At 43.7% G+C, this 268812-nt stretch overlaps 26 protein-coding genes, 3 long non-coding RNA genes, 1 other non-coding gene and 4 pseudogenes across 60 annotated transcripts; 15 read left to right on the top strand and 19 right to left on the bottom strand.

The window, feature by feature from the left end:
- Nucleotides 1-3464: 3464 nt before the first annotated feature.
- Nucleotides 3465-3602, bottom strand: LOC112936707 (small nucleolar RNA snoR77). Its single transcript, XR_003239131.1, has one exon. It is a non-coding gene; the product is annotated as a small nucleolar RNA snoR77 (small nucleolar RNA).
- A 10638-nt stretch (nucleotides 3603-14240) lies between these two features.
- LOC4349083 (protein RESPONSE TO LOW SULFUR 3) lies at nucleotides 14241-14872 on the top strand. The gene has a single exon (XM_015758436.3). The coding sequence runs from the start codon at nucleotides 14291-14293 to the stop codon at nucleotides 14579-14581; it is 291 nt and encodes a 96-aa protein (XP_015613922.1). The 5' UTR covers nucleotides 14241-14290; the 3' UTR covers nucleotides 14582-14872.
- A 13601-nt stretch (nucleotides 14873-28473) lies between these two features.
- On the top strand, nucleotides 28474-29169 carry LOC9269286 (protein RESPONSE TO LOW SULFUR 3). Its single transcript, XM_015758617.3, has one exon. It carries the CDS (start codon nucleotides 28557-28559, stop codon nucleotides 28893-28895), a length of 339 nt encoding a protein of 112 aa, XP_015614103.1. The 5' UTR covers nucleotides 28474-28556; the 3' UTR covers nucleotides 28896-29169.
- LOC4349082 (probable plastid-lipid-associated protein 10, chloroplastic) lies at nucleotides 28906-36085 on the bottom strand. 3 transcript variants are annotated; one of them, XR_001540574.3, is made up of 9 exons: nucleotides 35879-36085; nucleotides 35693-35800; nucleotides 35445-35585; nucleotides 35009-35104; nucleotides 34058-34138; nucleotides 33460-33546; nucleotides 33089-33144; nucleotides 32841-33014; nucleotides 28906-29491 (listed from the first exon to the last, which is right to left on the bottom strand). XR_001540574.3 is itself a non-coding variant. In XM_015758615.3 (8 exons), the coding sequence occupies exons 1-8, from the start codon at nucleotides 36050-36052 to the stop codon at nucleotides 32900-32902; spliced, it is 858 nt and encodes a 285-aa protein (XP_015614101.1). In that variant the 5' UTR covers nucleotides 36053-36085; the 3' UTR covers nucleotides 32540-32899. The 3 variants fall into 3 exon arrangements, 1 of the variants encoding a protein (XP_015614101.1); XR_001540573.3 differs by lacking the exon at nucleotides 28906-29491 and adding an exon at nucleotides 32540-32736; XM_015758615.3 differs by lacking the exon at nucleotides 28906-29491 and having other exon boundaries at nucleotides 32540-33014.
- Nucleotides 36086-39523: 3438 nt separating this feature from the next.
- On the bottom strand, nucleotides 39524-42799 carry LOC4349081 (uncharacterized). Of its 2 annotated transcripts, XR_010737029.1 has the most exons (4): nucleotides 42601-42799; nucleotides 41636-41707; nucleotides 40321-40451; nucleotides 39524-39875 (listed from the first exon to the last, which is right to left on the bottom strand). XR_010737029.1 is itself a non-coding variant. In XM_066304772.1 (2 exons), exon 2 carries the CDS (start codon nucleotides 41639-41641, stop codon nucleotides 41210-41212), a length of 432 nt encoding a protein of 143 aa, XP_066160869.1. In that variant the 5' UTR covers nucleotides 41642-41707; nucleotides 42601-42799; the 3' UTR covers nucleotides 40964-41209. The 2 variants fall into 2 exon arrangements, 1 of the variants encoding a protein (XP_066160869.1); XM_066304772.1 differs by lacking the exons at nucleotides 39524-39875; nucleotides 40321-40451 and having other exon boundaries at nucleotides 40964-41707.
- A 3087-nt stretch (nucleotides 42800-45886) lies between these two features.
- On the top strand, nucleotides 45887-46612 carry LOC136353567 (uncharacterized; annotated as a pseudogene).
- Nucleotides 46613-48787: 2175 nt separating this feature from the next.
- Nucleotides 48788-56626, bottom strand: LOC4349080 (uncharacterized). Of its 7 annotated transcripts, none has more exons than XR_001540572.2 (20): nucleotides 56299-56626; nucleotides 56047-56178; nucleotides 55460-55627; nucleotides 55289-55372; nucleotides 54780-54830; nucleotides 54495-54551; nucleotides 54337-54419; nucleotides 53990-54113; nucleotides 53854-53913; nucleotides 53531-53773; nucleotides 53247-53330; nucleotides 53028-53175; nucleotides 52642-52769; nucleotides 52505-52552; nucleotides 51704-51834; nucleotides 50939-51048; nucleotides 50288-50391; nucleotides 49944-50142; nucleotides 49367-49665; nucleotides 48788-49249 (listed from the first exon to the last, which is right to left on the bottom strand). XR_001540572.2 is itself a non-coding variant. In XM_015758611.2 (20 exons), the coding sequence occupies exons 1-20, from the start codon at nucleotides 56521-56523 to the stop codon at nucleotides 49074-49076; spliced, it is 2520 nt and encodes an 839-aa protein (XP_015614097.1). In that variant the 5' UTR covers nucleotides 56524-56626; the 3' UTR covers nucleotides 48788-49073. The 7 variants fall into 7 exon arrangements, 5 of the variants coding, with proteins under 5 accessions (XP_015614097.1, XP_015614098.1, XP_066160866.1 ...); XR_010737028.1 differs by having other exon boundaries at nucleotides 50939-51021; XM_015758611.2 differs by having other exon boundaries at nucleotides 48788-49243; nucleotides 50072-50142.
- A 653-nt stretch (nucleotides 56627-57279) lies between these two features.
- Nucleotides 57280-57983, top strand: LOC4349079 (uncharacterized). The gene has a single exon (XM_015758435.3). The coding sequence runs from the start codon at nucleotides 57441-57443 to the stop codon at nucleotides 57927-57929; it is 489 nt and encodes a 162-aa protein (XP_015613921.1). The 5' UTR covers nucleotides 57280-57440; the 3' UTR covers nucleotides 57930-57983.
- Nucleotides 57984-65554: 7571 nt separating this feature from the next.
- On the top strand, nucleotides 65555-66458 carry LOC4349078 (pectinesterase inhibitor 7). The gene has a single exon (XM_026020582.2). It carries the CDS (start codon nucleotides 65661-65663, stop codon nucleotides 66303-66305), a length of 645 nt encoding a protein of 214 aa, XP_025876367.1. The 5' UTR covers nucleotides 65555-65660; the 3' UTR covers nucleotides 66306-66458.
- A 2991-nt stretch (nucleotides 66459-69449) lies between these two features.
- LOC4349077 (uncharacterized) lies at nucleotides 69450-72258 on the bottom strand. The gene is made up of 6 exons (XM_015757593.3): nucleotides 72114-72258; nucleotides 71960-72015; nucleotides 71734-71857; nucleotides 70897-71003; nucleotides 69811-69877; nucleotides 69450-69724 (listed from the first exon to the last, which is right to left on the bottom strand). The coding sequence occupies exons 1-6, from the start codon at nucleotides 72193-72195 to the stop codon at nucleotides 69645-69647; spliced, it is 516 nt and encodes a 171-aa protein (XP_015613079.1). The 5' UTR covers nucleotides 72196-72258; the 3' UTR covers nucleotides 69450-69644.
- Nucleotides 72259-72412: 154 nt separating this feature from the next.
- On the top strand, nucleotides 72413-80974 carry LOC4349076 (tubulin-folding cofactor D). 2 transcript variants are annotated; one of them, XR_010736950.1, is made up of 17 exons: nucleotides 72413-72723; nucleotides 73143-73690; nucleotides 73940-74042; nucleotides 74288-74464; nucleotides 75208-75390; nucleotides 75513-75629; nucleotides 75765-75869; nucleotides 76081-76251; nucleotides 76375-76590; nucleotides 76820-77018; nucleotides 77116-77321; nucleotides 77986-78210; nucleotides 78302-78853; nucleotides 79261-79530; nucleotides 79667-79708; nucleotides 80089-80308; nucleotides 80450-80974. XR_010736950.1 is itself a non-coding variant. In XM_015759028.3 (17 exons), the coding sequence occupies exons 1-17, from the start codon at nucleotides 72457-72459 to the stop codon at nucleotides 80741-80743; spliced, it is 3858 nt and encodes a 1285-aa protein (XP_015614514.1). In that variant the 5' UTR covers nucleotides 72413-72456; the 3' UTR covers nucleotides 80744-80974. The 2 variants fall into 2 exon arrangements, 1 of the variants encoding a protein (XP_015614514.1); XM_015759028.3 differs by having other exon boundaries at nucleotides 80126-80308.
- An 87-nt stretch (nucleotides 80975-81061) lies between these two features.
- Nucleotides 81062-85287, bottom strand: LOC4349075 (methionine aminopeptidase 1A). 2 transcript variants are annotated; one of them, XM_015759029.3, is made up of 17 exons: nucleotides 85191-85287; nucleotides 84965-85048; nucleotides 84821-84871; nucleotides 83927-84082; nucleotides 83633-83708; nucleotides 83392-83439; nucleotides 83267-83311; nucleotides 83077-83176; nucleotides 82867-82918; nucleotides 82746-82787; nucleotides 82580-82641; nucleotides 82401-82499; nucleotides 82147-82220; nucleotides 81966-82035; nucleotides 81782-81847; nucleotides 81594-81682; nucleotides 81062-81429 (listed from the first exon to the last, which is right to left on the bottom strand). In XM_015759029.3, exons 2-17 carry the CDS (start codon nucleotides 85027-85029, stop codon nucleotides 81352-81354), a joined length of 1173 nt encoding a protein of 390 aa, XP_015614515.1. In that variant the 5' UTR covers nucleotides 85030-85048; nucleotides 85191-85287; the 3' UTR covers nucleotides 81062-81351. The 2 variants fall into 2 exon arrangements, with proteins under 2 accessions (XP_015614515.1, XP_066160760.1); XM_066304663.1 differs by having other exon boundaries at nucleotides 84965-85043.
- A 36863-nt stretch (nucleotides 85288-122150) lies between these two features.
- Nucleotides 122151-126850, top strand: LOC4349074 (protein YABBY 3-like). The gene is made up of 7 exons (NM_001423081.1): nucleotides 122151-122908; nucleotides 123014-123238; nucleotides 123344-123542; nucleotides 124078-124126; nucleotides 124732-124807; nucleotides 125073-125150; nucleotides 126550-126850. The coding sequence occupies exons 1-7, from the start codon at nucleotides 122690-122692 to the stop codon at nucleotides 126643-126645; spliced, it is 942 nt and encodes a 313-aa protein (NP_001410010.1). The 5' UTR covers nucleotides 122151-122689; the 3' UTR covers nucleotides 126646-126850.
- A 7048-nt stretch (nucleotides 126851-133898) lies between these two features.
- LOC4349073 (protein GRAVITROPIC IN THE LIGHT 1) lies at nucleotides 133899-135859 on the bottom strand. The gene has a single exon (XM_015757431.3). It carries the CDS (start codon nucleotides 135613-135615, stop codon nucleotides 134203-134205), a length of 1413 nt encoding a protein of 470 aa, XP_015612917.1. The 5' UTR covers nucleotides 135616-135859; the 3' UTR covers nucleotides 133899-134202.
- A 7131-nt stretch (nucleotides 135860-142990) lies between these two features.
- LOC4349072 (monocopper oxidase-like protein SKU5) lies at nucleotides 142991-148529 on the bottom strand. Its single transcript, XM_015757813.3, has 9 exons — nucleotides 148073-148529; nucleotides 147855-147964; nucleotides 147513-147783; nucleotides 147279-147417; nucleotides 146044-146410; nucleotides 145058-145423; nucleotides 144686-144764; nucleotides 143914-144116; nucleotides 142991-143508 (listed from the first exon to the last, which is right to left on the bottom strand). The coding sequence occupies exons 1-9, from the start codon at nucleotides 148217-148219 to the stop codon at nucleotides 143391-143393; spliced, it is 1800 nt and encodes a 599-aa protein (XP_015613299.2). The 5' UTR covers nucleotides 148220-148529; the 3' UTR covers nucleotides 142991-143390.
- A 6547-nt stretch (nucleotides 148530-155076) lies between these two features.
- Nucleotides 155077-155929, top strand: LOC136353779 (uncharacterized). Of its 2 annotated transcripts, none has more exons than XR_010737211.1 (4): nucleotides 155077-155322; nucleotides 155413-155478; nucleotides 155569-155700; nucleotides 155761-155929. It is a non-coding gene; the product is annotated as an uncharacterized lncRNA (long non-coding RNA). The 2 variants fall into 2 exon arrangements; XR_010737210.1 differs by having other exon boundaries at nucleotides 155764-155928.
- Nucleotides 155930-158189: 2260 nt separating this feature from the next.
- Nucleotides 158190-166754, top strand: LOC4349071 (chaperone protein dnaJ 13). Its single transcript, XM_015759559.3, has 13 exons — nucleotides 158190-158423; nucleotides 159480-159766; nucleotides 160473-160670; nucleotides 160756-160870; nucleotides 161814-161900; nucleotides 162540-162628; nucleotides 162735-162819; nucleotides 164418-164471; nucleotides 164682-164762; nucleotides 164939-165016; nucleotides 165613-165852; nucleotides 166194-166301; nucleotides 166405-166754. The coding sequence occupies exons 1-13, from the start codon at nucleotides 158280-158282 to the stop codon at nucleotides 166459-166461; spliced, it is 1623 nt and encodes a 540-aa protein (XP_015615045.1). The 5' UTR covers nucleotides 158190-158279; the 3' UTR covers nucleotides 166462-166754.
- A 12463-nt stretch (nucleotides 166755-179217) lies between these two features.
- LOC4349070 (vesicle-associated protein 1-2) lies at nucleotides 179218-182336 on the top strand. The gene is made up of 9 exons (XM_015759355.3): nucleotides 179218-179293; nucleotides 179432-179502; nucleotides 179636-179717; nucleotides 179832-179947; nucleotides 180026-180232; nucleotides 180323-180391; nucleotides 180540-180581; nucleotides 181040-181117; nucleotides 181974-182336. The coding sequence occupies exons 1-9, from the start codon at nucleotides 179239-179241 to the stop codon at nucleotides 182079-182081; spliced, it is 828 nt and encodes a 275-aa protein (XP_015614841.1). The 5' UTR covers nucleotides 179218-179238; the 3' UTR covers nucleotides 182082-182336.
- Nucleotides 182337-182617: 281 nt separating this feature from the next.
- Nucleotides 182618-184746, bottom strand: LOC4349069 (uncharacterized). 2 transcript variants are annotated; one of them, XR_001540817.3, is made up of 3 exons: nucleotides 183930-184746; nucleotides 183749-183823; nucleotides 182618-182881 (listed from the first exon to the last, which is right to left on the bottom strand). XR_001540817.3 is itself a non-coding variant. In XM_015759352.3 (2 exons), the coding sequence occupies exons 1-2, from the start codon at nucleotides 184667-184669 to the stop codon at nucleotides 183811-183813; spliced, it is 753 nt and encodes a 250-aa protein (XP_015614838.1). In that variant the 5' UTR covers nucleotides 184670-184746; the 3' UTR covers nucleotides 183565-183810. The 2 variants fall into 2 exon arrangements, 1 of the variants encoding a protein (XP_015614838.1); XM_015759352.3 differs by lacking the exon at nucleotides 182618-182881 and having other exon boundaries at nucleotides 183565-183823.
- Nucleotides 184747-187503: 2757 nt separating this feature from the next.
- LOC136353566 (cytochrome P450 CYP94D108-like) lies at nucleotides 187504-188320 on the top strand (annotated as a pseudogene).
- A 315-nt stretch (nucleotides 188321-188635) lies between these two features.
- On the top strand, nucleotides 188636-190138 carry LOC136353797 (F-box/LRR-repeat/kelch-repeat protein At1g09650-like). Its single transcript, XM_066305026.1, has one exon. It carries the CDS (start codon nucleotides 188675-188677, stop codon nucleotides 190136-190138), a length of 1464 nt encoding a protein of 487 aa, XP_066161123.1. The 5' UTR covers nucleotides 188636-188674.
- Nucleotides 190139-194168: 4030 nt separating this feature from the next.
- Nucleotides 194169-195747, bottom strand: LOC107279025 (uncharacterized). Its single transcript, XR_001540432.3, has 3 exons — nucleotides 195552-195747; nucleotides 195405-195475; nucleotides 194169-194418 (listed from the first exon to the last, which is right to left on the bottom strand). It is a non-coding gene; the product is annotated as an uncharacterized lncRNA (long non-coding RNA).
- A 1307-nt stretch (nucleotides 195748-197054) lies between these two features.
- Nucleotides 197055-199582, bottom strand: LOC107277370 (putative disease resistance RPP13-like protein 1; annotated as a pseudogene).
- A 1646-nt stretch (nucleotides 199583-201228) lies between these two features.
- LOC9267600 (putative disease resistance protein RGA3) lies at nucleotides 201229-208916 on the bottom strand. 2 transcript variants are annotated; one of them, XM_015759412.3, is made up of 3 exons: nucleotides 208682-208916; nucleotides 204424-206286; nucleotides 201229-203668 (listed from the first exon to the last, which is right to left on the bottom strand). In XM_015759412.3, the coding sequence occupies exon 3, from the start codon at nucleotides 203659-203661 to the stop codon at nucleotides 201538-201540; it is 2124 nt and encodes a 707-aa protein (XP_015614898.1). In that variant the 5' UTR covers nucleotides 203662-203668; nucleotides 204424-206286; nucleotides 208682-208916; the 3' UTR covers nucleotides 201229-201537. The 2 variants fall into 2 exon arrangements, with proteins under 2 accessions (XP_015614898.1, XP_015614900.1); XM_015759414.3 differs by lacking the exon at nucleotides 208682-208916 and having other exon boundaries at nucleotides 204424-205073; nucleotides 205225-205416.
- A 6995-nt stretch (nucleotides 208917-215911) lies between these two features.
- LOC9271722 (uncharacterized) lies at nucleotides 215912-218171 on the bottom strand. The gene is made up of 2 exons (XM_015758876.1): nucleotides 216725-218171; nucleotides 215912-216616 (listed from the first exon to the last, which is right to left on the bottom strand). Exons 1-2 carry the CDS (start codon nucleotides 216926-216928, stop codon nucleotides 216314-216316), a joined length of 507 nt encoding a protein of 168 aa, XP_015614362.1. The 5' UTR covers nucleotides 216929-218171; the 3' UTR covers nucleotides 215912-216313.
- A 261-nt stretch (nucleotides 218172-218432) lies between these two features.
- LOC4349066 (uncharacterized) lies at nucleotides 218433-223933 on the top strand. Of its 4 annotated transcripts, none has more exons than XR_003238890.2 (15): nucleotides 218433-218600; nucleotides 218713-218847; nucleotides 219212-219298; nucleotides 219501-219572; nucleotides 219716-219926; nucleotides 220014-220132; nucleotides 220383-220769; nucleotides 220856-220990; nucleotides 221596-221727; nucleotides 222045-222214; nucleotides 222300-222533; nucleotides 222616-222779; nucleotides 222877-222991; nucleotides 223093-223173; nucleotides 223299-223762. XR_003238890.2 is itself a non-coding variant. In XM_015758875.3 (15 exons), exons 1-15 carry the CDS (start codon nucleotides 218472-218474, stop codon nucleotides 223521-223523), a joined length of 2382 nt encoding a protein of 793 aa, XP_015614361.1. In that variant the 5' UTR covers nucleotides 218433-218471; the 3' UTR covers nucleotides 223524-223933. The 4 variants fall into 4 exon arrangements, 3 of the variants coding, with proteins under 3 accessions (XP_015614361.1, XP_025876517.1, XP_025876516.1); XM_015758875.3 differs by having other exon boundaries at nucleotides 222059-222214; nucleotides 223299-223933; XM_026020732.2 differs by having other exon boundaries at nucleotides 220373-220769; nucleotides 222059-222214; nucleotides 223299-223933.
- Nucleotides 223934-223998: 65 nt separating this feature from the next.
- Nucleotides 223999-234064, bottom strand: LOC107277778 (COP9 signalosome complex subunit 6-like). The gene is made up of 8 exons (XM_066305025.1): nucleotides 233591-234064; nucleotides 233369-233487; nucleotides 228473-228566; nucleotides 225738-225825; nucleotides 225595-225636; nucleotides 224844-225023; nucleotides 224424-224591; nucleotides 223999-224339 (listed from the first exon to the last, which is right to left on the bottom strand). Exons 1-4 carry the CDS (start codon nucleotides 233928-233930, stop codon nucleotides 225776-225778), a joined length of 603 nt encoding a protein of 200 aa, XP_066161122.1. The 5' UTR covers nucleotides 233931-234064; the 3' UTR covers nucleotides 223999-224339; nucleotides 224424-224591; nucleotides 224844-225023; nucleotides 225595-225636; nucleotides 225738-225775.
- LOC112936586 (uncharacterized) lies at nucleotides 229199-229908 on the bottom strand (annotated as a pseudogene).
- Nucleotides 234065-234584: 520 nt separating the features above from the next.
- Nucleotides 234585-242034, bottom strand: LOC9267455 (valine--tRNA ligase, mitochondrial 1). Its single transcript, XM_015759491.3, has 22 exons — nucleotides 241843-242034; nucleotides 241637-241742; nucleotides 241099-241146; nucleotides 240928-240987; nucleotides 240685-240854; nucleotides 240471-240543; nucleotides 240246-240311; nucleotides 240072-240155; nucleotides 239813-239890; nucleotides 239635-239718; nucleotides 239199-239278; nucleotides 238992-239049; nucleotides 238605-238907; nucleotides 238309-238479; nucleotides 237636-237826; nucleotides 237135-237537; nucleotides 236628-236879; nucleotides 236050-236547; nucleotides 235670-235767; nucleotides 235427-235526; nucleotides 235042-235187; nucleotides 234585-234928 (listed from the first exon to the last, which is right to left on the bottom strand). Exons 2-22 carry the CDS (start codon nucleotides 241661-241663, stop codon nucleotides 234772-234774), a joined length of 3147 nt encoding a protein of 1048 aa, XP_015614977.1. The 5' UTR covers nucleotides 241664-241742; nucleotides 241843-242034; the 3' UTR covers nucleotides 234585-234771.
- A 632-nt stretch (nucleotides 242035-242666) lies between these two features.
- LOC136353719 (uncharacterized) lies at nucleotides 242667-243783 on the bottom strand. The gene is made up of 2 exons (XR_010737101.1): nucleotides 243619-243783; nucleotides 242667-243484 (listed from the first exon to the last, which is right to left on the bottom strand). It is a non-coding gene; the product is annotated as an uncharacterized lncRNA (long non-coding RNA).
- A 73-nt stretch (nucleotides 243784-243856) lies between these two features.
- On the top strand, nucleotides 243857-245052 carry LOC4349064 (heavy metal-associated isoprenylated plant protein 39). Of its 3 annotated transcripts, none has more exons than XM_015759495.3 (3): nucleotides 243857-243939; nucleotides 244030-244108; nucleotides 244552-245052. In XM_015759495.3, exons 1-3 carry the CDS (start codon nucleotides 243931-243933, stop codon nucleotides 244779-244781), a joined length of 318 nt encoding a protein of 105 aa, XP_015614981.1. In that variant the 5' UTR covers nucleotides 243857-243930; the 3' UTR covers nucleotides 244782-245052. The 3 variants fall into 3 exon arrangements, with proteins under 3 accessions (XP_015614981.1, XP_015614980.1, XP_015614979.1); XM_015759494.3 differs by having other exon boundaries at nucleotides 244027-244108; XM_015759493.3 differs by having other exon boundaries at nucleotides 243857-244108.
- Nucleotides 245053-246161: 1109 nt separating this feature from the next.
- LOC4349063 (pentatricopeptide repeat-containing protein At3g60050) lies at nucleotides 246162-247956 on the bottom strand. Its single transcript, XM_026020932.2, has one exon. It carries the CDS (start codon nucleotides 247775-247777, stop codon nucleotides 246254-246256), a length of 1524 nt encoding a protein of 507 aa, XP_025876717.1. The 5' UTR covers nucleotides 247778-247956; the 3' UTR covers nucleotides 246162-246253.
- A 1679-nt stretch (nucleotides 247957-249635) lies between these two features.
- On the bottom strand, nucleotides 249636-251604 carry LOC4349062 (low-temperature-induced 65 kDa protein). Its single transcript, XM_015757788.3, has 4 exons — nucleotides 251479-251604; nucleotides 251056-251367; nucleotides 250082-250954; nucleotides 249636-249970 (listed from the first exon to the last, which is right to left on the bottom strand). The coding sequence occupies exons 1-4, from the start codon at nucleotides 251540-251542 to the stop codon at nucleotides 249879-249881; spliced, it is 1341 nt and encodes a 446-aa protein (XP_015613274.1). The 5' UTR covers nucleotides 251543-251604; the 3' UTR covers nucleotides 249636-249878.
- Nucleotides 251605-262322: 10718 nt separating this feature from the next.
- On the top strand, nucleotides 262323-263032 carry LOC4349061 (non-specific lipid-transfer protein 2P). Of its 12 annotated transcripts, none has more exons than XM_066304627.1 (2): nucleotides 262323-262759; nucleotides 262896-263032. In XM_066304627.1, the coding sequence occupies exon 1, from the start codon at nucleotides 262405-262407 to the stop codon at nucleotides 262678-262680; it is 276 nt and encodes a 91-aa protein (XP_066160724.1). In that variant the 5' UTR covers nucleotides 262323-262404; the 3' UTR covers nucleotides 262681-262759; nucleotides 262896-263032. The 12 variants fall into 12 exon arrangements, with proteins under 12 accessions (XP_066160724.1, XP_066160723.1, XP_066160722.1 ...); XM_066304626.1 differs by having other exon boundaries at nucleotides 262323-262763; XM_066304625.1 differs by having other exon boundaries at nucleotides 262323-262773.
- Nucleotides 263033-268812: the final 5780 nt, after the last annotated feature.

The following is a 268812-nucleotide window of genomic DNA, read 5'->3' as shown; positions in this document are numbered from 1 at the left end:
CTTCTTAGAGGAGGCGTTGTGTAGGAAGTCTTTTTCCCCGTCTTTGACTTCTTCTCTTTGTCTGGTCGTAGACGGTTCTTGGTTGTCGTCATTAGGTTATCGTAAGAGGCGAGTGGATCTTCTTCTCTCTCGTCCTCTCCCTATCTCCAACCCCTCTACACGAGGATAACTAGAAACCCGTCAATGATCTTCTAAGCGGAGTCGGTGCGCGGGAGGCGTTTGTGACCCCCTTTAGACCTAGCTGCGTTGGGTCACGTGAGACTAGCTGCCAACGTGCGGCGATGGTGTGTTGTCTTTTGTTTTTCCTATTTACGATCTTCCAGTGTTGTAATCATGTAATTTTTATATGTTATATCAGTACGAAACTTCACACTATCTTGTGTGGGTCGTTTGAAAAAAAAATCACCTCACTTGTATCAACATCTCAGGTGATTAAAATTGTGCATCGATCCTTGTTTAGATGGGAGGGACTAATTTCACTAAAATACAAGCCTATATAGTAGTGACTAAAATTTATGTGAGAGGGATTAAAATTAGTATGGACTTATATTTCTGTGAGAGGGATTAGTCCTCCCATCCAAACAAGGCCTTAGGAATAGGGCACATAGGGATAGGTGACAATTAGCATATACTCCAATGTATAATCACATCTTAACTATTTTCTGCATCCTTCAACTGAGCCTTCCAAACCTATTGAAGTGGCCTACTTGGGGGCAAATCCTCATTTCAGTTTGATTTTTACCCAGCCTTTGCCTTGACAAACACACATGTCTCAAATAGTGTGCATCACATAATTGTACTTTAATCCTCTCTTCACTGTACTAATTTCATATAGTACATAAGCACCAACTAAACTAAACCATCGATTTAAGGACTCTCTAGGAATCTATTTAGGAAAACATAAGATTATGAGAACCAACGGGTTGGTAGCCAGATTTTAAGAATCTGAAACAAAAAATCTGACTTCTAGTTCATATAACTAACAACTTCTTTGAATCTGAATAAAAAGGGCCTCTTTGATGCGCAGGATAGAAAAAACACAGGAATTAAAGTAGTAGGTTTCTCAAATCCTACAGGAATCAGCAAACACAAGAAAGGCAATATAAGTCCTTTGATAGTGTTCTGTGAAAAACAAAGGAAAGTTCACAAAGAGGTCACACCGCTTGCTAAATGTGAAGAATAGAAATACAATCCTATGAAAAATTTTCTTTCTTTCCTATGAATCAAAGGGACATATAGGAAAAAATCCATAGGAATTTAAATCCTATGAAAATCCTTCGCCAATCCTATAAATCAAAGGGAGCCTTAGATTCTCAGAGAACCTGCAGTTGTCAGAAACTACACGAAACAGACCTTAAGAACAAAGTACAAGTCAGCTTGTATCTGCCCAAAGGATGGTCGAATCCCATATTGTGGAATACTCCCTCCTTCCCAAATTAATCATCATATCGTGAAACCTAAATTTTTTTAAATTGATCATCATATAACCGCATGAGAATGTGGCATGCTAAAGAGTGTAATTGTGCATTATTTTTTAATCGACTACAATTAATGTTTAATTGATGCGATTTAAATTATCCCTGATCTTGGTACATAAATATTATAGGACAATTAATTTGGGATGGAGGGAATACTTAGGATTTGAACTTTCAGTCCACCACAAACTCAAAATGTTGGCCTTACCTCCAACTCCAATTCCTCCGCTCTGCAGAATTTCAGAAGAAAAAAAAATGTCTTCATCCGGCACTTCACATGTCAACAGTGTCGGTAGGTGATTAAAAAAAAACTTAGATTTCACTTCAGAAAATCCAACTTATCAATTATGCATAAAGCCCCATATGCCATCCAGGCATTGGACTCGGAATCATCCCTCTGCAGCCAGAGATGGGATTCAGCTGCCGCTTGGTGATGGCTCGAGCTCTGCTCCTGCTCATCCTAGCAGCGCTAGCTTCGGCCTCGTCAATGGCTGCCAAGAAGCAGGGGCGACAGCCTCGCGGCTGCGGCGGCCACACCTCGACGTCGCCGACGCCGGAGCTGGAGCTGCCGCCGTGCTCCGGCCACCGCGGTCAAGCCCCAGCGCCAGTGTTGGGGCTTCTTGGCCGGAGGGGATCACCTGGAGCTCCGCCTCCGCCGCGGTCACACCCGCCGGTATCATACGTACGCCCACAGCCGCGCCCGTGGCCACCGCCACCGCCGCATCCGCAGCCTCCATTCCCGATCAGCCCGGTTGCGCCGCCGCCGCCACCACCGCCGCCACCGTGCTTGTAGTCGCCGTCGTTGCAGGTTCAGTCGGATTCAGGATTTTCAGTCAGGAAGGAAGCTCAAATGATTTGCTAATCTGTTTCGGGCACTTCGGAACTATTGTAAATTCTTTGCCTTTTGGGGGTTCAAGATTTTCTTTTGCTCATTTCAAACTTGTTCGTTCTAGATCAGCTGATGTGTCATGTACTCGTGTGCAATCTCTCAAAAATGTTCATGTACTCAGGTGCAATCTCTGTCCTCCTATAAATATGAAATTGGCACATCCTGTGCCGGTTCGTTCAGAAAAAAAATAGTGCAATCTCTAGAAAATGTTTTGCTCGTCTCACTTGGTCACCGCAGTATTTCGAATCTGAAAAGCTGGAATTCTTATTTTTAAATTGGAAGCTCGAATTCTTATACTCTAGGATATGCAAATTGCAAAGAACTCACTGGTAGAGTATCATTCATGTGCGCGCTCGAATCGCAAGACAAACAAATTCAGGTCAACCATCGAAAGTTTCAGTATAAATTCAGTTTGAGTTCAGCAGCCGCCGTGCGCCTGCAGTCACAAACTGTTCTTGGCTACGATGAGGCTGTTCGAGCTCATCGCCGGAGTTGCCATCCTGGCTGCTCTGTCCACCACCACCTCAAACGCGCCATCGCCGGTCGCCGTGGCGGCGGGGAGGGCGGTGAGGGCGCCGCCGTCGCCGAAGCCGGCGCCGCCCATAAGGCCGCTCTTCCGGGCGCCACCACCACCTCCGGCGAGGTCAGTTCAACCAACGTGTTCGTCAGCGCCGCCACCACCTCCGGCGAAGTCAGAACTAGCTATGAGTTCGCCGCCTCTCGCCGGCGAAGTCGGTTCAACCAACGCCTCAGAGCTACCATGAATCCGTGATCTTTCGTTTACTTTGCAACTCAACTTTTTTTTTTCATGAGAAACTTTGTAATTTTAATCTTTGGTAGTCTGGTTATCAAATCATGTTGTCCGAGATGTTTGTCATGTTGAGATCTTTATCAACGAAATTACAGATCCAGATCACATAAAAACCGTCCACCAATCCACAGCTCGAAGAAAAAGTTGGCGTTATGATTTTGTAAAAAGAATCTAGAACATACAAGACCGAAGAACAGAAGTTTGGCGTTCTGATTTTGCATGCATAAAAACGAAAAAAAACATATTAACAGATCAAAAAGAAACTAGGGAAGGGTGAAAGATTAAACGAAATGTTCTTAAGACTACTAGACAAGCTTCAGCGAGGGAAAGCAAGCCTACCCTCTCAGCTAATCTGAAGAGCAGAAGAATCACTCTCCGAGCAACGCAACACCTCCATTGCCATTGAAATCAGACAAAGGGGCTGCCTGAATCATTGCTCGTTACCTCTGAATTTCCTTCCATCGTTTCTCCTCCAAACATCACTCGCTAATACTACGAGATACGAATACGATGAACCGAAGCAAAGAAATCATCCCAGAGCAAATCGAAGGAAGCAAAGAAACAAGAAATCGAAGCAGAACCGATCGAAACTTCGATCGAATCGAAAGAATTGAAAAGCAAAGAAACAAGAAATCGAAGCAGAATGAATCGAAAGTAGATGAAGAGAGGCTGAAGAATCGCAGGTAGCAACCAGATCGAGGATTGGCGGCGGCGCATCGGCTGTGCTCCTGATCCATCCGCGTCTCCTTCGAATTTATAAAGGCAGGGAAGGGGGACGGAGGAACCCTAATCTGAGGGTTTTAGCTTGGTAGGAGATCAAGTTACGAGAATACCCTTGCGGTGTGATCTGGACCGTACAATCCAATTTGACGGCTGAAACTGAGCGAGGGGGTCTCGTGCGAGGGGATAAGTTGTCAGCCCGTTAAATAAGATGGGCCCACGGTTCAGGATGTAACAGAGTTAGGCCCATGTGATATTGTTTGATTTAAAACGGCCCAACAAAGGCTAGCCCAGCCCAATGCTCAGCTCCTCTGGCCTTCCTATTTTCTGGTGGAATAAGTTCATCTGAGGTCCCTTAACTTGTCAACGAATCCGATTTTCGTCCCTCAACCGAAAAACCAGATACAATTAGTCCCTTAACTATCAAAACCGGTGCAGATTAGGTTCCTCGGCGGTTTTGAGGGTGGTTTTGGCTGATGTGGCGTCTACGTGGCTAATTTTGACTCGGTCTTCATATGACGTGGCGCCTACGTGGCAATTCGATCCGAAAAAGATAATAAAACCCATGGGACCCACATGTAAGTTTCGCACACAAATTAATAAAAAATGGTGTGGCCCACGTGGGCCCTACATTTCATCCTCACCCCTCCTCTTTGCACTGGTCTATGGTGGTTTGGCCTCTTTGAATCGCAGGAATGGAAAAACGTAGGATTAGAAAAAACGTAGGATTTTGATAGGAATGTAAGTGTAAAACAGAGGATTGCAAAACACAGGAAAAACACAGGAATGGCCGTTTGATTGGACCGCAAGAAAAACATAGGAATTAGAGGAGAGATAAAGACTCAAAGGAAAGTTTCCATGAGGTTCTATCTCATGTTTAGAATTCCTCCAAAATTTGCATGGCATTAGGCATTCCATAGGAATTTGATAGGATTCCATAAGATTCATTCCTTTGATTTAAAGGGCTATATCGGAAAAATTCCTATAGGAATGAAATCCTCTAAAATTCCTATGAATTTCCTTTGAATCAAAGGGGGCCTTCGCAGGGTAGAAAAAACGGAGGAATAGGAAAAACACAGGATTCTGACAGGAATTGAAGTGTAAAACAGAGGATTGCAAAACACATAAAAAACACAGGAATTGTCGTTTGATTGGAGCACAGGAAAACCGCAGGAATCGGATGAGAGAGATAGACTCAAAGGAAATATTCCAAGAGATTGGAGCTCTTGCTAAATTTCCTCCAAAATCCACATGCAATGTGCCATTCCATAGGAATTTCATAGGATTTGGAAAGCTTCAATCCTTTGAATCAAAGGGCCAAATAGGAAAATTTCCTATAGGATTTGAGTCCTATGAAATTTCTACATAAATCCTTTGATTCAAAGGGGCCCATATGAATTGAAATCCTATGGAAAATTACTTGGGTGCTCCTTTGGGGAAAAAAAGAGTGAGGGCCCCTTTGAATCGTAGGGTAGAAAAAACGGAGGAATAGGAAAAACACAGGATTCTGACAGGAATTGAAGTGTAAAACAGAGGATTGCAAAACATAGGAAAAACACAGGAATGGTCGTTTGATTGAAGCGCAGGAAAAACGTAGGAATCGGATGAGAGAGATAGACTCAAAGGAAATTTTCCAAGAGGTTGGAGCTCTTGCTAAATTTCCTCCAAAATCCACATGCAATGTGCCATTCCATAGGAATTTCATAGGATTTGGAAAGCTTCAATCCTTTGAATCAAAGGGCCAAATAGGAAAATTTCCTATAGGATTTGAATCCTATGAAATTCCTACATAAATCCTTTAATTCAAAGGGGCCCTGAGCACTTGAGATTCCTATAAAATTTCTATGGAATGGTTTGATTTAAGGGAATTTCGTAGGAGTTTTAACATGAGGCTGGACCTTATGGGAAACTTTCTTTGGTTCCATCTCTCCTAAAATTCTTTACTTTTCTTGTGGAGCATCCAAAAACCAAGTTTCACATAATTCATGCGTTTTAAAATTCATAAGAGTCTATTAGATATGCCACCTTGATTCCTACATTTCCCTGTTTATATGTTTTTTGAATTTCCGCGTTCCAAAGGAGCCCTTATAAAAATGAATCTACTTAGGGCATCCACAATGTGGTGTAAAAGTAGTCCATAAGCAATAGAATATTCTTTTCAGCCACCAATTGCTATTATGCAACTAGTCCATATAGAAAAAATAACAAAAGGTATCCATATGCATATGGACTACCTATATGGAATAAATTATATTATCTATCTCTACTCCTTTTCTTCTCCTAATGATACCTTGTATCCATATATATTATATATTGTGGAGATTGCTATAGGTAAAAACTATTTATGTGGGTCCTATCTATATAGATCACTTTGCCATATTCATTGGTGATGCCCTTACCGACAAGTGTGGCCCCTTTCCTGTGTTGGGATAATGTTCCCCTGGACAAGGCCAAACACAAAAGAACGATATAGGAGGAGTAGCTCTCTTTTTTTTTTCGCTCTCCGGAACACAAAAATATCACTCTGTCCTTAAATAAATGTAATATCAGGATTAAAAGGAAGATTAGTATTGAAAAAAAATGATATCCTCATCAAACTTTTTATAATGGAATAAAAATCTTAGCCTCTTCATGACTGCTTCATGTGATTAAGATATAGATTTTACATCGGTTTCTGTCAGCATATTTTTCAAACTATCAAATGGTATATTTTATGTTTAGTTTGTAATAATTAAACTCAATTTAATGGTTTTATTCTTTTTCGTGCCCTAACTTTGTCTTTATCTTCGGTAGAAACAAAACCACCATGCAATGCACCATGCACACAGCCGATGAGGCGATGATCCATATTAAATAGGAGGTTGTTTGTGGTTAGGGCAGATAAGAACAAATTTAAATGAATGGTGGTTGGACGAAAAAAATTACTTTAGGATTGCACTTGCTTTAAATAAAATTTAAATATTATAATTGTGCTATTTTTTTTAATAAAATTTGAATATTAGAATTGTGCTAGTTATTTTATGACGGAGGAGTAGGATTATCATAAGGCCATGCTCTTTTTAACTTTTTTTGTAAATATTTTATCACGGATTATTTCCACGCTTCTGAGATTTTATCATGGATTATTTGCTCCACGCTTCTAAACTACTTGTGAAGTTTATTTCTTAAAATATTAAGTTATTGCGTTAATGAAGTACTCCCTCCGTCTCAGAAAAAACGAATCTAAGACTAGGTATGACATATTCTAGTACAATAAATCTGAAAAAAGGTACGTCCAAATTCGTAGTACTTATGTTACATCTAATACTAAGTTGATTTTTTATATCCAATACTAAGTTGATTTTTTATAGAACGGATGGAGTATAAACAATCTATCTCAATAGTCTATAAAAAAATCAGTTTCAAATAGGGCCTTCAAACCCCATCAGGGCCATCCCTAGGGGCGTGCGGCCGCATAGGGCCCCCAATTTTCAGGGCCCCCCTAGGCCTAAAACTTCAACACTAGATATACAACTTAATAAGTAAATTGGTAGCCTAACTAGTCCCGAAAATCTGTTGTTTTTCTTGTTGTTTCGGCTTCGATTATGCCTTTGCCAGTTCGCACAGTTGCCCCGGTTTGCAACCTTGAATCGCCTCCCACTGTGGACCTCGCCAATCGCCAATCTCAACGAACGAGAGGAGTAAACGACGCCTCACCTCTTTCTCTCGTGAGGTCCCACCTAACGCTTGCGCGCCCCTGACCTAATTCTTTTTGTAATTTCTAATCCGGTATTCCCTAATTTTGGATTATCATTTTAGGCCATTCTAGATTGCTATGAAATATATTACGGAGTATAAATTATATTCATATTATATTATATTATATCATCAATTAAGTTTTTATCCTTCACTTTGCACAGGGCCCCCAAATTTAACGGGACGCCCTGAACCCCATGTAATTTGGAACCATGCTATTATAATTTTTTAAAGTTTGAGATATGCCATCGGTATCTCAATGACATGTAGGACCTACATGAATCAATGACATGTGGGTCAGGATGGCATATCTCAAATTTTACAAAATTATAATGGCATGGTTACAATTTTCCCTAAATTCTTCTCCATAGTCCTCCATTCCAAGAGCCCTTGTGCTTTTTTACATGTTCTTGAACGTAGAGGGCTATCAGTGATGATTGGTGAGCATCTCACCGAGTCACCGTCAAGGAAGATGAGATGCGAGGGTTTTCTCGACATGTCATATTGTCACGGTAAAGTCGCCAATTAAAGAAGATCCTTTCGATCGCTCGCTTGCACTCAATGCTAACCCAAAACGTCAAACCTGCTGTGTACGATCGATTCAACCGGCCAGCTGGTTGGTTCTCCGATCTCAGCTGTTTACTTCAGTTTTAAGTACATTTCACGAAATAAACACTACTCCACTTAACTTATATATATATATATATATATATATATATATATATATATATATATATATATATATATATATATATATATATATATATATATATATATATATAGTAAATTTGTTTGGTGCTCCATGGTGCCCGGGCACCATTGTTGAAATTGAGTATATACCCAATTCAAATGAGTATGAAACTTTTTCAATTACTTAGGTATTAACATTAACTACTTTACTAACTAGTTTAAAGCAAGTTTGAACTGAATTTGAACTTGTTTTTGTTAGATTTTGATTCTAGGTATATAGCATCCATACATATAATTAGTTAGGTATGTAATCATGGATTGTGAAATAAAGTTAAATTTGAGTTGTTTTGTTGATAAGTATAGGTATGAATCAAATTATTATAACTAGGTATATACTCACAATTTGAAAATTTTAAAAAATTTGAGTGATTTTGTGCATTAGATACCATGGTGCCCGGGCACCATGGTGCCCCATACGAGTGTCCTATATAGTAAATTTGTTTGGTGCTCCATATAGGACACTCATATGACACTCATATGGGGCACCATGGTGCCCGGGCACCATGGTTTCAAATGCACAAAATTACTCAAATTTTTCAAAATTTTTAAATTGTGAGTATATACCTAGTTATAAGAATTCGATTCATACATATATCTATCAACAAAACAACTCAAATTTAACTTTATTTTACAATTCATGATTACATACCTAACTAATTATATGTATGGATGCTATATACCTAGAATCAAAATCTAACAAAAACATGTTCAAATTCAGTTCAAACTTGCTTTGAACTAGTTAGTAAAGTAGTTAATGTTAATACCTAAATAATTGAAAAAGTTTCATACTCATTTGAATTGGTTGTATACTCAATTTCAACAATGGTGCCCGGGCACCATGGAGCACCAAACAAATTTACTATATATATATATATATATATATATATATATATATATATATCACGCCCTGAAGTTTTTTTTGCTTTAAAATTTTGTTAAGTAAATCGTCCGGAGAAATTGTTCTAATTAACCTAGAGTTGAACCCCTAATTAATAAATACATTTAATAATCGAATTCGGCGTGGTGGAATTTTTCTTGAGTTCCCCATGCTGCAATACATTAACATGATTTTTAGTGGAATTTTCAGAGCCTTGGAAATAATTTTAACCAATTAAAATTGAGCAAGTGCAATATTTTTAATCCCAGGAAAATCCTTTTTCTCTTTTTCTTTTCTTTTCCCTCCTTTTTCTTTGTTGGGCCGTCGGCCCATCCCTCTCCCGCGGCCCCTCCTCCTTGTGGGCCGGCCCAAGCCGCCCCTCCCTCCTCTCTCGGGACGCCGACAGGTGGGCCCCACCTATCGGTCGTCTCCTACCTCCGGCCGTTGGAGCCGGAGCTCCAACCGCCGCAGCCGCCGAAACCGCCACGCCGCCGCCGTTTCCCGCCTTCTCCGCTCCACGTCGCGCCTCCCTTCCGCGCCCACACCTCGCGCCCACATCGCTGCCCCTCCCCCGCTCCTCCCGCCCCACGCGCGCCCGAGAGTGGGCGGGGTTCAATTTGAATCCCCCTCTCTCTCTTCCTCCCCACTCCCCCATGTCACCGGCCAAATCGGCCACCTTCCCGGCCACGTCCGCCCCCTTCTGCACCTTTAAATCACTCCCCCGAGTCCCCTCCCTCGTTTCCCCCATTTGCCATCCTCTCCCACGCCCCCTACCGCGCCCGCGCCGTCACACCCGAGCTCCGCCGCTGCCGCCCATCTCCGGCCGCGCGCCGCAGCCGTTAGAGCCGCCGCCGCGCCGCGCCATCGCCGCCGTCGCGCTCACCGAGCCCGTCCGCACCTCGGCCGCCGCTTGGTTGCCGCCGAACAACGCCGGAGCCCTTTTCTCCTCGCGCGCTGGTGAGACCTTCTCTCCCCTCCATCTCCGGCCGGCAATTCAAGCCGCCGTGGTCGCCTTCCCTTCCCCTAACCCCTCTCTGCTCTCTCTTAGGGTGCCGCCGTCGCCCGTCCGCACCTCGGCATCGCCGGTCGTCGCCGCCGTTTTCTTCCTTCGCGCCGGCCGCCGTGCCCGCCGGTGAGGAATCCCCTCACCTCCTTCCTTCCCTCTCTGCCATGAGCACCGCCGCCCTCCGCGCGTGCGCCGTCATCTTCGGCCGCCGCCGCCGCCTTCGCGCTGGCCGCCGCCGGTCACCGCCGGTGACCGCGCGTGCCGCCGCCGGCCGCCATGGCCGCCGGTCGGCTTTGAAGCCGAGCCGAGCCGTGCCTAGCCGCCTCCCCCGCGCCGTCCGATCGCCTTTGAGGCCGATCCGGACCGTCGGTCCCGTGGACCGACGGTGGACCACCCGCGTGGTCCCGGTCTACGGTAGACCGGCCACCTTGTGCCGCTGCCAGCGGGGCCCACTTGCCCGAGCCCCCTCTCCCTCCCCTTGTGCGCTGACAAGCGGGGCCCACCTGTCGGCGCAGCCGCCCCCCCTTGGATGACGTCAGCCCTGGGTATTATTGCGCAATAAATTGATTAAGGACTTTTCTTTGTTAGTAAAAACACAGTTTATCTTCTAAAATTCATAAGTAATTCATCCGAGCTCCGTTTAAGTCCATTCAAGTCTCAGTAAATTCATAAAAATGCAAAGAATCCATTAAAAATGGTTTTGTTTCCTGTTTCAGTAGTCTTATAGCATGTTTTGCTTGTGTGCTTTGTTTGTCGCGTAGATTTCGGCCGTTTCGTCGATCCGCGGTTTCTTGAAGACGTTGCTGAGGTCTCGTCAATGTGAGAGCAAAGCAAGTCATGCTTTACATTTGATCATATTGTACCCAATTTACAAACACCCTGCATTTCTATTAAATGTTGCATTCTTTTACAATGTCATGTGGGATGGGTCCTATTACTCAGCCATTTATTGTTTACCATATGCCATTGATAACTTGGGTATCAAAATGATTAGATGTTGGTTTAGGAAATGCTTAGCCATGCTTAGCTCAACTAGTACATAAAAAGGGATCACATTATTACATAGACTTTGTCTATTAGCATAGTTTTGGATTGGTGCCACCGCAATGGTGTTAGTTAATTAAAATACACTGAATGGTGGGCTGTGGGTGTATGGTTTTGCTGGTCGCACCCATGGCAGTTAAGGACCGGTTCACGGGAAACCCTGGGAGACTTACCGTGCTTACCACAAGCGGGAGTGGGTAACTGCTTGATCTGAAGTATAGCTCGACCCTTTCCTAGGCACCGGTGGCGAGGGTGGGCGTGATGGAGTTGGGTCGGCCGGGGTGTCAGGTTGTCTAGCTGCCGGATTTACCGCGGCGCAAGAGGGGACCGCCCACTGCCTTTTGAGGGGTGGGGGTGAAACCTTAGCGTGGTGTGGATGGTTAGGGGAGGGTTATGTGGAGGGTCTTGTCACGGTTTCCCCCTTTGCAGTATCATGGTGATACTTCGGGGCATGGCGATATGTGTGGAATCGTGTCTTGTGGATACAGTTGTACACCTCTGGCCAGAGTAAAACTATTCGAATAGTCGTGCCCGCGGTTATGGGCAATCAACCAGATTCACCGTGATTAGTCTCACCCTAGTTTAGCTTAATGAACTGGTGTAGTTCAGGTGGTTGGTTGGGCCTGTTGCAACGTGGTGTAGCGTTGGACAGTGATTGGTTAATATTGATTAATTACTACAGCTGTTTTACTGCTTTCAACTACTGCTTTTAAATGCTAGCTTTATGCAAAAGAACCCCTAGCCTCCTTTGGTTATATCCTGCATCATACCTCCTCTTCCGGTATGACTTGCTGAGTACAGTGGGTAGTACTCAGTCTTGCTCTCTTTTCCCCCCACACCAGAGCTGAAGATCTTTCTAGTTGGAGCTGTCTTGTTGAAGTTGGTTTTGTCGCTGCCGTCAAGGATTGCCTGTGGAGTGGAGTCGCCCCGCTGCTGAAGTCAAGCTTCCCGGTTTAGCTCGCTTTTATCTTTTCCGCTACATTTGTAATCTTTTCTATTTTTGTAAGACGTGGATCTGTATGTCAACAATTGTCGTTTGTGTACCCTGGCTGGTCCTGGACAGGGATTTAATGCATATTCAGCTTAGAAATTCTGGTTCGTGAATTTCTGGGCGTGATATATATATATATATATATATATATATATATATATATATATATATATATATATATATATATATATATATATATATATATATATATATATATATATATATATATATATATTGAACGGAAAATAGCACTAGAGTACCTTTTCATTAAATAGAGCAGGAGAAAATATAACCCCTAGGGGCAACAGGAAAAAATCGAGGAAATGTAGCTATACACTATAGATAGTGCGGGATTAACTCGCGTAGCCGCTTAGCCCCTGCTAAAGCCCAAAGACTAGCCTCTTCTTTGATTTTTGACAGGAGGAAACTCGTTGCCACCTATTTGTGGTCAAAGATTCGCCGATTTCTCTCCTTCCAGATTTTCCATACAACTAGAAGGATGAGTGATCGGAGTCCTTTCTTCAGACCATTTGGTGTGTTTGCGATGTTCTCCCACCACTGTTGTACTGACTGTTGTACTTAGATATATATTTAATCTCTAATGAAAACATATATTTTTTCTCTCATCTGGCTTGCTAGACTAATAATGTTAAAATATAAAAAGGTCAAGAAAGAAACCCGTTCGTTTTCGTCCATATAAATACCCTTGTTTTAAGTTTTCTTAGATTCTTATAATGTCTAGATGATGATAACCTTGTTTAACCGTAAAAACCACGTCCCGCGGAATTCTAATGAGAGACACGTGTCCATGTTCCATCAGCGCCCAGTGTTTGACTCTCTATATCCAATCACATTCACCATTTCACCGTCTTTCATGTCTCGAAAGTCGAGATGAATCATGAGGAAGACAGCAAGGAGACGTATGGGTATGGTCTCTTGAGGCGATGACGGATTGGACGGCATCATATTCGTGTAGTACTGGAGTAAGAGAGTAGGTAGTAGACTATTAGCCAGCTATAAGCGTATTTTAATGAGATAAAAATAAAAGATAAGAGCAGCGGCTACAGATTTATAGTTAGCTACAGCACGAATTATAAGACGCAGTGTGTATAACAGGTGTGAGCATATATTAATAATATAGTAAGTAACTACTCTAGCAACAAACTCAATGCATGCATCATCCCACTACTTCCTCCATCTATTTTTGATAGTCATATTTCTAAATATAAAAAAATTATTTTTGATAGTAATATTTCAATCCAACAACCTATCATCTTAATGACTTTCTCGGATTTAATGCGTGACTCTCCGTTCTTCTACACAAGATTGGCTGCATGGGCATCGAGAAATGTAAATATTAATAAATCGCTTGTTTACGAGGAATAACTAGTAGCATGTTTAAATGGATGATAAGTAAAATTATTTATCCTTAATCTATGTGCCAAGATGAAATATAACTATCAAAAATAGATGGAGGGAGTATTTCTTAGCCAATAGCAAATTAAGATATTGCATGTGAGTTATAAATATTTATGTGTATGGATGCATGCATCAATGTCCATTTACTCCAATGCACAAATAACGAATAAATTTAATGAATGAACACAAATATGTAGATCATTTAGGAATAACTAAAAATTTAGGAATAACTAAAAAAACTATATGTAGATCAATTTAGAATAAAATAAAGGGAGTATTATATGAATTGGTTATAAATAAATTGAAGCTAGTAACGAGCTATAATATTTAACTTGCTCTAATTAAAACAGTTTCTGTAGCCGTACACCGAGTCACCGACACCTCGATCGCGTGCCAGGGCAGCCCGGCTTCGGTTCATTGAACCTGGACGCCTTCTCGTTTGCTCCTCGCGGCTTCAACCGGCAACCCCATTTCCGGCCTACTAGCTGTATAAAAGGGAGACCCAAACTATGAAGACCTTCCCGCTCTTGCGACATTGTACATTAATGTGATATATTAATTGTAGTGTAAAAGATGACGAGGAAGGTGGCGGCCATGGATGCCAAGGAGGCGGAGGAGGTGATGAGGAGGAACGCCAAGCTGGAGGCGGCGGCGGCGGAGGCGGCGGCGAGGGAGGCGCGGCTGCGGCGGGAGCTGGAGGCGGCGCTGGCGAGGCTGGCGGTGGCGGAGGAGGGGGAGGAGCGGCTGTGCGTGCAGCTCGGCGAGCTGGAGGCGGAGGCGATGGCGCAGGCCGTCGAGTACCAGCAGCGGGTCAGGGAGCTCTCCGACCGCCTCGCCTTCGTCGACGGCATCCTCCGGCCGTAGTCCGGCCGCCGCCGCCGCCGCCGCCGCCGGCGGCGGCATGGATTGACTGACCACCTGCAGGTTTCAGTGAATCATTGCTCGGTATCGCTAGGGTGTGTGTATGATGAAGCATGTACGGTTTTAATTTTTTTCCTTCTTTGTTCCGATGGAGTGAAGAAGTTGTGTGTACTTTGTGTGTTTGTTGTGTTTTGGGCAGTAAAATTTGTAAAAGTTCTCAAATTTTAGAGAAATTTTACACTACATTATACTGCTGTATGTACTACCATTATAAAAAAGAACATGTTTAGAATTTGCCACTAAAAAGGTATATTTAGTAATTTTTGATTCATCTTCAATTCAACTGGGTAGATGGATAGATCTGTACCATTTGATCATTTATATTGACTAAAAAAATACCCGTGCATTGAAACTGATTGAATGCTATTTTAAGCTTATTATTGTTATATGGTTTAGCTAGGGTAAAATTCACTGTGGGAATTCGTTTGGTTTTTTAAAGAAAATCATGAGCTGCAATTAGGAGTTCGACTTTCATTTCAATTTAGTATGCAGAATTTTTTAAAAGAGATTTCTTATATGACTCCTTATTTCCAAAACCAAACGAGGTTAAATCCAACTCTTTGTTCTTTGTTCTTTTTTTTTTGTTGTTGTTGTCACTAATTTCGTTTGCTCATTTAAAACTTGTTCTAGATCACCTGATGTGCCATGTACTTTTCGTGTGCATATCTACGAAACATGTTTGTGTACTCATGTGCAGGGTTTCCTAAACCATCGGGGCCAGGGTTACCGTGCCCCGGCGGTAAGCACGGTTACGGCCGCGCGGTAACCGCGGTAACCGTGAAAAACCGTACGAAACCGTGTAAAATTTTTCAAAAATTTAAATTACTTTTAAAATTTATTTGAATTTAAGGAGATAATCGTGGTTTTTCTATTACCGTACCCCCGCGGTATGGCCAGTAACCACGCGGTTACCGATGGTAATGTAAACCCTGCTCATATGCAATCTCTGGAAAATGTTTTGCTCGTCTCGCTTGGTCACCGCAGTAGTTCAAATCTGAAAAGGTGGAATTCTTTTTTTTATATTGGAAGCTCGAATTCTTATACTCTAGGTCTAGGATATGCAAAGAACGCAGGAGATAGGTGCCGGTTTTTCATCCGGCACCAATACTAGTAACCGACATCTATATGAAAAATAGAACCGGCACCTTTAGCATTGCTCGAGCCAAAAAAAAAAAGAGAGAGCCAGCTCAAATCCGAGCTGAATTCACCCAGCGCCGTCACCGTGCATGCGCCCATCCCGAAATCCCCAAACCCAAAATCATCCACAAATCGTCACCAAAATAAATTGATATCACAGAATGAACATATTCAACAACAAATTCATCAACAAATTCACAAAATAAAACATCAACAAAAATTCTAGCTGGATGGATCCATGTCGATCTGAAGAGAAGAAGAAGAGATTGATGGCGGTGGCGGCGAGAGTAGTGGAGGAGGATCCATATCTAGAGAAGAGGAGGAGGGATCGTGGAAGGAGGTGGTGGTGGAGGGAGGTGGCTGTGGCCGCCGCAACCCGTCGCCCACCGCTCGCCACCCGCTGCTTGCTGCCACCACTCCCGCTATATTCGGGGGAGGGGAGGGCGCCGCCACTGCCCGTCGCCCGCCGCCGCCTGCTGTCTCCCCTCTCGCTGGATCTGGTGGAGGGGAGGGTGCCGCCGGCACCCGGTGCCTCTCCTCATGCGCCGCCGCCTGCTGCCTCCCCTCCTGCCGGATCCAGCGGAGGGTGCCGCCGCCGCCAGTTGCCTGGCGCCTCTCCTCATGCGCCGCCGCCTGCTGCCTCCCCTCCCGCCGGATTTGGCGGAGGGGAGGGTGCCGCCGCCACCCGGCGCCTCTCGTCATGCGCCGCCACCTGTTGCCTCCCCTCCCGCCAGATATGGCGGAGGGGAGGGTGCTGCCGCCGCCCGTTGCCCGCCGGCTCGCCTCCAGCCATCGCCACACGCGCGATAAGTGAGAGAGCCGAGAGAGAGCCGAGAGAGAGAGAGAGAGAGAGAGAGAGCAGATAAGGTTGACTCATATAGGGATAAGGCCGATGCGTCACCGCGTCGGGATAGATCGGCTCGGCGGCTCGGCTCGATTTGGATAGGTGCCGGTTTATACTATAGGTATCGGTTTTAAAGACACCTATAGTTTCTTGAAAGTTCTGGTTTTTTGTATTTTCAGTCCGTGTGGAGGAGGAAAAATCACTATAGGTACCGGTTTTAGCTGTTCTGGCACACCTATAGTGCCGATCTCTATGAGCTTTTTTTTTTTAAGTAGTGTCGGCTTCGTCAGCGTCCGCCGCCCGGCCGGCTCCTTCAACTTCGACGGCACATGGTATATATATACACGCCCATCCATGTCAATGCACACTATGTTTTGTTCTTGGCAATGGCCGGCATTACATGATTGATTGCTGCATGAATTGAATGTGCTGCTCTCTCTGATCAGCTGAAAGTCTGAAACTGCAATGTTTAATTTGATTCAGGCTGTGTTCAACTACGGCATCGGCATCCACCTGCTGCAGGCAGAGGACACGGAGAGCATGCCACCCAAGATCTCCTTCACGGTAACACCAGGGAGACGTGGTTCAGCGTCGACAGCGGCAGCGCCGCCACCACGCCACCGCCGGCGGCCGCCGGATTCACGCCCGTCGTGTTCACCGTCTTCTTTCTGTGTGTCAGGGCGATGCAGAGCCAGGTCGCGATAAGGGAACATTGTGTCGACGGAGACGTAAGGAGACGCTACGACGACAGGCCAGACGTCCTCCACCGCGGTGTACTCCATGATGGGAGGTAGGGAGAAGGAGAAGGGGAGAAGAGAGAGAGGAGGGGATGAGGGTTGGAAGTAGGCCCACTGACATGTGGATTCCACTATTTTTTAATTTTATTATTTGACTGACATGTCGATCTATATATTTTGTTTTATTTTTGAAATCATTAAATTTTGCTTCATGAGCCACGTCAGATAATATCCTAATCAAATTAACCACGTAGACAAAACCACCGTCCAAAATAGGATAATATATTTTATATTTTCCAGACAAAATAGTACAGATCAAGTTTTTATATGCATGACCGCTGATACTAATAGGTTATTACTTTGCCATGGATATTTTTCTTAAAGTTGTGGCTTGCTACACAAAGTATGTCTATATGTCTCCTCGAATGTCAGGAGTGTAACACATTTATACCCCTTTAGCAAAGTTAAACGACAAATTAAGTGTATGATGTTGATGTGACCATGGCTACTATGGATATAACCATTGCTCACATCATATATGAACAAGAAGACATCAAGATCAAGGCCTCCAAGTGTCGGAATACGATTTGGCCACAAGATGCACCATTGATTTCAAACGGCCATCAAATCTCCATACGAGCTTCGTTTTTAGCCCGTGAGTACTTGATGGAAAGCTCTCGGAATCCTCTTTCCAACGGATTCAGCTTCATTGCGAAATTCCATCTCAGTGAGCCGCAATTGAAGCAACAAGATGCTGCATCACCTGTAATGAGTTTATAGGCTTGTAACTTCGTCTTGGACCCCAACCCAAGTGGGGCCCATGTGGGGTGCGCCCCAACCAGGTGTAGAACGACCCTTGGCACCCCTTGGTCGTCCTCCCACCCCTATAAATAAATAGGTACCCCTTCAGGGTTTCTTGGGTTTTGTTTAAATGAAAGTTTAGCCATTGCTACTTCCTTGCAGCGCGTGTCGGCTAGACCATCCATCTTGTTGTATCCGAAACCCCAACTTATCGTGTGTATTCATTCCTATTTGCAATTCAGATTACTTTTATCTTGTTCTTGCTTGTTTCTTCGATTTGCTTGCAAGAATAAGGTTGATCTGCACCGGCAAGATCAACAACTCACGAAGAGGTGTATCGATCGCAATGGCGCAACACAACGTCTTGTACGGTTGTAGTCGGATCATCAACGTTTCTCCTAAATCATAGTTATCGTCAACTCATCGAAAGAACGGGCCAAACAACAGCCTTGAGTCTCAAGTGGAACTTAGGGTTCATCAGGTGGTATCAGAGCTTTCGTTGCTCGGTGAGTTTTTTTTTTCTACCCATAACCAGAAAATAGCCATAAAAAAAGAATTGAATCCTTTACCTAGCCATACTTGTGCCATTGCATTGTTCTTTTCAGTTTTGCTTTGTTGAATTTTGTGTTGCATCATCATGTCGTGTTGCTGGTCTTAGCGTCTAGTTCGTTTAGAGTTTCGAGTTCTGGTCACATTTTATACCAAAGTCGTCGCCGCCTCCGTGTCTCTGTTGTCGTCGGGACCTACGAAAACGGAATCAGCTCGCTGCCGCGGTTCTATTTTCGTAGTTTACAGAAGTTTTTGTTGGTTAGTTTTTGAGTTCTTGAGTTGCATAGCTTCTGTTTGGTGGCTGTGCCGTGATGGTGTGTGCCGTGATGGTGCGCCTGTGCATGCGCGCGTGAGAAAGATGGAAGGAGAAGATTAGATTAGATTGGATATTTGGAGATCGGTTGATTTCTTGTTTTAGCGCACAGTTTCCAAACCGTGTTTCCGGTTTCCATTGAGTCAAAGTCCCACACGTGCCCAGTCCCACCTATCTGGCCGAGACTATTAGTCGGACTCCCTCCTCCCTCTCCAAATCACGTTATCTCTCACTTCAGAGTCGTGTCAAACAATTTAGTGAAATTTTGTTTTATGTCGGTTTTGAGATCTGTTTGGAAAAACGGAACCGGCATAATTTGAGCATTCCATTTTTGTATAGTTCTAATTTTGGGTTTATACTTTTACACGTGAGTCCTCATAAGTTTTTTATTTACATTTAAGTCCCTGTAATCCTGCATTAAGATCCTTAAGTCATTTTTGCTGAAAAAGAAATAAAAAAAGTGAGAAAAGGCAGAAAGGTGTTAAAAGAAAGAAAAGCTGCAAAAAAAAAGAAAAGAAAGAAAAAAGAAGGAGAAGAAAAGAATGAAAAGAAAGAAGAAAAAGAAAAAAAGAAAAGAGAAAATTAGTTGTATCATTGGGATTTCTTTTATATATCGGAGCATGCTTGAGTTGTTTCTAGAGCTATCTTGTGGTATCGTTTGTGTCTATGCTCGCGTCTCTAGTACGTTCTAGCCTAGGACTAGTACGGTACTTGGCTTTGAACAATTATTCAACATTGCATTATCTAATTTGAGCATTTGCTATTCCTTTGCTACATATTTAAGCCTATCCAGAGCTCCACAGATTTAATTGCAGCCATACAACGAGTGTTTGCCAAGGCATTGATACATCCAACCTCCGTTGGGGTGCTTGGTTGAGTCAGTGTATGTCACCATTCCACTTGCATTGGTAAGATTTTGTAAGAGCTTAGTTAAAAGCTTGAGTGTGTGTGTGATATTTGAGCCTCCACTACCTAGTAGTTAATAGGAACGTGCATATTTTTGTGTATGTTTCTTGTTTTCTACTAACAATGGCAGGGTTACGCAAGACAATTGGGGGTAACTATGCTCAAGGCATGAGGAGTGATCAGCACGACCTTTACGAGATAAGTGATGCTGTTCTAGCTAAGATCAAATCTGCACTACCTTATTTCGAGGGAAATTATGATCCTCATGCTTATATTAATTGGGAGCTAGCGGTTGATAGTGAATTTCAAAAGCATGTCTTGTCTGAGAAACAAAAGGTCATGTGTGCCTCTAGTGTTTTAATTAAACATGCTTTTAATGATTGGAAACATCTTTGTAGGCATAACAAAATACCACAATCTTGGAAAGACCTGAAACGATATTTCAGAAATATTTATGTTCCCATGTATTATGCTGATATTCTGCTCAACAAACTACAGTGTTTAAAACAAGATACCAAAAGTGTTACTTCATACTATCATGATATGCATGCTTGTTTATTACGTTGTGGTTTAGATGAATGCGAAGAAGCTACAGAATTAAGGTTTTTACGTGGGCTTAATAAAGAAATTCAGGACATGCTTGATTGTCAAAGATATACATCTCTTTCTCATTTGTTACAACTTGCTTGCAATGTTGAAAGTCAAATAGACGAGGACATGAAAAAGCAACACGCTATGTTTTTGCCTCCTATTACTAACCATTTGCAGGAAGTGCATAATCATGGAAAAGAGGAGAGAGACATGAATGAACCGCCAATCCCATTGTTCACACTCAAAGTCGAGGCACTTCCATCATCTGAAGAGGGTATCAAAGGTAAACTTAATGGTGCTGAAATTAATCAAGGTGAGTGTATTGTTAATGAATTGAATTTGTCCACTTTTCATGCTATAGTAGAGCAACCATTAGTGGAACCAAATGCTGAAATTCCTTTGTCACAAGTTGATTTACTTGCTGTTCTTTGTGATAAAGAAGAGTTGTGTGATAATGCTTCACTTATATCCATGCTATTCCTACTGTTATTCCTACTGTTAATTCTTACTGCGCTGATTTTAAGCATGTTGTTCACATTGCTAATGAAGTAGAGGCGTGTGAATTGAGATCTTCTTTAAATACTTTGGGCTATGTTCAGTTTGATGATTTTTGTGAGCTCGATAATTTGAAGGAGAAATTATTTGCTAAGTCTGATTTGCCATGTCTAACTAATGTTATATTTCATATCTTTGGCGAATATAATGATCTTGGAATATATTTTGTGCATAGAGTTTACATCTACTCGGATTTAGAACCTCCTGTAGATGTGCATAAAACATACAAGCTAGAGAGACATGTTATTGCTAACAAAATTATCTCGAGTTTGCCTTGTTTTGATTAGAAGAAACAGGTTGTTGTAAATGGACTACGCAAAGAGCACCATATGAAAAAACCGAGGACAGTTTTCCGTGAAGAAGGGGAGGATGATGTGACCATGGCTACTACGGATACAACCATTGCTCACATCATCCATAAACAAGAAAACATCAAGATCAAGGCCTTCAAGTGTTGGAATCCGATTCGGCCACCTGCTGCACTGTTGATTTCAAACGGCCGCCAAATCTCCATATGAGCTCTGTTTTCAGCCCGTGAGTACTTGATGGAAAGCTCTCGGAGTCCTCTTTCCAACGGATCCAGCCTCATTGCAAAAATCCATCTCAGTGAGCCGCAATTGAAGCAACAAAGTGCTGTGTCACCTGTAATGGGCCTATGGGCTTGTAACTTCGTCTGGGACCCCGGCCCAAGTGGGGCCCATGTGGGGTGCGCCCCAACCAGGTGGAGAACGACCTTTGGCACCCCTTGGTCGTCCTCCTACCCCTATAAATAGGTAGGTACCCCTTCAGGGTTTCTTGAGTTTTGTTTAAATGAAAGTTTAGCCATTGCTACTTCCTTGCAGCGCGCGTGTCGGCTAGACCGTCCGTCTGCTTGTATCCGAAACCCCAACTTATCGTGTGTTTTCATTCCTATTTGCAATTCAGATTGCTTTTATCTTGTTCTTGCTTGTTTCTTCGATTTGCTTGTAGGAATAAGGTTGATCTGCACCGGCAAGATCAACAACCCACGGAGAGGTGTATCGATCGCAAAGGCGCAACACAACGTCTTGTACGGTTTTAATCGGATCATCCATGTTTCTCCCAAATCATAGTTATCATCAACTCACCGAAAGATCGGGCCAAACAACAGCCTCGAGTCTCGAGTGGAACTCAGGGTTGGTTAACCATCCACCAAACTGACCCTAATGTCATGTTGTAAAGTAATGTTGATGGATGGTGAATGATGGTTGAAACTGAATTCACAGTTTTTATTCGATGACACAAATGAATGGATTATATATAGATAATAAAATAGAAAAGTCAACCTTGAAAAATTTTATGAGAAATACTAATTAAAAGTTTTTTACCCAAAATAAATCATATATTAAAGGAGTTTGGACAACGTACCAACAATATTCCAATCGATTGCAATGCACGATCAGAAGAAAAAAAAAACATTCTTTTTGCAACGATAAGGTGACAAGGCATGCAGTGTCACCGTATTATTTCCGGCAAAAAGAGAATCACGGATATCCAATCGTTGGATTCAATTCGCTTCAGCTCACAAAGTCGCACGGGCTATCTCTAGCTATAGATGTTACCCTTACTTTCGCTCAGTTGGTTGCTTCGCGCCTTTCCCGAACTTAGTCGTTTCACCGAAGACGTGCCGATGATGATGACGACGACTCCGCCATAGCCAATCTAGCTCCTCCAACAAAAAAAAGCCTAGAACATGCCCACCTTTTTTTTTGAGAATTACACTCCCAACCACCAAACTGTAGAGATGGCAATGGATATATATTTTTCGGGTTTTCGTGGTTCTATACCCAAACCCGTGCAAATTAAAATTTTTCGTTTTAACATCCACATCCACTTACGAGTACATGATTTCTCCTATGCCCACATCTATGCAGGTACCGGGTACCTGTACCATTAGCTGAATGGGATAGGGAGTAGACGGTGACCCCCCAATTTCCTGGAAATAAAAAATATCTGTTCGCGACTCTTACATGTTGCAATTAATAATTTGTCATTCGAATCTACACGTCATTGACACATGGGTGACAAATAGTTAAACATCAAATCTAAAAGTGGCAAAAAGTTCAATGTCTCCAATTTATCAACTCCATTGGCCTACCCAAATCTAGCTTGCTCTCTGATCACGGCCGTCTCATGACTCGTGAGCGAGATGTAGGATACAACTAGAATGGGATAGGGAAGAGACGGTGACCACCAATTTTCCAACCCTGTAGGCTTACCCGAGTCTATCTTGCTCCCTGACCATGTACGATCGCTTCACGACTCATGAGCAAGATATATGATACGGTTAGAGTTGAGAGATGCCCGAGTGAGATGATCTTATATTACGGTTTAATCTTTTGCGCTTGTTTGGTTTTTGGGCTACCTATAATTTTAAGGCTAGACATATAGGTATTTTTACTCACGGATTGACACGTATCGGTGACCAGATAACATACATAATAGCATACCCAAAAATTTGAGAATTGAACTAAATTTAGCTTTTAAAAGAATAAATATCCAAGAGTCTCGGATCACAGACCCCATGCACCCATTGCCAATTTGCCATCTCTACCCAAGTGACACCACAGTACAAGCAAACAAGACACAAGCCTTGTTTGGATCCTCCGGGATATTAAATAGCCCTCCGGAATCTTGCTATTTAGGAGTATTAAACGTAGATTACCGATAAAACCGATTCCATAACCCCTAGGCTATTTTGCGAGACGAATCTAATGATGTATATTAATCCATAATTAGCGGCTGATTACTGTAGCATCACTGTAGCAAATCATGGATTAATATACCTCGTTAGATTCGTCTCGCAAAATAGCCTAGGGGTTATGGAATGGGTTTTGTCAGTAATCTACGTTTAATACTCCTAAATAACAAGATTCTAAAGGGCTATTTAATAGCCCTCCGGATCCAAACAGGGCCACAGTTTGTCAACAAATGTTTTGCTTGGACCATCAGCTTTGTCGCCGGGCAGGCATCATCATTTTCGGCCGGAAATAGAGTACATGCACTACTATCAGATATGTACTGATATCTAAAAGGGTTGCGACAAGGGGATCCCTTATCACCAATTTTATTTAATTTGTTGGCGGATATGTTGGCAATTCTAATCAATAGGTCGACTGAAAGAGGAATGACATGAGGTGTAATACCGAATTTGGTAGATAACGGGCTGTCAATTTTTCAATATGCAGATGATACCATTATCTTTATGGAAAATGGTACTAAGTGCCTATGAGAAGCTTTCAGGCTTAAAAATCAATTTTCATAAGAGTGAGATGTTCTGTTACGGAAAAGCTAAGGAAGTAGAAAATGCATTTTCTTTTCTATTTGGCTGCAAGATAGGGTCCTACCCTTTCAGATATCTAGGCCTTCCAATGCATTATAAAAGGCTGGCAAACAAAGACTGGAAGGAGTTAGAGGATAGATTCGAAAAAAAGCTTAGTAGCTGGAAAGGAAAGTTTCTGTCAACACGAGGGAGGTTACTCCTTATCAATTCAGTGCTAAGCAGTCTAGCAATGTATATGCTTTCATTCTTTGAGATACCTAAAGGTATCTTAAAAAAACTGGACTATTATAGATCCAGATTTTTTTGGCAATGTGATGAACATAAAAAGAAGTATAGGCTGGCCAAATGGAGTGTACTTTGCAAACCCAAGGAGTGTGGAGGTTTAGGGATTCAGGACTTAGAGATTCAAAATAAGTGCATGCTTAGTAAATGGATCTTTAAGTTAATCAATGAAGAGGAAATTTGGCAAAATTTTCTTAGAAAAAAATATTTGGCAAAAAAAAAACCATTCTACAGGTTCAAAAGCAATAAGGAGATTCTCATTTCTGGGCTAGTCTCATGACGGCAAAAGAATCATTCCAATTACTTGGACACTTTAAGGTGAGAAATGGGAAACAAGTTAGATTTTGGGAGGATTGTTGGATGGGAAACAAATCTCTTGAGAAAGAATTTCCTAATTTGTACAACCTGGTTCAAAATAAGAATACAGTAGTTGCTAAGGTTTTGGAAACGATACCGTTGAATGTGTCCTTTAGAAGAGCGATAGTTGGGAAAAACTTGAAAGATTGGTATGTCATTGTCTCGAAAGTGGCTAATGTTAACCTGACAAGTCATCTTGACCAATTCATATGGAAAACTAATAAACAAGGGTTGTTTACCGTAAACTCTATGTACAAGTTACTTATGTTTGATGATGTAATACCTAGGAAATCTTTAATTTGGAAGCTAAGAATTCCATTAAAGATTAAGATTTTCCTATAGTATTTGAATAAAGGGGTGATTCTAACAAAGGATAATCTAGCTAAGAGAAGATGGAAGGGCAGCTTATTGTGTAGCTTTTGTAACTCTAAAGAGTCGATACAACACCTTTTCTTTGATTGTATAATGGCTAGATACATATGGAGTGCGGTTTATTTTACTTTCGGGGTTAGACAACCCAGAAGTTGCGCTCATATGTTTGGTAATTGGTTGAATGGTTTTGAACCTAAACTCAAAAGACAAACTTGGGAGGGCATAGCGGCAATTTGTTGGGCTTTGTGGCTTAGTAAGAATGACATAGTCTTTAACGGCTACAATCATATTTCTTTCTTACAGGTAATATTCAAGGCAACTCATTGGGCAAGGCTTTGGTCTTTGCTTCTTAAAAAAGTTGAAGGAGAAAAAGCTCAAGTCAAGTGCAGAATTTTGGAGAAGCGAGTTATGGAGTTCTTCTCTACCTTTGGATGGAATTTTCGAAGAAGAATTGAAGTTTAGCCTCTATTTCTCTTTAATCGTTTGTTAAACTTTTATTTATGTGTCCCTATGTAATGGGAGGAGTCTTTTGTACTCGTGACTATGGTTTTAGCTGTGTACACCCTCGTAAGGTGTAAAGGCCGGGTTTAATATAATCCATTATCTAAAAAAATGTACTGCATTCTGAGATATATAATGCATGTCGCCGTGACACGGCAGCACAGACAATGGCACAACGGGCAACAGATTGGGACACGATCAACTGAGAAGGACCAGACGTCGCTGCCGCCTGCTGCCGTGACATTGGCATGTGGCCGCATATATAGCTATAGCTAGCAGGCGATGAACGGTCGCCAAGGGTTGTGATGACCGTTCATCGCCGAAAGACGCGGCAAGGCCAGAGAGATGCGGCATCTGCACACAGTACTGCACATTTCCTGTGTTGATTACGCTCACCTCACCAGACAAGTCCAAACACAAAACTACGACATACTCCCTCCGTCCCAAATAAAAAACAAACTCTGGATTTCTGTGTTCAACGTTTGACTTTCCATCTTATATATAATTTTTTATAATTAGTATTTTCATTGTTGTTAGATGATAAAACATGATTAATAATTTATGCGTGAATTTGTCTTTTTAATTTTTTTATATTTTTTTTCAAATAAGACGGACAGTCAAACGTTGGACACGGAAATCCAGGGTTTGTCTTTTTTTTTTGGACGGAGGGAGTATACAGGTGTAGTTTTCTTTTTTGGCTCTTTGGAACGCAAAAATATCGTCCCCCCTGACCCAAAGTAGATGTAACTTCATGATTAAAAAAGAAGATTAGGAATGGAAAGAAAATGATCCTCGTTATATTCTTCTTTAGATAGTGGAAAAAGAATCTCAGCCTTTGCATCATGTGTGATCCTTATTAAATAAGAGATGGTTCGTGATTAGAGTAAATAGGAAGAAATTCGAATGAACGTTGGTTAGTTAGATGAAAAATATTATTTTAGGATTGCACCAAGTTTTATAATATTAAATACTAGAATGGTACTTTCTCCGTTTCATATTATAAAACTTTCTAGCATTGCTCACATTTATATATATGTTAACATCTATAACAGAGGAAGTAATATGTTTCGGGACAAAGGAGTAGGATTATCTTAAGTTCTTTTTAACTTTTTTTTATCACGGATTATTTGCTACACGCTTGTAAGAATACGATTTCTTAAAAAAATAACTTCTATTATATTGTTTACACCACTTGTTCTAAATTATTTGTAAAGTTTATTTTTAAAATATTAATTTATTGTGTTAATCAAGTAAACAATATGTCTCAATATTCCATTAAAAAATATGTTTCAAACTGGGCCTTCAAACCCGATAAAATCTTATATTCCTCCGTTCCGTTTCCAAGAGACCTCATGCTTTTTTACATGTTTCAAACAGCAGTTGTGTTTTTGAACGTAGAGGGCCTATATCACCTACTTTCTCCGTCTAATAAAAAATCAACTTCTGCTTATGAATTTAAACATCTCTTTGTCTAGAATTATAATGAGAAGTGCTAGATTAGATTCGTAGTAAAAAAATGATCTTTTATGGGCAGAGCGAGAGAGTATCCGTGATGATTGGTGAGCATCTCACCGTCAAACGAAGACGAGATGTGAGGTTTTTCTCGACCTGTCAATTGTCACAGTACAGGCGCCAGCAAAGACGTGCCTTTCGATCGCTCGCTTGCACTCATGAGCTGATCAGCCTCACGGACCTGCCATACTTGAACTCAATAACGTCAAACCTGATGCGTACGATCCAACTGGTCAGGTTGGTTCTCCAATCCCAGCTGTTTACTTCAGTTTTACATTCACAAAATGCAGAATCGAATCGAATGTTACTCCCTCCGTCTCATAAAATACCAACCTAGTACTGGATGTGATATATTCTAAATAATACACTAAGATGGTGTTTGGATGGGAGGGATTTATTTTAGTCCCTCTCACAAAAAAAACCTAGATCCCATCCCAAACAGCCCCTAAGGCTAGTTAAATGGAGTATACTTTTGTGCATGTGGCTTGTTCTTTTTGGTTGGATATTTGCTTGCAAACTCTATATGTTTTTTTTATGAGAAATATATATTTTTCAAGTTAAGAACTTCAGATATATATAAATTTTAAATCTGTTGTAACGTACTCCAAGTATAGGCGTTTTGCTAGTGTTAGAAAGAAACCGTTGTTTAATTTTACGTCCATATCCATACCCTTGGTTTGAACTTTTTTTAGACGATGATAACCTTGTTTTAACCGTAAGAACCACCGCCGAATTCCAATCAGAGACACGTCCATGTTCCATCATCGCCCAGTGTTTCCCTTTCACCGTCTTCATGTCCCGAAATGAATCATGAACAAGACAGCAATAGGGGACAGAAGGAGACGTACGGGTATGGTCTCTGAGGCGAGATGACGGAACGGATGGCATCATTTGTGTGTAGTAGTGGTAAACCCAGCGCTTCTGTACCCGTACACCGACACCTCGCGGCGTGCCCGGCTCGGTTCGTTGAACGTGGACGCCTTCTCGTCTGCGATCTTCGCGGCTTCACCATCATACCTGCAACTGCAACCCCCATTTCCCACCTATAAAAAGGAGATCCAAACCGCGAAGACACCCGGAGCAACACGCCACGCGAACGAACTCCACCCCATTTCCAGCGCTTTGAACCTTCCCGCTCTTGCGGCATTGTGCATTTTGAGATGGCGAGGAAGGTGGCGGTGGCGGCCATGGACGCCAAGGAGGCGGAGGAGGTGATGAGGAGGAACGCGGCGCTGGAGGCGGCGGCGGCGGAGGCGGCGGCGAGGGAGGAGCGGCTGCGGCGCGAGCTGGAGGCGGCGCTGGCGGCGCTGGCGGTGGCGGAGGAGGCGGAGGAGCGGCTGTGCGTGCAGCTCGGCGAGCTGGAGGCGGAGGCGATGGCGCAGGCCGTCGAGTACCAGCAGCAGGTCAGGGAGCTCTCCGACCGCCTCGCCTTCGCCGACGGCGTCCTCCGGTCGTCGTCCGGCCGCCGCACCGCCGCCGTCGCCGCCGGCATGGACTGACCGACGAACGAACGACCAGGTTTAATTTTCAGTGGATCATTGCTAGGGTGTTGTATGATGAAGCATGTACGTTTTCTTTTTTCCCTCTTTGCTCCGATGGAGTGAAGAAGTGGTGTGTACTTTGTGTGTGTGATCTGTGAAGGGCAGTAAAATTTACCTGAGATGTATATACATGCTGAAAGAGATCAGTCGTTGTTGGGTACTGATCCTTCAGGTTTCCAAAGGCCAAAGCTATAATTGCCGAAAGTAAACAGAGGCAGGACCTCTTCGTCGACTTTGGATGTCTGGCAAAAGCTCGACTTGGATTAAGGTTGAAGCTTGAACGCTACAGCTTCAGTCTTTTGAATTGACCCTGTGTCCCTGTTGACATGAACTCAAGACTTGGTTTGTTTTGGGCAGAGTGAACTCAAGACCAGTATTTTCAGAGAAAACTGGAACAGGGCTTAACGAATTAAGCAACCGAAAGTCTTTCAGAGACAGAATTGAGTTAAACTATAACGAGCTCTCAGGGTAACCACAAAAACGCCATCAAGAGTTCATCTACTTTCAGAGGCTGTGTTTAGAACTAAACTTCAGTCCTTTTCCATCACATCAACCTGTCATACACACAACTTTTCAGTCACATCATTTCCAATTTCAATCAAAATCCAAACTTTACACTGAACTAAACACAGCCAGAGTAGTAAATAAAAAGAGCACTGAAAATAATCAGACAACGACATGAAACCAATAAAGTAGTACTACATCTCTCCCTTCATAATGGATTTTTTTAGAAGTAGGGGATTGCAACTGTACACGGCCAGCTCAATCAGTTCACCCCAATAAAGCACGCAGATGATGTAGAAATTTGGCCACATAATATGTAAAACTGAGCTAAAATATAACGAAAGTGAAATCAATCCAGTGGATATAGAAAACCTATAGAGCACACAGATGAAACGAAACTGTATGAGATACGACCTCGGTTAGGCCACACAATGAGAGAAAACGACTGCACCACCAGATGATAAATCAAGCTTTTTTTTTCTCTCTCTAGACTTTTCCATGAAACGTCACCGATATCGGTACAATAAAAAGTAAACTAAGAGCACTATTTTGATCACAATCTGTACAAAAATCATCATGTAGAAACAATTAAACTTCAAGCATGTTGGTTGCAGAGTAAAAGAAAGAAAGGACAATAAACTAGGAACACTAGAAAAATGGTAACTATACGAATCATAAGGATTAACCAACTGCATGGCGTAATAGTTCATCGCATGGTGAGGTGCCAGTTTGGTGCCCCAGTGCCAAAAAAAAAAAAAAAAAAAAAGAAGAAGAAGAAGAAGCAAATCCATTGGGCTCCCGATGTTTGGCTATAGGAATTACGTTGCAACAGGGTATTTGTGAAAGAGGAAAGTGTAGTGTAGTGCGTAAAAGGTTGCTTGCTAATCTATTTTCCCATTTCTGTGCTTGGATACAGATACAATGATAAACATGGACACTCCTCATTCATTTATTCTTCTGCAAACACTTCCATCAAGAAAATTATCCAATTTTTATATTTCGTAAAAGATAAACATCATCACTGGAATAGTGGATGGGTGTTTGCAATTACTGAAATTAGAGGTCGAACATTTTGATGACTAGGACATTTGCGCAATGAGCTTGTTTAAAGAATCCAAGAGGATGTCATTAATAAGATAGATGAAGTGATGATTGGAACCTCTTTCAAACATGATTTGACCTGTATACAGTACTACAGGTATGGTGTTATTTGAAAAGGTGCCTAAAAGATGGGAACCTCACAGTATGGGTACTCCAGTGAAGTCAGAAAATCAATGAGTAAATTTTCTTCAGGTAAGGCTGTGTTTAGTTCCACGCCAAAATTGGAAGTTTGAAGAAATTGGAACGATGTGATAGAAAAGTTGGAAGTTTGTGTGAGTTTGATGTGACGGAAAAGTTGGAAGTTTAAAGAAAAAAGTTGGAATCTAAACAGGGCCTAACTTCATAGTATATTTCATAAGAAAGAAAGATCAACTTGTCCATCGTACTAACAGGATTCAATTGAACAGAAAACAACTCAAGAGGCGCAAATTCCTTTAGGACTCACGCCGTGTTTAGTGCCAAAGTTATTCTTCAAACTTCCAACTTTTCCATCACATCAAAATTTTCCTACACACACAAACTTCCAACTTTACCGTCACATCGTTCCAATTTCAACAAAACTTCCAATTTTGGTGTGAAGTAAACACAGCCTCAGGGGACTATAAAATGTAGCAAAGACTAAAGAGCGATAATTGGCGTTGAACCAAAAATGTGATGCAGAGAGCTTGAGGACTGAGGCCCCATCATGACCCCTCCACCTCCCCACCACCCACCAAAACAAGTGGTATAGAGTTTGCCATGTTCACCTTGACAGAAAAGCTTTGCTTCTTATGAAATTCCCATAACAAAAAAAATGTCTACATCAAGGTTTAATATTTGGCAATCAAGATATCTTTGTTTTTTCTTAATCTTTTTTCTTTTGGTCTATGGTGCCAATTCAAAAACAGGCTTCCGTGGTTAATTGATAAAAAAAATGTAAACTGTTGCGCATAGCGGACTTTTTAGTTGGAGGTGATTTTTACTAGTAGTATCTTTTATTAATACTATTTAATACAGAGTAGGTTGCAAATAATGTGGTTTGCTACAACATAGCAGCAGAGAGTTTTGTAGCATACACAGAATTGGGCCAAGTAGTATTGTCAAATTCAGTGTACACAAACTTGGGCATGAGCATTGTTTGAAGTTTAGTAGCGACCAGTTTTACCAGGCCAAGACACAAGACCAACATGTCCTACTTTCTGAATAGACTACCACAAATTTGTCTATATCGGCACAGTGGTATGGTCCATGTGATAGCTTTGATCCAAAGGAGGCTCTTCTAGAGACATCAAGGAAAAATCTGTCCAATTATAGAAACGGCATGTGTTGTTTTTTTGGGTGAACCCCCTCTTTTGGGAAATATATGCGCATTAATGTGACACCCCATAAACTTAAAATTACATATCTGTTTTTGAAAGAAAGTCAAGATTTTTCTTGTCAAGCTATACAAAACATTTTTCACTCAACCGAAAATTCAGAAATGCCCCCACAAATGCATGCCCCTAAACAGGTATAGCAGCAGAAGGTTTTGTTTTATGATGATGCAGGTATTAAATTAACTTCATAGTTCACAGCAGCAGAGATAGTAGTTAGTTCCAGTAACCCTACAACCCAGGTATCATATGTAAGTACTTAAGAAAGTTGTTTATATCGTTTATCAAGCTTCATGTCGGCTCCAATGGCATGCAAAAGGACCCAAGTATGCAAGGAGGTCAACAATTTGTTCAGGAAAAAGCTTTAAACAATTTTCTGTGACAAATTGATAACAATCTACAATAAACGGCATTATGACAAAAGGAAGTTCAGCTAATATCATCTGTTGCGGGCTCACACCAAATAGAATTATAAACCTATCTGACTATTTTGTTTAGAAACAAACATATCTTATTTACTCATTGAATAGAGTGTTTATTTAATCCACCATTGGTTAATTAAACTAAAACAAAGCCCAACAACATCAATTATAATTTTGCAGATAGGTACAATTTTTTACATTGCATGAGCATTGACAACAGATGTTGAAGACTCCCTGCTAAGGGGCAGAAGAACTCTATGCAATAAAAGGGTAGTGCTGGAGTTATGTGGCATTGATACAAATAACTGATGAGATAAAATACATTCAGTGTTGTATACATGTTTGCTAATGCACAAGATATAAAGTGAGAAGGTGCTAACTAACTGAACTAAAACTGACGATTGTTTTGGCATGCAAGTTCTTTTTTTTCCCAAAAAAAAAGAAGAAGAGATAATAAGACAATAATCAGATTTCATATGAAAAAGGGACTTGTAAAGTGTTGCTAACTTTCTAACTATATATACCTCTTGCATGGGTTCAATTGCCGCCTTCAAATGGTATACTCCTGGTAATTCTGAAATCATCACAAAAGAGGCTGTGCTCTTGTGAAAATAAAAACTCCTCCACCACCAACCGATCGCCCCAGGAGCATATCGCGGTCAAGGTAAGAAAGATAATATAGTCCTCCGGGTGATCTCCTGAGATTTTAATTAAACTGGAACTTACAGAACACAGGAAGCAAGAAATGAAAGAACATACACTGGAAACATACCTTTCAGGGCCATTAACAGGAACTTGAGCTCGAAAAGTTTTAAGGAACTGCAATATCTACAATAATAAACATGCTGCAATGAAATTCTTGTCTGATGGTAAGGTAAATCCTAACTGCAATACACATCTCAAATGCACAAATGCTGGTCCTAAATGTTAATAACTCCCCATTTCATCATTCTCTTTTCAGAGCAGAAGTGCAGAACAGAAAAACATTAATATTTGTATATTGTGGATACTAGTAGCTCCTAAAATTGGGAATAACTCTTATAGATGGATGCCTAAGTTTGTCGATGACAAAAAAGGGGGGAAAACAGACGAAAGAAGTTAAGAAGGAATAAGGGTAACATGCAAGTAAAAAAAGGAAATTACCTGAAGACTAAAAAATGACCGAGGGAGTATAGCAGGAGCTATTAGTGCTTGTAGCTGCTCACTAATCTTGATATTTTCTACAACAACCTGTTAAACGATGGATCATAAGTAGCAACTAAACTAAATATCAAAACCACAGAAGAAGAAGATTGATAATGAAAAACTAAAAAAGAGAAACAAAATGAAAGCATAATAGTAACTCTCTAGAGGGCATAACTATAAAATTGTGGATGACAATAGCAGAAAATGAATAAAGCACAGAATGACTCATATCCATGAACAAGAAAACTGGAATTATGTAATAGATGATTTGGGTAGGCTGCTTCATCCTTCGGTTGGTTGCTAAAAGAATGTTAGAATTATGAAGATATAATGTGTTTCATCATGTATACATCATAGCACCATCTTGCACGAGAATACAATCATGGAGAATGCCAACTGCTATACTTCATATGCTACTTGGTGAGAGGATATCACATCCCTGCTAACCATAGCATGCTGAAGTAAGTATAATATAACTACATGGATGCCATTTTTTTTTCATTTGTAACACTTGAATCAAATAAGAGGTTTATATATTATCAAATCAGAAAATTACCTCCTCAAATTGAAGGAAGATGTTGCGCTTAGACATGACAGCAAATTTTGCAGAGACCATCAGTGTTGCACCCTCTTGCTCCTATAGAGAGCACAAAAAACAATCAAGCATAAAAGAGCTAAAAAACATTGAGATTAAACACTAGAAATTAAATGGTGGTTTATCAATAATACACAATGATCTGGAAGTCTACTGTTTACATAATGCAAAAGATGAAAAAAGAACAAGCATTTTTCCTATCTGAAAATTCGAGTTAGATTGCACTACATGAAAGAAAAAAAAGGAAGATGATTCCATAAAGATAAAATAATACTATTTGTGGAAATAATAAATTCATAAACATTTCATAGACGTTTTAAATCACTGCAAAGCTGTAACTATCATACTTTTATGTATATCAACACTCATGGAGATGAACAGTTGCCATGTTGAGAGTTAGACTATAGAACAACATAATCAGCCTAGAGGAAGGTCATTTTCCTGACGCTGTTGAGATACTAAAGGCAAAGCAAGATTGCATGTTGGTCAGCCTACCAGAAACTTCAAGGTAACAATTAAATCATCCTTTTGCATATTGTCTTATCACAATTAATAGCATCCGTACAACATAAAAATGTAAACAGTTGAAATTCCAGCTACATCTCATCTCAAATGAATGAAATCAGATGTAAGGATGAATGGATGATAAAAACTACTACCAACTGTAAGGTGAAGTTAGGATCATGAAACAAAAGAGAAATTTAGGAAAGTACCACCGCAAAGATGTGTGAACTAGAAGATACCACAGCATGTGAAAATTACATGTGCAGCCCAGGACTACATGGCGCATGTCAAGGACACATGGTGTATTCCAACTTTGCGATGGCACCAAACAAGATGGCCACAAAGAGAAACACTCTTGAGAAGAAACTGAAGAAAGGAATAAAGATAGACGCACATTAAAAATTTTACCTCCAGCAAGTTCTCAATGCTCCATCGCACAACATTCCGCACAACCCCACCATCTGACCTATCCTTGCATTCGAATTTCTGGTATATTTGCCCCACCTGTATCCATAAGCACAACCCCCATCACATGGCTGAATGGATCCCAACCCTTACCTCAATCTGTAGTTCACAATTACAATATCACAGAGCAATTGTACTACCAGCTGAAGCAACTTTTTAAATCTCTAATAGTTCAAGCTTTCATGAGAATGCTGAAGTCGCCAAAACAGATCGAAATTAGACGCTAATTTTCACCCAGCATTTCACACATTATCAGACATTTCCATTTTTTTTCCTTTCTGAGAACTGCTAAAATTATGGCATGATCGGCATCTGCAGTTGCTAAGGACTAAATTATTGTCGAATTAGTCAACGAAATCGATGAACAGACAGAAGTCACCTGCAGGAGGGGGAGCCTCTCGGCGGCCTCGAACAGCACGCGCACGTCCGACGCCGAGGTGTAGCACAGCCTCCACGTGCCGTCGAGCGCCGCGAGGTCCAGCGGCGACCCCTCCCCGGCGCCGAGCTCCTCCACGCTCACCTACACAACAACAAAGACGCAGCACGCAAATCGGGGTTTCCCCCCACCCAGCCTAACACGAAGGAGAGATGAGAGATTCAAATGTGTAGGGGTCTCCGGTCTCGTACGATGGCCTCCTCGATGGACGCGCGCTGGTCGGGGCTCGCCGCGAATCCCCTCCCCGTCTCCTGCACCGCCCGCAGCAGCTCGTGCTTCCGCCGCTCCGTGTCCGCCGCCTGCAAGCAAGCAGCTCTGGGGGTTAGCCCCGCGCAGCGTACTTCCCACCACGAGAGGAACAGTGCGAGGCGCAGTACCAGCGAAGCCGTTGCCGCCGCCGCGGCGGCGCGGCGCGGTTGCCTGCTGCGCTGAGGGCGAAGGCGGACGCCGTTGACGGAGTTACACGCCAGGAGAGGCGGCGGCGTCTGCGCCGGCGGTGGGGAGGGTGGGGAGATCGGGAGGCGGAGCAGGGGAGCAGCGGCGAGCGCCATTTCAGGGTGGAGTCGAGTGGATGGCCGTGGCTTGACCGCTGCCACTGCTCGGCCCCGTTTGATCAGGAAGCGTCCACACGCCCGCCGTCATCTCCACTGGTCCAAATTTAGGCCTGGTTTTTGAGGTCCAAAATGTATGGGCCATACTCGTGGAAAGGCCAAGATTGTGGGCTCCTGAAATTTTTTGGAATAAGTTCACCGGAGGTCCCTTAATTTGACAGCGATATTTTTTAAGGTCCCTCAACCACAATACCAGAAAGAAAGAAATGTTCACCCCTAAACTTACTAAAACCGTTCACCGGAGGTTCCTCGGCAGTATTTTTGCCCGGTTTTACTGACGTGGCATCCTAGTCAGCAAAAAATTATATATATATATATGTGGGGCCCGCATGTAAGTGACAAAAAAAAGTGAGGTCAACAATCCTAGTCAGCAATCGGCGCAGACGGGGGGAGCAGCAGCGGCGTGCGGCTGGAGGCAGGCGGAGCGGCGGCGTCGGCGGGCGAGCGGCGGAGGGCGGAGCAAGCAGACAGCGACGGGGCTCCTCGGGGCTCATCTTGGCACACCGCTGCGCGACGACGAGTAGGTCCTCGAGCACGACGCGCTCCTCGCCCCCGTCGGCCTTGTCGAGCGCGCCGACGAGGTCCCCGGCAAACACCCCGAGCTCGGCGTCGACCTCCTCCTTGAGCCTGATGAACTTGGTCCTGATGGCGCCGATGAACTCCTCCGGGCTGTTCACGCACCCGCGCGGCTTCCGCTGCTGCAGCCGGTGAAGGAGCGGCCCACGCATGTTGAGCTCGTGCGAGAAGCTCTTCACGTCAAGCGCCGCTTCCTCTGCCCGCTCGTCGCCCGCAGGATCGCCTTGAACCGCCGCCGCTGTCCTTCTGCTGCACCAAACAACCACCCCGGCATTACATCGAACACCTCATCTGCATCCACTACCAACCCTGCCCGAGGATGACGACGACGACGAGGAGCCCATCAACCTCTTCTTCACCGGTAAGAGGGCGGCGGCGGCGGCGGCGGCATGAGATCCTTCAACGCCTTCGATGCCCTCGCGGCCGAAGAAGAAAAAGAAGGGCAGCATCAAGGGCTGAGATGAGGCCGGCGGGAGAGGGGGTGGCGCGCCGCATAGGCGAAGAGGTTGCCGCTGACCGCTTGCCGCTGCTCCGCAGCCGTACTTGCCCCCCGCCGCTCGCCGACTAGGCCCCCCGCTCCGCCGCACTCGCCCGCCGCTGCTCCGCCTGCCGCGCTCGTGGAGGAGGTCAACCAACACGACGATGACGTCGGCGGTGAAGAGCTGGAGCATGACGAGCGCCGCTGTCCCAGCCGCCTCTCCCCCCCTCTCCAGCCGCGCCGCAGCCCCTCCTCCTGCTCCGGCCGCGCGCCGCCGCGCGCTGCCGCTCGCCCTCTGCGGCCGCGCTCGCCCGCCGCTCCGCTTTCCACCGCCTGCCGCCGCCGCCAACGCTATGCAGCCTAGCTCGCACGCCGACACCGCTCCTCCTCTAAAAATGAAAGAGAAGAAGAGAAAAAGGAAAAGAGAGAAGATTGCTGACTAGGATTGTTGACCTCACTTTTTTTTTGTCACTTACATATGTGCCACACATATTTATTTTTTTATTTTTTGCTGACTATGATAACACGTCAGTAAAACCGGGCAAAAATACTGCCGAGGGACCTCCGGTGAACGGTTTTAGTGAGTTTAGGGGTGAATATTTCTGGTATTGTGGTTGAGGGACCTTAAAATATCTCGCTGTCAAAGTAAGGGACCTCCGGTGAACTTATTCCAATTTTTTTTGATCCATTTACTTGTATGGGATTAGAATTTGGAAGGAAAAAAGTATACATGGACTCCCTCAGCTATCGCCCGAGTATGATTCATGTCCTCCAACCATAAAACCGGGTATATCGATTCCTCCAACTATCAAAACCGGTGCAAAAAATATCTCTCGATGGTTTTGGAGGTTGTTTTGGCTGACATGGCACCTACGTGGCGGCCTTGACTAAGTCTTTGTCCTACGTGGGACCCATATGTCATTCACACCAAAAAAAAAGTATTATGGGACCCACCGACATGTTAGACCCACATGTCATCCTCCCTCTCCTTCCCTTCTTCCTTGCATGTTGGAGTTTTCAATCCATTTACTTGTATGGGATTAGAATTTGGAAAAACTAAATTTTGACTCTCTAAAATATTTGAGCATGTTGGTAAAGCTCCAACTTCTAAATTTAGCTCCAACAGTTAGGTTTAGAGTGAATTTGTGGAGCAGCCTAAACCCAGCTCTCAATTTGTGAGAACACTCCACCCAGCTCCGCTCACATTTTAGGTGTAGTTTAAACTTTTTGGCTGAGCTTCAGCTTCAAGAGAAATGGAGCTGGAGCTGAAGCTGTGCCAAACAGACTGTAACTATAATCTGATTTGTATCCCTCAAGCATGATATTAGATATATTGACCTCCAAACTATTAAAATCAATGTAAAATGATTTTCTCGGTAGTTTTGAAAAGATGTGGCTTGTTGACCTGATCCAATAGATCGAGTTAGCATGTACTCCCTCCATCCAAAAAAAGATAAACCCTATATTTTCGTGTCCAACATTTGACTGTTCGTCTTATATGAAATTTTTTTATAATTAGTATTTTTATTGTTGTTAGATGATAAAACATGATTAATACTTTATGCATGACTTATCTTTTAAAATTTTTTATAACTTTTTTAAATAAGACAAGACGGTCAAACGTTGAACACGGAAACCTTTTTTGAACGGAGGGAGTTAGGCCAACTGCCGAAGCAGGGTTGCCACCGAGGTCTCCACTGGCCCGCTGCATCTCCACACACGTCAGATTTGTGTGTGAACCAAGATTTAGAAAGCCATGATTTACTGTATCCTGAGCGCACAAAGTTCACGTGGTCGGAAACCCGTCAAATCCCTGCAAGCAGTTGTCGTTGCCGATGAGCCTTCTGCTTCTTTCTCGTACAGTATTTGGGAAAGTCGTGATTACCAAATGCTTAACCTCTTCTGCTCGACATGCATCCAGAGGAACCGTGAGATCCGCCACCACAAATGCCCAGGATGTGGCACCCCGTTTGGACAAGAGCAACGTCGCAAAAAAAAAAACAGCTGCTGCTTCGTTAACCTGCAGTGCTTCGATCTTGTGTAAATAACAGCTGCAGCTGCTTCTTCGTCAACCTGCAATGTTTCGATCTTGTGTAAATATTATAGTTCCTATTATAGTGTCATCTGTAGAAAGGACGATAGATAGATAGACCGAAATCATGGTATGACTTGCAGAAACCTCCATGGACGAAAAGCCAAAAATGTTAGGAGGAATATTTTTGTGCAAAGTTGGTATCTTTGCTATTAGCTGAAGCCTGAATTTCACAATTACTGATTTGTCGCAGTTCGTCAATACTGTTTTACACAAATTCCTGGGGATATGAAACCGGCAACAAAACGCACTTCATGAGCAAGGATGAATTGCAAAGGGCACGCCGGAGCGCACCAGTATTTTCATAATTAAATAGAAGAGCCAGGGTTTCACTTGTTTTTTTTAAACAAAAAAATACAGAACAAAATATGCTTGTGCTGAAGCAGGCTAGTCGGATAGAGCGACAGAAGTTGCAGGAATGTCTGCTGTCTCCAGAGAGTTTCTACTCCAAATTACAGATGATAGCTACTTTTTGTTGATCCCTCCAAATGCAACAGCTTGCTTGGGCACCCAAAGTGCAAGGTTCAGCTAAAGGCTAGCGCTCTTCTTCGATACCAGCCTAGAGTTTCAGTGGCTCTAGTCGTAGTACCAAAGCTTCATGTCTTCTGGGTCATGATCTGCAAAAGACATACAGCGTAGCGTTAGAACAAGCCGAGGAACAGAACATTTGTGATTGGGATTTACAAAATAAACACTCAAGCAAGCCATGGAAAGGAACATGCTTATGGAAACATATTACAAGAGATGGAATACGAGAGATTTAGTAATTGTGTATTGGATCTTACAAATTCTAAGATTGTTTTTGCATAATTTCTACCATGAATTGTGTCATCAGATTTAGTAAAGCTGTTCTTTTGATATTTGTTTAATTATTCAGAGTTGTAAAACGGATAACAAAATGTGCATAGTAGTGTCAGAATTACATGCTGGTACCAACCAAGTTTAGTGTGAAGACAAGTGTGACGAGATGATGTAGCTAGTCACTCCTACAGATGCAAGGGGTTATAGGGAACACTATCTTATCCAATAAGGCGTTGATGTTATTGCATAACAAGCAATTACCTGGAATTGGAAATCATGCTGCTCAGCACGAGACGTAGTTATCAGATTAGGCTGCAAAAGGATCCAGGTGGTCCGGTGTAAGTAGTTCTTTTCCTCCCACAAGGTGACAGAACGACAGTTCAGCAGTTTACCTGCACAAGAAAGGAATGGGTTAACACTCAAAAAGAAAAAAAATCATACAAAAATAGTTTTATGAAAGATAAAAATATATCCACAAAAGTTAGCACCTGGAAGGCCCTGCAAAACAATAAATTTCAAGAGTAAAAACAAAGAACAGTGAAAAAAATGTTAGAAACATAACCTGCAAAAGAGAGAATCATGTAAAATACATAGGGTTTATATGAAAAGAAACCATAAATAAGTCGCACTTTACCAGCGGCCTGCCAGGCAACACACTAACAGCCTTGCAGAAATTTCAGTTAGTTCACACCCCCCATATAAGAACCAATTAATCTATAACAAATTTACAAAATCATTCATCCAATCAAGCTATTCACATAGTTGATATGTTGATCATACCAACATGCACAAGATATAAGTATCCTTAAGAAGACATGGAATAGAAGGGTTATGGCGAAGTGCCATTAGAGTAAACACGATTAATGCAGTATAGGAAAATAATCTAAGCGATAGCATCAAATGATTATCAGAAAGTACTATGCAATTCAGAATAGGCGGTTCAACCAAAATTACGAGTTACAACAAGGTCCCATAAATTAGAACTGATACTACATAGACATTTATTCGGTGCATCCAAGGAGAGTCTCATATCCCTTCGTAAGTCTATAAAGAAGGAAGCTCTTATAGTTCCATCCTGTCAAAGGGAGAAAGGGGTCGAAACAACGGCATTAGCCAGCTGTGGGCAAGAAAAGACGGATTCTCGTTATCTCTAGCTCAGGTCCATGCCGTCTCCAACTTGGCTTGGGATTGGAGACACAGCGGTGTAGGACCTCTCGAAAGGGGATGGATGCAGTTGTGCACCTCGCCTGCGCTTAAAGGAGCACCCTTCGTTGCTGTCGACCTCATGCTTCCTCCGGATCCCCCTCACCGCCTGCTGCTCCAGCGGCGAGAGCGGGAACAGCTGCCCGCTGACCCGGCAGAGTGAGCTGTGGTTGTCGTAGAGGATCCTCTGGTTACAGTTTTTGTCGCAGATGTGCGTGGTCCCGGTCAGTTTGCAACGGTACATGTTGCCAAAGACGTGCTCGTTCTGGCAATTCTTGTCACACTTGTGACTAGGGATTGGCCCTTCTGTGTTAAGAATACTGGACAAGTAAATCACATTGCTGGGCTCAGCAATCACGGATTTTCCAAATACCTCCATTGCACTGCTGCTAAAATCTCTTCACAGATTCCCCTCTTTTCTCGGTTTCGGAGGGATCAGAAGTTTCTGCAACCCAAAACAAGAATTTCGTTCAGAATTTTGTTTTGGAGCTTTTGCTTATGACCCACGCTGTGCCACTGTACTTGTTGATACAACTGAACCGTGCGAATAATTTTGCAATATGAATTCCAAGAGGACCTAGCATATTCCATCCAAATTTGAATTGATATGAGAGGGGAAAAAAGTATCAACAGTGACCAGTACACCGCAACTGCCAAATCCCACCAAATCTGTCCGCATTTTGACCCCCCCCCCCCCCAAAACCCATCGAATTCCACCCACCAAACCCAAATTCGAGTCACGGATAATACAACTGGCATAAAACCAGCTACGATTTACTATATATTAAACAAAAAGAAAGTCCAAGATCCCCAATATTAAAATTCGCAGATACAAACAAAACATGACCTCCCCAAGTCAACACCCATCCCCCCTTCACCCCTCCTTCCAACCCTTGCAGGTGAACCAGAAACCTAACTGCTCCACCTCTTCCTCTCCACGATTTTTTACCAGATCTAAACAGTAAAAAAAAAACAACCACCTCACTACCCGCAGTAAATCCCCTCACGCACCGAAATCACTCCAACCCCCAACACCCCAACACCCCAACGCCCCCAGATCGACCGAAAACAACCCGAAAAGTAAATCCCCTCCCAAAAAAACAGCAGAAATCTCCGGTAAAAGAACCTCGCCGAACCACACAGATTGATTATTACATGCAGAAAACACGCACCGTAATCCACTCCAACCCCCAAGCCCCCAGATCGACCGAAAACAACACGAATCGTGACCCCCCCCCCACACACACACACACACACGAAACACCACAGAAACCTCAGGTAAAAAAAAAACCACGCGGAACTAATTACATGCGGGGAGAAGCGAAGAGCCAAACTTACCAGTAAGGCTCGCGACGCGCGGAGGAGCTCACAAGCGAAGATGGAGGGAGGAAGAAGCGGATGAAACAGCGAGCGGGGGACGCGGAAGGAGGAGGACCTCGTCCTCTCTCTCACTCTCGCAACGCCGCGTGGACCCGCGGAGCACCAACCTCGCAGCGAGCCGAGCGGAGCAATGGCAGGGAGAGGAGGGAGGAAGAGCGGAGGAGGGGGAGAGGCGGGGGCCGATTTATAGGATCCGTGGACTTGGAAATGACGGGAATGCCCCTCCATGGGCTTAGATGTCGACACGCGGCTCGGCTCGGCTCGCATGCTGTCCTTGGCTCATTCGCAGGCTACTCGGGCTCGGCTCGGCTCGGCTTGATTCTATCTTGTCTCGTGAGAGTAAGGGTCAAGCCACTTCGCTGTCATTTCGTGCTAATCATGTGGGGCCGGGGACAGGGGCCCACTTGTCAGTGTTGTGGTTGCTGCGTTAAAGGAAGAGATTAGAGAGAGGTATTTGTCGGATTTTCTTTGCACAAAAGGCCAAAAGGGATAAGTTAAGTGTCAGTGACAGGCCCGTGACTGACGACATTGCCTGTCCCTTGTAATCAAGTTATTTATCCCATATATAGTCTTTTTTTTTAATGGGAACTCGAGTCAGTTGTATCATTTTTAAGCACATAAATTTAATCAAACTTTTTATAACTCAACCATTCGCCCTTTATTAAATACTACACTTAGGTTAGATATATGAGAATGAAATTTCTTTTTGAAAGTACTTTGCATAATAAAATAATATACTCCTTAAGATAATAATTAGTGCTAAAAGTTACGTTAATTCTGTAAAGACCTTATCAACGTCAAACGCCATACATTTAGGATAAAGGAATAACAAGATTGCATCATAGCGCATAGCTTTATAATCTCGAGGCATGTACGTCCGTGCGTGAAAATTGATTTTCACAAATAACGTATGATCCAAATCTCCTGATGCATTTTTGCATACGTAACTTGTTTTTAATCCATCTGTAAAAATGATAAAAAAAAGACGGGCGTTGCCAAAATTTGGCTTTTAAGTAGTCAACCCTTTGTTAAACTCATGATTCTATTGGCCCTGTGCCGCAGAAAACACTACTCTCTAGGTAAGTATTTTGTGTTTATCCGCACAAAATTCATCCACACGAACCACTGCTACCACCATACAGGGATTGCAATTTTAGAATGATTTTTTTGAAATTTCCTCTCCCACTGGTAAACACATACCGCACCCAAAATTTCTGGGTTTTATTAAAAAAAATATAAAATTTATTCAACCATTAAAAATTTATCAAAATTCCAAATAATTTCGACAAAAAAGGTACAAAAATTCCAAAATTTTGCTGGAAAACGAAACTGAAAACTCTGCCACCACAAGTACGTATACTCTCGTATAGCAATGAATCGATGATTGAGAGAAGATAAACGGCGTGCTAAAAAAGAAAAGAAAAAAAAGAGTACTTTGCTTCACCTTTTGCTAATGGCTACGGATATCATCGTTTCCGTTACCTTATCTGCACCAACGGACGCGGTCGTTTATTCCAATGGGCTAATGGAGTGTTAGCTCACCAAACCTCTCCACTTGTGCACCGTTGGTTCAGTTCTAGAAGACCAAAAAAAAGGTCTTGGTACAGTCCCCAGAAAAAGAGGCTTTGAGTTTACTAGAATAAAAAACAATTAGCAGATTGGGTGTCAATGTCACAGTCCATCTCCTTTCAAGCGATGCTGTTGACTTGTATGAAGTCCTTGGAGTACGATCAACCTAGTAATTTTGAAGAAACTTTCAAATAGTCGTTGGAGATGATCAATAATTCAATACTGCCGCTCTCTCCAATCAATGTTCTCTTAGGCTGCGTTCGTTCTAGGGTGATAGGGTGTTTGTTTATTTCGTTTTCCGCGCGCACGCTTCCCAAACTACTAAACGGTGTATTTTTTAAAAAAAAGTTTCTATAGGAAAGTTACTATAAAAAATCATATTAATCCATTTTTGAAGTTTAAAATAGTTAATACTCAATTAATCATGCGCTAATGGCTCACCTCGTTTTGCGTATCTTCCCAATCTTCTCTATCACCTTCTCCTCAAACACAGCCTTAGAGAACACCTCCTCAAAATTTTACTAACCATATTCATCAGGTCTTGTTTTTTTTTTCATGTGCCCAAATATTGTGGTTATTTTTAAACTATGGTTATGTATAGTATTTTACATGATACTCATATTACAATTTCTCATCTTGATGTTAAGTACTATATTGTTCATGTTCTTACTTCTTAGCATTATAGTAGAAATTAGCAAATATCAACTTCTTATATCAAGTCAAGATGGCTAGCTTTCAGCGGAGACGGAATGGTTGTTCATGAGTAAAGTGCATAGCCGGTCCCTAAACTTGTATGACTGTGTCATTTGAGTCCCCAAACTCTCAAAATGCATATCCAAATCCCAAAACTTGTTAAATTGTGTCAATCCGATCCTAAACTGCCATGACACCTCTAGGATCCTACATGGCAATGCCACACGGACAATGATGTGGCAACATCATAAATTCTACACCAACTGACAAGTGGGCCCCAATAAAAAACTTTTTTTTAATATCCTCTTATGTTCATTCCCATCATGTCCTTTCTTCATTTCTCCTCTTTTCTTCCTACTGCATTGACCGTAGCCATGCATGGCCTCTGGTTGAGCTGTCTCTTTGATGACATGAACAGCTAGCGGTGCGTCCATGGGCAAGAAGGCACCGGCACGGCAGCCGCGTCGACGGAGGCGCTACAGCGTGTGGGCATCAGCGCCAGCGCAGTGATGGACGCGGTTGTGTCCTGGGCATCGAGGAGACTCCGGCCGAGAGCGGCGCGACTGCGTGTGGCTCGGCATGTTTACCGGCGAGGCCGAGGCGGGGCACGCCTACGATGTTGCGGCACAGCAGTTCCGCGGCCGTGACGCAGTCACCAACTTCCGCCCCTCGTCAAGTCTGACCCGAAGGCTGCCGTCGAGCTCTGTTTCTTCGCCTCCCGGTCAAAGGCCGAGGTCATAGACACCTACCTCAAGGAGCTCATTGTTGAAACAAGTGCGCCTTCACCTCCATCTCCCATCACCTGTTCGACAAGACGGTGATCCCGAAGCAAGCAGACCCTGAAGAGGCCGCGTCGCCGCTGAGCTGATCAGTACATGTGGTCCTCGGAGCCGTGGCTCGGGGCGGCGGCGGCAGCGGCGAACACCTGCGATGACTAGTGCGTTAACAGTGTCGACAACTTTGTGGCACTATCGCCGCTGCCATGTCCAAGCTGCGTTCATCGGCTATCTACGTCTGCGTCGTTGCGCCCCAACAGGTTCACGTCCCTGCTGTCCCACTGCGTTGCCAAGCTGCTCGACGTGCTACTGGTGTTGCGCATGGTACACGGCCTGCTCAACAATGGCGGCAGTGGCGTTGTCGTCGCCGCGAGGGTGGCGAGGTTGGTTTGCCGTTGCGCTCGCCGTCGGCGGAGCCGTTCTAGCCGAAGCTTAGGGTTATTGCCGCTGGCTTCGACTTCGGAATTCGTCGCCATCGTCGACCCTTGTCCGAAATTGAGGTCTCCTTCATCTTCTCCATGCCAAACTCCCTCCTTCCCCTTTCCTCCCCTAGCCGTCCTGCTGTCGGAGCTCACCGGCACGGTACCCACGTGCCGCCTAGCTATTCGGCCGCCATTAATTGTGTTAGCACGGTGCACCGCCGCTGGACGACTGGACGTCCCCGCCCAAGCCGAGAACACCTCCAGCTCCAAGTCGATGCCCTAATGCTCCTAGGCAGCCGTGCCCAGTCGGAAGCTCGCCGGAGCGCCACTACTTCGCATGCCCCCGCCGCTTGTACGACAGAAAAAGAGAGGAAAATAGAGAAGAGAAAGGAAAAGAAAAGTGGAAGGAGAAAGAGAAGGAAAAGAGAGTTTTTAGGTGGGTCCTATTTGTCAGTCAATGTAGAGGTATTGATGAGGCCACATCAGCGTCCGTGTATTATGCCACGTTAGCGCCATGTAGGATGGTGGAATGGTGGTGGCTATGTTGGACCGGAATGACATTCTTTAGCAAGTTCTGGGACTTGAATTTGTATTTTTTAAGTTCGGGGACCCAGATGACACAACGACACAAGTTTAGAAACCGGGTGTGTAGTTTACTCTTCTAAGATTATACTGATGATATGCAAACTGAGCATAGCTCGGTTAGGTTCCCTGTGGTATATGTCCACCCGGACTCAAGTACTTGACTTTAGCACATGTATCTGCGGTTAATTATTTTTCAGTAATAGACAAACAACATATCCATCGATAATAAGGTATTTATAATAACTTCATCAATCCCAGTATATAAGATACTAATAAAAGTAGAACATGTATTTATATGGATAAATGTGTCTCGATATATGTTTGTCTAGTCTTTTGAAGATATTTATAGGTATAGGTCAGGTGGATGTGCATGTGTGTGAAAAGTACCTGAATATAGACACATTCGTTTTTAAGAAAAAAATTATACCAACGATATAGTTACATAGTAGTACATGTGAGGACTCACGAAATGATTACTCCAACCCCAAAAGGACACAACAAAAATTAATCACACTCATTTCTGTTGGTCCATTTCAATACAACTACTCCTGCAGTTCATTTCTTGGGCAGATTGATATTTTCCGGGAGATTCCTAGAAAGACAAAAGTACTAGTTGTCTCGTTTGCTTGATAGTTAATCCTCTCAAGATTTCGTTCACACTCAACAAAGCTCGCGAAAGAGGAAGTGGATACAGCTGAGCCCCAAGCTGAGCCGAGGCCGAGCCGAGCCAGGAAGCTCGTCAGCTCGGCCCCTACAAGTGTACGGGCGCCACCTGTAATCCCCCACGTGATGGGTTCGCTTCGATCGGCGCCAAGCAACGTTTGTTATTCCCCCCCGCAAAATATAAAATATTCTGGCCTTACATCATCGACGGGGCAACTCCTGCCTATGCGTCGCTGCGCGGTGGGACCAGGGCACTCGCCCGAGGGGGATGGCCCACCTGTCATCGAGCGGGTGGCGGGCCCGCACCGCGGACACGGGTTAGGTGGGTCGACCGGTCGACGCGAGCGACCGCTGGTTTTGTTAATGAAGAATAATTAAATGGAGCATTAGTAGTTGTACTACGTAGTAGTACTGCAGTATAATTAATCTCAAGAAGGATAATCCTAGGCTTGTGCTGTGGATGTGGGGCCCACCTGCAGAGCACGCGCGGCACATTGGATGCGAACCGCGAAGGAGACGCGGCCGCGTTTTTTTTTTTTTATCCCCTCCTGCCAAGTCCACGTTCCGCAGTTCATGCGTGTGTTGTCGTTATCCGCGAGTGCGCGGGAGGACCGTCGGATCGGGATCTGACGGCTCCTTCAAACAGTCTTATCCCCTGGGAATGGGATGGTGCGAGTGCGATTCGAGAGTGTGGAGTTGCAGATTGCAGAAAACGACTTCAAAGATAGGAGTGCAAAATTCCTATGATCAGAGCAGAGAAAGACGGGATCATTGGGTAGCAAAATCAAACAATCGAGTACTATGGTCACTGGTGATTTTTTAAAACAAAATTCCTATGATCCGAGTAGAGAAAGACGGGATCAATGGATAGCAAAATCAAACAATCCAGTACTATGGTCTTTGGGGATTTAAAGCAGCATAGTACATAGGTAGGTTGCCATGTCAAAATTTCACAAAAATCGCCGTAGATAATAATAATCCATCCGATATTCCCGCAAAAAAAAAATCCATCCGATATGTAGGTCCCTGAGGTAGACATCTTGTTCTAAGGGTATGCTTGAATTGAAAGGTATTTAGGGACATAGGACCCAAGAAAATTAGAGCAAGATTGAACCAAGGAAACCCTAAATTAATTCTAAAATCAAGTTCTAAAATCTAAAGTTGGGGCTTGTAAACGGGTGAAGTAAATTAGTCCAGTGATCTTGGAGCACGTACAGTGGCAGCCCTGCGGTGCTTAGCTGAAATCTGAAGGGATTTGAAGATGCTCGTGCATGTGAAATGCTTATAAAACCGGGGTGTGCCGACAATAGCGGGCACCCACCACTTACCATGTTACCCATTGAGGAAGAGAGCACATGCGTAACCACAGAATCACAGCAGCCTACCGTGGCTTATCCGGACCCCGGTTTGCTTCAGAAGTTGATGAAAAATAAAAGATAGTGCAAAATTCCCGGACATTCTTTATTTGTTAGCGAATTTGCTTCGAACGATCGTTCAAACAATTTCAAGTTCAATTCCAGATGAATTCTACGGGTTCTAACTTCTATAACATGATGGAAACATGCTGCATGAAAACTGAAGATCTACTACAATTGCATGGCTGTGTATAAATGACTAGATGTATACAGTGAGAATGGAGATGCGGCAGAGAAAAGCAATGTAACTGTATAAAAACAAGGTTTACATACTTATCTCTGCCAATGCAGGTGGTAGCGCAGCCGTTTTATCTGGAGATCCTCTTCTGAATCTTGACATCTTTGAATTTTAGTTTGAGCTTCATTATACCAGCTTGGACTTGCACTTCGTTCTTCGATGAGTCTATTTTGACAACAGTAGCTTCGTTTTTGAGCTTAGGAACATAAACTAAATCTCCAACTTCCGGAATCCCATTATCTTCACCTAAGCCAAAAAAAAAGAGAAGAACAGAACAGAAGAAAAATACTCACAAATTAACTTGTCTTGAAATTGCATGGGCGTTAAATTATATGCTATGCATATTCGCATAAGTTATCTTACCTTCGGTCGTTGTGGCCATGCTGATGTTTGTGTTCTGTGCCTTTTTGACAGCAGGAGTACTCGTTGGTTCAGGGTCCTTCAATCTCTCAGGTTTGTCGTTCTGCACAGCTTTCTCTTCTTCAAGCACTCTTTTGGCTATTGCAGATTCGCGGAACTGCTGAAACTTCTTACGTATAATGGAACGAGCCATAACAGCATACTCTGAAATTACTCTCGCCTTTCTTTTTCTTTGAGCAGAAGTGTGGTCTATAATGTTCTTCTGTGCCACTTCCAAGTTATTGTGAAGCTCCTTGGACTGCCTGATACACGTCAATGAACACATGCATAATTAATATGAAAAGTTCGACCTAATAAGCAGGACAGATGCTAATTCAGTTACACATGATAGTCACATGAACACATGTACAATCTAATACATCAGAGAGAATCTAATAGTCACATGAACACACATACAATCTAATACATCAGAAAGAATCTAAGATCCTATGTGGTGGAACTAAAAGTTCACTCGGAAAGGCAGATCGACATATAGATGCAAACCATGATTGAACAACATAACTTAAAATCAGTTATTTACCTTTTTCTATTGAAAACTCAAAAGGTTGTATATGTCACATTATATCCAAACAAGAATGTGTTGGCTGGGAAAGAGAATTGCAGCATTCTCAATGTAAAGTACACAAGTCTAGGTAGAGAATTTCTCACATAACATAATATTGTGCCTCTTGAAGATGATGTTGATATTGTTGTTTGAAATTTTCCATGTCCATTATCAACTGCAAAGAAAAAAAATTAGAACGAGAGAAAAACCTTGTTCCATTTCCCATTAATGGAAAACAGAACCAACTGCAAAGAAAACTTAGATGAACTTATGGTAGTAAGGACAATATCAACCCATACGGGTGGTCCTGCCAAACTTACCGCGTTTATCTCTGCACCAGCTGTTCCAAGTAACTGTCGTGAGCTTTCTATTATGTCCGAGGGCAAACCAAGTCTTTCAGCAATATTGATTGCATTTGAACGTCCTACATGTGTAATACACTACAAATTACATCTGTAACAAAATATGAGAGCATAAGAATTTCAAGAATGAAACATGAGCAAGCTTTATAGCACAGACAACAGTTCAGGCACTTGTTTACCATAACTATATAAAGTCATTCAACTAGTTTGACTCGTCTCAGAGCAGATGGTTTATAGCAAACATTACAACCATAATATATTGCCTGTTGTGCAGTTCACTAGAAATCAAAAGATGTAGGTACTGATTGGAAAAATAACATGACATCTTCAGCATAGCATTAATCCTTAGCGCAGAAAGATTTACAACATTCCATACCATAGGAGCATGGAAGACAAACAGGATGGACAGTGTTTAGTCATGCTGAACAATGTATAGAATAAAAAAATGCAATCAGACAGATAAACCAAGTGAAAGGGGTTGCGACCTTCTTTGAAAGACTGGATTTTATAAGACAAAATCCACATAAAGACAAGTATAAGAACCTTCTAGCATATATTAACTGCTCAAGCAAACATCAACATTCCTAAAGAGGGAGAACAGATAGCAACCTGGTATTCCCCAGAGAATCCGAAATGTGGGCTTTAGATTATCTTCATCAAATTCCATGCACGCGTTCTCAAACAAATCATTGCTGAAAGTATGCACAATATAATGAGCCCTGTTTTGAAAAAAATTAACAACTATGCAGATTGTTGGATAAAAGCTAGTTTGGAAGGTGCCTTATCACCATCAAGTCACAGAAAAAGTACCACTGCATAGAGTAGAGAAGAGAAAAAATGACTCTATATGTAATTGTTCACAGCACATAACTGCACTTCTGTGCAACAAATTCCTAATTCATATACAGTTTGCATTAGAATAAACCTGATTTCTTCTGAGTTCCAACATTGCTGACAGCATCATATCATCAATGGTAACACAAATATTACACGTTTCAGTGGGTCAAGTACTTTCATTTAGATGTTTATTTGTATGATAATAATTAGAGGATTTATTTTCCAAAAACCCATAAAATTAGTCTATAAAAGAAGCCACGTAAACTGAACTAGTATCTCTACAATCTTAAAAGCACAGTCGTCGTCCTCCCGTTCCTACCCCATCCTACGTCCTAAAAGAACGGCTCAATAACCACCCATCCGACATCCCAGAAAAAAAACACTCAAAACTGAAAAAATAAAGAGAAAAAAAAATTGAACTACGTTGCTCAGATCCTATTGCAATGCACGGGCATGTGACTAGTAAAGGAAAAGGCTCAGTTACGCTCATTACTCAAGAACATAATGTGAAAACTGTCAAGTTGAAATATTACAAACCTATATTTTAACGTTTTAAGTTCTCCATGATGAGTTGTTGCTAGAGTCAGAAAGGAACCAGCTTCAGCAAAAGATTCCAAAAGAGACATCCCCAAAGCAGCTCCTTCAAGTGGATTTGTACCAGCTCCAACCTAAACAAGAAAACAGACCAACTTATTTTGAGGAATGGGTAAAAGTTCAGTAGAAAGCCCTTATAGATCGCGACATCGCAAGAGCATTTTGGTCATGAATTGGTCACACAGTATAGCATTCTCTGATGTATTGTTTGGGAATTTGTCAAAACTTGGAATTGGGAAAATATCAAGTGTGATCTAAAAACATTGCACAAATGAGCATCGTTTTTTTGGCGAATATATAAGAAATTCCTTGAAATGAAATTGAGAAGAAAAGAAGCACAGAAAGTCTGAAAACCGAAGACTGATGAAGAAAGTCTGAAAGCACAGAAAGGATAGCATTAATACTAGCTCTTAGGCACTGATGAAGTTGCACATAGACTGTGATAGACCAGAAAACTAACTTGGAAAAAAGAAGAACACTGCTGAAGATAAAGAGATTACAAGACATGAAAACAACTAAAAAACAACAAAAAAGATGAATATGGATCAGCCTGTTCTCTGAAGATACAACCATAACTGAGACAATAATTGCAGTCTGCAGCCTTTGGCACCGATTATTATATGGGAGAAAAAAAATAAAAGAGGGAAGTTGACAATCGAAAGAGGAAACAAGAATTATGCCCAAAGCTTGCTAAAGACCATAATAGTAGTATCAAGAGTTCAAGACAGGGAATAATGTACTTACCTCATCCAAAAGAACCAAGGATTGTGAAGTTGACCATGCGCGAATGGCCTGATAAAAAGTCAGATGTCATACCACTAACTAACGATTTAGGCAGTAACAGAAACGAAGAATTGATTGAGATAAATGCTAAAACACACTCCGATCTGCTTTAGATGCCCAGAAAATGTGGAGAGTGATTGTGTCAAAGACTGCTCATCTCCAATGTCAGCATAAACAGCATTGAACCACGGAATTTTTACTGGTTCAGAAGCTAGAATGTATAAACCTGCAGCAGAACAGGCAAAGTTAACAGACAAAGTTATGCAAGATACTCTGATTGTGTACTCACCAAGAACATTCAAGACTGCATATAAAAAGTATAAAATATACCTTCAGTGTTATGCCAAAAGTTCATATGAAAATGTGCTATTCAATCATACCATAAATTGCAGATACAGAAAGCTTATAAGAGTAAGAAACACAGATAGTAGGAAATGATCACAACAGTAGCAGTGAAACAAGCTGCTGTTAATAACTTCATTACCTATTTTAGCCATTAAAGATGCCAGACCAACTGTCTTCAAGCTGATTGTTTTGCCCCCTGTGTTTGGACCAGTTATGACCAATACAGTAGTTCCTTCAGCAATGAAAAAATCTACTGGTACTGGACGGTCTTTCTCCATCTGGGAGACCTGAAAACTGGAACATATATTATCCAGTGATACTATCATTAATCAGTATATACCCCCAAGTGAGAACTAACCCTAATTTTCATTAAATCGAGGTCAGATGCCAGTTGATCTTCTTCTACATTGTCTTGTCCATATATCCTCCTCCTCCGGATTTCCTAAAACATGTTGGCAAAATGAGAATTAGTCTATAGCTAAATATTGAGAAGTAACAAATTACAGCAGAACATGTTACGTTCTAGAACTAAGGTTATATCCAGAAGCAAAGCAAAAATGTATCCCAGTTCAGAATGCATCATCTTCTCCTTTTTTTTTCTTTGGAAAAATGCAGTAGAATAAAATGGATCTAGAAACTCACTGCTGTGGCACTTGCTACATCCTTTTTTGCACGATGCAGATTTTCCTGGTGTTGTTGGAGCAATAATGGATGGTATGCATTTGGCATGCACAGTTTCCATGCCTTCTTAGAGAGGTGAGCTGAGGAAATTGTACTGATAGACCCGCCTGTAGCAGTACTGACTGTTCCATTTACGAAGTTGGGTAAATAGAGATCAGGATATGTACCATCATATGCTATACTATATTTTGCACGAGCTGCAACCTGCAAGTAAGATAACATATTCAATCAAAAAAATATTGAGCAATAACTATTTGCAATATGAATATTGAATAAAGAAGCACCTTATCAAGTTCAACTGTTGCTTGCAGTAAAATCCGAATATTATCAAGCTCAAGAAGAATCTGAAGATAACAATATGAAGTGTGTTTAAGAAATGGTACTTCAAGTAACAAAACCAAATTAAACAACTGCTGAAACCTTATCAGTCATTTTCGATAAAGCATCCAGTTCAGCTTTAGCCACTAGAGCTCTTGCTTGCTGTAGCTCATCATTCAGTGGAACTGCAACAATTGGTTCTACCATACTTCCAGCATCTGTGCCACTGAAATGCAAATGAAAAATAATGATATAATTAAACTCCCAGCATATTTAAAGATCCAAACCATTTTAAAGAATAAATTAGTGGCTAATTCCCATAAAGCATGAGTATATAAATTCATATTTTTTATAATATAGTAGCCCTAATAATGTATCCTAATAGAGGCAATAGATACATATAGGAGTTAAAGAGGAAATGTGTCTCTCTTAAGGGGCATACAAGACACCTGGAGAGTAGTAATCCATCAAAAGGTGAAGACTTATCCCCTGTTACTTTTATGCAGCATCTTCCATTTACAATGCATACTTCCTACAGAAAAGCAATAGTTTGTGCTTTATTGCAATGAATCTTCCTTGGCAATAAGTGGGTTACATGAAACAATACCGACACAGAAGCTTCGTTATCAGCATTTCGCACCAACTTGTCCATAAGCTGATACAACTGAAAAGGTAACAACATTTAAACGTTTAGACAGTCAACTATCAATAGCAATATTTCCATTAGCGATTTCCTTAAGAATGAAAAAAAAAGTATGTTTGTAAATTAGAGGATGGTAGTTCTAAATTACTCGACAGAGTAAAACAAGGAGCATTTCCCCTAAATTTATTTTATACAGTTGCTAGAGTCTAGAGATCATGTAACATCTTCTACAACCATGTAACCACATACCCTGCTCTCTAGGACCTGGACTTGCTCTCGATATCGTCTTAGCTCAGGGCTCTGAAAAGGAACAATTCCTTTAGTTACAAAAGCGCATTGCAAATGAAATATCATTCACTACAGCTTTAATAAAGTTTATAGGTAAAAGACAAAATAAGTGGGGTATTATTACATGGAAATGTAATATATTTAATACACAAGTGTCAAGTGTTGTTACAAATATTAGAATGAAATGCAGTGTCTTGACATCCATCAGTTTTAGTGCCATTCAATGCTATGAAGGAAGAAGAGAGAACATGTTCAGATTCTCTTTATCTTAATGTTAGGATAGCATATTGCTTGGTTGCAAACAATTTCAAATCTGCATGGCTGAATTTGCCTAGTGCTCGGTGATAAATATTTATTGGTCATAATAAAGAAGTAAATATTCATGATACTGCAAACTGAATTGCTCATTAAATTAGTATCACATAAACAAGAAGCAACAAAAAAGTAGAATCAAGGTGCAAGGACCAAACTGCAGTGTCTTTTATGGAGCCATCGTCATCTATTACATCTTGTATTGATTTCACCAATGACTTATTAATGTCAGCATCTAGTATCTGCAGGTGAGAAGAAGAATTCAGAACACTGCACTGGCATGAATAGTTTACGATAGATGACAATAAGAAAGGAAGATAGAGAAAAACCGTTTCTGTAAGACTGATTAATCGTTCATGTGAGTCCTCGTCTTGCTTCATAGCAGCTTTGATAGTTACTTGCAAGGATTCAACAAAGAGCATCAGGCTAACAATGGCCATTGCTTCCTGACCTTTTATCACAGCACCTCCGGAGACACCATGTATTGCTGACTCTACCTTCAGTTAAACAGAAAATTACAGCTCTACAGAGTTGGCATGTAAGTATGTCAAGCAAAATGAGATAAAAGGAACAAAGCTATAAACTGAGCATGAAGATCAATATGCAGATTAGGCTGTTCTGCACGCATTGTTCAGTGGAGAAATTTACTTCAAGTGGGCATATCAGAGCAACCATATCAATAGCTACTCAGACATACGAGTGTACAATGAACATATACTATACTGTAGACCTTACTTAGTACTAAGTTAGTATCAATCACACAGAAATGGTGCATTATTCCAATACCAATGCTACTGCTACTCAACCATGATTTAATTAGCAACATGGAATTGCAAAACCAGCAAATAAAAAATCCGTAAGAACAACTATAGAGAAACGGCAAACATTTCCGTGAATTGATTGATTGAGTCCTCACCATTACAGTATCCAACCCCGAGAAATCAATCCCTCCACCGGCGCTGTCAATCAGCCGCACCGCCGCCCCGGTCTCCTCCAGCAACCTCCGGCTCTGCTCATAGCTCACGTCCTCCACCTCCCACAGCTGCGTCTGCACCCAACAACCAAGCCAAAAATTCCCTTGTCAGAGGCGAACCCCGCCGTGAGCCCGTGAGCCAGTGAGTGAGTGATCAGGTCGCGGGAAGCGTTCCGGAATCGGGGATTCACGTACCTTGGTGGTTTCCCGGCCGTGGGCGGTTCCGGCGAAGGAAGCGACGGCGTCGCAGACCTTCCCCCACTCGAGGAGGCGGAGGCTGCGCGCGGAGGGCGACGCGTCCGGGGCCGGGAGGGCGCGGAGGCGGAGGACGAGGCGGCGGCAGCGCGGGCAGAGGTGGAGGCCGGAGAGGGGAGGATGCGAGGCGAGGGGGGAGAGCGTGGTGGCGGAGAGGCGAAGCATTGGGGGAGGCGCGGCGGCGGCCGGCGGCGAGCGGCGGGTGGGGGGGAGGGAGGAAGCGGGAGGATAGGAAATGGCGCCGTTGCGTTTGGATAGGACGAACTCGGCGGTTGGTTTTTCCGCCTTCGAGCTGAGGCGTTTACGCTTTCGACCTGGGCTTGGCGTAGAAGCGGGTAGATGGTTGGCGTATGGGCCGGAATGCCGGTGGAGGCCCGTGTTTGGTGTGGGCCGATTGGGAAGCGGTTAAAAGTATATATGGGCCCGATTGGTTTGTTTCGATTCGGTAGTTTGGGCTTCGTGGAATTTAGCCTGCTCATTGCAACATGAATAAACCAGGTGTTCTTGAATGAAAAATGTTCTGAAATAAAATACAGTATTTTTTTCTGCATGTTACGAACAAAATAAACTTTAATAAGCTCTATCATTCAGATACGGTAGAATTATCAACCAGAAAAAAAAATCAGAATTCCAATTTCAGAATGGTTTAGACTCTCTCTGTCCCAAGAAAAAGACAACCTAGGAGGGGTCAAATCTGGACGGATTCGTTGTCCTATAAGGGGTTGTCTTTTTTTGAGACAGAGGGAGTAGTTCAGAACTTTGTGGTTGTGTTAGTATATGAATGACTGTTGTTTTCAGTTCAGTCATTGAATCATTTACTATGCTCTGCTTCTTCTTTCAGTTCATTTGCCGAAATCTCATGTTTCAGTTCATAAAAACGTTTTAAAGCCACGGTTCCATACCAATAAATACTACTACTACGTTTATAACTTTCATTAAAAAGGTCATGACAAACTGCAATTGCTATTAATTCTCTGCAGAAATGTGGCGTGAGTTACAGCAAAATGCTAGGAGTATAAGTAATCTTCTGCATCGCCTCGATAATCCTTACTTCACCGAGAGAAAAGAAGCAGACGGCAGCAATGCAAGCTCGACGTGCTCCGGCAACACTCCTCCTCCGCCGCCTCCTTTCCCTGTGCGCCATGGCGGCGGTGCTACTGCTCTCGCCGTCGCCGGCGGCCGTGGCGTCAGCCGAGCCAACGACAGCAGACGACATTATCCCCGCCCTCTCCGGCGACGACAGATGTTGGTGGCCCGCCGATGCACCGACGGCGGCGGCGGCACCCGCCGGAGGGGGAACGGGATACGACGACGCCATCGCTGCCGTTGCTGACGATGCAGTCGTCGTCGTCGCTGCGCCGGCGGCGGCGACGGCGCACAGGTTCAGGCCACGCTACGACTCCGCGGTCAGCCCGGGCGCGAAGCGGGAGCTCGAGCACGAGGCTCGCTGCGGGCCGCGCGTCCCCGTGCGGCGGGGCTTCCCGTGGCCGGAGTGGAAGCCCAACTGCCGCCGCGAACATGGCGTCGCCGGTGCCGGCGGCTTGGGGCGGCGTCCCTGGGACGAGCCGTAGCGAACAGTAGAGACGATCATCCAACTCGCGCCATCGCCATGCAGCAGCGTTGTGCCAAGAAACGGCCATCGGAGCAATAAAAATTAGAGAGAAGGGCCAAATTACAAAACTTCAGGCAAACCAAAAAGTATCAGTAATTTTCAGAAATTTATATGACCACGTCGTTAGTTTTCTCTGTTATCACACTGGCAACATACTGCATGATAAACGATAATTAGTTATGAAAAGAAAAATACTGAGTCGATGGCGTCCTCTCGTCTGCGATGTGTCATGTATAAATTGTTATGAAAAATTATATAATATAAAAATAATTAGATGGTATAATTTGAGCTAGATAACTGGTCCTGCATAGTTCTCTCTTTTATGTGTTATATCAAGCCTTGTGCAGTTGTGCTAAATATGCTGGTGGTTTTGGCTACGAGTACGTAGCCTACATGTATAATTTGACAAAGGTAAGCAGAATCTTTGGAATAAGAGATTCGTTTTGAAGGGCCAGTGCCATTCAGTTTTACTAGTCCTGCATAGTGCTTTACTGTTAGCTACTCCCTCCGTCAAAAAAAAAAAAAGACAAACCCTAGGTTTCAGTGTCCAACGTTTGATCTTATATGAAATTTTTTTATAATTAGTATTTTCATTGTTATTAGATGATAAAACATGATTAATACTTTATACGTGACTTGTCTTTTTAATTTTTTCAAATAAGACATACGGTCAAACGTTGGACAAAAAAATAAGAGTTTTTCTTTTTTTTTTTGGAGGGAGGGAGTATGCATGTTCCAACTGTGCAGAAAGCAAACGGAAATATCTTCGGGAAACACTGTGCAGGACCAGCTGCAATCGTACAAATTTGATTTGATATGTGTAGTGCATAGATTTGTTCGTTTTCTACAAATTTGTTTGAGTATACTTTCCGTTTTAGTCTGGATTTCGGTTCAGAAAAAATTAAACCCGCAAAACGTCTTTTTTTTTCTGAACAATACTTTTGGTGGCAAAAGAAGCTTATACTACCCTACAATGAGAGACCGATTATTGCATACAGTATTCTTTTTGGCGAAAGTTGTATACGATATTGATGCCTCTCGACCGGCAATCTCCTCAATAGTAATTTCTTCAGTACCCAGGTCAATTTTTGACCTCCCTACTTTGCTTTCCTCTGTCCTGCAACTTCAATTTGCCTGCTGCATTTGCTTGAACCTTTCTGAAATCTGAACCAAGCTCGAATATAGTATGGTTGAACCGTTGAAGCAAGATGAATCTTAGTTTTTTTTTCTTCTTTTAAAAAGATTGCTGTTTCTCAGTTGTGAGACCTGAAGTCTAAGCATTCATATAACATTTGGCTATGAATATAGAGGCTGGATATTTCTATCCATTATCTTAAAAAAAATTGCTTGAACCTTTCTTTTCCCTACTGAACAATGTGCAACCTTCCTCCAAGGCAGCTTCTTCATCTCATCCAGCACCATGAACGAGCTCAGCGATAAGGATTTCAGTCATCCAGACTACCACACAGCTAATGAACACTAGGATGCAAGTTGCTCAACGATATTTTGGTCCCATCTCTATAATCCAACATGAGCTGATCGATCACTGCCCCCTCAGAAAAAAATGCGACGACAATGACATAAAGTGAGAAAGAGAGATGTACATCCAGCGTTCATCGATCTGTTCATGATCTGTCCCAGATAACTGGAATTCGTACCATTGGGTCTCTGCACCTGAAGATACACAGTTATACACACACTGTCCTGGCAAGTTCCAGTGGCAAATCAGTCACCCAAGTTGCAGCAATAAACGAACTAAAATTCATTCATCCATTCATTCATTCAATCTTATCTGGTCCCAGCCATCTCCATCCCATGCCCCATGACAAACTGGATCACTATTTATGAGTCAGAAATTGATATATATACGCATGATGATTTGCATTTCCTGCAACAGCTGCTTGGCAACAACTTGCAAGTTGCAATGGCACAAAGGCTATTATTGGGGGGCCTAGTGGTAGAGAGTAATGCATGGCCGATCACGTCGCTGCAGTGTCAATAGCGTCTGAATACTGAACAGCCAAAATCTTCTTTCAGCTTACTGTTCGTAGCTTCTTCTGCGAGTACACTGCTCCATGTCGACCGGGAGAAAAGCTAGGACTAGAGTAGCTAGGTACATGCAAAGCGCAATTTTTTTCCCGCTTATTCCACTTATTATTCATTCTTTCTTTCATAATTTGTAATATATATTGTCTAGAAAATAAATTAGCAAACGAGTTTAGTGGGACTGTCCACTTGCATACCTAGCTAAAAGGTGGGATTCGATGTTTTTTCCTTTGTTTTTCAAGATAATTGTTAATTTGTTGACTACCGGTAAAATCTGATCAAATTTTATCTGAAGTTTAAAACCTAGTTTGAAATTCTTTTAACTTGACAGGGGAATTAAGTGGGTTTGTGTTCTCAAACTGGCTCGGGAAAATAAAATAAAATCCTATTTTTGTTTGGTTTTGTAAACCCTGTGCACTAGCTAACGTAACCCATGTGCACTAGCTTAACGTGATGCTCATGCTGTTATGCTTTTTCGTGTTTCGTGCTTCGTGCAACGGACGAAACCGTAGCCGACGAACAAGGATTGGACCAGAACAAGAAACGGAGCGAGCTGCCAGGGAAAGGGTATCTTGGCACGGATCGATCCCAACAGCGGGCGACCGCGACTCGAGAAGGAAACGTATAACGCCATTGATTCGGTCCCCCACGAGTCCACGACCCTGAATTTGTCTGAAAATCTAGCCGTTTTTTGTTTCATTTTCCATTCGCTCTGTAGCCCGTGTGATCGCGCCTGTAGCCGTCAGTTTTGCCATCATAACGAACACCAGCACCCATCACTCCTGTGAAAAAGTTTGCGAAGAAAATGGGATTCATAAGAATAACTCAAGGTAGAATTATTTACCGTAAAGACTATTAAAATATCTACTACATTTGTCTCAGGATATAACAACTTTTAGTGAATCAGTTGGTTGAGTTTCTTATGATGGAATCGTCCATCTGGATTCAAGTATTAAATTTGCTACGAGTATCCGTATTAGTAAGAGACTCCTGTGATGACTTCATCAGCTATATTTTAGAATAGAGGAAATATGTTTTTAGAATTTGTTGTATTTTAGAATGAAGGCCGTCCGACATTCTTTCCGCCCGCGTCGCTCGCCCCAGGCGACACAGGCGGCGACACCCATGCGCCGATAGGCCGCTTCCTCCTCCCTTCCGCCTCGCCGCCGCAGCGCCGCCCGAGCAGCCGCCGGCAAGGACAGCGGCGGCGGGGCCTCCTTTTCTTCTCTCGACGAGCGTAGTGGGGCACCGGTGGGACTCGAGCGACTGAGGCGGTGGCGGCGGTGCCTGCCAGATCCGCGCGCGTTCATGCCGAATTTGGCGGGGTGGCGGCAGGGGTGATGACGGCGTTGGGGATGGCGAGCTGCGTCTGTTGTTGGGGGCCGTCGGCGGCAGGGATGAAGATGGCGGTGGGGATGGAGGTGGCGGCGAGGCTGGTGACGGCGGGCCGGATCCAGGCGCGCCGGAGGCAGATCCGGCCTCCCCGTGGGCGGATCTGGCGCGGGAGAGCTCCACGTCCTTGCTGGGCGGCTGGTGGCGGTCGTGGCGGCGGCGGCGTTGGCTGGCGACCGCGGCGGAGGGCATGGCGACGGCGTCGGGGCGGTTACTAGCAGCGGCTGCGTTGGCGGTGGCGGTGACATTTGGCGGATGCGGCAGTGGAGGCGGGGAAGGAATCTGTTTGGTGGCGGCGGGCGACGGTGCAGCGGTTTGCGGAGGCCGGCTCGACGCGAGAGGCGCGGGCGGCGGAGATGGAGGCCAGCTTGGCGCGAGAGGCGTGGCCGATGGAGGGAAGCCGGATTGGCGCGAGAGGCGCGTCCGGTGAAGGAGGCCAACTTGGCGCGAGAGGCGCAGCCGGCGGTGGACGAGGCGACCTAGATGTGAAGAGGAGTTGCCGGCGGTGGAGGAGGCGACCTAGGTGTAAGGAGGAGCTGCCGGTGGGTGTGGCGCGGTCTTCGGCGCATGAAGGCTGGCTGGCGGGGGACGCCGGTGCAGGGGTCCCACGTGTCGGTAGAGCTTGTGTGGTGGTGGAGCATCGGTGCGTCAGCCGTGGATTCATAGGTGGTGAGCGGCGGGTGAAAACCTAGTCCGACCTCGGCCGGACCGACAATGATGGTTCATTGTCGTGCTATCTCACTCCTCAAGGGTGGTTGCCGGCGAAAGCCCGGTCTTGGCTCTTTTGAGTCTGTTAACAACCAAATTTGGTAATATCGGCATTGGGAAAGAAGAATAGATCGAAGCAAAGTCGGAGGCGGAGATCGAGTTCGGAAACAGAGGAGGAATCGGCTGGAGTCCAGATTGGCTACGAATAGGATCGGCTAGGTCTGAGTCGGACTAGGAAAGCCGATACAGCCGATTCCGACGATGCAACTGGATGTATGATATCGGGTTGGATTGAGGTGCTTCAAAGTGGTTGCCGCACATGGATAGAGTCCTGAGATGGCAATTGTATCTATTAATTAGGATGTTTTATGTAATTTCCTTAAAGATACGTTTGGGCAAAAGTCTGCCGCAAAGACTTATGATATCTTAGAGTTTGTTAGAGATAGTAGTCGTGTTCGTTATGGACATATTTTGTAATTCTCGGGTATAAATAGACCCGAGCCCTATGTAAGTTTTAACACACACGTTCAATACAATTTCGGCGCATCGCCACCCTTTTGCTTTAGTTTTGTTTCGACGAGTTCTTGCTTTCAAGTTGAGCTGCATCGGTTTCGATCTTCAACGAGAGGTAGAACTTGTTATGACGTCTTGTATTCTCGGGATTAGTGCTTTCATCTTTATGACACTCTAATCTTGTTTATGTAATTCGTCGAGTTATCATATATCTTACATAGCCTCTGGCAATATCGCTATCTAACCTACAATCGGCTAACATCTGTCAGTGGAGGGCAGCCAATTAGGTTAAATATCGATGTTAATTTAGATTATATAAGATATCTACCACTATGAAACTTCCAGCGGCTTGATCGTCTAGATATCGTTCTTCTTTTTATACTTAATGCTGCAACAGTTAAGTTTGACCTATTAAGTCGTGCTTAGAATATCAATCTCTAGCCTGACTTCTGGTTGCCGATTAGGGTAGCATCGGAGTTTTATCCGATCTTATCTGATTTAACTATACTTACCCTATATGTTTTATTGACATGTTAAATCTGTCCTTTATTTTAAGATCTTATTGCATCTAAGTATATTAGGCCTTTGTTTGATATATTCTACTTGCTTTAATATCTTAGTGTAGAGTGGTATCGGAGTATTAGCCGATACATGCTAGATCTATCTGATCGGCTATGTTATGAACATATATAGCCCTATTATTAATATATATTTCGATCTAAGTGATTTATACTGTCTCGGCATGGTGACCGATCTATCCCAATCACTTGATTTAAGTATATATGGATATAAGGAGTATATATTGTTAATGTCTGCAGCCGATCGAGTAGATTTAGTTCTTTCTTACTTATTCATGATTGCCGATCGATACACATATGACATCGGCTCAAAGATAAATGATATGTTTTTGGCACATAGCCGATCGACTATCATTTATGGATTTAACCGCGGTTTCTTTGCTTCTACTTCTTGTTGATTACAGGATCAAATCAACTGGCACGCTTTGGACCTGCACTGGAGTTAAGCAGATCTCCCAGGCCTCGTGTTTTCTGTCAACAGAGTCCCGACGGACGGCGACGACGGTTTTTCTGTCGCTTCTCTTCTTGAAGACGTCGTTTTGGCATCCTCAAGAGGACGATCTCGTTTGTGTCCCTTTGTTGGTCCAGTGGCGGTCGGTCATGCTTAGCGGCGGCTGGTCCGGTGCTAGCCTTTTTCTGGGCTTGTGTGTTGACGATGTCGGTGTGTGGGTGGTGGTTTATTCTCTTTTTACTGGTTACGATCCTCCAGGGTTATAATCTTGTAATTTTTTTTCTACTCTATCAATGGAACTTCGCAAAAAAAAAAGAATGAAGGCCGTATGAAACCGGGTCAGTAAGTACACGTATATCTCCTCAATGACCATGAAAAATCAAAGCCGGTGAAATGAAACCGGGATCCGCGCGTTTGCCGTTTCGGGCTTCCGGCAGACGCGCGCATCACACGCACATGCACGCGACGTCGAGAGGAATCCCGTGAAAAGAACGTGAGATCGATCGGTTCGGCCGCGCGCGCGCGCTAGCTCTCTCGCTCCCCACTCCACTCCCCCCAGGGTCCCCCCGGCCAGCGTCGTCGCCGCGCGTCGCGCGGCGTACGGCGAGATATCCCCTGTGAGCGATCGATCGAGCTCGGCTAAGCGGCCCAACGCGCGTCGCCCGCTCACCTGAAGCAAGTTTAATAGTACAGCCAACTACTAACTCTAAATGAAATCATTTAGAGCCAATGTAATAGCCAATTCATATAATAGCTGCTTACTATACTATTAATACTCGGTCCCATCTGTCATACACTCTCGTTACGTCTTGAAGTCCGTACTGCAGCTGGCTACAAATCTGTAGCCCGCTGCTTTTCTCTCTCTTTCTTTACCTCTTTAAAATATATTTATAGCTGACTTATAGCCTGCTGTACCTGCTCTGAGCTACTCCGCACGGGATAGGGAGCTGAGGACGCGAATCGCCGACGCGCCGCGCCACACACGCTCATCCAGGAGCGCGCACGTATGGGCCTGACCGATATCCATGCGAGCCCGTCGTCACCCGTTTGCTCTTGCGCGCGCGCTGCATGCAACGCCACCGATCGATCAGCGATCTTTGCAGCTAGCGCCCCCCGCCCCCCCTCCGCCGCCCTTATCCTCTTCCGGGAGAGGATTCTAATCCGACAAGAGAATTTCTTCTCGTGTAATTCTTTTTTCTAAATTCAGTGTAAATAGAAATTCCGAAATTTTTTGGTAGTGTAGAGTATTTGGTACTATATCCATACCAAAATATAACAATTTTTGGTTAAATGTAACGTATCATAATACTATAAATACATGCTTTCTATCCAGATTCTAGTACTAAAATATATATATCCCATCCGCCAAAAGATTGCTATATTTTAGGATGGATGGAGTATCTATGAGTCCACAAAAAACATGTTTAAATTCGATCTATATACGTAGAAAAAAAAGAGACAAATTCGCGTGTGAACAATACACTACTGTTCATATGTTCAATTTGTTTCTTCTCGATGTGTGAATTGGATTTCAATTTAATATTTTGTTGAGTGGTATATATTCCCTCCGTTTCAAAATATTTGACACCGTTGACTTTTTAAGTACATGTTTGATCATTCGTCTTATTCAAAATATTAAGTAATTATTTATTCTTTTTATGTCATTTGATTTATTGTTAAATATACTTTCATGTACACATATAGTTTAACATATTTTACAAAATTTTTTTAATAAGACGAACGGTCAAACATTTGTTAAGAAGTCAACGGTGTCAAACATTTTAAAACGGATGGAGTATATGTTATTAATTTCTTTTTTAAAAAAATTCATAAACATTTGAATGGTTTTAAAATAAATGAGGAGGCAACCATGACCTTTAGGACTCAGAATAGTTTCCCATCCTCTCCCCCCTATAAATCCCCCTCCGATCCCCCGCCGCGTCCCACGCCAACACACACGCACTCGTACACATATACTGCAAATTAAAAAGCTAGCTTAGCCATGGCACGTAGCCTCTCGTTGCTGCTACTCCTCGTCGCGTGCTTCCTCGTCGCCGGCGCCACCGCGGCTCGCCCGGCGCCGTCGACGAGCGGCGCCGCCGCCATCAGCAGCTTCGTGAGGTCGTGGTGCGCGGGGACGAAGTACCCCGCCCTGTGCGACGCGACGCTGGCGCCGTACTCGGCGGCGGTGGGGGCGAGCCCGGCGAAGCTGGCGTGGGCGGCGCTGACGGTCACCCTCAGCGCCGCCCGCAACGCGACGTCGGCGGTGAGGTCCATCGCGGCGAGGTCGTCGTCGTCCCATCTCCCGCCCGTGGCGGCGGAGGCGGCCGGGGACTGCGCCAGCGAGCTCGGCGACGGCGTGGACGCGCTGCGGCGGTGCGTGGACGCCATGGCCCGCGTCGCCGTCGGCGAGGAGTCGTCGTCGACGGCGGCGGCGGCGAGGAGGAAGGTGAGGTTCGAGGTGGACAACGTGCGGACGTGGGCCAGCGCGGCGCTCACCGACGACAACATGTGCATGGAAGGGTTCAAGGGGGAGGCCGCCGGCGGCGGCGGCGCCAGGGAGGCCGTCCGCGGCCACATCATGGGCCTCCTCCACCTCACCGCAAACGCGCTCGGCATCCTCAACGCCATGGCCAAGCAAATATAACTCCTCCCTAGCTAGTAGATAACTCAGTGACATACATACCCATGTACGTACGTCGAGGTATGCATACTGGATATATACGGATATACCGTATGTATACCGTCATATATACACATGTTTTGCGTGCATATATATACCATTTTGTTCTTCTGTGTACATTCACATACACCATGGCATGATGAACGGGCATAATGTTATTTCTCCAACAATTGAAAATATACATGATGGGAAAGTGGCGTAGAATATATAGACACATTAATTTGTTCTTGTGTACACATTTACCGTGATCTGATTAGAGAATTACTTTCTTCATTCCAAAATACATAGTAGGGAATAATATGTCACCTATCGTACTAGGGTAATTTATTTTGGAATTGAAAGTAAGAGCTGTACTATCGTACAAAACTGTACTTTAAGCTGTCATCAAGTAAGAAAGTGTTTGGGCGACCATTGCAAGGAATCACGGGCTAATTGTCGTGTAATGACATCATCGAAGAAACAAATTGTCGCGTAATCGGTTTCATGTCCGTACATGTACTAAGTTTTTGGGACTATTAACAAAATGATTATATAAGGTGGCAAAAGCCGGTACGCGATGCGTTGCTGCACGTTAATAAATCGTGGGTTCTGACGAAACAGGCACGTGCCTGCATGATTGATCTGCCCAAGAACACATCTAAAAAATATAATAATAAATCTCACCAAAGAAGTGAAAATTCTACTTTATTGATGTCGTGATTTTTTTTAGCAATAGACTAGATTTGTATGGAAGGCGACAGATATACTTCCTGATGCTGTGACGAATAAGCTGGGCCAAAAAGCTCTCAGTCTACTCAAACACAGTGACACAGTCTCACACTTAACTGCAGCAGCATTTCTAGTTTATGACTGAAAGCAGGCAGCTTAATAGCGTGCAAGAAATAACTCCTTTTCTTCTGCAATTGTATCGTTGAATGCTTTAAGTTTTCTTCTGAATCTTTGGTTGTCACATGCAGCACAAGCACAGCACAGCAACAGGGTGAGAAAAGATCTCTTGATGTGTTCAACGAAAAGAACAAAAACGTCTCATGTATCAGGCACAAATATCTGCAGAGTGCATAAGCAAAGCACAGACTGAAGTTGATTTGGTTCTTAGGACAATTAATGTGAAGGGCTGAAGGCAATAATGCAAGTCGATCTACTGCTAAACCACAGGAGCACAACACAATAGATAGACAAAGTTAGTTATGAGTCACAGTCAGAAATCAGAATAATGCATGCCAACATGCATGGTAGATTGGTAGTACACTCAAAGTTGTCCATGGAATTGTTGCCATCCTTTGTGTAATAGTGTAGGTAAGGCTTAAACTGATCATTTGTGTGCACACTGGTGCTGCATTGTACTTGACTGTTAGTACTTAGTAGAGTCTATTACCTTCAGCTGTCTTTGCTGAGAACATCAGGCCCCAGAGCGAGTTCAGCAATCAGTATCTGAGCATACTGCCATATAGTATACTGGACTGACTGGACATGATACCAGAAAAGGGAACACACAACTTGAACTTTCCTGAAACCAATTGGTAAATGGCCATTGCTGCTTCATTACAAGCGTAGCAAATCTGCACTCCACAAATACTTCCTCCGTTTATAAATATTTGACACCGTTGACTTTTTAACACATATTTAGCCGTTCTTCTTATTAAAAAACTTTTGTGAAATATGTAAAACTATATGTATACATATAAGTATATTTAACAATGAATCAAATGATAGGAAAAGAATTAATAATTACTTAAATTTTTTTTAATAAGACGAACGGTCAAACATATTTAAAAAAATCAATGGCGTCAAATATGTAGAAACAGAGGGAGTATTTCTTTCTAATGGTAAAAGTGCGAACATGCTTGTAGCATGGTGCTAGTATCTTCTACTGGAAATGTTCGCTCGCTGATTCCAAAAATCAGGGCTCTTGACGAGGGTGTGCGAAGTGAGCGACCGAACACGGCCCTTCAAATTAGGGACTCCAAATTTTTCATATTTTTACCTATGTCAATGCGTTATGATGTATTAATGGCCTCTTGTTCTATTTTTTACTCATTTGTTGATTTGGCTAGAACGGGCTTGTTTTCTTTGGTTCTGATAAGCGTTAGATTGCAATCATAACCAATTTAAGAGCTATAGCTTATGACAATGATATGAACGTGCCTTATAGGTATTAAATATTCCATTTTTTCGCTTAATTAAAATAGATTACTACATAATGACATAAAAATTTTTTAATATTCATTTTGAAAATCTTCTTCCGATATAGGTAGAACTCCATTGCTAATTTCTTGTTGTTTCTTTCATATTTTTATGGACCTCAAATTATGTTTCGTACCAGGGTTTCAAATTTCTAGGTACAGCCCTGCCAAAAAACAGACAGGGTTCCTCATGTAGCCGAGATAAGGTGCTTATTCTTAATTAAAATACCGTGATATTTCCCCCTCGTTGCGAGTTTTTTTTCCCTAATGGTTAAGTTTTGCAGAAGTCTGTTAGAGCTTGTAGCTACAATTTTCTCGAAGAAGAAACCTAACCATAGTAATGAGGAGGCAGAGGGCAAATAATATTTTTGGCAATAATTTGAAATGGAGCAATCTAACGGACAAGAACAACATGGACCACATCAAACAGTTCTAGAAAATCAAGTGCTAATCAACTGATGTACTGTGGAACTTTTTCTTTAACGAATGTGAATGGAAATGGAGTAATATATATGGAATAATAATTTGTTAAACAAAAAATAATTCACAGACATTGGCGCAAAGCGCAGACATGATGCATTGACAAGCCTTACCACCAGCATGAGCAGAAAGCAAGAAAAAGGGAGCACATACTAATGACGAGCTTCTAGGTAGCTTTTGTGATCTTCTTGTCAACTAATGACGAGACTGATCAGCCAAGATCAATTGATCAGACAGTGACCACGTAATGCTATATCTACACTAGAACAGCACAGGAATCTCAGCAAATCTGAACGGGCATCCTGCAGATCGAGCTCCACGACAATGAAAATTATACCGTGAGAAAATTGCTTGATCTGGTCATGAACAGAGCAATTTAGAACCAGGCACGCGTCCATATACTGGACTGGACAGCAGTAACAGCCTGGGCGAAACAACATGACGATACTGCAATGTAATCTATGCTTTCAAGTTTCCAGTCCAGTTCTACAAATGGAAGAAGCAGAATGGAGTCATGGTTGTCATGGATTTGTGAACCAATTGCCGCTTCATTACAAGTCTCTTGCAAGTTGCAATCTACAAGTACAAAAATGAGTAGTTGTTTCTAATGGTAAAGCACAAGTGCCATGTCACAACATTTTCATGAAGCTCTCCTGGGAGGAGACATATTTTGCAGAAGTCGAGTTGTTGTAGCTATAACCACCAATTGAAGCAGGACACCTGGGAACAGTAATAAAAGGGATAGATGGCAGGAGTTAAGCGGTGGATATTTTTGTCAATTTTAAGTGAGCAATCTTAGCACTTACCAAGAGCAACACGAACCACCTCCAATAGTTCATGGCTTGTTATGGACTCTGTATTTTGCTTCGTGATCTAGAAAACAACCAAGTGGTAGTTAGATAATGTACTATGGAAGAAGAATTGGTGAAATAAGAGGTAAACTCATACTTCGATGTGCAAAAATGGAATTGCAAAGTGCAGATACGATGCAATAACAAATTAGGAACATAAGGCAAGTAAATGGACATGATACTAAAGCAAATCTGCTCCCAAAATGGTCATACTATGAATAGCCAATTCAGATTCCAAAACCAAATCAATTTCAACAAGGAAAATTTATTGCATGCACATGTCCGAATCATGGTTCTTTGAAATAACAGGATTAGATATGTATAAGAAGATACTCCTGTTAGCTAGATCACCCCTGTGGGCATTGGATCTGAACATGAAGATTCTCAAATCTATTGTTATATGTTTTATATAGCACTGCTCTAGGATTCATTAAAGTGAACAATCATGCTTCAAGCTGGATACTTTCAAAGCCTTCTGAAAATACGGACTCACTAGACTAGCAATACATTCCCCCATTTTTCATGTTAGTCTGGTCCTAAAGCAAAGTGGTTTACAATAGATAGGCTACTAAGAATTACTTTTCAGCAGTACAGCACAACCGGGTTTCAGATTGCATGTAGGGGAAATTACAATTCTCAAAATAGATCGGCAAGGAAAGGAAGTATAGATCTCGATATTGCATACTTTGGTAACTGTGAGGATGTGAAAAATTAAGTCCTAAGTTGGAACTCTAAGTTGGGACCAAACAGCTGTATGGCTTTTGCAGAACTATTATTTTAGTTACATGTATTTGTTTGGTTCATAATTGGACTACCCAGCTTGAGACCTTGAGTTTGTTTCTGAAATAGCTCATGGATCAACAAGACTAAGACCAGAGTAATCTGAAAATATTGTTTCTTTGTCAACGAAGTTGAAAAGGATTTAGCCCATGGTTTTACTTGGATACCGTGAGAAGACACAAAAAAGAAAGAGCATCAGGTATAACTTCACAAAAACTACTTGAATAAAAATATTGGGGATCTAAATTTTGTCATCCAAACCTTGAAGAACAACTCTGACCGAATAATGCACGCCACAGAGAATGCAACAGCAATTGATGACAAGCTTGTGTACATCCGGAGCAGCACAGCCATTGTCCGCCTACGTCCTGTGGAACATCAGTACAAGATCAGCTTAGATGAAACGAGAATCCAAAACATATTCTGACAAAAGGAATGCAAATTGTAGAAGCACATGTGATGTGTACTAGTACATAACTACTTCAGATTTTCTCTGAACAAAGCACATTTACAGACTGGTAGGGGAAAAAGTTTGGGATAACTAACTATAATAACTTCATCATTCTATCGTATGTTGAGAGATTGGTTGAGGCTATTCGAAGAAGAAAGTGTTAGGATTTACATTTGTGATCATTGCAGCAAATTGCTGGTCAGTATGGAAGGCCCATAATGATATATGATTTAAAGACACTGTCATTGTTGGTAACTTGGTCCTAACATGATCAGTTTTGAACGCAAGAGCGTATACTGTGTTATACTATTCTACTATAAAAAGGTGTTGTGTTAGGGATACCAATTAGTAAAACCTGCTTGCTGGTTCTAGGGAACAAAAATGGAATCACCCAACAGATCAGGAAAATTTGGAACACCCTCCTTTATTTCGCCATTCTCCTACATGGCAAAGTGCAGTAACCAGAATTGCTCCATTGGCGATTGTCCATCATGACCTTTTCTTATACTGTATCATATTTTAGTTGATTATCATTTTTAAAAAAGTGGCGCAAATTGTTTTACTACTCAAGTCAAAGATCAGAGAGACTACTAATCCGGTTTATTTACTGGCATAAGAAGAAATTGAGACCAACTCATGAGCATCACCTATTTCTCCCAGCACAATGGCCAACAGTCCAGCAGCCACGGACATCACGGCGAACTTGTTCATCTCCGCGCCCTTCGACAGCGCGAGCAACAGCAGCGCACCCCCGGCCACTTGGTGCAGAGCCTGAAAAAAAAAAGAATCAAAGAACAGCAACCATGCATTACAGGAGAGCGAGCAGGGGGGAAATTGAGTTGTATCGTTGCGCGAGTGCGGCGGTTCACCTACCTGCACGAGGATGAGGCGGCCGAGGCGGGATTTGCCATCTGCAACTCTCTGGTACCCTGCAATGGCGCGCAAGAACAGGGGCACACAGGTGAGTTCGCAGCGAGGGTTTGGGAGTCGGGGAATTCGGGGTTTGGGGCCGCGGAGGGGTGCTTACGTGAGTCGACGACCATGCGGTAGGAGAAGTCGGAGCCGTCCGTCCCGGATGGCCGGCCGGAGGCGGGGCGCCGCTGCTGCATCGCGGCCGACGGCGGCGAGGAGGTCTCGGTGGTCGGAGCTCGCGAAAGGAGAGAGATCAGTTCAGGAGGAAGAAGACGACCTGCAAGTCAGATCCCCCCTTGTAGGCTCAAAATACGCCTCCTGCATACGAACACGGAAAAACAAAATACGCTTTCAACCTCGCAAGACGTACTCCACGCTTCAACTTTCAAGCAGAGCACAGCGGCGCCGTCTCCCGCACACACTCTCTCGTCGCAACGCCGCCGCCGCGTTCTCCGGCGATGGAGGAAACCGCCGCCATTCGTACATCTGGCATCCCCGTCTCTGTGTCCTCCACGGCCTCTGCGGATGGCGACGCCTCTGCTGATCCCACTGCCTCGGCCGCCGCCGCCGCCGCCACGGTCGGCGACGATGAGCACGACTCGAAGGAGGTCGTCCTGCGCAGGTACTTCATCCAGGAGTGGGAGATCGTCTCCGACATCCTCCGCCGCATCGTCGACGCCGGTGGCGTCGCCGAACCCGCCGATGTCCAGAGGATCCGCTCCATCGTATGCTCCTTGTGCCAACCCCCTTCTCTCTAGATGTTCCATTTCGCTGAACTATAGATCTATACATGAGAACAATGCGTATTTCTAGTAACAATGCTCCTTTTCTGTTCGTTACTAACTTGCTTTGGGTTAGAGAACAAAAATCAGTCCGTTCCACAGTTTCAGCGTCTATTACTCAATGCAGAACCAAATCTGAATTGCACAGAATTTTAACCCCTATTTGAATTGTGTTATGTTTCACCTAAATAAGTTGAGCTATATAGGATGCAATGTAATCTGTTTGCTTCTACTAGTTAGCGAATTGTACACTGAAAGCAGTTACAGTTTATCAATGTTATGTTATGAACTATATGTCAAATCCTCCATGCTTAAGAGTTTGGTACAAATTAACTTCATCTTCTTATTTTTTTGCTAAATAGATGGATAAATATCAAGAGGAGGGTCAACTCCTAGAGCCATATCTAGAGAGCATCATCTCTCCACTTATGCTATTAGTCCGTTCCAAAACAATGGAACTAGGCGCTTGCACTGATGAGCTCCTTGACATTATCAAGCCTCTGTGTATTATCATATACACTCTGGTCACAGTATGCGGGTACAAAAGCGTCATCAAGTTCTTCCCTCATCAAGTTTCAGATCTAGAGCCTGCAGTTGCTCTCCTTGAGGAGTGTCATAAAATGAGCTCAGCAACAGCTCTTAGGCAGGAGAGCACAGGAGAAATGGAGACTAAGTGTGTCGTTCTATTGTGGCTTTATATACTGGTCTTGATCCCATTTGATATCTCCAGTGTGGATACAAGCATTGCTACTGCTGATCACGTGGATGGGCCTGAAACTGTTCCACTTGTGACAAGGATATTAGACATATGTAAGGATTATCTCTGCAGTTCTGGTCCAATGAGAAGGATGTCAGGATTGCTGCTCGCAAGGCTATTGACTCGTCCAGACATGCCAAAGGTTTTCAGCAGGTTATCCTTGCAACTACTTTGTTGCAACTTACAACTCTTATCCATACACATTTCAAATTGCTGTAGTACATTTGAGAATTTCGTATCACCGGTGAACTGTCTTGTTTCTACCAGTACACTGAATATTTATATTCTCTGAAATGATTGTAATATATTGATGGTTAATATCCAGTTAACTATTTCAGTGTAGTTCTATGCTACTGTATGATAAAGGACAATGTTTCAAGTTACCTTGATTCTGTTTTTCAGTTTTATGGAATGGGCACAAAGGATCTTGTTATCTGTCACAGATGACTTTGTGGATCAATTTAGATCGATTGGTATAGTGGAAGCATTAGCATCAATATTTAAGGTTTGTCCCGCCTTTATCTTTTACTTTTGCACCAAACATCATACTGTAAATTTAGTAGAGATAGCTTTTTCTTTAGTATTTAGTACTATTGTTCATTTGTCTTTTCTCTAAACATGCGATCTTGTTTTACATATATCATTCTTTTAGGATGTTATCAGTAGGGAATGAGCACGACTTTTAACTTTTCATAAAAAAACAATCATTAAATTTTCCTATTCCCTTCTTTCTGCTTCATCGTGTTGCAGATTGGTAACCGGAAAGTGCTATGTGATGCTGTTTCTGGAATTTGGAATGATTGTTCAGTTGTGATGAAGACTAACATTGCATCCAGAAGCTCTCTCCTTAGAAAGTTTCTGGTCAAACTGGCGCAACGAGTTGCACTCATTAGCTTGCCTCCCCGTTCACCGTCATGGCGCTATCAGGTTTTAAAATTTTATTAATTGTTAGTACATCAGTATCTCGCAATCATTACTCGTAATTTGACCTTTCCTAAGTCATTGTGGGGTTCAGTAATTATTTTATTTAGTATGATACAACTCTAGAACCTTTAGATTGTTTTTGTAGATTCATATATCCTTTAGTGAAGTTCCAGTTATGATGTAAACGCCAGTTTATTACTGGAGCATATGATTACTCGTACAGTTTACTACAGAATTTAATAAGACATCGGGTTGACATGTGATTGCAGTCTGATTATATTTTATGCACTGTGCACAACTCCAGATCATATCAAAATTTTATGGAGATTATTATTTTTAATTGTTAAATGTTGATATATGAACCATTCAGTTGGAGAAGAGCTTGACTTTAATCCTAGAACACCAATCCTGTTCAGTGAAAGAAATAAACATAGCTTGCTATTAACCTATCATCTACCTTATTGATCTGCTATATTTCTGAATAATAGACATCTTGCAGAAAGGTGTGATGATTTAACACTTCTCATGAAAAATACCGTTTTCTTGGGATCTACCTGCTGAAGCCTGTTGAAACATGGAAATAAATCCTGGCATGATATCTATTTGTGATTAAGTTTCAAGTTTTTTCACATATTTCTTTTTATGGGATGCTATCATGTTTGCTCTCATTTTTTGTATCATTACTTCCATTTGTAGGTTGTAAGACGATGTTTCCACCATTATGTTAATCGATTTCCCTTATGCAGTCGATAAGTAGTTCACTGGGTGCAAACCTTTCAACTTCTACTGATGGAACTGGGACTTCAAGTGGTTCAACTAAACAAGTGAACATTGACCAGACAGACACATCTTCTTTAGAGGAAGATATGGATGTTCCAGAAATCGTGGAAGAGATTATTGACTTGCTGTTGACTGGTTTGAGGGATTCCGTATGTTGTCATCCTAATATTGTTTTGTAAAGATCCGAAATATTTTCTAGGTCATGTTATACTTATTCTCCTTTCTATTTAACCTTGAATTCTGTAATAATATTTCTTGATTCTCTCTTCAGGATACTATTGTGAGATGGTCTGCTGCCAAAGGAGTTGGTAGGATAACTGCACGTTTAACACCTGCATTGTCAGAGGAAGTTCTATCATCAATCTTGCAGCTTTTTTCTCCTGGGGAGGTTTGTTGAAGAACTCATGTAGTTTAAGACATCATTTGACTTTTTAAATATTCCTCAGTTTCCATCTCTACCTTTCAAAAGTGCAAGTCCTGAGTGAACCACAAGTATATACCTTATGACTTTTGGGTTCTGAAGGGTGATGGTTCCTGGCATGGAGGCTGCTTGGCTTTGGCTGAACTTGCTCGTAGGGGACTGTTGCTGCCTTCTAGCTTTCCTGATGTTATTCCTGTTATAATAAAGGTACATACTAGAATGGTACCAAATACCACTTATACATATATATAGATCCCATGATATATTCTTTTAGATGCTAACACTGGCATCAAAGGTGCATGTTTTCTCAATTCTTTACTTGATAACCAAAATGTTTCTGATTATTTGGTTAAACAAGTCTTGCCTATATTCTGATAAAACATTTGAGGCAAATCCAGTGACAATTTTAGCTCTGCAGGCTTTGCACTATGATGTACGAAGAGGTCCACATAGCATTGGTTCACATGTAAGAGATGCTGCAGCATATGTCTGTTGGGCATTTGGTCGAGCCTATACCAATTTCGATATGAAGGCTGTATTGCAACAACTTGCTCCCCATCTTCTAACGGTTGCATGTTATGATCGAGAGGCAAGTTCATTCTGATTTAGTCATTCATTTGTGGCATCTAGATTTTGTGATGCATTCTCTAGCATCTTAGTATTTTTTTTCTTACTGCCGAATCATGTGTGTCCTTATACATATATGATGTAGGTTAATTGCAGAAGAGCTGCTTCTGCTGCCTTTCAAGAGAATGTTGGAAGACAGGGAAATTTTCCGCATGGCATTGATATTGTGAATGCAGCAGACTACTTTGCACTGGCTTCCAGATCAAACTCTTATCTGAATGTCGCTGTTTTTGTTGCTCAATATAAGGAGTATCTTCATCCGTTTGCAGAGGAGCTACTGTGCAACAAAATATCCCACTGGGTACTGTAGTACTACGACTTATTAATTGTTTCTTGTTCCTGCATTATATCTGTTTTCTGACTTTGCATGCTTCAATCTGAAGATATTAGGCGTGATGCCCTTGACCAAACAAGTTTCATGATATTCGATCTCTTGGCCCATTGCCTTAGTTTGTTCCTATTGTAAATTTCAGTGAGATGAGCTTATGATTTGTCAGACGTGATGTTGGCTGACTTTATTTTCTTTCTAGGAGAGAAGCTTGCGAGAGTTGGCTGCTCAGGCCCTTTCTATGCTTGTACAGTATGACATGAACTACTTTGCTGGATATGCCCTTGAAAAGTTAGTTCCCTGCACTCTTTCATCAGATTTGTGCACTCGACATGGGGCCACTTTAGCTGCTGGTGAGATTGCTTTGAAGTTGTATCAGCTCGGTTTTACTTTTACCACAGGTAAGAGATCCATTTATCTAGATTATCTCTTGTAATACTTTTTATCTGAATTGTTTACCCTATAAACTCCTTTGCATGGGTGTTCATTATTCTATAGACATGCAGAAAGCTCTGTCAGGAATTGTTCCTGCAATTGAAAAGGCACGCCTTTATCGAGGTAAAGGAGGAGAGATAATGCGTTCTGCTGTTTCCCGATTCATTGCATGCATTTCTATGTCTGGGATATCCTTGAATGAGAAGACAAAGAGAAGTTTGTTAGAAACCCTTAATGAGAATTTGAGGCATCCCAATGCTCAAATACAGGTGAGAGCTTTCTTTGGTCTTGAATCAGCAACTGAACAAATTTCCCATGTAATTATGCTTGGTTAGGCTACAGTCTACTATAACTTTCCAGTTCTCAGGTTTATTTCTAAAAATACTCCCTACATTCCATATTATAAGACGTTTTGGGTTTGTCCTAGGTGAAACTTCATGTTTGACCAAGTTTACATATAAAAAAAAACGTAGCAAGTCCACAAAACAAACACACTTACAAAATATATTCAATGGTAAATTTTGATGAAATTAGTTTGGTGTTGTAGATGTTGCTATTTTTTTTTCTATAAACTTGGTCAAACTTGAAGTACAATTGTAGTACCGCTCCAATATATATTTAATCAATACACTATTATAGCCTAGACCCACTGTGCAAATCAACAATGTAAATCTTTCTCCTTTTCTCCATTGACATAATAATTTCTAGGCCCTGAGAGCAACATTGTGGCTACTTCTTTTCCCTGTTTTAATAATATATTAGATAACAACATAGGCTTGTTGATGTCAATTATTCACTCAAAAGTGACCCTCTCAGCAACCACCTGTATCTTATTGTCTTGTGTTCTGTTGTTTGATATGGCACTGAACATTGTACAAGCATGACTGGTGCATCTGTGCTTTAGACTGAGTGTTATTCTACAATTTTGTCCAGTGTGCTGCTGTTGATGCATTGAAGCATTTTATTCCAACATATCTGGTTTCTTCCGGTGAAAAGACTGCTAATGGCATCATCACGAAGTACTTGACCCTTCTAGATGACCCAAATGTTGCTGCAAGACGAGGTGCAGCACTTGCCCTTGGAACATTACCATATGAGTTCTTGGTATTAAAATGGATGCCTGTCATAAGTAAGCTGTGCAGCTCATGCACAATTGAGGTAATGAGATTACCTGAGCCAAATATTAACTCATTCTGTTGATTTGCTTCTGGGATTGTAGAACTGAAACTTCAGTTTCATGAATATGTAGGATAAGCCTGATGACCCTGATGCTGAAGCACGTGTGAACTCTGTTAGGGGGCTAATTTTGGTTTGCGAAACATTAACTGCTTCTGTTGAACACAGCTCAAGTTTTGGCGATTCCATGTATTCATACATTAAAGATAAGGTCATGCAAGCTTTATTTAGAGCACTTGACGATTATGCTGTAGATAACAGAGGTGATGTGGGTTCCTGGGTACGTGAAGCTGCAATGGATGCACTAGAACGGTGCACATTTATTCTCTGCAAGAGAGATAATATTGCAGTGAAAATAACACCAGTTGCTGAGCATGAGTCTAAATCGATTGACATTGACACCAATGCAGTTAACACCAGATGCCAACTATTTGATTCTAGTATTGCACAGGATCTGGTTGCAGGCATTGCAAAACAGGCTGTTGAGAAAATAGATAAGATAAGAGAAATTGCAGTCAAAACTCTGAAGAGGATTCTTTACAATGAGGAACTGTTTGTCCCATCTATACCATACAGGGAGCTGCTGGAACAAATTATACCCAACAGTGCAGATCTGGAGTGGGCAGTAAGTGATTATTCATCAATTTCTCTTCTGTTGTTCAATGTATTGTTTCTAATGCTGGCGTTGCTGTTGTTACAAGACTAGTTGAGGTGCCTATAACTCTGATCTCATAATTCCCATATGCTCAACAATTTATTCTTATTGCTCAAAAAACTTAAGTTATCATGAAAGTGGATTTAAGGGTTTAGATTTACAGTGACCTTGACTTGTAAGTTTATCTATTTCTTGAGTAACTGATTTTTATATTGTTCTATTGAACAAATTTTAGTTGTTTAACCATTGTTGCCTCAGTAATTATTTTCACTGCCAGTGCACATATTATTTAACCATTGTTTAACCATTGTGCACATATTATTTGACTAGGTGGTAGTGTTATCCAGATTTGGCTGACAACACATTTCCTTCGTTAGGTTCCTGCAGTATCATATCCACGATTTGTGAAGCTTCTTCAGGTCAGCTGTTACAGCAAGCCTGTGCTTTCTGGGCTTGTGATTTCTACTGGAGGATTGCAGGAATCTTTGAGGAAAGCTTCAACATCAGCTTTAGTAGATTATCTTCAAGATTCAGACATCAATACAAATGATGAAGGAAAAAACAGAGAATATCTATTGAGTTGTGATCTTCTATGGGTTCTTGAGCATTACCAGAAGTGTGACCGTGTAGTTACTCCCACATTGAAGGTAACAGAAACATAATTATATTGCCGAGCGGCATGTTTCGGTTGATGATTTGAACCAATAAATTTTCACATGATTTTATATACTTTTTCCACAGTCGAGCTTACACATTTATCTTCTTTTTATTAAATGTATGCAGACTGTTGAAACTCTCCTCAGTAAAAAGGTTTTCTTGCGTGAGGTGAGTTTTTACTAATGTTGTGCTGTACACTGTTAGAGGCTAGGAAGTTTGCTGTGGCACATTTGTGAATGAAAAATAAGCACAAAAGATATTTTTGTTAGGCCTTTAAGATTGGGAGGCATGGTAAAGAAAAAGAAAAGAAAAAGAAATAGAACATCATAAGATAAGATAAGAAAAAAGAAATAGAACATTATAAGATTTCAAAGGTTGGAACATGCTCATCGCTGATCAGAATTTGGAGCACATAACTTCATACTGTATCATACTTTTGTAGCTTAAATCTATAACTTGAAAGCCCATGCAGTAGGAAATAACTACAGAAACTGGGTTAGTTCATGGTATTACAGAAAGAATCTTGAAATAATCTTATGATTTACAAGGTACACTTATACCTCCTGGTCTTGCAACACTGAGCAGGGGCATTGTGAGTTCTATAGTGGACTGATAAAATCGCTGGGCCCGGAGCTGAAGGGATCAAAGGACTTTGCAAAGTTAAGCGCAGGTCTCTCAATACTTGGGTACATTTCTTCCCAGTCGGATGGAAATGGCAGCACGGCCTTCTCTCAACTCCTCACATTCCTAGGCCACAGATACCCCAAGGTGAATACTTTCACCATTTGTTGCCTGAGAATTGCAGAACACCACGCAATGATAAATTGAGCTCAGATGTTCTCTCCAAAGTACACAACACCATGCAATGATAAACTGATCTCATATGTTATGTTCTCTACCAACTTGCAGATCCGGAAAGCCGCAGCTGATCAGGTGTACCTCGTACTGCTGCAAAATGATAGTTTGATCGCCGCGGAAAATATGGAAAAAGCCCAGGAAGTCATCGCGGAGACATGCTGGGAAGGTGATGTGGAGGAAGCTAGGCGCAAGAGGTCAGAACTGAATGAGATGGCCGGCTTCGGCGCCGCCACTTCACAGAAGCCTGGGAATGAACAAACAAGGAGGAAAACCGAAGAGAGAAATGCTGCTTCAACTGACGAGAACAAATCTTACTCTTCTTTGGTTGATTTCAGTGGATACTAGGAAGCAGGAAGTTCCGCCTTTTCCCTCCCTGTGCGTTTTTGGTTGTTTTGCGAAATGGTTGAGGCGACACTTGTACACTAGCATTGCCCAATGCCCCAATTGCACAATTTACACTAGTGTAGAAACTTTGCAGAAAAGAATAGTTGTTTTGTTTGTAGCATTTTCTGCCATAGGATTGTACCTTTTTAAGGAACAAGGTGTTGAGTGATTGAAATTGTTTTGTTCGATGAATGAGGCTTCCAGGCGAGGGTTTCACCTTTAGGTGAAAATGCTATGAGCGGAATAGGGGTTTGAAACACGGTGGCGCAAGAGATAAAATTATCGACAAATGTGCTCCTGGATAAATCCCATTTCCAGTTCAAATTATGATTCATGTCACTCGAACAAATCAATCAAAATACTTAACACAGCCAGAAACAACTTGCTAGGTGAACAGTGGTTGCAGCAAGTCGTCAGAACTAACAGGTATTATCACTGGGACAATATCTGCTTCGGAGAGTTGGGCAACTGAATGATAAAAAGAGTAAATTGAAAAATTGTGTTGTCCCATTGACCACATTGTATTCGTATCACTTGCTAGTTTGTGCATAATGCCTGGAGCAATGGCGTCACGGCTTCAACCATGGAAAGACATCAGGTGATGACGGTAATCGCGCTGTCAAAACTTCAACTCCTGTTTCTGTCACCTGAAGAGAAAAAAGGATAACGAAGGGAAACAAGTTCATATGCATAATCCAAAATCATCAAAGACCATAGCTTCCTCACAAAAGAGATTTAGCATGATTATCAAACTGAGGACTGGGATGAGCTTCTTAAAACAAAAAAGGGAGTTTGTCAGTCTGACACTCACCAAAAGGGTGTGCTCAAATTGAGCACTCCGTTTACCATCTGCAGTCACTGCTGTCCACTCATCAGGCCATAGACGGTCATGCCAAACTCCTACAAAAATATAAGAACTGTTTACAAAACTGTGATAGGGGCCTGTCAATATATTTGACAGGTTCGGGATATGGAATTTGACAGTGTAAAAACACTTGCCTGTGTTTATCATTGGCTCAATTGTAAATGTTTGTCCAGCTTTCATTATACCCACGGCCTTGTTTCCTACATTAGAAGGAGACTATTTACTAAGATTGCATGACATTGTGTAGCATTAAACGGAACTTTTACAGATGTCTAACATATACTGCTTAATATAAGAAACGAGGTGCAAGACATGTACTTGAATAATGAGGAATATTTGGGGCACAGTGGAACAATTCTCCTATGCCATGACCACAGTAAGACTTAACCTGAAAGTGAAGGCATTTATTAGAGTAGTTAGGGGGCAGATATACAAAAGAAATACCAGTAGAAGAATTAACTTCACTTTAAGATCAAGTCAGTGCCAATGTAATACTAACCACAGATAAACCTGACATAGATGCATGTCTATTTATTATCTCCCCAACCTCTCGAAACCGAACTCCAGGTTTCACTGCACATGAAAATGTTCAAATGTCATATCTCCTTCCCACAGATAGCTTGCCTTGATGTTTCAATAAATGTAACAGAAACTTCAGATAAATGAGCAATCATATGTTTGAAGTTTAAACATAACCAAGGCATAAAGCAAGGTAGATTGCTACTAACACAAGATTGAAACTGAAGGAATCACCTATTGCAATAGCTTTATCCAAGCACTCATAGGTACAACGGACAAGCTGCTTGGAAGCTTCATCAACATTTCCAACAAAATATGTCTCGTTCAAATCACCTGCAGTTTAGTTATATATTGTGTCAAAAAACCAACAACTTTCAGCAGCGAAATACAATACCAGGCTGCAGAGAACTTACCATGAACTCCTTTGTAATACACAGTTACGTCGACATTTACAATGTCACCATCTTCAAGTTTCCTGTTAGAGAAAGATCAGATAAAAACTTAAATCTTTCTAATGCAAAGCAAAGTTAGCAAAAGCACTACTGAAAGATTAGCTTGATGTATAAATTGAAGGGGAACCTGGCATCTGGAATTCCATGGCAGATGACTTCATTGACTGACCTGGATACCAGCGACAACAATGTGAGCATATCATATTCCTTTAAGCCTCTAAATAAGCAATAAGTTAAAGGCAACCTACGTGCAACATGACTTCGGGAAGAAATGGTAATTCAATGGAGATGGATATCCACCTGAGGACCAAGAACAGAAATTATGACAAACAAGCATATATAGAACTCAAGACAAGACATATCTGATAACCAGGGAAGTACATGGAACCTATAGAACCTAGCAAACTACAAGGTTTCATTAAGCATTGATGATACAATCAGGTAAAGGTTAACCAGACCTCTAGCAACTGTCTCCTCATGAACCACTCTATCAATTTCATCTGTTGTAATTCCTGGTTTGATTATGCGAGCAGCTGCATCTAAAACTTCTCTTGCGATCTAACAGTAGCAGCATGGAGTAGAACACAAATGGTTAGGGAAATGCCAGAATAATATTTCAGTGAAAAATTGTAAGTACTGCAAGCTTACTCGGCATGTTTCTCTCATCCTTTCAATTTGCTCAGGGGTCTTGATCTACACAGCAGTGAGTAAAAAAAATCAGACATATATTTGCATAATATATATGGTAATAACAGATATGTCCATAACTCTACCTCTACTCTTTTCTGCAAATCGCTATCTGGTTCAATCTTGGGGGTTCCCTAAAAATGTTTGACAATGTCAGCCTGTCAGGGGATATGTACCAGAGCAGCTTAGAAGATAACAACAGACTGTGGTCCAACTTAATGAGCCTCTTTCTTGTTTTACAAAGCTATCAGTTCAAATGGTATTCTTAACAAGACATGATGAAAAGGTCACGAGGGAACACAAACACAAAAACAAATTAATACTTACATCAAGCGCCCAATCAGGCTTCTCAATTTTATCTGGTACCACACACATCTTTGATATTGGATATGGTCTCAATGGACTGCAAAGAATTCAGGTAAGAATATGTACTAATGGTCCTAAATCTAGCAAATCAGTAAGCATGCTCAGTACTAACAGGTTCATTAATAAATTTAATAGTCTCCTTTGCAAATGAAGTTATTAATAAATTCACGAGCAAGCAAGTTTAGTAAGCTTCAAGAAACAGAAGCATGGTTTGTGGGCTCAACAAAAAGGAAATGCAAATACATGGTGACATACCCTGTCCAATCAAAACGAGGAAGCTGCGATGTGCGTGTCCGCCCTTTTTTCAAACAATATTGCCAACCCTCTGGAGTCTGTTGTAGTGTCAATGCATCTAGCTTTATGTGGACAGACTTATGAGAGCTCCATGCTTCCTTGAAGCAATCCTGTGTGCTGTAAGCAATTGATGAATACGAAAGCATCAAATATTTTCGTTCATAATGCTGAAGTTCGTAATGTTGCATTCATAATGAAAGCTAGTATGCTCCCAACTCCAAAGATGTGTCAATCAATTATGACAAGATGCATTTTCTTCAGTGTCAATACACTACCTCCATTACCATTCCCCAGTAATGAAGTCCATTTAACGATTATGAAACAAAAGTAAAAAAGTTTACTGGACCAGGATCAACTTCATAGGACACAAAAATTCCCAAATTTACATAATGCCAGAACTGCATGATACAGCTAGGGATGCAAGCGGGCCAACTCGCGAACATATTTATATGTCAAATAAGTGGTAAACCACGGGTTTTCGCGTCGTGGTCCGACTTGCCGCATTTAAAGATGCGAGTGGGTTGATCCATAAGTTCATTTAAAGGTCTTATTTATATCCGCAGGTTACCCAATAATTTTACCTATAAGCAGGTTCGCCCGCTTGCATCCCTAGATACAGTAAATGGTAAAATGACTGGAAGGCTTTATTAATAAGATTACCCCCCACACTTGCCAATCTATTCAGAAGGTTCCGCCAGAACTCAAACAAAACTGCTGATATCCAATAATTCTTTGTCTGCTACTTATACAGTTATACTCCTCCTAAGTATCAAGAACATGTGAACCGTCACTACTGATTGTGCTGTACTACAAAGCTGAAGTAAGTGAAATGAGAGCTTGTGAGCTGTGACTGACCAGAAAGCAGCGCCCTCCCGCAGAAGCTTCAGCTGCGCGCACTTGGGGCATCTGAAAAACAGCAAAAAAAGAAAAAAAAAGTAAAGAACCCGACTTGATTGGAGAAGCCTCTTCTTACCGGCAGGCAGCAGCAAGAAGACGTACTGAAGCGACGCCGGCTTGCCGCAGCGAGCGCAGGCGATCGACGACTCGGCGCCCCCCTTCTCCATCCCCCCCCCCCAAGCTGCTCTGCTCCCCACCACGCGCCGCGCGATTTGGATCCATCCACCCAGAGTAAAAGGAACCACGGTTACATGACGACTCTCAGCGAAGGAGCCAAAAGCGGGAAAGAAGCGCCCGCCGACGGAGAACGGACGGACACCTCACTCACCTGCGGTGGCGGAGGCTAGGTCTCGGGCGGTCGGGTCGCCGCGCTTGCCGTCGGTGGCGGCGGCGGCGGCGGCGGCGGCGGCGAGAGGGAGTCGAGCAGAGAGAGAGAGAGAGAGAAAGAGAGAAGGGTTTTGTTGCTGCTTTGCTTCGAGACAAGGAGAAGCGTGCGTTTGCTTACGTGGACACGGGCCGGGCCGCCCCAGCCCGCGATATGGAGGCCCATGAGGCTTCTTCCCGGCCCAGCTTAGATTCGGCCATCTAGTCTTTTCTGATTTTAGGGCCATTTTGGTTTGATAAAAAACATGCGCTACCAATTTATTGGCAAATTGAATAGTATGTGTGTTAGTTTATTGAGGCCAAATATTTGGTGGTGCTCCTATCTTATTTGATCATAATCTAGAAGTTTATCCACTATACTATGAGAATTTGGCTTTATATTGAAAACAATCCAAATATTAGCTAAATAATTTTACCCTACCTAAGTTTGCCTAGACTTTAACACTACCAATAAATTAATAAATTGGTAGGGTAAAGAACCAAATAAGCCCTTAGACTATACGTCTACAAATCTGTTTGGGGGAGCTTTAGATTCTGAGAAGCAACTGTTTGGTAGCCAGCTTCTGAGCTTCTCCAGTTTATGGCTTCTTAGTTTATTTTTCAGAATCTGTAACTGTATATTCTCAGAAGCTGTGGACTGTTTGGGACAGCTTCTAGCAGAAGCTAAAACAAGCTCCCACAAATAGGGCCTACGTTTCGTTTTGTATGAGATCGAACTATCTATATAATTTTTTTTAGATAATGGAAATGGGTTACATCTTCGGCCTCTGCCCGTAGGCACACAGCCAAAAAATTCAGAAGTGAACAGAAAAGAACTTAAGAAAGGCGAGATGGGACAAACCCCCAACTTCTGCCGATAATATGATCTACTAAAATAATGTTTTTTAAAATCGCATAGATTCTATCACGAAATTATGTAGTTACTACGCCATCCAAACTGGAGTAAAAGTTCCTTGGCTACCAATTCCAAGCGTGTAGCATCATTGCGCATAGTACCCTGTTGTTCCTGTGAAAGCATCATATATCAAGAGTGGAGCCAATTGGAACACATGAAGATAACATGCATGATGTTAGTCATTTTTTTATGGTTAAAAACTATATCATTACGGCAACGCCAAATTGACCAACATAGAGCACTAGCTCTAAATAAAATCATTTTTTTGGATCCAGGCACTCCCCTTAGCTAGTTACCAAAAATATCTTTTGCATTGTACGGAGGGGGATATTGAAGGCAAAGAAGACACATCGCCAAACAAAACATGCAACATGACAGTCAAAAAAAAGATGTTAGATGGTCTCTTGTGTATTAAAAACAACATTGCTTGTTTTCCCTCCATTTTCTCTTTATGAGGTTATCTTTCGTCAAGATTACTTTTTTTTAAGAAGCCACATAAATACTTTCTATATAAAATTACTTTAAAATATTAAAAGCTATTTATAATTAAAAATTATAATATTAACACTCGACTTCATCTAGAGTGACGCTGCTGCCGAGATTTCCAATAAAATTCTGCCGCTGCTGCGCTTCTTCCCTGGCATACTGAATTTACTGAGGTTTCTGTAGCGATGAAACCGGGGCCCCACAGAAACATTCGTCAGTTATTAATGCAACGGCTTCTTCTCTTCAAAACAGCCGTAAAAATGGAGCAGGAAACGGACCAATACACAAACACAAAAAGGTGTGAAAAAAAAAATTACTCCATCTTTCCTCTAATATAAGGTGTTGGAAATTTGGTCATAATTCGGCATATTTTAATCCAAAATAACAAGATAATAAACATGATATTTACAATAGGATTTGATCCAGTGATAGTGGTGAATGTAATCAACATGAGCATGCTTAACGTTGAATAAGCATCAACAATCACATAATGACACAATGTTGACATTGCGATGAACATTAACAGTAAAACTTCTAATTGAAATAATGTAATAAGGTTATACCCCAAGAATGGTCATCCGCTGGAGTTTGAGGCAGTATTGCCTCCGTTGGTGTTGACGGGAGTCTCCTTCTCCTTGTCTCCAGTGTTCGACATGTTGGTGAAGATGAAGTAGATGTTGACGAACAGTGAGTAGTCGCACCTTGCGCTCCCCAAAAACCTGATCGCCCGCCCGTCTGTGCAAACGTCGCAGCAACGCGTGGTTTCGGAGGCCTACTCTCCCAACGCGTGTGTACACACTCGTCGGGATGGGATTACCGTAGCAGCAACAGCTTTTGAATATGGATGAAAGTGTGTCTTCTTCTTCTCGTGGGAGATCAAATCCATTCTCATTTTATAAGAGGAATGGAAGATGAAGAGTAAGAGTCATGGAATAGGAAGAGGAATGGAGCAACTAATTGTCATCAACTAGCCATGAACCATCCTCCACTACACAACCATCAACCAACAATCAATTAAGAGTAATTGATGTAAGTTACCAATGGAATAGGAAGAGGAATAGAGCAACTAATTGTCATCAACTAGCCATGAACCATCCTCCACTACACAACCATCAACCATCCATCAATTAGGACTAATTGATATAAGTTACCAATTCCTTAATCAAATGGATTAATTCTCAAAACTCTTCATCCCATTGATATCCCATAGAAGAATGAATTCACATGAATTCCTAGCATAATGAGCCTTGGAATTTATTTGATTTAATTGATTTAAATGGATTAATTACCCAATTAAATCTAACAATCCCCACCAAATTTCAAGGCTCATGAGAATGCTCTCTATTCCATAGCAGCTTTTATATACCAGTGTTTCGGTGAAGACTGTTAAGTTGAACTTTCACCTAGAAAAGGAGCTACACCTGACCACAATTGAACAATGGACTATGCCTTGAATTGTCAGTCTTGTGCAGTTAGGTTTCACTCAATTCCATAACTGATACTAGGCAACCATTAGTATTCCCTCGGGTTGGAGCTTATAAGTCATACTCCAGGCCTTTCATGAGTATCTAGAGATCACCCAAATCTCATAGACTGTGACTAGCAGTCGAACTCATATAGGTGTGTTCCTTCTAAGATGTTCTGCAGGTCAACATCTCTGCTTGGAAAAGCCACTCGGATCACATTAAGACATAAGCCATCCTACCATGCAGGAAAGAAGAGAAGCACATCATGAAAATGAGCCCTTTTCAAGGGTCTCTTCTCTCAGTCACACAATAGTTTGTTTCACCATCCAAATTCACGGGATCTTCGATCATAATGGACAGGTTTCCACTATTATGCAACCTTAGGTGGGTATCAAGCCCATTTCCCTCGATGCACTGTCTATCACATTACGTGGTAGCCCCTTGGTAAACTGATCTGCCAGATTTCTAGCCGTTTAGACATAGTCCAATGCTATCACTCCGGAGTTTTTCTGCTTTCTGACAGATTTCAGTCTTCTCTTGATGTGTCTAGATGACTTCATGTTGTCCTTTGAACTGTTCACTTTAATAATCACTGTTTGATTATCGCAGTTCATTAGGATAGCTGGCACTGGTTTTTCAACCACCGGCAAATCCATCAGGAGTTCACGAAGCCACTCGGCCTCAACTGTCGCAGTATCTAGTGCTGTAAGTTCTGCTTCCATTGTTGACCTCGTTAAGATGGTCTGCTTGCAAGACTTCCAGGAAACAGCGCCACCTCCAAGTGTGAACACATATCCACTTGTGGCTTTTATCTCATCAGCATCAGATATCCAGTTTGAGTCACTATACCCTTCTAGTACTTTTGGATACCCGGTATAGTGAATTCCATAGCTCATAGTACCCTTTAGATAGCGCATTACTCTTTCCAGAGTCTGCCAATGATCATCTCCCGGATTTGAGACAAACCGGCTCAGCTTACTTACAGCAAATGAGATGTCAGGCCTCGTTGCGCTAGCCAAGTACATCAATGAACCAATGATTTGAGAGTATCTCAACTGATCCCTTGCTATTCTTCGGTTTTTCCTTAATAGCACGCTGGGATCATAAGGAGTAGGAGCTGGCTTGCAGTCACTATATCCAAAGCGACTCAAAACCTTGTCCACATAGTAGGATTGCACAAGTGTAATCCCACCCTCATCTCCTCTTTGTAGTTTGATGTTAAGAATAACATCAGCCTCTCCCAAATCTTTCATTTCAAAACTCTTGGACAGATAGTCTTTGACCTCCTCAATCACATTAAGGCTGGTCCCAAAGATCAGTATGTCATCGACATATAAGCACAAGATCACCACTTCTCCCCCACCATAGCGATAGTATACACATTTGTCAGCTTCGTTCACAACAAAGCCTGCAGATGTAAGCGTGGTGTCAAACTTCTCATGCCATTGCTTAGGTGCTTGCTTGAGGCCATACAAGGATTTCAATAGTTTACACACCATTCCCTCCTGACCTTCTAGTACATACCCGTCTGGTTGATCCATATAGATCTCCTCCTCCAGCTCTCCGTTTAGGAAAGCTGTCTTAACGTCCATCTGATGGACGAGAAGACCATGAGAGGCTGCCAGAGCAAGTAGTACTCGAATCGTGGTCAAGCGAGCAACTGGTGAGTATGTGTCGAAGAAGTCCTCGCCTTCCTTTTGGGTATAACCCTTGGCCACAAGCCTTGCCTTGTACTTTTCGATTGTACCATCAGGCCTAAGCTTTTTCTTGAAAACCCATTTGCATCCTACGGGCTTGCACCCATATGGACGCTCAACGACTTCCCAAGTACCATTAGACATAATCGAGTCCATTTCACTGCGTACTGCTTCCTTCCAGTAGTCAGCGTCAGGAGATGAATATGCCTCTTCTATGGTTCTTGGGGTGTCATCCACGAGGTATACAATGTAGTCATCTCCAAAGGATTTTGCAACCCTTTGTCTCTTACTCTTGCGAGTATCTACAATGTTGTCCTCCTCAGGATTTTCCTCAGGCGTTTGATCATTGTGTTCTATCGGTGCAAAGTGCTCATGGGGCATGATTGTTTCTTTACTAGAAGTGCTAGGTGTATATTTCATAGGAAATTCATTCTCAAAGAATGTAGCATCTCTGGACTCAAGAATTGTACCAACATGCATGTCGGGTACTCCAGAGTTTACTATTAAGAATCTATAACCCACACTGTGGATAGCATAACCAAGAAACACACAATCAACAGTTTTTGGTCCAAGTTTCCGTTTTTTGGCTATAGGTACATTTACCTTGGCCAAACAGCCCCATGTTCGTAGGTATGAGAGATTTAATTTCTTCCTTTCCCATTCCTCGAATGGTGTTACTTCCTTATGCTTCATTGGAATTTTATTCAGGACATGACACGCAGTCAAAACTGCCTCACCCCACCATTCCTTGGAAAGCCCCGCAGTGTCTAACATGGCATTCACCATCTCAGTTAGAGTACGGTTCTTTCTTTCGGCCACCCCATTTGATTGGGGTGAATAGGGAGGCGTCATCTCATGAATAATTCCAAACTCTTCGCAAAAGGATGCAAACTCATTGGAAAAATACTCCCCACCTCTATCAGACCTCAACCGTTTGATTTTCCTTTCAAGTTGGTTTTCTATCTCAGCTTTATAGATTTTAAAGAAATGCAATGCCTCATCCTTTGTTTTCAATAGATACACATAGCAAAATCTAGTGCAATCATCTATCAGTGTCATGAATTATTTCTTTCCCCCTTTAGTCAACACGCCGTTTATTTCGCACAAATCGGAATGAACAAGTTCTAGAGGTGCCAAATTCCTCGCCTCAGATGCCTTGTGAGGCTTGCAAGGTTGTTTCGATTGAACACAAGTATGGCACTTGGAACCTTTTACCAAAGTGAATTTTGGAATTAAACTCATGTTAGCTAAGCGCGTCATACAACCGAAATTCACATGACAGAGTCGCGAATGCCACACATTAGACTCATCATTCTCGCTAATATGGTTCACAGCATTATGATTATTACACATGTCATTCAAAGAAAAGCGGAACAAGCCTCCGCTATCATAACCTTTTCCAACAAAAGTCCCATATTTAGATACGACACATTTATTGGACTCAAACACAAGTCTAAAACCTTCTCTACACAATAGAGAGCCGCTAACTAGATTCTTCTTTATTGAAGGGACATGCTGCACGTTCTTCAGCTGCACGGTCTTTCCCGAAGTAAACTTCAGATCGACCGTACCAACACCATGAACAGCCGCAAGCGACCCGTTTCCCATCAACAAGGAGGAACCTCTCCTGACCTGATAAGAAGAAAATAGAGAAATGTCAGCACATACATGAATATTAGCACCAGTGTCCACCCACCAATCAGGTGAATGAAAAACAGAGAGAACTGTAGGTAATATTTTACCGTACCCCGATGTTCCTCCGCCCTCGCTAATGATCATGTTGGCAGACTTCCTGTCTTTGCGCTCAGGACAGTCCTTGGCCCAATGCCCAGACTTGCCACACACAAAGCAGTCTCCCTTTGCCTTTCCCTTGCTTTTCTTCTTAAAATTGGTTGCAGCCTTGGGTTTGACATCAGGCTTGACTTTCTTGTTGTTGTGGGATGCATGAGGGTTCTTCTTCTGTACCATATTGGCACTAGAACCTCCCTCAACCTTTTTGCCCTGGACGTCCTTTGCCCTCGCCTTCTCCTCAACACCCAAAGAGCCAATGAGATCAGGAACACTGAACTCTTGTCTGTTGTGCTTTAGAGAAGTGGCAAAGTCCGACCAAGAAGGTGGTAGTTTGGCAATAATGCCACCTGCCACAAACTTGTCCGGCAACTCACAGTTGTTGTTCTCAAGTTCCTTAGCCAGCATCTGAATCTCATGAGCTTGTTCAACTACAGAACGGTCATCGACCATCTTGTAGTCATAGAACTGCTCCATAACATACAGCTCACTGCCGGCGTCAGAAACTCCGAACTTGGCCTCAAGTGCATCCCACATGTCCTTCCCAGAAGGCATGTGCATGTACACGTCCACTATGTTGTCAGCGAGTACACTGATCAATGCTCCACGGAACAGGCAATCCGAAGCCTCGAACTTAGCCTCTTCCTCAGGAGAAAGAGGTGGTTCACTTCGTTTGCCCCGTGAAACATAGAAGCACTGCATCGCTGTCAACCACAATAGTGCACGTGCTTTCCATCTCTTATAGTTTGAACCATCAAAGGCATGTGGTTTCAGTGTAGCAGCAAAGCCAACTACCGAAAATGACCTATCAGGTTTTTGGATTGTTGGAAATTTGGTCATAATTCGGCATATTTTAATCCAAAATAACAAGATAATAAACATGATATTTACAATAGGATTTGATCCAGTGATAGTGGTGAATGTAATCAACATGAGCATGCTTAACGTTGAATAAGCATCAACAATCACATAATGACACAATGTTGACATTGCGATGAACATTAACAGTAAAACTTCTAATTGAAATAATGTAATAAGGTTATACCCCAAGAATGGTCCTCCGCTGGAGTTTGAGGCAGTATTGCCTCCGTTGGTGTTGACGGGAGTCTCCTTCTCCTTGTCTCCAGTGTTCGATATGTTGGTGAAGATGAAGTAGATGTTGACGAACAGTGAGTAGTCGCACCTTGCGCTCCCCAAAAACCTGATCGCCCGCCCGTCTGTGCAAACGTCGCAGCAACGCGTGGTTTCGGAGGCCTACTCTCCCAACGCGTGTGCACACACTCGTCGGGATGGGATTACCATAGCAGCAACAGCTTTTGAATATGGATGAAAGTGTGTCTTCTTCTTCTCGTGGGAGATCAAATCCATTCTCATTTTATAAGAGGAATGGAAGATGAAGAGTAAGAGTCATGGAATAGGAAGAGGAATGGAGCAACTAATTGTCATCAACTAGCCATGAACCATCCTCCACTACACAACCATCAACCAACAATCAATTAAGAGTAATTGATGTAAGTTACCAATGGAATAGGAAGAGGAATAGAGCAACTAATTGTCATCAACTAGCCATGAACCATCCTCCACTACACAACCATCAACCATCCATCAATTAAGACTAATTGATATAAGTTACCAATTCCTTAATCAAATGGATTAATTCTCAAAACTCTTTATCCCATTGATATCCCATAGAAGAATGAATTCACATGAATTCCTAGCATAATGAGCCTTGGAATTTATTTGATTTAATTGATTTAAATGGATTAATTACCCAATTAAATCTAACATAAGGGTTTTGATATTTTGCTTGTACCGTTTAACTATTCGTTTTATTCAAAATATCAAAATTCCTTGTATAAGAGAGACGGAGGGAGTATAATTCGGGAGCTGTGCGTGGCGTGAATGCGGCTACCGCTGTATGCTGATGTGTTGTCTCTGCTGATCTATTTCCATCTTATTTTAAGTACAATTATTAGTTTTCGTATTTAAAGTTTGATCGTCTATCTTATTTAAAAAGTTTATAAAAAAATAAATGAGTCACGCATAAATGTGAGTCATGATTATAAATTATGGAATTATATAGTAAATCATATTAAATATGATTCAGGATCATAAATTATATGTCACTCACATGTTAAAAATGGTATAGTATAAAATTTTTTCTCGAACGCTGTATAGTATAAAATCAAATGCTAAGCTCTGGGAAAGGAGACCCCAGGATCGGAGCGAGGCTGAAGAGTGCCGGCCGGTTGAGATGTACTTCATTGGATTAGTAAGATTAATTTACCCTTTTTCAAATGAGTATTTGTTATCCTAATCATCTAGTTATTGACTCAAAGGGCCCATATGTGTCATTATCACGGGTGCAAGTGACTATCTAAAAAGTGACAAATCATCAAATTAATTTTCGACCGGATTATGCCGCGAACTTATCTATAAGTTTATAACTTTTTTTATCTATCAAATGTTAGGTCACGTTCTTTTCTCCAACCAGAGTTGTATAAAGATTAAGATTTTCATAGCACGCTTTTCAAACTACTAAACAGTGTGTTTCGTATGAAAACTTTCTATATGAAAGTTGCTCTAAAATATCATATTAATCTATTTTTCAAGTTTGTAATAATTAAAACTCAATCAATAATACGTTAATACCATATCGTTTTGCCAAAAAAAAACTTAATCTTCATCTTCATCTCTATCAAAGGAGAAAAGAACATCACCTAAGGCTCATCGCGGCGTCTACTTCACCTAACTAGCGTCGAGTACTGAGGCCCTGTTTAGTTCCAAAAACTTTTTCGCAAAAAGATCACATCTAATTTTTGGACACATGTATGAAACATTAAATATAGATAAAAAGAAAAACTAATTGCACAGTTTGCATGTAAATCGCGAGACGAATCTTTTGAGCTTAATTAGTCCATAATTAGCTGTAAATGCTACAGTAAACCAAATGTGTTAATGATGGCTTAATTAGGCTCAAAAGATTCGTCTCGCGGTTTCCAGGTGAGATATGAAATTAGTTTTTTCATTCGTGTCCAAAAACCCCTTCCGACATCCGGTCAAACGTTCGATGTGATAAAAGAAATTTTTTATTTCACCAACTAAATCAGTCCCTCGTTAACTTCACGATAAAATGAGATAGCTCTGTTGCCTAGCTATTCCGGCGGCTATCTAATATAGCTAGCTAGCCAGCACAAGTCAACATCTAATTTAGCCACCTGCCAACCGAAACATATTGATGTAGAATACCGCTTGTGTATTCATTATGTACCGTTGCATGGTTAATATATTATTTTCATAATTATACAGAAGACACACATCTGGTTTAAATCGCTATTGCAAGACTGTCATATAAAAAATTACAAAAATACCTCCAAAACTATCCTTCAAGTAACATTATTGTAAACTTGAAAAAACAAGTGGTAAATTTGCAAATGCCTGTACAAATTATACACATACACGCTCATACCCGTAAGTGTGTACCGTTAACATAAGTTCGTTCATTCAAAGAACTTGATCTCATTACTCGAATTATATCTATCTAACTGATACTCCCTCCATCCCAAAATGTTTGACGCCGTTGACTTTTTTAAATATGTTTGACCGTTCGTCTTATTCAAAAAATTTAAGTAATTATTAATTTTTTCTATCATTTGATTCATTGTTAAATATACTTTCATATATATATATATATATATATATATAGTTTTACATATTTCATAAAAGTTTTTGAATAAGACGAATGATCAAATATATTTTAAAAAGTTAACGGCGTTAAATATTTAAGGAAGGAAGGAGGGAGTGTATGCTTCACTAACTCCAAATGCTCTACTGCCTACTCAGCAGAGCAATCATAATATACAACAGTATACGTATTGTCGTCTTCGTCACTTCGCTGAATGTTAACATCAGCCAACAGCCATCAGCCAAAACAAGATCAGTGATCAGAGAAGTCACAATCGAATGTGATACCGTGATAGGGAGACACTGGTTTAATTAATTTGTTTTTTTATATGTACTACATACCGGCAGTTTCTTAGCCTTTTGCAGCCCTCGAAATTGGGATCATATCGATGGTATATAATTAATTGGTCCGGCCCCTTCACGTGGAAATGGAATATTATGGTCTGCCATGCCTCAACGGTTTTTGGGCAGTGTTATATTGCAGAGAAAAGAGTAGCATCGTTTGCAGTATGATACAGACAAAATTTCATTATACACAAAAGAAAGGTCCAATTGGCTCAATTATTCCTTCTCCTTCTAGGGAATGTATCCTATACACACAAGACTTCTCATGTAGTACATATCATGCACACCAACTAACAAACTTCACCAAAATTTAAAGTCTCATCTTCGAATTCATTCTATATAGGGAAAAAAATGAAATTCTAACCGATTTATACCCTTAAAACTGTTTGAAATTTTATATTTTTTTCGTTATGGCTAAAATATAATGAACTTGAGGTTAAAAATTTACACGTAAATGTAATAATATTGAAAGTACATGTATATTTTTTTTCTATATTTTTATTTCATTAGTTGGTGTGCACAGTTGACGGAGCGTGGAGCTCCTCACCGGGAGACCGCGCAGGCCCCCCTTTGCCGGTTCGGCCGGGGGCGCTAAGTGAGGTTCTTCGCCCTCGATCGATCTGGAGAATGTTCGTGAGAGAGCAAGTGCACGAGTCACGGGCGATGTAGACAGGTTCGGGCCGCTGAGAAGCGTAATACCCTACTCCTGTGTTCTGGTGGATCTATGTGTGAAGGAGTTACAGAGAGCCGGAGAGCCAGAGAGTTCAGGCTCCAGAACCCCTCTAGCGTCCTTTCTTTTTTTTTCCCTTTTTGGTGGGCAAGGTCCTCCTTTTATATCTCAAGGGGATACCACATGCACCACTTCTACCTACTTTTCTTCTGGGTGGGGACCTACCCTATCTTGACCAAAACTTGGCTTGCACCTTCGCCTGGAAGCTAAATCACAACTTGTCCTTGAGTGAGGCTCAGCGCCGTCACTCGCCTGACACCGGGGATCTCCCTGTTACTCCCTCATTAATGGGCGGAGATTTGCCATGGCTGCTTTCCAAATGACCATCCGACGAGATGGGTCATACCTACCTCCACTCCACCGGAGGCAGATGCATCGTGGGAGCACGGTTGTCTGCCGATGACGCGACCGGCGTCAGACCAGTCACAGACCGGTCATTCTTGTCCACCACGTGTCAGTTTAGCATGCTACACGTCTGCCCTTCCTCATACAATGACTTCCTTGCAATGGTTGCGATGAAGCCTGGAATGTATCTGGCCGGGGCTGACGTGCCAACTCCAGGAGTTCCCACGCCGGCTCCGGCTAGGGACGAGTGCCTGGAGGCTCTCATCATTCCGACGGGACGGGGCGAGGCGTGTGTCAGGCCGCCTGTTGCCACCTAACCCGCGATCTGACCGATCTGTGACCGGTCACATACTGTGACCTGTCACGGACCGAACGAGTGTGCTGCGCTGCATTAAATGCGGCGTGGGGCGCTCGTCCAACCCGCAATAAACGCGGTTAGGTGAACGCCGCTGTGCTCACCTAACCCACACACGTGGCGCCAAACCCACAGGGGGTCGGGGCGCCCCAGCCCTCGGGGCCGAAACGGGAGTGGCCCGACCCCTCGGGGAGACAGAGGGAGGGGCGGCCACATCACCCTCGGGCCCGACCCCCCCCCCCCCGAGGGGGTCAGGCCACGTGGGTGACTGCAGCTGCCCCAAACCTCTAGTCAAGATACCCCCGGTCCCATGTCACCGACAGTAGCCCCTGGCGTTACGCCAGGGCGATCGCCCTCCTCGAGGGAAGCGCTCGGGCATGACGCCACTCCTTAGACCTGGTGACAGGTGGGGCCGGTCTCTACAGGCGGCAGAAACCCAGCGGTCGCAAATCGCGCACATCGGCAAGGAAAAACTGACCGACAATAATGAGCGGCTTTCTTCAAGACCGCTACATTACTTAAGTAGCGCGCGAACCGGGACGAGCTGGTTCGTTTCGCCTGGAGATGTGATGACGGTGCATCGGTCGGCGAGCGTAGTTAACGCGCGCACGATATGTCCCATCTCGACTGCCACGGCCGCACATCCGCCTCGTGCGCCGCAAACGGGCGAGCGGGATTAGTGGAGGCGTGGGCGCGAGAGACGAGGGGGCGAGGTAGTGGGCGCGGGGATCGAGGAGCCGGGCATAGCGTTGGCAAGGGTACTAAGACACCAAGGAAGGGATTTGTTTCCTTCCTCTCGTCACTCTTCCCTTTGCCTTTGCCACTTGTGCTCTGACTCTCCGTTTCCGGCGCCCTACCCTTGCCATACTCGCTCGCTCTCAAGCTCCTCCTCCGCCGGCGTCATGGCACGGGGCTCCGCACCGCTCGAGGGTAGCGTGTTGCCGCCTTCCCGCATCGTGAGCGAGAGGCAGGCCGGGCTGCCGCGCCGATTCATGCCGGAATCTGCCACCGGCCGGGAGGTGGTCGCGCTGGGCGAGGGACGCCCGGCGCCGCATTACCCGGGGCGGTCCGTCTTCTTCCTCTCTTTCGCAATGGCAGGGCTGGTCCCGCCATTCTCTTCTTTCTTCATGGATGTTCTGGAGCTTTATGATCTCCAGATGGCGCACCTCACCCCCAACGCGGTAATGACGTTGGCCATCTTCGCGCACCTATGCGAGATGTTCATCGGGGTGTGCCCATCTCTCCGGCTGTTCCGGTGGTTCTTCACCGTACAGCTGGTGTCGCCACCATCGGTAGTCGGTGGCTGCTACTTCCAGCCACGGGGGCTGGTGCTGAACCGCTACATTCCTTGCGTCCTTCGCAAGAAGTGGGACGACTGGAAGAGCGACTGGTTCTACACCCCTCTCGCCGACGAAGCGCGCCTCCGACTTCCGAGCCAGCCCCCGGCGCAGGCCTCCAGCTGGCGGGCGCCGGTAGATCTGGGAGACGGCTACGACGCCGTTCTTGACCGCCTGGCGGGTCTGCGATCCCAGGGGCTCACGGGGGTCATGGTGTTCGGCGACTACCTTCGTCGCCGGATCGCGCCACTCCAGCGGCGCGCCTGGGGCGCCTGGGAGTACACCGGGTCCGAGGACTACATGAGGACCCACCAGGGGGGCAGATGGGACTGGGCCCCTGAGGACTTCAAGATGGTGGTCCAACGGGTGCTGAATTTCAGCTCCGTGGAGGCATCCCTCATCCCCCAAGGTGTCCTCCCCCTCTGCAGCGATCCAGAGCGCGCCAACATCCTGACCATCATGCAGGCGGTTGGGGCGTCAGGGGAGCGGGCTCCTCGAGGCCACGATGACGCGGGCGGGAGCCGCAGGGGGGAACAATCTACCCCGGGAGGGGGTCGTGCTTCTGGGCCCCGTGACGGGGGCCCGGGGGGCAGCCGCCCTGCCGACGCCCGGGGGAAGAGGAAACAGGAGGATACCCCCTCCCCATCTCCTCCCCGAGGGGGCGGGGCGGTGCGTGCCAGCAGCAGGCGCCCGGAGGGTGCTGTGCCGACGTCGCAGCCCGAGGGGGAGCGAAAAAAGAAGCGGCTCCGCAAGATGGGGGGGGGACCGAACCATGCCGGGGAAACCTCATCTCCCCCCCAAGGTGGTCGTTTAGCCGACCTCCTCGCAGGTTCGTCCCCGCGCCCACTGCGGCCGTATTCATTCTCCCAAGGCGAGTTTTCACTTACCCGTTTCTTTTTGTCTTCTGGTTTTTCTTCCGCTTTCAGCGAGATTCCGTCGCGCCCCCTCGCCATTCCAAGTCCGGCCGATCTGAGGCCGAGGAGACAGCGACCGCGGAGGCCCGGAGGCGGGAAGCTGTCCGGCGAGAAGCCGCGGACCGCCTCCGGGAAGCTGAGGAGGCTGCCCAGGAAGCCGTCCGGGTTCGCCAGGCTGAGGAGGCCGCTCGGGAGAAGGCCAGACTCCGCCGGGCCGGGAAGTCAGCCCGGGAGGCAGAGGCAACGCGCGCACGCCAGGCGGCCTGCCAAGCCCCCGACCCGACTCCGCCCGAGGCGACGACGACTTCCGAGGCCACCCACGACGAGGCCGCGGGCGCACCGCTCGGACCCGACCCTTCGGGCGACGTTCGGGACGAGCCAGCCTCGGGGGACGCCCCTGAGTCCGGCACGTCGATTGGCGGGCCGAGCCGCACAGCGCCCACACCGAGGCGGCTCTCCCCTCTGCCTTCCGCCGCCCCACTGAACACAGAGCCCCTCCTGCAGGCCCTGGCCGCCGCGAACACGACGGTGCTGGACGGGTTAGGTGCCCAAATGGAGGTCCTGCAAGCAGGGCGGGCGGAGCTCGACGCGTCGTGGGCGCGCGTCGAAGAGGGGCGGCGCTCGGTGGAGGCCATGGTGGAGGCGGGCCGCAAGGCATACCGCCGGCACGCCTCAGAGCTCGAGGCCCGTCGGAGGGAGCTGGCGGAGATCGCCAGGGAGGTGGAGGAGGAGCGGGAGACTGCCCTCATCGCCACCGCCGTGCTCAACGAGGCGCGGGACGATCTCCGCCTTCAATACGGGAGCCGGGTGGCGGAGCTAGAGAAGAAACTCGACGCCGCCCGGGGAGTCCTTGACGCCGCCACTGCACGGGAACGGCGGGCGACGGAGAACGAGGCGGCGTCCCGGCGGCGCGAAGTGGCCCTTGAGGCTCGCGCCACGGCGCTGGAAGAGCGCGCCCGCGCGAGGGAGAGGGACCTGGCGGACCGCGAGACCGCCGTCGCTATCCGGGAGGCAACGCTGGCGGCGCACGAGGCCGCCTGCGCCGAAGAGGAGTCCGCACTCCGCCTCCGCGAGGACGCGCTCACCGAGCGGGAGCGAGCTCTCGAGGAGGCCGAGGCCGCGGCGCAGCGGCTGGCGGACAGCCTGTCCCTCCGCGAGGCAGCGCGGGAGGAGCAGGCGCGCCGTAATCTGGAAGGCGCCCGCGCCGAGAGGGCCGCACTGGATCAGTGGGCCGCTGAGCTCGAGGCGCGGGCGAAGGAGCTGGACGCGAGGGCGCACAGCGGCGGGGCGGCCACGGGCGACGGCGATCTAGCCGCCCGCCTCGCAGCTGCCGAACACACCATCGCCGATCTGCAGGGCGCGCTGGACTCGTCCGCCGGGGAGGTCGAGGCCCTCCGCTTGGCGGGCGAGGTAGGGCTCGGCATGCTTCGGGACGCCGTCTCCCGTCTAGACCGCGCCGGGCGGCAAGCGGGCCTCTGGGGCGAGCGGACCGCGAAGTACGCCGCCAACCAGGGGGGCCTCGTCCAGCGCCTCTCAGAGATGGCCGGGACTCTCCAGCGGCTCCCCGAGGAACTCGAGGAGACGATCAAGTCATCCTCGAGAGACCTCGCCCGGGGGGCAGTGGAGCTTGTACTGGCAAGCTACCAGGCCAGGGACCCGGACTTCTCCCCGTGGGCAGCGCTGGACGAGTTCCCTCCCGGAACCGAGGACGACGCGTGCGCGCAGGTCCGGGACGCCACCGACCACATCGTCCATAGCTTCGAGGGTACGGCCCCTCGGCTCGCGTTCGCCCTCGACTCCGACGAGGAGGGCGGCGACGGTGGTGTGGACGACAGCGACCACGAGGCCGGCGACCCGGGAGCCTCGAAGTGAGCCCCCAGGCCCCCGCCAATCTTAAATAGTTTTTCCTTTCTTCTTCCGAGGCCTTCGGGCCCCCTTCTTGTATAAACTAATTTAATCTGCAATCAAATAAAGAAGAAATTTCCGTGTCAATTTTATTTGTTGTGTGTATGAGACGAGGATGGTCTGTGCCGCTGTCCTTCTGTGCCTTGGCTTGAACAAGGGCTCGTGCCCAGGTCCCAGCCTCAAACGGCGCGGGTCGGGGCTAGTGCCTGGGGAGATCCACGTGTCGAGACTGGCCAGGCCGGGAACGCGGTGACCGAGGGTTATGGGGACCCGATTGTGGGCCTTTGCCGATTCCCCCCCGGAGTTCACCACGCCCCGGGACACGGCTCGGTTCTGGGCCCCGTTTGGCGATTTCCGCCGGCCCGGGCCACCGAGGGCAGGGTCGAGCACGAGCGTGCTAATTCAAGCCAAGACTCTTCAAAAGGAAATAATGGCACAGACACAGTCCTTAGGAAATCGAAAAATCTTTTATTGAAATACGGAAGAGAAAAAAGATAAGTATATGCATATGTGGTAGCCCCCGGCCAACCCTGCACGCCCGAGGGGGGTGCAGGGTTGGCCCGAGCCCGAGACCTGACACCCGACCCCCACTAGGGGTAGAAGCGACGAAGGTGTTCGATGTTCCACGGGTTAGGCAGCTCTGTGCCGTCACCTGTGGCCAGCCGAACGGAGCCCGGCCGGGGGACGCCGATCACTCGATACGGACCCTCCCACATTGGTGAGAGCTTGCTCAGTCCAGCACGCGTTTGGACGCGGCGTAGGACGAGGTCGTCAACGTAGAGTGATCGGGCCCGGACGTGACGCTGATGGTAGCGCCGCAGGCTCTGCTGGTAGCGCGCGGCTCGAAGGGCCGCGCGCCGCCTTCGTTCTTCCAAGTAGTCGAGGTCATCTCTGCGAAGCTGATCTTGATCAGCCTCGCAGTACATGGTGGCCCGAGGGGACCTCAGGGTGAGCTCGGATGGGAGAACCGCCTCCGCGCCGTAGACGAGGAAGAAAGGCGTTTCCCCGGTTGCTCGGCTTGGCGTGGTTCGGTTCGCCCAGAGCACCGCTGGCAGCTCCTCGATCCACGAGTCGCCGTGCTTCTTGAGGATGTTGAAGGTCTTGGTTTTGAGGCCCTTGAGGATTTCTGCGTTGGCGCGCTCCACTTGGCCATTGCTTCTGGGGTGGGCGGGAGAGGCGAAGCAGAGCTTAATGCCCATGTCTTCGCAGTAGTCACCGAAGAGCTCACTAGTGAACTGGGTGCCGTTATCCGTAATGATACGGTTAGGCACCCCAAACCGAGCAGTGATACCCCTGATGAATTTAAGTGCGGAGTGCTTATCGATCTTGATGACCGGATAAGCCTCGGGCCACTTAGTGAACTTGTCGATAGCGACATACAGATACTCGAACCCGCCCGGGGCCCGTCTAAACGGACCCAGGATATCGAGCCCCAGACAGCAAACGGCCATGAAAGAGGTATGGTCTGCAGGGCCTGGGCCGGCTGATGGGTTTGCTTGGCGTGGAACTGGCACGCCCTGCACCACCGGACCAGGTCGACCGCATCGTTGAGAGCCGTCGGCCAATAGAAATCCTGGCGAAAGGCCTTGCCAACCAAGGTGCGTGAGGCAGAGTGGGCTCCGCACTCGCCTTCATGGATATCGGCAAGAAGCTCGACGCCTTGTTCCCGAGGAATGCACTTCAGGAGGACTCCGTTAGCCGCGTGCCGATAGAGGGTCCCTTCCACCAGCACGTAGCGCTTGGAGATGCGCTGGACGCGTTCACTCCCTTCGCGGTCCTCGGGTAGAGTCTTATCTGCGAGGTACGCTTGGATCTCAGCGATCCAAGCAATCAATCTAAGGGAGCTGGAAGCGCTCCCCTCGGGTCCCGAGGCCTGGACTCCGACGGGCCTCGGGGGCCGTTCAGGCACGTCCGTCTCCCCTAGGGGGTCGGGTCGCGCCGACGGCTGGGCAAGTCTTTCTTCAAAGGCGCCCGGTGGGGTCTGGGCTCGCGAGGAAGCGAGCCTTGAGAGTTCGTCGGCGACCGCGCTATCCCGTCTGGGCACGTGCCGAAGCTCTATCCCGTCAAAATGGCGCTCCATACGCCGCACCTGGCGCACGTAAGCATCCATCTGCGGGTCAGAGCACTGGTACTCCTTGGAGACCTGGTTAACGACCAACTGAGAGTCGCCTAACACCAGGAGGCGGCGGATCCCCAGTCCAGCCGCCACTCTGAGTCCCGCAAGGAGTCCCTCGTACTCTGCCATATTGTTGGTTGCCCGAAAGTCGAGGCGGACCAGGTATTTGAGGACATCTCCGCTCGGCGACGTCAACGTGACCCCCGCACCGGCGCCCTGAAGAGACAGGGAGCCGTCGAACTGCATCACCCAATAGGCGGTGTGAGGCAGCTGCGAAGGGCCCGAGCTGGCCTCGGGGATGGAGACGGGCTCGGGAGCCGGTGTCCACTCTGCCACAAAGTCGGCGAGGGCCTGGCTCTTGATCGCGTGGCGTGGTTCAAAGTGCAAATCGAACTCAGAGAGTTCGATTGCCCATTTCACCACCCGTCCAGTACCCTCTCGGTTATGCAAGATTTGGCCGAGGGGGTAGGACGTAACCACCGTGACCCGATGCGCCTGGAAATAATGGCGCAACTTCCTCGAAGCCATCAGAATAGCGTAAAGCATCTTCTGGGCCTGAGGGTATCGGGTCTTGGCGTCCCGGAGGGCCTCACTAACAAAGTAGACGGGCCGCTGCACCTTTTGGCGGGGCCGATCCTCTTCGCCAGGGGCCGCATCTCCAGGGCGCTTTTCGTCCGAGAGGCCGCGCGGGGCGCACTCGGCTTCTGTGTTGACGACCTCGGGGTCGGAAGGCGACAGGCGCGGCCTTCCCGCAATGGCCCCGGGGCCATCCTGGGGGTCGGGGGCTCCTGGCACCGTCGGACAAGCGGGCAGAGGGCCAGCTCCGGTCGTCGGGGGCCTCGGGCCGCCGTTCGGCTCGGGGGCCTCTCCTCCCTGCTCTCTCCCGGGTCGAGTCGATACAGGGTGCTCTTCGTCCGAGAGGCCGCGCGGGGCGCACTCGGCTTCTGTGCCGACGACCTCGGGGTCAGAGGGCGACAGGCGTGGCCTTCCCGCAGTGGCCCCGGGGCCATCCTGGGGGTCGGGGGCGCCTGGCACCGTCGGACAAGCGGGCAGAGGGCCAGCTCTGGTCGTCGGGGGCCTCGGGCCATCGTTCGGCTCGGGGGCCTCTCCTCCCTGCTCTCTCCCGGGTCGAGTCGACACAGGGTGGGGATGCGCGGAGCGAGGGTCGTCCTCGTCGCGCTCCACGACCAACGCCGCGCTGACCACCTGCGGAGTTGCCGCCAGGTAGAGCAGCAACGGCTCATCTGGCTCCGGGGCGACCAGGACTGGGGGAGAACTGAGGTACACCTTCAACTGAGTGAGGGCCCGTTCAGCCTCCTCCGTCCAGATAAACGGCCCGGAGCGTTTGAGGAGCTTAAATAGGGGTAGCGCCTTCTCTCCCAGCCTCGATATGAACCGACTTAGGGCGGCCATACAGCCAGTGACGCATTGCACATCCCTAAGCTTGCTGGGGGGGCGCATCCGCTCTATAGCTCGTATCTTCTCGGGGTTGGCCTCAATGCCTCGGGCAGAGATCAAGAACCCGAGAAGCTTGCCCGCAGGCACGCCGAACACGCACTTGTCGGGGTTCAGCTTTATGCGGGCGGTGCGGAGACTTTCGAAAGTTTCCGCTAGATCCGAGAGTAAGGTCTCCTGGTTGCGTGTTTTCACAACCAAGTCATCAACATAGGCCTCAACATTACGTCCTATTTGGCTACCCAAAGAAATTCGAGCAGTACGTTGAAAAGTAGGACCTGCATTCTTTAACCCGAAAGGCATTGTCATATAACAATAAGTTCCTATGGGGGTAATGAATGCAGTTTTTTCCTCATCCTCCCTAGCCATGCGAATCTGATGATAACCAGAGTATGCATCTAGAAAACACAAAAGGTCGCACCCCGCGGTGGAGTCGACAATCTGATCTATGCGTGGCAGGGGGTAAGGGTCCTTAGGACATGCCTTGTTAAGGTCGGTGTAGTCGATGCACATCCGAAGCTTGCCGTTCGCCTTGGGAACGACGACCGGGTTCGCCAGCCACACCGGATGGATGACCTCTCGGATGAATCCGGCCTCCAGAAGTCGCGCCACCTCCTCGCGGATGAAGGCTTGACGTTCCGGGGCCTGCCGCCGCACTTTCTGCCGGACCGGCCTTGCGCCCGGCCGTACGGCGAGACGGTGCTCAATCACCTCCCTGGGGACCCCGGGCATGTCCGCCGGTCTCCAGGCGAAGACGTCGGCGTTTGCCCGCAGGAAGGAGACGAGCGCGTCTTCCTATTTGTCGTCCAGAAGACCACCGATTCGTGTGGTCTTGGACGGGCCGTCGCCCAGGGCAACCTGCTTGATCGGGACCTCGTCGCACGTGATCATCCGCTGCCTCGGGGCGGCTGGGACGGAGGTGCTGAGCCTCTCGTCGCCACCCGCGGGCTTGGATGCCGCGGCGAGGTGGTCCGCGCGCTGCTCCATGCAAGCAAGCGCGACTTTGAGGTCGCCATGGACGGTGATGGGGCCACCGGGGCCCGGCATCTTCATCTGGAGATAGGCGTAGTGGACTGCCACCATGAACTTCACCAACGCGGGCCTCCCCAGGACCGCGTTGTAGGGCAGACTGAGGTCCGCCACATCGAAGTTCACCCGCTCCGTGCGGAAGTTGGCGGAACCACCGAAGGTGACCAGGAGGTCGATATGGCCTAGCGGCCAAGTGTGCCCCGGCGTCACACCGATGATCGGCTGGGACGGCCGGAGCACCATCCCCGGGGCCTTGATGGCGTCAAAGGCAGCGGGGGAAAGGATGTTGAGGGCTGCACCCCCGTCAATGAGGACACGCCCCAACTTCACATTGCAAACGGTGGGGGAAACCACCATCGCGATCTGTCCTCCCCGGGCAACGCACGGTGGGTGGTCGGTCTGGTCGAAGGTGAGGGCAACCTCCGACCACCGCGCCCGCCGCGTCGCCTCATGGGTAGGGGCCACGGCCAGAAGCTCTCGCTTCATGGCCTTGAGGCTCCGGCGAGAAGCGTGAGCACACGCTCCCCCATCAACGGTGGCGACGGTGGCCTCAGGCTCCTGGAACCCTAGGTCATCGTCGCCATCGTTGATGTCCTCGGCGGGGGCCTTCTGCTTGGCCTCACCTCGCCGGTTGCCGGCGGGAGCCGCCGGGGTATTGCCCTCACGGCGCTCCTGCCTCCTCTCCTCCTCCCACTTCCTCGTCCGCTCAGCCAAACTTTTGACCGCGCGGCAGTCCACGAGGTCGTGGAGGGAGGTGTTGTGCACGGTGCACCACTTGCCGGTCGGGCGCTCCCTACTGGGAGCGCCGGCCTCCTTCTTTTTATCGCTCGCAGGCCTCCCCTTTCGGGTGGCCCGCGAAGCGCCCTCGACGGCGAGGACGTGACCCTCGTCGTCGGAATGGGCCGACCTCTTCTTCCTCCTCCTGTCCCGCCGCCCTGACCGAGCAGCGGGCCCGGGGGCGGCCGGAGCTGCCACACCGGAACCAGAGGAGTTCCAGGTCCAGGCCTCCTCCTTGCGAGCCACACGGTCCGCGAGCTGAAAAAGCTCCGCGGTGGTCTGGGGCTCCTTGGAGGCGATCTTCTCGAGCATGCGGTTGTGCCGCACGCCCCCCCTGAACGCGTGGATCACCGCGTGTGCAGGGATGCACGGTATGGTGTTGCGGACTTGACAAAACCGCTGAATGTACGAGCGAAGAGACTCATCGTCCCCTCGCTGTACCGCGTGCAAGTCCGCTTCTTCACCTGGGCGCGGATATGTGCCCTGGAAGTTGTAGCGCCCGTTCCGTCGTGGCGCCTAGCGGCAAAATTATCTCTTAAAAACCCTAATTGCGAAATTTGTTTCTTTGCTTGTTGTCTAGTGTCCGTGCCATCTCAAGATCTCAATCCCTGATCTATCGTCGAGTTCAATTCCGAATCCAAATCCTTCCAATCAAATTCCTCCGCAAAAGTCTATTTTGCCTCCCCCGAGGTCGATGGGCCGAATCTCGCTCGGCCCATCTTCCCCTCTTCCCCGGCCCATCTCTCCCTCTCCCCCCGGGCGCTCTCCTGCTCTCTCTCTCTCTCTCTCTTCCCCGCCCGCATGCTGCTCGCGCGTGCAAGAGCCTCCCCGAGCGCCTCTCTCCCCGCTCCACCCCTCCGCCCCGCCTGCGCGCCGCGCGCGCGTGCGCGGGAGTCGCCCGCGCCGAGCGCCCCTCCCCTCGCGCGAGCTCCCCGCTCGCAAAGACGCTTCCCGCGCGTCGTGTTTGCGTACGCGCGCCCGCGCGGACGCCGCCCGTTGTTTCCCGCGCGCGCGCGCCGAGTGGCCGACCGCCCGGTCGCCGCCGTCGTCAGCGTCTGCCGCGCCTGTCGCCAGTGTCGCCGCTCCGCTCCAAACCGCCCGCCGTCATCGCCGTCGTCACCGCCCGGCCCCCGCCACTCCGCGCGCAAGCCGCCAAGGGAAGGAGGCCGCGCCCCTCCTCTCTCTGCCGCGTCGCCCCCGCTCCCCTCCCCCTTTTTCCCGAATCGGCAAAGGGGCAAGCCCCCTTTCTCCCCCTCCTTTTCCCCTTTTTCCTCCTCGCCGGAGTCATCCTCCCTGTCGCCGCTTTGGCCGCGACCGCCGAGCGCCAGCTCGCGCCCTTGACCGCCCTAAGTCGGTTCCCAAACCGACATTGCCATCCTATAAACCCAAGCCTCCCCCTTTCCCTTCCTCTCCCATTCGCCTCCTCACCGTTGCCGCCGCCCCCGTGCTCTGTCTCGCCTCCGCCGTCCTTCGCCAAGCGCCGGGAGAGCCGGTGCGTTCGAGGACGCGGAAGGGGACTTCGGCCGCGCCCTCTCCTTCCTCTTCCCCGGCCCGAGGCCGGAGAGATTACTCCCGCGCCGCCGGCCTCTCGTCACAGCGCCCCTCCTCTTCTCGGTGATGTCTCTCTCCGTTCTTCCTCCTCGCTCCATCTCCTCCCCCTAGCTTTCGGTAGTAGCTTGAGTAGCCTCCCCGTAGTTAGCCGGCGCCGCCCCGACCGTTGCCGTCGCTCGCCGTGTGTTCGCCGCCGTCGCCGCTCGAGCTCCGTAGCACCCGCTCGTCGCCGGCCTCGCTCGGCGTAGTTCCGCCCAATCCGACGCTAGCGTCGAGCTCCCGAAGCCGCATAGATGCTCTCACCGCCGGGAATCGACCTCTCGTGACCTCGTCGCCGTTTCCCTCTTCTCCCGCCGCCGGTTGCCGCCGCCGCAATCCGCCGCCGTCGAGCAACCTCCGACGAATCCGAGCCGTTGGCTCGTCTCCCCTTGTCACGTGCAACCGCCCGGTGTGCACGCTTTTGCCCGTATCGCCGTGGTTCGCTCCGCCGCTCGCCGCCGCCGCCCGCCGTCCATTCGCGGCCGGGTCGTCGTCTACCTCCCGCCAGCCCACGTGGCCGCCACGTAGCCGCCACGTCGGCGCCAGCTCAGCCTAGACCGGATCGAGCCGACCCCGGTCAGTCCCTCCCCGTGCGCGCGTTCCACCGCGAGCCGTGAGGCTGCGCGTGGGCCCGCCGCACCTGCGTCCACCACGGACCGCGCGCGTGCACCGCGTCCTTTCCCCGCCCGCGCGCATGAGCCACGTACTCCCTCCGCACGGTGAGCCGAGCCGCTGACAAGCGGGTCCCACCCGGGACCGCGCGTGGTGAGCCCGGTCCACCGGACTCTCTCTCCTCCCTCCCGCGCGCGTGCGCGCTTGGTCCGTCTTGGGCCGGCCGGCCCGTTAAGCTCGGCCGAGCCGCTCCATTTACCTTGGACCGCGCCCTAGCCGCCCGAGGAAAAGTCTAATTTCCATCCCTCTGTTCTTTCTTTTCTTTTCTTTTTCAAAAAGGATTTAATTAAATCCTTTTCCTTTAGACCAAAAATCCAATAATCTTATAAATTCAATATCTTCCCAACCGTAATTCCATTTGACTCCATTCAACTTCTAAAATTTCCCAAATCTCGAGATCTATCTAGTGGCACGCTTAGAGGTCTTTAATAGGGCTTTATTTTCGCCGTTTGTTGAGTTGTCCCGTTTCGCGTGTAGTTTCGGAGCCCGAAGACCCGCAGTGCAAGGATTTCGAGGATCAAGCTCCAGATCTCGAGCAAGGCAAGCCACCTTTGAACATCTTGAGCCTATATTTGAAATTTAATTATATTGCTTGCGAAATATTATGCATTGATAGGATCACACTTAATCTGTTGTCCCGTCTGCAAGGCAGATTGGCAGACCTACCTAATTTGTTGCATTTGATCCTTCCTTTGTTAATTGTTATACCATGTCCCCTTGTAACCACCCAGTTGCACCTCGATATTCGTGCACTCTGTGCGAGTATCGACGGTCGCCTTCAAACTTAAAATCTGAGAAACAACTTGGGTAAAACTGGAGTTTTACAAAAGACTTGGAAAACCCGACACCTGGGTCGGTGCTTGCGAACTAAATGAATTTCCAAAACCGCGGACCGGGGAACGTACCGGGTGTACGGTTTCCCGCTCTCGCACTTAAGGACCGATTCCTTGGAATTTCATCCAAACATAAGACAAGTACGACCACATGGGTGGAATGGGACACCCCTGGCTGAGTAACTAGCTTATCAGGGGAGCCTTGATGCCGAGAGACATGTGGATTCGCCGGGGTGGTGTCGGGGAGGACCCCTGGGCTTCCTGGCACAGTATGGTCTGGGACCTAACCTGTTGTTGGTCTGGGACCCCTCTCGTCGGCATATGGTAAACCTGTATCGACTTTCGAAATGCCTTGTCATGAAAGCTTGGAGGTCTCCCGACGTGGCTGATCCCCACGGGCTGGGTGATCCGGGTTAATAATGTCGTGTGGGTAAAGTGTACCCCCTCTGCAGAGGTTAACAAACTGTTCGAACAGCCGTGCCCACGGTCATGGGCGGATGTGAGGTGATTCCTAGCGTAGTTTTGTCTGACTACTGCTTGTGAAATTGCTGTTGTGAAACTGGGTTCGATGTTTGAAAAATCAGCAGCTGACGGGATCAGCTAGGCCCGGGTGGCCGTTTGAAATGTTGTTGGCCCGGGTGGCCGTTTGAAAAGCTGTTGGCCGGGTGCCAACCCTGTTTCAAGATCTAAAGACTAATACATTGCACATACTCCGACCGGACGAGACGCACTGTCTCATCCGTGTCGTTTGAGAAGCACTCACTTAGACTTTTTAGAAAAGAGTTCAAACAAAATCAATTACGAAAACAACAGCCTTTCCTTGAAGCCTGCATTAAACACTTATTTCCCCTGGCTTGCTGAGTACTCCCGTACTCACCCTTGCTCTATATAAATAATCCCCCCCCAGTTGCTGAAGAAGATGAAGTGGATCCTGCTGACGAGGAGTTCTTCCAGGAGCAAGTCGGCTACGATGAGTTTTAGGGTTTCGGCCTAGTTCCCAAGTCGCGCCTGTGATGATTGGTCCAAGTCCTGGCTTCCGCTTTCCTTTTGTAATGCAGTTGTGAGCTCGGGATCTGTCCGCAGCCCAATATGACTGTACTTCTACTCTATAATAAAGAGACCTCTGTTGCTGTGATACTCTGTCTCCCTGTGATACCAACACTATTTCCTGGGACTGGTATCGATTAACAGGTTAATTTGGAGCGTCACGGGCTAGTTCCGGTCGGGACTAGTTCGGGGCGTGACAGAAGTTCATGGTGAACTGCTGGCACAAATCCTCCCAAGAGTGGACCGACGCGGGTGACAAGTTCATTAGCCAACCCCGCGCCTGTCCTTTCAGGGCCATGGGGAAGAAATTCGCCATGACCCTATCGTCACCCCCGGCGGCCTCGATCCCAGTCGTGTAGATCTGGAGAAACTCGGCGGGGTTGACGCTTCCGTCGTATTTTTCGGTGATGGTGGGCCGGAACCTTGGGGGCCAACGGACGTTCCGAAGGCTCGCCATAAAGGCTCGACAGCCGGCACCGCCAACCGGGGACACGGGGGGCTGGCCCCCGTGCCCGGACCGATCTGTGACCGGTCACACACTGTGACCTGTCACGGACCGAACGAGTGTGCTGCGCTACATTAAATGCGGCGTGGGACGCTCGTCCAACCCGCAATAAACGCGGTTAGGTGAACGCCGCTGTGCTCACCTAACCCACACACGTGGCGCCAAACCCACAGGGGGTCGGGGCGCCCCAGCCCTCGGGGCCGAAACGGGAGCGGCCCGACCCCTCGGGGAGACAGAGGGAGGGGCGGCCACATCACCCTCAGGCCCGACCCCCCCCCCCCCCCCTCCCCGAGGGGGTCAGGCCACGTGGGTGACTGCAGCTGCCCCAAACCTCTAGTCAAGATACCCCCGGTCCCATGTCACCGACAACAGTGTATACGTAAAAAGTTTGTGTGTATAGGATATGTTCCTCTCATTCTAACAACAAAATCATGTCGTTGTTTTGACAGAAAGAATAGCCGTACACCAGTCCATCTTAACTAAGTCCTACATAACCTTTCGAGTACCGGAGCAACTTTACTCTGTTTGATTTAGATTATTACAACATATTATTGACTTTGATTATAGGAGTTAAATAAATATTTTAATAAATAAAGTTAATAAATAGCTTAAAGCACATGGACTAATTAAGCAAGCAATAGAAGAAAGGGTTCTTTTGAGAAAACTTATTTTTCAAAGTGTGGAGCAAATAATCTATTTTAATATTATATATTATGAATAAGCTGAAAAATAAACATGGCCACACATACACATACAATTATTTTGAAATTAATTGAAGGGACAATTTGAACATGTAAATTTCCAAAATAGTAGTGTTGTACACGTACGTTTCGTTTAATATTTTTAATTCTAAAAATACATCATCACAAAACTTTATTTTTAAATGTAAACCTTTTGACCAGCCACACTGTATTGGCAAAATAAAACTGCCATGTCAATTGCGGATGGCGTGTGTCGTTTCATAAAGCCAAAAATTTCCTAAATTTGGGTGGCGTTGAAAAAAGTTCAAATTTAGAAATAAGTTTTGGGAGTGTGTATTTTTAAAAATAAGAGAGGTTCAAAAAAAAAAGGTCTACATATACTGTACTTACGTAGCTATAGTACACATGACCTAGATGAAAGCACATGCATGCCTATATAATTGTCAACTTCCACGCGCGCAACCTAGCTAGCAATTCTGCATGCAAATGGCAAGCAATCTAAGTGGCCACAGAGTGATCCACAGTGTGGCCATAGATGCTGTCGGTGACATGGGACCGGGAGTATCATGACTTAGAGACTTGAGGCAGACACGATCACCCACGTGGCCTAACCCCCTCGGGGGGGGTCGGGCCCGAGGGTGATACGGCCGCCCTTCTCTTTGTCTCCCCGAGGGGTCGGACCGCTCCCGTCTCGGCCCCGAGGGCCGAGGCGCCCCGACCCCTTGTGGGTTTTGCGCCGCGTATATGGGGTAGGTGAGCATAGCGGGGCTCACCTAACCACATTTATTGCGGTTTGGACGAGCGCGTCACGCCGCATGTAACGCAGTGCAGCGCGCTCGTTTATCAGGTCTGTGACCAGTCACAGACCGATCAGATCGTCGATTAGGTGGCGACAGGCGGTCTGACGCACGCCTCGCCCCATCCCGTCAGGATGAGAGCCTCCAAGCACTCGTCCCTAGCCGGAGCCGGCGTGTTAGCTCCTGGAGATGGCACGTTGGTCCTGGTCAGATATATACCAGGCTTCATCCTAACCATTACAAGCAAGACATTGTATGAAGAGGGGCGAACATGCAGATTGATAAACTGACGCGTGGTGGACAAGAATGACCGATTTGTGACCGGTCTGACACTGGTCATGTCGTCAGCAGACAGCCATGTTCCCACGTCGCGCCTGCTTCCGGCAGAAGTGGAGGTAGGTATGGGTCGTCCCATCAGAAGGTCATTCGGACGGCAACCATACAAGTCTCCGTCTGTTTATGAAAAGAGAGGATAAGTCCCCACAAAAAAGAGAGAGATGGTGCATGTGGTATCCCCTTGAGGTATAAAAGGAGGACCTTGCCCACTTAGAGGGGAGGATTTTTTTTTTCGGATCCAGAATGATCAGAGAGGGAGAGAGTAAGAGCTCTCTGGTTCTCCAGCTCTTTTGTAGCTTCTTCATACATAGATCCACCAAAACACAGGAGTAGGGTATTACGCTTCTCAGCGGCCCGAACCTGTATACATCGCCCGTGTCTTGTGTGTTTCCACTCTCGCGAACCTTCCACACACAGACTAGGAGCTTAGAATCTCACCTAGGGCCCCCGGCCGAACCGGCAAAGGGGGGCCTGCACGGTCTCCCGGTGAGGAGCCCCACGCTCCGTCAGATGCATATGCACTAATGTTGATTGGCTTTTCACTGTTTGTAACTATTTAATTTCCACACACACACACACACACACACACACACACACACACACACACACACACACACACACACACACATATATATATATATATATATATATATATATATATATATATATATATATTAGAAAGGAAAAATCACACATATATAAGCCAGCCACACACATGTACACGCACCAGCATGTGCCATGGAAATGTTTGTTGTTGGCCATGCCTTGCAGACCAGGCATCAATAGATGATGTTCCATGCTGCATCATCCTCAAATTAATCCAAAGTACTAATTGATTAGTGGTGGGAAATGGTGGCTAACACTGATGAGATCTGCATATATATGCAGTGCAGGGCATACAGTTTTAGTTTACAGAGAGAGCACAGTGATGCAGATGCAGGCCGTCTGCATGAATAGAGGCCCGGGAGAAATCTACCCCCACTGTGCAGACCTAGCTAGAGAGCTTAATTAATTACTGGATGCACCTATATATAATTCTTGGGTATTCTCAAACCCATGAATTTTGGGAAACAATCTAGTATATCTACTATATACGCATCAGCTAGTCTAATTCGATCCCACCTCAGCTTTCATTCGAGCCCACGTGTGATTAAACTATGTTGCTAATAGGATACACTAACAAAAACTTAGTTGTAGATCGCATCCAGATTCTGCGAAGCTGTATTCGTAGGATTTTGAAAATAAACTAGAATCTAGAAAACCCAGCCTTTTTATTCTCGTAAACTGGCTATCAATAAATTGTTCCTCAAAATCTTAAGCTCTCCTAAATATATCCTAAATTTCTCCTAGCTACATTCCAAGGTAGAGGCTAGAATGGATCTGGACACAGAGAGAGAGAGAGAGAGAGAGGAGATGCAGGCAAGCATGGTGTTGTAGTAGCCAGGGTGGGCATGGAGAGAGAGTGAAGAGCCGGGCTGCAGCCTGCACTGATCTACACAGCCCTGCAGCTGCATGCTGCCTGCCTGGCCTGCCCTTCTGTTACTACTGAGTGCATGGTGAGGTCAAATCACCAAAAGTGAATGGCGCTTTTGCTTGCATTTTCTCATGCCCCTCTCTCTCTCTCTCTCTCTCTCTCTCTCTCTCTGTCTGTCTACATATACGACATAACTGATGCTTTAATTCTTCTCTTTGCTTACTACTGCCCCCATCCACAGATATAAAAAGATTTGATGTTTAAAATTTATCAATAAACATAAGTGATTGTAGGTAGCATGCACTACTTTTTCAATCTATCCAAAACCACTATATTCGTTAGGCTTAATTAGAAGCGTGCCGTCTCAACCTTAAAACATGCTAATTAACCTAGAATATATACCTTACTCCCTCCGTCCCACAATATAAGGGATTTTGAGTTTTTGATTGCAACGTTTGATCACTCGTCTTATTTAATTTTTTTTTGCAAATATAAAAAACGAAAAGTTGTGCTTAAAATACTGTAGATAATAAAGTAAGTCACAAATAAAATAAATAATAATTTTAAAAAAAATTAAATAAGACGAGTGGTCAAACGTTACAAGCAAAAACTCAAAATACCTTATATTATGGGACGGAGGGAGTATATTTTTAGATGGAGCAAAAGCCTTGTTTTAGTTCTTGTTTTAGTTCCAAACTTTTTCTTCAAACTTCTAATTTTTCCATTACATCAAAACTTTTCTACACATACAAACTTTCAACTTTTCCATCACATCGTTCCAATTTCAACCAAACTTTCAATTTTAGCGTGAACTAAACACACCCAGAGACTAGCTAGTCTTTTCAAGGCCCCACTGAGCTATAGTTTAGCTCATGGCCGCTGCATTATTTTTGGACGGATACACTTGAGTGCTGCATGTCCTGGTCCTCTCCTACTCGCCCTAGCTGCCGGCCGGTGCCAACCCGGCAAGCAAGTGAACACACCAACAAAATGAAACATCATCAAGAACACATATATAGCTTTGGTAGCATGCAAACCATCGACCATGATCAATTTGAGATTATCACAAATTAATTGACTATTTGACCATCAAGGCATCAACGTCGATCGATCGCTGCTTAAGTAATTTGTTGGCAATTTAATTATGGTTTCGATCATGGTATGCTGGGATGGGTAGTACATCCGTGGATCATATCGATTTGATGGAACATATATAAGTGCATGCATGTACTGGACCAGTAGATATATGGCAGAAGCCACTAAATAAACACTCCTTTTTGCTGGATCTCCTTCACTGTTAACCTACAGGGGTTCGTTTTTGTAATTGGACGCATGTACGTACAATGCATGCATGCATGCCTACGTGTTCTCAACATATTTACACTACGTATATAGTTTTTTTTTGGGACACCCTACTTCTTAGAAAAAACGCAGGGGCTTATAACACGTACACACTCTTCCGTATATACATATAAAAAAACGTATGGGCTTATAACACGCACACACTAATCCATATAAACGCTTACACGCACACCCTACTTCTGTTAGCATCTTCGAGAGACCGGGTTAGCATATATTGAAATTGATGAAGTCACATGAGTATGTCTCCTGCCACTTAAAAAATAAATAGCCGTAAATATATATGACCGTCCGTGCCAAGTCAAGAACTTAAGCCCAGGTAGACTACCACCATAAGAAATCTACCAGTTGAACTACACTCACTTTACTATAATACATATGATGGGTTATACACCGCACTACATGTTTCATCTTATTTAAAAATCTAGTGTAAATATAAAAAAATATAGATTATGTTTAAAGTGCCTTTTATAATAATTAAGTCAGCACAAAATAAACAAACATTTTCATATATTTTTTAAGGTGAATGATTAAACACATATATTTAAAAGTTAACAGTATCATATATTTAAAAACAGATAAGGTGTATATATATACACACACTAATACGTAGCCCCAGTTACATACTGTACAAAACTACAAATATAGTTGGTCGAAGTACGTGCAATATGGAGCTAGCTAGATGCTAGAGCTATACGATGTCGCATGCTAGAGCTGTTACCGCACGTACGCATGCATGTACACGCGTACGTACGTACGTATATGTATGCAAAAGAGGTAGACAATATATGCATGCATGACTAGCTAGCTAGCTAGTAGAATCCCATGTAAATACTACTGTACTATATATACATCTTCTGCTAGTACATATATAGCAATGAAGCAATATTTTACTCTCTCGATTCTAAAATATAAGAGATATTAGCTGAATGAGACGTATTTTAATACTACGAATTTGAACATGCTCCATGTCTAAATTTATAGTATTAGATTTCTCTCTCTAAGGGCAGTCCCAGCCCATAACACTAGACATGGTTTCCATAAACTCCACATCATCAAGAAACTAGTATTAGACACTACTCTTCCAATGCAAACACCACTATTCCATACTTCAATTTAATGCTACTTATCTCATATGATGTCTTGGATCGATATTGTGTAGAAACCATGTCTCATGCAAGATATGGTTTCCTTCTCTTTCCTCATTTATTCACTTGCCACATCATTTTTTATCCTAGGTGGTAACTTGTTTAATGCTATGGATATCATCCTATTCATTGGGTTGGGAATGGCCTAAAGCTGCATATATGCTGCTGCTGTTGCTGGGTGGCTTTAATTTTGTGCGCCATCTGAAACGGCCGGCTTTGAGCGAGCTTCGAAGTTTTCCAAAGTGATTCTGAGGAAGGGATGGCAAGGTCCTTTTCATGCATGGGCCCGTAAAAAACATTTTGGTCTCCATCGTATGGGCTAACCTACAAGAAGCAAAAACACTACTAAACCATGAAAGATATATATATATATATATATATATATATATATATATATATATATATATATATATATATATATATATATGTATATATATATATATATATATATATATATATATATGTATATATATATATATATATATATATATGTATATATATATATATATATATACATATATATATATGAGACACTATACTTTGCCATAACAAAAGCTTCATAATATTACACTTCTAAAACTTATATAAACGCTAAACACTACTACAGAAATCAGCTTTAGTTTATTGTCGGTTCGAAAGTCTCATTTAATTTGTGCTGATTCCCAATACACAATACGTAAATGTCTTACAATATGCTCCTGATGTCTCGTAATATAAGGGATTATATACCCTTTTTATTAAAATAAAATAAGAAATTAAAAACCAAAAGGAAATGAGAAAAATTGGTAGATGAAGAATAAATTGAATTACCATTTCAGGATTCCAAAACACAACCTATATTCTGAAACAGATCCGAAGAGGAAAATCGCTTATATTATAAGACAGAGGAAGAGTACAAACTATGCCCAACTAATTAAATCCGTACATATGCACCACAGATTAACAGTGCTTGCTATAGCTAGCTAGCCCGATCACCTGATCGATCCTTTCTTCCGTATGCATGCAGTATATATGTGGGCACATCCATGTACGTAGCAAGGCCGGCAGCGGCAACAGCTGCAACAATTAAGTTGGTGGCCAGACTACTCACCGGTACGTACGCGTGCGTGCGTGCGTGCGCGTGCAGGGCCGAAAACGACCGTGCATGCGCGGCCGATCGCCAGATCGATAGTCGTTATCGATCCCCCGTCAACCAATCCATCGCTTTGCGGTCGCCCGATCGATATGATATATCCGGTGTCGAGGAGCCCCTGCCTAGCTAGCTACCATACCATGCATATGCTGCATGCCCCACTCCACCACCACACCAGGGATGCAAATCGAGCTGACCCGCAAACCTAATATTGTATATTAAATAAAAGGTAATCCGCGGGCTTTCGCGTCGTGGCCCGACTTACCGTACCTAGAGATGCAAGTAGGTCGACCCATAAACCTATTTATAGGTCAAATTAGTAGGTAACCTGCTAATCAATTAATCTGCCGGTTACTCACTAATTTTACCTATAAACAGGTTTGTTGGTTGACCCGCTTGCATCCCTACACCACGCCGCTGACAACATATATGGTCGATTGCTTGCCGGCCAGCCGCCGGAGAGAGGGTGAGGGAGAAGTGGGGATTCGCGACGAAAGACTCACAAGTGATGACGGTGACTCCAATGACGTACAGTGGGCGACAACTCTAGAAGAACTCTATTAGAGGACCTATGAATAGGTTTTGGAGTTGGTATGGTGGTGGAGGAGATAGGGGTGTGCATGGTCAGGGCGAGTTTTAAGGCATGGCTGGGGGAGCTTCTGGTACCTGCAGTTTCTTCCAGAATCAAAAACTTCCCCAAAAAGTTTAGTTTTTCATCTAGATTCTAAGAAACTGTAGTTATAAAATCCAGAAAATGAACTAGAAACTAGAAGCTAGGAAATCCAACTTCTCCAGATTCCTAGAAGCTGGTTACCAACTAGCTACTTCTCAGAATCTTAAGCTTCTCTAAACAGGCCCATGGATGGTTAGGGAGACAGCGGACCGGCAATGCATAAGGAACATGAGAAGGCGGCGAGGTGGCAGCACCACCGCTAGAGCCAAGAGGCTGGAGGAGAATGATGGGTAGGAGCATCATATCTGCAGTGGTTAGGAGGTAGGGGTATCTCGCAGCTACTTGGCGTAGGAGGGGAGGGGAGGGGAGGGAGGGCATAGGGACAAGGAGCTAGGGGAGCTGATGCCGAAACAGTCCTTGCCCTAGCTCCTCTCAGCGTCGAATCAGCGGTGGTGTGCCCCAAGAGCGCTAGATCTAGCCACGACAGGCCTTGTGAGTGCTAGATTCGGTGGAAGCAGGTCTCAGGAGCATCGGGTACAGGCCGCTAAGGATCAGAGGTCGATAACTAGTGTTGTGGCTCGGGACAGCGACAAAATCGATGGCTCAAAAAGGGGATGACATCCAGGAATAGTGGTGACCACTTCGGCAGAAAATTTCATGGATTTTTTTGTGTGAAATTGTGTGTGAACTAAATGAACAGTTCTGACACTTTTTTTTATTTTTTTGGGTGGAGTTTATGAATGTCAAATTAGGGAATTTATATAATTGGAGTTTTTTTTTTCAAAATGAAAATGCATTCCACGTGCGGTTGTCTTAACTAGCTGTTTCGGTTGTCTTAATAAGCTCGCGGGTTGCTTCCCCGCTTGTGGAAATGTAATATTTCTATTGGTCTTTTGTTAAAGGTGGTTGATCTCTGCAAAATGTAATTATATAACTGTATGTAAAAAAAATTTCATAGCCTGCAAAAAGGTGTATCTAGCCAAGGACGTAACTCTTTTTTATTAGTATAGATTAGTAATCTAATTAATTATTTGATTGTAACATTATGTGTATTATTATTATGACTTAAATAAATTTGTCGAGATGATCGAAGGAGGTCATCCGAATATTCTTAAGGCAAAAAAATCAAATGTTACAATAAAATTTTATATCGACAACTGGCAAGAAAAGAAGTACACCAGAGTGCGCACCCTAAAACCACGCACCAACCATGCGCGCGCACACAGGCTACTGAGAAACATATCGAGCACCGAACCTATCGTCACTATGTGAGGTCGCTTCCTTAAATAAAGCAGATTGCCATTTGTCACGTTAGTTTTGTACCGTGCTCATCTGTAAGTGAGAATGTATATACACCTCATGTCCTATAGCTACTGAAATTCAGTTAGATGTATATATCAACAGTTGGAATTTGTCACCGAAAGAGTGCAACACCTATGACAACTAATGCACAGTACTGATATTGACGAGTTATTGTGCTTCTTCATGAATGGGATTTGATATATGCATGTCCACGCCTGCATGATTAAGGAACGGTCCTTGCTCTTTTGGAGGATAGCTAGCGGTGATTGAGGGTACTGATCCTGCCGAGCAGTGTACTGACCATGCATATATTGGAGTTACATTAATTCGTAGGGTTCTGTAAGCCTGCAATTAATTAGGTGCGCGTCGATCCTACTCCGACCCCTCGTAAAAAAACCAATCTAATATTGAATATGATATTTTCTAATATAACGAATTTGAATTATATATATACACGTTATACAAGATTATGTCATATCCCATGTTAGTTTGGATTTATTTTTTTATGGAGGGAGTATAGCAATATCCCCTATCTGATCTAAGTCTTGCCCATACCAATACAAAACTAAATAGACTAAAATATCCCTTACTCGATCAAATCCCAATACAACTGTAACTCACTTTATCTACTCTCAATAAAATTATTACCTATTTTTATAAACTCCGATGTAATGAATATTATAAAAATGAACTTATTTTAGGATAAATATGAGAGGAGGCAAAAATGAATTTAATATGGAATGGAGGAAGTATGAAATATCCAATTATCCATAGTCGATGGGCGCAAGGCCATTAGCCCTAAGAGCAAGTTTAATGGTATAGCTAACCACTAGCTCCAATTAATCATTTGTAGTCAATCTAATAGCTAAATCATATAATAGTTAACTACAAATATATATACTACATAATTAATAATTGGTCCCACATGTCATACACATAGTGTTTTGGTGTCCGTGCTATAGTTGGATATAAATTTGTAGTCCGCTTCTCTTCTCTCTTCTCTGCTGTACATATGCTTATAGCTGGCTTATATAGTTGTACCTTCTCTAATTAAGTCCTAACAACATGACATGAGATCGAGATGTTTTGTTCTCTTCTCCTGACATGCATGAGAGAGAGATGATTGTTGTCCTAGTACTGCAACAGCGACGGTCGAGGCCGGCCTATATCCGGTGGCGACTTGCCTAGAAACCAGCCATGGCAGCTTGCCCCTTGGCCTGGAGTAGCTACTACCACTAGCTTATTCCCCATCTTCATCCAGTCTCTACTCCTCATGGCTTGAGCTAGACTTGATCGATCGAGATGCATGCGCATGCTAACCCCACATACCCACACACCCCCCTCGTCGCCTAGCTACCTATAGCTGCCACTGTCTCAGACAACCATAAAATCCCCATAATACCCCTACACTACACTCACAAACTTTGCGTCATCGCAAAATATATTAACTTTTAGCATTGAAAATTTATCGTAAAATATAACAACTTATCTATCTACTTTCTCAACTCAATTGATCAGAACCATGTACTACGTCGTCTGTCCTAAAATATAAGCGTTTGTTAGCTACTACCTCCGTCTCAAAATATAGCTATTTCTAGCACAGTACTTTGTCCCAAAATGAAGCTATTTTTCTACCTACCTTCTCCTCTCAACCAATCACAACCATTCTTTTTCACCTACTTTCTCTTTTCAACCAATCACACACCTTCTTCAATCATTCTCACATACTTTCTTAATACTCGTGCCAACCTTAAAAAATACTTACATTTTGGGACGGAGGAAGTACGATTTAGCTAAAAATATTTATATTTTGGGATGGTGGAAGTACCATTTAAATTTCTTCACTTGCTTGTTCGTCTAAACCAATCATAGATTCACTATCATCCTCATCTAATTTATCTCTCAATTTCTGTTCTCTTCATGAAAAACTTCAGAAACGATTATATTTGCCCGGCGAAAAGAAACGATTATATTTCGGTAAGAAGCTAGTTATATTTTGAGACGGATAGAGAAAGAATACACCAGTCTCTCACTCTCACCAGCTACTACTACTAGCTAGCTAACCCAGCAGCTAGCACAAGCACCACCAGCAGCTGCAGGGCCCCGGCTTTTGTCTCTCTCTCTCTCTCTCTCTCTCTCTCTCTCTCTTCTCGTCTGATCTTGATGTGATTCTTGATCTCTCTAGTCCCCAAATCACAGCAGAAGAAGCAGCGGCAGCAGCAACGAGTTAGAGATCCGATACATACTAGGTTCCATTGCATCACACATCAGTCACAAGTTCACAACCCCGAAACCATCAAATCACCCGGGAGATCATCATCTACCAGTGAGTGACACGCCCATCAAATCATCTCGATCCCAAGATGAGAGAGAGAGAGAGAGAGAGAGAGAGAGATCGAGCAGCTAGGAGATAAAAAAAATTGGAAGTATTAATATTATATTCTGCTACAAAAGCGAGAGAGAGCTAGCTGCAAAGAGAGAAGCAAGCAATCGTGTTCTTGTTTGCTGCGTCTGCGTCGAATCAGTCGAGAAGAGAGGGTTTGATTTGGGATGTCGTCGTCGTCCTCGTCGTCGGCGTCGTCGGCGGCGGCGGCCGCGTTTCGGCCGGCTGTTGTGCAGCGGGAGCAGCAGGTGGTGGAGGAGAAATTCCCCGCGGCGGCGGCGGCGATGCGGGAGATGGTCCTCCCGCCGGTGGCGGCGGCGGCGGCGGACTCCGAGCAGGAGCAGCTCTGCTACGTGCACTGCCACTACTGCGACACCGTGCTCGTCGTCAGTGATCTCAGATCAAACCACGCACACTTCCTTTCCATTTGTGTTCATCTTGCTCTCGACTCTCGAGCTTTTCTTGTTCATCCATGGCGGCGTGTGTTGCAGGTGAGCGTGCCGAGCAGCAGCCTGTTCGAGACGGTGACGGTGAGGTGCGGCCACTGCAGCAGCCTCCTCACCGTCAACATGAGGGGCCTCCTCCTCCCGACCACCGCCGCCGCCGCGCCACCACCACCTCCTCCCCCGCCGCCGCCGCCGCCGCCGCCGGCCGCGCACTTCCCCCACTCGCTCAACCTCGCGCCGGCCAACCCTCCCCACCACCACTCCCTCCTGGTATTACCTACCTAGCTAGCTAGCTTGCATGCATCAATGGCTGCTTCTTCTGCATGAAGATCAAGATTGAGTCATCCTGTGTGGTTGCGTTGCGTGTGCATGCAGGATGAGATATCGACGGCGAACTCCCCGACGCAGCTGCTGCTGGAGCAGCACGGCCTCGGCGGCCTCATGGCGAGCGCGGCAAGCTGCAGGAACAACAACTCCCCGGCGGCGGCGGCGGCTCCGCCGCCGCCAACGTCGCAGGGGAAAGCGGCGGCGAAAGAGCCGTCGCCCCGGACGAACACCGCCGTCATCAACAGACGTGAGTATGCTAACTTACATGCAAAGTTGCTTAGCTCCCTTGAGATGTCAACATCTCGAGAAAAAAGCCAGCTGAAAATTAAATCGAGATGAAACTTTTTCTTGGTTCTTGATCAAAATTTGGAGAGTTTAAAATCCACTCTCTCTCTCTTTTGTGGCAATAAGTGCTCCATGGCCACCACGCTGCACGCTCTCAACTGTCCAAGGGAGAAGAAGAGAGAGCTAGCTAGCACTCGTGTAGTCGCGTCTAGTCGTCGTCTTCCTTTGTGCACTCGAGCTAGCTTAGCTAGCTAGGCCCTTTTCACTGTGGGCAACAGTGGCCGTTCTCCTCCTCCATTGTCGCCTGTCTCCACACTTCCATGCGAGCTAGCTTGCTAGCTAGCCTTGTTGATTACTAGTACTAGCCATGGCCGGCTGGTCGAGCTCAGCTCCAGCCATGGCGTGCAGCGTGTTCATCTAGTTTAGAGCTAGCTAATTAACTGATGCATCAGCTTAATTCATTTTGGTTAATTGTCTGAAACTCTGAATGCATGCAGCTCCGGAGAAGAGGCAGCGTGTGCCATCGGCGTACAACCGCTTCATCAAGTGAGTTACTAACAATCACATTTCTTCTGAATCACAATCCTATTACTTTGAGCTCCTCATTCCATCCTAAAATGTAGTAGTAAATTTTATATGGATGGAACACATATGTATCATGTCCATCCAAAATCTCTTATATCTTGAGACGGAAGAAGTATTACTAGTTCTCGGCAATGCCGGCCGCCTCGGTGGAAGCAGCCGGCCAACTTGGGCCCCGACGCCGTGGCGGCAGTAGTGAGCATAAGGCCTTTTGCAGAGGGAGGCAGAGATCGATAGAGAGAGAGGAAGAAGGGTTCTTTGCTTTGTGACTTTGTCTTTTCCCTCTCTCTCTCTCTCTCTCTCTCTCACTTCTCTCTCTCCATGTTTGCATCTTTCGAGGCAAGAGAGGAAATGAGAGAGAGAGTGGTCACAGTGGAGTTAATGAGACGACATGGCAAATGATGCATTGGTGATGAGAGAGAGAGAGGAGTGAATACCTCCATTGATTGACGATCGATGTCGTCGTCGGTTGAGCTGATGTTTGCCTTTCGTTTTCTTTATACTTTCTCGATCTTTTTGCTTGACTGGTCTTTGTTTTCTTTCTTGTTTTTGTTCTTGGATTTTTGCAGGGACGAAATCCAACGCATCAAGGCTGGCAATCCCGACATCTCGCACAGGGAGGCCTTCAGCGCGGCTGCCAAGAACGTCAGTACTCTCTCGCCATGGCTCCATCCACACCTAGATCTTTCTCTTTCTTTCTCTCTCTCTCTCTCTCTCTCTCTCTCTCTCTCTCTCTCTCTCTCTCTGTGTGTCTCTGGTCTGATCTGTTGTTATAGGGTTTGGCAGTGTTGCCATGTTTCTCTCCTAGGGTTTCCCGATCTTTCAAAATCGAGTTCCTGGTGTTTGGCATTGTCTGAATCTTTGTTTGCCTGTTTGGTGTGGTGGTTTTGTTGTTGTTGTTTGTTTGCAGTGGGCACACTTTCCGCACATCCACTTTGGACTGATGCCGGATCACCAGGGGCTCAAGAAGACCAGCCTGCTTCCTCAGGTGACCAATCAATGAAACCTTGTCCCAAATACTAGCTACTGCTTGTGAAGAGACAAACTCACATTTTTTGTTCATATTCCTGTACAAGTTTTTCACCTCTGAAATTTGAAGTCTCATGGGACAAAAGAGTAATATGTGACAGTAAAACTGAAGCTTTGTTTATTTTTGAGGAATATATAGCAGAATCATCCAAAGTCCTATTTGGCACAACTACTGCATCGGATTCCAGTACAGGTTAAAAGACTGCAGAAGTTATGCCAACCAATAGCACTAATGCACGGCTGCGCCAAACTTATTCTTCTTCTTAAAGAGAGCTGTGGCCCTGTTTAGATGGGACTAAAACTTTTAAGTCCCTATCACATCGGATGTTTGAAAATTAATTATAAATATTAAACGTAGATTATTAATAAAACCCATCCATAATCTTGGACTAATTTGCGAGACGAATCTAATGAGCCTAATTAATCCATGATTAGCCTATGTGATGCTACAGTAAACATTCTCTAATTATAGATTAATTAGGCTTAAAAAATTTGTCTCGTGAATTAGCTTTTATTTATGTAATTAGTTTTGTAAGTAGTCTATATTTAATACTCTAAATTAGTGTCTAAAGACAGGGACTAAAGTTAAGTCCCTGGATGTAAACACCACCTTATTCTTCTTCTTAATGAGTATTTTATTAAGAACATAGGAAGTTTTGCCTCTCAAGGAAACGTTCCCTCATTTTTTATGTCACCTAAAAGTCATCATTTTTCTAAAACAAAACTTGACAAGTTAGATCAATATATATGTGATATATTAATTACTCGCAAACATATGCAAGTTCCAATTCAACTTATACAAATTGAAACAAAAATAATAAATAATTATCAATAATGCACAGTATTCAGAGTTATATTTGGGTTTTTTTTTAACTTTTGTTGTTGAATTTGAACTTATGGAGTGATAGGTTTAAGTGTTACTCCCTCCGTCCCAAAATATAAGCATTTTAGCATAGTGACAAATCAAATATTTTTAACTTTAAAATTTTAATAGAAAAAATAAAAAAATAATCATGTAAAATTGATGTTACTACATTTATCAATAAGCAAACTATCATAATATGCAATTCTTTTTGTTTAAAACATCTTACTTTTATAGATATTGTTGATCAAAGTAGCATCTTGTAGATCGTGTCAGGGTATAAAAATGCTTATATTTTAGATGGAGGGAGTAATTATTTTATCATTTTCCTTTCTTAAATTTAAACTTATGGAATGGCGGGCATAAAACGGGGAAAAACACATCCTAATTAATTAATTTTCACAATCTAGCCAAAAGCATTCTTGTGAGTGTGAATTAATGAAGGAGGGTAATTATGTTACTAATCAAATGTCAACCTTGTTTATTTGTCCTATAGGATCATCAGAGAAAGGATGGGCTACTAAAGGAAGGGCTTTATGCAGCGGCAGCTGCTGCTGCGGCGGCGGCCAACATGGGTGTTGCACCGTACTAAGCCCAGCTAGAATAATTAGTGAGAAGTTAGTTACTATCTACCAAGTCTAGCTAGCTCATCAATTAACTAGTGTGTTCTTCCTATCAAGCTATCTAGGGCTTCCTGATCATCTCTCTTGTTATTAATGAAGTGTACTGTCTCTGTGCGTTGGTTTCACCTAGGTATAATCTGATCATCTAGCTAGCTAATTGAGCTTCTTCTGCTACTAGTCATTTTGCTCTATCTGATATCTGTGCTGTTTTTTTTCTCTAGCAGTTGATCTGATCAAATCTTCATCAATTCCTTTCATTTCTACCCTCTTTCCACCCTCATGCCAAAACAGTGAATATTGTTTGATTGTAGTCAGGGTTTACAAAACCGCGTGGTTAATTACTATGCGGTTATCGCAGTTACCATGCATGGTAACTTTAAATTTTTGAAACCACGATATTTCGCGCGGTTACCACGGGGTCCGGTAACCGCGCCAAAAACAGTAAGAGTGTATCGTACAAAAAAAAATTAAAAACCACTAGCGAAAACCGGACCATGGCGATTTTTCTGGTTTTAGCAAAATTAAGCCATTGCCTATGCTAGTGAAATCTGACCTTTTTCTTCAAAAATTTAAAATCCAATTAATTATTTTAATTTAACTAGAAAACCTACGATTTTGTGTTACAAAGCCAGCCCGGGATACAACGATGGAGCTAGGATTTAGATATGGAAGGGGGCCAAAAGTATTGAAGGGGAGTACTATTATTTAACTTGTTGATTATAATTGATTAGATTATTCTACGTAAAAAAATGTTGGAGGGAGCCTGGCCTCTAGTCGTCCCTCTATCTCTCCATCTCTATTTTATCATAAAAACCGACCAATTTTACCAGTTTTGTAAACACCGGTCATAACATAAGTTTTCAGTTACTTTAGTTTTCTTGATCGTGCACTATTCTTTTTTTTTCACTTTTTCTTTATTTGTTGTTCAAGTACGTAGGTACTTTGGTGCAGTGCCCTCTCCCTGTCGAGTAAAGGGAGGCCGGCCACGGCCGGTTGAATTGTCTGGAATCAATGAACCACCCCTTTGTTTTGCCTGCCTGCTGCCCTGCTCCCTGCTTCTGGAATTCAAACCAATTAGCCAGTCTCTGGAGATCAGCTGTTACAGCTCTTGTGCTTGTCTCCTTAATATCTGTGTCCGGATGATCAGTTGCTAATACACGCATCTCTCTTTACCCATATGCACATCCCATGTCATGCGCGGTACTATAAATAGCTAGAGTCATTTTTTAAGCATTGGCTGGTAAACCGTGAAAACATGAACGAAGCAAAAAAAAAATCATTATAGATAAAACTTTTATAGTTTTAAAGCCTATGTAAAAAAAATTGTGATGAAAAAGCTCTAAAGTTAAGTTTTAGAATTCAAATTTTGGTTTGTGACTAATAAGTTTGCAAGTAGACGATAAAGGACAAGGATATCACAAATGTTTTTAAATAATAAGGATCATTCGCAGGTAGAGGTGGATAGCGAGCTAGCTCAGCTCGGCTAGGTCACTAGAAATCCAGCTCGGCTTGACTCGTATGAAAGCACGAGCTAGCTTGTTTGGCTTGCGAGCCAAACCATCCAAACAATTGTCCCTAGGCCATCTCTTGCAACCTGAGGCACTAGTTCGTTATCTCTAACGAGCTTAAAAGCCAGCTCGGCTCGTTAGGAAAATGAAACGAGTCGAGCCAAGCTTGTCACGACTCACGAGCCAAGTGAGTTAACGAGTCACGAGCTTTCTGTCCACCCCTATTCGCACGTAAATTAAACGAGGACGGAAATCAATCTACTTCAAGAGCGACAAGTGCTACTGTTTGCTTCCAATAGTGGGTGTTGTGTGTAGTAGGCACTTGGCCTTTTTTTTTTCTGATTATAACATTCGGGGGGCTAATTTCTTGTAATTTTTATCTGCTATATCAATATGAAACCTCACCATTATCTTGTGCGGTTCGTGTTTTTTTTTTTAGAAAAAAAAAAGAGCAACAAGTAAAACTGAGCGTTTTCCCCCTAAAAGCACGATTCAAACAGTCGGCCTGGTTTGTCCTGTGGGCCGAGCGGAGACCAGTGCCTTCTCTAGAGCCCGGTTACCTGGTCCGTCGTGTCAGTGCGTCCAGTAGAGCCCATTTCACCCCCAAATGGGCCTAGTGTCAGTGGTCACTGGGCCCGCATGCTGCATATGCACACATATGGGCCTTTCTCCTCCACGATCCGGGCTATGATGCCACTCAAGGTGTAGCATATAAGGTACGCTGCTTTCAATTTTATCCACGCTTTTTATATCTTATATAAAAGAGTTGACTCTGAGGATACTATGGTTCAAATACTAAAACTTATAAGCTGACCCTCGTCCATCTAAACTTCAAGATAGTTTTTTTAGTAAAACACACCAGCGGTCCTTAAACTTGTCAGGAGATTTCACTTAGGTCCACGAACTTGCAAAGCGCAAATCGAGATCCCTAAACTTGGTTTATTGTATCCTGGTCCGAAGCCACGTTTGACCGTGATCTTACCTACATGGCACGCCATGTGGACCGATGACATGGAATTGTTTTATTTATTTTTTTCTCCCTTCTTCCTTCTTTTTTCTCTTTCTTCCTTGTCAAAAAGACGAAAATGCCTCGTACACGTCATCATCCATGTCATCGTCTTTTCATAAAAGAGAAAAAAGATGGAAGAAGGGAGAAAAAAAATAAATTTCATGTCATCGTCTACGTGGCGACAAGACCACTGTTAAAAGTGGCTTTTGACCTGGATGATACAATAAACCAAGTTTAGAGACCTCGATGTGCGCTTTGCAAGTTTGTGAACCTAAATGAAACCTCCTGACAAGTTTAAGTACCGCTGGTGCATTTTACTCTTTTTTTTCAGGTTAAAATTTTTTAGGGGGGAACTACAATGGGCGGGGAGTAAGAGGACTACTCCGCTTTTAAGTTTTAAAGTTTGAAATTTGAAAGTGGCTTATCTATACTCCATTAATACGTAAGACATTAGTGTTTGAGATGAGCGATGGATTTGTCACCACCCTATGGCCCCACCACCAAGGTTTCTCAAACCGTCGGGACCGGAGTTACCGCACCCTCATGGTAACCATGGCAAACTGTACGAGACCGTATAAAATTTATTAAAATTACAACTTATTTTTAAAATTTATTTGAATTTAAGGAGGTTATCGCGGTTTTCCTTTTACCGCACCTCGCGTTAAGTGCGATAACTATGATAACCGCGCGGTTACCGGCGGTTGGGGAAACCCTGCCCACCACTCCTTATATTTTTTTTATTAAAAAATGTATGTCAAAGAGTACACATATAAGCTAAAATGTACTTCATTCGTCCAAAAAAAAAGCATTCCTAACATTCCAAGGCAAATTTAGTGAGGAGTAAAAATGACCAAAATGCCCCCCTCATTTTTGGGAAAAAAATATGGTGATAGGTAGGTAAAAATGGTATTAAAGGGATAAAATTTTCTGTTTTATGTGCTGGGGTAGGTAAGATGATGGAAGTTGGTTTTCTGTGAGCAAAATTTAAACTCTTCTTTTTTTACGGAGGAAGTATATGTAGAGACTAAGAGATATGATACATATAAATAATTAAAAAATGATTCAAAAAGCTACTGTTGCAATGCGGGCATTATACTAGCTAGTACTTCCTACCCCAAGAAGATTCAACTTAGGTGTTAATGACACTACATGGGATAATAAATCTGGATAGATGTCCTCCTAACTTGTCCAAATTCACTGTACTACCTAGTGGCCCATCCAATTCGAATTTATACAGTTTTGTTGTAGCTAGGTAGTGTTTCATTTCACTTTTACTCTCTTTGTTAAAAAAACTCAATCTAGTACTTGATGTTGACGTATCATAGTATTACGAGTCTGAATATGTATATACCCAAATTCTTAATATAGAATGTGTCAATATCCGGTACTAGATTGATTTTATATGAGACGGATGGAGTGTGACGGATGGAGTACTTTGATTTTTTCAGGGAGACTAAAAAGCAAACGTCCGACATGGTGTATCACTAGGTCTACAGGATGGGACACAAGCACACGCCGATGTACAGTGCAGACAGGAGTAATTTGCTGGAACGATCCCAAGGACAACATAAAATTTGAAGGCGGCAGATCAAAACAAATCTGCGTGCAGGTCCTTCGAGAAATAACGTAAGCGGATCGCAGCAGCAGGACGGTTTTTTTTACGTTCTCCAGTCTAAATGATGCTTGTACGTTCTTTCGTGTTCTTCATAAAATTCTCTGAACTCGCGATCTAGACTCCCATCGGATGGTCTATTCAGCTAAAGAAAAAGCTAAATTTTGAATTTTCAAACTTAATTTTAATATTGATTTTGAGATATTTTCAACGTAATTTCTTTTTTAGCATTAGCTTTTAAATCACCGAGAACACATATATATATATATATATATATATATATATATAAGTTTTATCTATAAATTTATTTTTATTCTCTAATAAACCGTTTTGGCTTATTAAAAGAAAAGCCAAACAATGGGCCCCTAAACCGTATGCATCCCACTTCCCAAGCTATCATGGCAACATAGCAAACGTGATGCTGTATGTGCTATGATCGACTATGACATTATACGGTACTAGTCACAGGTATTTTATTTTCTCCCATATTTTTTTCTCTCGGTTCATTTTTTATACCGTTATTGGTTTTTAGCCCTCTTTTTATACGTGGGATTGGCTTTTTTTGTTTTCGGTTGATCAGTTTCCTTACACGTGGTTATCTTTTTATTTAGCTGTTTTCTGGTTTATATGATTAAGAGGGAAGGAGAACGATGGTGCTTTTAAGTTCATAGAGAAGCTCACGAAAATAGGTAAAAACAGTCTTAGTTGTTACTCCCTTCATTCAAAAATATAAAACATATTTCTTTTATCACCAAGATAAAGAAGTAATTAACTCACCCGTTATGTGGCAAAACTAATAACCAATAACTACTAATAAAATGAAGGGAGTACTAATTAATACTTCCTCCGCCTCTAAATATTTGACACCGTTAACTTTTTTAAACATATTTGATCATTCGTCTTATTCAAAAACTTTTGTGAAATATGTAAAACTATATGTATATATAAAAGTATATTTAACAATGAATTAAATGATAGGAAAAGAATTAATAATTACTTATATTTTTTGAATAAGACGAACGGTCAAACATGTTTAAAAAAATCAATGACGTCAAATATTTAGGGACGGAGGAAGTATTGTGGGGCCTGTTTAGATCCCATGGCAAATTTTTTCACCCTGTCACATCGAATATTTAGACACATGTATGAAGTATTAAATATAAACGAAAAAAATAACTAATTACACAAATTGCATGTACATTACGAGACGAATCTTTTAAGCCTAGTTACTCCACGATTTGACAATATGGTGCTACAGTAAACATTTGCTAATGGTAGATTAATTAGGTTTAATAAATTCATCTCGCAGTTTACAAGCGGATTATATAATTTGTTTTATTATTAGACTACGTTTAATATTTCAAATGTGTATCCCTATGTCCGATCGACACAACGAAAATTTTCGATCCAAACACAGCCACTTTAGTTATGACTTGTTTACTGGCACTGTTATCTCGTTGATGATTCTTTCAGGCACAGCTTCCGAGGCACATTAGGCCACTGCAACGGTACAGAAGACCACACGATACAGGCAGTGGCGGCAGGCGATTGGCAGACGACCCCCAAGTATGCTCGCCTTGAACACCAAGTACTAGCTAGCACGGGAGTAAAGCCAACTCAAGGTATAAGTAAGGAGCACGCACGCGACTGGGCCTCGAGGTGAACACGATAGGTATCCGGAGGCCATTTCTTATTGCGAGGTCAAAACTGAGGTTTACCACCGTCTCTTTAAACGTGTGTTAAGTGACATATTCTGTCTATTTAGACATATTCTGTCTATTTGAGCATGTGTTAAGGAACGTGTTTTGTAACAGTGTGTGTGCGTGTGGGTTTATTGTGTAATTAAAAAAAAGAGTGTTATCAAACCGCCGTGGACTAGGTTATCGCACCCCACCGATAAACACGGTTAACATCATAGTAACACACCACGATAAATTATGGAAGCAGATAAAATTTTATTGAAAAAGTTAAAACTATTTTTAAAATCTGTTTTGAACTGGGGGAGTTAATCGTGCACCGTATCGCGGCGGTATTATCTAACTTTGGTCAAAACACACACAAGTGAAGCCACAAGCAAATCGTCAGAGCATGCGTGTGCAGCTGCTGCTGGACTGAAGCCGAAGCAAGGAACATGCCCAACCCCACTGGTAAAGTGGCAGGCACGCATTCTTAATGCCGCAGCTGCTACTATGTCAGCTTGTTCTTCAGCTAAAACAGTGGCAGTTAACTACTGTCACAAGATGGAGGCAATGATTTGGTTAGGCTTAATCTCTGAGGTGCAAGATTGACAGCAAAATGCTGGCCTTTGAGCAAGTTATGACCAGATCACCCATTGAATATATGGGGTCTTTTTTTCTGGTAAGAGCATTGTGAGTGTGCTAGGAGTCTCCTACTAGTTTGCTGGCAGTACAGGTGACAAGCTGTAGTTAGTTTGGAATTGGTAAGAACCGGGATGTGGAATTTATTAGCCACGAGGCCCTTCATAATTGATGGGGGAACATGGACCAACTATGAAGAATTGCAAAGGCAGCAGCAGTCATTAGGAATTAATTCCAGGTAGTTTCATTAGTTTTACTAGAGTATTATGGAGTACAAAGCTTTTTACAGTGCAAAAGAGTTCAGTAGTAGCTCTGAACTTTGACGACAAACTGTGTTGACGGGCTACAGGAGAGAACGAAAAAGATGCAGCAAAGGACACAGAAATGATACTGTCCCATAGACAGAAAGTCACCTGACTGACATGAAACCTGGATGCTGCCACACAACACACAAGTTTTTGGAGGCGTTGGGCATTTTCCTCAAGACAGAAAGTGTGTGTGCCACCTGACTGAATTCGGAATCGAATACTGAATCCCAATCATTTCAGAATTCAGACAAACATTAAGCATGTCCTCAGAATAAGAAACATCGATCAGTGAAAGGAAACTTGAACTGTTGTTCTGAACCATTCTACTTGAACAAACAGGGAACAACCCTAGTTACAAATGAACAAACAGGGTACAATGGCAAGTTTGCATTTCCACAACAGATGACAAAGTGCAGCATCTGATCTTATACTGAAGGAAGCAAAGGATTCACAGGGGCACACAATCATAAATATACCTTTTTTTTATAGAACTACAGAGAAATAAATTACAAATAATTAGATAAATAGCTCTTTGACAATGTTAGAACACAGCTCTCAGAATCTGATGGCCTTTGTACAACACTACAAATCACGAATAACCCGCTTTTACCCAAACCAAAACTAAAATGAAAGATAAGTAGCTATTTCTGTACTACTCATCGAGCAGCAACTGTGACTCTCCGAAGGTTATTTTGGCACTGTTCTTGATCGCCTTTACACAAACCTCCTTTTGTTTTCCAAATGTACAGTTTCTTTTTTGACTATATTATTTCATTCACCTATAATTCCTTCCCTCTTGCCACAATCTAGGTACACCCTACACTGGATCACCGTCCCACCGAGCCGAAATCCCGGCACCACCGTGAAACCGACCTTCGGTCGCATCATCTTTCCGAGCTCCTTGCTTCCTGAAAATCCTTTTGAACGCACAATGTTCTCCATGTAAACCACCGAGTACTCCGCTCCCTGGCCAATCTGGAATATGCCGACTGCCGGATCATACGCCCAAGCCAATCTATGAAGTGTCCATATTGAGCTTGCCATTGCAACGAACAGCTCGTAGAGTGGTCCGGCCACGCCCAACACTGGCAATTTGCCACAATCAGAATTCCCAAACAGTGAGGACTCAATGCCAGGATGAATGAGCTGCTTGTACTTCCGGTCACAGAATTGGGCGAATTCGCAGTCTGGGCTTGAATTGATAAGCTCCATTGGGTCTGCATCTGAGTGCTCGATGAATTGCTGCAGTGACTCATTCCTTCGGATTGCGAGATCGATTCCTTCCAGTGTGGTGGCATCAGTTGAACCACCAAATTGGTATGAATCGAAGCCATCAAACATGGATAGGCAAACCCGGGAGAGGAGCGCGTAGCGGCAGTGACCAGGCCTGGAGTAGGCTACACCGGGGTAGACCGCCGCCGCCGCGGCAGCAAGATCCCACCCGGCGCATCGGAGGAGATCGGCGAGCGAGCGGGTGAAGCGGTGGGCGACGCGGAGCGCGTCGCGGAGGACGGAGTCGAAGACGCCGGCGGAGAGCATGGCGCCGAGGGCGTCGTCGCCGCCGGCGCCTGGAGGCGGCGCGAGTGCGCGGTCGAGCCTCGCCCCGAGCCGCGCGTTGCCGTCGGCGAGCTCGGCGTGGTCCCTCCGCAGGGAGGCCGCCGCGGCGTCCTTGCCGTCGAGCGCGGCCTGGAGGCGGTTCACCACGGCGTCGAACGACCGCAGCAGCGCCTGGTTCTCGCGCACCTGGGCCTCGAGGTGCGCCGTGAGCGCGCCGCCGCCGACGCCGGGATCCCGCGCGAGCCGCTTCACCTCCGACAGCCTCCGCAGGTGCGACACCGCGGCGGCGTCGGCGGCCGCCGCGGCATCCGGGAGGAACGGCGCGTGGGCCGCCTGCAGGTGGAGGTACGCCGCCTGGAACGACGACGCGGTCGCGAGCGCCGCCTCCACCGCAGCCGCCTCACCCACCACCACCCCCACCCCCACCCCCCCGCTAGGGTTAGGGCTCTGAACCGTGTCGGGCTTGAGCACCACCACCCGCTGACCAGCCAGCACGCCACCTTCCCCCACCCCCACCGCCGCCGCCGCCGCCGCGGAGACACCGCCATCAGCATCCTCGTCCTCCTCCTCCTCCGCGAAGAACTCGATCGTCTTGGTCTTGAACGCGAGCGCGAACTTCTGAAGCATGGCTGCGCCGATCCGCTCGCCCCCCACAACAAACCCCGCCGCCGCCGCAGCCGCCGCCGCGCCGAGCTCGAATTCCGGCGAATCGTGGGGGGGAGGAAGCGGGAGTGGAGGTGGAATGGAGGAGGTGGAGATGGCGAGAGAGGAGAGGGGATCTGACGCGAGAGAGAGAGTGAGTGCGTGTCTCCGTCGAGAAGAGAGGGGAGGGGAGGGGGAGAAGAGATGAATTGGAATTGGAATTGGAATTGGAATTACCGGGATTCAGGGGGTAGGTGTCTGTTACTAAAAGATGCTTCTAATCTCGTGATTGTTTTGATTTTGTTACTAGTCTACCTGTAAATTTGTGTAGGAGTATTTAATTTGAAGAGAGGATGACAGTTATAGTCTATGTTAAGCTTTTTTTTTTCTTTTCGACAAACAGTACTAATCGACGAAATCACCACAGGCGTCTCGTTATCGAGGGGTACGTCGTCTACCACTGAAAGAATAATTAGCCGTAAATGCGAGCACTCATATCAAATCTAGGATTTGAACCCAGGTGAGCTAGTTACAGTTTAAGAACCAAACTAGTTAGCCTACGCTCACTTCGCAGTCTTTTGTTAAGCCTTGGTGCATGAAAAAATAAATGAAGTGTAAAAGATTTGCACAACTTTTGCACCAAGACAAGGCTGTGTTCTATCGTTGAAGATAGAGGTTTAGTTTTCGTGGCACGTGAAACGAGATAGGTCGTTTAGCTTACGGTTAATCGAGTATTATTAATTATTATAAACATTTATTTGATTTTTGTAAGAAATATTTCTATGTATATTATCTATTATTTTATTAAAGGAATAGAAAAAGGAGCCTCCACGTTCGCTCTCATGGTCTAAAAATTCCCACATTAATCGGAGAAAAAGAAAAGGCAGAGTCCATATAGGAATACAATTTAGAAATAGCTGAAATTCGGAATTAAAAAAGAAGGAATATTAGAAGACGAGACTAGAGTCCATATAGAAATACAATTTAGAAATAGATGAAATTCGGAATTAAAAAATAAGGAATATTAGAAGAGGAGACTAGAGTCCATATAGAAATACAATTAAGAAATAGATGAAATTCGGAATTAAAAATAAGGAATATTAGAAGTAGAGTATAGAGTCCATATAGAAATACAATTAAGAAAAAAAATAGAAATTCGGAATTAAAAAATAAAGAATATTAGAAGTAGAGTATAGAGTCCATATAGAAATAAAATTAAGAAAAAAAATAGAAATTCGGAATTTAAAAATAAAGAATATTAGAAGTAGAGTTTAGAGTCTATATAGGAATTTAAAACTAACTAAAATTTGAAATAAACATAATAAAATTAAAAGTAGAGTTTAGAGTCCGTATAAATATACAATTTATAAATAAATAAAATTTGAAAATAAGAAAAACATGGGAAGAAAGTTTAAAGTCAATATAGGAATACAATTTAGAAGTAACTGAAATTCGAAATTAAAAATTAAAGAATATTGAAAGATGAGTTTAGAGTCCACATATAGAAATACAATTAGAAATAATAAAAATTCAGAAATAAACATAAATAATATTGGAAGAAGAGCATAGAGTCTATAAAGAAATACAATTTACAGAAAATTCGGAATTAAAAAAAGAAATATTAAAAGACGAGTCTAGAGTCCATATAGGAATATATGATATTAAAAATAATTAATAACTAATACATATATAAAATACAATATGAATATGACACATTAGTAGTGTTGTAAAGTTATTTCAAAATTTAAAATTATGTTTAAATATAAAATTTTAATATATTTGAATAATATAATGAGAAAACATATATGCTATTATATGAGAGAAAATATAATGATGTTAGCTGCGCAATCTGCGCGGGCTACCATGCTAGTTTTTGTAAATGACACAAATTTGGAGCTGAATGTTAAAACGGGTCCTAATGCACGAAACACATCAAAATTCCCCGTTTGATGTGGAAATTCTCGTCAACCTTGGATGTGTAAAAACTGTTTCTTAATTTCTAGACATGATTCTCCACTGTTTTTTTGAGGGTTTATTCGGTTTGGAGGAATTTAAATCCATAGGAATAAGAAAAGTGAAGGAATAGGAATGTTTGCACACATTAATCCATATGAATTTTTCCTATGAGATTTGAGCGAATGGAAAAATTATTATGTTTCCTCTATACAACTTGTAGGAAAAGAAATTTTCCTTTGGTTTTCATGTACTTCAATCCTATAACCAGAATGACACTCATAGCAATTAGTCCTTAGGACTCCAAATCCTTTGTTTTTCCTCCAAAACGAACATGCACTTAGAAACATAGGACAAATGCGAGCAAGCTCATCTCTATAACGCACACACAGACACCTTATGTCTATGAGTATAAACAAAAGGCTAGGTTGGCATATCTTGAAATTGATGAAAGTCACCATAGACATCTCGTTATCGATAAGTACGTCGTCTATCATTGAAAGTCAGCCTCGTTATCACTATCATTGAAAGAATACAACATGTATTGGTATTGACGAAGTCAATCGATGGGTACGTTATCTATCACTAAAAACAATTAGCCGTAAATTTGAGCCCATGTCAAGTCTTAACTTGAACTCGAGTAAGCACACGTTCCTTTACAAATAATTTAACCAGTTGAATTATACTCAATTCGCGAGCTTTGTGATTTGATTTTGAGCAATTCTACGGTCCTTGAGGAGGTACCATGAGGTACCAAAAATTTAATGTAAAATTTGGTACCTCATAGTACCTAGGTACTAAGAGGTACCAAATTTACAATAGAAAAAATTGTACCTCATGGTACCTCCTTAAAGACCGTAAAATTGTTTTTTGATTTTCCTTCTATTTAATGTACAATGTTTCCCTTTGGAAGGAGGGTTATGATTTCTATATTATGTTCTCGGTACAAAAGGAGTCCTAGAGAACCTTCAGCGAGTCTCAACTCTCAAAAGAGAGATCAATGGAGTAATCCAGCAGCTGTTCGTGGCTAAGCTTTGGGATGTTTTAAGTTTGCAAGTTTAACTTTCAATACCCTTTTTGAGACTAAATGTTTAACTGGCCAACTATTTGTTTCAAAACATTTTCAAAATGCATAGACAACTTTTTTTTTCTTGACAAGTTTAGTGGTAGTTCCTACTCATTTTCATGAGAGAGACAGATCCAAAACCGTAGTTAATTCTCACATTTAACTCTATAAACCATGCGATTTGTGGCACGTGTGTTTGCCGCGTTGGAGTGAGCTGTAGAAGCAGCAGCAGTGCCTGTGACCAGGGCCCACTACGCAGCTCCCCCAAAAGGTAGCTAGCTAGCCTTGCCAAAGCTAAGCTGGCCCCACATGTCATCCTCTACCAGACCACAGTTTTGTCAACACCTTACCACCGGCAAGCTTGCCATTATTAATCAATTTCCGTTTGATTTTGCTTGATTGCTTGGTTAGAAGGGGATGGCTTTGTTTCCTTGTGTGCTGTCCCGTGTAAATTCAACTGTCACGGGCAATGGGAGAGTTCTTGGCCTTTTAGGTTGTTAGCCGATGAGAGCGACATATTATGGTTGTTGAGACTAGAAAATGTGACCACTCTAGTCTGAAGTGACAATCACACTAGCTTTGTTTTCATCTCGAGTGTCTACTTGTATTCAGATGTGAAGTTGCTGAAATGCTATTCATAATTTCACCAAAAAAAACTTGACCACGGTTTGTTTCATTACATTTCCATTGAAGAAGTTTTCCTTACGGACGGTTTTGCCCGGTAAGTGGGCGGTCACTGAGGAAAAACGAATTTTACTATTTTTTTTTAACATGGTCGATATATTGGGCCTTTCCATTATCGCACTGACAGTAAGCCTGGTTACCGTGGTAACTGATAAACACCGGTCCTAACATGTAAAAGAAATTTCTTTTAATAGAGCATAAAGATTTTTATTTCAAGGGAATAAAAGTTAGTTATTTAGGTAAGTAGCAGGTCATCTCTGAAACGTCTATTGTCATTTTGTCTCATGCCTATACATTATCTCCAATCCTGGTCACTGCACACCGAAAAAAAAAACATTGTAGCATGGCTTAACAAGGAGAAAAAGACATCTATCTGATTCTATTCTCTTCCTTTTCCATCAAGGGGGATGCTAGAGATTTTGATGTGTGGAAGATGACAGTAGAATAGGGTGTTGCATCTTTCTCAAGCAGCAGTGAAGATTCTCTTGGCATGGCCTGCACAAATGGGGAGTAGAATAGAGTGATAATCCACATCTGTCTCTCCCTTTCCAGATCCCTGCAGCCCAGTTGCTCCAATGTACTGCTGTCCCATTTGCAGAAGTTGAGAGAGCACCAAAGGGCATTATGCAAGGGGGTAGTGGTTGGCATCACACTACTTCACACCTGTGAAATCAATCATTGTTAGTTAGTAATATATATAATAGTACATCAGATATTCAGATGTGCACTGATAATATTTTACTCCCTCTGTCTCACACAGACTTCATTTCTAGCGTTTAAAACTTGTCTCACAAAAAACTTCATTTCTAGATGTTACAACCAATCAGGCTAAGACATACACATTTAAATACAGTCAAGAATATTAATGAGATGTATCATAGTAGTAATTTCTCCATACTAATTTGTCTGAGAATTGCTAGAAATGAAGTTTATATGTGATAGAGGGAGTTGTACTTTTTTTTTTGGTGTGTGTCTGGGTGTAACTGTGTGCATCAGTGCATGAGACTTTCAAGTACTTGGTGGATTACTTTATCAGATTGTTTAGTTTAGTAATCTTAGTGACAGCCATAATTAAAGATGCAGAGACAAGCTATTGTAATGGGAGACTGGATAGAACCTAACCCTTTGACTTGGGACATCTTCTTTAAAGGCAGGCCTGCAGAAACAGCAGAGTGTGTTTTCTTGTAAAAAAATCGGTGCGCATGAAGAAAGAAAATGGAAACGGAGAATTTGCCGTTAGCTCAACAGAGTGTCTAGATTCAGAGGCCGGCAGATGACCCAGAGTTGAATTGACGCATTAGATTAATGAACAATCACATCTTTCTTATCCTATGATTAGTTTAAGTTAACTTGGAGATTGATCCAGAGTTGAATTGACGTATGAATATGGAGATTTTACGAAATGAAAATGTATCAATAGGCATCAGAAGTTCTCAAAATTATGCCCTTCTTTTAACGAAGCATATGCCAGTTTTCAAAGTTCTGAAAAACTGGCATATGATACATAACAGTTTGGAAGATGGAAAATGACGCTGTGTTCTGCAGAACTTCCTCTGAATTTCATGAATTCCAAAGGTAAGAATCCTGCAGTTTCTGCAATTTTCAGTTAGATCTCTGGCCAATGGGCCTGGTTGATCGGCCTGATTGTGAGTTTGTTATGCTACTTGATCTCATGCTTGCTCCCTCTACTAGTTCAGTCCATGAGGTGCCAGGCCTAAATTGGGCACTTCCTTACTGCTACATGTTAGGAGTATTTGGGCTTTTTCTTTCTTTCTTTTTTTGAAACCGAGACAGCAAATACGGCTGAAGGGAAGTGTATTTGGGTTTTATCATCCCCAAAGTATAATGGGCTGATGAACTACTGAACGTATCAGAAATTCAGTAGACTGCATGGACTCGATTGAGCGATTCAGAAGTCTGAATTCCAAAAAGTTCATCAGTCCATGCGACTACTTATATATGGAGAGAGTATATCCAGCAAAAAGCCCAAAATGTCGTCAAAGGACAATGGAATTGCGAATTCTGCTAGCTCACCTTTAATAAGTCTTTAACTGAACTGAATGATTGCTGCCTGTTCACATGAGCTGCTGCTGAACTGCAGCACAGCTAGTTAATTGGCTGATGAGGTAATAAGGTTTCAGCTCTCAGGTCGTCAGCCTTCCATCTCATCCAAGATTCAGCAAACTTTGCTACTCTGAATGCATTTACACATATCATCTACAGCAAACTTTGCTAATGTAACGATTGTGCCATGAAAACCGAGTGAACTGACAGTTGATCTGAATGTTCAGACGAGCATAAAAAAAATTTTGCCATGAGATTGTTATTTAGATTCCAAAAAAATTTGGCCAAAAAGGTCACATCAAATGTTTGGACACATGCATAGAACATTAAATGTAGACGAAAAAAATCAATTGCACAGTTTGCATGTAAAATTGCGAGATGAATCTTTTGAGCCTAATTATATCATGATTTAACAATATGATGCTACAGTAAACATTTGCTAATGACGGATTAATTAGGCTTAATAAATTCATCTCGCAGTTTATAGACGGAATCTGTAATTTGTTTTGTTATTAGTCTACGTTTAATACTTTAAATATATGTTCGTATACTTTAAAATTTTTACACGTAAACAATAAAACACGGCCTACGTTCTGCGTTTCGTTCTTGCAGAGCTTGTCGTTGTTCTCACTACGGCTAATAACCCGTGCAACAATGAAGAAGCGACCAAAAATAATTTACGAGTAAAACTTCTATATCTATATTATCAGCGATTTAAAAGCAAATTCTGAAAAATAAATTACAATAAAGAACCCCTTAAAATCAACTCTAAAAATAAGTTTTGAAATTCAAATTTTGGTAAACCAACAAGAAAATGAAATTCCTACAAAATTCCCGCACTCCAAACGCTCTTCCATCATCCGTAACCTCAAGGGTGTGTTTGGATAATGGAAAATGGAGGTTGGGATTGGGATTGGGAAATGAATGAAGGGTTAGGATTAAATGAAAGAGGAAGAATGAATGGTTAGGATTTAAAGATGTCTTTTGATGGGTGGAAAATGATTTCCCCATCCCATTAGCCAAACGCTGCCCAAAGTTATCAACCAGAGAATGGAAAAAACCCAAAACATCTCACGTAGTAATGCACCATAGTCCATACTGCATAGTATGCTGCAGAATTTCATATGAGGGCGTTCACTGAAGGCAGCCAGCCTGTGCCACGGTTGCTCTGTCGGCTAGCCGTCAGCCCTGGTCCAGCATCCTCCTCCTCCTGCTGCTGCCTCCTGCACGCTTGCTGGGGCTATCTATCTACCGTCAAAATCATGCCCTGCTCCAGTCAAATTGCTGCGTCGGCAGCATGCCAGCATCCATGTGATGCTGTGCACAAGGATGGATAAAAAGGTGCCACCATGGCGCACTCAAGAGTACAGAGAAAAGCGACGCGGTAAATATGAAAAGATGAACAACACTGAATCTGCTTGCAGGTTACAATTTCAGGTCTTGGATCGAATTGGACCCCCACAGATTTCTTCAGGGCCTGCATGTGCTGCAATTATATCTCTGTGCCAGGGACAAATGAGTGCAGATGTAGTGATAAATGTGTGTGGTTTGCAAAAGTGTTAATGGGTGATTATGATGTTGCGAGGTCTTGCCTTTGTTTGGAGTGTTTAACTGAACCTGCAGGTTCGTTCTTGTTTGACTGCCTGTCGTTCTCCACTGAACAAAGCTGATGCTGTCTTTTTTTTTTAACAGTTTTTCAGACGATCAAACAGAGTTACACTACCAAAAAGAATTGGAGTAACCAGAGTTGATCCTGGTGAACAAATGCAAATGCACGAACGAATCGAATCAAGAAGCAATCTCTACCCACCCTAAAAGAACCCAAAATGAGGTAAAAAGAAAAATGAAAAGAAAACGAACAATGGGCAGCACAATCAAGCGGCACACTGACAAACTCATATCAACAGAGAAAACAGGCTACGATCCTGAACCCTGATCCTAAACAATCCTACACGACGGAGTCACCTCCTTGCAGAAGAAACACGTCGCCACTCTACGGCGAGATCATGACTGCTCCGGCGAGGAGCAGCATTGCTGCCGCCGCCACCCGGCTCCCCACGACGGCGGCCGCCGCCGCCGACGTCCCCATCTTGTGGTGAGGGGTCTGCTGCCTGAAACAAACCAACCAACACATGAGAAATTTGATACTACCTCATATTATATGTCATTTTAATTTTTTTTCTTTAATCAAACTATTTTATATTTGGTAAAATTTACAGAAAAATTTAACAACATCTACAACATCAAATTAGCTTCATTAGATGTAACATTAAATATATTTTGATAATGCATGTGTTTTGTGTTATAAATGCTGTTATATTTTTTATAAACTTAATAAAACTTGAAGAAAATGATTAACTAGTTATAATATAAAACGGATGGAGCAGTATATACACAAGAAAGAGCCGGGAAACAAAAAAAAGAGATAAGAAATCTCGTGCATTGGATTATACTGACAAAAGTTTGATCTTTTTTCTTTGAAAAGAAGGAAATTTGGGTTTGGGAAAATTCCATACTTCTGGTACTTGTGAAGCTGGCCGCAGAAGAGGGCGTTGTCGGGGATGGCCATCTCGGTCTTGTTGCCGGTGTCCTCAGGGTTGACGACCCTGACGTAGACCTCCTGGCCCAGGTACCATGAGTCCAGGTTCTCCGACCTCACGTTCCAGACGCCCACGTTGTCCAGGGACACCAGCACCGCCGCCCACGCTCCCGGGTACACCTGCCAAATCATATGCCACACCCGCAATCGCAATGCACCACATGAAGATACAGTCCAGTCCAATCCAATCAAATCTAAACTCCATTGTGGTTAATCTCCAGTACTATGAACACTGACCAGTGTGCAGAGATAGTGCGATTGCTATTTGCAATCAGATGGTGATCAACTTGATAAGTTATTAGAAAACGTGATTATTTTTACACTCTGTTTTCAGCTATTTCATTGGATTGTTACAGTGAATTATTTACTTCACATATCTAAGAAAAATACGATTTCGAAAAAAAATTGCCTATTGTATTGCTTAAACTACTTGTTGTAATAGTATTTATTAAGTTCATTCATAAAATATATTTAATTTTTCTCTACAATCAAGTAGATAATCGGCTCTTCAGGTCAATGAACCGTAGGATAAACCATGTTCTATGCTTTTAGAATGGAATGAAGTCCTAGTTTTCAAAAACAAAATTAGTAGATAATTCGCTATAATAACCTGTTGAATAATCTATTCTAGTGTCAATTTTAAGGTATTATTGACAACTTTTACGATGATCTCTACCAATTTTGCTCACCTGCACAGTGCTGCGGGCGACGCCGTCACCCTTGTTGTAAGTACCCCTACTATCCTCCGTCCATTCGCCGTAGTCCATCCTGCATCGAAATTCAAGCTCACCCACCTTAACAAAGATCTCCAAGAACAGCCATGGCGGATGTACATAGCTTTCAAGCTAATTTGTGCCATTGCTAGCTACTACTTCCTTCGTCCAGAAAAATAAACATAGAATTGGACGCGATATATCCTAATATAACGAATCTGGTCAAGAGTCAGTCTAAATTCATTTCATATGTCACATTATTTAATTCTAGGTTCGTTTTTTATTTCATATGTCACATTATTTAATTCTAGGTTTGTTTTTTATGGGACGAAAGGGGTATGTATTTACCCGACGACGAAGAAGGCATAGCCGTCCATGTGGTAGCTCTGCATCCTGGTGTCGTTGTTCTGGAAGATGAGCTCCATGAAGCCGCGGTAGGTGCCGTTGATGATGGAGCGGCCCATCCGGGGGGCGCCGCGCAGCGGCCGCTCCGGGAAGTCGAGCGAGTAGACGCCCCTGACGCCGTACGCGTCGGCGAGCCGCAGCGGCGTCTCTGGCGGTGTGAAGGACAGCCCGTTCAGCGTCGCGCGGCGCCGCCCGTTGATCGTCACCGGCGCCGTGCTCCGCAGCAGGTACGCCTGCGTCACGTTGATCGACGAGTACCTGAACGATCCCTGTGGGTTCGGCCTCGCCGCTCCGGCACTCAGGTTCCACCTGCCCAATGCAAAAAACCAAAACCCAAAAGCTTAATGCGAATAATACATCATTCCACGTATTTAAAAAAATAATTTATAGGTAAAATTTTTATAATGTATTTTAGCGACGTAAATGTCAATGCTGAGAAATAAACGATAATACTTTAAATGAAGTTCTAAAATTTAAATTTTGGCATCGGTTGATGTTGGATAAAGAAAACGATGGAGGCTAGTAATTTTTCTTCTTTTTTAAGTATCTAGATTGTCATATATTGAATTTTTCAGTTTTTCATCCCTTTGAGGACAATCCAACTATTATTTTCCTTTTCTTATGTAAAAGGTTGAACAACATATTCAAACATAAAAAAATAAAATTAAATGAAATAAATTTACAATTCATAAAATTTACAGAATTTATGTTAAGAAAATATTCAAACTTAGATAATAATAAAGCAACAAAATCGTACTAAAAAGAAGTATAATTGTACATTGTATACTACTACTCCTACAATTTTAGACTTAGAATTTTTAATTTCCTGAAATCTAGTAATGCCATTTTTTTCTTTCTAGTTGAACCAGACAGTAAGTTTAACTCGAAACTTATAAGCTAATGAGCGAAGTCGGGCAATTCACTCGTACCTGACGGAGCGAGCTTGGTTCATGGAGAAGGACTTGTCGAACTGGTCCTGGGGAGGGTCGGGGAGCGGGCCGGAGGCCCGCCCCCGGGAGTTGGAGTAGCGGAGGACGGCGACGCCGGCGACGCGGCGCCACACGGTGTCGTTCACCATGCGCGCGCTGGCGACGACGTAGTAGTCGGAGCTCGCGTTCTGGTCGGTGGTGACGAGGAAGGAGTAGGACTGGCCGACGTGGACGTCCAGGTTGGTGTAGTTCTGCTGCGTCGTGTAGGAGCCCTCCGTCTCCACCAGCACCATGTTGTGCCCCTGGATCCTGAAGTTGAGGCTCGTCGACGTCCCCACGTTGTGCACTCGGATCCTGTACGTCTTGCCTGTGTCCCCACACCGACGTCGCCGACACACGCGCAAAAGATAATAGACTCATTGTAAGTAGGTAGTAACCTTCTCCGTTTCATATTATAAATCGTTTGATTATATTTTTGTTAGTTAAACTTCTTTAAGTTTTTTTTCTATAAACTTAATTAAATCTAAAGAATTTTAATAAAAAAAATCAAACGACTTATAATATAAAATGGATGGAGTAGTTGCATCAATTTGTGGATGAAGCAAACAAGATTATATCCTTTTCATGAGGGTGAAAGTATTCAGTGAACAATTCGTCAGTTTCAAGTTTCATGAAATCGGACAGGGTCTCTGAAAGTCTGTATTTTTGGTACTGTTGGATTGACTACTCTGGCTTCTGTTGTCACATCTTTTGTATCCTAGTTTCGGTAAAAAAAATTTTGGCATTTTTACTCCTATCGTTGATCTGTTTAACTGAAACCATTGCATGATATACTACTAGCAGACAAAACTGGTGAAAATTCACGAGAATGAACTTTTTGTCAGTTAAGCATTAGCGGACAGCTTCAGTAAGCAGAGCAGGCTGCCTTAAGGCTTAAAGCACTATCTTCCACAACACTTTGTCCTACAATCAAATTCCAAATTTACTATCACAAAAAGCGAAGGAACTAACTAAACCTTACTCCTACTAGTACTACTGCTATGACTATGAAACAAGATTCCAATCCAAAGAAAACACAGTGCTCGATCAGCATGATAAAAGCAACGAAACCTGCTCATCCAGCTGCCAAAATGCCACCCCACTGACTCTACGTACGTACTACGTATTGACGCTGTAAAAAACTAGCCGTAGTACAGAGAAGAGGACCCAAAGTTTCGTCAAAAATTTTATTTTACCCGGATCCACATTGATGGTCTCGTACTCGATGCCGGCCGGGACAAGGCTGTCGTTGTACCTGTACGGGCCCTTGCCGTTAATCAGCACGCCGTCCGGCATCCCGAGGTCCTTGCCACTGTCCAGCATCTTCCTCAGATCCTGCAACGAATTCCATCCAAAATTTCACCTTCTCAAAATCAAAAACCTGTCCAAAATGTTTCATATTGCGGTTGATTTCGTGTTGATTTGATTACCGTGTGGTTCTTGTTGTACCAGTCGCCGATGAAGATGGTGATGTCGCCGTCGGGGCGGCCGAAGGGGACGGCGATGACGTCGCGGTTGTTGACGACGACGCCGCCGTAGCCGCCGGCGGCGCGCTGGAGGCCGGTGGAAGGGAAGTAGAAGAAGCTGCCGATCTGGTCCTTCACCTGGAACTCGTACGTCCAGTTCCAGCCCGACGGGATGGGGCAGTTTGTGCCCAGCACCCCGTCCTGCCAGCAGTTCTTCCGGTGCTGGATCCCATTCCTGCATACGTTCGTCCATATACAGACACATTATTCACTTGCTGCAAGACGGGATTATATAAACGTACGTACCAGGTGATGAGGAGGGGCTCGTCGAGGTCGTTGAGCACGTTGACGACGACGTTCCAGTTGGTGCTGATGTTCACGGTTGGTCCCGGGAACTTGCCGTTGATGCCTATCACCTGCCGGCGACCAACCAAACCATAGTCAGTGCACATTACACATTTACTTGCAACGAGAACGAAGAGCTAGCCAAGAACACCGAGGAGAATAATTGAGGCGAGTTTTGCCTGCTGCTTGACGCCGAGCGGCGCCGCGGTGACGTAGCCGACGTCCCAGTCGAAGAACGCGTAGGGGTCAGTCGCCGCCGCCGGCCGCGCCGCCACGACCACCGCCACCGCCACCGCCGCCGCCGCCGCCGCGAGAGCCCGCCACATTGCGACTGACCGGAGAAGAAGAAAAGAAAGGAAGCTTCCTTGGGAAACGACGAGAATGCGCGCGGCGAGGAAAGCAAGGCGGATTCTCTTATCTGCACTCCTCCTGCAGCTCAGCTTGAGCTAGCTCATGGCGGATCAGTGGCACTGTGAGTGTGACTCAGTGACTGACACAGTGTCTCTCACTGGGCGAGAAGAAGAAGAAGATGATGATGAGCCAGCGCGAGACGGGGGTGGTGATGTACAGGGGCGCGAAGGTGGTGGAGGTGGTGATGGTGGTGGGGGCGGAAACCGCAAAAGTTAGCGGATGGATGGGGGATTGGGATGCGCGCGTGCTCCCGTCCAATTTGTAGCGAGGTGGAGGCTGGATGATTTGGATTTGGATAAGACAGTGTTTGCGCTTTATGCTTTGCAGGTGTGGAATATTTGAGGTTAAGCGGTTGACTCGAGCGACTAATCTGAAGGGGATCTCTGTTCTTAAATAAAAAACATGAGAATCTTGGAGTTGGGAGGCATTCGTCTATACAGTACAGTTAACCACCAGCCTGACCAGAGTCAAAAAAAAAAAACTATTGTACAGTTTCATTAAAATGACCTGCCGTGCCGACGACTAGCATACGCTCAGCTGCAAATGTGCAATGCTGGACAACTGTACAATACACCGTCCTGCCATCGCCGAGTCCCAACAAGAAACCGTTAGCGCCATTAAATTCTCCGCCACCGCGCAGCCGCCGCCGCCGCTCATGGGCGCAACGTGCGGGGGGAGCGCGTGCGCCGCGCGCCCGCGTCGCCGTGACGAGAGCGCGCGCGGTGCGCGGCGTGGTGCGACAGTGACAGCGGCGCACACAGCGTTGGTGAGTGAGTGTCCCACCGCGCCGCGCCCACCACCGCGCGCTTTCCCCACCACCCGGATCGGCGCGGGCGCGGGCACGTCACGTGCGTGGGCCACCGTCGCCAGGCACGGCTCGGCTCGGCGCCCGGACGCGTGGGGCCGCCCGGCCCCCCCCCCCCCCCCCCCCGGTGAATTCCTCTCGCCCGTTTTCACCGCTCACATGCAGCAGCATGCCGTGCAGTAACACCATAGTACATGCTAGTCCTACGAATTTTTTTTATTTATAATTTTTTTATTAAAAGTTTTACAAAAATAATTTTCCATTTTGAAAATTGACGGAAGTAGTCGCCTACCGCCCTCTGGGAAGAGGGCGGCGAAAATGACGTGGCAGACGGCCGTTCGCTCTCGGGCGACGGCCGTCAACGAAATTTGCAGGCGGCCCCCTTGCCGCCCTCCGCTAGGGCGATTTTATACTGTGCGGGGGGCCGCCTGCAAATGGGCGGCGAGGGGGGGCATGGAATTTTGCAGGCGGCCCCCTTGCCGCCCTCCGCTAGGGCGATTTTGTACTGTGGGGGGGCCGCCTGCAAATGGGCGGCGAGGGGGCATGGAATTTTGCAGGCGGCCCCCTTACCGCCCTGGGGGAGGGCGATTTTTGCCTCCCCCTTATAAAGCCCAGTCCCTCCTCTGTGAAATTTCATTATATTCACTAAAAATCCAAAAAAAACGAAAGAGAGAGAGAGGGGAGGGCAGCAGAAGGGGAGCGGCGAAGCCCTGCTGGTTCGCTCAATTCATCACAGGTATGCTCCCATACATCTTTTGCATTTGTACTAATATGTTATGTTTGAGTATATATGTTGCGTTTTAGTTTTAGTTCCATATATTTTAGCACATCTGTAGCACACAGCACATATGTGTAGATCCATAGCATAGAATATAATAGTATGAATTGAGACATAGACAGTAGTGTTAATTGTAAGATGTAGTTTAGTTTGATCTGGAGAATGTAACGTAATTTTAGAAATTTAGAGAACAATATTGTAGAGAATGTAACTTAGGGCGTAGTACAGAAATGCGAGGTTAACGCAGTTATTGTTTTCATCAGGCACAATGTCAAGTAAGGTCACATTTCAGATAGTTCACGGTGAAGGAAATATTAGATTTGGTCCAGATGGTGTTGATCTGTCAGATTTTGTAATGACATCTAAGGGCATCGATAGGCCTGCGGAGAGAACATTTCAGTCAATTTATAGTTGGTTGTTGAGAGGATTTAGAATAGACCAAGAAGTCTACACAATGTCAGTGTCAGTTGTAGTGAGTCGTGCAACAGAAGGTTATTTTTGGGAACTAATGCCGATGGACAGCACTGATGCTTGGAGACGGTATGTGGAAATGGCTTTTGAACGGTCATGGCCCCTCGTTATATTTGTGTCGGTACAAGAGAAAGATATAAATGTTTCAATGCAAACCGAAGATGTAGAGGGTCCTATCAATGCAGGGGATGTTGTTGGACCATCGATGCAAAATGAGGAAAATCAACCAAGGGAGAAGCAGGCTATGGGCATGGCGGATGAGGGGGAGAGAGTCGGTATAATTGTTGATGAAATGGAGAGGGAAGATTTGGATAATGAGGAAGCGGACGACGACGCATCATCCGATGAGGAAGGTGATGTAATGGCCACTGATTGGGCAAATGAGGACTTCTCTGGACTTGTTATATCAGAGGGTGATCATGTACCCTGGGAGTATAACGAGAACGAGGTAATTGAGGGTGCAAGGTATGCTCATAAGGATGAGATGAAGGAGGCGGTGAAGCATTGGGCAGTTTCCTTGCAGAGAGAGTTTAGGGTGGTCAAGTCAACAAATTATGTGTATGAAGTGAGGTGCATGAAGGAAGATTGTCCGTGGCGTGTCCATGCATATAAGGGTAAATGGAATGATTATTGGAAAGTTAGCATTGTGACCGAGCACAAGTGCTACTTACAAGGGGTGGAGAAGTATCACCGAAACATCACTTCAGCTTTTGTGGCAAGTGAGATGTACAGCAGTGTTGTTGGTAACATTGGCTTTGAACCAAAATCAATTATTAGGCACATCGAGAACAAATTCAAGTACACCATAAGCTATGCAAAGGCCTGGAGAGCCAAACAAAAGATCATTGAGATGAGGTATGGCACATTTGAAGCTTCTTATGATAATTTGCCTCATTTGTTAGCCACCATTGCCCAGAGGAATAATAATACGTACTATGACCTACATACATTTACATCGGTTGATGATCGAACAAAGAGTGTGCTGCAAAGAGCCTTTTTCTCATTGGGTGCTTGCATCAATGCTTTTGTGCATTGTCGACCTGTTCTATGCATAGATGGAACTTTTATGACAGGTAAATACCGAGGTCAGATATTGACAGCAATTGGGTGTGATGGGAACAACCAGGTTCTACCTATGGCTTTTGCATTTGTAGAGAGTGAGAACACTGAAAGCTGGTACTGGTTCCTAGAGAGAGTGCACATTGCAGTGGTGCGTATGAGGCCCAACGTTTGCCTTATACATGATCGTCATGCGGGTATGTTGCGGGCTATTGACTACTTGCAGAACGGTTGGGATGAGAAGGGACTTCCAGCTAAGTGGCCTGATGTTCGGAGTCGGTGGTGCATGCGTCACATGGGTGCAAATTTCTACAAGCAATTCATGAACAAGCATCTTATGGAGCTCTTTAAGAGGCTCTGTGCACAGAACCAAGAGAAGAAATTTAATGAGTTGTGGGACAAGTTGGATGAGTTGACAACGAAGCAAACAGATGAGCAATCTCGCAGACCACTAGTTGAAGGTGACGAGCCTCCCATCCCTCTTGGTGCATTACATGATGACCCACCAACAATGAGAAGGAGGTCAGGGTCGTCCATCAGAAATTTCACTCAGTGGATTGAGAATGAGCCTAAGGAGAAGTGGTCTCTATTGTTCGACACCGATGGATCTCGGTATGGCATAATGACAACCAATTTGGCAGAGGTATACAACTGGGTAATGCGAGGAGTTCGGGTACTTCCATTGGTTGCTATTGTTGAATTCATCCTTCACGGCACGCAAGCGTACTTTAGGGATCGATACAAGAAAATTGGTCCGTCCATGGCCGATAACAACATAGTGTTTGGCAACGTAGTGACAAAGTACATGGAAGATAAAATCAAAAAGGCACGGAGACATCGAGTTGTTGCTCAAGGCACACAAGTGCATCGGTATGAAATAATGTGTGTTGATAGGAGCAGGCGTGTTATATATCGCAAGCAAGCCGTGCAGGAATGTGTCTTGAAGGCGGATGGTGGATGTACCTGCAGTTGTATGAAGCCGAAGCTTCATCACCTTCCTTGCTCACACGTTCTTGCTGCTGCCGGTGATTGTGGCATATCTCCCAATGTGTACGTCTCAAATTATTTCAGGAAAGAAGCAATCTTTCATACATGGAGTGAGGAGATATATGGGTTCGGGATCTCAGGATCTTACACAACGCTGAGTGCCCAAGTTTTTTATATTCCAGATCCATCTAAGTTAAGGGTGAAAAAGGGTCGACGCCAAACTAGACGCATCAGAAATGATATGGATGAGTCAGAAGCAGGTGGGAGGACTTTACGCTGCAGCAAGTGTGATCTGCGCGGCCATACTTACAAGAAATGCCCGAAGAATGCAGAAGTTCCAAGCGGCGCAGATGCTAGTCCATCTGGACAGGCAAGTGATGGTAGGCGACCACCTGGTGAAGGAACAACAAGCAGGCGCGCAAGGCCAAGTCGTCGTCGCGCAGCAGGCGATTCCATAGTGTCACAATGCTTTCGATTTAGGAAATAAAATGTTGTTGTGATGTAATGAGTGTTCGGACTAAATACTTCTATCGTGTAATTTCAATTCAATGTTGTTGTAATGAGTACCTCCGACTATTGTTGTACTAGTAGTATTGCGAACTATTCGGTGTTGTATCATAATGTTATCGTGATGAGTGTTCGGACTAAACACTTTTGTTTGTTTGTACTCTTGTTTAATATGTGTTAGTAATTCGCTTATGAACATTTATTACTTATGTTGAACTAATTATTTATATGTTTCTGATCAACCTATTTGATGCAGGTATGGCGTACGACACACCGGCGCTGTTGAACCGTGGGATTGACAGGAACCACCGCTCGTTCCTGTCAGCAGTCGAGGGTGCACAGCTCGGCACCTTCCGTCCACGCACGTCGCGCGAGTGGTTGCGTGTCGACCCCCGTCACGTTCCTTGGTATGCGTATGTTCACATTTCAACTCAACTTTGCTTTGTGTTGTACTTATGTTTGAAGTTTGCTCTATACAGGTTGCGTGCGGCAGGCCTTCTACCACTTTGTAGGCTTGTTGAGGCGGCGGCGGACGACCGTGACCCAGCGAAGCGGTGGGATGCAGACCGGTCACTCCTTGCCGCTCTTGTAGACCGCTGGAGACCTGAGACGCACACGTTCCACCTTCCCTGTGGGGAGATGGCTCCGACATTGCAGGACGTGTCGTACCTGCTCGGGCTACCGCTGGCGGGAGCACCAGTTGGTCCCGTGGACGGTGTTTTTGGGTGGAAGGAGGATATCACTGCGCGCTTCGAGCAGGTGATGCGCCTTCCACACCTAGGACCGGCCAACACCCTTCCTCCGTACTCTACAGTCGGGCCTAGCAAGGCTTGGTTGCTCCAGTTCACTGTAAGTAAATAAGTTGTTATTATCATACATGCTTATTTGCGACCGGATGAGTGTTTTGTACTAACATTTCATTCTTAATTGTAGGCGGACCTTCTGCACCCTGACGCTGATGATTACTCGGTCCGACGCTCCCTTGAGGCGTACCTGTTGTGGTTGTTCGGGTGGGTGATGTTCACTAGCACCCACGGGCACGCTGTGGACTTCCGGCTGGTCCACTACGCACGGTCCATCGCGGATGCTCAGCCACAGGACGTGCCGCAGTGGAGCTGGGGTTCTGCCGTGCTAGCAGCCACGTACCGTGCCCTCTGTGAGGCGTGCACGAAGACTGACGCGGGAGCGATCATCGCTGGCTGCCCTATGCTGCTTCAGCTTTGGGCAGCCGAGAGGTTTGCCATAGGTCGACCAGTGGTGGACAGCGCACCCTACGGGGTTGGTCGCAGCGCGCAGTGGCCAGAGGACGGTCCCACGATGGGGACTTACTGGTGTCGACGTGGGGTTAGTGCAACTTCGCTGCGTTATAAGTTTATCAGTCGTCTTCTTTTTTTTCTTCACATAACATGTCTAATTCCGATCATGTTTATTGCAGCGTCGTTACGCTCACGTCCAGGTGAGACGTGGTTACCCGGACTTCGTGTTCGAGTTTGACCGTCTCCAGCCGAGCGACGTCATCTGGGAGCCGTACACAGAAGAGGCCATCGCTGCGAGAGCACCGCTAGGACTTTCGTCCTTGTGCACACGCGACCAGGCTTACTGGCTCACCATCCTGCCGATGGTGTTCGACATTTTCGTTGAGCCTCACTGCCCGCAGCGTGTGATGAGACAGTTCGGACTTAGGCAGGTGTTTCCGGGCAACGTGCAGCCGACCGTCCTCCCTGCCGACCACTCGTGAGTTCGGATTGTTCATTTCTAAATTTTTAGGCGGATTACTTCATCGAGCCATATAATTTACCTCTCTTCACAGGTTGACTCGACGGGGACAGCTAGCAGGCGCACTTTGGGCTCCACGTGTACAGCAGTACGTTGACGACTGGGTGTTAGCTACAGAGGAGGTGATCAACGAGCTCTTCCCACACACGGAGGAGAACTACCGTGACTACCTTCGCTCGTACCTTCCTCGCACTCGTGCGCGTGTGACCTTCACTCCAGACGCCCCAGAGCCGCACGTTGCCGCTGTCACGGACGCGTATCCCACGCACCGTGACCGAGACTACTTCGTGGCGGTACGTCCAATTTGTATTACTTCTTACAATTATTTCATTTATCTTGCATAATATAGGACAACTACTGAATTTTTTATTTCCATCTTGCATAGGCTGATGCCGCACGGGATATCAGTGCCGATATCACCGCAGTCCAAGTGAGGTTGAACAGAGGTTTGCACTTGACTGACGTTGAGCAGAGGGTGACCTTCGACCGGATGCAGGAGAAGATGCGTGCGGTCATGCGCGTCTTCTCCTGTCGCAGCGCCGTGGACGTCATACCTCCAGCTGGTCCGGTACAACCACGGCCTCGCGCGCCTACCGTCGGAGCAGGACCTCGACCTACGGCACCTGTTTCGCACGGTACTGCTCAGCCCAGAGGTTTCTTAAGTTTTGTTTCTGTTTTTCTACGAAAACATCACCCCGTCGTAACTTGATGTTCCATCCTCGCAGGACCTCGTTTGCCTTCAAGCGCCCCTAGCTTCGGAGCAGTGCGACCTACAGCACCGGTTTCGCACGGTACAGTTCAGCCCAGATATTAGTTCATTTTTGTTTCAGCTTTTGCACGAATATGTCACCATGTTTTAACTGCACGTTTCCTCATCGCAGGACCTCGTCTGCCTTCGAGCGCGTTCGCAGGCACGACCGGCGCTTCCGCGAGCTCCGCAGGGGCGTTCGCCACCTCTTCGGGCGCGTTCGCCAGCTCTTCCTCTCACGGAGCGTCGATCCCTCGCCCACACGGTACTTTACTTTTTATTACTACTGTTAAATACTTGTACGAAACTGATGGTCCTTGTCCAGCAGGATTTGCAGCCGGGATCTTCGGTACTGGGGCCTCTTCGTCTCACGCCGGTAGGACTGGTCCTACTAGCCAGTTCTACGACGACGACTTGCACGGTGCACACCACCACGACGTACTAGGCTCCTCTCAGCTTGGAGGAGCTCCAGAGGCGCACACTTAGGAGCAGCCAGAGGTCACACCTGTACAGGCAGGACGGGTTGGCCGTGCCGTACCCCCGGACCGACTCACGTACTCTCAGGGGCACATTAGGGCGCAGGGTAGGAGGGACAGGGGTAAGAGGCCTCGTCAGTAGTGTTCTACCTCTTCAGTCCTTATGTGACCGTTTCTTTTGGCTTACAAACTTGTAAAGCAGTACTACTTTTGCTATTACTACTGCAGTACTACTTGTGTTTGTCTCGTCTACATAGTTCTTTTCATTCATATGGTGCTAGAATAACTTATGCTCACGACAACACACTTTCGGCGCTTCACGGTAGTGTCAGATCCAGTAGCGCGCACAGTCCACAACAGCACACATGAAAAGCGGCAGCTCGAGTGATCACTATCAACTTTCGGCGCTGCCTGTTGACATAAAGTGAATCACGCCCACGCGTGATCGTCTTGTCACATCTAATGAATAATGTATCTCATTGAGTTCACATATATTGCAGTGAAAACGACGCTATATAATTGACAATCTGAAGGCAACCTCTTTATATCTTCTTTCCCACTAGCACACCACACACGAAAATGGAAGCCTATTCATTGGTAATACGTAATCTAGATTTGAGATTATGTAGAACATTCTTCACTACAATTTTACATTTTGGCAGCAAACCAAATATGATCAAATGCAATTTTACCTTACCAAATATTTGGTAGTGCCAAAACTTGCTTATATTTTGGCACTAACAAAATATTTGTACGGTAACAATCCAAATATGCCCTAAAAAATAATAAAATTATATTTTACCAGTCTTGGAGATTTTAATCTTGTATAGTTTTCAATATAAAAAGATTTGATAACTATTGATATTTATACAAAAATATAGAGCACAGTATAAAATCGCCCTCCCCTAGGGCGGCAAGGGGGCCGCCTGCAAAATTCCATGCCCCCTCGCCGCCCATTTGCAGGCGGCCCCCCCCCACAGTACAAAATCGCCCTAGCGGAGGGCGGCAAGGGGGCCGCCTGCAAAATTCCATGCCCCCCCTCGCCGCCCATTTGCAGGCGGCCCCCCGCACAGTATAAAATCGCCCTAGCGGAGGGCGGCAAGGGGGCCGCCTGCAAATTTCGTTGACGGCCGTCGCCCGAGAGCGAACAGCCGGCTGCCACGTCATTTTCGCCGCCCTCTGGGAGGGCGATTTTTCCCAGAGAGCGGTAGGCGACTACTTCCGTCAATTTTTAAAATGGAAAATTATTTTTGTAAAACTTTTAATAAAAAAAATTCTAGTCCTACTGTACTAGTTACCCGTGGAAGCCCGATAGTTTTGCACCCGGGCCTCGTCGTCTCGTCGTGGTCCTTTCCTCTCAGAAGTTTGGGCCAAGCCGAGGCCTAAATCGTTCTTGTTTGGAAGCCCGGTAGCCCGGTATTGATAGGCCCAACCATGTACAGAACAAGAGTACAAGACTAACAAGAGACTTGGGCCCGTTTGATTGTTTGTCTGGCGTTAATTTTCGCGAACTGCTAAACAATGTTTCATACAAAACTTTGTATGCATAATTTATTTAAAAGATTAATAAAAATTCTATCTGTTAGCTTCTAATATCTATTTTCGCGAACTGCTAAACAATGTTTCATGCAAAACTTTGTATGCATAATTTGTTTAAAAGATTTAATAAAAATTCTATCTGTTAGCTTCTAATATTTTCTTTTTATAAAGTTAATACTCATTAAACACCTAAAATTTAATATACAAGCATAATATTTATTAGTAATCCTAAAATTTACATACAAGCATGCTACATCAATTCATTATAAGCACACAAACCTTTCCATACAAGCATACATTAATTATATCTACAATTTATTTCATTCTAAAACTAAACATACACATGCTAAATCATTATTTTAATAATATTTTAATCCAAATCATTTTTCTATTATCTAACATATATCCCGCAGTAAAACACGGGACAACTTAATAATTAATCATGCACTAATCGTTTCACGATCAGCTCGCTAACACAATCGAACATTTCGCAGCTCTTTCCTTTCCTTCGGCCCAATAAACAGATAAAAAAAATTGGCCCAGTACGGCCTGCATCATTACGCAAGTCCGCCAAGAAGTCGTATTCTACACATGACTACGTAGTTCTACGTTTACGCCTTTGCTCTTAGTACACGGAACGTGAGCCTTGCGGCGGAAGTAGAAGAAGAACATCATTAAGACCAAATCAGGATGAGCAGTGAACAAAAAATATATTAAAAAAAAATCCACATAAACCCTCGCTTCCGAAAAAACCCGCATCGCCGCGCGGAGCAAAGCAGAGAGGGGGAGGAAGCCGCCGCCGCCGCCGCCGCCGCCGCCGCACGGCGGGATGGAGTCGACGCCGGAGCCGGAGGACGGGAGGGAGCTCTACGCGCTGCTCCACCTCTCGCCGGACGCCTCCGGGGAGGAAATCCGCCGGGCTTACCGCCAGTACGCGCAAATCTACCACCCCGACAAGTACCAGGACCCCCAGGTACAGGGCGCTGCTCCGCTTCCTCCCCCCATGGCCCCATCTCCGCGTCGCAACTTTCAATTCGATCGGCTCGAAGTGCTGGCTGGCTTAGGGTTGCGCGCCACGCTTAGCTCCGTGATAGATTTTACTGATGAAACGCCGATCGATTGACTCGTCAGGTAGTTGCGAGCTGTATTGGGATTCGGTTGGAGTAGTTAGTTTTCACCGGTTTGATCGGGTAGTGCCCGGCTAGGATTGGTAGTTGATTGGTCTCGACACTGACCTTGCTGCGCTTGTTTCCAGTGAATTTTTCACAAGTTTGCATTGAGAGACGGAGTAGAGATCAAGGGGAAGATCTGGGCAATGTATGATAACTAAGGGTCCACTTAGTGCTCATGGGAGATCATTAGGAGAATCAGTAAACATATAAGATGATAATGGGAAATGCTGATAATTTCTAATTACTGCTTGTGCCAAATTGCACACATATCTGGTCTGTTTGAACTGGCTATATATCATTTGCACCAGTATTATGGTCTGCAAAGAGATTAACGTTTGGTAGTAGGCATTGCTCTAGTGCCATGGGAATCGGAGAGATACCAATATGCTAAATTCGTCTGCATTTCTTGCTTAGAGAAGCTGCATATCTGAATAGCGGCAAACATGTTCATTTACTTCATTTACAACCATGTTCGATGGAACAATCCCTGATGCTTTTTTTTGGTTCAGAATGAAAGTTAGGGAGGGATGTGACACTAAAGTACCAGCCTTATTTAAAAGAGAGCGTTATACTTTTGTGAACCGATTTATGAAGATTATTAAGATTAATCTAGTGAGTAATCTTGACGTTAAGTCCAATCTTCAGCTTCTTCATGCTTCACAGATGCATTCAGATGTTTATAGTGCACCATTTGATTCTCCAGGCTCCCCATTTTAAACAGTAATTTGTCCTAAGATAGATTCCTGCTTCTGGTATAATCTATATTTTGTTGAACTAGGAATAACCCTTTGTTTTACATTGATGAGTTTTTTTTCTGAACTGACTAGTATCCTCCATTTTCATATGTGTTTGTCTAGATGAAGGATGTGGCAACTGAAAACTTCCAACGAATACGTGATGCATATGAGATACTATCAGATGAGAACAAGAGGCAGATATATGACATCTATGGTATGGAAGGTTTAAATTCTGGCCTGGAACTTGGCCCCAAGCTAAACAAACCAGAGGAAATCAAAGAACAGTTGGAACGGCTGAAGCGGCGCAAGGAAGAAGAGAAATTTTTAGCCCATGCTCGACCCACTGGCTCAATAATTGCTAATTTTTCCGTGCCACAGTATTTAGATGGCTATGGAATCATGAGAGGGTACATAATGCTTTCCATTATATTTTGTGTCTTCTTTTTTTCTGCAGCCACGTGCAATATTGAAGCTGTTCACATAGAGTGAAGCAATCACCTAGTTTGATATCTCTCGAACTAATTAGTAATTCTGTACTCACTGAGCTCATTTATTAATTTGTATGCTTATCGGTATTGTATGTACCGCTCCACATTCTTCAGCATGTTTTGGTGATGGCAACAGTTATTCAGCAAATGGAAATGTTTTTTTAGTGAAAATATTAGTAGTGCTTCCTTAGAAATTTGCACTTGTTGTTTCCTTTCCGGCTTTACCAGTTCCCACCCTTTTATCTTATGTCAATCCTGAGTGCTTAGAAACACCTAGGTTGGAGTTACTACCTCCAGCTTGCAAGTACAATTTACAGACTATCATGTTGGCCAAATTTCGTTGATCGCGGCAATTGCCTGCTTGTGAAAAAGCTCCCCAAAGCTCTGGCTTTAGTTCTGAAAGGATTATAAGCTGATTTTGATGTATGCATTTTTTTTTAAGAATTCTCAGTAAGGCTAAATCAGTATATTGTACTGTTCCCATGAACTAGGATGGCAGTTTACCAATTTATTTATAACCTGTAGACATATTTATCAAGTACCCTTTTGTATTTCAATTCAGCTTGATACTTCCCATATTCTTCTGTAGCTCCATTATTTAATTATTTGATTTGAAAATGGGCAGCATGGGAATGTCCAGTGAAGTTCAGTTGCCAGTGTCCAAGAAAAATACTGTTGTTGTTGGTGGAAATTTGGTTGTCAATGGCACAGATGGAACTGGTGCAGCAAGCGCTGTGCTGCGTCACCAGTTGTCTTCTGTGGCATCAGTAGAGTTTATGGCTACAGCTGGACTACGTTCCCTTATTAGCGTACAAACATTTCGGTAAGAACATGCCATTTTGTTTTACTTCTATTGCTACTTGCTTGCATATTGCAAATTATAATTCCTTGATCGTTATGCACTCCAGTCAAATTTCACCACATTCGACAGCAACATCTGGACTTGCTCTTTCTTTGAGAGATGGATCTATCAATCTATCAAATGCCTGGACTCGCCAACTATCTGACAATATTGTTGGGAATGTATGTCCCTTTATTCTTGATGCTCTTTTCAGTTTTCTGATACACTGCTTATTTCCTATACACAACTAAGTAACTAATAGGCTAGCAACTTAGCAATTCAAAAACATGGTAACATGGATAGATTAACATATAAAAAGAGCACGGATAATATGTGTACAATCTGTGATGTCAAACGCCGTTGCTGAAAAAATTACTCGAGTTCTATTCCCACCCTACATGGAACCATGAAACTGATACCTGTTTATTTTCAATATTTGCAGAGCCTCCTAGGCTCCCTGCTAATTAAGGCTGCATAGTTTTTAGGAAAATAGCACATCTTTTAGTGCCCCCCACCCCCATCTTTCCAAACATGACTTTTGGCTCCATGTTTAATTCATGTATAGAACAACTTGTCAACTGTTCATTTTACATTTGATGCATATTATAGACACTATACATCTCTTTCTGGATAAGTTACAAGAATTTTTCAAATGGCATAAATCCAAAATGAGTTTTATGTTTGCTCTCACTGATTTATGCTCTACTAAGGCTGTGTTCGCATGCACCTTTTCCCATCCCCTCTCCCTCGTTTTCCGCGCGCACGCTTTTCAAACTGCTAAACGATGTGTTTTTTTGCAAAAAGTTTCTATACGAAAGTTGCTTAAAAAATCAAATTAATCCATTTTTGAAAAAAAATTAGCTAATACTTAATTAATCACGTGTTAATGGACCGCTCCGTTTTCCGTGCGCAGGAGTTAGGTTCCCATCTCCCCCATCCGAACTCAGCCTAAGTCGTCTTCCGTTAGTTATTGATACATGCTATTTTTATGTAATGTACATGTGAATTTTGCCACATTGTTGTTCACAACATAGGTTAAATACAAAACCTACTTATTTTGTGTTGGTAAGCTGATGGTATTTTCTTTTCCTGTGTCCGTTACTCGATTTTGCCCCCAAACTCCAGATACAGCTTGCCCTTGGTACAGACTCAAGTATTTCTGTTGGATGGCAAAAGAAGGATGAAAAAAATTCTGCAGCAGGGGATGTGAAGGTAATTCTGAAACAACTCTGTTATCAGCTAAGAGTTGACATATCTGTTTGGAATTTGAAGTACTTGCCATTCTATGCCCTCGCAACATCTACATTGCCTGGTTGGATTCATTTTTAGTAGCACGTAGCTTCATGTTGTTTCGTTCTGTAGAATTCACGGTTTTATTTTCTTTCAAAACAGTGCCCTGTGTACTTTTATCCATGACACTTCCGAGGAGGTGTAGTTACAGCATCTATTATAAGTTCGCCGCTGTGTTCTTACTTCTGAAGCTAGCACAGTAGTTAGTATAGGAGTGTTTCTAAGCAATCAGCAGCTAAAGTAACCAGCTCCCCATGGTTGCCATATGGTTCATTAGTACTTACAGATATCTGGAAGGTCATTCAATTTTCCAAGCAATCTCATCACTAAATTAACAGCACCTATTCTGTGTAGGACTGTAGGGCCTTGAAAATTGAGAAAGTTACATCTCTGATAAATTGTGAAAAACAGGCTTCACAGTGATTATAATATATATACCTTGACTGTAATGCCTTCAAGAACTAATTGTTTTATAGATTGTTTCACTTTCTTACATCAGGCAACTATCCGATGCTTGCTTTTTGAGGACTTGTATTAACAACCTAGCCTTTTTCTTTCCAGCTTGGTACTAATTATTTTGGTGCATCTGCTCATTACACCCGTTATTTCTCCACCAAGTCTCATGGTCGCGTTGCTGGTCGAGTTGGAAGGTGTATACTATTTGATTTCACTTATGTATGGCCGTATTGCATTTTTTGAAAGCCATTACATGAGTTTGTAACCCCTATTCCTCTCTCTTGAACTGTTTTCTTGCAGCACGGCCCTTGATTTTGAAATTGGAGGAGGAAGGCGGATATCTGAGTTCAGTACTGTAAGGATGATCTATAATATAGGAATCCAGGTGAAGTGCTTGTTTCTTAGGTCTCATGTGTTTGGTGGGATTTTGCTCTAATCTCTTGCAATATCTGAGAAAATTCTCTTGGTATTTTGCTACCATATCACCATATCGATTCTGTTGAAATACCTTGTGTTAATGCTACTCCCTCCATCCCAGAATATAAGTATTTTAGAGTTGGACACGGTTATTAACAAAGTTGGTATGATTAAATGGGAGAGTATTGTGATTGGAGGAGAAGTGGAGGTAGGTGGGAAAATTGAATGGTGGAGGGTTGTGATTGGTTGAGAAGAGAATGTCGATAGATAAGTTGTTATATTTTGGGACAAATTCAAAGGCTAGAAGTTATATTTTGGGATGGAGGGAGTATTTTTTTTAAGACAATTTGATTTTGGATAAACAGTGTTGTATAGGCTGTGTTCGGGAGGAGGGGTTGGGAACCCCTCTTCTCCGGGACGCAAAACGATGTATACATTAACGCATGATTAATTAAGTATTAGTTTTTTTTTTGAAAAATGGATTAATATGATTTTTTAAGGCAACTTTCATATATAATTTTTTTTTGCAAAAAACACACCGTTTAGCATTTTGAAAAGCGTCGTGCGGAAAACGAGAGAGATGAGTTGGGAAAGTGAACAAAAGAACCCAACTTCCTATTCTATTTAGGTCCGCTCCTGCTTTTGTCCTTTCCGAAGGTATCCCTCGGGGGGTTAAAACATGACTAAACATTGGTTCCTTATTGATGATCACAATAAATATAGGCTAATTCTCCTCGCAAAAAAAAGGCTAATTCACTTTATCTCCTGAGTCAAAGCAAATTAATAAACTTAATTGCTGCATTTATGCCTATGATATTTATTCATGGATAACAGTGCAAGTAACTCATGCACACTTCTATTTATCCACAATGGAAATAAACATTTTAATCTATTGCTATTACTCTGCGATGAGTTTGAAACATGTATATGGAATTATTGATAATGTATTGTTGTGAATAAATAATTAATGAATCTTTATTGTTCTTATTCATACACATGCTTCTAGTATGAATGATTGTGAGAAAGACAGAAAGCATCCTCTGCAGTGTTTATAATAGCTCTGTAATGCACTTTGGAGTATATAACCTCTTAGGCTCTGTTCTTATCTCCAAGTTCCCAACCCATCTCCCTCGTTTTCCGCGCGCACGCTTTTCAAACTGTTAAACGGTGTGTTTTTTGCAAAAAAATTCTATATGAAAGTTGCTTAAAAAAATCAAATTAATCCATTTTTGAAAAAAAAAAGCTAATACTTAATTAATTATGTAATAACGCGTGCTTCGTTTTGCGTGCCGGGGAGGAGGGGTTGGGGAACCCCTCCTCCCGAACGCAGCCTTAGGGATGTTTTCATCATCCAAACTAATGGTATGGTCTTCAACAGTAGTTTATGGCTTATGATCTGCTATCCACTACATATAAGGATACAACATCAAAGATGGCTTGTTCTAGCATTGATGGGTTTTATGTATTAATCTTGGAATCTCATGTATTTGTTGCTTGATACGTTTTGGCAACTTTTATCTTCCTGTCCATTTTGTACTCTGAAATTCCTCCATGTATCTAATGTAGGGGGTCTCTTGGAGATTCGAGTTGCATCGTGCTGGTCAAAAATTAGTTATCCCAGTAAGTATCTGTTCTACTCCTGAGTCCTATCTGGTTCTAATATTTTTTGTTTATCAAATATTATAATGCAGGTACAGGATAAAAGCATCACCGTGATACAAATCTATTTTATTTTTCACTGTTGTTGATAATTTTACCCCTTCAATAACATATGATTCCATGTATAATTTCTTTTTTTAGGTTTCACTGACTTATTAAATAATTGTGCAGGTTTTGCTTTCAACTGATTTCAATGCATTACTTGCTACCAGCGTTTTTGCTATTCCTTCAACACTATATTTTCTACTTCAGGTTATCAATTAGTCCTATCCTATGTTCATTCTTACCCCTGATTTTTTTTTTTTTGTTGGGAGGATTTTCCTGACTGGAATGTGATATTTGCAACTCCTAGCATTATCTCACATTTGTTACCTTTGCTGCATCATCAGTTCACTAAATGCAAATTGTGCCTTTTTATTGATTCACAGACGTATTTTGTAAAGCCATACTGTCTTAAGCGGGAAAAGCAGAAGGAACTTGAAAAAATGGAAAGTTTGTCTTCACAGGTAAACCAAGGTTGTTTGTGTCATTTGTATTCTTACTTGTATTAGACAGCTTATGTACACCAGTGCAAAGGGCGGACTGGAAGTTTACTAGCTGGAACCTTCACATAGTTTTATTTTGGAATTAGTCACCCAACTTTGGTTATCACATGCCAGTTCAGTTAAATCTATACAGATAGATACTCCTTCCATCTCAAAATATATCTACTATATTTGAAAATGTAGTTTTGCGGCGGAGATTAAGGAAGTAAGTGGAATTGAATAGGGGATGGTTGTGATTGATTGAGATGAGTGGTAGTTGGAGAAGTAGCTATATTTTGAGACAAAAATTGAATGCCGAAGGTAGCTATGTTTTGACGGAGGGAATACATGTATTAGACCTTCCATTTTTTCCATGATGGAACATCTATCTTTTTTTTTTTTTTGAAAGAAGAGGACAAACTATCTTGTGGCTTCTCTTTATCATAGCTCCTCTGCAATCTGCAACTGCAATGTGTCTCTTAACTGCATGCCCATGTTATTTTCTTTGTTAAATTTTATTTAAACAAATTCTATACATAAATAAGGTTATCAAGTGCTTAGGGTTCCTTCTTGTATAGCTAACTGAAGCCAGACGCGCAGCGAAAAAAGCACAAAAGTTACTAGAACCTGTCTCAAATCGTAAGAAGAATAGACAGCTGGAGGATGATGGCTTGGTGATTACAAAAGCTCTGTATGGGAATCGCAAAAAAGTTAAAGAGAGCAGCGAATCAAATGAGTTGAATGATGATGTGGCTTCGCAAGTATTAGACGTGACCATCCCACTGAACTTCCTCGTCTCTGAGGCAGGCCAGCTAAAGGTATGTGCCAATCACATATAAGTTTATCTGTTAATACAAAGCTGATGGTAAACAAATGCTATAATATGTAGTTTATTTTTTGCATCCTATCTATCCTTCCTTTTCTGGCTAGTAATTCCACTGGAAAATCAACAATATAATATGGTACCTGCGGGCTTTAACTTGCAAATAGACAGGGATTACCTGTTATATATTCCCAATACTAGGCTATGTTTAACTCTATTTTACCTTTGTAGATTGTTTGTTCATTGTAGTAGCTCAATACATTCCTCCAAAGTTAATTAGGTTTATACGTTTGATCGAAATATGGTTGCCTGACAACAAATTTCCACCACTTGCAGCTTCATGAGGGGATCAAGAAGTCTGGAATAATGGGCTTCTACGATCCTTGCCCTGGTGATCCAAAGCTGTTACTTGTAGAATACACATTTCATGGTCAGAAATACAAGGTAGAGAATAATCTGACATCCCTTTGACATACCATGTCGCAACGCTAGGTATGCGGATTTGTGCATTCCTACATAAAGTCCTTGACTCTCTTTCTGTTGGCAGGTCATGGTAGATGATTACGCTGCACTGTTGATACCACAAGATATTCATCAAATTTGATCTGCCGCTGATCCCGAACAATTTTGAGCCCCATAGCTCTCTTCTCATAGTTTTTCTTCTTCTGATGAGGCTTTTCTGTTTTTCGCTGTTTTTCCCTCACATGGTCCATTTTGTTGTATACATGCGTGGATTTGTTCCACCTAGATTGTAGATACGCGGGGTGAGATCCCGACAGTCAATAAGTTTCAGTCAATCAAAAGTTCGCGACATTAGTTCAATCTTCACTGGACGAAACATGCACTGAACTGATAATTTCTTTATCTACGAAGATGCAGCTGTCGCCTTTCCACTTAGATCACAGCCAACCCTCTAACACATGCATCTGTTTTTCCTTGTCTGCGAGCGTGCGACAATGTGATACTCTGTTTTTGTCATATTCCAGTTTTGATCCGTCAGCTGGTGTTCAGGTTCTTTAGCCACCGCCAGCAGTGATTTTCAAGAATTCCCTTTCTTCACCATTCTCACCTGTTACTAATATAAACTCATCATAATGTCGGTGTTTTCCTTGTTTTCCTATGTTGTGTTCTACTTTGAAATTGCACTCCTGTGTTCAAATGCAATCACTTCAATACAGGGTAAAGCGTTTTCTTGTGAATCATTTATTCATTTGGCCCTTCATTTGTCAGGTAATAATAATAATTTTTAGAGTAAATTGCACTCATTATACATAAACTTATGATGTGGGTACAAATAGGTACAACAACTTGTAAATTACTCGTTTTAGTACAATAACTTGACTAGGTTATGCGAACATGGGTCAAAATAATCCACACAGATAACCTTTGCGCGCTAGTAATTGTTTTGTTTTGAAAAATAAAATCCGTACTCTAGTAGTGCAAACAGCCTACAAGAGATTGTAATATAGTAATTACTGTTGTTGATTGATATGTTCAAAATTAAGCTAGTGTGCTTGCGTCTGCACAACTACAAACAACTGATAGCGTGCATATGTCTCACACTGGTTATCTGGTACTACACATTAGATCAATTTTGCATGTGTGTGTTGTTTTGTACTAGGTTCGCACAAACTAGACAAGTTATTGTACCAAAACGAGCAATTTACAAGTTGTTATACCTATTTGCACCTACCAAGCAAATTCATGTACCGCGAGCGCAATTTACTCTAATTTTTATCATGTCGATCACCAACCACATGATCCATCCGAGATTAGAATAGATGCAGACTGCAGAGAACCAACAAAATGTTCAGCGTGTGCACTCCTCGATCACCAACCCCACTGCTCTCTGAATTGACACATGACACCACAGTACCACACATGCAAATGCAAGCGCCTTCTGTTGCGTTGCAGCTGCCTCAGCTGCCTCTGCCTCCGGGCACCGAAGCAATTAACCTGCAAACAAAAACATGGTTTAGGTGAGGCCAACACATCCATCTTGCTGGATCTGTCTCTGCTCCTGCTTGGTTTTCTTTTCACAGGGAGTCCATCAGGATTCAGGAACACAACATCCTCTCCTGTTGCGAGACCGGTGAACACATCCTGCATTCCTGCTGTTGCGTGCTCGTGCAACAGATTAGATGCTGTCGGCGACAGCCGAAGTTCCATGGGCTTACTTTGATTTGCTAGTTGCTACTCTACTGAACTCCAATGAAGTAAAGTTTTTTTTTTATGAGGCAGTAAATTAAACACTCAATCAAAAATACTACTCCCCCCGTTTCACAATGTAAATCATTCTATCATTTTCTATATTCATATTGATGTTAATGAATCTAGTCATATATATATCTATCTAGATTTATTAACATCAATATGAATGTGAAAAATACTATAATGACTTACATTGTGAAATGGAGGAAGTACAGAGCCAAAATTCTAGGACACACATCTATTGTTTCGACTTAGGCCGTATTTAGTTTCAAAGTTTTTCATCAAACTTTCAACTTTTCCATCACATCAAAACTTTCCTACACACACAAACTTCCAACTTTTTCATCACATCGTTCTAATTTCAACCAAACTTCTAATTTTGGCGTGAACTAAACAAAGCCTTACCTAATGCAATTTTAGCATCAAATCAAACCTGTCCATTTTATAGTGCTTGAGTTGAAGCTACCATCTTTTTTTTTCCCGATTCATGAAAAACAGAGGCATACATCACTTCGCATGCACAACAGGTTCACACTTTTAAAGTAAAGATTTTTTTGATAAGATAGTAAACTGAACACATCATTAAAATTATTAGTACCACAGTGCCAAAATTCTGGTACAGCCATATGTTTCACCTTACCAAATGCAATTTTAGCATTAAACCAAACATATCCATTTTATCTCATCTTTATCAAAATTTTATAGTGCTTGAGTTGAACCTACCAAAAAAATTTATTCATGAAAAACAGAGTCATACATACCACTACATACGTAAAACAGATATAATACGTCTCTTAACATACTTCCAGAGCGAACATTAAAATTTTGAATAGTCATACTTATATACCCACGACTCCACCACCCTACTAATGATTTCTTCAATTCTAGTAGGGCAACAAACCCAATATCTAATCTCGCGAAATATAGATTTTTTTTATTTCTACGGAAATATGCTGCGTCCGCCCAGCTAATACATTCCTAGATTGTTCAGACCAGATGAAGACTTGAGGTCTAAGCAAGTTACGATATTTAAGTAGACTCCCGATGCAGGCTACATCAAAAGCTACTGGATTTAGTACAGTCAGTAGTAGCAGCGTGAGTGACATATCTTTGTTAATTGATCATCTTAATGTAAAGTATCTTCAAAAGGCATCCTTTAAACCATAGCTTTTGTTTTTCTATTTGCCACTCCCTACTGTTTCCGGATCATTGGAGATACTTGTATGTTCTTAGTGGGGTTCACTCCAACTGATTCGGTACTTTGTTCCTGTTCTTGTTAATAGCATACTCCTGTCATAGAACAAAAAATATTTTTTACTGTACCTCCAATACCGATCGAGTGCTCACTTGAAATACCATTACCACTGCTTGGGTAAAAATTATACAGTTTTTACATGTCTTAAATAGGCTAGAAACTCAAGGCTAGACTTGTATGGTAACGGGGAAAATCGTATTTTCAGTTATATGCCACAATGTATATAGACTAAGTAGTTCAATATAGATTGAATCCACGTAAGTGGGTTGTTGTTGTTCGAAATAGGATACTGGATTAAGTTAAAACCCACACCTTAAAATAAATCGCATTCAACTGCCAATGTTCCCTCACGAGAGAGGTGAAATATAATGCATTTTTAATTCATGTGGGTGGACCATATAGCTAGAGATGGCTATCACATTTCCTTTTCTACTTCCAGCTTTTACATTGATATAAATTGCTCGTCTAGAGCTATAAGGGTTATCTTTTTTTTTCACATTATGGATGCCCTAATATGATCTCTTGTTCTCAAAATTACTTAACCATGACTTTGTTTCTTAGTGAGGCTAGAGATTTAATGTTAGTCTCTATTCCTCTAAACACACACTCTATGCGCACGTGTCTACCATATAATCATAAAAGTGAGAGAGAGAAAAAAAACGGACCACCTCTTTTAAATACAGCTAAAACTTTTCTAGCCATATACAAATACACCCAAACCAAACAGGAGGCCGCTCCCCTTCATCGCATGTGTGCAGATCTAGTACGCACAATCAAGCCGGAAGCAAAGCAAATGAAGAGGAGAGAGACGCATTGCCACCCAAACCAAGGGATCTCGCAGTCGCAGCAGCATACGGAATGTCCATTGCGCCGCACCAAACGCGCATTCTCCAGTGCAGCCAGCCATGGAGCTATCGATGGATGGATGGATGGATGGATCCAGCTAAGCTAACCTCCCCTCCTCTGCTCTGCCTGTCGTCCTCTCCTCCAGCAGACACGCGGCCGCTCGCCTTCATTTCTGCTTTGACAATGGTCAAATGCTGGGGTAGCCCGTTGCTGTCACACGCTTGCAGCGTTCAGTATTCCGGAATGTTGCTATCTAAAATATGATTTAGTTTGTCTTAAGACAATAGATCTAGGCAACGATTCTATCCAGACTAGTTATCTTTCGTTCAGATTCATTGTTTTAGGATGAACCAAATTTTATCTTAGATAGTACTATCTCTGTTTCAAGTTATAAGACTTTCTAACATTAACCATATTTATATAGGTATTAATGAATCTAGACACATATATATCTAGATTTATTAACATATATATGAATATTAGTAATGCTAGAAAATCTTATAATATGAAACGGAGGAAGTAATATTTTAGGACAGGGAGTAGTGACAATCACAACCTGTATGAATGTGTGTGATTAGATTAACTATGGTTTTTACCCATAGTTTAGTGGTAATGGTCCTGCATATTAAGTATATCACACTATGTGCTCTTAACCTTTTATGATAATACTGAAGTACTAGTAGTTTAGTACAACCAACCACTCCAGGTGAAGAACATGAGTCAAAGAAGGTTGAGAAGCATCCAGCCATGCACACTCATGCTAAGCTCAGCTCAGCTGTAACCAGTGCAGCATGCGTCCGTCCCACTCCAAGCCTTCCCCGAGCCTCTCTCCCCCCGATCCCGACCTCCCCTGATCGATCTCCTCCCTCCTCTACTGTAAACAGCACATCAATTCAGAGCAGGTCTCACTCTTGGAAATTTCAGTTGCTACTACTCCACATCACTGCTCAAATTCAGAATCCCAAGTTCCCAACCAATCTACTATATTCTCGTCTCAAAATAGTTTCATTTTTCACCCATCCAGCACATAAAAAAAACTAAAATATCCCTACTTTATCAAATTCTAATGGCTAATGCAATTATTCCTCTATTTCATTTATTCTCTATCGTTATAAATTCCGATACAATGACTATTAAAAAATAAGCTTATTTTAGAACAAATGAAACAGATAAAAAATAAACGTATTTTAGAACGGAGGGAGTACTTCATCAATCCCAAAATAAGCAAATTTAGGCCAAAATATAATATTATCTAGTACAATAAATTTGAATAGAAATCTGTACAGATTCGTAGTACTAGGTAATATCTTATCTAATTCTAGATTGATTTATTTTGAGACTGGGAAAATAATTCTCAACTCTGAATTCTGATTTATTTTTTTATCCTTCTCGTGTGCCGTTGCCCTGCCCACTACGACCTTGGTCGGGTCCCCCTACCACCTCACCTCACCTCACCTCACCTCACTCTATATATACCAGCTCACATCTCACCTCTGATCCACCACCATTTCATCACCACAACGCCGCGGAGCTCGTAGAGATCGAGATTCGAGCCAGATTCTGCATTTCTGCATCCATCTCTCTGTTCTTCCGTGCCTGCATTGCTGCCGCGAATGGCGAGGAGCCGGTTCTTGGCGACGCCGAGGCTGCTGGCGGCGGTTCTTGGCGCCGCCGTGCTGCATGGCGCCGGCGGCGTGGCCGCGGTGGCGATGGCGAGGCCGCTGTTGGCCGGCAGCGGCGGCGCCGAGCCGCCGAGCGCCGTGTTGGCGGCGGCGCCAGGGCCGGCGGGCGTGGTGGCGGCGGCGCAGGGTGGCGGCGTGATGAAGCCCGACCGGTCGATCGCCGGCGCCGACGTGATCCTCGTCGGGTTCGCCGCCGCCGTGGTGGTCGTCGTCTTCTGGTACATCAGGATTACCAGGAAGAACAGCAGCAGCGGCGGCGGCGGCGGCGGCGGCGGCGGCGTCGAAGCGGCGAGGAAGCTTGAGATACTCAAAGAACCACCAGCTGTGGTAGTAGAAGTAGCGGCTTAGATTCAGAGGATGAGATGAGATGAGATGAAATCAGATGAAATGTATAGTTTAATCTGGTTGTGATGCGCAATCAAGAACAGAGATAATGAGTAGATTAGATGCATAGTTGCATATTTAGTCGTTGCTGGTTAAAAAAAGAAGAAGAGGAAGAGGTGTTGATTAGTCTGGTAAATCTGCTAGCTTTGTGATGTACATGTCTGTCAGTGAGAATTGAGAATGAAATGCAGAGAAAAAAAAGGAACATCAACTAGTATTGTTCTCGGTCACACCTGAACTCTATCTGAAGATCTTGTCGAATCATGTTGATGGCCAATGCAACTGAGTTAAAATCTACATTCTGATTTTGGTCTGCATCAGTGTCCATGTTCAACCGAGCTAGTATCTTCTTGGTCACACTCACACCTGAACTCTTATCTGAATATCTCATCGCATCGCATCAACGGACAATGCAAGTGAATTTCTGCTGCATCAATGTTCATGCTTAACTTCTGCTGCTGCAGATTTGTCATCTGTGAACTGTGAACAGCTGGTTCATCAGATGCAGTTATATCCTGAGCTGTGCCAATACAGACTAGTAGTAGTAACTGTGAATGAGACAAGTAACTGTATGATTTTCCTTTTCCTGCACTCTGACCTGTTCCAAAATTAATCTTTTGATGTGCTTTAACTGATGAACTCTTCTCCCCTCGGTGTCCTTTCCAATGAAAGAAACAAAACCGATGAAGATGGCATCCATATTTTTGTTGAAAGAAACGACCTTCCTCAGCAACAGCAACACTGCAAAACACCATCCAGTGTGAGCTGAAAAGTGGGTAAAAGAGAGTGAAACATATAATCTGATCTCTAAACAATCAGAATTACAGAACATCAGCTTGCTTCACCACTGACCAAGAAACCTAATTTTGGAGTCGATTTTTGAGGTTTTTTCATCACAATTTTATTTTCCAGCATTTACATTCAAATTTCTAAGAACACACATATAAAAGTTTTATAATAAGCAAAACTATGACACAACTGCATTGTGATTGAAACAAGAAACCAGCCTTTTATTTTGCCTTTTCTCCCTTCCCCTGTATAAGTCGGTCTGGCTGATTGCGTTGTGTAACTATAACTTTTTCTAATATATTGACAAGTAATTCTTTTGTGCGTTTGTGAAAAAAAGATTGAAACAGGAAACAGTCCTCCCATTGCCAAACATTTCTGTGTATCATCATCAAAGCAGGATTGCTGGAAGCCTGGAACTGTACTAGGCTACTGGCTATGGTAATCAGTCGCTGCAGCATGGTACAGTACAAGTTACACCGCGTGTGCCAGTTCATCTTGCACAGTGACAATTCATCTGCCACTCATCACTGTGCTCTCTGCACTTGTTCTGTGTAGGCCATGTCCACAACAACCCTACATCCTCAGGACACGGAGCCGCTGGTTGCAGGGAGAGAGACCTCTTCTTGTTCAGTGCATCAAGATCTGTGTATCCCTGTCTCTTTGATCCGGTACACTCCCCTCTAAATGCACACATTTAATACCAGGACCAGCACAACATCTCGTTACACTACAGCATCTGCTTATTATTATCTTATCAGCCGTAGCCAAAATTAAAATTTTGAAACAGTTATAGAGCTTATAAGCCACTGTTATCTTTTTGCCATACAGCTTATAAACCGGCAAGCCGTTGGCATCTTTTACACTACAGATAAGGCTCCCATTTTTGTCCTACAACTTATAATCCGCTGTCAAAATTTGGATTTTTAAACTAAGTTGATATTGATGGTTTTTCATTGAACTTTATTTTTCAGTATTGGCTTTTAAATCGTTCAGCGTTAGGTCATCTGATGGTAGTATAACTTTAGTTTATTTTGCATAATTGGTTTTAGAACCGTTAGTAAAATAGATATAAAAGTTTTACGTATAAATTATTTTTAGTTGTTTTTACGGCTCATCAATAATGGACGAAGGCTGGAGTAGCAGTAAAGCAGATGAAAAGGATCATTGCATCAGTATCCAAGCAGAACTGGATGATCTGATCCTCCCTCTCTCACCCAAGTCATTGTCATTGTCATATACTAATTGCCAGTGTTAAACCCAAAACAAAAATTATCGGGAATCCTATGCATGTCATAACACATATATAATACTCTAATTTTTAACTAATAACATAATTATTATAAGCTAAAACAGCTAAAGAATGGAATTCTATCTCCTGTGACCCAGACTACAATACTGTAGGAGCGCCGCTGTTAATTGCCAAGGCCTGTCTTTTTTTTTTTTTTGAAGATAATAGAAGCTTTATTTAGACTCAGTTAATTACATCAAGATGATACAATCAAACTGAGTCACCGCCGGCCTCTGCATAAAATGCACATAGCCAAAAAAGAAGAAAGAAACAACTAGAACATCTCCCAAGCACAAAAGTTTAACAGAAACATATATCTTAGTGGCTATCAATCTGTAGACTAGACCGCCACCCATGCTCCTGGGTAAAAAACTTCTGTGCCACCTGGTCTAATTGTCGAGATACCACCGTATATCTTAGTGGCTATCAATCCGTAGACTAGACCGCCACCCATGCTCCTGGGTAAAAAACTCCTGTGCCACCTGGTCCAAACGTCGAGATACCACCATAATAGTATCCCGCAGTCCCAGTTGATGGAGGATAGCCCAGGTACGTAGCGAAGGCCTGTCTAGATTAGCAACATGGTTTTCCAAGCCCAGCCTTTTAGGCCCATGAGCATTCCTGGATACTCTAACAAAATTATGAATTCCCAACCATGAACAGATTCCTCTGAAAAAAAACGTGAACAGATTCCTCTATAAAAACATGAACAGATTGACATTACAAACTTACATCCACAGTATCAGAGCAAGAGACAGCACAGCGGCAACTCTGCAGTTCTGCACCGAAAGTTTCAGTCTTGTCATTTGAACTGCATTTCATGTCTCACGTGTGAATGGCTGTGATCACTTTTACTCCATAATTACACCAAAACCTCCATGGTTAAGTCCCCCTCTATACACGCTAAACGGCCCATCAGAGTTTGCCTTTACAATAAGTTGAGAATGATATGGAATTTCGGCATATTCCTCTTCATTTTTTTTAAAACATAGTACAAATACAGGCGCTTATAACGCGCGTAAAGTTACCCCTATGAACACACACGTGCATTTCTTCATCCAACTTCACTGGATCATTACTGTACATTATCTGCTCTACGTCTCTAAACTATGTTCTTTTTTTTTAAAAAAAAAGATCGATTGTATTGCTTGGATCACTTGCTCTATAAGTTTACTTTTTATAATATTTAATTTATATCTATAATCGAATGGGTCGTTATTAGGTTTCAAATTTTAGATTTAACGTTAGTGTCCATCAATCATTTTTCTTTTTTTTTGATGAAATGTCCATCAATTTTGGAATGTACACTGCCCACACGAGTGCGTGTTTAGTGCATGATGTATGAGTCCAAAAAGTACATGTACTCAGAAAGAAAGTTGAGATTAGATGCCACCATCCATTGGCAGAGCAAGCAATTAGCATTCAGTAAAGCTTCTTTGTCATCTTACCTGGCGATTGCTATGGACACTTCAATCAGCCCTTGTTTATCTTCATAACTTTTTCTTCAAACTTCCAACTTCTCCATCACATCAAAATTTTTCTACACATAAACTTTCAACTTTTCCATCACATCATTCCAGTTTCAACCAAACTTTCAATTTTAACGTAAACTAAACACACCCTCAGCTTGGCCTTCCAAATTCAATGTATAGTATACGTAAACCGTGGTACAGATTTGCTATTAGGGGCCTTGGTTTTTCTAAGTGGCTCGTAATTGATGATACTATATGTATGTGTGCCACTGCCAGGGTTTCGAAATACCGATCCTCGCTCATTAGCGGTTTTGTTGATAACCGTGATTACTACTCGTCCTCATTGACAATTTCAGTGAAATTCAGAAAGGGACTACCTACTCCCTCTGTCCCAAAATAACTTAACCTGTGATCTATCCGAGGAGAACGAATCTTGACAAGCCTTTGTCCAGATTCGTCATTTTAGGATGGGCCACATTCCATTATTTTGGGACTGAGGGAGTACGTCCCCATATCACAAGGTCTGTTAATTTTAAAGAAAATTTAGAATTTTATTTTTATTTTATTCCAAGCGAAAAAATGGAATATTTAGCACATGAGAATACACGTTCATATCGTCATTGTAAACTGTATTTTATATGGTTGCCATAATTATTATCAAACTTATCTAAAAAAACAAATACGATATAACCGAATCAATAGATTAAGAAGAGGGAAATTTTTGAAAATAAATGATTGATATCGAAAACATATTGAAACACAATGGCTTATATTGAAATATTTAGGACCCCTGTGTGATCGAACAATTGGCACATGGCCATGGATGGCCTTGGAGACCGGACATGAATTTGATACAAATTTGGTGATCGATTTCATCTCTAAATGTTTGTCGCCTGCCATTTATCTTTTGAAAGAAAGCTTAATTTTTTTTAAACTTGGTTAGGTTAACCGAGCGGTATGTCAATATGAACTACCTTGACAATACCAATACCCGTGATTATCGTGCGGTTAGCATCATATTTTCAAACCCTGGTTTATGCCTTTAAAATTGTTGACGTGAATATTAGTGGTTCGTCGATGATGTGAAATAAATTGACAAGACCAATACCCGTGGTTATTGTGCGGTTAGCCTCATATTTTCGATTTTGTGCATGTAAAACTGTTGACACTGACACATAATTCCGTTGAAGTGACTGACAAGCTAGAAAACATGAGAATGAACTCAGGGTGTGTTTAGTGCACGCTAAAATTAAAAGTTTGGTTGAAATTGGAAGGATGTGACGGAAAATAGGAAGTTTGTGTGTGTAGGAAAGTTTTGATGTGATAGAAAAGTTGGAAGTTTGAAGAAATAGTTTGAAACTAAGGTGGTGTTTGGATACATGGACTAAACTTTAGTCCCTATCATATCGGATGAATTTGGAGTAATAAGCATAGACTACTTATAAAACTAATTACATAAATGAGAGCTAATTCATGTGACAAATTTTTAAAGCTTAATTAATCCATAATTAGCACATGTTTACTGTAGCATCACATAGGCTAATTATGGATTAATTAGGCTCAATAGATTCGTCTCGCGAATTAGTCGAGGGTTATAGAATGGATTTTATTAATAGTCTACGTTTAATATTAATAATTAGTATCCAAATATCCGATATGATAGGGACTAAAAGGTTTTAGTCCCATCTAAACAAGATATTACACTCGGCCTCAGAAACGAAGGGAGCCGGAAAAAAAGAAAGAAAGAAGAAGTGATGGGAAAAGAGTCATGGGGAGGCTTGAAATGGGAATTGGGAAGCATGGCACTCTTGAAAGTGTTCTCTTGACCTATCCTTGGACAACACCATTTGCACCTAGATCCATCAGTGTATTATAACGTATGAACACGACCCGGTTTTCTCTGTCTCTTGAGATGATGTATGAACATCTTCTATTTATTGGCCGATGTGATGCCAACTTGGATGAAAATGACCTGGTAACCAAAACTAAAAGAGAAAAAAAAATAAAGAAAGAAAGAAGAGGGTGTCATTAATTTTGCTGAACATTATAATTTGGTAGTGTGCTTATTTTCAGGACAATTAAACACAGTGATGCTATATGCCATTTGCATGAGTATATATTTATATAGAGACTCAATCTTAATTTGATTCATGTGTGGCAATTGGTTACCACTGCTACAGTAATATCACATGACAAAAACGTGAGGTATCAGGTGTTTTGTCCCTTTTTTTCTTGTCGTTTTTGTTCATTGAATTTGGGTTGGTTGTGAGCTTAATTTCAACTTGTTACTAGTGGCGGAGCCTGAGCGAAAATTGGGCTGAATACAATTGAATTGGAAAAAAAAATTATTACGCAAAAAAATAAAATGGGTCTAAAGAAAGAGCATATGTTTAAAAAATAATCCCGTAAATGGACGAAAAATAGCTATCCTCCATTTAGTTGAGAATTAAACGGCCACCAACTACAGAAGACGTATAGTAGTACAAAGAGAAAAATTGGGCAGAAGTATCTTAAATAGGTTAGGAATGTGGACCAGTTAATGGTGAAATGCTGAAGAATCTTTAGGATCACACCATTAAAATTGAGTATACACAAAGATATTTAGTAATTATGTACAACAAGTCAGAGAATTATTTCAGAAAAAAAGAAATAGAATAAAACAAAACAGCCCAATTTCTTCTGCAAGTCAAACTGAAACTTGAAGAGTACGAGTGTCAAGGTAGAACAAGAAAATGTACAACTATTTTGTCAAAGCAATACCTTTTGTACGGTTAACATCTCTAGATACGTCTACTAAGAATCATCAAAAGTGTAAACCTTTTTCAAAATAACTTTTATCCATGACTATGCAAAACCATCTATCTCTCTTTAAACATGACTATATCCACACATTAGCTGATCGGTGAAGGTCGTACGCCTTTTCAACATTTACATTGGTAGAATAGTATTTCGCGGTAGTTTACCTCTGAATATTTCAAAAGAAGTTTACCCATAAATACATCGATAAAAATATGTACTCCTTCCGTCCCTATGAATAACTCACTTTAGATTTTTTTTTCCAACATGATCGTCTGTCTTATTTAATTTTTTTATAAAAAAATCAGTCATCATATATAAAGTACTATTTATGTTTTATCATAATAATAATAATATAATAATAATATAATAATAATAATAATAATAATTTTAAAATAAGATGATGAGTCAAACGTTGTATCTAAAACTGAAAAATGTATTTTTTTTATGGGTGGAGGGAGTAGTGTAGGAGTATAGTATAATAACACACAAACAAAAGTTCTCATTCACAAAAAAAATATAATAAATCGAAACAAAGCAATAGAAGCAAAAACATAATAAAACCCACAAGAAAATTCGCCTCCAAGACGAAAAGGACTCCCTTTTCCCACCACTTCCCCCCTCCCTCCTCTCGCCCACACCCCACCCCACCCCAGCCATGGCCGCCTCCTGCGACCTCGTCGACGTCGATCCCCCCGAGCTCCAGTTCCCCTGTAAGCCGAAGCTCCCGGACCCCTCCTGGCTCCCCCGTGCTAGCTAGCTTCATCTCGTTTCAGAATTTCGCCGGGTGTTCTTGTTTTTTTGTCTGAATCTTTTTTTCTTGGTACCTTGCAATTTCTTGGCGTGCCCAGTCGAGCTCGACAAGCAGATCTCCTGCCCCCTCAGGATCGCCAACAAGACCGAGAGGACGGTCGCGTTTAAGGTGGTTTGCGGCCCGTTTGATTGCGGTGTAAAACCCTAGAAATATTTTTCTTGCTTGCTTGCTTGGTGTTTGAGGAATTGTCTCGCTCATGGTTTTGCGGTGTCCTTTTTGTGTGGATGCGTGTGGGTAGTAGGTTAAGACGACGAGCCCCAAGAAGTACTGCGTGCGCCCCAATAATGGCGTCGTGCGGCCGCGATCCGCCTCCGTCGTTGTAGGTAATGTGTTTAGTGTTTAACTGAACTAGGCCAGAGTTCAAGAAACCGCTCAATTTTGGGGATTATTTTGTGGCTGTCGGAATGTGGGGAATTTTGATGCGTTGTGTGCTTCAGTCACGATGCAAGCGCAGATTGTGGCGCCTCCGGACTTGCAGTGCAAGGACAAGTTCTTGGTGCAGAGCGTGGTCGTCGACGATGGCTTGTCAGCTAAGGACATCACCTCTCAAATGGTAGTACTAAATTGTTGTTTGCATGTTGTTTATGGTTAAAGATTTCGTTCTGAATTCATGGATTGGTGTGTTGTTTAGTTCCTGAGAGATGAGAACAACATGGTTGAGGAGGTGAAGCTTAAGGTTTCTTATGTGATGCCACCTGAACCAGCGATGGAGATTGCAGAGGAGTCTGATATTCCAAAGAGAATTTTGGTGCCTATGCAGCGGATTTTGGATAATGGGAGGAGTGGTTCGGAGCTGTCAAGTGGTAATGTCTCATTGAGATCAGCTGAGATGGGGACAGTAAGTGCACTGAATTTTTCTCATATGATATTTCTGCTCCTATGAGCCTATTAAGGAAATAAATGGATGATTTGCTTAATGTGTTTTCAGGAGTTGGGATCACCTCTTGGACGATTTGTGAGAAATGAGGATATGCTGAAGACTGCAAGTCCTGTTGTTGTACGTGCTACATATACAATCAAATCTTTTTAATTGCTTCTATATATCTCTCTACATATATGCGCCCCTTAATTGGTCTACAATTTCATAATCTGTACAAAATTTAAGATGTTGCTTGTTTCTGTCTTTGTGATGTAAAATGTTCTAGGAAACAAGAGTACATGCAGGACCTGATGAACAATACCTCGAGGTGAGTTCATTTAGCATCTGAAGCTCTCTGATTTTTTCCCTCTGTTTCTCAGTCATCCTCTGTGTGGAATTCTATTCATTGTTCTTTGTAACTAATTAAAAATGGGGGTTGGAATGGTAGGTCTTCTAAACAAATATATAAAGGAATCATTCAGTTAATTTCTGTTTGAATAGTACAGTATCTAGCTGCAGACTTCTATTGTGCATGCATGGCTAGTTACCAACTTACCAACACTTATTTTATATTCCAAACAAGAGTTTTTCTCTGTTTTTCCATCTTCATAAATTTGATTTATATACAATTGACAGGTAGCAGGGTGTTCTTTATATGTGTGTTTTACTAATGATTGTTCCAAGCATGAAAATTATTTTTCTATTTAAGTCTTAATTTACTTTTGCATTCTGTTCTGGTCATTGACTTATACCTGCATTGAATAACCACTTCTCTTCTCATTTCAGCTGTCCGCTTTGGTTGCAAAATTGACCGAAGAAAAGAAGTCTGCACTTGAGCAAAATAGGAAACTTCGAGAGGAGCTGGTGAGTATTTGGTTAAAGTCATGCACTCTTACATGCTTCCATTTGAAAGCTAATGATTTGAGTCATTTACTTAGTTGTAAAAGAATTCCCCCTTTTCAATTCAAATATTATTACAAAAATAAGCATCACCTCCTTAAGTACTTGTTCATGTAGAAAATACACATAAGCCATATATTCCAGGGGATTTATCTGAAGGGCCTTCAATCTAGATATTTCAAGCTGCATACATCAATTGATTATTTGTCTTTAGATGCTTTTTTTTCTCAATATAAAATTCAACGATTATGCGTCCTTAGATGCTACTTCTTCTCAATATAAAATTCATCGATTATGCGCCTTTAGATGCTACTTGTTCTCAACACAAAATTCTCTAGGTTATCCATAGACGACAATGGATAACAATATTATTATTATTATTATTATTATTATTATTATTATTATTATTATTATTATTATTATTATTATTATTATTATTATTATTATTATTATTATTATTATTATTATTATTATTATTATTATTATTATTATTATTATTATTATTATTATTATTATTATTATTATTATTATTATTATTATTATTATTATTATTATTATTATTATTATTATTATTATTATTATTATTATTATTATTATTGCTGAATCGTTATGCACTTTGCTTACGATGGAGCTGATTATTTTTCTATTTTTTCCATCGATCTTGTCTGAATAATAGGAGCAAATATATTACATTAGCATGTTAAAACTTTAGTTAAGGTCCACTGTGGAAGAAATGCCTTCTTATTTTGTTGAACTCACTGAAAATAATATGTTAGTGATCATCTTTGTCAACCCCATGTTGGTGGGCATAAATATGCAGGAGCTTGCAAGGCGTCAAGCCAGTCAACATCAAGGAGGCTTCTCGCTGGCATTCGTACTGGTGATTGGGCTACTTAGCATTATTCTGGGTTGTCTTGTAAAGAAATGAGAAATCTCATATTCCAGTCTAGTCAGATAATTCTACAGTAAATAAAAAGGTGACGTCGTGGGGATGCTTAGTTTTGTTGGTCAGCTGCCAAAGGATGCAGAAAAACAAATGTACCAAGTTTGGTGAGGTTTACTGTTTACAAGTGTCCGATGGACAAAAAAGGGTGGTGTTTGTGTGGCGTCGTAGTGGTAATCTAGCTTGATCCATGATGTATTTTTAAACTAATCATTGGAAAGTTACTCCTATTGATTGTTACGTGTGTGGTTTTCAGTATTAGATTTTCTTAATTTTATCTATAAAACGTGATTGTAGTATCGATGTGATCATGTCACAAAGGAATGGTTTGTATCTTTCCCAAATAAAATCGTATATATTGATCTTCCTATAATTCATCGTGACCATCTCCCCAACAAGCAAATGGGATATTTGAGAGTTCATCTCATGTTGTAAGCTCTTTCAACTTTGATCATCGACATGCTCCAGAAAATAAGTTTTCTCCAACCTTGATCAATCTAGAGGTGCTTGAGAGTTGAGTCTGTCCACCATGCAATTTTTTGATAAACTTTACAAGCAAACAATGAAATTTCTACCAGAGTTGAAAGCTCCATTGCATTACATTAGTTTACATTAGCCAGGGTTGGTTTTACAAAAGATAACTCTGATGCAAATTGCTAATACTGGGATGTCCTCGGCGGCAATGGCGCCTGAACAGCTTAGCACCTTGGCTCTTCTTGCCATATAAAACCTCTGGAATCTCCTTCATCAAGTCATCTCCAATTGTTTCTGCGGAATATAAATATCTGTTGCAAAAATAAGCCAGATTTTCAATAGCACAACTATGTAGGTAACATGATTGAATAGTTTGATGTTTCTCGTTCACCAGCCAATTAATTAGAGAAAAACCCTTGTCAGGAAAAGTCAATGAAGGTCTAGGCTTCTCGCTTTAACTACCACCAAACAGTTGCCAGCATAAATTGCTACATTTTCAGAATAATATTTTAAATTTGGTCCCAACAAAATCTAGGTTTTCAACAAAAATCAGTCAACACTGTACCAAGTATGTTCGGCACGATTTGTGGCCCCCAACTTTGTGGATTATAAATAAACAAGCATTTTAACCAGGAGCACCACATTACAAGCAAGAACAGACAGAAACTTTGGAGCCCCATATGCCTTTTCCCCCATTTTCTTTAGTGAGATACAGTTTCGCACCCAACACAACAAGTGCTTACATAATAATTATCTATGCCATATTGTGCAAACATGATATTTTCTATCTAATATTCTAATATAAGAGACACAGGCACCCAGCAGGTAAATAAGAGTGTTATCAAAAGGAGGGATAGAACATAGAACTATACAGGGTAACAGGGCAAAAAACTTCCTCTGGAACATCAACAAACATGATTAGGGATGTTAAGAGCTGTAATACACAACTTAAATCTAATAAAATGCTTCTGTTTGAACTTTGAACAACCCCAAATGATCAAACAAAATTTAATTGCATATCATTAATCCATTCAACTTATTTCTCGATACAACAAAACTTGAGAGTCATCAACAACCAGCATTATAATTTCATTGTAATTTTTTATTACACTGCACTGCAACAAATTAATTCACAATTTGTACGCCCAAAACTAACAAGGGTCTAAGTGAATCCTCACATTGTTCTTCAAATCAACATCTTTCGAAGAGCCTGCACAAATATATTAAGTGCATCCCCACATCACCGTGCCCATCTGCATCAAAGCCACAAAGATGACATCAATTAGCACAAAAAAATCAAAAGGTCCAAGAACACAAGTAGAATTCACACTAATGAATCTTGTGTAGCGAAGCTACAACCTCGACGATCGTCCCCGTTCCGAATACTTCTCCTTCCTCGATGGAACGCCGAGCAGCGCTCGCTCTCGCTCCTTCTCCTTGGCCTCCCTCTTCCTCCTCTCCTCCCTAAGCTCCTCAATGCTCTTCTTCCCACCATTCTTCTTCCCCACACTCCCTTCTCCCGCCTCGCGATCCTTCCTCTCCATGGAGGATGAAGCCGACGGCTTGGACATGTACCACGGCGCCGCCACGCCCTTCCCGGCGAGGCCATACCCGAGCCTGTACTTCTCCTCGTCGGGCCCCACCGCCCTCACCTCCTCCTCCTTCCTCTTCCGCTTCTTAGGGTTAGGGTTCGCGGGAGGCTCCCGCTCCCTGGCGGCGCCCCTCCCACCGTCGGCGGAGGCGAGCACGGCGAAGTCGGTTGCACCACCGCCGCCGCCGCGGGCGGAGAAGAGGTTGATGTGGCCGCCGTCTGAGTCGTCGGCGGCGGGGGACGGGTCGGCCGGATCCGCGGGGCACTGCTCCGCGGCGTAGGTGGGCGGCCGGGGAGGGAGGGGCGCCGCGTCGGCGGACTGGAGGCCGCGGTTGCGGCGGAGCGCGGCGAGGCGGAGGTCGGAGTCGCGGCGGCGGACGGCCTCGCGCTGGAGCTGCTCTTCCCGGGCCGCCTCGGCCTCGTCGCGGCGGACCTTCTCGCGGTTGTCAAAGTTGTAGACGTTCCACCGCTTCTGCGGCAGGATGTTCAGCCCGCCGTGGCCTCCCATGGCTCCTCCTCCGCCGCCGCCGTCGAGAGGGTTCGCCGACCGGGAGAGAGATTGGGGAAAGCGAAGGTGTTTTTCGCGCTAACCCCCTCTAGTTTTCCAATTTTATCTGCGCGCCAACGTCGAGGTGTGACACCGACAGGTGGGCCCGGAGAGTACCAAGATAGGCCCTTCTCATGAGGTTCCCAGAGGAATGCCCAGTACAGCTCGGTCGGAAAAGAAATCTCTGACCCCCACTCGTTTCTCGTCCATGACTGCCGTTGGATGGAGACGTGCGGCTAGGATTCAGCCTGACTGTTCGTTCAAGTGGGCCTAACCCAACACAAGACATCTAATTGGGCCCTAATTCGCTGCTAGTTCCCGCACTCTCCGGCCCATTAGCGGCACGTACGTTTTCCGAATTTTTTTCATTTTGTAATTTTTTTTTGTTTTAGTATTTACATAAATATTATACCGGCGAAAATATTTACAGAAATAGGCTCTGCAGCCCTCCCCGAGGGTGGTAGAGTGACGTGTGTGACCAAGTGCTGGAGGCTGCTGAGTGGGCATGCAAATTTTGCATGTGGCGAAAATTGCATTTCACCCCCTTGCCGCCCTTGCAGAGGGTAGCAACTAGCAAGGGACCTCAGCGCAAAATGCGCACACGGCGCCATGTGCCACGTCACCTTGCTGCCCTACACTTTGGCGGCAGATCTATTTCTGTAAATATTTTCGCTGGTATAATATTTCTGTAAATATTAAAATGAAAAAAATTCTATGTTCTCCGGCCATGGCGCCGGTAGCCCCGTCGCCTCTCCTGATCACTCGACTTCGCTAGGAGAAGAGAATGACGGTGAGATTAATGGCTAGGGAAATGTTTTTATTTCGAATTTTAAATTAGTCTTACTGTTGGCATCAAAACACGCCACCACACCTTAAGCATGTTGTGTGTAACCCACAACAGCACTCGGAGACACACTGCCGCATGGGAGGTAGATATTGTCAAACAAACATTGCCGCATGGGAGGTAGATATTGTCAAACAAACACATGTGAGAGACCCGTCAAGGTGAACGTGTGCCAGTATGTTATATACTCGCATGTGCCAGTATGTTGTATCTTTAGTCTCGGATTCGTGCTTCCGTTTGCATAACCTGCACTACAGGGGATTATGAACCGGGGTTAAAGACCCTTTCTCCAGCAGTGAGAGAGACAACGAGCAATTAGGGGGTTGAGGATGAAATGACGTGAGATACAGGTAGCTAGTAGAAGAAGGGAGATGTAGAATACAAGGGTAGGGGTAGTTGATTGATTTTAACGTTTGATTAGTGGTTTTTACGATTGGCCTTGCCCCAGTCTGTTTATAGGAGGGGTGGTATTGTGTTTACAAGGTCTTCTCCACGTTCAGTTGGTCTTAAAATCCAATAGGACACTAGAAATCCTGGTTTCAAACAAGAAAATATGGTAAATATCTAAACTGAACTCGAACTCTAGAGTTTGTTAGTCGGTCTACTCTATAGCTAAGATTGGCTCGTCATTATGCTGAAGGTCGGTTTGGCCAACCTTATTTACAAAGTCGGTTTAGCCTTGTATAGAAGGTTTGGGCTTGTTACTAAATTTAACCAAACCTTATCATAATATCAGTTTAGGGTTCGCGGGAGGCTCCCACTCCCTGGCGGTGCCCCTCCCACCGTCGGCGGAGGCGAGCGCCGCGAAGTCGGCAACACCGCCGGAGCCGCCGCGGGCAGAGAAGAGGTTGATGTGGCCACCGTCTGAGTCGTTGGCGGCGGGGGACAGGTCTGCCGGATCCGCGGGGTACTCCTTGTCGTCGGTGGGCGGCCAAGGAGGGAGGGACGCCGTCCGCGAGGATAACGTTTCCGTGAACTAAGATCAAAGGCGTAAAGATAAAAATACGTAATCATGTGAAGAATACGTCTTATTAGCGGGCATGCCCAATGCAGGCTGGGCCAATATCATTTTTCTGCAAGATTTGGCCCGCATGAGCATGAACCAAGTTTGGCCCGCATATACGTGCAGGCCTAATTAAATCGATCTGTGACCTTTTATTTGGAGGAGTAAGTTCACAATAGGTTCCTCAACTTAACAGCGAGATTTTTTAAGGTCCCTTAACCATAAAATCAGAAATATGTACCCCTAAACTCTCATAAACCGTGCACTCAAGGTCCTATGGTAGTATATATGGGTGATTTCACTGACGTGGCATCCTAGTCAGAAAAAAAATTTGAAAAAAATACGTGGAACCTACATATCAGCTGCACATTTTTGTTTTCTTTTCTTTTCTTCTCTTTCTCTTCTCTTCTCTCCGGCGGAGAGCGGAGCGACGATGGCGAGCACGGATGCGGGAGGCTGGCGGCAAGCGAGCGCGGCAGCGGTCGACGAGTGGCGGGCAGAGCGGCGGAGGGTGAGCACGGCAGCAGCCGGCCGCCTTTCCCCTCCCCCATCTGGCCATCTCCCGTCGACCAACTCTCCCTCTCCCGTCCTCTCCACGCGTCGCGCTGGTGGGAGAGGGGGGAGCGGTGGTGGAGGAGGAGGGGGAGCGCCATTTTCGGGCGACTAGCTGGCTTGGCGCTGCCGAGGGCTGGCTCGAGGAGGCCATCGCCAATGAGCTTCTCAGCTCGCTGCCGCCAGCCTAGACTGTCCCGCGGGAGAGGAGGGAGACGATGCCGGCCGACCGCTGTTGAACCAATATGAGCCACTCTTGTGCATGCTCTACGCCGCTGCGCCCAACGGTTGGACCACCGCTGTCGTCGCCACCATGGCCAACTCCGAAGACTCGTCCCCACACTCTGCCGTGGCGATCGATGGCGCACCACCAGTTCTCGTACACCAAAAGTCATGAAGCGGAGCCCCACGCACACCATGTCGTTCAAGGCGCTCGGCCTCACCGGCGGCGTCATCACCGCCAACCCGGCCAATGTCGAGTATACGCTAAAGACTAACTTCGGTAACTACCCCAAGGGCGAGCTCGCCGTGTCCATGCTCGTGGACTTCCTCGGCCATGGCATCTTCAACTCCGACGGCGAGCAGTGGCTGTGGCAGCAGAAGGCCGCCAGCTACAAGTTCAACAAGCGCTCGTTGAGGAACTTTGTGGTCGACACCGTCAGGTTCGAGGTCGTCGAGAGGCTGCTGCCGCTGCTGGAGCGGGCGGAGCGCGACGGCCGGATGCTGGACGTGCAGGACGTGCTGGAGTGCTTTGCGTTCGACAACATCTGCCATGTCGCCTTCGACGAGGACCCGGCATGCCTCGCGCGAGGAAAGCATGGCCTCGCCCCAGAGCGCGGAGTTCATGCGCGCGTTCAACGACGCGCAGAACGCCGTGATGGACCGGTTCATGTCGCCGGTCAAGTCGCGGTGGTGCTTCAAGAGGCTGTTCAACATGGAGCCCGAGAGGCGGTTGCAGGAGGTGCTCGCCACGATCCACGGCTTCGCCGAGCGGATCGTCGGGGAGCGCAGGGAGAGAGTGGTGGCCGGGTTGGCGCGCAGTGACGACTTCCTGTTGCGCTTCGCTGCGAGCGGCGAGCACAGCAACGAGAGCCTCCGTGACGTGGTCACCAACTTCCTCCTCGTCGGGCACGACACGACGTCATCGGCATTGACCTGGTTCTTATGCCGGCCCGTCGTGGAGAAAAGAGAAGAGAAGGAGAAGAAAAGATAAGAAAAAAAATGTGCAGCTGATATGTGAGCCTCATGTATTTTTTTTAATTTTTTTTCTGACTAGAATACTATGTTAACAAAACCACCCATATATACTGCCATACGACCTTGAGTACACGGTTTGTTTGAGTTAAGAGATACATATTTCTGATTTTGCGATCAAGGGACCTCAAAAATCTCTCTATTAAGTCGAGTGATCTCCGGTGAACTTATTTCTTATTAGAACTACCAATCCGAGTCGGACTGGTACACGATGTTGCACTTCACCTTAATTTGTATCGATAAAAAGGGCCTGTGCCTCCTTTTTCCTAGCACGATCAAAATCATATTCATCTCATCTGACACACGATCGATCATGGCAGAATCCGAAGAAGCTTCGACGCCGCCTCGGCCGCCGTGCAAGAGGCCTCGGCACGCTGATCATCCGGTGTTGCCGGACGACCTGGTCGTCGGCCACATCCTCGCGCGCGTCCCGGCGGCCGCCGTCGTTCGCCTCCGCGCGGTCTGCCGGGCGTGGCGCGCCGCGCTCACCTCCGACCACTTCGTCCGCGTGCGCCGCGCTCTCAGGACGGCCACCGACGACGGCCGCCCGGAGATCGTCTTCTTCGCGCCGGCGGCGGCCGGGGGCTCCGCCACCGCCGCCTTCTACACCTGCAAGCTAGCGTCGGACGGATCGGGCTCATCGGCGGCGCGCGAGCTCGTCACCGTGGGCAACCTTCCCGCCGAGGACGACCTCGTCGTGCTCACCACCAAGCCGTGCAACGGGCTCACGCTGCTGTTCCAGGCCAGCTCGTCGGAGTATTACGTCTGCAACCTGTCCACCGGCGAGCACGTCTCCCTGCCGCCGTACGCGGCGGCTGCCAAACCTGATCCGTACGACGACGGCGCCTACGGACGCTCGAGCACGGGGCTCGGCTTCGACCCAGCGGCCGGCGAGCACAAGGTCGTTAGGCTCTACGAGGAGGAGAAGGAGAGAGGGCAGGAGCGCTGCGAGATGTACAGCCTGGTGTCCGGCGGCGGATGGCGGCCGTCCGCCGGGCGCGTGCCGCCGGGCGTGACCAGGTGTCTCGAAGGGCGGTCGCCGGTGTTCCTGGACGGCTGCTTCTACTGGCACATGGACACTGCCCGCCTCGGTGCCGTCGAAGCCAGCATCCTCCTCGGCTCGCCGCCGGTGCGCGTCATCCTGTCGCTCTCCCTCGCCACGGAGCAGTTCGGATGGATTCCTACACCGGAGGAGCTGGCGCGCGAGGTCAGCCACCTCGCCGAACTAGACGGATCCCTGTGCGCGGTGGTGGACCTCCGCCTCGTCGCGGAGGAGTACGAGCTCTGGACATGGAGCGGCGCCGCCGCACCCAGCTCGCCGTCGGCGTCGTGGTCGCGGCGCTGCCGCATCAGCTTGACGAGCCTAGAGCGGCCGATGAGGGACGAGCTAGGCCTGGGGCTCCGCGTCCTCCCGCTCTGCACGTCGCCGGACGGGAAGGTCCTGCTGGCCACGAGCCGGCACAAGGTGTACGCCTACGACGCCGGCAGCAACCGCGTGGACACGGTGTTCTCGATGCACCACTGGGTGGACGTGCCCGTGGAGCCGGCCCTGATGCTCAACATCGCCCTGCACGAGGAAAGCGTCGTCGCCGTCGGCGGCGGGCGCCGCCGCCGCGGCGACGTGGGCCGGCAGCTGAAGATGGAGGTCGGGAAGAGCGGCGTGGTGGTGGGCAAGCGAGCGGGACGGCTTGACCGGCACCCGTCCGATCCAAAGCCGGAAGCTTTCCAGATGATGAAGAGGATGATCGGCCTCGCACAGATTTTGTTTCATAATTAGTAACCTTAACCCAAAAACTGAGACATGACTATATGGGACACTAAGGTATGAAGTACATAAACTTTTTTTTCATCTTGATTTTTTTTTTAGCAAGGGCCATGGCCCCCATTTCTATTACCAGAAATGGACACAGGACTACAAAGTTCTTAAAAAAACAGCTGACTCCGGTGACGAGGCAGGCTGGACCCACAACATCGGCTTCCCGCGTTGGTGTTTGCAGACGGCGGGCGCTCTGTCGACGGCGACGAAGGGCATCACGGCACGCATGCAGAGGCGCGACTAGCGGTGGAGGAGGCCGGCGTGATGTGAGGCGGCGCGGCTGGCTCGTGGTCGCGGCACAAGGAGGCGAGGGGAGGGTTGGCGGCCGGCGGCGGAGGCCGGCACGAGCGCAACGCTAGGAGTTGCGGCCGGCGCAGCAGGAGGAGCGGTCGGTGGAGCGGGCGAGGTGCACGCCGGTGCGGCATGTTGAGGCACGACCGGTGGCGATACGCGGAGACTGCGCGGCGGGGGGGGGGGGGGGTGGGGTGTGATGGGGCAGTGGTGCCCACGCGCCGGCGGAGGTGTAGATGGTGGTGGAGCTTTGGTGTGTTAGTTGTAGATAGAAAGGCGGCAAACGGTGGGTGAAAACCTAGCCCGGTCTTAGTCGGGCCGGCAACGGTAGCGTTTCGAGCGTCACTCTCCCTCCTGTGGACGTTGTCTTGCCGTCTCATCCCCTCTCGCGGGTTGGCCAGGTCAAAACCTTATCTCGGCTCTCTTTGAGACCTTCACATACGACGGTGGTGCTCTTCCGTCGTTTCTCTTCTTGGAGACGTTGTCTAGGCAACCCCGTGTCATCACCCCTCAAGCAACTGGCGTAAGCTCGCTCTAGATTAACATCCTCTTGTGTCGGCGATCTAGCTTTTGTAAATTGGCCATAATGGAGCACCCTTATTGCGTTTATAGAGCCTGTCGGATCTGGATCGAATGGATCCGTCCAAATGAAGGGGCAGCGTGGCGAAGGGGTCGGTAAGAGATAGATGGAATATGAATGTGATGTGTGGGAGTTCAGGCTACATCGACTCAGTGTGTTGTTTGGCATGACAGGTCTAGCTGGGTATTTAGTGTTTTCCTTTTGTTGTTTCTCTATTATAAGATTTGGAATCTAAGTATAAGTTTTGGGGGGAGGAGAACTGTTGAATGTTTTATTTTTTTCCGTTTAAATCCCTCGAACAATCAATATGTCTTGCACATCGCAGGCCACGTGGATGTGTCACTGACGAGATAGCGCATGCGACTTGTCCAGAACAATGTAAGCAGAGGAAACAATGTACATCAATGTAGCCTCTCTTTTTTCCCTCCGCACACACGCATGCACTTCCATCACTGATGAGAGACAAGTATAATTTACGCACGGGAGCAGTGCAGCACACACACACATGCATACAGAAAAAACCATATTTAAGCACATGTGTAAAAGAATGAACATCTATCTATGCAAAAAAAAGGGGGTAAAATTAAGCACAGGAGAAAGAACATGTGTCAATCCAACTATCAGACAGACTAAAAGAATGAAGGAATGCCGTCGTCAAATCCGGGCCCCAAAACAAACACAATCTCTGGTACTGCTAGCTAGCCAATCAGGAGTAAGCACAGTACTAATCAGTAATCACAGACGCACACAACAACACACAAATGTACATGATGAATCAATGAATGAATGTCAAAAAGATGCTAATAATCGATCCCCACAAACTAGCGCGTCATCAGTCAGCGGGATCAGGAGGCGCATGGCGCACAACGACGGATAGCCAGCCACGTGCTCCAGGATGAGGCGATGGCAGGGTAAAGCTAAGCTGGGCCACTCGAGTCCACCTGGCAGGGTAAAACTTTAGTCCATCTTCACTATTTTAGTGAGCTAAATTATTGATGTGGATGCAAAGTTTTAGTGAGAACTCCCCCTAGAAGTGTGCACTATAAACACAAAGAAGTCGTTGTCCGGAGGATAGCCAGCGAAGGGGTCCTCAATCTCCTCCTCAGGCTCGTCAGGCTCTGCTTCAAAACCTAGAGGCGAAGGAGGCGCCTCCACCTGTAGATGCAAGTTCAACTAAGTTTGCATGTCCTTGACGCGCCGGGCCGTCTTCTTAACCTCATTTCGCGCCTTGCAATTCTTCTTAGCCTCTGCAGAGCAAAGGCCAAAAAAGACTTCGCAAGATGTGGAACAAGGAAGAAGGCTCGCGGTGAGCCACAGGAGCATGTGGCTGAGTTGAAGTGGAGGGAATGTCCCCAGCTTTGCAGTGGAAGTATCCACCCTAGAGGGGCGGTCAACCTTGAGTAGGCGCAGGTGAAGCTGAGGGTGAGGTGCCTCATGCTCAAACTGCAGCTGAGTCACGGTCTCGATCATCCTCATAAGATGAGGAGCATAGATTAAGCCCTTCTTGTACTGAAAAGATGCCAACTAGATTTCCTCCCATACAAATTGAAGACATTGAAGGGGTGGGAGGGAGGATTGAACCTGAGCAGGACATTCCGGGAGACATGGTTGATGTTGCTAGCATCACCATCCTTTGGCACAGGAGTCCGGCACAACATCCGGTTCAGAAAAGAGTGAAAGGGCTTGATGCCCTCTATCTTGCCCAAGACACCACCAGGAAGATACAAAGGACGAAGCTCGGTGTTGAGGGGGATCAGATGATCGTGCAAGGTGGCGAAGTGTTGCATCCAGTTCAAATCAAAGCCCCCAACTTAGCAAGCCTCTCATCGGAAATGGAGTACCAGGTGCCCTGAGTCATCCAATGCACGTCACGAGTACGGTCAAAGTACATCGTGGCATAAAACTGAGCGATAATCTCATTACACCACGGCTGCTGAAGTGTCATGAACGCGCGAACCCCCATCTCCTCACAAACTGCAATGACGGAGTTGAGATCTGGGTCATCAAAAGATTGCAACTCCTCCCAGTTGATCCACTGCATCGCCACCGTGGGATGAGACTTGTGCTTGATCACAGTCTCATAGAAATCTTGTTGAAAGAGAGTCCAAAAACGAGCATCGGTGGCGGTGCGTCGGTTGCTGCGAGGATCCTCCTCCCGCTGGGGCGCAACCACCTCAGATTTGAGGCGCCAGTTGTGGGGCTGCCGAATCACCAACTGATCCCGCTCTGGGGTGTGAATCCAAAGAGAACCAATGGGAACGGCGGGGTAGTGAGGCGGTGTTTGAGGATCCCGAGACGAGCCCTCACCGGTGAACTGGTGAGGTTGCCTCGAGGGGCCCTCACTTCCGCGAGGATGAGACGCCCGCCGTGGAGGAAGAGATCCCCCATAGCCACCCTTGTCACTTGGGGACCCGTATCCTTTGCTCCGGATTAATCACGGTCCGAGTTCTCCGTATCCTCTGCTCCGGACTAATCACTTTGTGTGCATGTCTTTTTTCATAATGACTTTCCACATTAAATCCATGTCTCCCGTTTTACTCCATTGTGTGATTCTACATGATGATGGTTTAGAAATAGAAAAGTCTACTTATGTTTTTCTTGGTACAAAGAGTGCTTAATTGATCTTTTAAAAAAATAAAGAAGAAAACCATTAAAAAAACCAGCATGTGTGCCTACTGGAACAGATAGATACTTTTTTTTCCTAAGCATTGTGATTTAATACAAAGCTGTTTAGAGACTATTGCCAGTTGCCCAGTTGGAATGATAGGAATCCTTATTTGGTTTATTATCACGATAGAAACTCAACTGGCAAATCAACATGTCATTCATTTTAAATTTTTAGTAGCAAGTTGGTTTTTTCTCCGTCTTCCTAGAAGGCTTCATATTCCAATTGTGCTTACTGCTGATACAGTCAAAAAGAACAGGACCACTCTTAGCTGTCTAGATGCCCACACTGTGAACTGCATCAAGCAGATAATTTCACAGTAAGAAATTAGTTGCAACATCCAAAAAAACTAACTTGGTGTAATCCAACCCTTATAATAGCATACTTGATAATTTCCGATATCTTGTTTTTGTGGCTTTCTTGATAATTTCCGATATCTTGTTTTTGTGGCATTCTTTGCTGAGACAAAGTCAAGAAAGCATCTCACTGGTAGGAATTATAGAATCCGTGATTTCAACATCCATCATAAGAATTCAACTAACAGGACAGCACATCAGTGCATCACTTATTGTTTTAGTAGCATGTAATTTTGTCCAACTGCAGAATCATTCATATATCAATTGAGCTCACTAAGTCAGTTTAGTACCAGTGTACCACTCCTTGCACTGTTTAAATGATCCATCTTCAAAATTCTCAACTGCAGCACTTTGATGATTGAAAAATTCACACAGAAAAATTAGTGTGCATGCTAAAATGAAAGATATTGCCAGCACAATAAGAGGTCAGTGGCTCAATCACTCAATCCAAGGTTGAAAACAACTTAGCTAGAAAAGACTGGGTATATATATATCCAAGAGGCAGTGACTCGATCACCATACGCAACGTTGAAAACAACCTTGCTAAAAGACTGGGTATATATCCATAAGTCTATAGCTATTTTCTCAGATCTTTCATTTGTGACATTTCAAGACCTGTTCTTGTGTTATGTTGTTTACACCTATAGCTAAATACTAAGTATTGCAACAATCTCTACTCAAATTTAGGACGAAATTACACGAGTCTAGGAAATGTGCCCCCAAAAAACTTTTTTTTCTGAAGAATAATGTACCAATAACCTGAAAGACCGCATATGGAAACAAGAAAGTAGCTAAACTAAACAACAGAATCCACCAGTATAATCAAGTTGGTTAGAAGCTATATTCCTGTCATAGTGTTACAGTATTTGATTTCCTAAGCATCTAGCCAGTTAGAGCATTATGATCTCGACCACTGAGTCAAAAAAGACATCACATATGTTTTTGAAGTGTTAAAGTAAGTAATTTTGATCGCTTGGTGGATGATCCTACAGTATTTCATATACTAATGCCAACTTAGTAGTGAAACAAGGCTATTCATCTCAAGGGTTCATGAAGTAACCTGCCAAATTTAACAATCTCCGGCTCTTAAATGCCATAGACTCAAAAATCATAACCACTGTAAGTCTGTAATATTTTCTTGTAATCCCTACTGGTTTTTACTCCTCCTTAATTAATATAATTGGCAGTTCTCCTGCCGCTTTCATTTTTTTTTTAAAAAGTTTGTAAGTCTGTAATCTTCGTCAGTGAAGGAAGTTTGCGAGTGAGTTGCCCATTTAACTAGTCTAGAGAAAAAAAATACATATAATAAGAGTAGCTGAGTAGGCAATCGCGCACCTCTCATCCAAATCATTGAGTGACGCTCATCCATCTAGAAATGCATCCTTCTTAGAGATTCGAAGCAAGCACTGCAATTCATGGGGGGTGATGAGATGAAGAAGAATCAGACAGGGAGAATCGGACAGAGAGAAGGTCAGTGTCTACCTCCCCTTTCGTGCTTATGCCGCCGCAGGAGTGGAAGGTGTATGGCGCAAACTAGAACCCTTGCTCTTCCAGCGGAGGAGAGGCGGCGGCGGAAGCGTTTCCGGCGGGGAGGACGGCGGCCATGGCGAGGATTTCCTTCGGCGTCGCCGGAGGTGTGGCAGGAGGGGAGGAGAAGTACCGTGGCCATGGCTCCTCCGCCTCCGCCGCCGAGGGTAAGAGACTAACCAAAGATTAGGCCCACCTAGTTTCAGCCCGTTCTGGCCCAACCAACCTTCGGCACCCGCAATATTGGGCCTCCAGTTCTTTTCTTGCCAGAGGAAGGCCCATAGGTTTGAGGCGGAGATCCTGCGGAAGCCCATGAAATTGGGCACTAGCCCGGCCCGCCAGAGAAAAGGCCCATTACGGCGTCCGACGGGTTCGGGAAAGAATTCTCCGACCCCCCCCCCCCCCCCACTTGGTCCAAGACAGCCGTTGGATGGAGAAGCGTGCGGCTAGGATTCAACCTGGCGGTTCGTTCTAGTGGGCCTAACCCAACACAAGACAGCTCAGGTTAATGGCTAGGGCAATGCTTTGCATGCCTCACTTCAGGTTAATTAGCTCAGTGTGTAGAGTAGCAGCTCATGAGCTGAACATTCAAGCTTGCTGGAATTTGTCCGTGTCATCGTCAGCTCAGGTTAGAAGCGTAAATAAAAACCGGCATGAAATTGTACAAACTTCTAATCTTTGTACCTACAAGTAGTATTAAGGATGAAGCAGTCAAAACATATTTGTTACAGAATTTAGAGGGATATATATATTCAAGCTACCTGGAGAGTGCTCTAAACAATTCTGACAAACCATCGAAAAAACACACAAGATCATACATTTCTCACAAATGCGTAGTAACTGCAACTTCACCGCTTCAGTCTCCTCCTCCAGAATTTCCATCGTTCATCGATGCAATAGGACAGTCATTCCTGAAGTCCCCATCCACGATTTGAATTGGCAAACTGATCCTATGGTAGCCTGACAGATAATGAAACTCAGAAAGATTTTGCATAGATCCAAGCTGGGAAACGCCGAGAATTGTGCACAACATGCCTACTTCTGCGTTGCCACTTGCAGGCCATTGAAGGGAAATAGCTGTCCTGAACTTCAACGAAGGCCAGAGAACTGCAGAAGACCAGGAAAATGCAAATTAGGCCCTGAGCAAGACATTTCTTTAACTTAAACATACATCAGTAGCAGCAGGTGGGAAAAGAAAAACAGTGGTTTATAAGTTATTTATGCAGAAATCTGCTCAGGAAATCATGTTTAAAATACAGCATCTATGGACTTGATTTTTTTTAAAAAATGTAGATCTATGGCCTTTCTATCTTTGGATTTTATATTTGATCTGTATTGGCACCAAGTATAAAACTAAGAATCGTATCCAAAGGCATGACAAGATAATCGATAGAAGAGTATATATAAAAGGGATATTATATATGTGTATATGCAGGCACACAAACACATGTACTTACTTTAGCCTTTCTGAAGCTTTGCTGGGATAACAAAACGAGACTCGTCGGCAGAACTGAACACTTCAGCCCCATCAATCCATACTGAAAAGATGCGTTTGATCTTCGCTTGATCTAAGCTTCCCTCCTTCATGCATGAAAGTCTAAGCTGCGGGCAGTTATTTATACTTAAAAACTGCATTGAACTAGGCAGGTATGGCAGGAATTGAATTGAACCACAGTTTGAAATCTCCATCCATAGTAATGAAGTAAGGCGATCCAAATCTGGGAGGCAAGTAAGCTGCCCACAATCAATAATCTCCAAATCTTCCAATGCTCGCAGGTGCCGAATGCCACTAGGCAGCTTATGAAGCTGAGGGCAGTGCCTAACAGAGAAGTGGCTCAGATTACATGGCGGCCAATCCTCAGGCATACACTCCAGGTTCTTGCAGTGACTGATATCAAGGCGTTGTAAAGATGAATGGAACCATCTCGGCCCTGAGGGTAAGTGCACTGTTGGCAATTTGCTCAATATGATGGATATTGGAGAAGAAAGCCCGCTCCATGATCCCCAAATCCACTCACCACTTTCAGTAACATTCACATGTGTCAGAGATGGGAAATTCCGAAGACCACAGAAATTTGGTGATCCTTCCACTGTCATCTTTGTCAGTGAAGGAAGCTTGTGAGCAACTAGCTCCAGCTTTTGGCATTTTTTGACAACAAGCTCAAGAAGGCTAGGGAATGAGCATATGTTGTCTCCATCCCATCTATGCAACATGTCCAACCTCTCCAAATGCAATTTCTTTAGAGACCGGAAACTAGCAGTATTGCTACCACAAAATTGACTGCAATTCATGGAGACCAACCCATCCCATCCCTTGATGCTGAGATTTTCCAAAAGAGGTAATAGTCCAAGGCAAGGGACAACAGTGCATTTCTTGAAATCATAGAGGTTCAAAGCTGGGTTTTCAATTTCGAAATTGGATTTTATGCCGGGGGGTGACCGAAATTTCGGAAATTTAGGTAATTTCGGAAATTTCTGGCCGAAATTATTTTAAAATTTGACTGAATTTGAATGAATTTAATAAAATTTGGCCAAATTCACAAAAAAATGCAAAAAACCGAAAATTTCGGATGAGATTTGAGCATGCCGGTGGGGAGCGAAATTACTGAAATTTCAGAAATTTTAGAAATTTTGAACCGAAATTTCAAACCCTCGTCCAAAGTGATTAGCTTCTTGTAGTCTGGAGAACCAAGCCACCTGATTGTGGTTGGTGGTTTTAGGTGCTCCATAATTTGTTCAGCTTGTTCATTGCTGCCGTTCCATGAAAACCCTACCTTTTCGAGGAACTTCTTTGAAGCCAAATGCGCATGCACAGCTTCTTCCATATCATTAACATGTTCCAGACCTGAAATAAGAAGTTCACCATTGAGATTGTTCAAGTTAGCCAACTCCCCAATACCTTTTTTGCAAGTGTGGATGCTAAGAGCGCTCCTCTTGCTTATGGCAAATCTAGCTTGAAAGAGTTTGAAGATCAGTCAAAACAAAAGTCCTATGTCCTTGGGTATACACTTCAAGCTGCAGTCATTGCGGCAGGGATTACAGGTCATCACCAAATCAATATGCCTTAGCTTGCGAAGATTTTTTATTTTACGTGGCAACTCTTCAAGATCATAGCAGTTTCTAAGGCCCGGTGTTTGTAGAAGGTAGAGATTACAGATTGATTTAGGAAATTGTCTGATCTTGGTGTTTTGCAACTGGAGGCACCGAAGATGTTTCAGTTTTCCTATCAATCTAGGCAGCTCAGATATACCAGAATTACTCAAATCTAAAGTGAGTAATCTTGGAAATTTATCTCCAAAGTCATTAAGGATTCTTGGCACACAATTTTCAGAGCTGCCCACAACTATAAATGTGCGCAAATATTTGCCTTCCCGAATCACATCAAACATGTTATGATTGGCTTGCTTGTTGAGATCGACTGTTAAATGCCGGATCTTCTGTTCATGATTGAAAGGTACTCCCTTCCCCATGATATAACATCTAGGTCATGTTTAGATCCTCCAAAATAGCAAAAGTTTTGCCATTTTGGATCTAAACACTAATAGCAAAAGTTGACAATTTGCCATTTGCCATTTGCTAGTCCATAGTAGCAAATTGTGCCAAAAAGTACTTTGGGACCACTCTCTCTCTCTCCACCAAAAAGTGCTAGAATGGCAAAAGTTTATGATGCATCTAAACACCGACTAATACTTTTGCAATGCTAAAACTTTTGCCACCAAAACTTTTGTCATTTACCATTTACCATTCCAAATAGATCTAAACATGCCCTTACAATCTTCACCCGAGACTTGTAAAGCAAGATCATGCATCATTTGAGACAAGATATAATTGTGTTGTTCCCCAGTTGGGTCAACACCTATTTCTAACACAGTATTTTGTCCTAAAATAAAGCTATTTCTTTATCTACCTCATTCTCTCAACCAATCATAACTATTTCCTTTCATCTATTTTCTCTTCTCAACCAATCACACACTTCCTCTAATCATTCCTACCTACTTTCTTAATATCTGTGCCAATCTTAAAAGTACTTACATTTTAGCACAGAAGAGGAAGTAGTTTCTTTACGCTTACTCTGGCATTCATCCTATCCAAGAATATTTAGGCCCTGTTTAGATCCCACCCCAAAATTTTTCACCCTGTCACATTGAACGTTTAAACACCTGCATGAAGTATTAAATATAGGCTAAAAAATAACTAATTGCACAGATTGCGACTAATTTACAGACGGATCTTTTAAGCTTAATTGCTCCATGATTTAACAATGTGATTCTACAGTAAACATTTGCTAATGACAGATTAATTAAGCTTAATAAATTCGTCTCTCGGTTTATTGACGGATTATGTAATTAGTTTTTTTATTAGTGCCCGAATATCCCATGCGACACCCTATATAATACCTGATGTGACACGCCAAAACTAAACACCCCCTTATGACCTTGTTTGGATGGGACTAAAAAGTTTTAGTCCCTATCACATCAGATGTTTGGACACTAATTATAAATATTAAACATAGACTATTAATAAAACCCATTCTATATCCCTGGACTAATTCACGAGACGAATCTATTGAGCCTAATTAATCCATAATTAGCCTATGTGATGCTACAGTAAACATGCGCTAATTATGGATTAATTAGGCTTGAAAAATTTGTCACGCGAATTAGCTCTCATTTATATAATTAGTTTTATAAGTAGTCTATGTTTAATACTCCAAATTCATCCAATATAACAGAGACTAAAGTTTAGTCCCTGGATTCAAACACCCCCTGTATATCATCGCATACGTCACATCAGTACCACTCTTCGCCCTGTTTAAATGAACCATCTTTTAAATTCTCAACTGCAGCATGTCACCATTTGCAATTCAGAAGCACAAATCAACCGTGTTGTTGCCGAAATGAAAGATGTGTCACCACTAGCCCACAATTAACGTTCAGAAATATTTCGCTTCACAACATGAGGCCATTGGTTCACAAAAGTTGATAGGGGCAAGTTGATTAGTTGTACATATCTGTCACAGCAGGATGAAAATGGACTGATATGTTCCCCGAGAAACCTCTCCTAGGGTTGGAGTATCACCTAACGGTTTCAGCTCCATCGAAAATAAAGTGGAGTGGGCTGGAATGATCTGACATAAATAACCTACAGGCTACTGGGATAGAGTGGGGTTCTGACTGCTCCACAGCTCTACTCCAAACTCCGCTCCTAAAAAGTTAAATTTAGAAGTTGACGTCCTACCAAATAAGCTCTAATACTACTTCAGTTTCATTTTATAAGTTCCTTTACGTTTGTTATAAGTCAAAATTTATAAAAAGTGTACTAACGTTTTCAACACAATGAATTTACAATGAAAATATACTCAATGTGGATATAAAGAAGCTAATTCTGTTTTATAAATATTATTATGTTTTTCTATAAATTTAATCAAACTCGAACAAGTTTGACTAAAACAAACTTAAAACATTTTTTTTGAAAGGAAACTTAAAACATTTTATAATGAAACAGCGAGAATGGAAAGATAGTTCGTGTAATTTGCTTTGCCAGAAAACCTTTGATGGACTTTGAAATTGCGGCACGAATCTCTAGCATCACATGTGATTAGACATGCTTGTAAAAGGTTCGGTGCAAATGATAAAGTTCAACAAAACACAAGGTTTAAGGATGTCTTACAGAAAGATACCATGTCATACTGGGTCATTTTGGTTCCCATTCTGGCATTGTGCTTTTGCTGGCACGTTTATCCAAGTTAATACATATGAAACAGTACTTTACATTACAGAAGAAAGATGATTTCTCCACAAACAAGATCATGTAGGACATTTGAGGCACACTAGGCTTAACTTACATTCTGAAACTGTTACGGAATCAAACAAAAGAGGCTTAACTTACTCTGTACTGCAGAGTTGTCATCCCCTTATTCTAAATCTAAATCCAATTCATACTAGTACCTAATAAGTTCACCGTCAATCCATAGTGAAGAGATAGTACTTCCCAGAACCATGCAACGCGAACTAAGCCATGGGCATTTGTTTACGCTCAAGAACTGCAGTTTCTTGGGCAAACCTTTACTTGGCAGGGACTGAATCGAGCCACATTCTGAAATCTCCAGTCTTTCTAGTGAAGTAAGTTTTCTCATCTCCGGGAGGCAGGTAAGCTTTCCACATCCTACAACCTCCATGTCTTCCAATTCTCGCAGGCGTTGGAGACCGTTGGGTAGCTGAAGAAGCTGAGGGCAATGCTTCACGGAGAAGCGAGTCAGATTGCAAGGTGGCCAATCCTCAGGCATGGACACCAGTTGCTCACAACGAATGATCTCAAGGTGTCGCAGAAAACGGAGCCGTCCTAACCCAGGTGGGATGTGCTCCATCGGCAGTTTGCGAAGGGTGATGGACGTAAGACAAGAAAGGGAGCGCCATGATCCCCAAATAAACTCACCGCTCGCGATTATATTCGCACTCGTCAGCGATGGGAAGTTCTGAAGACCAGGAAATTTTGGTGATCCTTCCACTGTTATCTTTGTCAGTGATCGAAGCTTGTGAGACGGTTGCTCCAGCATGGGGCAATTGTCGACAACCAGCTCAGTAAGGGCAGGGAATGCACTTCTCTCATCCCCATCCCATTGCTTTAAACTGTCCATCCTCTCGAAATGTAGCTTCTTCAGAGCTTGGAAATTGGCAGAACTGCTACCACAAAATTTAACCAATGCATCCCATCCCTTGATGTGGAGATTTTCCAAAAGAGGTAATAGCCAAAGGGAAGGAACAACGGTGCAGCTCTTGAAATGATAGAGTGACAAAGTGACTAGATTCGTGTAGCTTTCAGAACCAAGCCAGATAGGACACGATATGCCGGTATAACCTGAAATGGTAAGCTCTTTTATTCCGGAGGGTGGTTTCAGTTGCTCCAAAATTTGTTCAGCTTGTTTGTTGTTGCCTTTCCATGAGAGCTCCATCTTTTGGAGAAATTGTTTGGAAGCCAAATGTGCCTGTGCAGCTTCTTGCGCATCCTTAACAACATGCAGATTTGAAATGAGTAGTTCCCCGCAGAGATTGTCCAATTTATCTAGCTCCTTAATATTGCTGTGGTTGTCAAGAATGTTCCTCTTGCTTGTGACAAACCTTGACAGTGTCTGAAGATCAGTCAACAATCCTATATCCACAGGCATATCCTTCAATCCATGGATATCAGGGGAAGGATCATCCAGATGCAGATCGATATGCCTTAGCTTGTGAAGATACTTTATTCTGCGTGGCAACTTCTCAAGATCATAGCAGTTCCTTAGGCACAGAGTTTGAAGATTGTACAGGCTGCATATTGATTCAGGCAGCTTTCTTATCTTGGATCCTTGGAGCATGAGACAGCGGAGGTGTATCAAATTTCCAATTGATTTAGGTAGCTTGGTGATCTCAATGTTATCCAATTCTAGAAGTCGAAGCTTTTTTAATGTACTATTGAGTAAATTTTTGGGGATACTCAGTTCATAACCTGCGTTGCCACCAGTGACTAGAAGTGTATGTAAATGCTTACATTGGGAAATTGTCTCGAACATGTTTTGGCTGGCAAACTCGTCGAGTAATACTGTTAAATGCCGGACCTTCTCTGGAACTTCGCCAGGACTCCCCAAGATATAGCATTCATCAGTTGAGACGTGCAAAGCGAGCTCATGCATCATTCGGGACATGCTATAACGGTGTCGTTCCCCACTATGGTGAACCAGTTCTCTCTGGAAAAACGACTGTTCAAATAAAGTTCTAAAGTAAGAACTCCCAGTGGCTACAGCATCAGGCTTAGACTGAATGAAGCCCTGAGCCATCCAATGCTTGATAAGCCACTCCTCAAACTGGAATTCCCGTGGAATAATTGAGCAGTAAGCAAAACAAGGCTTGAGATGGGAGTGTAACTGTGCATAGCTCAGTTGACGGGCCCGAATGAAATAATTGGGATTGGCATCACAAATTTCCTCTTGCAGAATAGCAACCCACTTACTTTTATCCTTCTGGTGTAATCTATGGCCTAAGCTGGCCGCAATGAAAGGAACACCGTTACACTTCTGTAGAACTTCCATCTTCAATCTGCAAAACAGCCATTTTTGCAACAGTTGAAGAACAATGTTGCAATAGTCAAATACATAGAAATGTTTGAGGCTAAAATAGAACATGTTATAGAAAAAAAAAGAAGGAAAAACTGATGGATAGAAAGGTGGGTATTAGTTTTTTTTAGAACATGCAGGAGATCTCCATATCATTTCATTAAGATAGAGGGAAAAAGGTATACGGCGTTAGAGATAAACTCTGTAAAAGGTGAATAGAAAAGTAGGTATTAGTTTAACTTTAACCCTATAAGAAACTTGATGCATCTTTCTGCGGGTGAAAGAAGAGATCAGATGTCAGGACATCTGATGATTATAGTATTTATTAATACGGAGTGTTACTGTATGAACTTTTATATTAAAAAAACCTCTGTTACGACAATCATCTAAAAAAACCAGAGATGGGGCATCAGGTGCCGAGGTTTTAGCATTTGTGCCCAAAATTTACTTATGCTAGTACTAGTTACTCCCTCAGTCCTTGTGCCTCAAAATATAAGGACTTTTGGGGTTCAAAGTTTGTCCCAAAATATAAGGACTTTTAGAGTACTACTTTCCACACCAATTACTCCTCAGTTAACTTTCACCCAATCTTATCCCTAACCACCCTTCCCCACTCCAAAAAATATCCCTCACTTAATGAGGGGCATCATAATCTTTTTCATCCAACCTTAATCTCTCTAAGAAAAAGCTAAAAGTTCTTATATTTTGGAACGGAGAGATTAAGATTGAAGAGGGTACCTATCGAGGAAATCTCCAGAATTATATTCTTTGACTTCCACACCAAGGGCGCATCGGCGGAACAATGACCAGCAGTCCTCACTTGATAGAGGTTTCAATTGATAGTTTCAATTGATACGTTAGATCCATACCAAGCAATTTTGCGACTGCCCCACTCCGTGTTGTCACTATAACCTTGCTTCCAGCAGAAGCCTTGAGCAATGGACGCTTGACCTCCTCCCAGTCATGCCAGTTCTCTGTCCAATAGTCATCTAGGACAAGCAGGAACCTTTTCCCTCGTAGCCGCTTTTGTATGTGTTTTTGGAGGGTGTCCAGGTTGTCATAATGAGATTTGTCATATATAGACTCTAGGATAGATGCAGATATCCTTTTTATATTGAAATCAGGTGATACATGAGCCCATATTCTGACATCAAAGTGCCTTGATACACGCTTGTCATTGATGATTAGCTGAGCAACAGTTGTCTTCCCAATATAAGCCTCACCCAGTATAGGCAATACTGCAATGTTGGGCTTCAAATCACGTTGGAGAAGCATATTTACAATCCTCTCCTGATCATTCTCTCTACCACAGGGTGAAATTGGAGGAAGAGAGGTACTCCCGTTACACATACTTCCTTCATGTTGTTGATCTGTTTAATCATGGACCTCTACTTGGAAGGTTAAGCGCTTATTTTTCAAATCATCAATTTTACCAGCTATACACTTAATCTTCCTTTCCATATTACTCATAAATTTAAGACGTGAAGGATTCAAAGCAGAACTTAATGTATGGTTACGCAGATGGGGAAGATGGATCACCTTACGTCGCTGAACTTCATAGAGGTATTCATCCAATACATCCATGGCATCATAGCCAGCATCTTTCAGATCAGAAAACCAGAGTCTCTGCTCATCATTAAACTTCATCTTCTCGCCTCCTCTAAGAACAGCTTGAATCATTTCCATATTGGACATGAGTTTTTGCCCCTCATTATCAATATCACAAGCAAACTCCAGTTTCTTCTTCAACAGCTCCATGGCATTCTGAAAAAGCACTTGCAGAAAAGCTGGGAGAACAGCATCAGCCATTGAAAGGATTGAGTGCCTTGAGGTATAGGTAAAGGCAAGGTATGGCAATACTAAGGTGTAATGCTCAATCAGTAATAACGGATGGCTTCAAATGCAAAGGGGTCTGTTAAATAGTAGAACTGTGAAAATGTTAGAAAAAAAGAAAATATCAGTAGGAGACTTGGAACTTGTCAAGGTCAAACTGCAATTAACAGAGTGATAACCCATATACTAAACATCTGATAAATAATACTAGGAGACTTTTTACAATCCTTGAGGGGAGGCTGTACCATATCCTGGCACTCGATCTGGCGCAATCTAACGGCTGGAATTGCTCGATACCTGGTGGTACCGCGTCCCCGCGAAAGGAGGTACCGATTGTGTTCTGTTGGTGGGAGGGTAAAATTGTGCTTTCGCACCAATCCTTTCTCCTGATCCAGCGATCTCACCGCCTCCCTCGTGTGCTCGTACGTCACCTCCCCCTTCCCTCTCCCGCCATCCGTTGACTACTCATTGAGAACAGTTGCAAGCTAAGGTATATTGATCTCTATCCGGACAAGACTACAATGTCATATGTTCCCTCACTGCAGCTTGAGGTATGCACCTAAGGATATAGGAATGGCTGACCGATCTTCAAGCAGCGCCATGGTTCCTGATAAGCAAAAGGAGCATTCTCCACCCTAAAGTTTGGTGACTTATCTGCTACTACAGAGGATTTGGAATCAATCACCTCCCGTGAGAATCTCAGAGAGGGGTGTGTAGAACACCCATTGCAATATGGGTTCTGGTCAAAACTGAATGATCCGTAGATTCCTGCAAAAGCAGCAGTCGTCAAAAACTAGGACAAAGCTGAAAGCATCACAATTTCTAGCAAGTGGAGCAAGTTGTGACTTGTGAGCTAGGTGCCAAACCATTTCGTTATCAGAAACGGTGACCAATCAATTGTGATGCAGTCAATGGTCCAGTAGCTACAAACTTTAAGAAGAAAAACAATTGTTCTTATCTTAATGATGCTATTTTAAAGAGTGTCAAATCCTCATTGTTACAAAAGAATATATTTTATGTTTATGGGAAACACGTAGCAAAGTTTAAAATAAGGAATACACACTTAATATACACATAAAAGATGATAATGCAACCTCCCCGTTGAAGGAGCACTGGCTGCTTACAAGTTTGGCTCTCACAAACACAAGAAAAGTGAAGGTCAGGATGCAGGAACCATTGTAGTTGGAAAACATAGCAGTATAAGTAGTCAAGTAGAAGAACATGTCAAGGTCAACTGAAAGTTGTTGGATAGCACTCAAACATAATCAAGTCATACTCTCATATGGAAATGAATGTTAGTGTTTAGGCAAAGTATACCAACTATTTGGAAATTATGAACGAATAATGCTCAATCACATCAATGTGCCAAGGAGTCTTTACATAACTGTCAACCTTGGTATAAATTTGAAAGGTAGGAACTCCCCACCCAAATCTCATCAAATAGAAAAGGAGGATTAGATACCTTATTTTGATGTTTAAAATGAAGCTGAACATTGAACTTTATTAGAACAAAATCTACTGGAGATCATTGAAGGGCTAATTAACTTGGCATCTAACGTCCACCAAAGAATTCCAATCCTAGAGGCTAGAGCGAGAGGTTTCTACATTGTATTTCGCATCAACATCTTATTTACGTTTGTTACAGAGAATCATTCTCTAGCAACACAGCATTGGTTACAAGTTGAAACTTGAAAACTGCAAAGTTGTTGTCTTATCAGAGTCAGCAAGAGATTAAGTCATTAAGACCGGAGTAATGCACCACCAACATCTCTGTAGCAGCATTTGGAATCCACAAGGATAAATAAAAATCCTGCATATCAGAATATCAGATAATACTCCACTTTTTTGCTTCCAAAATTATTGCAGCAAAGCAGTTAGGTTGTTAAAAAATGAACTGAATTAATTTTGGTTTTTATGGGGTCATACTCGTAGTCTATTTCTACATGTAACACACAAATATGGCCCTGCAGGCCTAGGGCAAGAAACACCAAACAAAGGGGGCAAAAGAGTTCCAATGTAAACATTCTCAACACAGTGATCATTTTGTGTGTCTGTGGTTTTTCCCCTGTAATGGTTTTCCACGTTAAATCCTTGTCTCCTATTTATCTATTCTGACGAGTGATTCCTACCAGGAGCTACGTGATACTGGTTTAGAAATAGGAAAAGTCTACTCAAGTTTTTCTTGGTAAAAAAATTGCTGAGTTGTGATCCTTTTTTAAAAGAAAAAAAAATCAAGAACAAAACCATTGACAAGCCAACATGCTTGTCTGTTGGAACAATAAAATACTCTGTTTTAATGTCATGATTTAAAACCATTGACAAGCCAACATGCTTGTCTGTTGGAACAATAAAATACTCTGTTTTAATGTCATGATTTAGTATATTGCTGTCATAGTGTTACTTAGCTTGCCAATAGTCAGCGAACTTATTGCCAATGGGAATGATAGGACCCCTTATCTGGTTTGATTCATGTTAGAAATAAACAGACAAGCCAATACATCGTTTTATAGTACGAAGTAATTCTATGGTTTCGTGGTCCAATAATGCTTCATATTCCAGGTGTGCTTGCACAATTCAAACAGATGCACCATAGGAATTAATTTCAACACCCAAATAAATACTAAGATGGTGTAAAAGCCATCCCTTATGGTTAACTGATATATGATGATCTTATGGAAGTCAAGAAAGCATCTCACTGGTAAAAATAATTGAATCCCTGATTTCAATATTCGTCGTAAAAAATCAACTGACAGAGAAGCATATTAGAATATCACTCTTTTTTTTCACTACTACCTGATTTTATTGTTTTATCCTACTGTAGAATTTCTAATATATCAATTGGACAATTGAGCTCACAAAGTCAGACTACTACCAGTGTACCGCTCGTTGCACGGTTTAAATGATCAACTCTTTCAAAATTATCAACTGCAGCAACCTGGTTACTGAAAATTTCACAGACAGGAATTAGTTTGCGTGCTAAAAACGAGTCTAGAAACTATGTCAAAAACCTTCTTTCTTTCTTTTTTCCCCCTTCTTCTGAGGAACAATGTGCCAATAACCCTTCTATGTCATTCCCCCACAAAAAACGAGTAGAGGGCTAGAGGCTCCAGGGCAGAGAGATACTCATATTAGGAAGGAGAGAGAGAGAGAGCAATGAGAACACCTGTGGCGCGCGCCTCTCGTTGCGCGGTGGGGGGGAGGGAGGGGGGGGTCTTGAGGCTACTGCCCCCCTGCCGGTGCTCACCAGTACGAGATCTTGCGCCGCCATCTGAAGGGAGACGATGAAGTGGTCGCGGCGGCGAGGTGGCCATCGCCGTCGGCGGCGGACGCGAGGGGGGAATAGAGCAGCGGAGCGAGTGCCACACTGCCACCATTAGTTCATTACCAAGGACTAGAATGAAAATTTTTTTGGATCGCAACCAATATAGCGATCTAATCTAATGTAGGGACTAAAATGGAAAAACGATACAGGTGTCGCTGCCAGCCAAACTGTCAATACAACGAAAAAAACATTTGATCGCTATACGCGATTCAAATTCAACCAGTGGCGGTCTAAATTTCTAGATGTAAGAGCCAACATAAATAAGACAAATCGTGATTGGTACCATTGTTAATAGTGACAGAAAGTTTACTAGTACTTCCTCCGTCCTAGGATAAACTGATTGGGACGGAACGGTTGTAAAAAAAAAAATGACTTGTGCTCAAAACACTAGAAGCATTGAATGTCAGCTATATTTAGGTGAACTAGAAGGACCAAGTCATCTCTGTTTCCTCACGTTCACATGGTTGAATCTTATCTCCTCCCAGTCTCTCATCCTTCTCGCATCTCTCTATCTCGTTCACCCTCTGCCTCCTCCCTCTCTCATTATCGACGCAGGGTAGCAGCGCTCCACCGATCTCTATCTCCATCCCTGCTCCACCTCTCCTAGCACCTCTCTTCTTGCTCCACCCCTCTCCCACTCCCTCCTGCTCCTAGGGGCGGAGCTACATGTCCAAAGGGAGTGCTCCGGTCAAGAAAATTTTTTAGCTATAGTTACATCTTTTTTCACCATATGTACACCCCCTCAGTGCAAACTTAAGCACCTACATCAGCTTAAATTTGGTCTAAAACAGAGTAAAGCAAGCATGTGACACCCCTCTCCATTTCGCTCTAACTCCTCCCCTGCCTACTCCACCTCTCCTAGCACCTCTCTTCTTGCTCCACCCCTCTCCCACTCCCTCCTGCTCCACCCGTCACTCTCCTCTGCCGGCTATTTTTTGCACCCGATGCGGCAGCTGGGATGTGGTGGCTGAGGTAGAGGCTTGCAAGGAGGCAAATCTGATGAAGGCGATGGTGTCGTCGGATGGATGCAGCGCTCAGCTGATGTGATGCAGGAGAAGGTGGAGGCGACGGGTGGATGCTACACCGTTGGCTGATCTGATGCAGATTTCTCTTTTTCTCTACTCTTGGTACTTGCTAGTTCATGTTGGTGAATTCAAAGCATTTGTTTTTTTCTTGCCCATCTTTACTATGAGAAAAATTGATAATGCTTCCCTTCGTCATCCATATTTTTCATCCATGGTCCGCATAATGCCACAAGATGCTTCTCCATAACCGATCTTCTCCAGTTTAAGCATATCTCATATTAGTCCTATATTTCGGAAGGAAAAAGTACGAATTACCCCCCTGAACTATCGCGGTCGTCCGAATTACCCCCAACCACAAAACCGGGTATTCTTCACCCCCAACTATGCAAACTGGACAAATTACCCTCCTCGATCTAATCTGTGGTGATTTTGGTCCACGTGGTGTTCGCGTGGTAGTCCAGTCAGCACTCTAATTATTAAAAAATTGTGGGACCCACCTGTCATCTCCTCATCCTCTCTTCCTCTCTCTCACTCTTCCTCTCTCTCTCAAACCGGTCGGCGACGGCGTGCGGGGGAGGACGCGGCGGCGGCGGGCGGCGCCGGACAGGCCCACTTCGCCGCCCAACCCACCTGGATCGCCACCGGCTTGTCCACCGCCCCCTGCGACCCCGCCAGGCAGGCCTACACCTTCGGCCTCCGCACCATGGTCTGCCTCCCCCTCGCCACCGGTGTCCTCGAGCTCGGTTCCACCGACGTCATCTTCCAGACCGGGGATAGCATCCCCAGGATCCGCGCCCTCTTCAACCTCAGCGCAGCTGCTTCCTCCTGGCCCCCCCACCCCGACGCCGCCGCCGATCCCTCCGTGCTCTGGCTCACCGACGCGCCCCAGCACGCTCACGGAGAATCCCAGCCGGTCTGTCGGTGCACGCCCCAACGCCCTCGCAGCCGGCCGCGCTGCCTCAGTGGCAGCAGCAGAGCAGCCAGGCTCAGCAGGGCCCCTTCCGCCGGGAGCTCAACTTCTCTGATTTCGCGTCCAACGGCGGTGCCGCGGCACCGCCTTTCTTCATGCCGGAGACCAGCGAGATCCTAAACTTCGGCAACGACAACACCAGTGGTCGGAGGAATCCGTCCCCGGCGCTCTGCCACCGCCCGCACGCCGCCGCTGCGTCTCTCCCCCACGCCTCCGCCGACCAGTTTGAGAGAGAGAGAGGAAGAGTGAGAGAGAGAAGAGAGAGGAAGAGAGGATGAGGAGATGACAGGTGGGTCCCACATTTTTTTAATAAATAGAGTACTGACTGGACTGCTACGCGTACGCCACATGGACTAAAACCACCGCGGATTGGGTCGAGGGGGGTAATTCGTTCGGTTTGCATGGTTGGGGGGGGTGAAAAATGCCCGGTTTTGTGATTCGGGAGGGGGGTAATTCGGACGACCGCAATAGTTCGGGGGGGGGGGTAATTCGTACTTTTTCCATTTCGGAATAGGTTTTAACTTTGTACCATGTGACATGACCGCTTAGAAGTCCACCCAAAACCAATAGTTTTAAAATGTAAAAATACTGGGTCGTTGCCCATGCTAGATTGAAACCAGGGGGATCCACATGAAATTGCTACGACACTTCCAATGATAGTGATTTAACTAGTGGGCCAAAATAAAAATACCAGTCCAAATCTGAGGCAAGATGAAATGTTCGTGATTGCTACCATTAACAACGACCCAAACAAAGGCCCTAAATGACTAGTACATCATGAATATTATTGGTAGCGACTCTAGACAACTAAATATATAGTTGGCTACCATTGACAACACCCCAAACGAGATGCGTGATCCTTAAATTTAATTTAAAGTGTTTTGGTACGGGAAACAAACCAAATAAACTTTAGGTGCTGTTTGGTTGGAGATTGCAAACGTAAACGGTAAGGACATCAGATAGCACTGTGATAGTAATCAGATTACGGCAAACTTAGATTTTGTTTGGTTCTCACACGTGGGTCGAGGGGAGCGGCGGAGGCGACGCTTGATTCTTTCTCGTGTTGCCTCTCCGTATCGTTAACGCTTATCGCTCCTGATCGAGCGGTATCGCCTCTGAACTGGGCCCGTAATGGGTTCCAAGGTATCCAATTACGGAGCATCTCAAACAAACAACGGGAACCGGATCTGTTTGCGCTGGAATCGGGTGCGGGCTGAATTTTACCGAACCAAACAGCACCTTAGTGCCATAACATTACCCACCTCCACTACTTTTAAAAATTTGACAACACTTCCATTAGCTATCCAAAAATTTCCTCAAGCGTTCGCACAATGCCCAAGTCTTTTGGGAATATGCAAGGAGTGCATCTTTGGAAGGAATAAAAGTTATTTACATGGAAATTAAGAAAACAATGAAGGGGACAAGGTACATGAAAATAAAAAGACTAGGAGCTAATCTCGCAACTGATGGTGCGACCAAATGTCTCCGTCCGACAAACGCAGCTCCGGCACTGCCAATCTTGCAAGTCGCTAAAGTTCAGCTTCTGCCGCCATTGCACTGGCCACATGTAGGATCTTTGCTGCTGATTGAAGACTCTATTGTTTCGCTCTTTCCAGATGGTCCAAGCAACCAGAGCCACAATGGTGTCAAATCCCCGTCTATGTTCCTTGCATTGCTTCATCGTGCTGTCACATAGCCAAAGATGGAAAGACGAATCTGAAAGTGGCAAGCATCCTGCATGTCCAATCGCATTGAGGGCCATCCACCAAAGCTGGCAAGATTCTGGACATACGATCAGCAGGTGATCAATGCTCTCCTCGCATTGATCACAAAGGACACACTTGGCAGGATGTGGAAGTCCTCGCTTTCGAAGTCTATCTGCTGTCTAGTATCTGTTAAGGGCAACAAGCCAGATGAAGTACCGATATTTTGGTGAAGCTAAAGATTTCTAGATTGGGCTGGACTGGAAGCGAATGCGACCCAGGAATTGTGCTTGATAGGCCGACCGAGAGGAGTATTCACCTGACGTCTCCCATCTCCAGTGCAGCGAATCCTCCTGGTCCGAGAGCTGTATAGACTTCATCACTGGCCAGAGGCTAAGATACTCGAGAATAGCCTGCATTCCCAGGGCACCAGTTATGTCTTGAATCCATCTTTTGTTGAGAAGTGCTTCTGCAACTGTCCTGTGATTGCGAAATCTCGCAGGAACCGCATCATAGATGGAAGGCGCCAACTAACAAATCGATGACCCATTTATCCAGATATCCTCCCAGAACAGTACCAAGTTTCCTCTTCCAACCGAACAATGCCCGAGTCTTGATGCTTCTCCACAACCTCTCTTCACCTACATGAGTGTGTCCGTCATCTGTGCGACCTGACATCCCACATCGGTCCCATATTTTGGTATCGACCGGTAACAACACGGTGCCCGTGTGAGACGATCGGTTAGGCCACCAAAACCCCCACAGTTCTTGGCTTCTTGCACATGTAATACATCCATCCAAGCCCCCAAAATTTACAGGGAGTAAAAAAAAAACAAAAAAAAAACAACAAGGTAACGACCTATACTAGATCCAAACCAGGGTCCACATGAAAAACACTTCATCGTTACCACTGATAGCGATTCAACTGGTAGCCCAAATGAAAAATACTGGTTGAAATCTAGAGGCCATATGAAACATTCATGATCGCTACTACCAAACAAGGGCCCAAATGAAAAATACATGATCGATATTAATTAATTGTTGGTAACGACCACCCAAACAAATAGTACTACCTCCGTTTCAGGTTATAATACTTTTTAGCATTGTCCATATTTATATATATGTTAATGAATCTAGATTAACATATATATGAATGTGGACAATGCTAGAAAGTTTCATATGTGGACAATGCTAGAAAGTTTTATAACCTGAAACTTTCTAGCATTGTCCACATTCATATATATGTTAATGAATCTAAATATATATATATGAATATACACAATACTAGAAAGTATTATAACCTGAAACGGAGGAAGTTGCCTGCCATTCGTAGCAACCCAAAAGCAAAGAGCCAAATGTGAGGGTTCCTTGAATTTAGGTATCTGGTTTGAGGTGTTACAATTACTTTTGGTATAACAGTAAACCAAACAAACTCTTAATGTCATAACTCATAACCTTATAAATTCGTATCAAAATTTGGTTATTCCTGAACCTTCCACTCGCCAATCCATATCAAATTTCAGTATGGTCTCAAACTAAACAACATTTTCACCATGTTAACTAATTTTTGCATTTAACGAAATTTGGCGAGGTCGATTTCGGCAACGAATCAAACAGGCATTAAAAAACCAGAAACATCCAGCCCAAGAAATCTAACACCACTGGGCCGATTTTCCTGCCGCACGTAAAGCCACCCAGCCCCATCTTCCTCAAGCTCGACCAGGGCACGGCGAGAGACTGCCTCGACTTCCCTTTCACAATTTAAATCATTCTAACATTTCTCACATTCGTATTAATGTTACCATATATATGAAATCGAGGGAGTAAAATTTAAATATATATTTGATTCATTAACATTAATATGAATGTGGGAAATCCTAGAATGACTTATATTGTGAAACGGAGGGAGTAAAATTTAAATTTTTAACCTTAAATTTGAAGCTGATTTTGAGGTCTTTTCATCGAAGTTTATTTTTTAGCTTTTACTTTTAGATTGCTAAGAACACGGATATAAAAGTTTTACTTATAAATTACATTTCGTTCACAAATATACCGTTTCGCTTATGATGGCTCCGCTACTTCCTTTCAACCACCTCCCGGTTGCTCTCATTCCCCAATGGCCTCCCTCTCTAATCTCGATCCTGTGGCCGGCGATCCTGCGAGCAGTTGTTTGATGCAATGCAACGAGAACCAAATAGATTCAGGCTTGGTTCACTGTGAGATGTTGGGCTCACCGATCTGCCCAGATTGATGAACACTATGCAGGTATTCAGGAAGCGACTGTCATGTACATGGGCTGGGCTGGCTCTAGGCCCAACCAAACAGCAAGGAGGAGTATAAAACCAAGCCACACTGCAGTTCTTGGGGGTATTGATGAACAGATATTCAACTTGTGGCTTTGCCATGGCTCTCTTCCTCCTCCAACTCTACCTCCTCTGATTCTATTTCTCTAATTCCAATCTCATGCTTCTGCCTTCCCTATATTACTCTTCCCAATCCCTGATTCTACTCTCTTGATTGTATTCCTGAGCACTTGTATTCTTGAGTGGATTTGCAACATATCGGTGGCACTTGTGTGAGAAATTTGGTGTGATTGTGTTGGTTCGTGATAGCGACCTAGAAGTGCACTTGCTGAGTTTTCATATATGAGCAATCAGAAGTTAGATCTATTTTTTCCTCTCGCTCTCTCTTTTTTTTTTCAAGTGAAACACGACGATACGATGTAAATTGAACAACCTTAGCACATATGGCTTACAATGTTTACTCCAAACACAAATATAACCAGAGTGCCCCGGTCGTGTTAAACTTCAACACATTCTTCAAAGAAAAACAGAACAAGGCTTGCATTGAAATTTCCCCTGAACTCACGAGTGGTCGCTACTGGTACATGGCAGAAAGCTCGGGCGGATTACCGGCGCATTGTGCTCACCGAGGTAGGGGTGAAAACGGTATGGAAATATCCAAGAATTCCGGCTACCGTTTCCGGTTTGCACCGACCGTTTCAGTCGGTATCGGAAATTGTCGGTGTCGGAAATGAAAACGGTAATCTCTTCCGGAAATGTTAGCGGAAATGATATGGGCTTTTTTCCGACCGTTTTGTCGGTAACCGTTTTTTATCGGTAATTTCCGTCAAATTTCCGACAAAATTCCGAAGAAGGAAGCCGTGTTCTCGAAGACTCAAATCTATATCTAAAAAAAGTCGGACAATATTAGTTATGCTGTAATCCTATCATGTAACCCACATTGTATGCTTTAGCCACATTGATGTTGAAGTATCGTTGAACTTTGTTTATATTGTTTGTCGACCTTATTGTCAACTTATTAATCATCATATAACGGTGTTGTGGGGTGTGGCAGCGTGATCATGCAAAGGTGAAATTATAAGGCCATCTTCATATATAGTTAAATGTGGGATGATACCACGGTTCGCTGTTTCCGACATGAATTTTCGACTTCTGGCCGACATCGGTAGATTCCCGTTCCAACGGTTCCGTTTCCGATATACCGACATTACCGATATCGTTACCGTTTCCGAGTATGCCATTCCGATTCCATTTTCGAGAAAATAAAATGAAAATGGAAATGGTAGAGGGTTTTTCCGACCGTTTCCGACCGTTTTCATCCCTACACCGAGGATCAGCTTCAGTGCCCTCGAGGCAACAGAGCGAAGGGACTCTTCGTACTCCAGGACAGAGACGCCTCCAGATGAAAGCTTGAAATTCTCTTGCCATGCCCTTCTGGCTGTCTGCTGCGCCATCACCAGATCGTCCCGCATTTAGCAGTCGATGAAATGGTCGATGCAGTGAGGTTCAGGCTTCAGTTGCGCCATCCATATGACCTGCTCAATTGCGGATCTTCTGATTCCAGGGTGTACGCTTGCTTCAGTTCTATGTGAATTTGCTTGCTTCAGGATTAATTTCAGCTTCTGTACAAAATTCCTTAAGCCGATTCCATTTCCGTTGACAGCCTCGATGAAATCGGTCTCACAGAGAAGTTTGCTGAACTGCAAAACAAGGCCAAGAAAGGCCTCCATGTCCTCCCCTATAAGATTGTCTGTCTGATACATAGTTCTAAGTGCCTACAAATTAACCAGCATAAACATTAGTCCCTTGTATGCATCAAACAACACAACTATCAAATCTTAATCTGTTTAGCTAAATTATTAGGTACAAAACTGTGTTCTTACCATCGAGATGTTGTCTACAGAAAATTTCTGCATGGAGTATTGGCAGTCACTGTCTGGTTTGGCATAGGCACATAGGTTTTTCAGAATGTTCTGCACCACAACTCTATGAAATCTACCGTGCTGACCAGAAACCATGCTCTTGAAGGCCTCTAGAACTCCTATGACAGCAGTACCAAGTGTTTTGTCCACTGCAGAAATTTTCATATATAAATTGACTCACAAAATCCGATTAGTACCAGCTTACCATTCTTTGGCTCTTTCCCATGTTTAAATGATCCTCATATATAAATCGGCTCAAAGTCCGATCATTACCAGTGTACCATTCTTTGTCTCTTTCCCATGATTGAATGATCCATAATTCAAAATCATCAACTGCAGCAACTTGATCTTCACATATTTAATTAGCTGACGAGCTCAAATGAGAGCTAAATTTGGGGGTAAATGTTGTGTCACAACAAGCACACAACCACCTTTTACTGCCTGCACAACAAGAGGTCCGGTTTAATCACCCTAATCCATGGTGGGGGAATAATCCAACTACAAGAGACTAATCCATGGTGGGTAATCCAACTATAAGAGACTGGTTATAATTATAATATATTTATGAGAGCGGCTACAAAACGGGATCCCGTTGTAACGGGATAATTTAAGTGACTCCTCTCCGCTTCCACGTGCACTCCATCTTGATACCTAGTACCTTGGGTATCAGTTGGTACCTGGTGCTTGGTACCTTTGGTACCGACTGATACCTTTGATACCTGAAATCTGGTACCGGCTGGTACCTGGTATCTGGTACCATGATACCTAATACCTTGTACCTGGTATCCGTGATACCTGGTACCTGGTAACTTGGAGGAGGAGAAGGAGAGAGAGAGAGAGAGGAGAAGGCAGCCACGTGGTGGAGCAGGAGGAGGAGGCGGCGGCGAATCTGGTGGTCGGCGAGGCGGAGTGTGGAGGAGGAGGCAGCGGCGAATCCGATGGTCGTCAAGGTGGGGCAGCCGATGAGAAGACCAACGAGGGCGGGGAGCCAGAGCAGCGCGGTAAGGGAGGCGAGCTTGAGGGCGACCCTTGCCGGGGCCGCGCCGTCGTCGTCCTCCTCGGCGGCCGAGGTCTTGAGCCGACAGGAGAAGCTCCCGCCCGGCAACGCCGTCCCCGGCGCCAGCAGCGGCCTCCACGTCCCGCTCCCACTCTCCCTCTTATTCACCGCACCTATCGCCGAGCTCCTCGTCGTCGCCTCGACCCCGCGGCGGTGGGGCGACGGCGACGGGGACAACGGCGGGCACTGGCTCCGACGAGCGTCCTCCACGCCCAACGCGCCACCCCGCACAGCTAGCCACCATCGTCATCTTCGTGCTGGTAGTCAGAGAGAGAGAGAGAAGGGAGAAGGAAGGGAAAGAGACAAAGAAGAGGATAAGGATGCTAGATATTTAGTGATAGTAGTTGTCCCGGAAGCCCGTGGTGTAGGTTTTCTGTATATTTATATCCATCATCCAAGCAAGGTAGCAAAGTAGGAAAATGCAACAGTGGCCCAAATGGAGAATACTTGTCAATTCAGGGGCCCAAATGAAAAGTCCAAACTACGCTGCACACCTCATTGGGCCGTCGTAGTGGGACGAATAGCCTCTGCCCAAAAGGCCCAACTATACTGTGCCCACATCTCAGCCCACGTAGGCTCAATACATCCAGTTGGGCTCAAAGCCCGAGCGCCGCGTGCTGCTGCCCACAGCCCACACACTCTCCCTCGCCCATGGAGCGGCTCAAGTCGGCGGTGCCGGCGGAGCTCCGGCGAGCCGTCGGCGAGGGCACGGCGGCCGACCTCCCCTCCACCACCTCCCGCTTGCTCGCCTTCCTCGAAGCTCTCCCTCTCTTCCGCCAGGTAACCACCTCCCGTCGCTCGGTGCTCCGCTGCTCCTCCTCTTCCCCCAGGCATGGGGGGGTGCGGCTAGATTTGATGGTATCGTTCGCGTGGCGTGTTGGTGTGAGGGCAGGTGATTGGTGAGCTGACCGACCCGGAGCTCGCGCTGTGCCGCAAGGACAAGGGGAGGGCGGCCGAGCTGAAGGGGAAGGGGAATGCGTGCTTCTCCAAGAGAGAGTTCGAGCAAGCGCTTGGATTCTACTCGCAGGTTGATTTGTTGTGTTACTCGTTTATTTTTCTTCTTCTTCCTCTTGATTGCTTGGATTGTGTAGGTGATGAAGTGATGGGTTCTGATTCGATTGGTAAAAATGAGTGCAAGTTCAGAAGTCAGAAGTAACTTTACTGTTCGAAGTTTGTTGTTGTTCACCTGTTCTGTTTTTTAAAGAGTGATGCGTTGATATTGCAAAAGAAAATGATCCTCACTCCTTTTCAGTACTAGCATTTATGTGTGTGGACTGCAATCTATCTGTCTTTTTTTTTTTGGAACAAATCGGCACGGGACAATGCCCATTTTATTGATATTCAATCTATCAGTCTTGATGATAGCTAATTGTTTTTCTCTGTTGTTACAGGCGTTACGGTACTTCCCGATTAGTCCTGATGGAACGGATGCAAGCTTGATAGCCACATTATATGTCAACCGTGCCTCTACCATGCATGTGAGTCTTTCATTTACCTGTTTGCATTCTGGACATATTGATGTAATGTTCTAGTTCTTGGTGGTGTTTCATGGTAAACAGTGCATTGTGAATAGGTTATATTCAGCTTATTCCCTTTTATGTATCTAAGGATTTTTTTCCTGCCATCTGACCTCATTACTGGATAGTGCATGCGTTCTGATCATGTTTCTGAAGTTTACAGAAATTGGGCCTTTTGGAAGAGTGTCTGCGAGATTGCGACAGGGCCATTTCTGTTTCACCTAATTATGCTAAGGTAGCAATACGGTTTGGGAACTTTGTTGAATGCATCTTATATGCTTGGGTTGTTTGTTCTGTCTCTATTTGCAGGATTTCACTCTAAAGAATGGAAACTAAGTTACTCTGATGATTTCACCTGTTTCTGTTTATGGGTTTCAGGCATGGTACAGAAGGGGGATGGTAAATGCATCTTTTAGGAACTATTCATCTTCCATACATGATTTGGAGGTTGCTTTGAGCATGGAAGTAACCTCTTCTGGAAAGAGTAACATAGAACAAGAGTTGAAGTTGATTTTACAAAAGCATCAAAATGTGAATGAAGTTGGGACAGCAAGCAGCAATTGCATCAATGCAGATATGCCACATACAGGTCGGTAATGATGGTAGACAACCAATTTAGTATTCAAAAAGGTTAGGTACGTATGTATACTAAGTGAACGATATGGCTAAATGGCAGAGCAACAGCCTAAGGTTATTCTAGAATGTACCTCTACACCCAACAAAGGTAGAGGAATGTCGTCTCCAAATGATATTTCTCCAGCCTCACTGATTCATGCTGAGGATCCTCTTGCTGTGGTATGATCAAGAATCATCTCCTCAATTGTTTATGCCAAATGAGTTTTTTACGTGCCACCTAAAGCTATACTGAGTTTCATTAGATCTTTGTCCTAGTCAAATATGAAATTTGATAAGTTATAGTATATTTTTACTGTTTTATTATGCCAGGGCAGTAGCTTATCTCTATGAGCATTGTTAAATAATCAGTCAACTATTGTAATCTTGAACTGAAGTTCTATATGCCTCTTACTTGTACAGTTGTATGCAGATTATCATGAAATCTTGCCGGGATACTCACTGCCACTATTGCTTTAGTGAAGCTCCAGCAGATGTCGTAGTCTGCCCTTCATGTACAATACCCATTTACTGTTCAAACAGGTGCCAGGAGAAGGCTATAGGACAAATGTCTTGTAATCAAAATACTCATCTAGAATCTAACAATAATGTGGTGGATATTGCAAAATTGAGTGTAACTTCTACAAAGAGCAAGACTCCAGACTCTAAACAAATTGCTGAACATAGGCATGAATGTGGAGGTGCCTGTTGGGCAGCTGTTTTGCCAGCTGATATAGTTTTAGCTGGGCGGATAATGGCACAGTACATAGAGAAACAATTGCTGGTCGGAAAGAGATCTACCATCTCTGGTCCAAATCTGGTATAAGAGAATTCATGTCTGCAAGCACTCAAATGTTATAGCATAAGTACTGTTACATCAGGAACTAATGAACTAAACTGTTGCAGGATCTCGTTCACCACTATGATCAAGATTCTTCTGCTAGCAAATTTGAGTCACATATATATGCAACTGTCCTGTTCTTATGCCTCCAGAGCTATTATAAATCAGGTGTCTCGTGGGCAGAGGATTCTTTATCACAGGTATATGTGGCATTTGTCCTCAAGAGTTCCCTTTGTATGTTTACATTTTCAATTGCTTGTTTCATTACAACTGTGGCTTGAGCTTGATGGCTGCTTTAGTCAGATTTTTTGGATTGTTCTGGATATCAGATTTGACATTATTGTTTATATTAGCTCAGTACTCCCTCCATTCCAAATTGATCTACATATTTCATAGGTACACTAAGACCAAGAAAAGTTAATAACTCTCTCATACTATATTTACTCTAGCATCAAACTTGATGCATGCACTATCCCCACTATTTCTTAGCCAATAGCAAATCAAGATATTGCATGTGGGTTATACTTGTGTGCATGGATGCATGCATCAATGTCCATTTACTCCAATGCACAAATAACGAATAGGCTTAATGAATGAACACAAATATGTAGATCATTTAGGAATAACCTCAAAAATACTATATGTAGATCAATTTGGAATGGAGGGAGTATTTCTTAAACTTTCAGAATTCTGCCATATACTTCTGCCCCCTAGGATGTAGATTGTAGAGAACTGATGGAACACTATTTTCATATTTATTTATAATTACTGAAGAAGAAGCTAATTCTTGTAACTATATCTGCAGTTGGTTCTTTTGATATGTCAAATTAAAGTCAACTCAATTGCAATTGTTCATATGAAATCCATGGATGGAGTCAAGGCGCTGACAAAGGGGTTTTCTGGATTTAGTGGTGATGTTATGTGTAGTGTGGAACAGGTTTGTCTCCTCTTCTTATCTTCTCTAGTAACATCACCCTATAAAAGCTGTTTGATATTTGTTGCCAACCATGGTGTTTCTATAGGAGTACATTATTTAGGATAGTATGTTTCTGAATCATGTTCAGGTAAATAGCAATTTGGAAATTGAAAAATTCTTTGTAGTAAATTCAGCAAACACATGACAACATGTAGCTAATCTTAAATTGCAATAAATAGCAATATCAGGCACAGTATTGTATTACTCTTACTTTGCTTTAGTTGAGTTATCGCACCGCAGCTCATTTATTATCTTGACCATCTATAACCTGTGTTTAGTTTTGCATTGTTAGGTCAGGGTTGCTCAAGCTATTTACATGTCTGGTAGCTTTTTCAACCACTCGTGCCGGCCCAACATACATGCATATTTTCATTCGCGCACTCTCATTCTAAGGTCTACAGAATATATAAAAGCAGGTAGCCCAATCGAGCTGTCATACGGCCCACAGGTATCTTTCCTCCCTCCCTCTGTGATATACTGACATCACGTGTAGCACATATATTTTCTGCATTGTCTATGTTTCTCGTTTTCAGGTTGGTGAGATGGATCTTCCAGAGAGACAAAAGTCACTTCGGGAGAATTACTACTTCAGTTGTGGGTGTTCAAGTTGTTCAGTACTAAGTCTATCAGACCTTGTCATGAATTCATTTTGCTGTCCGCAAAGTAATTGCCTTGGTGCTGTATCAGAATTAATTCATCATAGACACAAAGAGAATTTTGTGCATGTTTCCATAGGAGAATCTCATGTCTGTACATTATCATTACCTGTAAGATTATTCTCCTCACATATTCTTTTCTCAAAAGTTTCTTGTTAGTAATTTGGTGGTATAACAGTTCTTTTTGCATCAGGATGTATCTAAGTTTGATGAGGATATAGTGAAGGTTGGAAAACTATTTTTCAAGAGTGATACCATGTTCAACATAGATCCTGGATTCTGTATGAGTTGCAGATCCCAACTTGACTTGTCTTCTGCTGTTGCTATGTCAGATAGAGCAACATCAAAGATAAACAGGTATATCCTATATTCCTGTGAAATTGCACATGAATTGCTGGATTTGATTCCATTGTCTGTGCTCTTTACACATACAAATTGACAATTATGCTGACAGATTGAAGGAGCTTCCATCTCTAGACAATGTCCCTGAAGTCCTCATTGCAGAAGCACTACAATCCTTAGAACGCATTGAGAAGTTAAGGCACCCATATAGCAAGACTCTTGCTCAGGTTTGGTGCTTGTACTAGTTTAATTATGAGTTTTCTTGCACTTGATGTAAAAAAGAATGATCTGAGTTCTTTCATTTTTACTACCATATTGAAATCTGTAGTCACACGACACAATTGCTGAGGCCTTTGCTAAGGTAGGAGATCAAGAACAAGCAAGAAAACACTGTGAAGCATCCATCAAGGTAATAATCTTCTCCTTTTCCTCAAATCATCACTCGGAGTCACTCACTCGCCCTTCTAGGGACTATAGAAACATCTGTTATTCATTGTTCTGACTTCTGAGTTACCCTCTCCTGTGATGATGCAGATTCTTGAGAAGCTTTACCACCCCAGGCACATCATCATCGCGCACGAGTTGATCAAGCTCGTCTCCATCGAGCTTTCCATGGGAGATGGCGCAAGCGCGGCTGCTGCATTCGCCCGGGCAGATGCGATATTCTCGCTGTATTATGGGCCTGATGTAGAGAGGATTTTGCCCTACGTTGATGTGCTCAGAAGAACTGTCAGTGAACGGTCTATTGATTCATGTTGACCATCTTACAGTATGTGTATCAGTACATGCTGTTGTATCAGCAATTAGTAGACAAATCTAGAAAAAGAGATCAGATTAGTTAGACCCATTACGTTACAGAAATCTAGAAAAAATAGAGCATATTAGTTAAACCCATCTACTACATTACAGTCTTGCCCCTGTGTTTTATGAATTTTCTTCTGGGATTTTCTGAAACCTACATGATTTCTGAAATTTCATTAGCATTTGCAGTGTCAAAAGAGGATGGTACTAGAGTAATAATAAGATAGTAAAGCCTGGTAGGGCTCTGTTTTTTGAATTTTTTTTCGGCTCCTCGGTAGGTGTGCCATGTACTATGCAGGTGCAGAAACTCCTCGATTGGGTGAGCAATGGAACCGTTCCTTTTTTTTTGTCCGGTTTCCCCACCGGTCCTCCTGGTCTCCCACTGCATGTGCACCACGTTTCGCCTTCTCAGAGTAAATGACGCGTGTTGGTATTTATGCAAAAAAAAAATGAATATATGAACTGGTGGTAAAACAGTACTTGTTTACTGGTCACTTTAGATCACAAAAGTTGTCACCATATATACGGATCCTAATTTAGCCTCATTGGTCCTATTACCCAGTTCTAATTTGCTCGCTTCATTGCAATGCGCAATCCTTCCATAACCCCGAAGGCCACTGCAAAAACAGCTACGAAAACCCAAGGCCCTGAACCCCTAACTTCTGCCTCCATACGCTTAAGACGAGATAATGTGTTATACTTCTTCTTAGGAACCGTCAAAAGAAATTCAGCGTTGCTCAATGCCTCTCGTCTGCCTGGTGTTGATGCCACTTCCTACAGAAAACAAAGAAAATAAATTGTTCATCAGTAGCCACCACTTAATTATTAGTACTATTTGCTTTTAGCAAATCTACTGACCTCCATGGAACAGAGACGGTCCGCAACAACTTTTACAAACACTCCCTCAGACATCTCAAGTCCACAAAAGAAACGATCAAATTTCTGGTGTAAATCCCCGGAAATGTTCTTCGAAGTACGTTCCAGATAATTTAAGTAACCGAAACTGGTTATAAACTCTCTGTTAATCTAAAATGAAAAGGATAAAATAATAAGGCAACACAACAATAGCAAGAAATATGCAAGGGATTAAACAATAATGGGTAAGGTAACCCAACAGATAGTACAGTAGCAAATATTTTAAGGGATTAAACAATAAAAGGATAAGGTAACACAAAACAATAAATAAATAAATAAGGTAACACAACAGACCAAGGAAGAAAACAATAAAAGGATGGTCAGCAGAGAATAATAACAATATTAGCAAAGGAGAAAACATACTAATTGTGGTGAGATACTAAATCCATATGCTTTTAACTGCTCATGCAATTGCTTGCTCAGTGGAAAATGGCATTCATTTGATAGGTTGCCCTTCTCTTGAGGCACAAATTCATCCAGGGCATAATTTAGTCCCCAAATCAACTCAGGAACAATACGCCCATTAAACCAACAGCCAATGTTCTGAAAAAAGAAATATATAACAGGGAAACATTAATAATTCCACACTAACAAAAAAATTAAATAAACATCAACATTAAAATACATTAGGGTAGATGTAAACTTCCAAGTTTTTTCTCAATAACGAATTTAAGCTGTGCGTTTGGAACAACCAATGATTTTGTAATTGGGAATTTTAGGATAAATTGTTCTAAATCCTCGCCAGGACCAATATCCTTATCCCATACAAGAGATTTGTTACCAACCTCAATAAAACCAATGGTACGAACAGCCTACAAATAGATGCATTTAAAGGCTTAGGATCTTAATAAAACCAAGAGAACAAATGACATACAAATAGAATTGTATGAAACACATTTAAAGGCTTAGGATTTACATGTACAGTTAAGATGCAAAAAATAATAAAGCAATAATTAGTTGGCTTAGGATGTACTTTTACAGTAAAGGTGCAAAAAAAAATAAAACAGTAATGGTTAGGATGTACATAGATAGTAAAGGTGCAAAAAACAATAAATCGATAAATAGATATAAACAAACAAAAAGCATGAAAGGAAATTTAGGAGTTAAAATGTACCTGGTGTGCGGTACGTGGATCAGTAAAACTCGACCATATGTCCTACAAAAGGAAAGGAAAATCAGATAAGGTGTAGGGCCTAAATGTAACAGAAGAAAAATGAATTATGCATCACACTAGGGTGAATGAAAAGTTATACATACCTCAGGATATCTAAACAAAACATCTGAAACACGGAACATTACAAATCCCGAAGGGGTTTCAAACAGCATCGTCCTAAATGCATTTTTTCTGCAAGTACAAGACCAAAGTAATTTAGTAAATTAGCCTGTTTTGTTGCGATTTTATAAATTTAGTAATTTAGATTCAGGGGGCTGCTATATACCGGAATCCCGTTGGGATACTGTCCCAACGGGATCGCTCCCTCTCCACCTCCCTCAGACGCGAGAGCGCGGGCCTCCGTGGGAGTAGCGCAGACGAGGCTGACACCGGCGGCGCGGACGCGGCCGCCGGCGAGCTCCGGCGTGGGGCATGGTCGCATGGACGGCAAAGGATCCTGTTGGTGATAAAGATGGCGCCGGCGACGAGCTCTGACGTGGGGCGTGGACGGTGGAGGATCCTGTGTGGTGATGGCAACGGCACCGGCGACGAGCTTCGGCGTGGAGGACGCGGCCGCCGGCTAAGGCGTGGACGACGGACGCGGCCGCCGGTGACGAGCTCCCGACGGAGGATGCGGTCGCCGGCGATGAGCTCCGATGTGGACCGTGGACGGGGGAGGATGCGGCTGCCGGCGACGAGGTTCGGGTTCGGTGTGGAGCGTGGACAGGGGAGGACGCGGCCGCCGGCAACGACGCCTCGATGCCCAGCTCCTAATATCTAGTAGGTATCATATGATACCTCGCAAGTATCACCCCGATACGTCGTAGAAATCGCGCGATACCTGATAAGTATCACATGATACCTTGCGAGTATCGCCTGATACGTGATAAGAATCGTCTGATACCTGATACGTGGTAGAATCGCACGATACCTGGTAGGTATCACCCGATACCGGATACCGTATCAGGACCTGATACCTTGCAAGTATCACCCTCTGCGTGGTACGAATCGCATGATACCTGATAGGTATCATCTGATACCTCGGAAGTAATCACCTGATACGTGGTAAGAATCGCATGATACCTGATAGATATCATCTGATACCTCGCAAGTATCACCTGATACGTGGTAGGAATTGCTTGATACTTGATGGTTATACCTGATACATGTTAGGTATAAGGCGATACTTGCGAGGTATCAGGTGATACCTGATACCTATAAGGTATTAGGCGATTCCTATCACGTATCATGTGATACTTGCGAAGTATCAGGTAATACCTGTAAGGTATCATACGATTCTTATCAAGTGATACCTATGAGATATCAGGCGCTACTTACTAGATATCAGGTGATTTCTAATGGGTATCAGAAGCCGGACACCTACCCGGCGCTGACGCCAACAACCACTACCGCCCCTCCCTCCCCTGGCTCTAGCCACTGCCGCCGCTCCCTTTCTCGGCTCCGGCTACCGCCGTCGCCCTACCCCTTCCTCCCGTAACTCCAACCACCGCCGTCCCTCCCTCCCCTGGCTCCGGCTACCACCGCCGCCGCTCCCTCCCCCGGCTACCACCACCGCCGCCCCTCCCTCCCATGGCTCCGACTGCCGCCGCCGCTCCCTTTCCCAACTCCGGCTACTACCGCCGCTGCCCCTCCCGTAGCTCCGGCCGCAGCCGCCCCTCCCGTAGCTCCGGCCGCAGCCGCCCTCCCTCTCTTCGTCGATGTCTCCCCTGCCACTGGCTCGGCCGCGACGCGCCATTGCCTCGACGCGACCCAGACAAGGTCCTCGAGCTCACTGCGCAGGGCTCGTCGCTGGCGGCCGCGTCCTCCTCTCGTCGAGCGGGTCCTCTTCCCCGGCCCTCGCCGGAGGTCCTCGCGGGCAGCCACCTCCTCCTCATGGCTCAGGCGTGCGCTCAGCTCTCACTCCTCTTTGGATTAGGCAAGGGGACGAAGGGATCCCATCCCGACGGGATCCCGGTATATAGCATTTCCGTAGATTCAAGGCATATGTGACAAGAAGAGGAAACAAATCTATATTTACAGAGCCTAAAGCGGCTGTAGCCAGCACAAAGTAGTTACCTGCAACAGCGTTTGTTCGCATTCAAAAATGGCGAGCACAAAGCTATGCCTACTCTAGCCAAATGGTGGGGCTGTGCAACACAGCCCAAAACACTGAACCTACCAAACAGCCCCACAGTATTAAACTTGTTTTGTTTGTGAAGTTTTATATCCCACATTTACTTGTAAGGTGATTCAAGTCATATCTCATAGGAAGGAAATAAAATTTGTACTTACTCTTTTCCAAGAGGTGGCGCAAGAACATCGAAAACTACGCATGGACTTGGATAGACAAAATCAGCATGGTCTAAAGATATCCTCTCTACCCCTACAATCTTCAATAAAACATGCTTGTAGTGTTTGTAAGTAGTATTTGTAACTAAACAAACACATGGGGAGAATACAAACTTCAACTGTATAGTTTCCTTGGACAAAGATGACCGGGGGACTCCCATTGGAATGGCACAACACTTGAAATTGCAGAAGCAAAATAAAGTTAATCTTCAGCTCGCTAAATAACTATCATTTGCTGCTCTAAACAATAAAGTTAATCAGCATGCAATTCACTAAGATGTTGAATGCTAAACTTGGTAGTTTACACACGAGGAAAGATTCACAAAAGTCATGCATATCTGATACATACGCAAAATCAAACCTTGACAGTCAATGCAGCACATATAAACCCCCTCAAGTATCATAACTGATTCAGGGTGGAACCAAGGATCAAGAGAAATCAATACATTCTTTTTTGCAGGGACATTGTGATACATTCAATGATTCTTACCTCTTTCATAAATAGTCACAGGGATATCCTTCTGGGAAAAGTTGATTGCAGGATTTAATAGAAGATAAAAGGCTGTTCCATTAGCATCCATCAACTACATAAAAATAGTACAAGGGAAAGGTTATGCAGGGAGTAAAATTAGATCAAACAAACATCCATTTTGACAAATATTCTCTCAACCATATATTCTCAGCCAAAATCAATTTCCACCATTCCATCCATCCAACAAAACAAGCTAGAGCTCTACATAAAGTTTAAGAACAGTGTACATCCCAACATAACAATTATTGCTGGCTATTTCATCAGCCGTAATCATTCCGCATACTTGTTAAACTCAGACTCTCCAAGAACTTAAACTAATGCTAAAACTATATCCCAATGCCATGTTACCTCATCAAAAATTTCAGTTTTCATTCTCACAGGAGTGAACATTGTATCCTCAAATGTTAAACTTTGAATACAACCTTATTAGAAGCAAAATGTGTTTACATTGATTAGGTTATGGCAAGTGGTTACCGACCATCAATAATAAGAGTAAACTACATACCCGGTCCCTAAACTTGTGTCATTGTGCCATCTGGGTCCCCGAACTCAAAAAATACAGATTCAAGTCCCAAAACTTGCTAAAGTATGTCATTTTGGTCCAACATAGCCACCACCATTCCGGCATCCTACATGGCGCTAACGTGGCATGCCACACGGACGCTGATGTGGCCTCATCAATACCTATACATTGACTGACAAATAGGACCCACTTAAAAACTCTCTTTTCCTCCTTTTTCTCTTTCTCCTTTCACTTTTTTTTCCTTTCTCTTCTCTATTTCTCTCTCTTTTTTTTGTTGTACAAGCGGCGGGGGCATGCGAAGTAGCGGCGCTCCGGCGAGCTTCCGACTGGGCACGGCTGGCTGCCTAGGAGCATCAGGGCGTCAACTTGGAGCTGGAGCCTGGAGGTGTTCTCGGCTTGGGCGGGGACGCCTAGCGGCGGCGCATCGTGCTGACACAATGGCGGCCGAACAGGTAGGCGGCACCGCGGCACACGGGTACCTTGCCGGTGAGCTCCAACAGCAGGACGGCACGGGGAGGAGAGGGGAAGGAGGGAGTTTGGCATGGAGAAGATGAGAGAGACCTCAATTTCGGATAAGGATCGACGATGGCGACGAATTCCGAAGTCAAAGCCAGCGGCAATAACCCTAAGCTTCGGCCAGAACGGCTCCGCCGACGGCAAGCGCAACGGCAAACCAACCTCGCCACCCTCGCGGCGACGACAACGCCACTGCCGCCGTTCTTGAGCAGGCCGTGTACCATGCGCAACACCAGTACCGACGGCGGTGGCAGGCGGCGACGTGGCCTCTTCGGGGTCTGGTTGCTTCGGGATCACCATCTTGTCGAACAGGTGATGGGAGATGGAGGTGAAGGCGCACTTGTTTTTTTTTTGAACGACTCGCACGAGACGGTGTGAAGTTCTATTGATAGAGCAGGGAAAAAAAATACAAGATTACGACCCTGGAGGGTCGTAGCCAGGAAAAAGAAAAAATTATACCACCACCCACACACCGACATCACCAACACACAAGCCTAGGAGAAGGCTAGCACCGGAACGGCCGCCGCTAAGCGGGACCGACCGCCACTAGACCAACAAAGGGACACAGATGAGATTGCCCCCAAGGGGATGCCAAAACGACGTCTTCAAGAAGAGAAGCGACGGAAGACCGCCACAGCCGTCCATCAGGACTCCAAGGAGCCAAGACTGGGCTTTCACCCGGCAAACACCCTTGAGGGGTGAGACAGCACGACAACGCCCTCAGGAGGGGGAATGAACCATCGTTGTCGGTCCGGCCAAGGCCGGACTAGGTTTTCACCCACCGCTCACCACCTGCGAATCCACGACTGACGCACCAATGCTCCACCACAACACTAGCTCTGCCGACATGTGGGACCCCTGCACCAGCACCCCCCGGCGGCCAGCCTTCGTGCGCCAAAGACTGCTCCACACCCACCGGCAGCTCCTCCTCACACCTAGGTCGCCTCCTCCACCGCCGGCCGTACCTATCTGCGCCAGGCCAGCCTCCTCTGCCGGACGCGTCTCTCGCGCCAATCCGGCCTCCCTCCATCGGCCGCGCCTCTCGCGCCAAGCCGGCCTCCATCTCCGCCGCCCGCGCCTCTCGTGCCGAGCCGGCCTCCGCTGCCATCGGCTGCGCTTCTCTGCGCCAAGCCGGTCTCCGACCCCTCCACCAAACGATGCCGCGCCGGCCAGTTGCAGCCGTCTCCCACGCCCTCGGCAAGCCATCCGAGGCCGCCATGCCTCTGATGACCGCAGACACGGTCACCACCACCGCAGCCGCTGCTGCCGAACGCTCAGCCACCTCGCCGTCACCATCCCCGCCGCCGACATCGCCACTGCCTCCACAGTCATGGCCGCCGTCGCCGCTGCCACCGACGCGAGCCACCGCCTCCGCAAACCGCCGCTGCGCCGTCGCCCTCCACCACCAAGCAGCTAGCAACCGCCGCCGCCAACTGCCACGACCACACCGCCGCCGCTGTCGCCAACAGACGTTGCTAGCCGACCAACACTCGGCCACACCCAGACCGGCCGTGAGCCGCTGTGGACGCTCCGGATACCGCGGCCGCCGTCGGCAGCCACCGCCGCCGACAGCACCACCTCCAGGAGCTCCTGCCGACGGCTGACGCCGCCACCGCCGTGGGCCTCGCACCGCCGTCGCCACCGCGACGGGCGCTCCTGCCACGAGCTCGCCCTGCTGCCGCCGCCGCCACGTCGTCGCGAGCTCAACAACGAGCTCCTTGAGGTAGCTGTGCTTGCGGAGCATGTCGATGACCTCGGCCTTTGACCGGGAGGCGAAGAAACAGAGCTCGACGGCAGCCTTCGGGTCAGACTTGACGAGGGGCGGAAGTTGGTGACTGTGTCATGGCCGCGGAACTGCCGTGCCGCAACATCGTAGGCGTGCCCCGCCTCGGCCTCGCTGGTAAACGTGCCGAGCCACACGCAGTCGCGCCGCTCCCGGCCGGAGTCTCCTCGATGCCCAGGACACAACCGCGTCCATCACCGCGCTGGCACCGCTGCCCACACGCTGCAGCGCCTCCGTCGACACGGCTGTCGCGCCGGTGCCTTCTTGCCCATGGACGCACCGCTGTTCATGTCATCGAAGAGGCAGCTCGACCAGAGGCCATGGCTACGGTCAATGCAGTAGGAAGAAAAGAGGAGAAACGAAGAAAGGACAAGATGGGAATGAACAGAAAAGGATATTAAAAAAAGTTTTTTATTGGGGCCCATTTGTCAGTTGGTGTAGAATTTGTGATGCTGCCACATCATCGTCCGTGTGGCATGCCATGTAGGATCCTGGAGGTGTCATGGCAGTTTGTGATCGGATTGACACAATTTAACAAGTTTTGGGATTTGGATATATGCATTTTGAGAGTTTGGGGACTCAAATGACTCAGTCGTACAAGTTTAGGGACCGGCTATGCACTTTACGCATACTATAATGAGGGAGTCCCCAACCTTCCACAAGCACTAAAAGACTTTATCAACTTATGTTGTAAGTATAAATATGCGAAATATAATGGATTGAATAAAAATATGGTACGTGGATGTGAGTGTTTGCATGAGCAAGGAACTCTTATCATTTTCCTCTTGTTGCAAGCTAAGTTCATGATACGCCTTTTTTTTTTGTTTGCATTCAAACCAGTAGCCACTGGGATTTTTTTTAATACACAAATTCACTGCTTGGCTTGCATGGAAAATAATTTATTTTGCTTTTTCTTAGTGTGTAATCAATCAATTTCACTTAGGGTTCTGAAAAGAGTAGAAGCAGATTTCCATCAAAGTTAAAAAATGCATTTTATATGGAGAAGAAAATTTTCTGTTAGGAGACTTTCAACAGTGAAACTTTCTATTAGGAGACTTCCAATGGTAAAACTTTCTACTAGGAGACATTCAACGGTGAAACTTTCTATTAGGCGATTTCCAACAGGATGAAAAGAAACTTTCAGCAGGTAGCCAGTTAGCTTTGGGTGATGCCTTAAAAGACTTCCAATATGAATTGTATTCAGCAATCGGAACATTCATATCAAGAACTTTTACACAATTACTTTCTATCAGACTACATATTCATAAGGTAGAAAAAAATGCATGAAAACTCATCTAAAGCTGTGCTAAAGCTATGCATGGTCATGCTAGACAACAGAATAGCTGCTTTCTCTACGTGTAGATAAGCACGTGTCTAACAAAGCTTAGGACCCCTTTGATTTGGAGGAAAAACATAGGAATTTTGGAGGATTTTAATCCTATAGGAAAATTTCCTATGAAGCCCTTTGAAACAAAGGATTGAATCATATCCAATCCTTTAAAATTCTTATGGAATGGAAATCCTATAGAGATTTTGGAGAAAATTTAGCAAGAGTTTCAACCTCCTGGTAACTTTCCTTTGAGTCTATCTCTCTCATCCAATTCCTGCGTTTTTCCTGTATTTCAATCAAACGGTCATTCCTGTGTTTTTCCTGTGTTTTGCAATCATCTGTTTTACACTTACATTCCTATCAAAATCCTACGTTTTTTCTATTTCTAGATTTTCTTAATCCTGTGATTTAAAGGGGCCCTTACTCGGAAAGGGAAACTCGGACACGTGGCGTTTCGGGGCAAGGGTGTTCTCGCAACAGGATTTCCAGCAGACACTCCACTCATTAAATCAGAATTGTTGTCCACTGAACATCTCAACTACCATCAACTAGTGGTAAGTATACTAACAGCGAATTACACCCGAATACCCCACATTTTGTTCATAATAAGACCAAACACTAAAGCACAAGCCAAATGAGAGTGTGATATATTTAGCACTCGAACAAATAGAGTTGATTTAAATGGTTATAAAAAAAACTCACTGTCTGGTGGATTTGCATGTCGGTGTAGTCCCCATGGTGGATTCCCATGTCGGTGGCGTGCACATTGGTCCCAATGGAGTACCACCCGAGAACGGACAAGTCGGGGAAGGCCTTCTTGTCTGAACCGCAAGAAACACAAATCAAATTAACCACCCACAAATTATAATCGATGGATCCTAAAAATGACGGGAGGACTTGGGGGTAGCTAGCAGCTTTAGTTACAGATCTCCTGATCCTTCTCCAGTAAGGCGCGGTCGAAGGTTGCGGGGTCGGGGCCGTGCAAGATCAAGATGTCCAAGATGTCGGAGACATCCACCGTCCCACCACGCCGAACCCCGATCACGCACCCAGACATCCGAGTAGGAGGAGGAGGAGGATCCTCCGGCGCCGCCGTCCCGGAAGACGAGGAGGAGGAGGAGCTGTAACTGACGCGCGCCGCCGCCGCCGCCTGGTACTGGAACTCGCGGATGCGGTCGGATAATTTCAAGACGGCGAGGGGGTGGAGCCTGAAGGTGAGCACGTCGCCGCCGCCGGCATCGAGGGTGTCTTCATGCGGCGGCATCACCGGAGGGCACGCTGCGGAAGGACACGCGGCGAGGGATCCCTAGGCCTTGTTCGGTTATGCCCGGATTCAAATTCGGGCCGGAAATGACTAGCAAGAAATAAGAGAACGGGAATCAATCCACTAGCTAAGAAGTATAGAAAGAATCATCCACTAGCCAAGAATTATAGAACTAATCTAGGGCTGTGTTTAGTTCACGCGTATAGAACTAATCTAGGGCTATGTTTAGTTCACGCTAAAATTAGAAGTTTGGTTGAAATTGGAATGATGTGACGGAAAAGTTGAAAGTTTATGTGGGTAAGATAGTTTTGATGTGATAGAAAAGTTGAAAGTTTGAAAAAAAAAATTGAAACTAAACACGGCCTAGATGTCAGTATGGAACTAATCTGGATGTTTTGTTGTACTTAATATGAGTATATTAGTTTCCGACCATGAATAAATCCTGGTCTCTTGTTATACCTACTATAAATTTCTTTTGTTCTACCTATTATAAATTTTTTGTTATATCTATTATTTCTATTATTTCCGGCCCGGAACGAATCCTGGCCATGTAACCTAACAAGGCCTGAAACGGCCGGATGGGGAGGGGGAGAAGAGGAAGCGCGTGACCTAGACCTAGTTTAAACAAAAGGTCAAGAGAAGGCCAAATTATGATGGACATCAACAGAAAATTTTCCTTTCATTCCTTTAAAATATAAAGAACGAATGGATTTACAAAGTGGAAGTGTTTCTTGATCCCTACAAGCTGAAAGCGAGCTTGCTTGAGTTCATAAAATATGCCAATCACCTGCGTTCGTACAAGTCACAGTAGGTCATTAAAAAGCTATACATCAAAACCCTTTCAGTTGTTTGATTCTAGTTCACTTTCGGCTTCTCTAATGATCTCAAGTTCCTCCAGTAATGCAGCAATCTTTTTCATGTCCTCATCTTGCTTGCTCTGAGGAGCCTTCTCGCGATAGCCTGAGGCATTCATTTTCTGCGACAAGGTGTCGTGTTGCCTGCAATTACAGTGGGAAATAGAACGTCTTACCACTAACAAAACTACAAATTTCATTTATGTTCAAATTGGTTCGTTCAAATTTATGTTCAGATGGTTTAACAGGGCACTTACTTTTGAATCTCATCTCGCTTTTTCCTTAGCTTCTCACGCTCAGCTTCAGTGTTTAGAGCTCCTCGTAGCTGGAGGTATACGGATAGATCTTTGTTGACAATATTTGTGGCACAGTTGGGTGGAGTTGGATCATCCTCTGTCAGTATCTGCAAAAGTTCCCTTTGAATCAGTTTTTTCCCTCCTTTTTTTTTGGCTTTTTAGGCATTTTAGACATAAAATATATTAGCAAAAATATAAGCACATCTGTAGACAAAACTCGAGTGAATTGAATTGAAATAGAAATAGAAATTATGCCATTATCCATCAAGAACAAGGCATTCATAAACAGTGACTTGAGGTGAGTGGCCGAGTTGAGAGAGCCAGAGAGGTATAAGACCGAGCAAACCTTAAGAGATGAAACAGAAGCAAGAGTTGAAATCTGCGCCTGGTAGCACTGAATAATGGCAGCAATGTCTACCCCACGGCAGAGCATAAAAGCAGGCCGTCTGTCCAGATGAAAATAGGGCAGAAGGTATTAGCTTCAAAATGAACAAATTCTTATGAATCAAAATAAGAATAAAACTATAAAAAGGAAGTGACAGTCTTGAAGCACACCAAAAGAATATACATCTGGTGAACATAAGCATACCTTTCATGTATATCTGTATGTGGCCGAAGAGATCTTAGCTTGTTCACAGAATCCAACACAGTCTCCATTTCATTTTCAACTTGATCATTTGTCCATTCCTGTCATCCGTCAAAAGAAAACCTCTAGTCAAAATAGGCATTGCAGAATTTTTTTTTTCATAGGATTGCAGAATTTCTTAAATCTATGGTCTCTCCAACTGAGGCAGACAATGCATTAATCATTTCTTCATCATTTTTACATATATTGATTATAGTGCTAGAATTTACAGTGGTTTGCTTTTAATCGTTATGCAATAGGACTCTACCATACTGATCTCTGAAAAGTTACAAGCTAGAAGAATTCATTTTTTTTTCCAAAGTCAGTACGAAGTATGTATTTACCTGAACAACTGAGGGGTACTCAGATATCATTATGGAATCTTTCCTACAAGCCTCTTTAGGCTGAGGAAGGCGCTGCCAAAGCTCCTCCGTTATGTAAGGCATGAACGGGTGGAGCAACCGCAAACCGGTATCCAGACATATCCATAATGTATCACGACAAGCACCTCTTTCAGATTCCAACTCTTGAGATTGATTGAAGTAAGGTTTTACGGCTTCTATAAATACATCGCAAAGTTGGTACTGCCACCAAGAGTACATAGACGATGTGGCCTCGGAGAATTTACATGCTTCCATCGATGAAACAGTCTTGCCAACAGCCTTGTTAAGTGCTGAGAGTATCCATTTGCAGAGAGGTGGCATAGAACACAACGCAATAGCCGCTGGTGGAGTGTATTGATCTCCAAGCTTGTTCATGGCAAAACGGACGGCATTCCACAGTTTATTGCACCATTGTCTGTATCCGTGCACTCTCTTGATATCCAGATTTATTTTGTCAGACTGAACAAGACAAGAAATGTTACTACAAGAAATTTTTACTAACAGTAAAAGGAACAACAAAAGCTGGTGGGAAAATTTACCTGAGAAGTGTAGGAGATCAGGGCAAAACGAAGGGCATCAGTACCACACTCTGGAATGCCATTAGGGAAATCCTTCTTCTGACCTTCTTTCGCCTTTTCTAACTCACTTGGATCAAGATTGCCATGTTCCAACTTTTTCCCGAGATCTTCAAGTGATATACCATTTATTACATCAATGGGATCAATGACATTTCCTAGGCACTTCGCCATTTTGCGGCCATGTGGATCGCGGATAATTGGATGCAAGTAAACCTGAGACAGATAAGCAGTCATGAGTCACGGTTTAAAAATTACTAGTACTTGTGAAGTTTCTAACCGCGTGTTAATGATTGATTCATTTTTAGCATAGAAAAGTTAACATGATTCGACAAGGACCAAAAGCTAAGTTACCAAACTTAAAATGATATCAAATAATTTTAGAAGGCAATCATACTGAACTATCACTATCACTAGAATCTAACAGATTTGACCAAGAACTATTTAAGAATGAAATAACCTAAATATTACCTTCTGAAATGGCACATCACCACCAAGTAGCATTCCCATCATCACCATCCGTGCTACCCAAAAGAAGAGGATATCCAGTCCAGTTTCAAGTACAGAAGTAGGGTAGAATGAACTAAGATCAGCTGTGCTGTCTGGCCAACCAAGCACAGACAATGGGAAAAGACCAGATGAAAACCATGTATCCAGCACATCAGGATCTTGGTCTAACTTATAATTTTTCCCTGGATACCTCTGCTTTGCCTCCAGGATTGCATCACTTTCATTTCTTGCAATTATCCAGTGATCAATGTAAGAACCTATGTCTTTCTCCTCATCATCTTCTAGCGTTACATACCAAGCTGGTATACGGTGTCCCCACCAAAGCTGTCTTGAAATACACCAATCACGTATGTTTTCAAGCCATCTGTTACCACAGAACAGTAGAAGTGAATGGGTTATTCTACTATCCAATGTTGCGATTTACCAATTATGTTTTCCTAAAGAAAAGAAAATAGGATATACCTATACCAGTCTTGCTCGTATTGTATTGGAATGATCTCGATCCTTTTAGTTTTCACAGCATCAAGAGCTGCCTTTGCCATAGTACTACAATCGACAAACCATTGGGGCTTCATCATTGGCTCCACAATATCTTTAGTTCTTGAACAACGGCCCAAGCGCATCTTATTATTTTCTGTGCCTCTGTATAGACCCTTAATTGAAAAGGTGTAAATGATTGTAATTTGGCATTTCTTCTAAGACAATAGAATACAGGAAAGTACTGGTGGCACATGAAAGATAGTTAAGCAGGCAACAAGATGAAATTTCCAAATAAAACTAAAAGATTAATCAGTATGCCAACTCAAGAACAAAGCTGAATGGTATATTCATAGCTTAACCATACTCTAGATGCTTTCAGAACATAATAGCAACACTCAACAGTATCCCAATATCATAATGTTTTTCATAGAGAACAATAGTATTTCATTGTGAGAAACTAATAAAGTGACAAAGTGACAATACATCAATGCACCATTGAGAGAGAGAGAAAGAGAGAGAGAGAGAGAGAGAAGATAAATGTAAAATAAATTCCATAAAAAGCATGATAATAAACCATCTGAAATTGTGAGAGACTACAATACCATCGAGGAATTAATTAGAAAAGGAAATGGAAAACTAAATAATCTAATAATACCTTTGCCTTTAGTGCATCAATAATAGCAGCCCGAGCAGTGAAACGTGGCATTCCTTCAAATTGTGGACCTCCGTTTTCATTTATGTTCCCATCATCTGTGAAAATATTAATGAACTCAAGTTTATGTCGTTTGCCAGTGTTGAAGTCATCAAGATCATGAGCTGGCGTGATCTGTATGGAAACAACAGCAAAATAGAAAAAAGAAATAAGAGCTTGCTGATTGATGAATATAATCAATCCAGGTATGGAAAATAAAATTAAGATATACGAGACACTCCTTCAGTGAGTACACTTACCTTGACAGCTCCTGTACCAAAACTGGGATCCACTAACTTGGAGTCACAAATTATTTTGAGTTTCCGGCCATTAAAGGGATGGAGAGCATGTTTTCCATGCAAACGCTTGTATCTTTCATCCTGAGGATGAACAGCTATTGCAGTATCACCAAGCATTGTTTCTATTCTTGTTGTTGCAACGATAATTTCACCCAACCCTTCCTCTAGAGGATAAGCAAAATTTATTATAACACCGAACTGGACAAGAGTGCTACATCCAGGGACCTCTAACAAAGTCTCTTCTGTAAGTTCACAATAGTCAACCTGAAAAGTAGCGAGCAAAACATAAAAATACAATCCTCCTCATCAACAAATCAAAATGTTAATCATATTAGAAGTATCGTATACCTCAATATCTGAAATTGCAGTACGAAGTGAGCAATCCCAGTTCACAATGCGATTATCCCTGCAAGTAAATCATACAGAATTTACAAAGTAAGATGTGCTGCAGTAAGAAAACATAAACTAAGAAACACACAATTCGAATAGAAAATTACTGAAGCAGAACAAATATAGAAAGTTAAACTACACATTCAACGATATTTTGACACTGACCTATATATTAGGCCTTCTTTGTGCAGTCTGATAAAAGCTTCTGTTACAGCTTTTGATCTCTTCTCATCCATTGTAAAACACTGAAACAAGTTGCAAGAAAATCAATACTATTTAACAACAAAGCAAAACAATATATGAATACATTTTATATACCCCAGGTATGGTTCAAGTTGCACAAAACTCAGAGTTTTGGCACATCGCACATAACCACAAATATTATGGTATTAAGATTTCACTAAACCACACCATTAACCAATTATAGGACCATAATGCCTTTGGTTATGTGCAACATGCCAAAAAACATGTGGTTTTGTGCAATCTGAACCATAATGTCTGGAGTTTTGTCATATTTATTCAACAAAATATATTGCTTAGATATAAATGGTGCTCTCCTCTGGCTGTCTACAACCTTAGGGGAAATCAAAACAAATTATACCTCGCGTGACCAATCAAGTGAGGCTCCAAGTGTACGTAATTGTTTCAATATGGTACCACCATGCTGATCTTTCCATTGGAGGACCTGCCAAGAAGATTGAAGAATGAAAAAAATAAATAAAAATGAAACTAACTGTGAAGTTAATACAATATGCAATAGGTAAGAAAAAAATGATTACCTCCAATAGAAATTTATCACGCCCCAGATCATGTCTTGACAGGTTTCTGTCACGCATAAGCCTTTTTTCCACAACCACCTGATATGAAGAGAAATTTTGTTACATAAAGCCTGCTACCCTTAAAAACTAAAACAGAAAGTTGGTTAACAATCAATGTGATGTTTCAGCAAAAGTCAATTTGTATTCAAGTTAACAATAATTCCTGTAGAGGTTATATGTTAGAAACAGATACCATATATATGTTATATGCATGACAGACCTGTGTAGCTATGCCAGCATGGTCCATTCCAGGAACCCACAAAGCGTTATAGCCCGACATCCTCCGCCAGCGAATCATAGCATCCTGAATTGTTCACGATGCAACAACCAAAAAGACATCAATACTGATGCTTATATGGCCAATGAATAAACAGGAGAATCAATCAATAAATACCTCAATTGCTACTGTAATCGCATGGCCTATATGAAGGACCCCAGTTACATTAGGAGGTGGCAAGATCTGGAAAAATAAACATTGCAAATGCAAAATGAGAAGTAGAAATAAAGCTTCAATTGTGTATTTCATATAGGACATACTACTCACACAGTAATCATGATAAAGTATTTATCCTGAATACAAATATATAATCATGCACTCTTTGCATTATAGTGGACTTACTATTACAAATGGTGGTTTAGAACTCGTCGCATCTGCTACAAAATATTGAGATGATTCCCACCAAGAATACCATCTACATGAAAACAACATACCGGAAAAAAGGACAGATAAGTGAGAAATTTCATGTTATGAATTCCTAAGGTTCTAACGATATGAAAGATATATCCTCATTGAAAATAAATTAAATCGAGGAATAAAGCAAGAGAGGCGGTACGATTTCTCAACAGCAGCTGGATTATATTGTTTGGCCATTTGAGAAGCAAGCAGCTTCTTCTGCCCAGCAGGAGTATCCGGGTCGACGAAATCCTCAGGATTCTCATCCGGTGTGCCTTTCTTCTTTTGTTTCTTGTCGCTCTTCTTTGTTTCATCAGATGCTGCTTGTGCCTGCAGACAACCACATCAATACAAAGAATTGACAGTAAAACACATTTATCTGAGCAGGGATTATTTTTAACACCTGTAGCCTAATCGCCTCCTTTTGCTTCGCCTTGAGCCTCTTCTCCTCCTTCTCTCTTGCCTATTACATACATAACACACTTATTCATACACCAAACAACTGGTGAACTGGACACGATTCCTTTGAATTGTTAACAGAAGTACATAACAGCAATCCTACTAGAGTGAGTACCTTCTGATCTTTCTTCAGCTTCCTTTCCAGCTCCTTCTCATCGAGTGGCTGCACCAAGCCACCAACACACAACATCATATCAAATGCATCAGACCAAAACAAAGAGCTGTTTTTGCGAGGAATTAACCAAAGCAGCGCAATGCTAACGCAGAAATACAAGCTACATTGTTTGTTTTTAATCTATTGTGTGTACTGTAGGTATTATTAATTAAGCCATTCAATCTTACTGCTTGCGTACCAGACAAACATACGAGCACTCCCACAAGAAATTTCTAATCTAATACTCCCTCCATCCCAAAATGTTTGACACCATTGACTTTTTTAAAAATGTTTGACCGTTCGTCTTATTTGAAAAATTTAAGTAATTATTAATTCTTTTTCTATCATTTAATTTATTGTTAAATATACTTTTATGTATACATATAGTTTTACATATTTTATATAATTTTTTAAATAAGACAAATGGTCAAACATGTTTAAAAAAGTCAGCAGCGTTAAACATTTAGGGAAGGAGGGAGTATATTATACGAGCACTCACCTTCTCCATGGCGCCGGTGATAGTCATTGCCTCCGGAGCGAGATGGAAGCAGCCCCGCGCGTCGCCGGCCGGAGTGGCCTTCTCCCAAATTAATAGGGCGTTCTTGCTTCCAAGAGTCGGAAACGGAAGTATCAATTGGAATCGGATGACAAAGTGGTATTGACGGTTTTGTGATGGATGCAGGCATGATCACACTAATTAATTACCTTGCTTGATCGGAGTAGGCGGCGGAATCGATCGGGAAAGGGGTGTGTGTGGAGAAAAAGACACGGCGGCGTTGCCACCGGCGACGGCGACGACGGCGGCGGCGCTCCTCGCGACTCGCGGAGACGAAGGCCGCGCGGCTGCGGCTGCGGCTGCGAGGTAGGCTTTGGCTGGGATTGATATATCCGATCAGTATTTTTTTTTTTGAGGGAAATCCGATCAGTAAATATAATGGTATGTTTGGTTTTCCCGAAAAGTAATCTACTTAGGTATTACCAAATTTTATAACGAGTTATTATTTTATAAATAAATAAATAAAAATACAAAGACATACTACGTATGATTTGAGTGAGACCTTACCATATTTTTGCAACTTTATAGGTGGACATTGTGGAAGTTACGAAAATGTGGCTTTTTTTTTGTGGTTATAGACTTATTATAGGTGCATTTTTTTAAAAAACAAAACTCAACGCTGATGTGGCCTGTATTCCCTATAACCCCCACCATCTCGTAAATCAAAGAGTTGAGAACTTTGTTAGAGAGATTTTTTTTAAGTATCCTAGTGGAAACAAATAATTTGAGGTTATGCGTTAAAAGGTGCAAACAGAAAACTGATTATGCGGCAGAAAAGGCCCAACGAACCACCGCCTTATTTGCAAATTGCGTGTCTTCGGTCCGGTAAAACTTGGGAGCCAAGTTGGCTGGGGGGGCAAACTTGATAGCCAAGTTTTGCCTGCATTTCGAGTTGGTCAAAAATCTGTATTTCCAAAACTGCTAGTCTCACTTTCAGATCCGTAATGCTGGAGCAGAAATTTGCACCCGTCCATGAAGAGGTGTATTTGTCAAACCACATATACATACATGTCGCCATGGAATTCGTACCGTTGAATCTTTCTTTGGCACTATAGTTTCACAAGATAAAACGAATGCAACGAGGAGACAATGACTGACTGACCCTGTATATCACCCCACTCATGAACTCGTGGTAGCCCAGCCCAGCCAGCAAAGCCCATCAGGTTCAAGAACAGGCCCACCAACAAAAACACGCCCGGCCCAATTGTGCACGTTCTCGTGTACTCAAGCCTGAAAGGGATCAGTTGTGAGCTTCCATCCTTTTCACAAAACACTTTTAGTTTCAATCATGCGCTGTGCCAATACTGCCAAACACCAAAACCAAACAAACCAAATTCTTCTAGATCCTCCAGTAAAAGAAGCGAAGAAATTCCTCTGGATCATGTCACTCACACGGTCGCATGTCTGCTCGATGCTCCTGAGCCTCACTGCCCCACTACCAACCAACGTTGAGACTTGAGAGGCGAACAGCCCTGCCATTTTTCTTCCAACCTCCAAGCCGCTGCAACCTTCTCGTCCTTTTGTATTCAGTGATTATAATGATAGCGACATTATGGTAGATGATCCTCACCCGCTTTTGCCGCTTTACTAGAGATGTCTGGACGTCGTCGCCACCACGCCGCCGCCGTCCCGTCACTAGCTGCCGCCCCCGCACTCTCACGCCAGTCCACCACCACTTCTCTCCATGGACAGAATCCCGTCGTCTCGCGTCAGTGCGCGCCGGGTGCCGGCGTGGCGGTTGGCACTGACCCGTCCCACGGTCGCACCAGGACACTGACCGACCCTGCAATCCTACGTAGCAAAGGCATGTTCAGGAATGGATGGAAAGGGACATCACAACAATTTTGATCAGAAAGAAAAGCCAGGGATGAGTGAACCAATTGAAACTGGCAGCGGCCGAAAGAGTTGAAAGTATTTTTGCGTACCTCATCTCCAACGCATCAGATATCGACGAGACGGACGGATGAATAAACTGGTCACTTGCAGCAAACAGAAACTGGCCTGGCTTGGCTGCTGACTCATCGCCAAACACCAATTGGGTGGAGAAAGAGAAATAAATACCAGTGCTGAATGGAATTGGTGATATGGTTTCTTCCAGAATAGTGACAGCACACTTGCACCCTTTGCATATAAAGGTGCCCGGCCGGTGCCATCACCAGCCTTGGTTTCTTCTCATTGTTCATACCTCAGCAGAACATTAAGCCTTTCCCCTCCTCCACTCCATTCACAGCTTCCAGATGGCTCAGGTAAGCAAGTGCAACTCTTGTTTATGGTTCAATTCCCTGATTCCTTCGGCGGTTCACGCCTTCGTGTCGTCGGATGATAATTCTCAGCAGAAGGTGGTGCTGAGGGTTCCAACCATGACCGACGACAAGATTAAGCAGAAAGCCATTGAAGCCGTTGCAGACATCTACGGTAACATTCTGTACCATCCCCTTTCTTCTTTGGCTGCTGAAACTTGAAAAATATGTTTTGATCTCTGATTCAAAAAACATCTGCAAATCACATTTGGAAGCATTAGCATGGTTTTAGGCAGAGGTTTGATAAGAGATATCATGTAAGGTGGAAATTGTTTGTTACATCACATAACACAATGAAGATGACGATCGATGATATAGTTAGGCATACGGAATGATTTCCCCCCTATGTATGGGATTATTAATATGTGCTGTTTGCGGTGAACAACTGTACATTAGTTTCTAAAGGTTAGACAAAAGAACTGGATGCTCCACATCATGTATTATCAGCTGAACATGTAATGATGCAAGATTGGATCTTCAAAGAAGTATTTTGTAAGATAAACTATTACTGTGTCAACAAGAAAATCTAATGCATTACACACCTCATTTCATGTACAGGTATCGATTCCATAGCTGCAGATTTGAAGGACAATAAGATGACCATCATCGGTGAAATGGACACAGTGGCAATTGCAAAGAAGTTAAAGAAGATTGGGAAGATTGACATTGTGTCTGTTGGACCTGCAAAAGAAGAGAAGAAGGAAGAAAAGAAAGAGGAGAAGAAAGAAGAGAAGAAGGAAGAGAAGAAGGAGGAGAAGAAAGAGGAAAAGAAAGAAGAGAAGAAATGATAAAATTATGAAATATATAACACCATTGCATAGTGTCTCTCCCATCTGCAAGTGAAACAGCCAATACCTTGGACTTTTGATCGATGTTTTATGTGAAATTACTCTGTACCATAATACTGTAAAGAACATATTGGTACACGTAAGTAATATTGCTTACAGTTACAAAAAAAAAATTACAACCTGTCAATTGCTCTATTAACATCAACACGCTGTAACTCAGCAATTTGTCTTCACATATGACAATATCATCAACTTTAATGCTTTATGTTTATGATGCCAAAGTCAATTTGGCAACTAAAAGAACTTAGAGAACATTGCTAATTTGATGAATCTTTGCAGGCCTGTACCTATCGTATTGATTAATTCAAATATTTTTTTCCAACAAAAAATAATGGATGACCAGAGTCAGAGATACCAAGGTTGAAACTGACTTAAACAATATTTAATATCCCCTCCAGTAAAAGATAGTGGTGATTCAGGCCAGGGTAGATGCAACCAAACATTAAGAGCTTAACAATCGCTATCTCTATAAATACTTAAACTGGACATGCGAAAATGGTGTGTGTATATTTTGCTTAAATATTTCTATTTTATATAGCATTTTACCGTGTGTATAATATATCACAATAGATATTAGAAGTTGTGGCTGTGTTTGGAGACTTTGTCGCTGCCAAAAATGTCACTTATTTGTGACTGGAGGCAGTCTTAACGGTGTGTTAATTTGTTGCTATCTTTTTAAGACACTGAGAATTTTTAATCATACATTACATAAATGCATAATGATAAAAGCAATCTGTGACGAGAGATGCTAATGACCTAAAGAGCATCATTAAGGGACAAGATTGCATAGGCTTTTCATCTCTTAGTGCTGCAAGATAATGCACAATGTTTATATGGATCTTATCTGATCTATGACATATAATCCACTAAGCTAAACCTATGCTAGGGTTGACAGAAATGAGAATTGAGAGAAATACGGTGTGCTTTGCATCCAACCGAATCAAAAGCCTAAGTTCTGTTGTAATTTAGCAAAATGATATGCCCCATATTTTGTTGAGCATAAGTTCTTGGCACTGTAAAAAGTATATTGAAAACAAAAGATTGGATGTAATCTGGTTCAGGAGACCAGAAGTGGAAGTAAATCAAATATTGTGTACTACATTGCAACAGAACTAAGGTTGGGTTTCCTATTTAGGACTAGTAAATCAGGGTTGAACTCCTCCATCATGAGTCGGTTAGGATTTAGGACACGCCAGGCCACCCCATCCTATCCCATTCCATTAGTGCGTAAAACAGTTTAAGTATACAGTGTTGCATTTCTGTACTGAATAAATAGATAAGGAACCCTATGTGCTAGAGTAACAGTTAGAGTGCGAATGGTTACCTCACAAAGTACTCCCTTATGATCCATCTTTCCAAGTTGGAAACAATACAACAAAATTACAATGTAACTGACTATGGGGCCTCACATATCAGCATCTTCTATATCTCCTGAACCTTGACAATAAATGAAGATAATGACCCTTATTTGTCATGTACTGAATGATATTGTTAGCTTCAGAATCCTTCCCAGCATTTCGCAACCTACTCACTAGAGTACTATACACTGTAAAGTTTGGAGTGCATCCTCGCGACTCCATGTCCTTCAGCAGAGAGCATGCTTTATCAAATTCTCCTACTATGCAAAGTCCGCATATCATGGAATTGTATGTGTACACATTCGGAAGCTGCCCTCTCAGCAACATATCATCGAAGAACTTCTGGGCTTCATCGAATTCCCCAGCTGCCACATAACCTGTGATCATAACTGTGTAGCAAACAACATCTGGTTGACACCCTTTCTTGACCATCTCATCGAAGAAATACTTGCAAGCTTCTAGGTTGCCAGCACGGCTGAGACCATCTATCAAGTTTGTGAAATGGAGCACAGTCGGTACACAGCCAACATCGCTCATATAGTTCAGTAAATTGAGAGCAGCAAGTGGTTTGTCTCCTTTACCAAGCACATGAAGCAAAAGATTGTACGTATAGAGGTCAGGTGCAAGCCCATTTTTTCCCATCTCATCAAGCAACTTATGGAACTGATCCAATTTCCTGAGCATATACTTGGCACGCATCACCACGTTGTATGTCAAAACATCAGGTGAGTGCCCCTCGGCGATCATTTTCTGGTGAACCCACTCAATCAACGAATACTGCTCTATGGTCAGCAGAGTGTGCAGTATCGCATTGAATGAATTCCTAAATGGGCGATAATTGAAATTACTTGACTTGATGAACCTCTCCACCAGCCTCCGCCTCAATCCAGCCCGCCCCGATGTGCATACCAAGAGGTGGAACGTCCGGGAAGACACAGGCAGCCCCTTATCTGTCATATCCTCAAGCAGCCGCCACATCGCCTTGAGCTCCCCACACTCCGCAAAGATCTTCAAGATGAGGTTGTACATGCTCGTGCCGTGCCGGTACCCCTCCTGTTCCTCCGCCCACAGGAAGAACTTGTAAGCCAGCCTCGGGTACCTAGCGCGGTTCACGCCATCGATCGAGACAACAAATTTGAGCAGCACTTCCCTCACAAGGGCATTGGACACCCTCGGGCGCATTTCGTCGAGCGCCTGGCGGGTGTTGAACCCCGGGCCATCCTGAAGCAGGATCTTGACAATCCTATCCGCCTTCAACCTCAGCTCCTCAAAGAACCTCCTCCTGGAACCGGACCCCGCGCCAGGGGACAAGTTTTCGCCATCATCGTCGTCGGTCTCAGCCCGGCCGGGCGGCGTCGGCAGCCGGAGCAGCACTTCCTGCGGGACGCGTCCGCCATCCAACCCTCCCTCCTCCTCCTCCTCCCCCCTTCCAATGCGAACGTCACCACCACCACTCTCCCTAGCTCCAGGCCCCTCGCCCCCGCTCCGGCTCCCCGCGTGGACTCCGCAGAGCCGCCTGCGCGGCCAGAGGCGGGCGGAGAGCGTCTGCAACGCGGGCGGGCGAGCGCCCGGGTTCATTGCGAGGGAGCGCTCAGGGGCTCGCGTGAACGCATCTCGCGCGAGCCACGGCGGGGTGGTGGTCGGCGAGCTCGGGCACGGTGGTGGTGGCGGCGGCAATGGCGGGCGGCGGCGCGAAGAGGGAGTTTGGCGAGAGGTGGCTGCTGCGACTGCGAGGGATGGAAATTTTCGGCTTCGGCACCGCCGGCGCCGTACTGGGCCGCTACTGGTAGCGAATCGATTTTTTGTCTGGGCCGAAATGGTATCTTGTGTTGGGCTACGAGGCCCATGTTTGGGTAGTTTTCACAATTAAGCCCTTTTAGAAAACACTTTTACAAAAAAAAAAAGAAATATCTTAGGCTGGGTTGGACAAAACATGTAGGGACCTTAATCCTACGCGCACGCGAACGAAACAACTTATTTGCACATGATTAATTTAATACTGTATTAACTAAAATAAACTTAAAAATTAGATTAATATGTTTTTTAAGGCAACATTTCTATATGATGCTTGTATTGCCAGCCTTCATCGGCTCCGAGGTGTGGCCGGGTGAGCAGTCTGCGGAACGTTTCACTGCCTGGCCTCCTGGGTTTCTGAGTACTAGCGAACCTCCTTAGAAGTACCTATATTGGAATACCTAAAACTTTGCAAAGAAAAAAAAGACACAGTTTAGCAGTTCAAAAAGCATATGCGCGTGGAAAAACGAAAGGTAGAAGTTGAAAATGGTGAGGAAATAAATTAGCCTAGTACTATAACTCTTTACATAAATAAAAGTTGACACGTAACAATAAACATAGTATTATTATGATTCTAAAGTTTCATAAAACCACGTCATCGACTAATTCTTTTTTTCATCCACCATAAGCTCTAAAGTTAAATTAAATTTATGAATTCTTTCAATTCATTGTAAGCCTTAGCCACTTAAGATAATCATTTTATTATTATTTTGGCCACAGTAACAAGGTAAGCATTTCATTTATTATCTGTGCTATTTGCTATAGTAGTAACTCAAAGTCCCAAAAAAGAAGAGGAAAAATTGGGTCTCGCAAGATAGTTAACAATATGGTTTTATGAAACTAATTATAGGACTTCAATATCGATCTGGAATTATGTATCGGATGTTAAAATTCACTTGTAGGATTATTTATTGTAAAGAGACGCAGTAAAGAAGGTTGTTTCCAAAATCATGGGGTCAGACAGTCAACCACCCAAGTGTCTCGACTCCCATACAGGCACACGGCTCTAGCTTCGTCCTGCCACTTTGGACCAAACGTCCAAATCCAAATCATTCCTGCTTCATATTCAGGCCATGCATCAGCAGGAAGAACCGGAGATGTTGGTAGTCAATTACTCAATCGTCCGGTGATCTAACACGATATCGTTGTCGCACTCGCACCTCGAAATATTCATGGCACTTGTAAGCTACTTCCTGCGTTTCACAATGTAAGTCATTCTATCATTTTCTACATTCATCAATATAAATATGAAAAGTGCTAAAATAATTTACACGGTGAAACGGAGGGGTGATAAATATAAGAAGGGCTATAATAACTTGATGAATGTGGAAAGTGCTAGAATGATTTATCTCATGAAACGGAGGGAGTAAGTAGTCATCTGTTACATTTGGCAATTTCGGCGTGCACCTTGATTTTGATTAGCTGTTCACAGTTTCTTTCACACACAATGCATGGAGATGACCGGTCTGAATCGCTCGGAAGAGAAGCAAAAGGGGACATTAACGTCAATGAACTTCTGGGCGCCACTCAGCAGGTGAAAAATAGCTAGCTGCAAAGATTGGAAATTTCCCAGTGTGTTTTCTGAAGAACTTTCATCAGTGATCAGGAAGAAAACGGTGAACACTTTTGTACTAGCAATTAGTTGAAACAAACAGTGTGTATCACAAGTCCACAAACCATTACAAGTTTCAACTGAACTTGGCCATTTTCAAAACGGGCTTGCTTACATACACACAGAAGACATCAAAAAACAAAAACTGCACATCGACACAAAAGCCGTACATAACGGCTTATTATTCCAAGCACACTGACACTTTTCTTACACTTACACGTGTATACGTGGCAACATACAGACACACACGAGAGGATCCATTTCTACAACGCTTCATGTCATGCTTACGTTCGGCTGACGTTGGGTCTCGCCGATCTCCTCCCCGCGAATCACCGGCGCCGATTCCACCTCCGCGCCATCCGCCTCTGCAAAAAAAAATCACACGAAAAAGAGAAAAAAAAAACGAACTCGATCATCAGCTCATGATCCGGCTGCGAAAATGGCAAGTGAAATTTGAGATGTTTGTGTTTATGTACCTGTGGTGGTGGTGGGCTGCACGGTGTCGGAGACATGGGTGCCGCCGGTGAGCGACGTGACGGCGTCGCGCGCCTTGGCGAGCACCTGCGCGGGCGCCTCCCGCACCTTGGCGATCGTGTCGCCCGGCGCCGCCGGCGCCACGGCCGGAACGCGCTGCGCCACGTCGTCCTTGCGCCGCTGCACCGCGCCGGAGATGGCCTCGCTGAGCGCGCGGTCCTCGTCGCCCGGGCGGAGCTTGTCGGCGATGTAGCCGGTGACTGTTACCCCCTTGTCCTGCTGCTGCTGCCCCCCGGTCGCCGGCTCGCCGGAGGCGAGGGTGGTGGAGGCGTCGACGTCGTCCTGCGACTGTGAGCCGGCGGCGCCGCCGGCGACGCCTGGTGTGGCGGTGCCGGCCGACTGCGTCACCTGCCGCACCTTGCCGGCCACGGCCGTCCCGACGCCGGCGACCTTCTCGTACACCGTGGTGGCCAGCTTCTTGCCGTACTCCGTGGTGCCCGCCGCCGCCGACTTGATCTTGTCGGTGTACGTCGCGCCGGGCGTCGCGCCTGCAGCTGCGCTGTCGGGCGTCGCGTCCTTCCACTCCTCACCGGCGGTGGCGGCGTCCGACACCGGCATTGGGTCGTTCTGCACGTCGGCGTCCGGCTTCCCGGCCGCGCCGACGTGCTTCGGGTCGTCGGAGACGCTCATCGACTCGAAGGCGCGGACGACGGGCGTCGTGCCGATGTCCTCCCCCTCCCGCGGCACGCGCGTCGTGGAGCGCGGCGCCGCCGGGTCCTCGACGACGGGGCCGCCGAGGTCGCCGAGCCGCACCCTCGGCGCGCCGCCGTCGCCCTCCACCTCCTGCACCGAGGGGATCCTCGCCGAGTCGTACACTGCAACCAACCAAACAAGTTCTCAAAACCTGACAACGACGACGACGGCGGCGGCGGCGGCACCGCACGCAGGGAGAGAGATCAACGGAGCAGGAGCTTACTCGGAGCGCCATGGACCTCGGGATCGGACTCCATGGCGACGGGCTTGTCCTCCTCGACGTCCTCCTGGTACCCGCGCTGGTCCACGTCACCCATCCTCTGCGCCGCCACATCGTCCTCGCCCTCCTCGCTGCTGCTACTGCTTCCGCTAGCGCGCTCGCCGCCGTTGTTCCCGCCGTGGCCGCCGCCGCCGCCGCCGGCGATGGTGTTCTTGATCTTCTTGACCTTCTCCTTCACCTTCTTGAGCACCGGCTTGTGCTGCTTCTCCTCCCCACGGTGCATCTGCCCCTGTCCCCCCTCCTCCTCCGCCGCCGCTGCAACAAACACCCCCACCATTAATCACCAACCTCGCCGTCGCCGCCGCCGCCGCCGCCGACGGCGTCGTACACAGTGATCAAATCAATCACACACACACGCAAACTCACCGACGTTGCGGAGGCCGACGTCCTCGGGGACGTGCTTGGTCGTGAGCATGGCCGGCGCGTCCATTGTTTCTCAAGCTGATGTGTTGATCGGATTTGCGAGGTGGAAGAAGAAGACGAGGAGGTGATGAGGTGCGGCAATGGCGGAGGAGAGGAGGATATAGGAGGAGGAGGTGAGATGGGCGGGTGCCACGTGGACGCACACGTGGGGGTTGGGCGGGGAGGAAGGGAGGGACGCGTGGCAGTGGCAGTGTCGCCGGAGAAGAGAGAAGCGACTCGAAGGTGTCCACCTATAGTATCCGGGATGGACGCCGACGAGGAATGATTTGATCGGAATTTGATAAAAATTGACGATAATTTCATCGAAGTCCGTTGTCATGTGGCAGCGCGATCTTTGGACGCGTCCATTTTTGAGCCACTTTGGTCGGTGCTTTCTTTTTTTCGCTAGAGAAAAGGGAAGAAAGTAATGCGTTGGAATTTTTTTTTAGAAAAAAGGATTTGTCGTTTGGATGAATAAACCACGGGACAGTATATTTGGACGCATATATATACAACTGGAACTGCTCGTGCTTTATTCACACAGAAAGGAGAACATATGTTTCTTTTTTCAAAAAAGCATTTCCGTGCTAGTTTTCGGAAGTAGCTATATAACATATCAGTTCTTTAAGATAAAAATATTTCAAATATAACTATAGCATAATTACGGTGTAATTACAATATATTTACATGCATACATCCAGCAAGAATCTCTCGCTAGAATAAATCATTAAGCTTATCTAATGGTCCAAACTGTTACCATATTTTTGAGCAAATTCCTAATTTTCTGCACTTTTTTTTAAGTTTTTAGCAAATACATAAGGTCTGTTTAGATTGTAGCTAAAATAAACCTTATAAAGTTTTGGCAACAATTTAGCAATATTGCCAAGTTTTGACAGGATTTCTTACGTATTTATTAGTAAAAAACTTAATGGATACGTATATTTATCAACTTTAAAAAAATGGTATGTTCTGAAATGGTATAACATGAACAACCCGTAGTTTTTCTGTAATTTTTGGGTTTCTGTAATTATTTTGGGCCGGTCACCTGCATGAATGTTCATTCATCAGGATGGACCTCTGAGCGCCGGTCTGCTTTGGAGTGGCCCATTTATGGGCCGGCCCATGCATTCTGCTGCGGCTGGCCCGAGGTGGCCCACCCCACCGTTGGGCCACCCAGTGCAGCCAGGCTTCCTAACGTGGGCTGCATGAGCCGGGCCTGCCGGTGTAGACTTTCTCCGGCCGGTTTCACTTCTTGATTTGATCATTTCTTCTGGAAAAAGGCTATAAATATGAAATTCTTTCTACTAAACTCTTATCAAACTGTGAGTATATATAGATTTTCTGTAACTCTCGTCTAGTTAAATCAAACAGTTCAGATTATTGTTTGTAAGGATTTTGCAAGTATTTCACTTTTAAGTACGTGTAGCAGCGCTCTTATTCTTTCTGTGGCAAGTGGCAACCGTGTCTATTATGTCATGATAAATCGAGTTTAGTTTCGGTCGACTCACCATTGAATAACTATGTCTTTTAAACCACTTGCCTATCTGATAAATCGAATAACTAGATTAAAGCTCATGGACTATACGGCAGTCAAACACATGAACAGAAATTTCGATGGCATTTAGTTAGCGGGGGATGTGTTTTACACGCTTTGCTAATTAAGAACAAAACAATACGTGGCTGACAGTGGCATTTGATTATTTCTTTTCTCTGGAAACAAACAAAACGCAACTTGAATTTATCAGTTTATGTGAAGCACCATTCATGCGGCGTGGAATCGGGCACGTACAGCTTCATTCGTCAGGGTTTGAATCTTAGTGACAAAAATAATTATGGTTACATAATAGTATGTATTACGAATGATTTTATAATTTTTAAGGCGGTACAAAAAATATACTGTAAATTTTGGTACCTCCGATAAATAAAAATTTAGATTAAAGATTTTGGTACATCTCAAATATTATAAAATTTCTCATGTTTTATTAGTTATTGCAAAGACTGAAAGCTTTAATTTTTTTTAAAAAAAAATCAGTTTCCACGAATGGACAAATCCAAATGAACTATTCCGTCCATGTTTGCGGTTTGCCATTACAATCCAACTGGCAACAACAATCAATCAACTTACAGGGCCCAAGTGAATAAATGCGATTTCTTTCCACTGTTAATAGGATCCAAATTAAGTATAGAAATAGTAGCCGCCGGGGGCAGCTATGTATCAATGTATGTACGGTGTCATGCATGACTGATATTCATGACACAAAGCCAAAAGATTTGAGCACAGTGATTTTTTATACTAGGCCTTAACTGTACGAATAACAGGGACACGACTCCCTGTCGGCGCCCGATCAGCAGGGGTGAAATCGGACGCTGACGTCTGATTTACGTGTAAATTTATTTTAAACTGATTTTTCTCTTAAATTACTTATTTAAATTATGATCCGATTACATCATTAAATTCGTTGCAATTAAATCTTCAAAACAAGACCACACATGGATATATTCCGACGAAATTTTTTTTACCTAATTATTGAATTATTTTTAAATGTTACACGATGTTCCACCAGGTATATTGGAATTGTTGTACTAAGTAGATCGAAAATGTTTCACTCGTTTAAATCGGGTGTTGTTTCACCTTATATAAAAACAATGTTTCAGCAAATAGCGGAAAAATGTTTCAGTTCACTGCAACATTTGATTCATACATAATAAAACATTATAAGTACACTAGGTGAAACATTTTTCGGTGGAACAAAAAATGAAACGAATTCCCTTAATAAAGGGGTTTCCAAAATATGTGGGTTTTTTTGTTGCAATGGAATGTTTTAGTTCACTGCAACATTAGATCTATATATAGTGAAACATTAGGTGAAATATTTTTGGTGGAAAAAAAGAAATAAATTTCCTTAATAGAGGATTTCCAAAATATGTGAGTGATTTGTTGCAACGACGCGTTCTATAATATCAAAATCCACTGCAACATTTGATTCGTATATAGTGAAACATCACGAGTACACTAGCTGAAACAACGTAAAACTACTGGTTGAAACATCTAAAGAACCATAATGTAGCATTTTTAAAAAATATCAATAAAAAAGCTAAAATATTTTTTGTCAAAATATAATCATGTGTGGTCTTGTTATAAAGATTTAATTGCAACGAATACAACAGTGTGATCGGATCGTAGATTAGATAATTAGTTTAGGAGAAAAATCGTTTTAAAGCTATTTAAAATACTTGGCACGTGGTTCGAGGCGCCTATTTTTTTTCGGCCGCTCAGGCGCCCGACACACAGCATTATCGGAATAACAGGAAGCATTAATTTGTGACTATTTTGTCATAAAACGGTATGTGTGTCTTTTTTTTACTACTATAAAAGCTAATGGTGGTGGTGGCCACCAATGACCAACCCACTATCACTAAATTTGCACGTCCTACAAATTAGTCTTTGATATTTTCTAATATTATGTAATAGTCTAATATTTATTTAAAACAAGTGAATAACGTATATTCAAATAAGTATGTGCATTTTACCATAGCAAAGCATGTGCATTTTGCTAGTATTAATGAGAATATTATATCAGTCTGAGTGTTTGTAGGGATAGGATATATACATATGTGTTCATCTAGCATAAGTATGCGAGCGTGTGAGTGTCTGCATTTGTACCGGCCGTGTTTAGAAAAAAAACCACATGGTTTCAAATAAATATTATACACATTCCTGTCTCAACGATTTCTCCCAATCTATGCTCCCTCCATTTTGAAATGACCGACAATGGTCAATATTTATTTTGGAACTTTCACCACTCGTTTTTAAAAATACATATACTAAAAAAAAACATACTTGCATCCTAAATATAAGCGCCATACTTTTGTTCATCCTGATCTGAATATTTAAAAATAATTATTTTCGTCGGGATATTTAGAAGTAATTATTGATCAAAGTCAAAATAGTGATAGTCAACCGTGTCAGTTATTTATAGGAGTGACTAATTGAGAATATATCTGTGCAAACAAAACAACAACATAACATTTAAATTGTAACACTCCATCCTACAGAAACCATGGGGTCCAGCCCAGTCATCCAACGGATAAACTGAATTACCTGTCTTATACTTTCGTTCTCACTTCATATAAAAGGTTTAAATTGTAAGTGTATTATTGTCGAAGGGATAATATTTTATAAGTTGTTTTAGTAATGTGGTATGGTACTAATCAAGTGTAGAATTATTATGAGATAGGCTAAATGCCACATAAATTAGGCAGGATGATCTCCAATATGACCAAAACTCTCATGGATGCCTAACTTATCTGCTTGGACGATGTTGTTTGGTGCCGGAGCCACGTCGATCTTGATTGATCCCCTGTTCTTGTTGTGATCCAATTAATTTGGAACAGACCAATTCTGCACAGTACGCACGTATGAATATCCACTGCTCATAGTCAAAGAGACCCATACGAGAGTACTATACGAAATGCACGCACCTGTCAAGGATGATCCATGTGTGAGTCTCTTTCTTTTCCATTTCAATTCATCCATTAATATTCTTCATCTGTTTAGCTAAGGACGAAGAACACTCGTACAGTATAGTACTCTTCCGTTTCAGGTTATAAAACGTTTTGACTTTGGTTTGCTTTGAGTTTGACCAAATTTATAGAAAAAGTAGTAATATTTTCAACCCAACATAAATTTATTATAAAAATATATTCAGTTATTGATTTGATGAAACTAATTTAGTATTATTAATATTACTATATTTATTTATAAACTTAGCCAAACTTAAAACAATTTGACTTTGACCAAAATTAAAATATCTTATACTCTATAACGGAAACGGAGGGAGTACTATATTAGCTAGCTATAGTCGTCGTCATTGCGTTCTTACGTGCCTAACATATCATGTTTCACGTTTGTATGGTGATCGAACCTGCAGGACATGTACAATATGGCATTCTTCATATGATAGTTACTACTACTTCTCCATTCTTGTTTCAGAATGTAAAATGCCTTTTAAGTAAACCTTTTAAATTTGATCAAACATATATTAAAAAAATAAAGCAACATTTATAACATAAAATTAGTTTTATTAAATCCACCTTAAACATTATATTTAACATACTCCGTCCGTCTCAAAATATAAGTATTTTTAGACTCTGACACGGTCTACAAGATGCTACGTTGATCAACAATATCTATAAAAGTAAAATGTTTTAAATAAAAAGAGTTGCATATTATAATAGTTTGTTTAATGATAAATCTAGTAACATCAATTTTACATGATTGATCTTTTCTATTTTTTTGCTATTAATAGTCAAAGTTAAAAATGTTTGACTTGTCACTATGCTAAAAATACTTATATTTTGGGACGGAGGGATTATTTGTTTGGTGCTATAGTTTAGATCAAACATAAATAACTTTGACTTACAATAAAAAAAACACAAACATTGAACTATCTCCGTTTCAAGATATAGTAAATTTTAGTTACGAATCTAGAAATCATTGTTTAGATTCGTAACTAAAAGCTATTATATTTTGGACCAATAGAGTTAGTATATTCTTAAACGGTTGAAGTAGTACATAGATCCAAGGTTACTTCCATGTTCAATTATCTAAAAAAGCCGTTAATTTATGTATTGTTTGTTTCAGCTTAAAATTATTGTAATCTAGATTGTTAAGTCAAATTACTATAACCTGGATTATAATAAGCCCTGGATTATAATAAGCCGACCTAGAATACTCCCTCGGGTTCTATATTAATTGACGTTTTGGACAAGGTTGAGGTTAAACTTTTATAATTTTGACCATCAATAATTTTAAAAATATTTAGTTTAGAGAAACTATAAAAACATATATAGATTTATCTTTCAAAACACTATAATAAAAGTAAACATACATTTATTTATTGTATATATTATAATAGAAAAATAAGGTCAAACGTATATCTTGTAAAGCGTGTTATTGTCCAAAGCGTCAATTAAAATAAAACCGGAGGAAGTAAGTTGTTACTGTTTGTTTGTCTAGATTATTAGCTGTTTGTTAGGTGTTAGTCACCCAATAAACTAGAAAAAGCACCTATAGAGTGGATTACTATAGTAATCTAGCTTATAGATTGTAATAATATATTATAATAAACTATTTATTTTAATTTACTTCTAATAATTTAGATTATAATAATCCTAAGTTGAAACAAACTCGTTGTTTGTCATGTAGAATCAGAGAGCGAGAATAATTAATCTCAGACAGCGCGCATTGGGGCCATGCTCATCTGTCTTCCGTCTGATCATAACGATATGCTCATATGCATGGTAATCAAGCGTTGCATCCAAATATGCCAAGTAGGATGAACCGCTGTTACGTGCACGCATCTGCTACTACGGTTGCGTGCTTCGATTCGATCTACTGTGTCCTCCGTCCGGGAGCTGCTAGCCAGCGGCGAGCACTTCTCCTTTCCCTTTAGTAACTATCTATATTAGTTAATATACTTAACACTAATAATAGTAATTAGTATAGATTCTAGAGAGTTTTTGATATTCTTTTACTAACATATTGAAAATTTTTTTAAGTTTTAAATTTTTGGATATTTGAACACTTTCGATTTAAGTTTTAAATTTTAAAGACTTTCAACTCAGATTTGAAAACTTTCAACTTGAGATTTGAAAACATTCAACTCATATTCGAAAACTTTCATCTCGATAATCGAGATTCGAAAACTTTCAAGTTCTGATTTGAAAAATTTGAAAACTTTCAATTTGAGATTTGAAAATTTTCAACTCGATATTTGAAAACTTTCAACTCGAGATTCGAAAATTTTCAAGTCGAGATTTGAAAAAAATTGAAAATTTTCAAATCAAGATTTGAAAACTTTCAACTCGAGATTTGATCGAAAACTTTCAAGTCGAGATTTAAAAACTTCCAAGTTCAGATTTGAAAATTTTCAACTCAAAATTTAAACACTTTCAAACTCAAAACATGCTAAAGATTAAAAAATTAATCATAAAAAAGTGGGAAAAAACGAAAAAATCAAGAAAACAAAAAAATATGGGAGGAGGCGTGCGTGCGCCGGCGCTGGGCCTCTAGGCCTGAAACGCGCGCCGTCAGTGCACGCGCGTGTATTAGTGATTCCGCCTCCGTCCATCCTATAAAAAACTAATCTAGAATTAGACACTACTAGAAAAAGTGTTTTTCCAGACTGGCCAATCATATTTTCGCAGGCGGACAAGCCATCTGTCTGCATCTCAACGCCTGCGAAAATAGTTGATTTTCGCAGGCGTGCAATAGGTCCGCCTGCGAAAATAGCTTCTTGCGCTAAAAGAAAAAGGCAGCCACCGCCGTTTCCGGCGGTAGCTTCCCGTTCCCATTCCAGTTCCCACTCATTCCCTATCCAATCGAGTGAATCCAAATTCAATTCATCCAGTTCATCCAAAAATCACCGAATAAATTCATCCAGTTCATCCAAAATCACCGAATCAATTCTAGCAAAGAAAGCAAATAAAAACATTCCTAAAATCACGGCCGCGGCCCGCCGTCATCCACGCCGCTGCCGCACGGCTGCGCCTCGCCCCCCTCCGACCAGATCTGGGAGGGAGGGGCCGGGAGCCGCCGTTGCCCCCTCAATCCCCCTCGCCGCCGTGGCCGGGAGCCACGCCGCCTCGACCCTCCTCGCTGTTGCCGCCCTCTGCCGCCGCCGTCGGGAACACACGCCGCCACCGCCGGGAGCCGCCGCCGCCTCCGGCCTGCGGTCGGGGAGAGGAGAGGGGAGGGGAGGGCCGGAGGGGAGAGGAGGGGAGGTGAGGGGAGGGGAGAGGCCGGTGAGGAGGTGTGAGAGGAGAGGGGAGGGGAGAGACCGGTGGGGAGGGGAGGAGAGGTGTGAGAGTTAGAAAAAATGTAGCGCCCGCAAGTCTATTTATATTCAAGTCTATTTTCGCAGGTGGACAGTAAATTTTACCCGATTTATATTTTTGTAGGCAGTCATTTGGCTCTAAGGGTCATGCCCACCTACGAAAATAAAACCCCCACATCAGGGAAAAAATGCTTTTTCTAATAGTGAGATTTGTTATGTTCAGATTTGTTGTACTAGATTGTATGAAATCCAATTCTAAGTTAATTCCACTTAAATTCATGCAAAACTTTTTCAGTGAAATAGGCGCAAAACCAGTCTGTTGTGCAATATGGTTTGTTTACGTGCCACGAGAGGAGGTAGGAGAGCTACGTCCAAGGTTAGGCCCTGTTCAGTTTGTGAAAAAAAAATTTAGGTATTACATCGGATGTTTGACCGGATGTCGGAACGGGTTTTTGACACGAATGAAAAAACTAATTTCATAACTCGCCTGGAAACCACGAGACGAATCTTTTGAGCCTAATTAATCCGTCATTAGTACATGTGGGTTACTGTAGCACTTATGGCTAATCAGGGACTAATTAGGCTCAAAAGATTCGTCTCGAGATTTGTACAATTAGTTTTTATTTTTATCTATATTTAATACTTAATGTATGTATCTAAAGATTCGATGTGATGTTTTTGGGAAAAAATTTTGGATAACTAGACGGGGCCTATTTACACGTAGGTATATATATACCATTTTTTCTCTTCTTCTTTTTTCTTTTTCTTTGACCAAAACCCTATCAATGTAACGTCCGTCGAATTTGATCGGTCGTCCGAAAAAAATATGGTTTGTTTACTTTTGATGGTTTGTGACGAAGCCAACTTTAATTACCTGCAAATCTGGGAAGGCTTCAATTCATGATTTCGTCGCCAGCATGCCCATGCCTTGCACCGATCAGGCATAAACTTGGGACGTTGCCGGCAGGGAAAATTTCAGGTACGTGTCATTCAGTACATTAATGCACTCGCTTTCCTGTTTGAGAGGCAGTTGCAGCCCTGATTTCTCATTTTCCTAAAAATCTGGTTATGCATGCATCATCTACCTGTTATATAATTGTAGAAAAATATAAATATAAATTTTTTAAAGCTCTTTTATCGTAATTTATTTTTCAATATCGGTTTTCAAACCGCTTATTTCTAGCTGTTATTTATTTTTTTTCCAAGACTAACTAACGTTCCGTGCTTTGCAACGAATATTACAAGAGATTTAAGGCAAAAGCAAAACTTATAAACTTATAGCATAGTTAGTTAACTAGCATGGTGGTCCGCGCAATCTGCGCGGATAGCATCATTATATTTTCTCTCGTATAATAGCATATATGTTTTCTCAATGTGTTATTCAAATATATTAAAATGGCAACATAATTTTAAATTTTGTACTAATTTTACGAAACTACTAATTTGTAATATTCATATTGTATTTTTATATACGTGTTAGTTATTAACTTTTTAATATCAAATTTTAGTTATTTTTAAATTATATTCCTATATGGACTCTAGACTCATCTTTTAATATTTCTTTTTTTTTAATTTCGAATTATCTGTAAATTGTATTTCTATATATACTCTATGTTCTTCTTTCAATATTATTTATTTTTATTTCTGAATTTTCATATTATATTTTATATACATGTTAGTTATTAATTATTTTTAATATCAATTTTTAGTTATTTGTAAATTATATATATCCTATATGTACTCTAGACTCGTCTTTTAATATTTCTTTTTTTAATTCTGAATTTTCTGTAAATTATATTTCTATATAGACTCTATGCTCTTCTTTCAATATTATTTATTTTTATTTCTGAATTTTTATTATTTCTAATTGTATTTCTATGTGGACTCTAAACTTATCTTTCAATATTTTTAAATTTTTAATTTCGAATTTCAGTTACTTCTAAATTGTATTCCTATATTTGTATTCCTATATTGACCTTAAACTCTTCTTCCCATGTTTATCTTAATTTCGAATTTTAGTTATTTGTAAATTGTATTTTTACACGGACTCTAAACTCTACTTTTTAATTTTATTATGTTTATTCCAAATTTTAGTTAGTTTTAAATTCCTATATGGACTCTATACTCTACTTCTAATATTCCTTACTTTTTAATTCCTAATTTCTATTTTTTTTCTTAATTGTATTTCTATATGGACTCTATACTTACTTCTAATATTCCTTATTTTTAATTCCAAATTTCTATTATTTCCTAATTGTATTTCTATATGGACTCTAGTCTCCTCTTCTAATATTCCTTATTTTTTATTCCGAATTTCAGTTATTTCCTAATTGTATTTCTATATGGACTCTGGTCTCCTCTTCCAATATTCCTTATTTTTTAATTTCGAATTTCAGTTATTTCCTAACTGTATTTCTATATGGACTCTAGTCTCCTCTTCTTATATTCCTTAATTTTTAATTCTGAATTCCAGTTATTTCCTAATTGTATTTCTATATGGACTCTAGTCTCCTCTTCTAATATTTCTTATTTTTTTAATTCCGAATTTCAGCTATTTCTAAATTGTATTTCTATATGGACTCTGCCTTTTCTTTTTCTCCGATTAATGTGAGAATTTCTAAGCCATGAGAGCGAACGTGGAGGCTCCCTTTTCTATTACTTTAATAATATAATAGATTAGGCATATAATACATCCAAAGAAAAACATTAATGTGTGCATGAGTACTTCATGACTTTGGATGCAAACCCAGACATCACCACTAACATCGTCATTTAAAGTAGTGTGTGTGTCTATATATATATATATATATATCATACACCGTTTAATTATTATTCTATGATAAAATTTAAACTACAGACTTAAATTTATTTAGAAAATGATGGAGTACATCTCTGTACATTAACCTCTGCTTTCTGCGACACGCCGACACCTCCTGTCTATAAATACCCAAACCAACAGCCAAATTAAGCAGCAGCCAGCAGCCAACTGCATCGATATCGATCGATCACTCGACCGACCATCTCACAAGCAAAGCAAAAGCTCGTGGCAACAATGGCGAAGTGGGCGGCGATCATGGCGGTGCTGCTGCTGGCGGCGGCGTGGGCGCCGGCGCCGGCGACGGCGCAGTGCAACGCCGGGCAGCTGGCGATCTGCGCGGGCGCGATCATCGGCGGGTCGACGCCGTCGGCGTCGTGCTGCTCCAACCTGCGCGCGCAGAGGGGGTGCTTCTGCCAGTACGCGCGCAACCCGGCGTACGCCTCCTACATCAACAGCGCCAACGCCCGCAAGACCCTCACCTCCTGCGGCATCGCCATCCCCCGCTGCTAGGCACGCTCGATCTCCCGCCGCCGCGCGCCGCCGCTCGCCGGCGCCGGCGCCGGCCATGGTGCGTGGCAAATATATATATATATATATATATATATATATATATATATATATATATATATATATATATATATATATATATATATATATATATATATATATATATATATATATATATATATATATATATATATATATATATATATATATATATATACTGTGTGTACGTGCGCTTGAATAAAGGACGTGAGTTAATTTGATCGGTGTCGATGGTGTGTTTTTTTGGTATTCAAAGTTTGAATTCCGAATTTGGTCATCAGTTTATATATCTTGAGCTCATCTATAGCCGTGTTTAGTTCCTTTTCAAATTCTTTTTTAAGTATACGGACACATATTTGAAGTATTAAATATAGACTAATAACAAAACAAATTACAGATTTCACCTGTAAATTACGGGATGAATCTATTAAGCTTAATTAATCCGTCATTAGCAAATGTTTACTGTAGCACCATATTGTCAAATCATAGCGTAATTAGGCTCAAAAGATTCGCCTCGCAATTTATATGCAAACTGTGTAATTGGTTTTTTCATCCACATTTAATGCTCTATGCATATGTCTAAACATGTGACGGAATTTTTGGAAGTTTGAAGGGAACTAAACACAGCCTGTGTTGTCTAGTTTGTACTACCCCAATCTCTCGATTGAAATTTCTCATAAACAAATTTGAACCCTGGGATAATACGAGCGTTCTGATATGATCAAAACCAAGATGAATAGATGATACGTGCGTGCGTCCAACTTGTACTTGAAAAGAAAATGATATACTCAATTTTCTTCACAAAGTACAAGTAAAATGGACCTTTTTTTTTCCTAATGACTTTACTGGTTGTCAACCTTTTTCCCACGATAATTTTACTGGTGGTCTTAAAAAGGAGAGAAAACCTCGGAACGTAAAAGACATTAAGTGAAAACTCAAAAGCATGCACGTAAGAAATTTTTTCCTACCAACACTTTTTTTTTGTTTTCCCAAATCTCAATTGAGTCTTCTCAGCCCTTGAACCTTGCATATGGTTTGGGGGAAGAACACGAGGGAGGACCTTCTGAAGGTGAGTGTTTCCTATAGAAAGGGTGATACCTTCGGTCCCTAATCCTATCTTATTATATTATAATAAAGTTATAACCTACTGACTTCTAAAACTTAACATGCAAATATGCCACATTATCATCCACTAACAAGTTGATACATCATCATCCACTAACAATCAATACATTTAATATCATGCAAACATGCTATATTATCTATAATTTAATTTTTTTATATTTTAGAGCTTTTAAAATAAAAGTATATTAAATTATCATCCCACATAATTAACATAATATTTCAATATATATCTTCATTATTCTTTATAATATCTTATTTACTTACGTAAGTTCATCCTCACTTAGTTAATGTTATTTTTTATCTTCTCTATCAGCCATATCACATCAATTGATTTTAGTGCTTATGCAAGTTTATATTGTTTAGCTATTTTTACTTATTGTTACATACTAAAATTCCCGCGCGTTTTCCGCAGCAACGCGCGGGGTTTTACCTAGTATAACAGCAAAACAATACCACTAAACTGGTATTAAATGCCAATCCAGAACACATAAATTTTACAGGAATTTCATATGATTAAGTTTAATTCTCCGTAAAATTCCGTCGATTTAATTTTTTCGGGAAAATTCCTTCGCTCTAAGAACAGAGTCCTCAGGTAGAGGAATGCTAATAAATGAGTCGAACCAATATTTTGACCATCAAGGAGCAGGACAAACATAATTAAGAATGACACCTTTACAAGCTTGAGTTTTTTTCCAACATTTTAAGACTACGTCAAGCTCCAAGAACAGAGTCGTAATCGAGATAATTGGATGTTAAGGGCAGCTCCAGCTCTAGTTCGAAGCCACAATTCACTGTTAACATCGATTTGTAGAACCGTTAGCCGTCTCCGTTACCGTTAGCCATTGACGTGTTTAAAAAGACATCTAGTGTGGCCACTAGATGTCGCGATGTCCACACGCGGCCACACTCAGAGCTTTTTGCGTTCAGCGACCCTGTCGAGTAGTCCTGATTTCCGTGTCCAACGTTTAACTGTCCGTCTTATGTGAATTTTTTTTTATAATTAGTATTTTTATTATTGTTAGATGATAAAACATAATTAATACTTTATGTGTGACTTGTCTTTTTAATTTTTTTTATAATTTTTTTAAATAAGACGAACGGTCAAACGTTGGACACGAAAATATAGAGTTTGTCTTTTTTTTTTCTTCGAACGGAGGGAGTAGGTGTCGTGCAGCGCGGGTACGAGGGATGCTCCTCAAGCTCAAGCAACCTGTGTACATGGATATGACGACGTCGCTGGGAGCGAGAGAGAAAATGGATTCTCGGGAATATAAAGTTGATATATGTAGCACAGTGATAATCAACAACAACTACTCGTATTTAAAAACAGATGCCCCTTCGTAGCTGCATTCTGGAATTCCTTGCAAATCAACCTGAACATCACCTCTATGCAGGAGCTTCACAATCTGCCCAGACCAAGCCGGATTCCGACCAAACACTTCGAAATCTTCTAGTACCTCCGCTTCTGGGGGCTGTTGAATCATCGGCAGACGTCGTCTTCAGAAAGCAGAACCCCTCCGGCCTCCACCGCCCGGCTAATTTCAAAATGTCTAGAAGATGCAAACCTCAGGACGGAAAGGTTAAAATGCGCCGACAGGATTGCAGTAGAATCTGGAAAGAAATTCTTTCCTCCTTGCTGCACCCCAATGTAACAAACTAATCATATGTATTGTTTCTCCCTTTAATGAAATTCAGGTGGGAAAGCTCTTCCCCCGATAACCAGTTAAAAAAACAATGGTGAAGAAATGCTCTTTACTCTCGGTTTAGAACCCTCTGTAGTTCGGTTTTTCTATGAATTCGGGATTAAAAATCGCTATGTTTAGTTCTGGTTCAAATACCCATGACTAAATATCGATCTTTAATCCTGATTAGTAACACCAACCGGGAGTAAAGAGGGGAATCTTTTAGTCCCGGTTGGTGAGGGTAGCGCCACGTCTCTGGTCCCATTCTTCTCTTTTTTTTTCCATATTGATTTCACACCAATCTCACCAAAATCATCACAATTCCAAATAGAGATGCTCCCTACATCTCCAGATCAAAGTAACAATAACACAAATCATAATATTCACATCACAACTTGTCGAAAAGAAACATCACAAATTCTAAAAAAAAATTACATCACAAATACATCATAGATCAAATAACACAGATCCAATAAATCATAAATTCTTAAAAAAAAGAAAAAAAAAGAAATCCGGCCGCAGCGAGCTCCTGTCGCGCCGCCGCCTCCTCCTGCTTCCCGCCGCGGGCCGCCGCCCCCATCCGGCCGCCGCCAACCATACCCCGCCGCCAGCCTCGCTGGCCACCGCTCGCTCCTCGTCGGTAGCAACTGTGAGAGGATGAGGAATAGAAAGAGAAGGATAGAGGACAAGAGTGAGAGAGAGGATGAATAGGAGATAGAAAATTTTGAGGATAAGAGAGCAAGAGATTATACACGGTATATTGATTTTTGGTCCTGATTGGGAACAACTACTAGGACTAAAGTTAGGATTTTAGTCCCGGTTAATGTTACCAACCGGGACTAAAAATATCTGGGACCTGACAGCCTCTGACACGAGGTGAACCGGGACTAAAGATCATCTTAATTTTACTCCCGGTTGGTGTTACTAACCGGGACTAAAGATCACACAGTCCCTTTATATTTATAAACTGCTTTTTAGTCCCGGTTTTTAATGGAATTGTAACTATTGTGGATTTGGATTGACCGACTAAAGATGGTTTCTCTTACTGGCGTCCAAACACAAACAACAAATTAAGCTTGATACATGCATGTTGATGTAAAAAGTTTTGAATTGGTTTCGAGTGTCCACAAAAAACAAATAAGATGCCCCATGGATGCCTGCCTGCAAACTTATACTGTCTGCTTGGATGATTTCCTTGGTGCGATCCTGTTCTTGTTGTGATCCAATTAATTTGGCAGACACCAATTTTCTGCACGCGTACATATATATCGATCCATTGTTACTAGTCAAAGAAACCCAAATGCATATGTATACGAGTATCCAAAATGCACGAAACTGAGGATAGATCCATGTCTCTTTCTTCTTCATCCATTCTTCCTCCGTTTTGCTAGAGAAGAAGAACAGCTCTGGCACTAGTACTACTACTACTACGACAAAGCCTGAATTTGTTTTTTGGTACGAAAGGAGTATACACGAAATGCATGGCCTGCTTTCTGACATCTCGTCTATAAATACCCTGATGTGCATCCTTTCCCTACACCACCACATCGATAACATTCGATCACATTCGGCTAGTAACCAAGCAGTTCTTACGCTAGAGCTAGCTCGAGCAATGGTGAAGTGGGCAGCTGTGATGGAGATGCTTCTGCTGACGGCAGCAGCGACGGCGGTAGCGGTGGTGGCGGCGCAGTGTGACCCTGAGCAGCTATCGGCGTGCGTGAGCCCGATCTTCTACGGGACGGCGCCATCAGAGTCGTGCTGCTCCAACCTACGCGCACAGCAGAAGGAGGGGTGCCTCTGCCAGTACGCGAAAGACCCGACGTACGCGTCCTACGTCAACAACACCAACGCACGCAAGACCATCGCCGCCTGCGGCATCCCCATTCCCAGCTGCTAGGCTCGATCTCCCGCCGCCGCCGGCCATGATGCGTACGTGGCATATATACGCGTGGTGTGTACGTGCGCTTGAAGAAAAGGGCGTGAGTTTGAATTAATAATTATCCAGTACGCGATGTTTGATCGATCGATGATGTGCCTTTTTTTTTTGGTATTTGAAGTTTGAACTCTGAATTTCATCTTGTGTTAATTGGAGTATGATAGCTGTGTGTACATTCGTTTTGGAGGTAGAGGCCGGTTTAATTCATTATCTGTTCTAGGCTTGATCGCCGCCTCCCGTTGGTGCGGCCATGATACGTGCACTAGTGGAGAAGTGATCTTTACTGGGACATGCAAAAATCATATTAGTCCCTGTTCAAGTAGGAACGGTTCAAAAGTCCATAGGTTCTTTTTATCTTTAGTCCCACCAAAATTAAAAAAAAATCGTGAATTGCTGCCTTGAACCGTGCGCCTCGTCCTTATCTCCTCCTCCCCTCTCATTTTCTCACCCTCTCCTTCCCCTCTCCTCCCCCTCCCCCTCCCCCTCCCCCCTCCTCCGACGACGGCGACGCCGGGCGGCGGCCTCCCCTCCGCCAGATCCTACGGAAGGGGAGGGCAAGCGACAGCCTGGCGGAAGCGGCCGCGGCGGCTGGTGGTGGCCTCCCCTTCGCCAGATCCGACGAGAGAGGAGGCTGGGAGGCGGCGCACGGTTGGGCAGCCGGCGGCGACTGTGGCTGTGGATTTATTTTTTAGATTTTGTGAATGATTCGTAAATATTGTTGTAGATTTTTTTAGATTTGGTGACGATTTTGTGGATGATTTTATAAATGGTTTGTGGATTGTGGATGATTTTGTGGATGGGCCTATGAATTGTGAATGATTCGTTGTGCATGATTTGTGGGGATTTAGGGATGACGACGTTGGTGCTTGAAATCAATATATGACTTTAGTGAACTAATGAATGAAAAAAACAATGAAAAAAAAAGAAAAAAAAACTCTAGTGGACTGGCTAGCGTTACCATATTTATTTTAACCACATCTTTAGTCCCTAATTGGACGTTCCAGTTTGCAAACCAGAACTAAATTAAAAAAGATTGTAAACCGGGACTTAAAGAGCCCTCGCCGAGCGGTGTTGGCATAGATACTGTGTGCACTTGAATAAAACGATGTGGGTTTGGATTAATAATTAACGATCGATTATAACTTTATTATAGGTGGGTGTCCAGCTAACGAATAGGAAAAAGAAGAAAAACTCATATCATGAGAGAGATTAATGATTGTGTGAAAACTTAAAAATATGTAAGATTTTTTTTCCAAACGGCTGTTTTTAGGGTATTTTTCCATGTCATAAAAGAATTATAACTGAGAAGAATTCTTACATGCTTCCAAACTTCAATCACTACTATAACAACAA

The sequence above is a fragment of the Oryza sativa genome, chromosome 10 (genome assembly GCF_034140825.1).
Source record: "Oryza sativa Japonica Group chromosome 10, ASM3414082v1".
In the NCBI taxonomy this organism is placed as follows: domain Eukaryota; kingdom Viridiplantae; phylum Streptophyta; class Magnoliopsida; order Poales; family Poaceae; genus Oryza; species Oryza sativa.
The sequence above is the reverse complement of the archived record's forward strand: the minus strand, read 5'-3'. Positions and strand labels throughout refer to the sequence as shown.

Bases quoted from the DNA above. Each gene is read 5' to 3' on its own strand.
- LOC4349081 (XM_066304772.1), bottom strand. From the start codon at position 41,641: ATGGAGGTATTTGGAAAATCCGTGATTGCTGAGCCCAGCAATGTGATT.
- LOC4349071 (XM_015759559.3), top strand. From the start codon at position 158,280: ATGGAGTCGACGCCGGAGCCGGAGGACGGGAGGGAGCTCTACGCGCTG. The intron at 159,767-160,472 runs GTACATAATGCT...GAAAATGGGCAG, and splicing joins GGCTATGGAATCATGAGAGG to CATGGGAATGTCCAGTGAAG. The intron at 161,901-162,539 runs GTAATTCTGAAA...TTTTCTTTCCAG, and splicing joins CTGCAGCAGGGGATGTGAAG to CTTGGTACTAATTATTTTGG.
- LOC4349075 (XM_015759029.3), bottom strand. From the start codon at position 85,029: ATGGAGAAGGGGGGCGCCGAGTCGTCGATCGCCTGCGCTCGCTGCGGC. The intron at 83,440-83,632 runs GTAAGTATTAAT...AAACATTTTTAG, and splicing joins AGCCTGATTGGGCGCTTGAT to GGAACCCCCAAGATTGAACC. The intron at 82,788-82,866 runs GTAGGTTGCCTT...GCTGGTATCCAG, and splicing joins TTCCCGAAGTCATGTTGCAC to GTCAGTCAATGAAGTCATCT.
- LOC136353797 (XM_066305026.1), top strand. From the start codon at position 188,675: ATGGCAGAATCCGAAGAAGCTTCGACGCCGCCTCGGCCGCCGTGCAAG.
- LOC4349082 (XM_015758615.3), bottom strand. From the start codon at position 36,052: ATGGCGCTCGCCGCTGCTCCCCTGCTCCGCCTCCCGATCTCCCCACCC. The intron at 35,586-35,692 runs GTACGAGACCGG...GTTGTTGTGTAG, and splicing joins CGTCCATCGAGGAGGCCATC to GTGAGCGTGGAGGAGCTCGG. The intron at 33,015-33,088 runs GTATGTTTCCAG...TTAAAATCTCAG, and splicing joins CCTGTTAATGGCCCTGAAAG to GAGATCACCCGGAGGACTAT.
- LOC4349069 (XM_015759352.3), bottom strand. From the start codon at position 184,669: ATGGGAGGCCACGGCGGGCTGAACATCCTGCCGCAGAAGCGGTGGAAC.
- LOC4349062 (XM_015757788.3), bottom strand. From the start codon at position 251,542: ATGGACGCGCCGGCCATGCTCACGACCAAGCACGTCCCCGAGGACGTC. The intron at 250,955-251,055 runs GTAAGCTCCTGC...GGTTGGTTGCAG, and splicing joins CGAGGTCCATGGCGCTCCGA to TGTACGACTCGGCGAGGATC. The intron at 249,971-250,081 runs GTACATAAACAC...TTTTTTTTGCAG, and splicing joins GCAGCCCACCACCACCACAG to AGGCGGATGGCGCGGAGGTG.
- LOC4349076 (XM_015759028.3), top strand. From the start codon at position 72,457: ATGGAGGAAACCGCCGCCATTCGTACATCTGGCATCCCCGTCTCTGTG. The intron at 77,019-77,115 runs GTAAGAGATCCA...ATTATTCTATAG, and splicing joins CGGTTTTACTTTTACCACAG to ACATGCAGAAAGCTCTGTCA. The intron at 79,709-80,125 runs GTGAGTTTTTAC...AACACTGAGCAG, and splicing joins AAAAGGTTTTCTTGCGTGAG to GGGCATTGTGAGTTCTATAG.
- LOC4349064 (XM_015759493.3), top strand. From the start codon at position 243,931: ATGGCTCAGGTAAGCAAGTGCAACTCTTGTTTATGGTTCAATTCCCTG. The intron at 244,109-244,551 runs GTAACATTCTGT...TTTCATGTACAG, and splicing joins AGCCGTTGCAGACATCTACG to GTATCGATTCCATAGCTGCA.
- LOC4349073 (XM_015757431.3), bottom strand. From the start codon at position 135,615: ATGCTTCAGAAGTTCGCGCTCGCGTTCAAGACCAAGACGATCGAGTTC.
- LOC9271722 (XM_015758876.1), bottom strand. From the start codon at position 216,928: ATGAAAATTTCTGCAGTGGACAAAACACTTGGTACTGCTGTCATAGGA. The intron at 216,617-216,724 runs GTAAGAACACAG...GTTAATTTGTAG, and splicing joins CTGTAGACAACATCTCGATG to GCACTTAGAACTATGTATCA.
- LOC4349083 (XM_015758436.3), top strand. From the start codon at position 14,291: ATGACGAGGAAGGTGGCGGCCATGGATGCCAAGGAGGCGGAGGAGGTG.
- LOC4349080 (XM_015758610.2), bottom strand. From the start codon at position 56,523: ATGCTTCGCCTCTCCGCCACCACGCTCTCCCCCCTCGCCTCGCATCCT. The intron at 52,553-52,641 runs GTGTGTTTTAGC...ACTTTTTATCAG, and splicing joins GGCATCTAAAGCAGATCGGA to GCCATTCGCGCATGGTCAAC. The intron at 50,143-50,287 runs GTAAGTTTGGCA...TTTTCTTTGCAG, and splicing joins CTGGTGCAGAGATAAACGCG to TTGATAATGGACATGGAAAA.
- LOC4349074 (NM_001423081.1), top strand. From the start codon at position 122,690: ATGTCGTCGTCGTCCTCGTCGTCGGCGTCGTCGGCGGCGGCGGCCGCG. The intron at 122,909-123,013 runs GTCAGTGATCTC...CGTGTGTTGCAG, and splicing joins ACTGCGACACCGTGCTCGTC to GTGAGCGTGCCGAGCAGCAG. The intron at 124,808-125,072 runs GTCAGTACTCTC...GTTTGTTTGCAG, and splicing joins TCAGCGCGGCTGCCAAGAAC to TGGGCACACTTTCCGCACAT.
- LOC4349070 (XM_015759355.3), top strand. From the start codon at position 179,239: ATGGCCGCCTCCTGCGACCTCGTCGACGTCGATCCCCCCGAGCTCCAG. The intron at 179,503-179,635 runs GTGGTTTGCGGC...TGTGGGTAGTAG, and splicing joins AGAGGACGGTCGCGTTTAAG to GTTAAGACGACGAGCCCCAA. The intron at 179,718-179,831 runs GTAATGTGTTTA...TGTGTGCTTCAG, and splicing joins ATCCGCCTCCGTCGTTGTAG to TCACGATGCAAGCGCAGATT.
- LOC4349072 (XM_015757813.3), bottom strand. From the start codon at position 148,219: ATGTGGCGGGCTCTCGCGGCGGCGGCGGCGGCGGTGGCGGTGGCGGTG. The intron at 145,424-146,043 runs GTACGAGTGAAT...TGCATTGGGCAG, and splicing joins AACCAAGCTCGCTCCGTCAG to GTGGAACCTGAGTGCCGGAG. The intron at 144,765-145,057 runs GTAAATACATAC...ATTTCGATGCAG, and splicing joins TATGCCTTCTTCGTCGTCGG to GATGGACTACGGCGAATGGA.
- LOC9269286 (XM_015758617.3), top strand. From the start codon at position 28,557: ATGGCGAGGAAGGTGGCGGTGGCGGCCATGGACGCCAAGGAGGCGGAG.
- LOC107277778 (XM_066305025.1), bottom strand. From the start codon at position 233,930: ATGCCGCCGCATGAAGACACCCTCGATGCCGGCGGCGGCGACGTGCTC. The intron at 233,488-233,590 runs GTAACTAAAGCT...CTTGCGGTTCAG, and splicing joins GGAGAAGGATCAGGAGATCT to ACAAGAAGGCCTTCCCCGAC. The intron at 228,567-233,368 runs GTGAGTTTTTTT...ATTTTTATGTAG, and splicing joins ACATGCAAATCCACCAGACA to TTGATGGATGCTAATGGAAC.
- LOC9267600 (XM_015759412.3), bottom strand. From the start codon at position 203,661: ATGGAAGTTCTACAGAAGTGTAACGGTGTTCCTTTCATTGCGGCCAGC.
- LOC4349061 (XM_066304627.1), top strand. From the start codon at position 262,405: ATGGCGAAGTGGGCGGCGATCATGGCGGTGCTGCTGCTGGCGGCGGCG.
- LOC9267455 (XM_015759491.3), bottom strand. From the start codon at position 241,663: ATGACTATCACCGGCGCCATGGAGAAG. The intron at 238,480-238,604 runs GTAAGTGTACTC...GTTTCCATACAG, and splicing joins TTGGTACAGGAGCTGTCAAG to ATCACGCCAGCTCATGATCT. The intron at 235,527-235,669 runs GTATGCTTATGT...TCATCTGGACAG, and splicing joins CATACAGATATACATGAAAG to ACGGCCTGCTTTTATGCTCT.
- LOC4349063 (XM_026020932.2), bottom strand. From the start codon at position 247,777: ATGAACCCGGGCGCTCGCCCGCCCGCGTTGCAGACGCTCTCCGCCCGC.
- LOC4349077 (XM_015757593.3), bottom strand. From the start codon at position 72,195: ATGCAGCAGCGGCGCCCCGCCTCCGGCCGGCCATCCGGGACGGACGGC. The intron at 72,016-72,113 runs GTAAGCACCCCT...GCGCCATTGCAG, and splicing joins CCGCATGGTCGTCGACTCAC to GGTACCAGAGAGTTGCAGAT. The intron at 71,858-71,959 runs GTAGGTGAACCG...TTTTTTTTTCAG, and splicing joins GCCGCCTCATCCTCGTGCAG to GCTCTGCACCAAGTGGCCGG.
- LOC4349078 (XM_026020582.2), top strand. From the start codon at position 65,661: ATGGCACGTAGCCTCTCGTTGCTGCTACTCCTCGTCGCGTGCTTCCTC.
- LOC4349066 (XM_015758875.3), top strand. From the start codon at position 218,472: ATGGAGCGGCTCAAGTCGGCGGTGCCGGCGGAGCTCCGGCGAGCCGTC. The intron at 222,780-222,876 runs GTATATCCTATA...TTATGCTGACAG, and splicing joins GCAACATCAAAGATAAACAG to ATTGAAGGAGCTTCCATCTC. The intron at 222,992-223,092 runs GTTTGGTGCTTG...TGAAATCTGTAG, and splicing joins ATAGCAAGACTCTTGCTCAG to TCACACGACACAATTGCTGA.
- LOC4349079 (XM_015758435.3), top strand. From the start codon at position 57,441: ATGCAAGCTCGACGTGCTCCGGCAACACTCCTCCTCCGCCGCCTCCTT.